This window comes from Phyllobates terribilis, unplaced genomic scaffold (assembly GCF_046119375.1).
Source record: "Phyllobates terribilis strain yellow unplaced genomic scaffold, ASM4611937v1 Scaffold_1__5_contigs__length_1240528914, whole genome shotgun sequence".
NCBI classification, from domain to species: domain Eukaryota; kingdom Metazoa; phylum Chordata; class Amphibia; order Anura; family Dendrobatidae; genus Phyllobates; species Phyllobates terribilis.
In genome coordinates this window covers 864,013,006-864,264,543 of record NW_027362761.1, presented here as the reverse complement: position 1 = coordinate 864,264,543, position 251,538 = coordinate 864,013,006, and the positions used below count along the sequence as shown (strand labels likewise).

General features: G+C 43.5%; 1 protein-coding gene across 1 annotated transcript; it reads right to left on the bottom strand.

Moving 5' to 3' along the window:
* Window positions 1-19,022: 19,022 nt before the first annotated feature.
* Window positions 19,023-195,690, bottom strand: NFKB1 (nuclear factor kappa B subunit 1). The gene is made up of 24 exons (XM_073639153.1): window positions 195,508-195,690; window positions 107,706-107,744; window positions 104,087-104,168; window positions 101,917-101,957; window positions 99,861-99,959; window positions 82,678-82,826; window positions 72,363-72,517; window positions 70,563-70,721; window positions 68,672-68,776; window positions 66,050-66,141; window positions 65,717-65,855; window positions 65,332-65,469; window positions 58,832-58,912; window positions 50,509-50,688; window positions 49,431-49,572; window positions 49,221-49,335; window positions 45,979-46,180; window positions 45,000-45,169; window positions 44,185-44,287; window positions 43,558-43,682; window positions 36,617-36,683; window positions 26,280-26,452; window positions 20,268-20,412; window positions 19,023-19,620 (listed from the first exon to the last, which is right to left on the bottom strand). The coding sequence occupies exons 2-24, from the start codon at window positions 107,736-107,738 to the stop codon at window positions 19,442-19,444; spliced, it is 2,874 nt and encodes a 957-aa protein (XP_073495254.1). The 5' UTR covers window positions 107,739-107,744; window positions 195,508-195,690; the 3' UTR covers window positions 19,023-19,441.
* Between the last annotated feature and the right edge of the window lie 55,848 nt (window positions 195,691-251,538).

Genomic DNA, 251,538 nt, shown 5'->3' with positions numbered 1-251,538 from the left:
TTTCAAACTGTTTGATAAAAATAGTGTATTTTTAGACTACAAGTTTTAAGTTTACACCACCGACTAGTTAAATGGAACCAGTCACTTGAAAAACGCTATTAATCTGCAGGTTAATAGCGTTGTGACCCTGCCTGGTGCCAGCACTTAATTTCCTCCTGGCAGCAGGGATCTAACTTTATTCCTCCCGGTAACATTCGGGTTCAGTCACCGCTCAGTGTATAGAGAGCAGTGGCTGTAACAGCGCCCCCGGCCCTGACTGACAGCAGCTCAGCATTAGGGTGGGCTGTCAGTCAGTGCCAGGGGCACAGTTACAGCCTCCACTCTCTATACACAGAGCGGTGACTGTACCTGTGCCTGTGCCGCCCTTGTGACTGAAACACGAATGTTACCAGGAGGAAGAAATTTAATTTCCTCTCAGCCTCTCAGCAACAGGGTCAGAACGCTATTAAACTGCAGATTAACCCCATATCTGCAGGTTAATGGCGTTTTTTCATGTGACCGGTTCCCTTTAACTTACTTTGTGCTGCACGCCTAGTGCATTTTTTATGTATTGTACAGCACATTAGGCTACACCCTTTGTTAGACAAAGTGCAGAAAGTTTTTAAAACACGTGGAAGACATGAAAGACAGTTTTTTGCTGCAACTTTGGCCAAAATTCTGACGCAGCCTAATTAATCTCCACCATTGTACTGATATGCTTAATCATTTTTACTAATAAGGTCTGAATCATTTATCAAAGATAATTTATGACTAAGGGCCACGTTCACACGTTTAGTATGTATAAGCCAAAATCAGGAGTGGAATATTCAGAAGAAAAGTATAATAGAAACACGTCACCACTTCTGTATTTATCACTCACTCCTGGTTTTTGCTTACAAATACTGATGTAATATACTGAACAAATACTGATAGTGTGAATGTGGCCTTACTGCATAAAGCACATCCATATTCCTGATGAATACGAATAGTGATAGTATTTAGTCAAATACTAGCCTCCACGTGAACACTATCATGGTGTCATGACTGACACCAAAACAGGCATATAAATACGCCATTGTTTAAACTACTCATTTATTTATCTTTAGAGGAAAGTGTCATCAGAAAATGATTTATTTTTTGATTATTTTTTTTTGCTAAACATATCTTTTAAAAAAAAAAAGTTTTATCACCATCCATTTTTACTTCCTCTTATAAGTATACTAGCTATTGAACCCATTTTATGCCCGGGTGGCGAGCATTTTTATTGGTACATTTTTAATTTTACTAATGGCACTGGAGTCAGCACGTTCTCTTACTGCGCTATCCTGCACCATTTTTTTAAAGACCCTGTCTGCAAATTCGCATATAAAGTGTCTTCAATAAAATGGCGCTGTAGTGCGGTATGCGCATGTACTCACTTATGATGAGCGCTGTATGTATAATGTACTGAGAATACAGGGGGTGTACTCACGCTGAGCACTGTATGTATAACGTACTGAGAATACAGGGGGGTGTACTCACTTAAGATGAGCGCTGTATGTATAATGTACTGAGAATACAGGGGGTGTACTCACGCTGAGCACTGTATGGATAACGTACTGAGAATACAGGGGGTGTACTCACACTGAGCGCTGTATATATAACGTACTGAGAATACAGGGGGTGTACTCACGCTGAGCGCTGTATGTATAACGTACTGAGAATACAGGGGGTGTACTCACACTGAGCGCTGTATGTATAACGTACTGAGAATACAGGTGGTGTACTCACACTGAGCGCTGTATGTATAACGTACTGAGAATACAGGTGGTGTACTCACACTGAGCGCTGTATGTATAACGTACTGAGAATACAGGTGGTGTACTCACACTGAGCGCTGTATGTATAACGTACTGAGAATACAGGTGGTGTACTCACACTGAGCGCTGTATGTATAACGTACTGAGAATACAGGGGGTGTACTCACGCTGAGCACTGTATGTATAATGTACTGATAATACAGGAGGGTGTACTCGCTTATGCTGAGCGCTGTATATATAACATACTGAGAATACAGGGTGTACTCACACTGAGCGCTGTATGTATAACATACTGAGAATACAGGTGGTGTACTCACACTGAGCGCTGTATGTATAACGTACTGAGAATACAGGTGGTGTACTCACACTGAGCGCTGTATGTATAATGTACTGAGAATACAGGTGGTGTACTCACACTGAGCGCTGTATGTATAACGTACTGAGAATACAGGGGGTGTACTCACACTGATCACTGTATGTATAACGTACTGAGAATACAGGGGGTGTACTCACACTGAGCGCTGTATGTATAACGTACTGAGAATACAGGGGGTGCACTCACGCTGAGCGCTGTAGATATAGTGTACTGAGAATACAGGGGGTGTACTCACACTGAGCGCTGTATGTATAACGTACTGAGAATACAGGGGGTGCACTCACGCTGAGCGCTGTAGATATAGTGTACTGAGAATACAGGGGGTGTACTCACACTGAGCGCTGTATGTATAACGTACTGAGAATACAGGGGGGTGTACTCACTTATGATGAGCGCTGTATGTATAATGTACTGAGAATACAGGGGGTGTACTCACACTGAGCGCTGTATATATAACGTACTGAGAATACAGGGGGTGTACTCACGCTGAGCGCTGTATGTATAACGTACTGAGAATACAGGGGGTGTACTCACACTGAGCGCTGTATGTATAACGTACTGAGAATACAGGTGGTGTACTCACACTGAGCGCTGTATGTATAACGTACTGAGAATACAGGGGGGTGTACTCGCTTATGCTGAGCGCTGTATATATAACGTACTGAAAATACAGGGGGTGTACTCGCGCTGAGCGCTGTATGTATAACGTACTGAGAATACAGGGGGTGTACTCACTTACGCTGAGCACTGTATGTATAATGTACTGATAATACAGGAGGGTGTACTCGCTTATGCTGAGCGCTGTATATATAACATACTGAGAATACAGGGTGTACTCACACTGAGCGCTGTATGTATAACATACTGAGAATACAGGTGGTGTACTCACACTGAGCGCTGTATGTATAACGTACTGAGAATACAGGTGGTGTACTCACACTGAGCGCTGCATGTATAACGTACTGAGAATACAGGTGGTGTACTCACACTGAGCGCTGTATGTATAACGTACTGAGAATACAGGGGGTGTACTCACACTGATCACTGTATGTATAACGTACTGAGAATACAGGGGGTGTACTCACACTGAGCGCTGTATGTATAACGTACTGAGAATACAGGGGGTGCACTCACGCTGAGCGCTGTAGATATAGTGTACTGAGAATACAGGGGGTGTACTCACACTGAGCGCTGTATGTATAACGTACTGAGAATACAGGGGGTGCACTCACGCTGAGCACTGTATGTATAATGTACTGATAATACAGGGGGGTGTACTCACTTATGCTGAACGCTGTATATATAACGTACTGAGAATACAGGGGGTGTACTCACTTACGCTGAGCACTGTATGTATAATGTACTGATAATACAGGAGGGTGTACTCACTTATGCTGAGCGCTGTATATATAACGTACTGAGAATACAGGGGGTGTACTCACACTGAGCGCTGTATATATAACGTACTGAGAATACAGGGGGGTGTACTCACTTATGCTGAACGCTGTCTATATAACGTACTGAGAATACAGGGGGGTGTACTCACTTATGCTGAGCGCTGTATATAGAACGTATTGAAAATACAGGGGGTGTACTTTATGCTGAGCGCTGTATGTATAACGTACTGAGAAGACGGGGGTGTACTCGCGTTGAGCACTGTATATATAATGTACTTATAATACAGGGGTGTACTCACTCATTGTAGTGCCGGCGTCCCTGCCCTCTGCTAGGCAGGGACGCTGCTCCCCTCACCGCTCTGCCCCGTGCCCGGCGTCCCTCTCCCGCTCTGCTGTCAGCGCGCGCTCCTTCCCGGCGTCCTCCTCCCACTCTGCTCTCAGCGCGCGCTCCTTCCCGGCCCCTGTGCTTAGGGCGCGCGCGCGCGCTCCCCTCCTCTTAAAGGGGCCGCGCGCGCCGTCCTAAGGAGTCCCCGGCCAATGGCCGGAGGACTTCATCATATATAAGGCACCTCCTCCAAAATGGAGGTGCCCGAGCAATGTTGTTTGCACCTGTGTCTCACCTGTGCTTCAGCCCTCAGGTCCCGTTGCCAGTTACCTGTCAGATTCCTGCCTGATTTCTCAGCTACCTGCCTGCTTGCCTGAGGTCCGACGGTCTGCCTTACAACTCCGGTCAGTCTGTCTATGGACCAGCTTGCCCGCTCACCTGGGAGCGCTTCTCCGTTACCTGCCTGCTTGCCAGCCCGGAGGCTCCGCTGTCACGTGCTGTGACCACCAGCTACTCCAGACTCTTGCCCGCTCACCTGGGAGCGCTTCTCCGCTACCTGCCTGCTTGCCTGCCCGGAGGCTCCGCTGTCACGTGCTGTGACCACCAGCTACTCCAGAATCTTGCCCGCTCACCTGGGAGCGCTTCTCCGCTACCTGCCTGCTTGCCTGCCCGGAGGCTCCGCTGTCACGTGCTGTGACCACCAGCTATTCCTGAGACTCTTGCCCGCTCACCTGGGAGCGCTTCTCCATTACCTGCCTGCTTGCCTACCTGGAGGCTCCGCCGTCACGTGCTGTGACCACCTGCTATTCCAGAGACTCTCGCTTGCTCACCTGGGAGCACACATTCTCCATCTGCCTTGCTAGCCTACCTGGAGGTTCAGCCATCACAGGTCGTACCTACCCTTTATCCAGAGACTGCCCCGATCACTTGCCGTGTCCTCCTGCCCGTACACCCAGAGACTGTCCTGGTCACCTCCTGTGACTACCTGCCTGGTCGCCACCCGCTCCCTTACAAGGACCGCCCCCTTGTATTGTAGCCCAGAGGTTCCGCCTCCCAGACCCGTTACAGTTTGCTCGGGCCATGGAACCCGGTGGCACCCAAGCTCCCTCGCTCTCGGACCTCTGTCTTGAACTGTCCCGTCAGAGGTCCCAACAGGAGTCCATCCTGGGTCACCTGCGGAATGTCAATACTCGCCTGAACACTCTGTCTGATCCACCAACAACCTCCGCCAGTGCCATATCTTGCAATCCGGCAGCTCCGCTGCCCACTAATACCATGGTATCCTACCCCGGACCCCGGCTTTCTGCACCTCCTCGCTTCGGAGGCGACTCCGTCCAGGCTCGGGGCTTCTTAAATCAGTGCACCCTGCACTTTGAACTTTTGTCCCACCAGTTTAACTCCGACCGGGCCAAAATTGCCTTCATCATGTCCCATCTCACCGGGGAGGCCCTGGCCTGGCTAAATCCTCTATGGGAGAGAGGAGACCCCCTGGTGTCCAACTTGCCTGCTTTTCTCACGGCTTTCCGGAAAGTCTTCGACGAACCCGGACGGAAGACCTCATCTGCATCATCGTTGCTACGCCTCCGTCAGGAGAGTCTCACCGTGGGCCAATATGCCATACGGTTCCGTACCCTTGCCTCGGAGCTGGCCTGGGATAACGACGCTCTGGTTTCCGTCTTCTGGGAGGGTCTGTCCGGCCGTATTAAAGATGAACTTGCCGGTCGGGACATTCCTACCACTCTCGATGACTTAACTCTTGCCACCCGGATTGACCTACGGTTCCAGGAGCGTGCCAGAGAGGTCACCCGTGAGAGGAGGTTACCACGTCTAGCTCCTACTTTTCAGAAACCCGTCACTCCTTCTGTCTCTAACCAGGTACACCCTCCTGAGCCTATGCAGGTCGACCAGACCAAGATGGTCAAGACCCGTCAGGACTTACGCCGTGCCGAGGGGACCTGCTTCTACTGTGGCAGTAAGGAGCACCGGATCCGTGCCTGCCCGGAGAGGTCGGGAAACGCCTGTGTCTAGGTTCGCTCAGAGAGGTCCACCTAGACAAGAATAAATCCTCTCCATCCCTGCTGTTGTCAGTTTCAATCGTCTACAGGGAGAACCGTTATTTCGAACTAGCCCAACTGGACTCTGGAGCAGCCGGGAATCTTATTTCACAGTCCCTGGTAGAGAAATACCGCATCCCCACCAAACCTCTGGCTGTACCCTTGTCTGTGGCTGCCGTGGATGGGGGGCTCTTACCACGCCCCATCCAACTCATCACCGAATCCATTACTCTGCAGGTGGGAATGCTGCATTCTGAAAGTATCTCCTTTCATGTTCTGCCTGGACTCTCTCACGCCCTCTTGCTAGGTCTGCCTTGGCTCCAGAAACATGCACCCGTGCTTGACTGGCAAACCGGAGAAGTCCTTCGCTGGGGACAAGACTGTCATAAGACCTGCCTGGTTCCCGTCCATCCCGTCCGTCCCTCTCCTACCCCAGCTAATCTACCTGGACTTCCAATTCCTTATTGGTCTTATGCTGATGTCTTTAATAAAAAGGAGGCAGAGACATTACCCCCTCATAGACCATACGACTGTCCCATCGACCTGTTACCCGGTACTACTCCTCCCCGTGGGCGTATTTATCCTTTATCCGCTGCTGAGACCCGGTCGATGTCCGAATATATTGAGGAGAATCTGGCCAGGGGATTCATCCGGAAATCTACCTCCCCGGCGGGAGCAGGCTTCTTTTTCGTCAAAAAGAAGGACGGCTCTCTCCGTCCCTGTATAGACTATAGAGGCCTAAACCAGATCACGGTGAAGAATAAGTACCCCCTTCCGCTCATTCCAGAATTATTTGATCGTCTGAGGGGGGCTAGAATCTTCACCAAACTAGACCTCCGTGGGGCGTACAACCTGGTTCGTATCCGTCAAGGGGATGAATGGAAGACGGCATTCAACACCCGGGACGGCCACTATGAATACTTGGTAATGCCCTTTGGTCTCTGTAACGCTCCTGCCGTCTTTCAAGAGTTGGTCAATGACATCTTCCGGGACCTTCTCTACTCCTGCGTAGTGGTGTACCTGGACGACATCTTGGTCTTCTCTCCGGATCTCCAGACTCACCGGAGGGACGTTCGTCAGGTCCTGCTCAGGCAGAATCACCTCTTCGCTAAATACGAGAAGTGCCTCTTTGAGCAGACCTCGCTTCCGTTTTTGGGCTACATTATTTCTCAGACCGGCCTACGAATGGATCCAGAGAAACTGTCTGCCATCGAGAAATGGCCCCGACCGGAGGGGTTGAAGGCCATTCAGCGGTTCCTGGGCTTCGCCAACTACTACCGCCTCTTCATACCACACTTCTCTTCCCGGACTGCCCCAATTTCCGCGCTCACCCGTAAGGGTACTAATCCCAAAGAGTGGCCGCCCGAAGCAGAAGAAGCCTTTCTTTCCTTAAAAGAGGCCTTCTCTTCCGCCCCGGTGCTGCATCGCCCGGACGGCAACAAGCAGTTCTTCCTGGAAGTGGACGCCTCCTCCTCTGGAGCTGGAGCGGTACTTACTCAAAAATCTTCTTCCGGGAGGATGGTAACTTGCGGCTTCTTCTCTAAACTCTTCTCCTCTGAGCGCAATTATTCCATAGGAGATCGAGAGTTATTGGCCATCAAACTGGCATTGGAGGAGTGGCGTTACCTGCTTGAGGGGGCTCTTCACCCGGTAATAATTTACACTGACCACAAGAACTTGGCTTACCTCCAGCATGCCCAGAGACTTAACCCGCGCCAAGCCCGGTGGTCCTTGTTTTTTGCTCGTTTTGATTTTGTCCTTCATTTTCGCCCGGCTGACAAAAACGTCAAGGCGGACGCCTTGTCTCGATCCTTTCTGGTATCTGATCTCGAGGAAGATCTGAAACACATCATCGATCCTGCCAGAGTAATGCAGGTGGCTCCCGTGAGTCTAAATCGTCTCCCTCCCGGAAAGACGTTCGTATCAGTACCTGATCGGGAGAAGATCCTTCACTGGGGTCACTCGTCTAAACTGGCTGGCCACGCTGGTCAGAAGAAGACCCTCCAGCTTATTTCCCGGCACTACTGGTGGCCTACCCTGCACAAGGATGTAATAGACTTTGTTTCTGCCTGTGTGTCCTGCGCCCGCAACAAGGTTCCGAGACATCTGCCAGCCGGTCGCCTCCTTCCGCTCCCAGTACCTGCTGCCCCCTGGCAGCATATTGCAATGGACTTCATAACTGACCTCCCACTCTCTGCCGGTTGTACGGTCATTTGGGTGGTCGCTGACCGCTTCTCCAAGATGGCTCATTTCGTTCCCCTGCCAGGCCTCCCGTCTGCACCCGAGCTAGCTAGAGACTTTATTCGTCACATCTTCCGTCTTCATGGCCTGCCCCTCCACATCGTGTCGGATCGTGGGGTACAGTTCACCTCACGCTTCTGGAGAGCCACTTGTAAACTACTAGACGTCACCCTGGACTTCTCTTCCGCTTACCACCCACAGTCCAATGGTCAAGTGGAGCGGATCAATCAGAACCTGACCAGTTACCTCCGGCACTTCGTTAATGCCCACCATTCTGACTGGGTGGATCTCCTACCATGGGCCGAGTTCTCTTACAATAATCACGAGAGCGAATCCTCCTCCAAATCCCCTTTTTTTGTAGTCTTTGGTCAGCATCCTCGGATTCCTTTTCCTGTCTCCACCTCGGTGGACAACCCGGCTGCGGAATCTCTCGTTAGCAAATTTTCCTCCATTTGGGAGAGTACCCGATCCGCACTCCTTCAGTCGTCCGAGCGGATGAAAAGACACGCTGACAAAAAACGCCTGGATCCTCCTCAATTTCGTCCAGGAGATAAGGTCTGGCTCTCATCTAAATATGTTCGACTCAAGATACCCTCTTACAAGTTAGGGCCTCGGTTCATCGGACCTCTGGAGGTCACCAGTCAGATCAACCCGGTGGCCTATAAATTGAAACTCCCGGCCAACTTACGGATCCCTAACTCCTTCCATGTATCTCTCCTCAAACCTGTGGTACTTAACTCTTTTTCCAAGTCTACAGGTACGCCTCCTGCTCCGGTTTCTGCTGAGGACGAGTTTGAGGTAGAGAACATTCTTGCCACCAAAAGGGTAAGAGGAAAGACCTTTTTCTGGTAGATTGGAAGGGGTTTGGTCCTGAGGAGAGAACGTGGGAGCCCCGGGAGAACATCCATGCCCCTCTCATCCTAGCTAAATTTCTGTCTGGCCTAAAAAAGGGGGGGCCTAAAGGGGGGGGGTACTGTAGTGCCGGCGTCCCTGATCTCTGCTAGGCAGGGACGGTGCTCCCCTCACCGCTCTGCCCCGTGCCCGGCGTCCCTCTCCCGCTCTGCTGTCAGCGCGCGCTCCTTCCCGGTGTCCTCCTCCCGCTCTGCTCTCAGCGCGCGCTCCTTCCCGGCCCCTGTGCTTAGGGCGCGCGCGCGCTCCCCTCCTCTTAAAGGGGCCGCGCGCGCCGTCCTAAGGAGTCCCCGGCCAATGGCCGGAGGACTTCATCATATATAAGGCACCTCCTCCAAAATGGAGGTGCCCGAGCAATGTTGTTTGCACCTGTGTCTCACCTGTGCTTCAGCCCTCAGGTCCCGTTGCCAGTTACCTGCCAGTTACCTGTCAGATTCCTGCCTGATTTCTCAGCTACCTGCCTGCTTGCCTGAGGTCCGACGGTCTGCCTTACAACTCCGGTCAGTCTGTCTATGGACCAGCTTGCCCGCTCACCTGGGAGCGCTTCTCCGTTACCTGCCTGCTTTCCAGCCCGGAGGCTTCGCTGTCACGTGCTGTGACCACCAGCTACTCCAGACTCTTGCCCGCTCACCTGGGAGCGCTTCTCCGCTACCTGCCTGCTTGCCTGCCCGGAGGCTCCGCTGTCACGTGCTGTGACCACCAGCTACTCCAGACTCTTGCCCGCTCACCTGGGAGCGCTTCTCCGCTACCTGCCTGCTTGCCTGCCCGGAGGCTCCGCTGTCACGTGCTGTGACCACCAGCTACTCCAGACTCTTGCCCGCTCACCTGGGAGCGCTTCTCCGCTACCTGCCTGCTTGCCTGCCCGGAGGCTCCGCTGTCACGTGCTGTGACCACCAGCTATTCCTGAGACTCTTGCCCGCTCACCTGGGAGCGCTTCTCCATTACCTGCCTGCTTGCCTACCTGGAGGCTCCGCCGTCACGTGCTGTGACCACCTGCTATTCCAGAGACTCTCGCTTGCTCACCTGGGAGCACACATTCTCCATCTGCCTTGCTAGCCTACCTGGAGGTTCAGCCATCACAGGTCGTACCTACCCTTTATCCAGAGACTGCCCCGATCACTTGCCGTGTCCTCCTGCCCGTACACCCAGAGACTGTCCTGGTCACCTCCTGTGACTACCTGCCTGGTCGCCACCCGCTCCCTTACAAGGACCGCCCCCTTGTATTGTAGCCCAGAGGTTCCGCCTCCCAGACCCGTTACACTCATGCTTTGTCTTGTATATTTGCATTGCATATTACTGATAATACGGGGGTCTACTGGCTGACAAATTTGTCTTTCTCTTTCGTCCTGGACATGCTGCTCACACAAGTACGGTCTGAATAGTGATTGAATTTCTCAGTGCCAATGTGTTATAATTGCAACCAGGGATTCTAACAATGGCTTTATGGCTGCCATCTTAGTTCTCGTATTGGACCATGCCTCTGGCAGCACTATGGTGAGATGCATAATACAATGCAATACATTAAGGGTCTGTGCACACATGGTGGTTTTTTGGCGCATTTTTTCTGCCCAGTTTTGTCACAAAACCAGAAAGGTTTCCTGATGTCAGCAAAGCGAATGAGAATCCTGAAGTCTCATGCACACGTTGCTTATTTGTGACTTGCAGATTTGGCGCTGATTTAAATCTCAGCATGCCAATTTTTTCAGTGTTTTTGCTGATTTCACCCATACCCAAGTGAGGAAAAATCCGCAAAAAAACCAATGCAGCAAAAACGCACTTATTTTACTCTGCGTTTTTCCTGCCAAGAGATGCAGAAATGGTTCAGAAAATGCTGCACCAAATACGTGTGTACATACCCTGATATTGCAGTGTATTATATGAGTGATCAGGTTATTTGACGTTAGTCCCCTAGTGGGACTACATAAAGTTATACAAGTGCGATAAACTTAGAATGAAAAAAGTATAAAGTCGCCTTTTCCCTATGCCCGTTCTTTTTGTAGTCTGTAAGTAAAAAAAAATAAAATTTTTTTGCATGGGCAGTAAACGCCGTTAAAAGAAGGAAAAAAAAAGCCTGAATTTCTGTTTTTCTTTATCAGACTTTCAATTGATCACAAGTGATTTAAAAAATATATAGATCCCAAAATTATACCAATGAAATGTGAAATCAGAAAAATAAGTACTGATAAAGCTCTACTGATGTAATAACAAAAAGGAACAATGGAGTGTGCTCCACCTGTGTATTAACCTCTTAATAACCGCCAATACACATTAAAACTGTGCCTCCTCACTGCCGAAAAATAAGGTAACAGTGCTCCCCCACAATTCGGAAATTCTCCAGGGTTAAAGCTACCGGGGTAGCTGAGACCCTGGAGAACACAATTGGGCTGTTTTTTACGGTTCCCGCTTACGTGATCACAGTTATTCAACAAATAACGGCGATCACTTATGGAAAAAAAAAAGTAGGATCCGCATTAAAAATAATTTCTCTCTCCTCTGACGTGATCTTATATGTCCCCAGGCTCCATCCTCCAGCCCCCCTCCTCCTGTTCACAAAGCAAAATGGCGGGCGTATGCACTGTGCACTCGCCGAGATCTGCCGGTCTGCACCCGGCGATGTCAGGAACCAATCTCATTGGTTCCTGATGTTTGATCACTGTGATAGGGTTATCAAAACCCCAATATTTAGTAAATAGGACAGCTCTGGGGCTGTTCCTCTCTTTTCTCCCCTTGTAGTTGTTCTGGAAAAGAAGAGCGATACACTACGTCCAAGTGCTGTCTTGTCAGTGGAAAAAAGTCACAAAAATCAAAATCTATTCCAATAAATCCTTCCCTAATTCCCCATGTCATCCTCCTAGTCAGATTACATTTTTTTTTTGTTATGTTTGATTGAATAATTTTTTTTCTTTCTTAGCTAGGGTTAAAAAACTATATAAAATATACTAGTGTTAGATTAGGTTTAATAGTGGTATATTAAGTTTAGGATTTTTTAGTTAGGCAAGCATAAAGTAATGGCCTGCGGAACGTTTACCGCAGAGCAAGCATACACCCCTTTTGCTCTGGCAGTTTCTGGACTGATACAGAATCTGCTTCTGGAGCAGAAATGTTTTCAGCGACTGACGACTACTCTTCCTCCGCAGGATCCCGCAGCCTGATGGTAGCGGAGTCAGTCGTCACTGCTGATATATCCGAGGCAGGGCCGAGTTCCCTAGTCCCCCCTCCATTGTGGTATCCCAACAATTCCTTTTCCCCGCAAGTTCCCCCATTTTTATCGACCTCTGGTACAAAAGTAGATGTCACAAATTTTTACCCCCTTTGGTTTTTTTCAAAATTTTGTAACCCAAGAAGTCCTGCAAGTCACCTTGTTTTGAGAAATACCACACAACTTGTCAATTAAATTACCAGGAATGACACCAAATTGTGTGGCAGGTTTTTTTTTTTTCCTTTTTTCAAAAAATGTATATGTATATTTTCTGTTTAGTGGGCCCCAATAGAGATTCTATTTTATTACTTGTCCCATAAAAATGTATATTTTCATCATTAAGACACATTTTACCGCAATTCCAGGCCACGATCATCCTTTACCAAACTATTATCCACACAAATTCTCGTCCACTTGCCCACGTCTGTAAACTCAAGAATGACCCCACAAATATTCTTGAAAAGTTAGGTCATCTGACAATTCCAGGACTTGATTACTCACAAAAATATTTTTGACCATTCATCTTAGTTTGACTGTTTTTTACGACTATCTTGCTACACAAAACTGTTATTTGCATATATATTACTTGTATATTATTTATGTTGGTGATACAGGCATGATCATTTTATTGGAGGATCTCTAATAATGAGGCTGTTCTGTACTTATACACTATGGGTTTTACTACATGGTTCTTTCCGAACCTCCTGAACCAGACAATACTTTCAGGATTCTGTAGGGCATTGGTTGTTTTGTGCACATAGGGGTTCCTAACTTGGCGGGCGGGAGCCTGTTATGGTGTACCACGTCTATTTGCACATTCGTCCCTTTTATATAGGGGATTGATGGCGCTAAACAGACATTGTACGACCTGTCTCTGAAAGATAAACCTGTTATTCTAGTCCTGCTGGTGTTATTTCATCTTTGGAACAAACTCAGGTTTGCCACATTTTGAACATTTTTCCCTCCACTCCAGTACAGTTTATTCTTCTTGCTACACTATACAAAATTGCAAGACAATGTTTTGTTAGCAACACCAAGTTTTATAATCAGCAAATACGTTTTTAGGGGCATGCGTCCCTCTGTGAGTAATAATTCCTGGAAGGATTTTCCTGTTTGGTAGCTCAATGTCTCTGTAAGTTTTGAATGGGTCCTGGAATTCCATCAATTTTACTCTAAATGGTGCGCCATCTATTATATGGGTACAGCCGTGTGTCCAGTGCTCACATTAGTGCCATATTGGATGTATTTCTGAACACTGAAAAACTAGTTCAATAAAATTTGAGGTGTGTGCCTCAGAATGTCCAAAAAAAGATTCATGAAAGTGACAGTGAAGAAAATACAAATTGTAATTTTTCAAACTTATGTTGCATCAGCTGCATAAAGAATGGTGGTCTCAAACTACTCACTACCTCCTTAGACAAATACATTAGAGGGTATAATTTACAAAAAGACATTTTATGTGAGTTTTCTGTTCTTGAACCACAGAGACTCTGCAGATATCTATTCCAAATAGAGCCAAATTTATGTTCCAAAATTCAAATAGTGCCCCTTCCTGTCCAAGCTCTGCCGTTTGTCCAAACAGAACTTTTTGACTACATGTGGGGTATCGCCACGCTCCTAAGACAGTGGAAAACAAACTGTGGGATCCATATTGTGGTGTTGCCTCTTGCAAAAGTGAGAAATTTAGGGCTAAAGCAATATTATATTGAAAAAAATAAAAATTTTCAATTTGACGACCTAATGTTATCAAATTCTGTGTAATACCTCAGGGTTCCAAACGCTCACTATACCCCTGCATAAAATTCTTGATGGGTGTAGTTTTGAAAATGGGGTCACTTGTCGGGGGGTTCTGCTGTTTAGGCACCTTAGGGACCCTGAAAATGCGACATGGTATCCGTAATCTTTTTCAGCCAAATTTGTGTTCCAAATTTCAATTTGCCCTCCTTCTCTTCCGAGCCCTGCTGTTTGTCCAAACAGAGGTTTCTGAACACATTTACATGTTTGTGTGTGTATGTATATGTATATATGTATATGTATGTGTGTATATATATATATATATATGTGTATATATATATATATATATATGTGTATATATATATATATATATATATATATATATATATATATATATATATATACATACATATATACATACACATACACATATTAGTACAGCCCAAAAGTTTGGACACACCTTCTCAATTAAAGATTTTTCTGTATTTTCATGACTTTGAAAATTGTACATTCACACTGAAGGCATCAAAACTATGAATTAACACATGTGGAATTATATACTTAACAAAAAAGTGTGAAACAACTGAAAATATGTCTTATATTCTAGGATCTTCAAAGTAGCCACCTTTTGCTTTGATGACTGCTTTGCACACTCTTGGCATTTTGATTTCACAGAAGTTTGATTTACTTGGAGTTATATTCTGTTGTTTAAGTGTTCCCTTTTATTTTTTTGAGCAGTGTATGTGTATGTATGCGTGTGTAATATATATATATATATATATATATATATATATATATATATATATATATATATATATATATACACACAGTTAGGTCCATATATATTTGGACAGAGACAACATTTTTCTAATTTTGGTTCTAGACATTACCACAATGAATTTTAAACAAAACAATTCAGATGCAGTTGCAGTTCAGACTTTCAGCTTTCATTTGAGGGTATCCACATTAAAATTGGATGAAGGGTTTAGGAGTTTCAGCTCCTTAACATGTGCCACCCTGTTTTTAAAGGGACCAAAAGTAATTGGACAATTGACTCCAAGGCTATTTCGTGGACAGGTGTGGACAATCCCTTCGTTATGTCATTCTCAATTAAGCAGATAAAAGGCATGGAGTTGATTTGAGGTGTGGTGCTTGCATTTGGAAGGTTTTGGTGTGAAGTAAACATGCGGTCAAAGGAGCTCTCCATGCAGGTGAAACAAGCCATCCTTAAGCTGCAAAAACAGAAAAAACCCATCCGAGAAATTGCTACAATATTAGGAGTGGCAAAATCTACAGTTTGGTACATCCTGAGAAAGAAAGAAAGCACTGGTGAACTCATCAATGCAAAAAGACCTGGGCACCCACAGAAGACAACAGTGGTGGATGATCGCAGAATAATCTCCATGGTGAAGAGAAACCCCTTCACAACAGCCAACCAAGTGAACAACACTCTCCAGGAGGTAGGCGTATCAATATCCAAATCTAACATAAAGAGAAGACTGCATGAAAGTCAATACAGAGGGTTCACTGCATGGTGCAAGCCACTCATAAGCATCAAGAAGAAAAAGGCTAGACTGGACTTTGCTAAAAAACATCTAAAAAAGCCAGCACAGTTCTGGAAGAACATTCTTTGGACAGATGAAACCAAGATCAACCTCTACCAGAATGATGGAAAGAGAAAAGTATGGTGAAGGCGTGGTACAGCTCATGATCCAAAGCATACCACATCATCTGTAAAATACGGCGGAGGCAGTGTGATGGCTTGGGCATGCATGGCTGCCTGTGGCACTGGGTCACTAGTGTTTATTGATGATGTGGCACAGGACAGAAGCCGCCGAATGAATTCTGATGTATTCAGAGCCATACTGTGTGCTCAGATCCAGCCAAATGAAGCCAAACTGATTGGTTGTCGTTTCATACTACAGATGGACAATGACCCAAAACATAAAGCCAAAGCAACCCAGGAGTTTATTAAAGCAAAGAAGTGGAATATTCTTGAATGGCCAAGTCAGTCACCTGATCTCAACCCAATTGAGCCGCATTTCACTTGTTAAAGACTAAACTTCAGACAGAAAGGCCCACAAACAAACAGCAACTGAAAACCACCGCAGTGAAGGCCTGGCAGAGCATCAAAAAGGAGGAAACACAGCGTCTGGTGATGTCCATGAGTTCAAGACTTCAGGCAGTCATTGCCAACAAAGGGTTTTCAACCAAGTACTAGAAATGAACATTTTATTTACAATTATTTAATCTGTCCAATTACTTTTGGTCCCTTTAAAAACAGGGTTGCACATGTTAAGGAGCTGAAACTCCTAAACCCTTCATCCAATTTTAATGTGGATACCCTCAAATGAAAGCTGAAAGTCTGAACTTCAACTGCATCTGAATTGTTTTGTTTAAAATTCATTGTGGTAATGTCTAGAACCAAAATTAGAAAAATGTTGTTTCTGTCCAAATATATATGGACATAACTGTATGTATGTGTGTGTGTGTGTGTGTGTGTGTGTGTGTGTGTGTATATATATTATAAAAATCAGCGTGCTCAGATGAAAATTTTAGTGGTAAAATTTATTCATTCCACTTTGTATTAATACCTGTGTAGTGCCTGAAGGGTTAAAAAATTTCCTGCCTGCAGTTTAAGTATTTGAGGGGTGCGGTTTTTAAAACTGTATCACTTTTGGGGAGTTACCAATCAATGCGCCCCTCAAAGTCCATTTAAATCTGAATAGGTTCCTAAAGAAACAAGTTTTGTAAACTTCTTGAAAAAATGATGAGAAATTGCTGCTAAACCCCTGTAAAATCCTAACAAAATAAAATATTTGAAAAATGATGCAGATGTAAAGTAGACCTATGGGAAATGTTAATTAATAATTTTATACAGCATGACTTTCTGGTTTAAGGATATAAAAATTGATAGTTTGAAAATTGCGATTTTATTTTCTTTTTCAATATTTTCTCAAACTGCGATATTTTAACAAACGCAAAAAATGTTGATCTAAATTTACCACCAACAAAGTATAATGTGTCACGAAAAAACATTCTCAGAATGACTGGGATTTGTTCAAGCGTTCCAAAGTTATTACCACATTAAGTGACCCTGGTCAGATTTCTAAAATTTGGCTTGGTCATTAAGGTCAAAATTAGCTCAGTCGCTAACAGATTATTTGAATGACAAATGAAATAAAAAACGGAAAGACCCGTACAGAAGATCGGTTGCACTTTCTAAATGTGAACAATGTAAATATTTAGTAACAAACACAAAAGCCTGTACAAGACAAATAACATTTAAAATTGTGCCGTTGTGCCAGAACATGTTTCCTTGGCCAAAGATTGGCACTGGGATACAACCCATATAACAATCATGATAACCAATAGTCATGTAAATGTGCTGTACATTTAGAGATGAGTATGAATGAAAACTACCCCTAATGTGAGGTCAAGTAGCATTCAGTAAAGAAAGGTGTACAGACAGATAATGCCGTATCAAAAGAATATATAACAGAAAATAAGCCATGATGTGTGCAATAAAGTGCCATGGGAAAATTACCACCAGATCCATTAGCTTATATTAAAAGCATCATATGGGAAAAAGGACCCCATGCGTATCGCCATAGGAGGTGGCTTCCTCGGGTTTCCCATATGATGCTTTTTCTATGAGCAAATTTAACTGGTGACTATGGTACTTTATTGCACATATCTGTTGCTTATTTTCTTTTTCATCTTTTTATACTGCACTATTTGTCTGTACATGCGCATTGCACTTTTCTTCTTTACTAAATGCATCTTGATATCACTTTTAAAGGTAGTGCCCATTCATATTTATCTCTTATATCCACCAGATTTACATGGTTCTATTGGTTATCATGACTATTATATGGGTGCTATCCCAGTGCCAATCTTTGGCCTAGGAAACAGGTTCTTGCACAATTTTAAGGCCACGGCCCCACTATCAGTATTTGGTCAGTATTCGGTCAGTATTTTTTCTCAGGAGTGGGAGCCAAAACCAGGTGAGGAACAATCAGAGAAAAGGTATAATAGGAACAAGTCACCAATTCTGTATTTATTACGTGCTCCGGGTTTTGGCTCCCACTCCTGAGAAAAAATACTGACTGAATACTGACCAAATACTGATAGTGGGGCCGTGGCCTTAATGTTTTTATTTGTCTTGTCTAGGTTGTTGTGTTTGTTACTAAATAAATATTTACGTTGTTCAAATTTAGGAATTGCAACCAATCTTTTGCACGTATCTATCCTCTTTTTTTTTCATTACTGATGAATAGAAGGTTAAGCTTCTCATAATATGGTAACACACACAAAATATATTTTGAGTCCTTCATTGTGCAAAAGTTTCAAAACATAATAAAAAAAAAATTAAACTTACCCTTAGAATAAAGTTAATGTCCTTACACTACGCGATGTAATTCTGTTAAAAAAATAAGATTGCACACAATCGCTGGCTTTTTTTTTTCCATTCAGCCCCCACCCACCCCCAAAAAAATTTGCTTTGTACCTCAAAATGGTGCCATTAGAAATGGGTAATAATCGTCCCGCAAAAAAACAAACCTTTATGTGGCCATCTTGTCTGGAAAAGTAAACGGGGCACACAAGGAGACTCTAGCAAGGACATTAAGAAACAAAACAAAAAAAAGGTGCTGTTCCCTGGAGGCCCAAAATGACTGAGTCTTCTGGTTTTAGGGTTATTTTTTTAACCCCTTTTCACTCTTAAGAGTGAACTTAGGTAGATACTTTCTGTTCTTATTACAAACAGGATTTCAATGAAAGGTAATACGTTACTTTTAAACAGCCAGCCAACTACTTTAATAGGTTTCTTTTAATATCCCTTTTTTCTCTCAAGTGGCAAAAAATTGTGCCATGTTCTATTCCATCAGAAACATTTCATAGGTAAAAAAAAATAACTATTGATTGTGATATTTTTATCACTGGACCGTGAATATTTATATAATGTAAAAATGAGGAATCAATTATAAATCAAGAAGAGATGACTCTGCAAGGATTTTTAATTTTATTATAAAATGCACAATATAAAACCTTCTGAAAAATATATAATATTAGGTAATTAAAAAGAAAGACATAAAAATGGTTACAAGGTGTCAGCCTTGATATGTTTTCCACAGCAATATGTAAATAATTAGGTCGCAAACCGTTCTAATGGCAAATAACTGGAGAAAATGGCAGAAAATCCAGAATTATTATATTAAGTGCAACAAACCTAAAAAATGTGCAAACCTCCAAGTTCCTGCCCTATAACATAAGCGACCGACATTCATCATCTTTGGTTACACACTTGGAAGTGCTATAAGTAAGTCTATACACTGGCTCCAAGCCGCAAGCCTTTTCAGTGACTCTGGTGCTTCCAGTGTAAAACAGTCACGCTCCGAAAGCATAGTCCTTTCTTATTGAGCACAATTTAATTATTGCAGATGAGAGGAGCATCCTGTTCAGACTGGAGATCTGAGAGTCCAGGCCCTACTTTCTCAAATACACAATGTGAAATGTTCAACTTTCTAAAGGACGTTTCCACCCCGCTGTCACACATACTCTCGTGGTACTGCTGTTTGTAGTCATCTGATGCCACAGACTCTGGATCTATGGAAAAGAAAATGAAAAAGAAATTCAGTGTTTTAAAATCAAGTTTACATGTTTTTATGTAAATTATAGACCAGAGATCCATTTGCTCTAGGAGTAGAGTATCTTTAGCAGGGTATAGAATGGCTGCCCCCCGGCTCATTCACCTCGAGAGGCCTACTAGAAAAATGGATGAGCTGCTGATCCTTCTGAGAACTACTTCTTCCTTGGTGAGCAGCAGAATGTACCTTTTCCCTGACTAGCAAAGTAGTCCAGGGTTTATGAACAGCAGAGATGTCTAAGAGTGAGCCCCACCTCCTCAATATCTCCGCCCAGGCAATCTATTACCTTATAGCTCCACACTTAAGTTGCAATGTAGCCAGGTCATGCTGTGATCTTCAGCATGGTCACTAACCTAGTAGCTCTAACATATATCTATATTTTTTGTTTATTAACAGCTGCAGTTTAATTTTTTTTAATAAGTAAAACAAAAAGAAATACACTATATAAATTGGTCATCACCTTAATTGTATTGACCTGCAGAATAAACCATTTGGATTAGGATGTGTCTGAGTAAGTACTCATACCAGTCAATGCATTTTTACAGCTTCAGAGGTCTTTCTGGACTGAATCCCTCTGTCTTGTCTAGAATACAAGGACATGCTCACCTTTTTCTGGTGCCTGAGAAAGAGAGTCAGAGGATTGGGGTGTATGTTTAATGCTTGGCAGTGACTGCTCGATGATATCAACAGCTTCTGTGAATGACATTGTTTTCAAGGCAGTCAGAAGCTCTGTTACCGTTCCTCCGGAAACCTGTAGTGTGGTAGGAAACATTAATTTGGAAAACTTAAACCAGCTGCTGTCACTTAACTTTTTTAGGACTTGACTTATTATATAACACATTATTTCTTTTTAGTACTAAACAGACTGACAGGCAGTCAGCCATACAGCCAAGGCAGGACCGTATGACTTTGGTAGGCCTAGGCTTCTATGGCCCACTATATCCTTTTTTGGCTATTGCAATCGTATGCATGATGTTTTTGTGTCGTGTCATCGCAAAGCTGTTGAGCATCTAAGACACTGTTTCCTAAACACCAATCTTCATGGTCCACAGTAAATCATATTTTCAGGTTTTCCTTAGTATTGCACAAGTGAGAGAACCAGTGGCAATTTCTGATGCTTTGATAATAATTCCATCACTTGGGCAATACAGAGGAAATCCTGAAAGCTTCATCTGTTGGGGAGCCGTGAGGACATGAGGTTAAGAAATGCTGATCTAAGAACTTGAATGGTGAGGATTGGAGTTGGTTAGGTACAGAAATACACTGCTCAAAATAATAAAGGGAACACTTAAACAACAGAATATAACTCCAAGTAAATCAAACTTCTGTGAAATCAAACTGTCCACTTAGGAAGCAACACTGATTGACAATCAATTTCACATGCTGTTGGAATAGACAATAGATGGAAATTATTGGCAATTATCAAGACACACTCAATAAAGGAGTGGTTCTCCACAGACCACATCTTGGTACCAATGCTTTCTGGCTGATGTTTTGGTCAGTTTAGAATGTTGGTTGTGCTTTCACACTTGTAGCAAGAAACAGACTCTACAACCCACAGAAGTTGCTCAGGTAGTGCAGCTCATCCAGGATGGCACATCAATGCGAGCTGTGGCAAGAAGGTTTGCTGTGTCTGTCAGCGTAGTGTCCAGAGGCTGAAGACGCTACCAGGAGACAGACCAGTACACCAGGAGATGTGGAGGGGGCTGTAGGAGGGCAACAACCCAGCAGCAGGACCGCTACCTCCGCCATTTGTGCAAGGAGGAACAGGAGGAGCACTGCCAGAGCCCTGCAAAATAACCTCCAGCAGGCCACAAATGTGCAGGTGTCTGCACAAACGATTAGAAACCGACTCCATGAGGGTGGTATGAGGGCCCAACGTCCACAGATGGGGGTTGTGCTCACAGCCCAACACCGTGCAGGACGCTTGGCATTTGCCACAGAACACCAGGATTGGCACAGTCCTCACTGGCGCCCTGTGCTCTTCACAGATGAAAGCAGGTTCACACTGAGCACATGTGACAGAGTATGGAGACGCCATGGAGAGCGATCTGCTGCCTGCAACATCCTTCAGCATGACCGGTTTGGCAGTGGGTCAGTAATGGTGTGGGGTGGCATTTCTTTGGAGGGCCGCACAGCCCTCCATGTGCTCGCCAGAGGTAGCCTGACTGCCATTAGATGAGATCCTCAGACCCCTTGTGAGACCATATGCTGGTGCGGTTGGCACTGAGTTCCTCCTAATGCAGGACAATGCCAGACCTCATGTGGCTGAAGTGTGTCAGCAGTTCCTGCAAGATGAAAGCATTGAAGCTGTGGACTGGCCTGCCCGTTCCCCAGACCTGAATCCGATTGAGCACATCTGGGACATCATGTCTCGCTCCATCCACCAACGTCACGTTGCACCACAGACTGTCCAGGAGTTGGCGGATGCTTTAGTCCAGGTCTGGGAGGAGATCCCACAGGAGACCATCCGCAACCTCATCAGGAGCATGCCCAGGCGTTGTAGGGAGGTCATACAAGCACGTGGAGGCCACACATAATACTGAGCCTCATTTTGACTTGCTTTAAGGACATTACATCAAAGTTGGATCGGCCTGTAGTGTGTTTTTCCACTTTAATTTTGGGGTCCAGGCCTCCATTGGTTAATGAATTTGATTTCCATTGATGATTTTTGTGTGATTTTGTTGTCAGCACATTCAACTTTGTACAGAACAAAGTATTCAATGAGAATATTTCATTCAATCAGATCTAGGATGTGTTATTTGAGTGTTCCCTTTATTTTTTTGAGCAGTGTATTTGGACAGTGACCGAATCTTTGTGATTTGTGATCATCATGCCACTATGTTAGATTTAAAATGAAGCAACTGAGATACAATTGAAGTGTAGACTTTCAGGTTTAATTAAAGGGGATGAACAAAAATATCCTGTAAAATGTTTAGGTATTGCAACCATTTTTATACAAAGACTCCTTATTTCAGGACTCAAAAGTAAATGAACAAATTAACTTAATCATTAATAAAATGTTAATTTTAAATACTTTGTAGAGAATCCTTTGCAGGCAATGACTGAAGTCCGGAAGCCACAGACGTCACCCAAACACTGGGTTTCCTCTGTTGTGATGCCTTGCAAATCCTTTACTGCAGCTGACTCCAGTTCTTGCTTGTTTGTGGCTCTTCTTGCCTTAAAGGGATTTTCCCAATAACAAAAGTTTATTTTAACCAATAGCTCTTGGAATAATAATAATTTCCACAATTGGATGTGTTTAAATAAAATGTCCCTGTGCTGAGATAATCTTATAAATGTGCCCCTGCTGTGTACTGTGTAATGGCTGTGTCTGACCGTGGAGGAACATGGTCAGATCATACCATAGATCCTAGGCAGGGGAGGAAGCAAAAGAGAGAATATACAGACATTACAGCCGGGGATCACAGTGGATTCTTTCTTTGAAGTAAACATGGATTAAAAACAGGCAGTGAAATGTTTTGCCTCAGAATCAGCTGTGATCCCATGCTGTAATGTCTGTATACTCTTTTGCTTCCTCCTCTGCCCAGGAGCTGTGGTATGATCAGACCATGTTCCATAAACGGTCAGACACGGCCATTACACAGTACACAGCAGGGGAACATTTATAAGATTAAATAAAATGTTCCTGTGCTGAGATAAACGCATCCAATTGTGGAAATTATTATTATTCCAAGATCTAGTGATTAAAATAAAGGGGTTGTCCCACGAACAAAAGTTTAAGTATGGTCTTAAAGTAGAAAAAATCCAGCACTCTGAAGTGGGTAAGATGAAATAATGTGAATAATTTTATTTATAGTGGTCCTTGTTGACCATGTGTATAATCATGACGTTTCAGTCGTCTAAGACCTTCTTCAAACATGGTGTGGATATAACCATAAACAAAATATGCCATGAGCAATATAATATACGAAAAAGCAAGGCCTAATGATCAGGTGAAAATCATCTAAAACATCAGGATACAGAAGTCCAGTTTAATAGAAGAACAACGGTACAGACGGATATTGTAGTATCTTATTTTGTGATTATTTTTGTGCTATTTAGACCTCGCAGCCTTTACACCATATTCTTTACTAGGAATTTGCCAATCTTTTACCCTCTATTAATTTTGGGCTATTATGTTGTAAAACTCAGATACTACAATATCCATCTGTACATTGTTCTTATATAAAACCTGACTTTTGTATCCACATGTTTTAGATGATTTTCACTTGAACATTGTCATTTTTTTTCTTTCTATATTAGTGTTCATGGCATATTTTTTTATGTTTATTATATCCACAGTGTATGTTTCAAAAAGACGCTCAAAACGTCACGTATTATACACATTGTTAACAATGACCACGATAAATAAAATAATTAATGTTATTTGATCATACCCACTTCAGAAGGCCGGATTTTTTCTACTACTTGACATATAGGGAATGGGATCCTACCCGGGCACTTACACTCACTGAGAGTGCCGTACTTCTTTTCCATTAAGTTTTGCCTTAAGTATGTGAAATGCATGCTCGATGGGGTTGAGATCTGGTGAGTGACTCAGCCACTGCAGAATATTGCAATTTTGCCTTAAAAAACTAGTGGGTTGCTTTTACAGTATGTTTTCTATAATTGTCCATCTGTACTTTGAAGTGCTGACCAATCTACCTTGCTGCATTTGGTTGAATCTTAGCACAAAGTAAAGTCCTGTGCTCTTCAGAATTCATCCGGTTACTTCTGCCTTCAGTCACATCAAGAAACACTGGTGAAGCAGTGCATGCTCATGCCATTAAACTGCCTCCACCGTGTTTTACAGAGGATGTTGTGTGTTTTGGATCATGAGCCGTTCCAAGCCGCCTTCATACTTTCTTCCCATCATTCTGGTACAGGTTGATCTTAGTTTCATTTGTCCAAAGAATGCTTTTCCAAAACTGGACTGGCTTCTTTTAGATTTTTTTTTTGGCACAATCTGATCTGACCTTTCTATTTTTATGACTGATTAATGGTTTGTACCTTGTGGTGAACCCTCTGTATTTCTTCTCATGAAGTCTTCTCTTTATGGTAGACTTAGATACTGAAACACCTACTTCCTGGAGAGTGTTATTCACTTGGGGGGGGGGGGGACAGCAATGTTCTGAAGTGGTTTTTCTTCACCATGTAAAGGATTCTGCAATCATCCACTACTGTTGTCTTCCTTGGACGTTCTGGCCTTTTTAAGTTCCCAAACTCACGAGGGTGCTCTTTTATTTAGCCAGTCCTAACATTTCTGCTATCAGTCTGATGGATTTCTCTTTATCAGCCTAGTGATGGACTGTTTATCTTCCAATGAGAGTTCCTTTGACCAAGTTGTGGGTTCACAGCAACAGCTTCCAAATGCAAGTGCCACACCTGAAATCAGTTTCCAGACCTTTTACCTGCTTAACTGATAATGGATTAATGAGGGAATAGCTCATGCAGCCCATTAAAAAGCATTTGAGATAACTGTCCAATTACTTTCGGTACCTTTTTAATAAGAGGCAGTTACATATTAAAGAGCTGTAATTCCTCAATCCCTACTCCAAGTAGAATGTGAATACCCTCAAAATAAATTTGAGTCTGCACTTTAAGCCTATACTGATTATATAGCTGGATCTTGAATATGTTTTGGTAAACCGCTAAAAAGTCAAAACTTGTCACTGTCCAAATATTTCTGGATCTGACAGGATTGGAGATACAATCTCGGCCATCTTGATGAAGGCTGGAGTCACACTCCTGACTCATGAAGAAACGTACACCTATAAATTAAATCAGGAATGTCAGACGAGCGGCATACATCTTAGGATTTGCAGCGAGGTGCACACAATCTGGAGTAAGATTTGTGGTCTAGCAAATGCATTCATCGTATATTTGACGAGCGGCTGTCTCTGCGTCCCTGTCCCTCCCAAGCATCGGCCATCTCGGTAGAATGGGAACAAACTGGTCTGAAGATGCCAAAAGTTGAAAAATTAAGGCACAAGTCCAAGTTGCGCATACATTTTGTAACTTTTCAAAGCTTTTACACCAGAATTCTGGCATGAAAGCTTTGGTGAATCGGGCCCTAAGATGTTAAAACAGTAAAAATATTCTTTGTATACGACATCAATATATTCAACAGCACTTTACAATTAGGGAAGTAACGAACAAGTTAAAGGACAATAAAGAAGTCTTCAAAATCATTGACTGTAAAGTGCCATAGACCATGTTGATGCTACATAAAGTTTTATTACTATCATTTATAATGCCTCACATAAGAGCAATGTACAAGATGTACAGAAGACCTGAGAGCAGCCATTCCTAATACTATACTACAGTGACCATCCTCTTCCTTCTCATCTAAAGGACATAATGCTAGTGTAATTTTATCTCTCAACACTCATTTTACATTAAAGTAGGCCTCATGACAACTTTCTCAGAAATAATTGGCCATAGAAGCCAGTCAGTTTAGATTTTGTGTATATTTTGTGGTGGATAAATGAAACATGAACTCTGAATGGGTGACACATGATGCAAGGACACTCTGTGCCCAGATACAGTTTTTCAAAATTGGTCACCTTCTCTTAATTACCCTTGAACAGGGACAAGTACACAGGACATGCTTACCTCAAAATTGTCCAGTACCGTTTTGGAAGGTAAGGGGCTTAACCTAAAAGCATTGTTTAAAATGCCCAAGCCAAGGTGCTGTGCCAGTGTGGACCAGTTCTTGTCTGCATCTTCACTTTGTAACAATGAGTAAAGTTTCTGCTTTGAGTCATCACTAAGGCTGTTCATGTCTCCTAGAAAATGAAGATTATTTTGGCTTAAAGGGGTTGTCTGGTTTTTATAACTCATTGTAGAATATTGTATTAATCTGGCATTACATTGGCTGATTATTGTGAAAGAACGTCAGCAAGGATACGGTAAATGTAACCGACCTATATGAAACCTCACAGAGACAATAGAATGCAGCAAAGAGTATATTACATTAAAATATAACTTTTAATTGTATCATATGAAATCAAACTGAGATATAAAGCCAACTGACGACCAACAAACAACAAAACCGTCTATTAAAGTGCTAGTGCTCAGTATAACCAGTGGTCGAGATAAAAATTGGTTTGATCTCACCAACGTTCAAAGTTATTCTCCTCACCGCAGGCTAGTAAAGCAGAGAAAAAAAAATGTGATAGAGGAAAATAACCTTTCCCCTATTATCATCCCCTATCGAACCAGAAGTGACGCTGCATATGACGCGTATGTCTTGAAATTTTGGATATCTGGTTCAAGGGCCGGAAATTACGTCAGACTCATTCGCAAACCGGAAGGAACACATCGCATATGACGCTTGTGTCTCAAAGTCTGAGATCTGTGATCCAAGGATCGGAAATGGCATCAGACGCCTAATTGAGGATGAGCACCTTAAACCATAAAACGACACCAAATATGGTGTCCTGATAGACCAATTCTTGTATATGAGTACTGACACGACCTACCAGACCCAACACCGAACTGCTTGCCACTGCAGGAGTTCCACTCTCTTTATTTTTTGTACCCCTGTATTCCCTAATCTCCACTTATGAGCCCTCCAACTGGAGGGGGAAACGTGTGGAGAGGCTACATATTTATTTGTGGGTAACATCTAGCAGGTCTACGCTTGGGGACTGCCCTTGTGAGGGCAGAAGCAATGCATGGGCACGACCGGGGATGATGGAGAAAAATAACTTTTCCCCTTTATAATGTATTTTGTTTTCTCTGCTCCTGCTTTACAAACCTGTGGTGGATAGAATAACTTTAAACGTTGGTGAGATCAAACCAATTTTTATAGCACTGGTTATACTGAGCACTAGCACTTTAATACACTGTTTTGTTGTTTGTTGGTCATCAGTTGGCTTTATATTTCAGGTTGATTTTATATGATACAATTAAAAGTTATATGTTAATGTAATATACTGTATTTTCCGGCGTATAAGACGACTTTTTAACCCCTGAAAATCTTCTCAAAAGTCAGGAGTAGTCTTATACGCCGTGTGTCATCTTATAGGGCGTATACCCTTAGAGTCCTAATGTTGGGGGAGGAGGATATATATATATAATACAGTACAGACCAAAAGTTTGGAAACACCTTCTCATTTAAAGATTTTTCTGTATTTTCATGACTATGAAAATTGTACATTCACACTGAAGGCATCAAAACTATGAATTAACACATGTGGAATTATATACTTAACAAAAAAGTGTGAAACAACTGAAAATATGTCTTATATTCTAGGTTCTTCAAAGTAGCCACCTTTTGCTTTGATGACTGCTTTGCACACCCTTGGCATTCTCTTGATGAGCTTCAAGAGGTAGTCACCGGACATGGTTTTCACTTCACAGGTGTGCCCTGTCAGGTTTAATAAGTGGGATTTCTTGCCTTAAAAATGGGGTTGGGACCATCAGTTGTGTTTTGCAGAAGTCTGGTGGATACACAGCTGATAGTCCTACTGAATAGAGACTGTTAGAATTTGTATTATGGCAAGAAAAAAGTAGCTAAGTAAAGAAAAACGAGTGGCCATCATTACTTTAAGAAATGAAGGTCAGTCAGTCTGAAAAATTGGGAAAACTTTGAAAGTGTCAGCAAGTGCAGTTGCAAAAACCATCTGCGATGCAGCTATGCTGTGTGCCAGCTATTAAGGAGCATGAAGTCACTGCTCCCCGTGCACACAGTCCCAGCGTGGGGAGCAGTGACTTCCGGCAGCTGATCTCTCCTTGTGAGCCGCGCATGGTAGTGACCCCATGCGCGGCTCACATGGTGAGATCGGTGCGGGCGGGCAGACAGGACGCAGCGCTGGAGGAGAGAAGAAAGGTGAGTAGAAGTGTTTATTTTTTTTTATGTGCAGCATGATGGGAATTAGGGGGACCAGGCATACCAAAATAAGGATGAGGGGGCATACATAACAGGATAAAGGCGAGGGGGCCATACATACCAGGATAAGGCTGAGGGGGGCATACATAACAGGATAAAGATGAGGGGGCCATACATACCAGGATAAGGCTGAGGTGTGCCATGCATACCAGGATAGGAATTAGGTGTGCCATGCATACCAGAATAGGAATGAGGGGTGTTATGCATACCAGGATAGGGATGAGGGGTGCCATGCATACCAGGATAGGGATGAGGGGTGTTATGCATACCAGGATAGGGATGAGAGGTGCCATGCATACCAGGATGGAGGGATGCCAGGCATACCAGGATGGGGATGGGGGCCACGTATAAAAGGAAGGGGGGGCATATATACCAGGATGGGGGATATTGTCAGAATTGGGGGACATTACGCCTATACCAGTGTCAGCAGAAGACCTCCCCCTTAAAAGTGCATTGTGAACACATTTTTTGCTTACATTTTATTTCTATTTTCCTCCTCTAAAACCTAGGTGTGTCTTATGGTCCGGTGCATCTTATAGTCCGAAAAATACAGTATTTATGGTAATTTATAAGCCCTCCGTCTCCAAGACTATCAGAGCGGTAGCACATACCTCTGGCCCGCCCTTGTATCCTATTACTGGTACCTCCTTCTCTGCCTGTCTGATCTCGCTCCTGAGGACTGCAGTGACGAGGTGGGGGGCGCCTCACCGGGAAAGTGTAAGTGAAGCAAGCTGCAGGCGTCCGGGACGCCCGGGGTATGGAAAAGAGAGAGCGGTGCTGTGCCCAGAAAAACACGCCTCTTTCACTCGTCTGGCCCGCCCTTGTATTACCTCCTTCTCCGCCTCTCAGATCTTGCTCCTGAGGACTGCAGTGAAGCGGCGCAGGTGCGCATGTGCGAGATCTGAGAGGCAGAGAAGGAGGCAATACAAGGGCGGGCCAGACGAGTGAAAGAGGCGTGTTTTTCTGGGCACAGCACCGCTCTTTCTCTTTTTTCCATACCCCGGGGGTCCCAGACGCCTGCAGCTTGCTTCACTTACACCTTTCCGGTGAGGCGCCCCCTCACCTCGTCACTTGCAGTCCTCAGGAGCGAGATCAGAGAGGCAGAGAAGGAGGTACCAGTAATAGGATACAAGGGTGGGCCAGAAGGATGTGCTACCGCCCTGATAGTCTTGGAGACAGGGAGGGCTGGGCAGGCAGGGAGAGCTGACCAATCCAAGCAGGATTTGTATACAACAACCAGCCAATCGCCGGTAAGGTTCATCACTTTAAAATTACCATATTGAAATCAAATCAGATTTTTTTAATTTTTACCGTATGTGCGTTAGAAGAGGGGTAGTCTTATATGGCGAGCATATCCCAAACTCTTTATATTAACTGGAAAAGTTGGGGGGTCGTCTTATAGACCCAGTTATCTTATACTCCGGAAAATTCGGAACTCTTTTTGCTGAATTTTACTGATTATTGTGAACTAGTGTTCCTAGGAATGTTTGTTTCTCAGTAATCGGGCAGGGTAAACTGGCTGACAACCACCCGACGAACGACCGTAAAGGTCAGGTGAAATGATTTTTATGCTGACGTAAAATTAATTGTTCTCGGGAGGTCATCATTCTGTATAAACAGGAACTATTCTGGCGAGATCAATGACTGTCTCGGCACACAGAACTATCTATTGCTAATCATTCTGTGTGCATAGAAAATAATGCTTAATATTTCTACAATGCACTTTACAACACCATCAAACTATAAATTTCTAGTGTTCTTCTTTAACTCTAGCTGAATCTCCATATTCTTAGGATTTATTTATAATACTCCTCTTCAACTGTAGTTTATTCTGCATTTTCAGGTTTGAGGTGGACATGTGCTTTTGGATGTAAACTGAATAAAGAGCACCTAGGACAGAACTTGTCCTTGTGACATGCTAGCAGGAAGTATTATCTAACAGGTACCTATAGTAATCTCTGCCATGATCTAATTGTAAGAAGGCATCTGCCTATCCCATCAGAGAATAACAACAAGAATCTGACCGGATGGCAGAAGTTAACATATTTGTCATATAAATGAAAAATATGGAAGGAAACCGTGGGTTTATAACATCAGACAAATGATCCACGGTGGAAGCAAATTTTATTTTAGTGTAAGGATTTAAACGGAGGCCACATAAATGGTAAGCTACTAATTGTAACTGTATTGTAAACAATTTTTATTGTTCTATAGTAGTAATCTAGTGAGTCTGCAGCCAGACGTTACTACACTCTCACTTGATTAGTGGTCATTGGCCTATGAATTATAGTGTTCTACGTCACAACACTGGTAAGGCTCATGCAATTGGTCCAATTTCGGAACGCAATGCCAGAACTGGCCGGCGCTCTCCTGACCCAAGTGAGACAGCATCATCTATAATATAACTGGTGATGCGTGTCTCTGTCTGAAGCCTTTATAGACTGTGCAAGCACAACACGCCTGCGCAGTCTGGCTCCAGACAGAAGAACGCATTAAGCCGTTACAGGTAAGAGGAGTGTGTATGGCGCCGGAGATCACGGTATGAGTAGACACTGAACGCATACCGCGATCTCCGGCGCCATACTTACCTGACCGGGAGGAGCGTTGCCGCGGCGCCTCTCTTCGCCGGAGACCGGGGCAGGAGTGAGGCGTCGGAATCGGCGCATTTGCATAGCGCTATCAGGCGCCATTTTACTGGAGACACATTTGTAGTGTGTCTTCAGCAAAATGGCCCCGGACAGCGCGGTATGGACATGCGCGTACTTCGGCACCGCACTGCGGTGTCACAGTACACAGCAGCGCTGGAGCACATTGAAGAAACGTGAGTATAAGTGTTTATTTTTTTGTATGTGTGCAGCGTGAAAAGGATGAGGGGTGCCATACATACCAGGATTGGGGGATGAGGGGTGCCACGCATACCAGAATTGGGGGTGAGGGGGGTCACGCATACCAGGATTGGGGGATGAGGGGGGGCCACGCATACCAGGATTGGGGGATGAGGGGGGGTCACGCATACCAGAATTGGGGGGTGAGGGGGGGGTCACGCATACCAGAATTGGGGGGTGAGGGGGGGGTTACGCATACCAGGATTGGGGGGTGAGGGGGGCCACGCATACCAGGATTGAGGGTTGAGGGGGGACACGCATACCAGGATTGAGGGTTGAGGGGGGCCACGCATACCAGGATTGAGGGTTGAGGGGGGCCACGCATACCAGGATTGAGGGTTGAGGGGGGCCACGCATACCAGGATTGAGGGTTGAGGGGGGCCACGCATACCAGGATTGAGGGGGGCCACGCATACCAGGATTGAGGGGGGCCACGCATACCAGGATTGAGGGGGGCCACGCATACCAGGATTTGAGGATTGTGGGGGGCCACGCATACCAGGATTGAGGGTTGAGGGGGGCCACGCATACCAGGATTGAGGGTTGAGGGGGGCCACGCATACCAGGATTGAGGGGGGCCACGCATACCAGGATTTGAGGGTTGAGGGGGGCCACGCATACCAGGATTTGAGGGTTGAGGGGGGCCACGCATACCAGCATTTGAGGGTTGAGGGGGGCCACGCATACCAGGATTTGAGGGTTGAGGGGGGCCACGCATACCAGGATTTGAGGGTTGAGGGGGGCCACGCATACCAGGATTTGAGGGTTGAGGGGGGCCACGCATACCAGGATTTGAGGGTTGAGGGAGGCCACGCATACCAGGATTTGAGGGTTGAGGGAGGCCACGCATACCAGCATTTGAGGGTTGAGGGTTGAGGGGGGCCACGCATACCAGGGTTGAGGGGGGCCACGCATACCAGGATTGGGGGTTGAGGGGGGCCACGCATACCAGGATTGGGGGGTGAGGGGGGGCCACGCATACCAGGATTGGGGGGTGAGGGGGGGCCACGCATACCAGGATTGGGGGGTGAGGGGGGGCCACGCATATCAGGATTGGGGGGTGAGGGGGGCCACGCATATCAGGATTGGGGGGTGAGGGTTGCCACGCATATCAGGATTGGGGGGTGAGGGGACCATGCATACCAGCAATGGGGATGAGGGGTGCCATGCATACCAGCAATGGGGATGAGGGGTGCCATGCATACCAGCAATGGGGATGAGGGGTGCCATGCATACCAGCAATGGGGATGAGGGGTGCCATGCATACCAGCAATGGGGATGAGGGGTGCCATGCATACCAGCAATGGGGATGAGGGGTGCCATGCATACCAGCAATGGGGATGAGGGGTGCCATGCATACCAGAATAGGGATGAGGGGTGCCATGCATACCAGGATTGGGGGATGAAGGAGTGCCATGCATACCAGGATAGGGATGAGGGGTGCCATGCATACTAGAATAGGGATGAGGGGTGCCATGCATACCAGGATTGGGGGATGAAGGAGTGCCATGCATACCAGGATTGGGGATGAGGGAGCTATGCATACTAGAATAGGGATGAGGGGTGCCATGCATACCAGGATTGGGGGATGAAGGAGTGCCATGCATACCAGGATTGGGGGTTGAGGGGGGCCACGCATACCAGGATTGGGGGGTGAGGGGGGGCCACGCATACCAGGATTGGGGGGTGAGGGGGGGCCACGCATACCAGGATTGAGGGTTGAGGGGGGGCCACGCATACCAGGATTGAGGGTTGAGGGGGGGCCACGCATACCAGGATTGAGGGTTGAGGGGGGCCACGCATACCAGGATTGAGGGGGGCCACGCATACCAGGATTGAGGGGGGCCACGCATACCAGGATTTGAGGATTGAGGGGGGCCACGCATACCAGGATTTGAGGATTGAGGGGGGCCACGCATACCAGGATTTGAGGGTTGAGGGGGGCCACGCATACCAGGGTTGAGGGGGGCCACGCATACCAGGATTGAGGGGGGCCACGCATACCAGGATTTGAGGGTTGAGGGGGGCCACGCATACCAGGATTTGAGGATTGAGGGGGGCCACGCATACCAGGATTTGAGGGTTGAGGGGGGCCACGCATACCAGCATTTGAGGGTTGAGGGGGGCCACGCATACCAGCATTTGAGGGTTGAGGGGGGCCACGCATACCAGCATTTGAGGGTTGAGGGGGGCCACGCATACCAGCATTTGAGGGTTGAGGGGGGCCACGCATACCAGCATTTGAGGGTTGAGGGGGGCCACGCATACCAGGATTTGAGGGTTGAGGGAGGCCACGCATACCAGCATTTGAGGGTTGAGGGGGGCCACGCATACCAGGATTGAGGGGGGCCACGCATACCAGGGTTGAGGGGGGCCACGCATACCAGGGTTGAGGGGGGCCACGCATACCAGGGTTGAGGGGGGCCACGCATACCAGGATTGGGGGTTGAGGGGGGCCACGCATACCAGGATTGGGGGGTGAGGGGGGGCCACGCATACCAGGATTGGGGGGTGAGGGGGGGCCACGCATACCAGGATTGGGGGGTGAGGGGGGGCCACGCATATCAGGATTGGGGGGTGAGGGGGGCCACGCATATCAGGATTGGGGGGTGAGGGTTGCCACGCATATCAGGATTGGGGGGTGAGGGGACCATGCATACCAGCAATGGGGATGAGGGGTGCCATGCATACCAGCAATGGGGATGAGGGGTGCCATGCATACCAGCAATGGGGATGAGGGGTGCCATGCATACCAGAATAGGGATGAGGGGTGCCATGCATACCAGGATTGGGGGATGAAGGAGTGCCATGCATACCAGGATAGGGATGAGGGGTGCCATGCATACCAGGATAGGGATGAGGGGTGCCATGCATACTAGAATAGGGATGAGGGGTGCCATGCATACCAGGATTGGGGGATGAAGGAGTGCCATGCATACCAGGATTGGGGTTGAGGGAGCCATGCATACCAGGATTGGGGATGAGGGAGCTATGCATACTAGAATAGGGATGAGGGGTGCCATGCATACCAGGATTGGGGGATGAAGGAGTGCCACGCATACCAGGATTGGGGGTTGAGGGGGGCCACGCATACCAGGATTGGGGGGTGAGGGGGGGCCACGCATACCAGGATTGAGGGTTGAGGGGGGCCACGCATACCAGAATTGAGGGTTGAGGGGGGCCACGCATACCAGGATTGAGGGGGGCCACGCATACCAGGATTGAGGGGGGCCACGCATACCAGGATTGAGGGGGGCCACGCATACCAGGATTTGAGGATTGAGGGGGGCCACGCATACCAGGATTTGAGGATTGAGGGGGGCCACGCATACCAGGATTTGAGGGTTGAGGGGGGCCACGCATACCAGCATTTGAGGGTTGAGGGGGGCCACGCATACCAGGATTGAGGGGGGCCACGCATACCAGGGTTGAGGGGGGCCACGCATACCAGGGTTGAGGGGGGCCACGCATACCAGGGTTGAGGGGGGCCACGCATACCAGGATTGGGGGTTGAGGGGGGCCACGCATACCAGGATTGAGGGGGGCCACGCATACCAGGATTTGAGGGTTGAGGGGGGCCACGCATACCAGGATTGAGGGGGGCCACGCATACCAGGATTTGAGGGTTGAGGGGGGCCACGCATACCAGGATTTGAGGATTGAGGGGGGCCACGCATACCAGGATTTGAGGGTTGAGGGGGGCCACGCATACCAGGATTTGAGGGTTGAGGGGGGCCACGCATACCAGCATTTGAGGGTTGAGGGGGGCCACGCATACCAGCATTTGAGGGTTGAGGGGGGCCACGCATACCAGCATTTGAGGGTTGAGGGGGGCCACGCATACCAGCATTTGAGGGTTGAGGGGGGCCACGCATACCAGCATTTGAGGGTTGAGGGGGGCCACGCATACCAGGATTTGAGGGTTGAGGGGGGCCACGCATACCAGGATTTGAGGGTTGAGGGGGGCCACGCATACCAGGATTGAGGGTTGAGGGGGGCCACGCATACCAGGATTGGGGGGTGAGGGGGGGCCACGCATACCAGGATTGGGGGGTGAGGGGGGGCCACGCATACCAGGATTGGGGGGTGAGGGTTGCCACGCATATCAGGATTGGGGGGTGAGGGGACCATGCATACCAGCAATGGGGATGAGGGGTGCCATGCATACCAGCAATGGGGATGAGGGGTGCCATGCATACCAGCAATGGGGATGAGGGGTGCCATGCATACCAGCAATGGGGATGAGGGGTGCCATGCATACCAGCAATGGGGATGAGGGGTGCCATGCATACCAGCAATGGGGATGAGGGGTGCCATGCATACCAGAATAGGGATGAGGGGTGCCATGCATACCAGGATTGGGGGATGAAGGAGTGCCATGCATACCAGGATAGGGATGAGGGGTGCCATGCATACTAGAATAGGGATGAGGGGTGCCATGCATACCAGGATTGGGGGATGAAGGAGTGCCATGCATACCAGGATTGGGGTTGAGGGAGCCATGCATACCAGGATTGGAGATGAGGGAGCTATGCATACTAGAATAGGGATGAGGGGTGCCATGCATACCAGGATTGGGGGATGAAGGAGTGCCATGCATACCAGGATTGGGGGATGAAGGAGTGCCATGCATACCAGGATTGGGGTTGAGGGAGCCATGCATACCAGGATTGGGGATGAGGGAGCTATGCATACTAGGATTGGGGATGAGGGTGCCATGCATACCAGGATTGGGGATGACGGTGCCATGCATACCAGGTTTCTGGGATGAGGAGGCCATACATAACAGAATTGGGATGAGGGGTACCATGCATACCAGGATGAGGGATGGGGTGGCATGCATACCAGGATAGGGATGAGGGATGGGGTACCATGCATACCAGGATTGAGGAGGATTGAGGATGAGGGGTACCATGCATACGAGGATGAGGGATGGGGTGTCATGCATACCAGGATAGGGATGAGGGGTGCCATGCATACTAGGATAGGATGGTGGGGGCAGCACATGGGAGACCATATACCAATAAAAATGCTCGCCACCGGGGCGTAGAACGGGTTCAATAGCTAGTAGAGATATATGAAGCTGTCATGCTTGGGTCAGCAGAGCCACCGCCAGTCCATGCTCTGACAGATTTGCATGGACAACTGCATGAGCATTTGTAGATACATACCTTGTAAATATATGTCTTCAGAAGATACTGTTGATATATATGGTTTTCCATTTAGTATTTCAAACACCTGTGAGATGAATATAAATAAAAAATTAAAAGTATTACTTACACTGATGAGCAAAAGGGTAACAATGTTTTGAACTTTTGTCTTTCAGGCTACATATCTCACCATCCCCTACTGCTTCGAACGTGAGGCTACCATCATTTTATAAACAATCATCTTGGCTATCTCATGCATAAATTTGGTATTTTGTAAATCCACCTTTGGCTTTCAACATTGCTTGAATCCTTATGCGCATGTTCTCGATCAGATTCAAACATGTCTCGCCTGAAATCTGATCCCAGGTCTCTTCTACACATTTCCAAAGTTGGTGCATACAGTTTTTTCTTCAACTCTACCCACAAGTGTTTGATTGGGTTCAGGTCTGGGGACTGTGGGGGTGAATCCAGTACCTCTACTTCATTGTCACTGAACCATTTCTTCCCCAATCTCCCTTTGGAAGTGCATTGAGGTGAAGGGTACATTGCTGGAAAAGGAAAAAAAAAAAAAAAAAAACTCTTTAAATCTCTTAGTTTGCGAGTGTGAACGAGCTGCGTGTGTCCGGAGCGTAAGTGCGAACGAAAGTAAGTGTGTGACTTGTTTTTCAGTGAAGAGGTATTGGGAATCCTGCAGAAAATACCTGTGTGAATTGCGGTGAGTGCTGCATTGTGACCTGCTGAGTGCTTTTCTACCTGTTTAGAGTTATTGGGCTTTTTAAAATCTATTTTCTCACTACAGTTTTAGTTTCTTAGTTTACTACCTGTGTATTTAAGGGTTAACTACATTGCACTAAAATCCTGAGGTGTAGATTTACTCACAAGGGGTTAATTAAGGGGAAGGGGTCATAATTAAGGGTTTATAAGGGGCAGCTGGTTGGGCATCAAGTCCTTTGGAAGTGCATTGAGGTGAAGGGTACATTGCTGGAAAAGGAAAAAAAAAACAAAAAAAAACAACTCTTTAAATCTCTTAGTTTGCGAGTGTGTACGAGCTGCGTGTGTCCGGAGCGTAAGTGCGAACGAAAGTAAGTGTGTGACTTGTTTTTCAGTGACTTTGGATTCAGGGAGTTTGGAAGGGAGGACTTAGGACTGAATTGCTGACTGTATTTCATTCTTTCTTTGCTTTACTTTTTACTTAATTAATCCACCTGACCTACTTAGCTGATTCCCCCGTCCATACTTGATACTTAATTGATCCCCCATCCATACTTAACTGATCCCGCGCCGATATCTAATTGATACACTTGCACATCCCTAATTGATCCCCGTCCATACACCTATATATAAATAATTGTGTTTTGTACTTGTATATATATACTGACTGTATCCCCATATTTAGAATGACGTCCATGTTGGCCGGAGCTGTGCAGTGTACATCTTGCGCAATGTATGCATTCCGTGAGCACCCGAGCGAGGATCCATACTGCTGCGAGAGATGTGAGCATATCGTGCACTTGGAAGCCCAAATTCTGGATCTAAGTGCTCAGATAGCGGTACTGAGGAGCATCGACAACATGGAACGGAGTTTGCTGCTCACCGAGCAGACACTCAATGGGTCAATACTGGGGGTGGAGCATAGAGGGGAAGTGCAGGCTGAACAGGCAGGGAGCTGGATAACAGTTTGGAGGGATAGAGGGAAGAAGTATAGGAAGACTGGCTCAGAACCGGCATTATTGGAGCACGACAGATCCTCTGACCGCCGGGGGAGGGGGGAAGTGTAGGGCAGGCAAGACAGGTTCTGGTAGTGGGTGACTCTATTATTAGGGGGACAGACAGGGCAATCTGTCACAAAGACCGGGATCGCCGAACGGTGTGCTGCCTCCCTGGCGCTAGAGTCCGGCACATCGCGGATCGGGTTGACAGGTTACTGGGTGGGGCTGGTGAAGACCCAGCGGTCATGGTCCACATCGGCACCAATGACAAAGTGAGTGGTAGATGGAGGGTCCTTAAAAATGATTTCAGGGACCTAGGTAGGAAGCTTAGGGCAAGGACCTCCAAGGTAGTTTTCTCAGAAATACTACCAATCCCGTGAGCCACACAGGAGCGCCAACAGGAGGTTAGGGAGGTGAATAAGTGGCTAAAGAGTTGGTGCAAGGCAGAAGGGTTTGGGTTCATGGAGAACTGGGCCGACTTCGCGGTCGGCTACAGGCTCTACCGTAGGGACGGGCTGCACCTCAATGGGAAGGGTGCAGCGGTGCTGGGGAAGAAGATGGCTAATAGGTTGGAGGAGTTTTTAAACTAGGCGGGGGGGGGGAACCAAGGACATAGGTGGGATGTGAGGCAAGCAAGGGGGACGGGGAGAAGTAAATATAATGAGGGTGGAGAGGGGGGTGGGGATAGTACAGTTAGATCGTTAGAGAAGAATAGGATGCTAAATAACCCCAAAGTTTTATCTTGCATGCTGACTAACGCAAGAAGCCTGACCAATAAGGCGGATGAGCTGCAGGCGCTTATATCGGAGGAGAGGTAGGACATCGTAGGTATAACAGAGACTTGGCTAGACGATAGCTACGACTGGGCGGTAAATTTATTAGATTATAGTTTATTTAGAAGGGACCGGAAACAGGGGAAAGGCGGAGGAGTCTGCTTATATGTAAAGTCATGTCTAAAACCCAGACTAAGGGAAGATATAGGAGAGGGAGAAGAGGGGGTCGAGTCCATGTGGGTAGAGATAGAGGGGGCAAAAAATAATAATAAAATATTACTGGGGGTCTGCTATAAGCCACCAAATATAACAGAGGAGAATGAGAATCTGCTATTAGGACAAATAGACAAAGTAGTAAAACATAATGAAGTGATTGTAATGGGGGATTTCAACTACCCGGATATTGACTGGGAAACAGAAACCTGTAGATCTCAGAAAGGAAAAAGGTTCTTGACAAATATTAAGGATAATTATCTCTCCCAACTAGTGCAGGAACCAACGAGAGGGAAGGCCGTGTTGGACTTAATATTGACTAATAGGCCTGATAGAATAACTGAGGTACAGATAGGGGGCACCTAGGTAATAGCGACCATAATATTATCGACTTCAAAATGCCCTTCAGTAGGGTTATCAATAAGGGAACAACAAAAACATTAAACTTTAGGAGGGCGAAGTTTGATCAGCTGAAAGAAAGCCTTCAACTTATTGACTGGGACAAAGTTCTTAATCAAAGGAATACGAATAGTAAATGGGAAACCTTCAAAAGAATTCTGAATACTCAGTGCGAGAGGTATATACCGTATGGGAATAAAAGGGCCAGAAATAAGAGGAAACCAATATGGTTGAACAAGAACGTAAAAGGGGCGTTAAATAGCAAAAAAGAGGCATTCATGAGATTAAAACAGGAAAACAGTAAGGAGGCACTAATGTGTTACAAGGAAAAAACGAGAACCTGCAAAAAACAAATAAAAATAGCAAAGGAGGAAACAGAGAGACGTATTGCTAGGGAAAGTAGATCAAATCCCAAACTGTTCTTTACGTATATAAATAGTAAAAGGATTAAATCGGATAATATTGGACCGATAAAAAGTGAGGAAGGCAAAATCATAGAGAAAGATGAGGATAAAGCTAATCTATTAAATAATTTTTTTTCGACAACTTTCACAAAGGAAATCGAACTAACAGGAGAAATGAGAAGTGACAAACTTAATCCTCCACTAAGTATGACAAATCTAACCCAAGGTGGGGTACAGAAACGCCTCAGTAACATTAAAATAAACAAATCACCAGGACCTGATGGCATACACCCACGGGTACTAAGGGAACTAAGTAATGTGATAGACAGACCGTTATATCTTATATTTAAGGACTCTGTTGAGACGGGGTCTGTGCCACTTGATTGGCGACAGGCGAATGTAGTGCCAATATTCAAAAAGGGAGCGAAAAGTGACGCCGGAAACTATCGGCCGGTGAGTCTGACGTCCGTTGTGGGCAAAATTTTTGAAAGCTTCATTAAAGAGGCAATTACGGAGCATCTTGATGCTAATAATCTTTTAACCCCAAACCAACATGGATTCATGAGGAATCGCTCCTGCCAAACAAACCTGATTGACTTCTACGAGGAGGTTAGCTCTCGACTAGATCAGGGGGAACCAGTGGATGTCGTGTATCTCGACTTCTCAAAAGCGTTCGATAGCGTGCCACATAATAGGTTGGTATATAAAATGAGAATGATGGGGCTGGGGGAAAATGTCTGCAAGTGGGTAGCTAACTGGCTAAAGGATAGAAGGCAGAGGGTGGTTATAAATGGAATATACTCAGATTGGGTAAGCGTCACTAGTGGGGTACCACAGGGGTCTGTACTAGGCCCAATGTTATTTAATATCTTTAGTAAAATATCAATATTTGCAGATGACACAAAGTTATGTAAAACAATTAATACAAAAGAGGACAGTGCAGACCTACAGAGGGATTTGGATAAGCTGGGTAGGTGGAGCATTAAATGGCAAATGAGGTTTAACGAGGAGAAATGTAAGGTCATACATATGGGAAGGAAAAATGGAAGTCACCAGTACTCACTGAATGGGAAATCATTGGGGAATTCAGAGATGGAGAAGGACTTGGGCATCTTGATTGATAGCAAACTAAATTGGAGTGCCCAAAGTCAGGCCGCTGCTGTAAGGGCAAACAGGGTAATGGGATGTATCAGAAGAGGTATAGCTGCAAAGGATGAGAACATTGTTCTTCCACTGTACAAAGCACTGGTCAGACCACACTTGGAATACTGTGCTCAGTTATGGGCCCCAATATATAGAAAGGATATAAATGAGCTTGAAAAGGTACAAAGGAGGGCAACAAAATTAATAAAGGGAATGGAGGGACTGCAATACCCAGAGAGGTTGGCAAAACTAGGACTATTCAGCCTGGAAAAGAGAAGGTTGAGGGGGGACATAATAAATGTGTACAAATATGTTAGGGGACAGTATAGAGACCATGCCAGGGATTTGTTCAAAAGGAGGAATATTACGGTAACAAGAGGGCATTCACTAAGACTGGAAGAGAAAAGGTTCCAGCACCAGCATAGGAAGGGGTTCTTTACGGTAAGAGCAGTGAGAATATGGAATTCACTGAGTGAGGAGACGGTAATGTCGGATTCACTAAACCAGTTCAAGCGGGGACTGGATGCATTTCTAGATACCAGGCAGATTTCAGCGTATACTTAAAAATAAAATAAAATAGTAGGTTGATACAGGGATTTATTCTGACTGCTGGTTTCAGAGTCGGGAGGGAATTTTTCCTCAGGTAAAGATTGGCCAAATCATTTGGGATTTTTGCCCTCCTCTGGATCAACTTTAGCAATTACAGAACTAACAGGTCGAACTTGATGGACGCAAGTCTTTATTCGGCTTTACAAACTATGTTACTATGTTAATGTATACTTCAGGTCGTTGTCCTGCTGAAACACCATGCTGTCTTTTTCTTACCCACAGTAATCGCGTATGAAGTAACTCGTCTTGTAGGGCACTCACATATAGCTCAGCATTGAGACCACCATTGATCCTGGTCAAATATCCAACACCATTGCAGGTGAAACAACCCTATATCATCAGGCTTCCTCCACCGAACTTGACAGTTCCTTCAATTTCTCGATCTGTTAGCCCCCTTTTCCCTTGTGTCTTCCAGACCCATTTGAACTCCTCAGAGCCTAGTCTACTGACTTTTGTCTCATTGCTCCAAATCACCCGTTTCCAATCTTCTTCTGTCCACTATTTGTACTTTTTTGCAAACTCGAGCTGACGCTTCTTATGACAATATCGAAGTCGAGGCTTCTTCACCTTTTTTCGGGCCACCATTCCAGACTCGTGTCACGTGGTGCTTGCATGGATGTCTGGAACCTCACTATTACGAAATATACAAGCCATGTCCACTGCCGTGTTTGTTGCGGCAAAACTAATAGACCTTGTGATGTGCCAACTCGTTGACTCCAATATTGTGCCAGGTCATCCACCTCTTGGCTTCTGAATGGATGGACAGACTTCATTTTGTATTCTTCCAACTATCATGGCACTCACATGATGCAGTTTGTCAATTTTTTTTGCTGACCGACCGCTATCTATGAACTGGATGATGCGGTTTCTCTTTTCTTGAGATCTTCTCATGGCTGCTCCTCAATTTGAACCAGTGACCTTTTGCTTGGGAATCAACCTAATAACACACTGAGCCATTAGGGAATGAGAACAGGTTGTGATTTGTAGTATACAGGAAGAAAAAGATTTTTCCAACACCAGGAGCAAATCAGTAACAATGCAGTGGCATGACAAGAATCTGCATAACTAATCATATGCTAAACAGTTACAAGTCAAATTTATGTATGAGATAGCCAAGATGATTGTCTATAAAATGATGGTAGTCTCACGTTCAAAGTCGTAGGGGATGGGGAGATATGGAGCCTGAAAGTCAAAGGTTCAAAACATTGTTACCCTTTTTGTTAGTCAATGTAGATTTGTGAACTCCAAGCTGAAGCCAATCATGTGTATTATGCATTGAATGTCACTCATGGGTTTGATGGAAGATGGGTTTCCTATCAGTTTTTCTTTACTATATCCCCCCTCTGCAGGTTTATGCAATGATTTAGTAACTGTCTCAATTTCCAGTTATTTCTTGTTGAGTTCCTTATCAATCTACATGGTTGTTTTGGCTCTATTCTCCTGTGATGTGATTGAACACCATCGTCCATTACCGTCTTGGACTGCTCTCTGGTAAACCGTAACCAACATTTGTATAATATATTTAGACTGTGAGCCCCAATGGGGACCGTGAATATGACACCGGTAAAGTGCCGTGGAAATTAATCGCACTATATACTGTATGTGAGTAAAATAAATAAATAATAGTTATGGTGGCTAGGATACAGGATAATTAATAGAAGTGTAGTATAAATGTTTTAGAATGAACGCAGCTAAAGACATCCGTTGCTTACCTCATCACTAATGGCCATGTCTAGTGGCTTTGTACCAGGGACAATTCCTTCATCCACGTCATTGTCATCCTCTGTGTTCCCAGGAACGTAAAGGGGTTCAAAATTTTCAATGAAAGAATCAGCACCTGAAAAATAATAACATTTAAGCACTATGAAAGTGAATATTTTGTCCTCTTTGTTTCTTCACATACTTTATCAGCATTTTTTTATTTTTTTCTTTGCTCGCAAACCATGAATTTCACACTTTTAAACATATGTATATGCAATTTTTCTGGCGTCCTATAAAATAGATTTTTGGAGAAAAAAATTAAACAAAAAGCAATCAAAACACCACAAAACATGCGATCGCATCACTAATCCTTGCCAATATAGAAACAATCTAAAAAAATATATAAAAAAAGAAATCGCCAGATTCATCCAGGTGGTTCCTTATGGATGATACATTTGGTATGTCTTTAGACATTTTTATCAAACTTTACATCACCTCTTGGTTGATTTTGGTGGCTTCTATATAGTGATGGCACTGCTGTAACTTCATCACTGGGGCCCATTAGGCACAGAACTCTGACAGTACAGACAACCATGACAGAACAATTGGCCATAAAAAAACCCTCCAAATGGACGTACCTGCTGCTTTCAGGAGGGCAGTCAGTTTGGTGGAGCCTTTCCCAGCTGCTATGTGGAGAGGGGTATTTCCATCATACGTTGTACTATCCACACAAGCGTCTCCCTGTTAAGATATTGAATATGAAATCTAATTGGTCATTACGAGGCTTGTATCTATAGTCGTTCTAACTGGCTAATTCATCTACTTCACTTATGCACTGATCCATTAGCACAAATATGGTTTGTGAGGAAACTAAAAGCCTACAAACCTCCATACACACATCATAATCAACACGGTTTAAGGCCACGTTCAGTATTTGGTCAGTATGTTATGTCAGTAGTTATAATTCAAAACTAGGACTGGGTCAAAAATGCTTGAGATATTCAATGAATTTTTGCCTCTTTTTTTTTTTTTCCACAAGATTCATTTTATAGCATTTTTGATATATATTTTTATTTTGTGGCTATTAGAGGGTGTGGGGAGATGTAAAGAAAAATAGTACTACAACAGATTGCTAAAAACCATTTTAAATTGTGCACCCCTTTCCATAGAAATTATTTTTATAGAATCGACCTTTTTATTTTTTTTGTGAAGGGGCAAGAGTGTAAATAGCGATTCGGACCGTCGGTGCTTTTTTTTCAGTTATATTTTTTTCTTCTCTTTTTCATGCATAGCAGAGCTGACTGACAAATGTACTTTTTTCCTTCAATAATAGACTTTACTTTCAGGTCCACTTTTTATGGCTTGATAATGCGTTGGAATGATAGGAGTCTTCAATATTCCGTGGCTTTAACACCAAACATAACAATTGGGAGATACTGTAAATAACACTCACCTCAAGGAGAAGACAGCCCGCCAGGGAGATGTTGTCTTGTTCTACAGCCAGGTGGAGAGGGCTTCTTCCAGACTTTTGCTCCTGTGCATTTACATCGGCCATTGCGGAGATCATCAGTCTAAGGCAGGGCATGCTGTTTGTGATAACTGCTTCATGAATTGCATTCAATCCTGCATTCAAACACACAATTCTTATAGTTCTCCTAATTTTTAGAAAAAGCTTTTACACGTGTTTATTCTAAATATGTAAAGCATACCATCTCTGCTTCAATCTACTAAAGGGAATTTGTCGGCAGGTTATTTCTATCCCACTGAGAGCAGCGTGATACAGGGGTAGAGACCCTCATTCCAGTGATGTATCACTTACTGGGCTGCTTGCTGCAGTTTTGATAATCACTATTTTATCTGCTGCAGATCTACCTGTTCTCTGAATGCTGAGCTCTGTATAACCCCGCCCACAATACTGATTGGCAGCTTTCTGCCTATGCACAGAGTACACAAAGCTGCCAATCAGTGGTGGAGACAGGGTTATACAGATTTCATGAATATGGAGGACTACATGGCAGCAGGTTTACTAGTCCTCCAGTGATCATCTGCTGATAAAACAGTAATTGTATTAAAACTACAGCATGCAGCCCAGTAAGTGACACATCGTTGGAATCATGGCCTCTGGCTGTACCTTATACTAAAGATAAACGCTGATAGTTCTTTTTGTGACTCCTCCATAAACATGCAACTTGGCTTCATAAAATGGGGAGAAGGAAATATTCCATTGTTAGACACTTTCCATTGTTTTGGCAGCAGCTTTTCTACAGTGAGAATAAAGAATCGGATAAGTTAATATTCACGTTGCCCTGTCCTTTATTCTCTCAACACCTGCAGTTAGAAAGTCAGATGGTACCAACACATATCAGATCATCCACAAGGTGCTTAGTGTAACATTTTAAGTCTGTATTGTGATATAGGTAACACATACTCACCCTCATTGTTTGGAAGATTGATGATCTCTGTTATCTTTGAATGATTGAGGAGAATATTTAGGGTCTCTGCATCTCCTTCTTTACATGCAAGATGCAGAACAGAATTTCCTTTGCGGTCTAACATTAATGGATCTCCTCCGGCTTTCAGGATATCTTGAACGATGCGAGCTTGATGAGTGATGACCGCCAAATGTAAAGGAGTCTATAAATTTTCAAAGAAGTTTATATGAAAAACTTTCTGATTTTATGGGTGGCTGCCTCGGGAAATTATAATTCCAACTAATGCCAGTACATTATATTTTTTACATTAATATTAACATTATATAGGAATAAGCAATGCTTGAAAGAGGACCTTTGTCTTGATGTCCATTTAAAACTACAGTAAAAGCTCCATTTTTTTAATTAGGCAAAATGGTACTTTTCCATTATCCAGATACGATCCGGAGCTTCACAATCATGATCTTACCCAGTAGGAAGCTCTGGCCGCATCTTTTGTGGACCGCGTGAAGTGGACTATTGACCTACTTCTTTATATTTATCAGGTAATTTAAAAGACCAAAGGATGTCCCAGCAACATGAAAAGGGTTTGTGGAAGCATAAGCCGCAGTGGCATTGGTCTTCAGATAATGAAATAGTACTGGCAAAACCATATACAATTGGTACATCATCCAATTTAAAAAGTCAACATGCATTTATTGTATATGACACATGTTTTGTACTATATAATAATCAAGTGAGAGAGTTATGACAGGTGTCTGTAAGCTACTGCTGATTTGTGTAGGCGCACAGCAAAATATAATTTCAATCATTTGGATAAATTATAAAAAATGGACTTAAAGGTGTCTTCTCATCTTAATTTGTAAGGGCACTTTCACATTGCATTCTTGCCCACGACCTCAGTGGTCCTGTAAGGGCTGGTCTCCGAATCCCACAAAATGCGCCAACGAGGCCATTGACTATAAAGGTGGCGACAGAGCGAACATGTACCATCCTATACCAGTTTATTAACTCCCAGATCTTCCGTCAGGATACTGGTATCAGAGCCGTAATAGATCTATGAGGTGTGGTTTTCTCGCCGGATGATCCTGATAGGTTGAAACGCGTTGGTGGCACACAAAGCAAGTTTAGGGCAATTTTCACATAGGGTCAGATGAAGCCTGCCCTTGTTAGGGTGGGATCTTTAGGGACGACCAGGGCCAGCTTAGTACTGCTAGGGACCAATAGGGTCTTTTCTAAGCCCCGCTGTTCAGCAAATATACTGGTTTATACAGGACTGACATGCGTTAAAGGACCTCACCCACTGGATATGGAAATATGGGTGAGATTGTTCTTTTTGTCCTTCTCTATGTATTTACAGGTGCTTCTCACAAAATTAGAATATCATCAGAAAGTTAATTTATTTCAGTTCTTCAATACAAAAAGTGAAACTCCTATATTATTAAGTGTTTATTTCTGTTAATGTTGATGATTATGGTTACAGCCAATGAAAACACAAAGTCATTATCTCAGTAAATTAGAATACTTTATAACAACAGCTTGAAAAATGTTTTTAAATTCCGTAATGTTGTCCTAATGAAATGTATGTTCAGTAAACGCACTCAATACTTGGTCAGGGCTCCTTTTGCATCAATTACTGCATCGATGTGGTGTGGCATGGAGGCGATCAGCCTGTGGCACTGCTGAGGTGTTATGGAAGCCCAGGTTGCTTTGATAGCAGCCTTCAGCTGGTCGGCATTGTTGGGTCTGGTGTCTCTCATCTTCCTCTTGACAATACCCCATAGATTCTCTATGGGGTTAAGGTCAGGCGAGTTTGCTGGCCAATCAAGCACAGTGATACTGTTGTTTTTAAACCAGGTATTGGTACTTTTGGCAGTGTGGATAGATGCCAAGTCCTGCTGGAGAATGAAATTTCCATCTCCTAAAAGCTTGTCGGCAGAGGGAAGCATGAAGTGCTCTAAGATTTCCTGGTAGACGGCTGCACTGACTTTGATCTTGATAAAACACAGTGGACCTACACCAGCTGATGACATGGCTCCGCAAACCATCACTGATTGTGGAAACTTCACACTAGCCCTCAAGCAGCTTGGATTATGTGCCTCTCCACTCTTCCTCCAGACTCTGGGACCTTGATTTCCAGATGAAAATTGGAACTCTGGGACCTTGTGGAGTGTGTCAATGAATGCCTTCTGGACATCTGTCAAGTCAGCAGTCTTCCCCATGATTGAGGAGCCTACTGAAACAGACTAAGTGACCTTTTTTAACGCTTAGGAAGACTTTGCAGGTGTTTTTTGTTAATTATTTTAATTTACTGAGATGATGACTTTTGTGTTTTCATAGGCTTTTTTCATTTAACTTTTTGATGATATTCTAATTTTGTGAGATGCACCTGTATGTCTGACCATTGTCAGTTCGACTTTAATAAGCTCAGTCTGATTAAATCATTGTTGTCTATACTGATGTTTGCCGGTTTGATGAATACATATATCTTACCACCGTCAGTATAATTTGTGTATGTCAGTCTGTTACAGGTTTTGTTTTTACTGAGGTATATGGGTATCTGATCATTGTCATTTGTGCCCATAGACTTTAGTCTGATATTTTCAACAGCAATTTATTGAATCCATCAATGTAGAATCGAGTCTGGTTATTCACCTGTTTAGTTACGGGTTATTTTTTTAAGGATTTTTAACCACTATTAAAAGTTAAGTTTTAACATTCACATTTTTGTTTTTTATGTATATTTAATACAGTGAGATAGGTTGGAGAATATTGGATTTCCTGTGCTATTTTGTTGCGAAATCTTTGTTGCTTGTTGACTATACTGGTGCAGACAGAGTCAACATGTGCACTGTCGTACATAATTTTGGGGCATATACCCTTACTGAAGGTGGACACTCAGACACAGTCTATGTCTGAGTGTCCGCCTCCAATCGAAGTACGCGCACGTCCACTCTGTCGGCACCATTATCGTCTATGGGGCCACTAATCGTGGGCAAGAACACAATGTGAAAGGGGTCTAAGGCACGCACCACGTCCTTTTCTCTTTACTTCCAGCTTTCTGGGATCAGTCCGCTCCACCTTGACTGATAGTCTGGACCAGAGGCATCACCATGCTCCTGGTCCAAACAGTGCGCTATGAAGCTGTGAGCAGAGGCAGCTTTGCTTTAGCCACTTAGTGACACCGGAGCTGACTGAATCAGCATTACAGCTACCTTCAGAGCAGCACCATACTAATAACATACCTGGTACAGATCATTTCGCATATTGATAATATCCGCACATATAAATCCTGAAGTTATTTCTAGGAACAGCTTTACAAGTGCAGATTGAAGATGAATAATAGACAGATGAAGAATACTGAGGAAAAAATAAAACATAATTCACTTTAAAGCCAAGGTCGTCAATACAATGAAGTATTTCTAGAAGAAGCTGATCTGCAGTCATTTTCTTACTTGTCTCCATTCTCGTCTTGAACTGACGCTAGATGGCGCTGTACTGACAGTAGTTTTCTCACATCTCCTGTTACTGCATAGTCAAACAGAGAAGCAGCATGGCGCTTTGCAAGTTGCACAGCCTTTTCCAATAACTGACAACCTGGGGAAAATAACAGTGTGATAGTCACCTCCTGTGTCAGCTATACAGAGGTAAATCACTGTCTGCACATCCCTGCCAGAACCCGTGCCAGATGGTCAGGTGTCATGCAAGTGTCCTTCCCTAATGAAAAGTCTTGGCAGGTATGTGGATGTGATGTCATCGGTGCTGCTCACCCCCCCCCCAATGCAAAAGTGAGCGGCGCTGGACAACCCCTTTAGAAGTAACACATGTAGCCCTGGTACTGAACACTCCCAGGGGAAGTACGCTAATATCAAATACCTCTATTTATAAAAATACATCCATACAACTTTTAACAGCAAGGACATTGCCCCATACATAACATTGTGAGCCAGAAAATGAAATTCTACATTAACAAGTAAGTTAAGAAAATTTCAATAAACAAGCAGGAGAACCACCCCCAGAGGAAAATGTACTAGAGTTATGTTGTAAGTTGCACCGTGGACTCCATGGGCTTTTGCTCTGCTTGCCTTCATAGCGCAGCCTTGGGTAATTGTGTGTGACAGTGGGGAACTGTGTTAATCTGTCCAAGCTGTAACTTTAGGGGGCTTTGCAAGGCAATACACCTGAGGCTGGTCTTGGGCAGCCTCTTTAATTTACCATCATATACAGTCCCCCTGCAAAACTCATCTGACTTGAGAAGTCAATAAGAGCTAAGGTGGCTGATGGCTGCCCGGTCTTTGGAGCAATTTTAGCGGAAAAAAAAAATTGCATCATATTTAATTTGATGCAATTTACAAAGTATTTTACCCTATAAGCATTGCATTCACTGGGGAACTGCATGCTCCATATTAGATGCTTCATTCCATGCAGTCACTCCACTTTGTCAGATGAAGACGCACATTACTGCACAAATCATGCACCCTGGATAGAAAGAGTTAACATTAAATCAGTGTAATGGATGAAAGCCATTGGTACCTGTTTGTTTGCATGAACCAGGTACTTTACAGGCTTCTACTTCCTCTCTTGCAGGATCTGCTTGTGAGTCACTTTGTGTCAGTGATGCCTCCAGGCGCTCGCTGCCAGTTTCACGCTCTTTCAGCCGGGAGAGCACAGACTCGCCTTCTTCCTGGTCGCCTCCACAACGGGGCTGTGAGCCTAGGTGCACACAAATCATTTGCATGTTAGATAATACCTAAAACTTCCTTATGATTAATAACTCACACTTTTCTGTATTTAGCAACTTAGAAGTGACTTCATGCATGAATTACTTCTCTGTATTCAATGTTATATTCTCAACTGTTCACAGCAGAAGAGTTACTATTAACTCGGAACATTTCTATCTCAACCTACATTCTTACACATAACATACAACTTACCAGTCTAACATCACTTCTATACATTTAAAGGGGTTATTCAGTTACATAAAAATGCTTGAAATGGGTTTAAAGCTGAAATTGCTACAGTTTTCTAATATTCTTCTATTATGAAGCTCCACTGACGTCCTGCTGCCACCGCCATTCCTGGCAGCTCAACTTTCATACTGGCTTTGAAAAGGCATCCTCCCTCTGTCAGGTCATAAATGATGTAGAGACAGAGAAGGGGGCTGTCTTAGCTAATGAACTAAGCTTGACAGCCAGCCCCCTTCATGCATGTCTCCAACAGAGGAAACTCACTCCTATATCAAAGCAAATGCGGAACTGGAGCTTGCATGTCCAGCAATGACAACAGGACATCATAACTAAAGAATATTAGAAAATTGTATCAATTTAATTTATTTGTAACACGCATAAAGCGCTTCTTATCTAGCTGGACAGCCTCTTTAACAATACAAAATCCCTACTCTTACATCTCACATGAAATATGAAAAAAACAATGCTAAGAAAAAAAAAAAGAACTGGTCAATCAGTGGCTTCTGTGGAAAACAGGATAAGCTGGCTAGGATTTGGGATAATTTTTTCACAACCATTTCAGGCCCACAAACTGATAGCCAAGGGAAAAATCTAAAACAGTAGTGGTTTACTGGTTGTATACAGTGGGGAAAATAAGGATTTTATACACTGCCGATTTTGCAAGTTTTCCTGCCTACAAAGAATGGAGAGGTCCGTAATTCTCTATTGGGTTCAGGTATGGAGACTGGCTAGGCCACTCCAGGACCTTGAAATGCATCTTACGGAGCCACTCCTTAGTTGCCCTGGCTGTGTGTTTTGGGTCATTCTCATGCTGGAAGACCTAGCCACAACCCACCTTCAATGCTCTTACTGAGGGAGGGAGGTTGTTGGCTAAAATCTCGCGATACATGACCCCATCCATCCTCACTTCAATATGGTGCAGTTGTCCTGTCCCCTTTGCAGAATAGCATCCCCAAAGTATGATGTTTCCCCCATCATGCTTCACGGTTGGGATGATGTTCTTGGGGTTGTACTCCTCTTTATTCTTCCTCCAAACACGGCGAGTGGAGTTGATACCAAAAAGTTCTATTTTAGTCTTATCTGACCACATAACCTTCAACCATGCCTCCTCTAGATCATCCAGATGGTCATTGGCGAACTTCAAACAGGTCTGGACATGTGCTGGCGTGAACAGGGGGACCTTGCGTGACCTGCAGGATTTTAATCGATGACTGCGTAGTGTGTTACTAATGGCAATGTTTGAGACTGGTCCCAGCTCTCTTCAGGTCATTGACCAGGTCCTCCCGTGTAGTTCTGGGCCGATTCCTGACTTCTCTCAGAATCATCCTTACTCCATGAGGTGAGATCTTGCATGAAGCCCCAGACCGAAGAAGATTGACAGCCATCTTATGTTTCTTCCATTTTCTAATAATTGAGCCAACAGTTGTTGCCTTCTCACCAAGCTGCTTGCCTATTGTCCTGTAGCCCATCCCAGCCTTGAGCAGGTCTACAATTTTGTCCCTGGTGTCCTTAGACAGCTCTTTGGTCTTGGCCCTGGTGGAGAGGTTGGTGTTATGATCTGCAAACAAGAACTAAGGAAAGAAGGGGAAAGCTTTCCCTACAGTAAGACTAAGCTGAATCCCTAAGATGTAGCAGGCTGCCTGTTCCTAGCGAACAGACCCACCTTAGGCCTAGGCTAGTCTGAACGAAGACCTATAGAATAAAGGGAAGGGGTCCCTAAAAGAACTAAGGACTGGAACAAAAAGGTACACCACCTGAACAGAAAAAGTTGTTGCAGAAAACAAAAGATAAACTGACAAAATGGTAGTAGAGGTCCAAAAGGACCAAGCGAACTGAGAGAGAGGCACCGAAGCACCTGGCTAGTCAAACAATACTGAAGTCCAGCACAGCCAAAAGGTCGGAGCTGGAATATAAAGACAGATGGTCACGTGACCGCAAAACACAAGATGGAAAAAACAAACAGGAGGGTTCTAACAGTACCCCCTCTTTTAAGAGGATCCTCCAGGCCCAGGCCTATCCGGACACCTCTTGTGGAAAGCTCTAACAAGCCTAGGAGCAGACATCATCCGACCTTACACAGGAGTTATCTTCGGGACCAAAACCCTTCCAGGAGACGAGATACTGTACTCTCCCTCTATGCCATCAAGAATTCAAGATACGTGAAATTTCATATTAGTTTTCCACCACAGGAGGAACTGAGACAGTGGCATCCCTATCAGATACATCCGCCTTTTTCAACAAGGAAACATGAAACACAGGATTAATCTTCCAGGAAGTAGGAACATCCAACCTAACCGCAGATGGGTTAACAACCTGAAGCACTTTAAATGGACCCACAAACTTAGGACCCAGTTTTTTAGAGGGAATCCTCAACCGCAGGTTCCTTGAGGACAACCAAACCATGTCACCCACAGTAAACAAAACCTCCTTTAGTTTCCTGTCAAAATACTTCTTGAACTGAAGGTTGCAACGTACATTAGTCCAAACTCTCTCCAAATCACCGGAAAAATTCTCCTCCTCCAGCACCACCGACCCCAATTTGGAAAACGAACCAAAAGACGAATGTCTCTCAGTACAACAACAAAAAACACCCAGCTGAGGAGGATGTATGATTGTTGAGAGCAAATTCTGTAAGAGGCAGAAACTCAGACCACACCTCTTGATTGTCCGCCACAAAACATCGCAAAAACTGTTCTACATCCTGGTTCTTTCTTTCAGTCTGTCCATTAGACTCAGGATGATACCCAGACGAAAATGACAAATGGACTCCCAACCTGTCACAAAAAGCACGCCAGAAGCGAGCCACAAACTGAGGTCCTCTATCGGAAACAATATCCGTGGGGACGCCATGAAGCTTGACAATCTCCTTAAGCCTTAGCAAGTGTCTTGGCGCAGGGCAACTTAATGAATGGAACCAAATGACACATCTTACTAAAACGGTCCACGACCACCCAGATGACAGTAAAACCCTCGGACAAAGGAAGATCAGTAATAAAATCCATTATGAGATGCGTCCAAGGCGCACTAGGAACCTCCAGAGGGCAAAGCAACCCCGCAGCAGGAGTATGTGAAGCCTTTGACCTAGCACACACTGTACATTGACGCATCCACTTGATGACTTCTTTCTGCCATCCAGGCCACCAAAAACTGTGACTGATCAGTCTCTTAGTCTCAGAAATTCCTGGATGACCTGCCAACCGAGACTCGTGACACTTCACAAACAAGTCTCTCCTAAAGGTTCTAGGCACGAACAACCTCCCATGGGGAGTGTTAGATGGAGCATCATCTTGAGCTTTTAGAATCCCATTCTCTAAAACGGAGTCCAATGCCGCCACCACAACTCCTTTCTGTAAAATGCTCTCATCCTCCTCGGCCCCGCCGCAGGAGAGAAGCTGCGAGATAAAGCATCGGCTTTAACATTCTTAGTACCAGGGAAATAGGTAACAGAAAAATGAAACCGAGAAAAAAAAAGTGCCCACCTAGCTTGACGGGCATTCAAGCGCTTGGCAGCATCCAGATAGATCAAATTCTTAAGATCTGTGAAAACCTGAAAAGGAAATCTAGCGCCCTCCAAAAAATGACGCCAATGTTCAAACGCGAGTTTAATAGCCAGTAACTCCCGATTTCCAACATCATAATTCAATTCGGTTTCCGAATTTTTTTTCGAAAAGAAGGCACAAGGATGTACTCCATCCATGTTCTCCTGAGACAAAACCGCTCCGACCCCTACCGATGAAGCATCGACCTCGACCAAAAAAAGGCTTGGTCTCATCAGGCTGCATAAGGATAGAGGCTGAACTGAACCTCTCTTTGAGATACCTAAACGCTTCAATGGCCTCAGTAGTCCATTAGACCGTATTCGCACCTTTCCTGGTGAGATCGGTTAGAGGCTTAACAATTACAGAAAAATTCTTAATGAATTTTCTCTAATAATTGGCAAAACCCAAAAATCTCTGTATAGATTTCAAACCAATAGGCCTAGGCCATTCCTGCACAGCCTGAACCTTCACCGGGTCCATCTCAAAGCCCTCGCTGGATACAATGTAGCCCAAAAAACAAATTTTCTGCACAGCGAACTCACATTTCTCCAGCTTAGCAAAGAGTGAATTATCACTCAATAACTGCAAAACTTCACGTACACTCTGCCAATGGGACTCCAGATCTGGCGAATAAATCAAAATGTCATCCAAATACATAACCACATTCTTACCAATCAAAGGTCTCAAGATGTCATTAATAAGGTTCTGAAAAAATGCAGGTGCATTGGTAAGACCGAAAGGCACCACCAGATTCTCAAAATGACCTACCGGAGTGTTTGCAGTTTTCCACTCATCACCCTCCTTCACTTGTAACAAATTGTATGCCCCCCGGAGATCAATCTTAGAGAACCACTTGGCCTCCACTAACTGGTTAAACAAGTCAGGAATTAACGGCAATGGGTAGGAATTGCGTATGGTAATCTTATTAATTTCACGAAAATCCAGACACGGACGCAAACCCCCGTCCTTTTTTTTAACAAAGAAAAATCCAACTGCCACAGGCGACTTAGAAGGTCTAATGTGACCAGCAGCCAGGCTAGTCTGTATGTACTCCTCCAAGGCTTTTCTTTCAGGGATAGTCAGATTAAACAAGCGACTCTTGGGAAGAGTAGCTCCCGGAATAAACTCAATGGCGCAATCATAATATCTATGAGGAGGTAAAACTTGCGACTCCTCCTCCGAAAAAACCCCTCCAAAAATCTTGAATAGGTACAGGTAATTCCCCTTTTCCCACAGCCGCAATGCGACCATTACAACATTTATCATAGCATTTCGGACTCCAAGACTTAATCATATTAGTAGACCAGTCCAGCAAAGGTCTACTAGGCAATCCTAGAACGACCGGAGAGGGTAAATTATCTAATACAACCAAGTCCAAAATTTCTTGGTGAAGACCACTGATAGTGAGAGGAAATGCCTTGCGAGTAATACATTTAAAGGGAGTGTTATCAATTGCAATCACAGAAATAGGTGATGACAAAGGTTTGGATTTCAATTTAAGTTTTTCCAAAAACCCCTTCTCAATCACATTAAGTGTTGAACCACAATCCACAAATACCTGAAATTCAATCAAATTTTCCTGCAAAGTAGTAGTCCCTGAAAGAAATGCTCCTGCAGAGCGTAAACAAGCTATATGGGCGTACCTGACCTTTTTTTTTTCTTTACTTAAACGAAGCTCACAATACTTAATCAAATGGTCAGCTTTACCACAATAAAGACACAATCCCTTGGCGAACCTCCGGTCTCTTTCCTGAGAGCGGAGCGACATCGCCCCAACCTCCATCGGTTCTCCGCCGTCTGAGCACATTTTCTGGGGACAAGGACCTGGCATTACAGGAGTCTTTACCTCATTCTGCCTAGATCTCAGCCTCCTATCCACACGAACAGCTAATTGCATGACATCCTGCAGAGTCTCAGGTGCAGGGAATGCAATTAACAAGTCCTTAACCCTTTCACTCAGACTAGCAAGAAATAGACATTTCAGAGCAGGATCATTCCATCTGACTTCAGAAGCCCACCTTCTAAAGTGTGTGCAATAAATCTCAGCATCATCTGACTCGATTCAAACGCCCGAGTTCCGCCTCAGCAGATGAGATTCGATCAGGATCGTCATATAATAGACCCATAGCAGAAAAAAACTCTTCTACCGACCTCAAACATGGATCATTAGGTTGAAGAGAAAAGGCCCACCCTTGTGGTTCATTGTGCAAAAGTGACATAATAAAACCAATGCGCTGTGATTCATTCCCAGAGGACCTTGGTCTCAAACGAAAATATAACAAGTATTTTTAAAGGAAAAAAAATCTTGCTGTTTACCATAAAAAACATTCGGCAATCCTACCTTGGGTTCCACAAAATGCGCTCCAGAACAGCTACTCACGTGTTGCTGGAGCTCGGCCACCTCCAGAGTCAACCCCTGCAAGCGTTGAGCCAAATCCTGGACGGAAGCCATACTGATCCCCGTATTAATATTTCCTTTTTTTTTTTTTTTGGACTGCACTTACTGTTATGATCTGCAAACAAGAACTAAGGAAAGAAGGGGAAAGCTTTCCCTACAGTAAGACAAAGCTGAATCCCTACGATGTAGCGGGCTACCTGTTCCTAGCGAACAGACCCGCCTTAGGCCTAGGCTAGTCTGAACGAAGACCTATAGAATAAAGGAAAGGGGTCCCTAAAAGAACTAAGGACTGGAACAAAAATGGGACACCTCCCAAACAGAGAAAATTGTTGCAGAAAACAAAAGATAAACTGACAAAAAGATACTAGAGGTCCCAAAGGACCAAGCGAACTGAGTGATAGGCACCAAAGCACCTGGCTAGCAAAACAGTCAAACAACACTGAAGTTCAGCACAGCCAAAAAGGCGGAGCTGGAATATAAAGGCAGATGGTCATGTGACCGCAAAACACAAGATGGAAAAAACAAACAGGAGGGTTCTAACAGTTGGAGTGTGATTGAATGTGAGGACAGGTGTCAGAGTAGGAGGGCTTCTTAAAGATAAACTAACAGGTTTGTGAGAGCCAGAATTTTTGCTGGTTGGTAGGTGATCAAATACTTATTTCATGCAATAAAATGCAATTTAATTATTTAAAAATCATACAGTGTGATTTTCTAGTTTTTCTTTTTAGATTCTATCTCTCGCAGGTGAAGTATACCTACGATAAAAATTACAGACCTCTTCATTCTTTGTAGGTGAAAACAACTTGCAAAATCAGCAGTGTATCAAATACTTATTTTCCCCACTGTATGTACAATTATACAATTCCTGAGGGCTGTCTTGATACTTCAATCTTCAGCTAGGAAACAGCTGTAACTCTTGGACGCAAAGTCATATTAGACTTTTCATGGACAAATCATGCTTTGGTTTGCCAAGCGATGGCTTTTGGTAGCCATGATTACAACAAGGTGTATTTGAGATACTTACAGGTATAGCACTTATAAGGAAGAGGACTTTGGACCTGTTCTCTTGACTCTACTAGGAAATGAATTGCATAGTATATGCCGAAAGAAGTGTACGAAAATGTAGAGACTATTTCTGTCCCAATTTTTATTCACTGATGCAGTTCAGAGTGAAACCATTATCTTCTACTTTTATCCTGAAAGGATGTTCTAATCAAGGAAGAGAAGTCTACTGGGAGCAGCTATAATTGCCCGCCACCACTGAAAAGCAGCAATTTGCTACTTGGAGACCAGAGATTTCAGAATAGAGGTCTCCCAAAATTATTTTCAGTTCAATTATCTCTCAGGAAACAATACATATACATAAGTACATGTTACAGCAAATATTAAAGGAAATCTATCACCAGGTTTTGCTACCCCATCTGAGAGCAGCATAATAATGTTGGGACAGAGACCCTGATTCCAGCTATGTGTCACTTATTGTACTGTTGTCTGAAGTTTTGATAAAATCCCTGTTTTATTTGCTACAGATCTGCCATTTCTCCGATTGCTGATCTCTGTATAACCTCGCCCACGCCACTGATCAGCAGCTTTCTGTGTACACTGCCAAAAAGCTGCAAATCAATGGTGGCGGCAGAGTCATATAATGCTCATGAATCTGGATGACCACATGGCAGCAGGTTTACTAGTCTTCTAGTGTTTATCACCTATTGATAAACTGATAAAGCAGTGATTTTATCAAAACTACAGCAAGAAGCCCAAAAAAGTGAAACCTTGCAGGAATCAATGTCTCTGTCTCTATATTGTGCTACTCTCTTAGGTAGCAAAAACCTGGTGACAGATTCCATTTGAGCCATTTATTCCCTATCATTAAACAGGGCATGTCTCTTCTAACAAGAGTAAAGTGTTAAAGCTGTAAATGAAAGTGCTAGTAAACCGAGACTGTAAATTACCTGTATTGCGGTTCATGGTGCCCCCATGAAAATTCAGTCCTCCGTAGCTATTCGTATAGTTGAATGAAGGGTAGCTGTAACCTGCAAGTAGCACAAAATGCCATGTTCAGAACGTTTCTTGTATTGGTTTAGACATTAGTTTTGTTTTTGGCTTATCTCAAAAAACTTTAAACACATCAAGTGTGGTGTTATCTAAGGAAGACTTGCAGTCATTTTCTTAGAATAACTTTCTCAGAACTTTCCCCCAGACAATTCAGAAATTTGTAATGAAGGACAGCGAGGCATATTTATCAAGCTAAATGTGCCAAAATGTGTAATAATAAACTGTCTTTTGTGATTTGAAAAAATGTATTATACGCTTTAAAGACTTTGTTGTCTGATAAATGGTGCGTAGCCTTGTTGAAAAGGGTTGTGGTTTGTCAGAAGAGATAAATGGTCTAACATGCAGCACCGTATGCAAAAAAAAAAAAAAAAAAAAAAATAGAAAATGTGCCGAAATTTGCAAGCCAATTAAAAAGTGACATGAACAATTTTGCCTTATTTTAATCTTGAATAAGGAAACCTATATTACTTAGTGTGGAGAAGATATCTGCAAAACGATTTAGCTCGATTTGTATTATTAAAATAGTTATAGCACCTTATAGGTTATTATACCTTACTAGATGGTGGCCCGATTCTAACGCATCGGGTATTCTAGAATATGTATGTGGCCGACCAGGCGCAATAAGCAGAGCTGTGTTTAAATTTGCCGCCAATATCGCTGATTGGTTGGGGCCAACGGCCGCGACCAATCAGCGAACCGTATTAGCGCCGGTCTTCTCCCGGCTGCGAGCAGAAGAAGTATCCCGACCGGTGGCGCCGCTCCCTGGTCCTCCCTTCACATTTGCTTGTGCGGGTACTTCTGCTGCGAGCAGCAGAAGTACCCCGACCGGCGGCACCACTCCCCGGTCTTCCCTTCACACTTGCCGTCGGGTGATCTCCCGACGGTAGCCGCATGGAGGTCAGCGGTGCCGCCGGTCGGGGTACTTCTGCTGCATCTCCCGGTCATCTCCCAGGTGCATCGCCGCTGACCTCCGTGCAGAGTGGTGTTTAAATTTGGCGCCAATATCGCTGATTGGTCGCGGCCGCCGGCAGCTACCCGTGTTAGTGAGGACTGGGGAGCGGCGCTGCCTGTGCGGGTACTTTTCACTGCGAGCAGCCGGGAGATGAGCGGCTAGCGCCGGTCATCTCCCGGCTGCATCGCCGCTGACCTCCGTGCGGCAGAAGAGCCGCTAACGGGCGCCATCTTGTTCTGAAATCCCGCATCGCTGATTGGCCGCGGCCGGACCAATCAGCGACGCGGGATTTTCTGGACAGACAGACGGGATAAGCCGATTATATAGTAGATGTTGCTCTGCGCACAATGGAGAATTCCGTCGGCCTTGGGTGCGTGTATGCTTTCTTAAATTTTGGATTAACTTGCCCAATAGTCATTTTTTTGGCTGGCATTTTAAAAACACAGTCCTTTGTATTATGACCCTTAGTAAGCACCTCACACTGATCAGAGATCTAATAGGATGATGATTTGCTGGAACGTTGTGTTGGAGTAGAAACGCAAAATGACAACGAATCGCTCAACTCACTCACTTGGACGTTTGCTCCGAAACATCTTCATTCGGTGCAAAGATTGTGAACATAGCTATGTTTTTGGCAATAATTATCTTTAACGAGGGATTGATGCCAATTTTTAAAGTATTGGACATGATGGGAATGACTACTGGACAGCAAGTGGAGATGTACGCGCACGCTCGGAACGAGGCTTGTTTAAGTCGCTCAGAGCGGCGTTCGTCTGACTCCGTTCGAGATGACAGATCTCACTGCAGAAAAGAGAGAACAGCTTTGTAAAAAAAAAAACTATCCCAAAAATTCTTATACTTTTTCCACAAAAAAAAGGCAAAAATAGCATAAAAATCGGGGATAGAAGACCCCTTTAATTCTGCTTTTCTGGTCCTAATACAGAAGACAAAAAACAGGATTCTTTAACGCAATGATGAATCCAGTCTTACCAGCACACAATATTAAAAGGGTTGTGCAGGACTGAAAACAAACTGGATGCATAGTTTAATGAACAGCGCCTAGTCTGTCAACGGGTCTGGTATTAAAGCTGAGCTCTATTAAACTGAACGCAGCTGAGCTGTAATACCACTGACAACCAGTGGTTGAGTGTGGCACTGGTTTTGGATGAAAATGGCTATGTTGTTGTAATCCCCTTTAAAATAATAAGGATGCTAATAATGGCAGTCATTAATAGTAATTTTGTCTTTCTTTATAAATATGTGCATTGAAAGTTTAGCTTTCAGCATCTAATTGCTAAGCAGGTCTGCGCAGAATTTTGATGTCCGAGTAAAGTCAATGACATTGTTTTGTAAGCTTAGTGCCTAACACAAAGGATTATCTAAGCATTCCCATGAGGAAATACTTTTCATACAATTCATCCTACACAAATTGCAATTCAACATTAAAATGCTGAACAAGTGGGAACATGAAAGAAAATTAAGGGTCACACAGTTTTATAGCTTTACTCATTTGTATTAGATCTATTGCTCTATTTTCTATGGTCTGTAGCAGATAACTTTCTTAATTTCTGTAATGTCTCATCTAGGAGTTGTACTTACTAAATATCAATATTTTAATACTCCTGTTTTGGAAGAAGCTCTGAACTTGGTCTCTATAACTATAGAGGTTCAGATTTTCATCCTACCATTATTCTCTCACTTTGCCAAAGGTGAATATAGGTCTTGGGGTAAGAAAAGTCTAACGGGGACTGCAGGTAAGTAAAAATTTAAACAAGACCACTGAAATTCAGAATGTTATTGTGCAAGAGATGTGACCCCTGATGAAGCAAGCTGTCTGAATCACGCGTCAGGTTGGCCGATCACCAGGAGTCCCCTTCACCTTGGTTGGCACCATGCCCTTCACCATGCTGTATGCATTGCCTATATCATCCCTTGGTGCATCCCTATGTTCTGAATGACTCCAGTCACTATTTTATATATTTCAAGCAGGGATGTGGAGTCGTTGTCGGTGTCCATTTTGGAGGAGTTGGAGTCTGTATAAAATGGACCAACTCCAACTTCTAAAATATATAATAAATTGGGTACAGTAGTACAATGCAGGATGTGCTGTAAATTTTTTCATAAGAATTTGGGAAAGTTATGAAATGTCCTATAAATGTCTGTGCTGTTCCTGATCTAAGGATCTCGACTTTTAGGTGAGATGAATCTGTGCTGCACTTTATGTACACGCTCAGTAGTGACCAGTGCTGTGGAGTCAGAGATGGGAATCAGGGAAATTGAGGAGTCAGAGTCGGAGGTTTGGCTTACCGACTCCACAGCCCTGATTTCAAGTGTCAGCATTCTTATCTTTTTCTATGCCTTTACTGACAGTACCTTAATATTGACATTTTTGACTTAACTGGTGTCATTCACTAAAGATTGCTGCACCTTTCCTGTACATATATTTCATCAATCTATTTCTATTACGTTTTTTAAGATCTGCTTATCTGTATTGTAGCATCTCCTGGGGTCTCCAGCTGCCCTACCTTTTTCCCTTTCTTCCTGGTTCATCACTTTGTATGGAATCCTTGTATTGCATTTTTTAATATGTTTTTATCTATCGTTCAATAAAGTCGTCCACGTTTTGCATTAATATATGGTCTTAGTCATGAGTTTCTTATTAGAGTGTTTAAGAGGAGCAAAGGCAAAAATAAATCACCTTCCGCATAAAGGAAAGTGCAAGTCATGGGTGAATACATTCACACTTTCAGTATTCGGTCAGTATTTTACATCAGTATTTGTGAGCCAAAATCAGGAGTGGAACAATCAGAGGAAAAGTATAATAGAAACACGTCACCACTTCTGTATTTAGCACCCACTCTTGATTTTGGCTTATAAATACTGAGGTAAAATACTGACTAAATACCCAACGTGTGAATGTGGCCCTAATGTAAATTCTTCAGTCTGACAGTAAGGCATCCGCTTCCCAAAGTATGTTTGTGCAATAATTCAGTTGTTTCACTGCGTTTATGATATAATAGTACACCATAACATTAGGCATTATAAACTATATATAATGTACATATAGCGCATATAGATCCTGGGATCTCTCCAGCACTGGGTCTAAGCAGGTAAAAAAGGGTCTCCATTTCCAAACATTTATAGTACAGTATGTGAACAGACAATATGCAGGATCATTTCTAGCTGTAAATTATCAAGGGGGCTAGTAGTCAAAGGGAAAAATAAACGGCTACTAAAGGACTCATGAAGTCAAAATTAGTTCCCAACAATAATCTGATTTAAAGTAAAACTATACTGGGAATTTGTACACAGGCATTTTAAAATGGCTAAAGCTTAAAAGAATTGTCCACTACTAGGAAACCCCTTTTCAATCTGAGAGTTTTGGCCCTGCTAAAATAAAAACACTTATACTCCCATTCCGTGCTGGCGCTGTCCAGCGGTGTCAGCACTCGATCTCCCGGACCTCACGTGAGGATGGGCACAGGACTCACATGACATAACAATTAGAGCTGACGTCACTGTCCCCACCTCCAGATGTATACGTAATTAAGAGTCAGTGAGAGCTGCGGCTGGCCGCTCACTTCCTGTTAATTACTTATACGTCTGAAGGAGGGGACAGTGACGCCAGCTCTGATTGGGCACCGGGCTCACCCGTCATAACAACCTCATGTGAGCCCTGAGAACGCGGGTGTCCACACTGCCGGAACAGCGACGGCACCAGAGGTAAGTGTAAGCTTTTTTATTTGAACAGAGCCAAACATAGGGAATGAGAAGGGGTTGTCCTAGTAGTGGACAATTTCTTTAAAGGTGTTACCTAGGGCTACAATATATCATGAAGAATTCTGAAGATCGGTAGAGGGAGGGTGAGTGACCTCGGATGTAGGTCATCAGACTTATATTCTTTAACAACCAACTGACTACAATGCATAATCTATGGCTCTTAGTTTGCATTGCTAGTAATTTTCAAAATCTTAGAAGTAGTGTTGAGCGAGTATGTTCTATTAACCCTTTCGCTGAGTATGCTCGGGCCGAGCTCCGAGTATTTACAGCTGCTCGGTGATATGGTTGAATCGCTCCCGTGTGCATGATTTGCGACTGTTTGACAGTTTTAATACATGTGAGGAATGTCTATTTCTTACACATTCCTCACATGTAATAAAGCTGTGAAACAGTTGCAAATCATGCACACGAGAGCGATTTAACCATATCACCGAGCAGCTGTAAATACTCAGAGCTCGCCCGAGCATACTCGGAACAAAACATACTCGCTCAACACTACTTAGAAGTTGTCAGTGTTTGTGCAGATATTCCCTACTTTGTACACAGTTCTTTATACCAGTAATTTTGTAAAACGGTATGTAGACATTCCCCTATGTAGCCGTTCACTTGAATGAAACAAACGGAATCTAAAATTTGAAAACTTAGGGCCTCAGTTATTAAAAGACTCTAAAAGAAAATCTAGCTTTGTTGCTCACAGCAGGTTTGATTTCATGAACTGCTGTGATAAAATGTAAGCTGTGCTGTAATTGGTTGCTGTAAGTAACAAAGACGTTTTATTCTTGGACATTTTTGATAAATTTGCCCCATAGACTGCTTTTGACCTCCTTCCTGGCAGTGCCCATCTTTTTAGGCAGACAAAATATCATTGTCGACTATGAGGCTTCCTCACAAAACCTCTTAGCTGAGAGCAGAATCTACTGTAGTGTGAATACTGCCGCAACATTTCTTTAAGACGAAATACAATTGTAATGGCTGTACCTCCAGTGTAAAATGAAAATTATTTGTATGCATTATAATAATTTTTCTAAACCATCGTATTAGGCTATTTTACATGAAGAGGAAATCTGTGCCATACTAAAGAGAGTAGTCTAGGAGGCAAAGCAGAGCACACTGTCTCCTTCTGTCTAGTTTAAAGGCTTATTCACGTTTTCGTAAATGGATCTTGTTGGATAGCACTTGTAAATACTTGCAATTTTGCAATTTACTGATTATTAAACTTTTCAGCTGTTCTTAAAACAGTAACACTTTTCTTTTGTTTAGAGTTTGTTACCTTGGAGACCGACCACCACTGCAAGACATGCGCAGTGCCTACAAACTCTCTTCTATTGAGCTTGTAAGCACTGTTTTGAAGCTGACCAGGAACGCAGAGGATGCTGTTACCTCCTAATCCCGCCAACTACAGCGCAGTGCTAAAAAGCTAGACAGCAGCGGTGGTCAATCACCTTAGCAACGAGCTGTGGCCAAAAGAAAAAAAACTGTTACAATCTCAAAAAAAGCTGCAAATTGTAATAAGTGGCAAATTGCTTGTATTTACAAGCAATATCTGACAATATCCTTCCAGGAAGATGGGAATAACCCTTTAAGCAAGGACCATTTTGATGCAACGTCCTGCACTCTTAATTGCTTTTCTTTACTACCTGGAGATAAGCTTTAAGATTATTGTACCTCCTCCTGTGCCTGAACCTCCGGCTCCACTTCCATAGATGCTGCCGCCACCACCTCCACCCCCTGCCCCGCTTCCACCAAAGCCATCAGAGAAGTTTGGCATGAGTTTCAGGCGCTTTCGTTGAACTTCTTCTTTATCTAGAGAAGAAATTCATTATATCAATTGTATGTATCATTATATCAATTCAATGATAAGAGAATGTAAGTCACAAAAAAAAGATCACAAACAATTTCATATATGTATGTACTGCATACTAATTTATCAATATCTTTACTGATACACCCAAGTAAGACATGCAGATGCAGCGGTATCAAGAGTGAATGATATCTGATCCCTCTGAAATAAGGTTTGATATTACCTGCAATTATTATCTCTGCTTCTTACCTTTTATTTCTGGATAGTAAAGAAATGGTTTGGGTTCACTAGTTTCATAATCTGATTTTCTCCGAAGCTGTACAAATACAGAGGCCGGCCTTAAAATATTGACATCCTTGTACTTTGGAGTTTTAAATACGATGGCAAACTAAAAGAAAAAATAAAATATAACATCACTACTCTTTACGGGCCCAATTCAACTTGTGCTGTATGTTACACATAATAATTTATTATATTAACCGGTTATTATGTTGAGAAGACAACCATAAAACCTACCGTATTGATGTCATGTATTTTTTTCATCTATACGAACTTTGTACCTATGCAAAGTGTAATGCTTACCTGTCTGTGAACATCTGTTGGTGAAAAATCACCAAATCCTTCCCAGATGTGTCCATTTTCATCCTCTTCATAGAAACGGATTTGAATATCATCTGTAACAGACAATTTTAACAAATTACAGGGATAATATTTATGTAAAGTTCAAACAACTAAACTACTGTTTCTTGTATGTCTTCATGTTCCCTGTCCTAGATGCACCTAGTCTGTCATAGACATGTCAGCAACCCTGTTACTGCTGCATCCAATAAATCAACCGCAGAACTCATATCTTCCCTCTGCTTACACAAAATTAAGGTCTCTGCGACTCTTTCCTTAACTCTTAAAGACTCCAAAAGAGATAACTTGGGTGCAGGTATGTCTCTTCTCCATAGGCTTCTAAAAGAAAAGGGACTCGCAAAAATCAGTGAAAGAAGAGTTTAAGGAGCCACTGTATCATTAGCTCAGAATTGTATGTGTCATCTACCTGGCCCAGTTCTGAGCTCTGCCAGACAGTTATGTCTTTTGTCCTGCGATTTAGGTTGCCATGCCCTATGACGTCATTTAAACCCAGCTCAGGTGGTAGGGTGCGGCCTGAGTATTCAGCTACTTGGCATCCTGCTGCTATATAATTCCACTGTCCCCTTCCTCAGCTCTGTTACATCAGTCATTATTGGCCCAGAACTGCTATATCAGTTGCCACTGAAAATACAACTCTGCTATTCCAGTCATTGGTGTTCCAGCACTGCTACGAGGGTCAGTCAATAAGTAATGCCTCCTATTTTTTTCTCCTTTTAATTGGCAAGAAATTTCAAATGCAATTACATAGGTTGAAAACCACAACATTAACGATTAATTTGTCACTTTTCAATATAATCTCCATCCATTTCCACAGTCTCGGTCCACCGTTTAACAAGGGAATGTATTCCAACATGGTAAAAAGCATGGTCTTGCTTGCTAAGCCATTGACGCACGGACTTTTTCACGACCTCCTCATCCTCAAAGTGAATCCCACGATGAGTTTCTTTTAGCGGCCTGAACAGATGGAAGTCTGATGGTGCTAGGTCAGGGCTGTATGGGGGATGAGGCAAGACTTCCCATCCAATTTTCACAATCTCTGCAGTGGTGTGACGACTGGTGTGTGGTCTTGCATTGTCATGCAAAAGAAGAACATCCGCCATAGCTGGAGGCGTGCTTTAAGTTTTTTTAGGGTTGTGATGTATCTGACAGAATTTACTGTGCATCCCTGCTCCAAAAAGTCAACCATAACCACACCCTCTTCATCCCAGAACACAGTCGCCATAACTTTCCCTGCTGATCGCACAGTTTTGAATATTTTCTTCCTCGGTGACTCAGTGTGATGCCATTCCACTGACTGCCTCTTTGATTCTGGATCAAAAAAATTAACCCACATTTCATCTCCAGTCACAATTTTTTTCAGAAACTCCTCCCCCTCCAAATGGAAGTGCTGCAAGTGTTTGGAGGCTACTGTTTTTCTTGTCTCTTTGTTCTCATCGGTTAGCATTCTTGGGACCCACCGTGCACAAACTTTTCTGTATCCCAGTTGTCCAATAATTTTCATCACACTGCCTTTACTGAGGCAGATAATGCCACACAATTCATCTGCAGTCACCCGGCGGTCACCACGAATGATGTCATCGACTCGCTGAATGTTGCTTGCAGTCACTGCGGTTACTGGCCTGCCACTCCGCATTTTGCCAGCCAACGGTGATGGCCCTTCAGCTGTGTTACAGCTACGAACCCATCGTCTAACAGTACTGACATCCACTGTTGCATCACCGTACACATTTTTCAGTCTCTCATGAATTCGAATGGGCGTTTCACCTTTTGCATGCAAGAATTCAATCACAGAACGTTGTCTAATACGAACATCGATGTCAGCCATTTTGCAAACGGATACAGTCCTGTCACCTGTTGGTGCAGGAAGCTGCAATTGCTGTGGATTGGAGAAGAAGGTTTGAAGAATTGTGCCAAATTCGAATATTTAACATAACTACCTTATTTAAGGAGAAAAAAAATAGGAGGCATTACTTATTGACTGACCCTCGTACATCAGCTACTGCTGCGAGGACTCTGCTATATCAGTATTGGCTCAGTCTACAAAGGATAATGTTTGACAATAAATAGATATTATTTGGCACACACTGGCACAATAGGAGTACTATATGTCTCTGTAGGAACTGACTGAAAATGTTTGGGCAAGGAATGACACTCTTTGGGCAACATTTGGCACTAGGTTGGTGTACTATAACATGTCAGCTCAAATGGTAAAAGTACAACATTCACAGTATATGGCTCTATGTATGGACTTTTCAAAGTCTCTAACATGTGAGTAGAAAATAGACTAAATATAGGCTTCTGCCAGGAAAAATTGTTTCCAAGTAGAGCATACCGTCCATGCTGGGCATGGCTTTCAACAAATCAGAAAGGAGAATGGCTCAGTTATACGTCTTACCTGTAGCCACAGAAGTGACGACTACAATATTACATTAACATATGATTTGTTATGGTGCATAATAGCACTTTCTCATATTCCACACTAATAAAATAATAACTTCTCCATATTTCGGGGTGTTGAATATTATCCAAACACATTCCTGGTGGTTAGTGTCCGCATGCGCTTACCTTTTTGAACTTTATCACACAGAAGATAAATCTCTTCGCCTCCTGTTACACAGCCAGAGGTTCGGTCCATCCGTACAATTTTTAAATTAGATGCATTAGGGGCTTCTGTTAAACACAAGAAGAGGACATTTGTTAATACATTTAAAGCAATGCAGACAGGATACAGGAAAAAAATCAAGAATCTGTCTTTAACCCATTCAGTGTATCGTAGCAGGTCTGAGTTGCAAAGAATGAAACTTTCAACCAGCCAAACCTTAGGAGGAATAGTGGGGTAGGAAAAAGTTCAGGGCATTAACATTTCTTCTTGTCACCATTACACCTTCTGTGAAATGCTAGACTGCACATAATAAGATCAGAGATACCATTTATTTTCAATTATCTGTCATTTGTCTTGGTGAACCACTACTGAATTCTATGACTTTTTCCCCTATACATAGCAGAGCCTTTTTCATCAACTATTTCAATATATATTGCCAGAGGAGTTTTTTATGTACAGACCAAAACAACATGATAACTAATATAATATTTAGTCCCTTCCTGTTTCATTTTTTCATTTTAGTCTTTTCCTCCCTTTCTTCCAATAGTTTTAAAGGGGTTGTCCACTACTGGGACAACCCCTTATAAAATAATAACACCTATATTCACCTCCGATGCCGGCCTTGTTCCACCTTTGTCAGCATAGGCTTTCCCGGGGCTCAAGTGATACGAGACCCCTACAGCCAAAAAGCGGGCACTTTACTGTCCCCTCCTTCGGACAAATTGAACACATCCGGGGAAAGTGAAACAGCAGATGTAGCTGTCACTTTATCCAAATGTCAGTTACATCCGAACAAGGGGACAGTGAAGAGGCTGGTGATTGGCCACAGGGATCTCGTGACATAACAATGTCACGCAAGGCTCAGGAGAGCCAGTGCTGACAACGGTGGAACGAAACCGGCACAGGAGGTGAGTATAAGTGTTGTTATTTTATAAGGGAGAAACATTGTGATTGAGAAGGGGTTGTCCCGAGTAGTGGACAACCTTTTTAACTGTTAATTTTCTGTCAAAATAGCCATATGAGGATTTTTATTCACCAAGTGCGGTGAAATGGTGAAGAAAATAAAAACCGCAATCATGGGTTTTGGGTTTTCTTTTGGCAGCGCTTATTGTGAAGTAAAAATTTCCTTGAAACATGGTTCTTCTGGTCAGTACGATTACAGCAATAGAAAATGTATATATTTTCTATATTTTACTGATTTGATGCGACATTTCTCTACATTAGCCTTCTCAGTTTGCTAATGTTATAGCCGAAATGTCACATGTTGGACTAAAACACTTGTTTGCAACGAGTTTGGAACACTGCCTCCTTCATCTTACAATTTTGCTCACGTGTGTTCTGTCTGACGTTATCCACCATGTGGCATTCACCATGACTGATGCATCAAAAGCCAGGATTTGGAGTGTTGTTTTTACTGTTACCATTAAAGAACTGGGCTCTGACATTCTTTGCTTGGAATGGAGCAGTATGCTCACCATCGTCTATGGGACTTCTGGAGATATTACAAACCTCAACTATCTCTAGCAGTTCAGTTCCACCGACAATGAATGGAGTGGTGGTGGACATGCTTGACTACCACTGCATGTAAACGGTTCATGGCAGAGCCCCCCCATTCTTGGGATCGCTGGAGCTGTGGGTCCCTCAGAGATTAACTTAATTAACCAGATGTAAATAAGTAATGTTACAAAACTTTGACACAAGCTACTAACTAGCTATAGGTACATGGACTGAAGCCCATTAATAAACATTAAAGATGTGCAATATTATTATTTATTTTTAAAGCAGCTTCAATTCCTGGGTGCTATAATAAAATAATGACAACAATATAATGATATACACAGGAAAATTACTTACTACTGTCAAATATGGGAACCGACATGACAGGTTCAAGTCGCCTAGTGAAACCCCCATTGCTATCTGGCAAGAAAGCAGTGAACATTAGTCGTACCACGCTAAGATCAATGTCTCTGGACTGTTGATATGCTGCTTGTCGAATTAGATCTCTTTCCCGTTCTACATAGAAAGCATAGAACGTGTGTAAGCAATAAAAACAAATCAAGTTCACGCAAAGAAGGGAAACCACACTAAAGATAAGGTAAGTTTATTCAATAAAGCTATATGTGTTATCGTGGGACACACATGTACATTTACTAAATAAATCCTTAAGAGGGTTGTCCGGGCTTGGGACCAAAGTCAGCTGTCACTCTATGTGACAACATGCAGTGCACATGCTGTCACAATTCCTTGGTATTGCTAGTGCAAGCAGCCGGTCACATGTCTATATGTATGCGATTTGCAGTCACATGCCGACTAGACGAGCTTGGCTTCTCTCCATAGAAGTGAATGGAGAGAAGTCGGTCATGTCTAGCTGGCATGTGTCCGCAAGTCAGCAAATTACATACATGTGCTACTTGGCAGTCACGCCACCCTGAGGAATATCCAGGAATCATGACAGCGTGAGCATGGCATGCTGTCATGATTCAGCAGTTTGCAGTCACATAAAGTAACCGTAGACTTTTCATGGACAATCCCTTTTGATAATCAGGAACGAGTATTCATTAGAAAGCTGGCTCGACGATTATTGGCTTCTTTAAACATGTTGGCAATCAAAGGATGAGCAAGCAAAACACTTATTCGTCAGATGATTAGATCATACTTGCCGGCATTAAAATCATTGTTTTCTGTAGCACAATGACCTACAGCTCTGGCAAAAATTAAGAGACCACCGCAAAATTTTCAGTTTTTCTCTTTATAGATATATTTTTGAGTAAAATGTACATTGTTGTTTTAGTCTATAAACTACTGACAACATGTCTCCGAAATTCAAAGCAAAAAATGTATTTATTTGCAGCAAATGATAAAGCGTCAAAATACTAAAAAAGAAACAGTGCTTTCAGACCTCAAATTACTCATGTTTTAACTCGGGAAGAGTTCAGAAATCAATATTTGGTGGACTAACCATGATTTTTAATCACAGCTTTGATGTGTCTTGGCATGCTTTCCACCAGTCTTTCCATGCTTTCCAATAGAAAACTGTTCAGTGGTCTCTTAATTTTTGCCAGAGCTGTGTGTGAACAGGATAGTGCTGCTGATGATATCATATGTGCATTCTACAATCATATTAATGATCATTCTATGCACAAAGAACTTTAGTTGGCCTGTCTAAACAGGCAATTAAACTACCGCCACTATATATAGCTGACTGGTGGCCGTCTATTGGCCGTGCCTGGCTCGTCTAAATCGTCCCTAAGTCATAAGGGTATTTGTATTGTAGTACATTGGAAATTAATTTATTCAGACAGGAAATAAATGTTGAGAATACTGACACTAAAGATATACTAGAAAATTAGGTTTTTATGGTCATTTCCCATCTAACAGACCACTGGCAGATGGATGTTAAGAGTTCACCTATGTTTGGTTTGTTCGCTTCAGTAAAAGAAAAGTGTGAAACTTGCAAACTCATAACTAATAATCCAATACTAACCCCAATATATTATAAACTTATCTTAGAAAGATAAATAAGGGTAAATTACTCTTTTTACAGTTCTATGTTGACCACTGATGCAATATAAAATGAGCACATTTGCAATGTAAACTCCATAAGGATACTGTGCATTTTGCAAACATAAACCTTTGTGTGTTATATAGACTGACCTGTCAACGGCCTGTCCGCTGAATATGGATAATTTAACTCAGAGTGCACTAAAAGACCAGCATTATAACCCTTCCTAAAAGCATCCACCATGCGCATCTCAAGTATCTCAATCACTTTTTTCTTGGTCACATGAAGAATCCCTAAATTTGGAAACCTGTTGAAAAAATCAAGGGAAGAAATATATATTATTTTCAATGCTACTGGCACAAATATTACACACTCGCCTGCTTTACAACAAAGTTTAGCACCTGCCTTTTCAATGTATGACTTAGTTTTTTTGCATTATTTATTATTATTATAATTAAAGAGATCCCACCAAGGACAACATCTGCAAGGAGTTTGCATGTTCTCCCCGTGTTTGTGTGGGTTTCCTCCAGGTTCTCCGGTTTTCTCCCACATTCCAAAGACATACTGATAGGGACTTTAGATTGTGAGCCCCAATGGCGACAGCGATGACAATGTATGTAAAGCGCTGCGGAATATGTTGGCGCTAAATAAAAATAAAGATTATTATTATTAAGATTATTATCCTGTCACCAGGTCAAAAATGGCAAGTTTATACTCTTATCTTATTCTCTTTGCTCCATAGTATTCCGTTTTTGCTTTTTTTTTTTTTTTTTTTTTATAAATCCATTGTACACTTTCAGAGATATTATCTTTTTTTTTTACACTGCTAATTTTAATGGTCTTTATCAATGGTCTCCTTTATGCAGATTGCTCTCTGCATACTTTCTCACAATACCTTCCAGTTGATTGTTTAGTTTCCTGTTTCCACCGTGAACAGATCAAAAAGATGAGCGATAGAGGGTGGGATGAAGAAGTCTGTCAAACGATTCTCTCTGTTTGGGCAGAGAATGTCATTAACTCTGCCTGATCACTAAAGAATGAGCTCAGGGAACAGAGTTTACTTAAGCAATGGGACTTTTCACACTGCAGAGATTCACTGCTGCACACCTTCAAGTGCACACTGGGTGGGAGTCTTTGGGACCACCCAGCTAAGGGGACCAAATCGTAATTGTGACCTTAGTAGCTACAACCACAGATACACACATGGACAAAATTGTTAGTACCCTTCTGTTAAGAGTAAGAAAACTCCACAATGATCACTGAGATTACTTGATACTGACAAAAATATCAAAAGACTGATCGTCACTTCCAAAACAGAAACAGGTGTGTTTATTCGCTATATATGGAGTTGCTACTCTTAGTAAGCACCTGTACACACCTGTTTTTGGTTTTGGAAGAGACGGTCAGTCTTTTGATATTTGTATACATAGGCTCTCTGACTGAGCACTCCACCCCTCAGCCTCAGGCAGTTTTAATTATAGAAGGATCCTAACTTCCCATATACAGTACATGTAAGCTTCAGCCTAAGAGAGGATTTACACTAGACAGGTTCCAAGCAAGGAGAGTCGCCTTACCGTGGCTGCCGGGTACACATGAATTGGCTAATTTATGAGGTAAGTATTCTCAATTATTCCTATTTTCTAGAGCAGTAATGCAATTCAAATTTCATATATTTCATGTTTAAATACTATAGTACTACAGAGTGCTACTTTATTTGTTAGCTAGATATGGAAATGGCTAGTCTTAGTAAGCACCTGTACACACCTGTTTTCTGTTTTGGAAGTGACGATCAGTCTTTTGATATTTGTATACATAGGCTTTCTGACTGAACACTCTACCCCTAAGCCTCAGGCTGTTTTAAGCAGGATCCTACCTTCCCATATACATGTAAGCTTTAGTCTAAGAGAGGATTCACACTAGATAGGTTCCCAGCAACGGGAGTCTCCCTACCGTGGCTGGCGGGTACACATGAATTGGCCAGTTCTCAATTATTCATACTTTCTAGAGCAGTAAAGCAATTAAAATTTCATATATTTCATGTTTGCATACTATAGCACTACAGATTGCTACTTTATTTGTTAATTGATACTGACAAAAGTAATTTTCTATTTAAATTTACTGAATATCAACTAATGAAAATCAGACATTGCTTTTGAATTGTTGTTCAAAAGAAAAAAAAACAAACTAATGAAATTGGCCTGGACAAAAATGAGGGTACCCTTAACTTAAAGGGAATCTGTCAGTAGGACCAACCCACTAAAAAAGGCCTCCTATATGGGCATGTTGGTCATAGGAAGCTCAATAAATTGATACCTTGATACAGTGCATTGTGAAAGTATTTGGCCCCCTTGAACTTTTCTACCTTTTGCCACATTTCTGGCTTCAAACATAAAGATATAAAATTCTAATTTTTTGGGGAAGAGTCAACAACAAGTGAGACACAATCGTAAAGTGGAATGAAATTTATTGGATATTTTAAACTTTTTTAACAAATTAAAAACTGAAAAGTGGGGGGTGCAATATTATTCGGCCCCCTTGAGTTTATACTTTGTAGTGCCACCTTTTGCTGCGATTACAGCTGCAAGTCGCTTGGGGTATGTCTCGATCAGTTTTGCACATCAAGGCTGAAATTCTTGCCCATTCTTCCTTGCAAAACAGCTCAAGCTCATTGAGGTTGGATGGAGGGCGTTTGTGAACAGCAGTTTTCAGCTCTTTCCACAGATTCTCGATTGGATTCAGGTCTGGACTTTGTCTTGGCCATTCTAACACCTGGATACGTTTATTTTTGAACCATTCCATTGTAGATTTTGCTTTATGTTTGGGATCATTGTCTTGTTGGAAGATAAATCTCCATCCCAGTCTCGGGTCTTTTGCAGACTCCAACAGGTTTTCTTCCAGAATGGTCCTGTATTTGGCTCCGTCCATCTTCCCATCAATTTTAACCATTTTCCCTGTCTCTGCTGAAGAAAAGCAGGCCCAAACCATGATGCTGCCACCACGTTTGACAGTGGGGATGGTGTTTGGAGGGTGATGAGCTGTGTTGCTTTTACGCCAAACATATCATTTTGCATTGTGGCCAAAAAGTTCGATTTTGGTTTCCTCTGACCAGAGAACCTTATTCCACATGTTTGGTGTGTCTCCCAGGTGGCTTTGGCAAACTTCAAACGAGACTTTTTATGGATATCTTTGAGAAATGGCTTTCTTCTTGCCACTCTTCCATAAAGGCCACATTTGTGCAGTGTACGACTGATTGTTGTCCTATGGACAGACTCTCCCACCTCAGCTGTAGATCTCGGCAGTTCATCCAGAGTGATCATGGGCCTTTTGGCTGCATCTCTGATCAGTCTTCTCTTTGTTCGAGATGAAAGTTTAGAGGGACGGCCAGGTCTCGGTAGATTTGCAGTGGTCTGATATTCCTTCCATTTCAATATGATCGCCTGCACAGTGCTCCTTGAGATGTTTAAAACTTGGGAAATCTTTTTGTATCCAAATCTGGATTTAAACTTCGCCACAACAGTATCTCGGACCTGCCTGGTGTGTTCCTTGGTCTTCATGATGCTCTCTGCACTTGAAACAGAACCCTGAGACTATCACAGAGCAGGTGCATTTATACAGAGACTTGATTACACACAGGTAGATTCTATTTATCATTACCAGTCATTTAGGACAACATTGGATCATTCAGAGTTCCTCACTGAACTTCTGGAGTGAGTTTGCTGCACTGAAAGTAAAGGGGCCGAATAATATTGCACACCCCACTTTTCAGTTTTTAATTTGTTAAAAAAGTTTAAAATATTCAATAAATTTCGTTCCACTTCACGATTGTTTCCCACTTGTTGTTGATTCTTCCCCAAAAAATTAGAATTTTATATCTTTATGTTTGAAGCCAGAAATGTGGCAAAAGGTAGAAAAGTTCAAGGGGGCCAAATACTTTCACAATGCACTGTATCTACGATTCTGTGTCTTATTCCAGAGAAATCCATGTTTTTCTTATATGGAAATGAATTGTTCAGGGCTATGGACCAGACTCTGATCTACATGAGAATCTGCCTCCAGAGCTTATTTTAAATGAAAGATGTCATTTGTTCCAAATTACTTTGCAAATTGGATGTAAGTGTCAAAGATGTAATTTTTGATTTTTCAAATAAACTCATGGATGGTATTTTGTCTCAGGGCTCTTTGATTTCAGTGATCCAATCTCAAACCTGTGATAATTAGTTTGCCAGGTTAGCCCAATTAAAGGTAAACGAAGAAGGACATTCCACATTATTAAGCATGCCACAGGTTTCAAGCAATATGGGAAAGAAAAAGGATCTCTCTGCTGCCGAAAAGTATTAAATAGTGCAACGCCTTATCGGACTGTGAAGAGATATATGGCTGACACAGATGGGTTTGAGCACATAAACATATAATGAGGAAAGTTTCTGCCAGACAAATTCATCAAATTAAGAGAGCAGCTGCTAAATACTATTACAAACCAACCATCAGGTGTTTGAAGCTGCCGGTGCCTCTGGAGTCCCGCGCACCGCAAGACGTAAGATCCTCCAAAGGCTTGCAGTTGTGCACAAACATACTATTCGGCCACCTCTAAACAGTGCTCACAAGCAGAAACAGTTGCAGTGGGTCCAGACATATATGAAGACTAAGGCTGTGTGCACACTATGCTTTTTTAAGAGTTTCTGCAGCTGCAATTCCGCCGCAGAAAAGCTTAAAAAAAGCTTGGTAGAAGGTCTGCAATGGTCCCCAATGATAATCCGCATGTGCTGTGCCCATGCTGCGGAAATTTCCGCTGCGGATTATCATTGCGGAAAAATCCGCAGCACGTCCATTAATTTTGCGTAAAAGCGGCGTGATTGCCGCCATTGACTTGCATTGAATCGCATAATATCCGCATGACTACATGTACACAGGCGGATATTAAGCGATTCAATACACGGATGGTACCCGGGTCTGGAGAAGAGGAGACTCTCCTCCAGACTCGGGTACCATAGTACCTGTAGTTAAAAAATAATTAAAATAAAAAAAACATTATACTCACCTTCTGATGGCCCCCGGTCTACTGTGCGGTGCGTCCGGTGTCTTCGGCGGCTCGCGGTGGTGTAAAAAGACCTTCCGTGACGTCATTTAGTCATGTGACCGGTCACGCGACCGCTGACGTCGGCAGTCGCTTGATCTGTCACATGACTAAATGACGTCATGGAGGGTAATTTTACACCACTGTGAGCCGTCTAAGACACCGGGGTCCACCGGAAGGCGAGTATAATGTTTCTTTTTATTTTTCACCATTTTATTCTTTTTTTTACGATTGATTCTGCATTTGCAGCCGGTTGCACGGATTTACATAGTGTGACTAAGTTGTCAAGCACTTTTCCAAGTGATGCTAAAATCGCTTGGAAAAGCGGAAATGCATGCAAATACGCTTCAAAAAAGCTTCTACCTCGCAGGAAAAATGCATGTAAAATCCGTATGCGTTTTTCCTGCCAGGGAGATGCAGAAAAAATCCAGAGCATTTCTGCATCGTGGGCACTTAGCCTAATTTTAAAACAGTCTTGTTTACTGATGAGTGCCGTGCAACTCTGGATGGTTCAGATGGATGGAGTAGTGGATGGTTGGTGGATGGCCACCCTGACCCAACAAGGCTGCGCCATCAGCAAGGAGGTGGCAGAGTCATGTTTTCAGCTGGAATCATGGGGAGAGAGCTGATAGGCCCCTTTAGGGTGTGAAAATGGCATTGGCAAAGTATATAGAGTTTCTGACTGACTACTTTCTTCCATGGTACAAAGAGAAGAACAGTGCAATCCGTAGAAAAATCATCTTCATGCATGACGATGCACCATCTCATGCCGCAAAGAATACATCTGAGTCATTGGCTGCAAGTGGCTTACACAGAGAGAAACTCATGGTGTTGCCACCATCCTCCCCTGACTTCAACCATATTGAGAACCTTTGGAGTATCCTCAAGCAAAAAAACTATGAAGGTGGGAGGTAGTTCACATCAAAACAGCAGCTCTGGGTGGCTATTGTGACATTCTGCAAAGAAATTCAAGGAAAAACTATCCAAAAACTCACAAGTTCAATGGATGCAAGAATTGTGAAGGTGATATCAAAGAAGGGGTCCTAATTTAAGATGTAACTTGGCATGTTATGATGTTTTTGATTGAAAAAGTTTTTGATTTCAGTAAATGTGGTGACCTATTATTGATACAAGTTTCAACCACTTTCAGTTATTTACAACCTATAAAATGTTTGGAAACTTTGTTGTGCAGAATTTGGAACAGTGCATTTGGAGTTTTTTTAGTTTGGAAAAATACTGTTATCATTGGGCAGTTTGTCCAATAAAATTTAATTTGTACTCTCATGGTTCATGATTTGAACATCATACTGACTCATTTGCCTTGACCATTTAGGGAAATCAGGGAAAAATAGCATTTGCATAATAATTTTGGTAACTCAGACTAAGCTTTCTGACAAGGCAGCACATATCGCTCCAGAATTACTTGATAGTCTTGAGATTTCATTGTACCCTGCATAGAAGCGCAACAGCTATCCAATAAATGATTTAAAGTCCACCAAATCAAGTTAAAGCTACAGCATTCTTAGACTGATAAAACGTAACTTTTAATAAAAGTACTCTAAAAAGCCTCCTAGCCAACCAGCATATACTGTACATAAGGAGAGATTAAAAAGTAGCATAGCATGAAACACTCATTAAAGGGAATCTGTCACCACTTTGGAGTTATCAGACCTCTACTATGGGCATACAGGGTATAGAAAAGTAAATCTATACATACCTGTATGGCCCATAGTAGAGGTTTAATTGCAGAGAAAAGCGCTTTAATCAATTCTATTTTGCACAGGCTTGGCGTCTGGGGGACGCCAAGCAATCCCGGCCTATGTGCTTATTATTCCCCCAAATCCACGCCTATGTGTGTAATTATCATATCCCCCCCCCCATCCCCTGCGCAAAGCACCGCTCACATAGAACTCACTTTGCTAGGTCCCGGCCCGCCTCTCCGTGCACTGTGCCGCAGGGTTCTATTGCGCAGGCGCCGGGAAGTGACAGTGACTCCCCGGAGCCAGCGCAATAGAACCCTGTGGTTCAGTGCACAGGCCGGCGGGGCCGGGATGAAGCAAAGCGCGTTCTATGTGAGCGGCTCTTTGCGCATGCCCAGGAAGTCAGGGAGCACAGTGCACGTTACAGGGCCCCGTGATGTGCAGGGGAGGAATATGATAATTAAGCATATAGGCGGGGACTGCTTGGCGTACAAAATAGAATTGAATAAAGCGCTTTTCTCTGCAATCAAACCTCTACTATGGGCCATACAGTTATGTATAGATTTACATTTCTATAAGCTGTATGCCCATAGTAGAGGTCTGATAACTCCAAAGTGGTGACAGATTCCCTTTAAGTACCACAATGTGAATTGTGAACAATAATGTGCAAAATTTATAAAAAAAATAAATCTAAAAATAAAATAAAAAAATCTAAGATTGAAGATAGTGCCCCCTTAACCACCCTCTTTTCCTGATCCCACACCATCACACGTACTCTTAATATTTTTAATCCTTTTTCCCCTATATTGCCCCTCTGGAAGGAGAGATAAACGTAGGATAAGACCAATTTGGCTAGGTTGTCCTTACACTGATTGGAATTCGATCTGACTTGTGGAATCATGTGTCTAAAACCCACACATTAAGGGTTAATGATGGTGCTTAGGTTCACCATCGCTCCACCCCTCAGATTTGCTCCATAGGCTTTGTACTCTGTACAGCTATTTAGTATATAGGAGCCTAAAATTCTTGCTGGTGATGTGAACAGGAGGTTCTATATAACACGCCCCTATATGTCACCTATTGACCCCTCTCTTGCTTCCTGAGAATGGAGACAGAAGAGTACTTGATTACTGGATGCCGGAAGTGGTTCTTGCGTTCCTCCACACGGCGTGTAGGTAGTGACACACGGTGCGTGGAAATGAGGCTGCACCGGCTCCATATTTAGAGAGGCGGTTTTGAAGAGTAGGTACAGCATGTTAACAACAGGAGCAGGAGCGGTTCTGTGTCTATCCAGTCTCTACCAGACTGTTCTATTGCCACTGTTATCACTCCCCTGACGAATCTATGAAGAGGAAATGCGTCGGGAGTGTTTGAATAGGAATACTTGTGGTAGATCCTTCTGAAAAGTTGGGGTACAGTATGGCTATATTTTGTGCCCCCCCTCTCAGAAAACCACAGGATCATTATATGGACAGGACCCTGAAGGGCTATTTTAATGGGTGAGATTGTTCCATTTTTAGATTATTTTGATATATTTACACACATGCAATTATTGTTCACAATCCACATTGTGGTATTTAATGAGTGTTTCATGCTATGCTACTTTTTTAATCTATCTTTATGTATATACTAGTTGGCAAGGAGGCTTTTTAGAGTACTTTTATTAAAAGTTATGTTTTATCAGTCTACTAGTGCTGTAGTTTTTACCCTTTATAGATTCAAGACACCCTGTGCCAGATGCAGCAAAGCAGCCCTAAAACATAACCAAGCCTTCTCCATGTTTCACAGTAGGTGCAATGCTCTTTTGTTTGTATGCTTCATTTTTTGCGTCTGTCCAGACAAAGCTGACTTGACAAAAAGCTCCAGTTTTGTCTAATCTGTCCAGAAGTTTTGTGGCTTATCAATATGCATTTTTGCAAATTCCAGTCTTTTTTAGGATTTGCAGTGGTTTCTTGTTTCAGCAATGGATGGTGGAATCTGACACTGATGTTCTTTGACCTTCAAGGTCACCTTGAATCTCTTTGGAAGTTGTTCTGGGCTCTTTGATTACAGTTCTTATTATCTGTCTCTTCAATTTGCCATCAATTTTCCTCTTGTGGCTAGGTCCAGGGATGTTGGCTACAGTCCCATAGACCTTAAATTTCTAAATAATATCTGCAACTGTAGTAACAGACACGTCAAGCTTTTTAGAAATTATCTTATAGCCTTCACCTGTAACATGTTGTCTATAATTTTCTTTCTAGTCTCCTGAGACCACTCTCTTCTTTGGTCCATGTTCATTGTGGTGCACACCATGATACTAAACAGCACAGTGACTACTTTTCACCCTTAAAATAGGCAGACTGATTACAGGATTGTAGACACCTGTGATGCTAATTACAGGACGTGCCTTAGTTTAACATGCACCTATGGTGAAAATATTTTTAATCTTTTCTAGGGGTGCCATCATTTTTATCCAGGCTATTTTCATTAGTTTGTTTTTATAATTGTTTTTGTTGAACCACAATTCAAAAGCAATGTCTGATTTTCATAAGCCAGAACATTGCCGCAGTGATTAGAACTTGTTGCTTTGTAGCGCTGGGGTCCTGAGTACAAATCTCACCAAGGACAACATCTGCAAGGAGTTTGTATGACCTCCCTGTGTTTGCCTGGGTTTCCTCCCGCACTCCAAAGACATACTGATACGGAATTTAGTTTGTGAGCCCCTATGGGGACAGTGATGAAAATGTGTGTAAATCGCTGTAGAATTAATGGCGCTATAAAATAATAATTATTTGATATTCAGTACATTGATAATTACTTTTGTTATCTCAGTGACCATTATGTGTTTATCATACTTTAATAGAAGGGTACCAATAATTTTATCCTTGTGTGTAGTTGCTCTGCTTTTTGTTGGGCATAATCTCATGTGTTCCTTAATAATTTATTAACGGCATCTAATATATTAATGTTTATCAGTGCACCACTGTAAATTTACTCTGGGTTATTACATTTTATACATCTTATATAATAAGCACTGTCAATTTATGACTTATTTATGACTCGGCAGTACAGATGCACCAATGATTACATTTCACAAAATCATAGATTTGCTAAATATATCAGTTGATTAACAATATGCAGCTAGTAGTACTGGTATAATAAATGCCACAAATGCTCTTAAAGCTTCCCTGTACAATGTGTGTGTTTCTGGGCATAACAGACTATTATTATTATTAATATTATTATTATGTTGGTCTATTATGGATTCCAATTGATTTATCGATTGTACATACAAATGTCAAAAGTAACCATTGTTTTAATTTTCATTTCATAAATCAATAGTACACGTGAAAATAATTGAGCTTGTATTTGTTCAGGGCAGCCAGCATACAATGATTCTTCTGATGGTGATATCTAATAAATACCCATTTTGATTGTTCATCAGTGGTTTGAAAAGTTGTTACATGTAAAGAGGCTGTAACATTTCAGAAAGCCCGAGTGTGTAAATATCAGTATTACTAGTCATCTAGTGTGGGAAGAGCGATGTCAAAGCATAAAGACCGCAAATGAATGTCATGCAAGTGTGAAACATGCTGTGGTTTGGAATATCTGAAGAAATCAAGCACATAGGTTTACTCGTTATTTCCTGCTTTCTTGTACTTTACATATATGCCCAGAATCACCTGTAATATTAAAGAAAGAAAAACGTACCCAACAATGTTGTCTTTGGGTCCCATGCTTATAGAGCAGACTCCATCTTCACAATGCTTTCCTACTAAGCTGTGTGCATGTAGCCGGACGTCTTTTCCATTGGTCACCAGCTGCACAATGATTTTGGCTTGGCCAACGTAATTGTTTATCTATCAATAAAAATATGAAATTCAATAATTCATAGACCACAATGACAAAACAAAAAGGAAGGATCCAATAGGTAACACTAAAGCACTATTTGTGGTATTAATAAACTTTCAACAAAAACAGCATCTGAAAAATCACAAGTAACTATAGATCGCTGAGTCTTTATTTAAAGGGGAAACTCCCCAACTAATTTGTGTTGATATATCATGAAAAACATGTTCTCGATTATATATTTTTGCATTGACTTTCTGCTTAGTTTGCCACTAGCAATGTATCTCCAATCAATTCTAGTGTATTCTGGCCTCATCTATACTAGATGTTATCCACGAAATCAAACACTGGTGAATCTGAGAACACCGAAATGTTTGTGGCAGCTAAGAAACTCAGCCCAAACTGTAATTGTGTGTAAGGAGTTCTTTATTAACACACATGAGGTTTACTTTGAGGTACTTATTTGGACCCATGATTTCAGAGCCTTAAAGGGTCCACTTTTGGGGACCTTTTTTTTTTTTTTTTTATAACTTAAATGCATGTATTTGGGGCTAAAATTATTTTTTTCAGTTCAATTTCATTAAAAATGTTGCACCATTTGGCTTTTATAGGCCCTTTATTTCCCTGAACATTCAATGTGATGTGTGAGAGGAACTCAGAAAAATACAGATAAGATTTACAAACTCCCCATCAAACTGTGATATCTGGGTTTTAATGAAACCCAATTGCAAAAATATTTTTAGCCTCAATTAAATGCATTTAAGTTGAAAAAAAAAATTGTCCCAGAAGGTGGATAACCCCTTTAAGCTTGACCACTGATAATCCGGTCAACAACCAGTAATGGTTTAACTCTGTGATCAGAACTGGTTCTTTCCTTCGGTATCACAGGAACTAGTTCAGTACAGAAAACTTTTGACACAAAGAACACTGCTGCTGATCGGACTGACCACTAAACTATTGTGTCAGATATTTTAATTTCTAAAAATCTCTGAAATTCAGTGGTATTTTGGGATCCAGGATTCTGTTGATATCATGTTTTAACCAAAATCTATGGCATCCTTCACAAATGTGCTGTGTTATTCATCCACCAATGAGGTGTATCCTTGACTGGCACATGTCTATACTACCCTATGGGACACTTATCTACATTCTAGCCTCATCTTGGCAATTATTTGCCATTGGCTGGGTCGACACATATATACAGACTTTTGGTCTGTACTAATATATATATATATATATATATATATATATATATATATATATATATATATATATATATATATATATATATATATATATATATAATTAGTGCAGACCAAAAGTTTGGACACACCTTCGAATTTAAAGATTTTTCTGTATTTTCATGACTTTGAAAATTGTACATTCACACTGAAGGCATCAAAACTATGAATTAACACATGTGCAATTATATACTTAACAAAAGAGTGTGAAACAACTGAAAATATGTCTTATATTCTAGGTTCTTCAAAGTAGCCATCTTTTGCTTTGATGACTGCTTTGCGCACTCTTGGCATTCTCTTGATGAGCTTCAAGAGGTAGTCACCGGAAATGGTCTTCCAACAATCTTGAAGGAGTTCCCAGAGATGCTTAGCACTTGTTGGCCCTTTTGCCTTCACTCTGCGGTCCAGCTCACCCCAAACCATCTCGATTGGGTTCAGGTCTGGTGACTGTGGAGGCCAGGTCATCTGGCGTAGCACCCCATCACTCTCCCTCTTGGTTAAATAGCCCTTACACAGCCTGGAGGTGTGTTTGGGGTCATAGTCCTGTTGAAAAATAAATGATGGTCCAACTAAATGCAAACCAGATGGAATAGCATGCCGCTGCAAGATGCTGTGGTAGCCATGCTGGTTCAGTATGCCTTCAATTTTGAATAAATCCCCAACAGTGTCACCAGCAAAGCACCCCCACACCATCACACCTCCTCCTCCATGGTTCACGGTGGGAACCAGGCATGTAGAGTCCATCTGTTCACCTTTTCTGCGTCGCACAAAGACACGGTGGTTGGAACCAAAGATCTCAAATTTGGATATAACAGACCAAAGCACAGATTTCCACTGGTCTAATGTCCATTCCTTGTGTTCTTTAGCCCAAACAAGTCTCTTCTGCTTGTTGCCTGTCCTTAGCAGTAGTTTCCTTGCAGCTATTTTACCATGAAGGCCTGCTGCACAAAGTCTCCTCTTAACAGTTGTTGAAGAGATGTGTCTGCTGCTAGAACTCTGTGTGGCATTGACCTGGTCTCTAATCTGAGCTGCTGTTAACCTGCGATTTCTGAGGCTGGTGACTTGAGTAAACTTCTCCTCAGAAGCAGAGGTGACTCTTGGTCTTCCTTCCCTGGGGCGGTCCTCATGTGAGCCAGTTTCTTTGTAGCGCTTGATGGTTTTTGCAACTGCACTTGGGGACACATTCAAATTTTGCCCAATTTTTCGGACTGGCTGACCTTCATTTCTTAAAGTAATGATGGCCACTCGTTTTTTCTTTACTTAGCTGCTTTTTCTTGCCATAATACAAATTCTAACAGTCTATTCAATAGGACTATCAGCTGTGTATCCGCCAGACTTCTGCACAACACAACTGATGGTCCCAACCCCATTTATAAGGCAAGAAATCCCACTTATTAAACCTGACAGGGCACACCTGTGAAGTGAAAACCATTTCCGGTGACTACCTCTTAAAGCTCATCAAGAGAATGCCAAGAGAGTGCAAAGCACTCATCAAAGCAAAAGGTGGCTACTTTGAAGAACCTAGAATATAAGACATATTTTCAGTTGTTTCACACTTTTTTGTTAAGTATATAATTCCACATGTGTTAATTCACAGTTTTGATGCCTTCATTGTGAATGTACAATTTTCAAAGTCATGAAAATACAGAAAAATCTTTAAATGAGGTGTGTCCAAACTTTTGGTCTGTACTGTGTGTGTGTATATATATATATGTATGTGTATATATATGTGTATGTATGTATATACAGTTATATGAAAAAGTTTGGGCATCCCTATTAATCTTAAGCTTTTTTTTTCATAAAAATTGGTGTTCTTGCAACAGCTATTTCAGTTTGATATATGTAATAACTGTTGGACACAGTAATGTTTCTGCCTTGAAATGAGGTTTATTGTACTAACAGAAAATGTGCAATCTGCATTCAAACAAAATTCGACAGGTGCATAAGTATGGGCACCTCACCGGAAAAGTGACATTAATATTTAGTCGATCCTCCTTTTGCAAAAATAACAGCCTCTAGTCACTTCCTGTAGCTTTTAATGAGTTTCTGGATCCTGGATGAAGGTATTTTTGACCATTCCTCTTTACAAAACAATTCCAGTTCAGTTAAGTTTGATGGTCGCCGAGCATGGACAGCCCTCTTCAAATGATCCCACAGATGTTCAATGATATTCAGGTCTGGGGACTGGGATGGCCATTCCAGAACATTGTAATTGTTCCTCTGCATGAATGCCTGAGTAGATTTGGAGCGGTGTTTTCGATCATTGTCTTGCTGAAAGATCCATCCCCTGCGTAACTTCCACTTTGTCACTGATTCTTGAACATTATTGTCAAGAATCTGCTGATACTGAGTGGAATCCATGCGTCCCTCAACTTTAACAAGATTCCCCGTGCCGGCATTGGCCACACAGCCCCAAAGCATGATGGAACCTCCACCAAATTTTACTGTGGGTAGTAAGTGTTTTTCTTGGAATGCTGAGTTTTTTTGCCGCCATGCATAACGCCTTTTTGTATGACCAAACAACTCAATCTTGGTTTCATCAGTCCACAGGACCTTCTTCCAAAAAGAAATTGGCTTCTCCAAATGTGCTTTTGCATACCTCAGCCGACTCTGTTTGTGGCGTGCTTGCAGAAACGGCTTCTTTCGCATCACACTCCCATACAGCTTCTCCTTGTGCAAAGTGCGTTGTATAGTTGACCGATGCACAGTGACACCATCTGCAGCAAGTTGATGCTGCAGCTCTCTGGAGGTGGTCTGAGGATTGTCCTTGACTGATCTCACCATTCTTCTTTTCTGCCTTTCTGATGTTTTTCTTGGCCTGCCACTTCTGGCCTTAACAAGAACTGTCCCTGTGTTCTTCCATTTCCTTACTATGTTCCTCACAGTGGAAACTGACAGGTTAAATCTCTGAGACAGCTTTTTGTATCCTTCTCCTGAACAAATATGTTGAATAATCTTTGTTTTCAGATCATTTGACAGTTGTTTTGAGGAGCCCATGATGCCACTCTTCAGAGGAGATTCAAACAGGAGAACAACTTGCAAGTGGCCACTTTAAGTAGCTTTTCTCATGATTGCATATATTTGGCTATGAAGTTAAAAGCTCAATGAGGTTACAAAACCAAAAAAAGTGCTTTAGTAAGTCAGTAAAAAGTAGGTAGGAGTATTTAAAACAAGAAAATGATAAGGGTGCCCATACTTATGCACCTGTCAAATTTTGTTTGAATGCAGATTGCACATTTTCTGTTAGTACAATAAACCTCATTTCAAGGCAGAAACATTACTGTGTCCAACAGTTATTACATATATTAAACTGAAATAGCTGTTGCAAAAACACCAATTTTTATAAAACATTAAGCTTAAGATTAATAGGGGTGCCCAAACTTTTTCATATAACTGTATATATATATATAATATAATATAATTTCCTTATTCTGCCTCTCCTCATACTCCTTGAGAAAGCCACCTGGTGAAACATACAGTTATGTCCATATATATTTGGACAGAAACAACATTTTTCTAATTTTGGTTCTAGACATTACCACAATGAATTTTAAACAAAACAATTCAGATGCAGTTGAAGTTCAGACTTTCAGCTTTCATTTGAGGGTATCCACATTAAAATTGGATGAAGGGTTTAGGAGTTTCAGCTCCTTAACATGTGCCACCCTGTTTTTAAAGGGACCAAAAGTAAATGGACAATTGACTCCAAGGCTATTTCATGGACAGGTGTGGGCAATCCCTTCGTTATGTCATTCTCAATTAAGCAGATAAAAGGCCTGGAGTTGATTTGAGGTGTGGTGCTTGCATTTGGAAGGTTTTGCTGTGAAGTAAACATGCGGTCAAAGGAGCTCTCCATGCAGGTGAAACAAGCCATCCTTAATCTGCAAAAACAGAAAAAACCCATCCGAGAAATTGCTACAATATTAGGAGTGGCAAAATCTACAGTTTGGTACATCCTGAGAAAGAAAGAAAGCACTGGTGAACTCATCAATGCAAAAAGACCTGGGCACCCACAGAAGACAACAGTGGTGGATGATCGCAGAATAATCTCCATGGTGAAGAGAAACCCCTTCACAACAGCCAACCAAGTGAACAGCACTCTCCAAGAGGTAGGCGTATCAATATCCAAATCTACCATAAAGAGAAGACTGCATGAAAGTAAATACAGAGGGTTCACTGCACGGTGCAAGCCACTCATAAGCATCAAGAATAAAAAGGCTAGACTGGACTTTGCTAAAAAACATCTAAAAAAGCCAGCACCGTTCTGGAAGAACATTCTTTGGACAGATGAAACCAAGATCAACCTCTACCAGAATGATAGAAAGAGAAAAGTATGGCGAAGGCGTGGTACAGCTCATGATCCAAAGCATAGCACATCATCTGTAAAACACGGCGGAGGCAGTGTGATGGCTTGGGCATGCATGGCTGCCAGTGGCACTGGGTCACTGGTGTTTATTGATGATGTGACACAGGACAGAAGCAGCCGAATGAATTCTGATGTATTCAGAGCCATACTGTGTGCTCAGATCCAGCCAAAAGCAGCCAAACTGATTTGTCGTCGTTTCATACTACAGATGGACAATGACCCAAAACATAAAGCCAAAGCAACCAAGGAGTTTATTAAAGCAAAGAAGTGGAATATTCTTGAATGGCCAAGTCAGTCACCTGATCTCAACCCAATTGAGCATGCATTTCACTTGTTAAAGTCTAAACTTCAGACAGAAAGGCCCACAAACAAACAGCAACTGAAAACCACCGCAGTGAAGGCCTGGCAGAGCATCAAAAAGGAGGAAACACAGCGTCTGGTGATGTCCATGAGTTCAAGACTTCAGGCAGTCATTGCCAGCAAAGGGTTTTCAACCAAGTACTAGAAATGAACATTTTATTTACAATTATTTAATCTGTCCAATTACTTTTGGTCCCTTTAAAAACAGGGTGGCACATGTTAAGGAGCTGAAACTCCTAAACCCTTCATCCAATTTTAATGTGGATACCCTCAAATGAAAGCTGAAAGTCTGAACTTCAACTGCATCTGAATTGTTTTGTTTAAAATTCATTGTGGTAATGTCTAGAACCAAAATTAGAAAAATGCTGTCTCTGTCCAAATATATATGGACCAAACTGTACGTTGGAGCTTCTGGGTATTCATATTTGGTAAATTTTCTCTGTTTATTTACTTGTACTGTGATGTACTTGCTGGGGTGCTCACATATAATTATTTAGTTCATCAATCCACTTGGATCTATTTGTTTATAACCCTGCTGCTACATTTATATTGTACTATTTTATAATTTGTAAGGTATAACACCATCTGATTATTAGACCCACTTTCCATACGTTCTTTTCCTGTGATTTCCCCATGCTTAGTCTGGTCCCGTGTCTATGAATTTTTATCTCTTCTGCTAACATGCAGTTTTTATATTTATGTATCAATAAAAATGTTTTTTCTATGGATTATTCTAGTGTCTATTCACTTTTTTGGTAGGATACAAAATCTATGGCATGTCAAAAACAATTCCCCTTTACATGGTTACCAATGTTATACAACAATTTCTGGGAATACACGTTTCAGAGAGTGTCCTACCCAGCTGCCATACAACCTGGGAGGCAAATTGTCCCTACTAGAGAAGCAGGCAGGGTAATGTTTCATTGGTAGAAGGTGGATTTGCCACCCGGTACACAGAACCTTCTCCCTTCTTTAAACAATATCCTCAACACAACACTGCAGTGACTGGCTGGTGACTGACTGATGCCAACCAGATCAAACAATACAAGCACTTTTCACCTTTTGTGTCACCCCTAGAAGGCCCTGACTTCTCGTTTGAATTGTCAAGTACTTTTTTACTCTTTAATTTCTGATATTGTTTGTACATGTGCCCTTTGGAAATGTCTGAAATGTTGCTGTAACATCATGGATGATAATCATGGTTCCCTTCAAAATGAATCTGTCAGCTGGTTTTTGCTACACAGTCTGATAGCATCATGATGTAGAGACAGAGACCCCGATTCCAGCGATATATCACTCAGTTTACTGGGTGCAGGGGCAGTTATGAAAGAATCTTTTTTCTGCTGCAGATCTAGCAGAGCTCGGAATGCTGAGCTGTGTATAATCCCAGCCACTCTCCTGATTGGCAGCTCTCTGTGTGCAAAGTGTATTGACAAAGAGCTGCTAATCAATCGTGGGGGGTGGATGGACTAGAAGACACAAGGAAGTTTATCCGCAAGTGATAATCTCCTGCTAATAAAACAATGATTTTATTGAAACAGCAAAACACAGCTTAGTAAGCGAAACATTGCTTGAATCAATGTATCTGCCCCAACACCATGCTTCTGTCGGATTACATGGCAAAAATCTGCTGACAGATTCCCTTTAATTTGAAAAGGGGAGGAGAGGGAGTGTATTACTGTGAAAGAGCTGGATGTTTAGGGGATTTTTTTTTATTGTAACCCTTTAAAGCAAACAATAATACAACCTTAAAAATCAACAAATTAATCATATCATGTGATTTCTGAAACTGAGATCTGCAGAACTGTGCATGATTTACAAGCAGGACATAAATAACATATTCACTATAAAATAGAAAAAATGTCTTACACAAATATAGAAATCAAAGAAATAGCCCCAAAACGCAATCACAAATGTATGTAACAGCCTGTGAATATATCTGAATATCTGGAAGGCAGCCAAAGCATTTCTATTTCCCGATAACGGAAAGTACACTAACCAGTTCATGGAATTTCCCAAATCAACGTACAACAAACGTACTGCTTCAGATATAAATAAGCTCTGGTGTGAAAAGGATTAGTTATGCTAGGAAGAACAGATTTATAACATAAAAAGTAACAATTATAAGTCAGTCACTGTAGGCTCTTAGTGGATCAAAGTCTGTTCTTCCATTTTTACCTGATCCTCATTTAAATAGGGAAAAAATGGTAATAAACCACTTGGCATAACAAATAAAAAAATAATAAAATAAACAAAACTGATTGTCTTAGGCTAAGTTCACATTTATACAGCACTCACTGCTAATCACTATGTCGGGTCTCTGTCGGAATCCCTGAAAAACTACTAGACAGATCCCAATAGAACCATTCAATAAAATGAGGCCTACAGAGTCACTGTGGACACTGGCCTCAGTCCTAGCAGTATTCGTCTTTTTCAGACATGTACAAAAACTTGGTTTGCCCTGGTATGCACTGCAGCATTGGCCTCTAAACTTCAATGATGCCTCCTACCAATCTAAAATTGCTAGGCTATGTTAAAGGGGTTGTCTAGGTGTGACACGAAAGTCTGCCTTATTTCTATATCAATGCAGACTGTGAATCCTCACAGGGTGCGATGTCAGGATTCTCCGATGCTGGAGGTCATGTGACCACACGTATGCCATATGCATTATTCCAGCCACATTCCGACTAGACGTGCGTGGCCTCGCTCAATTTCCTTATATTGAGAGACACTGTGCACGTTTAGTTGGAATGTGACCAGAAGTGTGCTTATCGCATACATGTGGTCACTCAATCGCCCACTCCCAGTGACGGAGAATCGAGACAGTGAACACTGTGAGGATTCACAAGTCTGTAGTCAAATAGAGTGACTGCAGACTTTTGTGCCAAAGCTGGACAGTCCCTTTGACAATAGACTAGAATGTGATCCCACAAAAAATATTTATCACAGATCCACAGGATAGGCGATAAAGCTATGATCGGTGGGGACCCCACCAATCACATACATGTGTCCTGCTGCTCTACGTAATGTCTATAGGGCTGACAGACAGCCGAACATCGCCGGTCTAGTAATTGGTGAGGAACTTGCAGTATGTTACTTGATTTACAGTAGACCTACAAGATTTTATGACAGTCCTCAAAGGGTATCCAGTTGGCCAGCAAGAAGAATATGAGGAACCCAACTGAATATATTCATATATAATAATAATCTCAAATCTCAGATTGCTAGATGTTCCTTCAGTAAATTACTATGAAGATTTTTATAAATCTTACCAGCAATATAGAAAAGACAATGGACAGTTACATAAAATTGATACAATTTTTACACTCCTTGGATTTATACACTACTTTCACAATATCAGACCACAATCCAGCGAGTGAGGAGACTCCAGCGATGTGGTGTAATTAAAATTTCCATTTATTTGAAGGATGATATTTCCATAAAAAATGCACTTACAAAAAGAGCCAATTCACACCATATGGGCAAATAGAGTAAAAAAAAAACACTACGCGTTTCGGCTTAGAAAAGCCTTCATCATGGTAGAATGTTGTTTGACTCAGGCCATTTTTTCATTCCAACATTCATGGTCCATGGAATGTGTGAACACAGCCTTAGGATAAGACAATTTCACTAAGATATTGCGTTTTGTCTACACAGTAAAAAAAGTTTTTATCTTCCTTTTAGATATTGTAAAATGGTTTCTACGGCAATCACATGATAGGTTCTCTATTATTATTGCTTTTAAGAAACGGTTATATATCAAGCTTAATAAGTTAAGGAAATGTTGGTTATACGTATGAGAAGGCTGAATGTTTGATGAGCTGACCGCTATCTCGACCAACTTCCCTCCATACACACCAGGCATGGAAGTGCATATGTTTAAGTCAGTAGAGAGAGGCAGATAGAGCAGCGCCAAGTATCTTATCTTCAAGAGAGCAAAGGAACGGAAACGTTAATTAGTTCAGTGTGCATCATGAGTATGCTCACCGTACTGATTATGCAGGCACTGCACATGCGCCAGTGGGTTACGGAGAGGGACAACAGCTGCAATACACAGATGCATTCCCGCTCAAACAGCAGATGTAAGAATGGCTGATCTCTGTTGCCTAACTGAATAATGCAGTCAATGCTGAACCATTCAACTGAAAAGACTGAGCATTCAAACTCGTGTTTGATCACGTCATGTTGAGTACGCCCTAGGGAGGGTGTGACCTAAGGATATGAACATCAGTTATCAAGGTGTGCAGAATTATTAGGCAGCTTGTTTTCCTCAGGCAAAATGGGTAAAAAAAAAAAAAGATTTAACAGTCTCTGAAAATGTTTAAATTGTTATAAGTCTTACAGAGGGATGCAGCACTCTTGAAAGTGCTAAATTTGAGGTGTGATCACAGAACCATCAAAAGTTATGTTGCAAATAATCAAAAGGATCGTAGAAACAGTGTTATGTAAAAGTGACATACATTAACTGCCAAGATTTTGAGAGGAATCAAACTTAAAGCGAAGAGGAACCCATTACCCTCCAGTACTGTCATATTCCAGAACTGCAACCTCCCTGGAGTGCCCAGAAGTACAGGGTGTTCAGTGCTCAGAGACATGGCTGAGGTAAGGAAGGCTGAAACCCGACAACCACTGAACAAGACACGCAAGTTGAAATGTCAAAAATGGGCCAAGAAATATCTGAAGACAGATTTTTCAGGTTTTATAGACTGTGGAGATAACAGTGACTCTTGACAGACCAGATGGATGGACTCATGGCTGGATCAATAACAGACCTCCACTTCAACTCAGACAGCAGCATGGTGGATGTGGGGTATTGCCCTGGGCATATATTAATAAAAGCTGAGCTTGTTGGACATTTTGGGTTGACGATGGCCTCAAAATCAACTCCCAAACCTACTGTCAGTTTTTAAAAGACACTTTCTTCAAGCAGTGGTACATGAAAAAGTGTGCATCATTCAAGAAAGCCATAATTTTGATGCAAGACAGTGCTCCATCACAAGTATCGAAATAACCCACTGCTTGACTAGCCAGTAAAGACCTTAAAGATGAAAGAATAATGACAAGGCCCCTTCCTCAACAGGGCTGTGGAGTCAGAGTCATGGAGTCGGTGTCCATTTTGGTGAAGTCAGAGTCGGAATCGGAGTCGGTATAAAATGTACCGACTCCAACTCCTAAAATATATAATAAATTGGGTACAGTAGTTCAATGCAGTTTGTGGGGAATATTTTTTTCAGAAGAATTTGGGAAAGTTATGAAATGTTCTATAAATGTCTGTCCTATTCCTGATCTAAGGGGCTAGACTTTTAGCTGAGATGAATCTGTGCCACAGTAAATTTATCACTTAAACATGAGCCATGTATGAGGGAGTCGGAGTCATGGAAATTGAGGAGTCGGAGTTGGAGGTTTGGCTTACCGACTCCACAGCCCTGTTCCTCACCTGACCTAAACCCTATTGAGAACTTGTAGGCACTTCTTAAAAGGGAGATTTAAGTTGAAGGAAAACAGTCCAGTTCTCTGAACAGTATCTGGGAGGCTGTGGTTGGTGCTGCCCAAAAAGTTGTATGTCAACAGATTAAGAAACTGACAGACTCCATAGATGGAAGGCTTATAACTGTTACTGAAAAATAGGGTGGCTATATTGGTCACTGATAATTTTTTGAAATGTATTTTTGCACATTTTGAGTTGTTTGTTTTTTTTTTTTATTCTCATTTTACCAGATAAAACTAAACATGTGAGATGGGATTACATTTTTCATTTACTTACATAATAATTCTGCACACTGATAGTTTGCCAATAATTATGCACATACAGATAGTCTTCTAAGGAAGACAAAAACCTCACTTTTACTTTCTTAAATATTCAGGTTTCTTGTGACATGGTGCTCCATCATGCTGGTAATCGCATTGCTCATTACCAAATAGCTCCTGGATCGTTTCGAGAAGTTGTTGTTGGAGTATGTTTAGATGTCATTCTTTCTTCATGACATGACACAGGCCTCATGGTAGCGGTCATCTCTTCTTCTCTGGATAATCATTGTTTCAGATGTTCCCAAAATATCTTTACTCCAGTCCTTCGCAGTCCAGTCCCTGTACTCCTTGCAGATTATCATTCTGTCCTTCATATTTTCCTTGGAGGGAAGAAGCTGCATTGCTGCCCTGTTTACAGCAAGGCAGCATCCTAAAGCTTTCGCCTTACTAAGGGCAAAGATGAACTAACACCTGCCTGCTGCCATTCCTGAACAAGCTCTGCACTGGTGTTCAACTGATCCTATAGCTAAATCCTGTTTAGGAGACGGTCCTGGCACTCTCTGGACTTTCTTTGGCGCTTTGAAGCCTTCTTCACAGAAAATGAACCTTTTTGAAGTTCGTGATTATTTCAAAGTTACATATTTTAGCATGTACTATTGATTTATGAAATAAGAATTAAAACAATGGTTACTCTTTAATGCAATCTGCCACTAAAAAAATTGAAGCAGCAAATTTACTAAAAACCAAAATGTGTCAGTCTCAAAACTTTTGCCCACAACTGTATTTTTTAGAACATACAATAAAAAAGAGATGCCAAGTTGGAAGGCACCTGCTTAAACAAAAAGTAATATATACATGTGCTTTTACATGTCAGCCGTTCATTTAAGAGGAAGTTTCAGTTTCCCTAAATAGAAGGAACTTGAACATTATACAAGTAATGTCATTTATATTTTACTGATTTGGTCTGTTACACATTGCAACAGCTTAAATTTTATCGTGTATAACCTCGGAACCCAGGGAGAAAGGGACCTTTGTCAACTTTCAATGAACTGACAAAGAATTGGTTATTTATTACAGGGTGTATGTTACCCCCAAAACTTGATTTAAACAATTTATACAGTCATATAAGGGACTTAGTCCCTACGAATAGCATCTCTGTAGTGTAGTTTCCACATATATGTCCTGGTTCAGCATGCACAGATTAAAAAGAAAACAGACTTTCTATTCAATTTGTATTTCACTCTATGTGTGCGCTCCTGTCTTCTGAACTGCATACTTCTCAGGAGTCTTTTGAACAATTGGTTGAGGTCCCAAACCCCCATTGATCTCAAGGAAATTAAAGGGACAAAAAACTATCAAAAATGTTTGCAAATAATTAGTCACTCTTTAGATGGGTATGCACAACATTTTGTTCATGGCCCATTCACTCATTTATTCAATTCGATCACTTTAATTATTAATTTTTACAAATAATGAACAAAAATAACTCTTTTCAAAGATATTAACCTATCAAATTCTACACACCTTAAAGCGTGACTCCAGCGCTTTTCTTTATTTTGCCACTGGAGTGGTATCACTAACCTAAGTTCCCTGCGCTTAGTATTATACTCACCAGCTACCGTCTTTATCTGTTATCGGTGCCACTCCAGTCGTCTTCTGCAGGTTGTGACCTGTCGGATAGTTCCAATGTTTACTAGGCGAGCCGGAAGTCATTACTCATTTTAAAGGGGTATTCCCATCTCCATATCCCTATCCAAATATGTAGTAGATGTAATAATAACAATATTAGAAATTACCTCTAATTACAAATGTAGTATAGTTTTTCTGATTCGCTTTGTCTCTTTCTTCATGTGCAGGCACTGCAGGACCTTAGGTATCCATGGTTACGACCACTGATATAGTGAGTAATCTAGTTGCTAGTGGTCGTAACCATGGATACCTAAAGTCCTGTAATGCCTGCACATGAGGAAAGAGACAAAGCGAATCAGAAAAACTATACTACATTTCTAATTGAAGGTATGTGGTGATATTATTACACCTTCTACATATTGGTTCAAAATCTTGGAGATGAGAATACCACTTTAAGTCTATGAAAGCCTCGTCACAGACTTCCATTGAGAGTTTTAACCGTTATTCCAGTCACTCAAAGGATGCGGTCACAGGATGGAAGCGTACCAAAGCGGAGTCGGGAAGAGCTGAAGACAGCGGCTAGTATGTATAAGACTTGAGTCAGGGAACTTAGATTAGTGGCACCACTCCAGCGATGAAATAAAAATAACCGCTGGAGTGGTGCTTTGATGCAACATTACCTGGCTGCGTTCTACTGTTTTCTCCTAGCTGCTCTTTTTCTGCAGGTTGAGTACAGTCATGGCCAAAAGTTTTGAGAATGACACCAAAATTATATTTTCACATGATCTGCTGGCCTCTGGTTTTTATTAGTGTTTGTCTGATGTTTATATCACATACAGAAATATAATTGCAATCATATTATGAGTACCAATAGGTTATATTGACAGTTAGAATGAGTTAATGCAGCAAGTCAATATTTGCAGTGTTGCCCCTTCTTCTTCAAGACCTCTGTAATTCTCCCTGGCATGCTCTCAATCAACTTTTGGACCAAATCCTGACTGATAGCAGTCCATTCTTGCATAATCAATGCTTGCATTTTGCCAGAATTTGTTGGTTTTTGTTTGTCCACCCGTCTCTTGATGATTGACCACAAGTTCTCAATGGGATTAAGATCTGGGGAGTTTCCAGGCCATGGACCCAAAATCTCTATGTTTTGTTCCATGAGCCATTTAGTTATCACCTTTGCTTTATGGCAAGGTGCTCCATCATGCTGGAAAAGGCATTGCTGGGCGCCAAACTGCTCTTGGACGGTTGGGAGAAGTTGCTCTTGGAGGACATTCTGGTACCATTCTTTATTCATGGCTGTGTTTTTAGGCAAGACTGTGAGTGAGCCGATTCCCTTGGCTGAGAAGCAACCCCACACATGAATGGTTTCAGGATGCTTTACAGTTGGCATGAGACAAGACTGGTGGTAGCGCTCACCTCTTCTTCTCCGAATAAGCTGTTTTCCAGATGTCCCAAACAATTGAAAAGGGGATTCATCAGAGAAAATGACTTTGCCCCAGTCCTCAGCAGTCCACTCCCTGTACCTTTTGCAGAATATCAGTCCCTGATGTTTTTTCTGGAGAGAAGTGGCTTCTTTGCTGCCCTCCTTGAAACCAGCCCTTGCTCAAAGAGTCTCCGCCTCACAGTGCGTGCAGAAGCACTCACACCAGCCTGCTGCCATTCCTGAGCAAGCTCGGCACTGCTGGTAGTCCGATCCCGCAGCTGAAACAGTTTTAAGATACGGTCCTGGCGCTTGCTGGTCTTTCTTGGGCGCCCTGGAGCCTTTTTGACAACAATGGAAGCTCTCTCCTTGAAGTTCTTGATGATGCGATAGATTGTTGATTGAGGTGCAATCTTTGTAGCTGCGATACTCTTCCCTGTTAGGCCATTTTTGTGCAGTGCAATGATGGCTGCACGTGTTTCTTTAGAGATAACCATGGTTAACTGAAGAGAAACAATGATACCAAGAACCAGCCTCCTTTTAAAGTGTCCAGTGATGTCATTCTTACTTAATCATGACTGATCGCCAGCCCTGTCCTCATCAACACCCACACCTGTGTTAATGGATCAATCACTAAAACGATGTTAGCTGCTCCTTTTAAGGCAGGACTGCAATGATGTTGAAATGTGTTTTGGGGGTTAAAGTTCATTTTCTGGGCAAATATTGACTTTGCAAGTACAGTAATTGCTGTTAAGCTGATCACTCTTTGATATTCAGGAGTATATGCAAATTGCCATTACAAAAAATGAAGCAGTAAACTTTGGAAAAATTACTATTTGTCTCATTCTCAATACTTTTGGCCATGACTGTATGTGCAGATTTTCATGACATTCAAGTGATTCTAGTGCAGCTCTGCTTTTTGCCATTGGCAGCACTTGACTATGAAATATGATAAAGCAGGGTGTCCCAGGAAAGTGTAGTTCCCAATAGGAACTGGGTGCTTACATGATACATGATACTTGTCTGCCCATTCCGCCAGTGTTCATCTCAAGAGCAGGGGACATATACTTTGCTGGCTAACTTTGCCAGGAGAAAATGATACATTAGGTGTTTTACAATAGATTTTAAATCATGTTTTTACACCATGTGTATTTTTTTAAAAAGATTTGCTGATGTGCTTTTTGACTTTTCATATCACAATCTATAGTAAAATAAATATATATATCTTGAAATTTTCAGACTGGCCACTTTGGACTCCCACTTCTGGTTGGGCACATGGACATTAGCAAGAACATATTAACTCAAATCCAATCTTTTGTACACAAACCTTCAGAACTTCCAATCTGAGCATGCTCCCATATAGGGCAAAGGTAATTGTAAAGGTAGAGGGGAGCAGATGAGCTGTGACATCATTTATTGTGAATGGTAGTTCCTGTGTTATCTACTGTATATAGAGGTGTCATCTTTCATAGTAAGCCTGTCTGTGATGATAATGAGGCTGCTGAAAAGTCTGCTGTAAATATTAGAAAGTGTAAGTCTCTAGTATAGGTTGTAGAGACCGGTTTGAAAATGAAATATTTTTGTGGTTGTTTTTTAAATATAGCTAATGATATGTAAAAATGATTTTTGTTTTTAATTATTTTAACTTAAAACCCTATTTTAAAAATAGATCATTTTCTGATGATACATTCAATTTACAGGGGTTGCCTACTACTGGACAACCCCTTCTTAAATGCTAAAGTGCTCCAGATAAAATAAACAATAGTTCCAGAGATGTCAGCGCTGTATCTCCCAGCCTATCGACAGCCTCTAATAGAAGAACTGTTCTATCTAAAAAAACAGTGAAGGCTGCAGACCAACAGTGGAATGGAAGTCTTCAAACAGAGTCTGGACAGACATCTATCTGAGATGGCTTAGTGAATCCTGCATTGAGCAGGGGGTTGGACCAGATGACCCTGGAGGTCCCTTCCAACTCTAACATTCTATGATTCTCACGTGAGATTTGCAGTTGTTTTTTTTTTATCTTGGGCACATTAGTCCAGTAGTGGTCAATTTTACTATCACACTCTAAATGCCATACATTGCCAGAAACAATATAATCTGGCAAAAGTTTTAGGCTTTTTTTATGTTCTTCTGGATAAACATAGTAAAATCATAACAAAAGGTTGGAATTACTGGATATGTTTTTGTCTGCCCAGCCTTACTAACCTGAAGTAGATAACTATGTACAATACATTTGATATCAATAATTCAAGTCTATTAATATAAAACTAACCTTAATTTGTGGATAGGATTTTTTGTTTTTCTCACTAGAAGCTCCAGGAAGACCACCATGAGAAGGTCCCTCACACACATATCGAAAGCGGAAACCTCTCTGCAAAGAAAGTATAAATGAAAATACAATAAAGAGAATATCTTTGTCCTGTTTATACTCTACATGTAAAATGACTGCTTTAGTAATGCATGTTGCATCACTAGTAGTTCCTCTTTAGACTGCCAGTGTGCCGGAGTGCTAGGGACAGATATCAACAGACAAAGAGATCATGACACAAGTGTGAAACTTAGGCCATGTACAGAATGCCCAAAAATTCACAAACTTTTTCACTTGATATTAACCAAAAAGTTGTCTTACCATTTTATGTGTGCGCTTCACCTGGGACCTAGAAGCAGATCCTTCTGCACTTCTATGTTGCTGTCTGCTTATGATTGGTCAGTGACATAAAGGAGGCAAAAGTACAAGCCCCAAGTGAAAACTATCTAATAAAGCCCACTTGGACTTAAAGCAGTTGCCCCACAAACAAAATATATTTTAATTAATAGATATTGGAATAAAAATAATTTCCACAATTGGATGTGTTAAAAAATATTAACATGCTGAGATAATCTTATAAATGTGCCCCTGCTGTGTACTGTGTAATGGCTGTGTCTGACCGTACAGGGACATGGTCTGATCATACCACATCTCCTGGGCAGGGGAGGAAGCAAAAGAGTATACAGACATTACAGCGGGGGATCACAGCTGATTCTTTCTGTGAGACAAAACCTTTCACTGTCTGCTTTTAAGCAATGTTATATCTGAAAGAAAGAATCAGCTGTGATCCCGTGCTGTAATGTCTGTATACTCTCTTTTGCTTCCTCCCCTGCCCAGGAGATGTTGTTAGACCAGTGTCATGAATGTGCCGCACTCTGCTGGGACCTATGGTACATCTGATATTAGAAGATCACAGCGATTAGCTGAGCACAGGTCCTCTTTAAATCTACATGGCCATTCATGAGTTAACAGGTTTCTTGTGGCATGGAAAGGGTTTAGAGTTCTATCGTTGTCTATTGGCTGTGCTGCTTATTGGAACCACACCCTTCCATTATATAAACCGATGTCTGGCTTCCCCCCATGTGAGCAATAGAATCTTCATTCTGTTCCTGGCTTCATTGGAGAAAGTGGTCTGGAGAGTCGCTCCTAGTCATTTTGAGATTGTTGCATGCGGTTTGTTGTGAATTCCTCTATCCTCCCCCTTTTGGCGTTTTTTCGTGTTGCATTTCTGCCTCTTTACTGTGCACCCATTTCCCCTTTGTATTTTATCCTGTGTGTCTGCCATTTGATTGTGCCTTGGTTTCCCCATGCCTGTCCAGCCTGTCTTTACCCTTTCACTCCTGCCCCTTTCTTCCCTGTGGGAAGGGTGGGTGCAGCTTAGGATTTTGTAGGAGCACAGAGAGGTCCGAGACCTTCAGGGGTAACCCTGGGGTTAGGGACAGACTAGGACTCCCCTAGATTAAGGGACAGTATAGGGTCCCTCTGCCCCGGCTTTCCTACAGTCACAGCGTGACAATCAGTCCATGATTATCTTAGTACAGGAATATTTATTTTCACACATTCAGTTGTGGAAGTTATTTTTATCCCAAGATCTATTGATTAAAATGTTGATTAATAGGAACTTTGTTTGTGGGAAAACTCCTAACTAAAAATAACTCATTAGGTGCCAAATATTTGATTGCTTATATCTACGCAACAGTGAGGCGAAATAAAAAAAAAAAAAAAGAATAATAATAATTTTCGCACTTCAGCCACTTTTACATCGTGTGTCCATTTCAATGTGGGAAATTTTAGTGAAAAGTCCTCTTTAAAGCATTAAGGACATTTTGTCAGTGATCAAAACACTTTTAGCATCCAGCATGATAACTCCATATGTTATATTTGTATGATAACCCAATCGAATGCTACGATAACTGTCATACATTATACCTATAAAGTGCTAGATAACCAAGCTGTAAATTAAGCACTAGAGCGTAAAAAAATATCAAATAAAGTGGCAGAATAATGGTTCTTTCTTTACCTGCTTAGGTTGTTCTACAACTTCGAGATAAGGTCCATCAACTTAAAGAAAACAAAGAAAAACAATTAGAAAAATCACAAGTGCCTTGGTTTAAACACTAATTGCATTAAACTGCATATTCCTACATTTATTAGAAAGGTCAGTTCATCATCGATTATTTGTCTCATGTAATTGTGATTTTTAGTAACAATTGTAATTGTTCCGATTTGAATAAAAATGGTTTCTTATGTACTCAACTGTCTTTACAAAACGTAAAATACTCTATAATGATCATAGTGAATAACAACAAGTCATGTTGATAAAAGGAGAGACCCTTTTCAGGATCCTTATCTCTTAACCAACGTTAAAGGGAATCTGTCAGCAGGTTTTGCTACCTCATCTGAGAGCAGCATAATGTAGGAAAAGAGACCCTGATCCCCACGATATATCACTTACCTTACTGGGTGCAGTGGTTGTGATATAATCAGAAATTTTAGAAGTAGTACATAGTAGAGCTCAAAAAGGTAACCAAGCCCACCCCACATATTTCTGTGTACATTGTCTATTGACAGTGAGCTGCTTATCAGAGGAGGTTGGTTGAACCACTTGGCATGAAGGAACCAATATGGGCAGTGATAATCTCCTGGTGATAAAACATTCATTGTATGGAAACCACAGCTCACAACCTAATAAGCTACACATCGCAGAAATCTGTGACTTTGCCCCTGCATCATGCTGTCCTCAGATTAAATAGCAAAAACCTGCTGACAGATTCCCTTTAACAGCAGCGACAGTAAACGTCTCTCATTGTAGAGGACCTAGCATGCTCATATACTGTACTACATGGTCAGTCCCTTTCAACCAGCATCATATAACACCTAACTTCTCTGTGACATCCCTCTTTTGCTGTTGGATTCCTCAGCATATTATGGCTAATGGCTGGGGTGCTCATTAGTAGATTCAACTGTTGTTAGCTTATTGTTGGGGGACAATTCAAATGAGTTTTTTTTATTTTTTAAACAGACTTTACATTCTACAGTTGGCTCTAAATACCGGCACTGAATACAGCAGCACAAGTTGGTTTTGTTGTCTCCATTTATATAATATGTTGAATATGTGTTGAATTTATGACAATAAGATTGTTACAATGGATACATGTTTCTACATGGTTTATTGGTTATGCTGATATGCCTTAACTTAAAAGAAGTTTCTATGATCAGAATATCGATGACTTACCCGTAGGACAAGCCATTAATAATATATAACATGATCTGTGGAGGTTCGACTATCAGGACCCTTTGGCAATCAGGTGTTTATAGGGGCAACAGAGCTTGAAGAGTGCTGCAGCCTCTTCTATCCTGTTTAGCGCCAGCCTCTCCTGCTGGGATGGCAGGCGCCATCCCAGTAGGAGAAGACCTTATTTATATGTGTACAGTGTCTTTTATTTGTGATTATTACTAGTGATGAGCGAGCATGCTCGCTACTCGCGATTTACGAGCATGCTCGGGTGTTTTCCGAGTATCTTCAGCGTGCTCGGCCGTTATGTTTAAGTCACCGCCGTGCACATGATTTGCGATGATTGACAGTTTTAATACATGTGAGAAATGCCTGTTTCCTAGGCATTCCTCACATGTATTAAAGCTGTCAAACAGTCGCAAATCATGTGCATGGCATGACTCAAACATAACGGCTGAGCACGCTGAAGCACCCAAGCATGCTCGCCGAAAGGGTTAACAGAACATACTTGGTCATCACTAATTATTACATTATATCATATTTACCTTACTGTGTTCCCTTTGATATTTCTGTCAGTGGTGTGGGCAGAGTTATACACAAATCTGCTTTCTGAGCTCTGCTAGATCTTCAGCAGAGAAACAGTGATCTTATCAAAACTGCTGCACCCAGTAAAATAAGTGATACATCACTGGAATCAAAGCCTCGGCCCCTATATCTTGCTGCTCTCAAATAGGGTAGCAAAAATCTGGTAACGGATTCTCTTTAAATGGCATATAACTTGTTAATGAATATGCAATACACTGAGTATGTAGGGGCATGCTCAGCTTTAACCCATTGCCTTCATTTATTCCTAATGAATTTGGGACGATTGCTTGCGCTTTGATGTAGGGGATCCCAATGCAGCAATATACAACTGATACTATGAACTAACATCTTAGAGCCGGACTTAGCTTACCATTCCTGTGTGGAGTATCATGAGGTATGATTTGCTCATCGTATAAATAGGAAGAAGATGTTGTGAAGTAGGTATCTAGCATCTGTAAAATAAAAAGAATATTTAGTAGACAGTAATTTTATACAAGTTCTATATTCATTTTCCAGGCTCAGGTGTAAAGCTGCGCACTTTAACCAATTATTAACTAGCTCAGCAGCCATAAGAATGCAATGTTATTGCTTCTGCTTGAATGATATTCATCGCCAGTATGTTTAGTTTGTGGAAATAATACATTAATGAAACTCACATGACTAATAATTAACATCTCACTTTTACTAAATCGGAAACATATCTACAGTGGATATGAAAAGTTTACTCACCCCTGTTAAAATGCCAGGTTTTTGTCATGTAAAAAAAATGATATCAAGAAGAATCATTTCAAAACTTTTTCCACGTTTAATGTCACCCATAATCTGTACAAATCCTCTGAGAAACAAACTGAAATCATTTTGAATGGGGAAATTAAAATAACAAACTAATGTGGTTGCGTGTGAACACCCTCTTATAATTGGGATGTGTTGTGTTGAGAATTAGCCATCGCATTTAAACTCATGTTAAATAGTAGTCAGTACAGAGCTGCCATCATTTATAATGATTCTGATTAACGCCATATAAGGTTTAGTAGGATTTTCCTAACATTTTCTCATTTGCCTTTTACGGCAAAAGCCATGGTCCATAAACAGCTTACAACATAGCAAAGGGAAGTCACTGCTAAAAGTTATCAGTCAGGAGAAGGGTATAAACATTTTTCAAGGAATTATAAATACCATGGGACAAAGTGAAGATGATCATCAAGAAGTGGCTTAAATTTGGCACAACAGGGATATTAACTAAAACTGGATATCCCTCAAAATTTGATGAAAAGACAAGAATAATATTGTTCCGAGATTCTGCCAAGAGGCCTAAGGCAATATTAAAAGAGTAAACAAAAAGCCAATTGCATATTAGGGTGATGGCGACGCACAGCACTAGATATGGTGCGGTGAAACACCCAAAAACATCTACTCCAAATTAATATGATAAGCAGGAGAAAGACAGAGTTCATAGGTATAAAATTGAAAAATATTGATTAAGCATAAGCAAAAGTTTTAATGTGTCATAAAAAACTGGACAATACAGCCATAATGCATCCACAGCTACATATTAAGGTATATTACAAGTGCAGTTTAGGCAAGAGAAAACTCCCCTCAAAAAGCAAGGTCACGACCAGTGTCCCAAACAACAGGCCTGTTCATTTCCACCTCTTTGCCAGCCGATACTGACACTTCCACCCTTGGTAACCCTAACCACTCTCAAAGTATCAAAAATATCAATTTGATGGAAATCATTAGTCAATGCTTTTTCAAGTTGTTTGGGACATTGGTCATGAGTCATGACCTTTTTTTTTTTTAGGGGAGTTTTCTCTTGCCTAAACTGCACTTGTAATATACCTTAATATGTGGTTGTCGAGGCACTATGGCTGACATTTGGTTGTATTGTCCAGTTTTTTATGACACATTAAAACTTTTGTACTTATGCTTAATAAATATTTTTCACTTTTATATACCTATAAACTCTGTCTTTCTCCTACTTATAATATTAAAAGACCTGCAGAAATTTCTAGTACTGGTTGTGTACTGCATATGACAATATTCTCCTGTATTCTTCATTTGTCTGGTCTGTGGGGTAGGGTGGTAAGACGGAAGCCTTTCCTTACAAGCAAACATCCAAGCCCAACTATGTTTTGCCAAAAGCTATATCAAGTCTTGAAAAGAATGTGGGAAAACTGTAATAGTCTAATAAGTCCAAGGTTGAACTTTTTGGCCATAATTCCAAAAGGTATGTTTTGAGCATCACCAAAAGAACACTATACCCACAACGAAGCATGGTGGTTGGGAGCATTATGCTTCGGAGCTGTTTTTCAGCAGCTGGAACTAGTGAGGCTTTAGTCAAGGTGGAGGGAATTATGAACAGATGCAAATATCTGTCAGATTTGCATTAAACCGATTTAGCACAACAACCTTAAGCATATCTACATATCAACAAAACAATTGCTTCACCAGAAGAAGGTCACAGTTTTGGATCGGCTCAGCCAGAGCCCAGACCTGAATCCAATTGAAAATCTGTGGGTTGAATACAAAATATGTTAATTGATTTGAACAGATTATGGCTGACAAAGGTGGAAAATTTTCTGAAATTATTCTTCTTGGTATTATTTTTTTATGAGACAAAAAGTTTCCATTTTAACAGGGGTGTGAAGACTTTTTATATCCAATGTATAACCATAAATGAGTTGTCTGCTGTACGTGTAATCTTTCTAAATTTGTGGAAAAGGGGAATATATGACACTTTGTAAGGCTATGTTCACACTTGCATTTTGGCATTCTGTTTTCTCTTATGTTTTTAGGAACAGTCAAATGTAAGTAATGTCAAAAACAGATCCGATGCAGCTGATGCAAATGGAAGCAGAGGGGCCTCCATTATAAGGGATGGCTGGGTTTTGTTATGTAAGTTGGAGGTGGAAAGTAGAATGAGCATCTAACAGACCTGTGCGACATTTTGGGGGGCATTCCCCCTTTCTCAATTTTATTTTTGAAAATGGCCTGTGTGGAGCAGGCCCAGCTCCTGAGTCTGCTACAAACAACCTGACAAACTCCATGGCGTAATAGCACAACATAGACATTTAATGGGTTGAGAGGTGGACCACTTTAACACTGGAGACATGATTTTGTAGCTCTCACTAACACACAAGTATTACAGGTTCTCTTCCTGTACTTGGTAATACAGGCTTCCTCAAAGACTGCACAGCGCTCCTGTTCTCAAAATGGCTGTTGATGGAGGCCCATGTGATCAGACCTGTTCATGGCTGCCTCTGATTGAAATGAATTACTCATCGCTTTCTAGTCTATTCAGCAAACATACACAAAAACTCAGGACAATGCTACTCTTCTTAAACAAATGTAAAGTGTTTAGCGGTGACTCTCTGAACCACACTTGCTTTAGGCGTATGCAGGAAATGGAAGCTAATACGATGTATAATAACAGAATCAGCCCACTTGTTTCCATTTTCACTTCAAAACTATTCAGAATGGTTATATACACCCAATGGCTACTTTATTAGTGACATCTGTTCTTTCACGATTCAATCTGTCCTGTAGGGAAATTAGACATGTGTGACCCCCAGGGTGCAGCATAAAATCTAATGAACAAGTTACTGTATCAGTTTCAGAGGAATACTACAATATAACAGGAAAATAGAACAATCTGATTAACTTCCAATGAGGCCGGGGCCAGTATTTCAAATTTCTGGATCTGTCTCTTGCCGCAGTGTATGCTAACTTTGGTGCGAACCGAGGAAAGACATCCAAAGGGAAATGTGCGGAGGTAACCTACTCACCGAAGAAACATATCAGAGGAGGATGTTAGTAATCGTTCTGATGAACAGGCGGTGCACAGACAAGCAAACTGCTGCTGAATACAACGCTGGTGCTCCAACTGCCACAATATGTCTGATGTCAACCAACATATAGATTTGTATATCTTACAATGTGGTTTATGGCAAATAGAACTAAGAATCAGGATCACGAGAGGTAATACTTACCGGGTCAGCCATGTCAAACACGTTTTTCGCCATAGCTGCCTGCAAAAACAAAATACCAAATGTTATCTTTCAGACCATTATAAAAAATAAGCTTATTGCAAAGAGCGGTAAATTTCTGATATTTCAATTTTACATGTTTGTAAAATTTCCGTTAAAATTTCCATATTATGGATTACTTTCTTAACCTCCTGTGTAAATACAGGTTATTTTACAGCAAGCAGTTAAAAGGAATTTGTCAGCATGGACTTTTGTTATATACCATATTTTGTAGATTATAAGACGCACTTTTTTCCCCATTTTGGGACGTACATGGGGGTGCGTCCTATAGTTCGAATGTAGCTTACCAGCGGGGGGGCAACGGTGGAGCAGGGTCACAGAAGGCAGGGTCACCGCTCAATGACGAGCTGAGATCTGAATTTGCACATGCACCACCTCCGGCAGCCATTTTCCTGAAGCCCACCGCTGGGAGAGGAATGTGTAGTGCAGGGACTCCGCTCTTGCCTGCACCACCAACATTTTCATGAAGCCCACCGCCAGGACACTGCCTCCTCCCAGCCCAGGGCCCGCGGCATCAACCTTACTCCTGCCGCTGCTGGCTTCCTGCAGTGGCGATCCTGCCTTCTGTGACCCAGCTCCACCACCACTGCCTCCCTGTAAGCTAAATTAGCCATAGAGAAGAATGATACATTAACTGTAATAATAACTATACACATAAGAATATAAATTCTAAGTAATAAAAGATCTGTGAACAGCAGCTTACTGAGCGTTTTCATACTGCTTAATAACTATACACAAAAGAATATAAATTCTAAGTAATAACAAAAGATCTGTGAACAGCAGCTTACTGAGCGTTTTCATACTGCTTTTTTTCTGCACTGTATGGAGGTACAACTTCCTCAAATTAATCTAATAAAAGGATTTCAGGAACTAGTATAACGTAAATCAAACAGTACAATTTCACAAGGTCATGATGTAAAAGTTCTGTCCTTTATTTTAGCTTTAAAAGTGCTTTAGGTTTAGACTTTAAATCTGCAGCATGTCAATTTATGGTTCAGATTTTCATAGTGGATTTCATTTTTTGCATTGCATACGGTTGCAAGTCTGCATCAAAATCTAATTGGCAGGGACCAGGCAATCTTGGAACATGAGCTTAAGACTCAATAATGTGATTTATTTTTTAACCCTTTCTAAGCTATTTGGAAAAAAAAGTTTATTCATCACACCCTTTTAAATTGTTGGAGGATAACAATTGTAATTTTAAAATCATGGAGAACTTAGTATCTGGACGCCCTGGATAGAACACCAGTGTGATCCAGCAACTAACTCTCCGAATATTTCACCATAATACTTCAAATTGTTCCGTGGGATATATAATCAATGATTGGGCAATATAACAGTTTTTCCATCAATCTGTCTCTTTTCAAATATAATGTAGAAGCATATTGAAATTCCATTTATTGTTCAATGTTTTACATATTTTTGGCAAATACAGTTATATGAAAAAGTTTGGGCACCCCTATTAATCTTAAGCTTAATGTTTTATAAAAATTGGTGTTTTTGCAACAGCTATTTCAGTTTGATATATGTAATAACTGTTGGACACAGTAATGTTTCTGCCTTGAAATGAGGTTTATTGTACTAACAGAAAATGTGCAATCTGCATTCAAACAAAATTTGACAGGTGCATAAGAATGGGCACCCCACCAGAAAAGTGACATTAATATTTAACTGTACTATTATTTCCCTTTTACTTTTCCTTCCCCCACCCTTCCCCTCCTTCTTGCTTTCTGTACCCCCCATCCCTTACAAGTTTAATAAAAAATTTCTGAAACTGAAATCATGGAGAACTAGAAATTGGTGCAAAGGCCTCCCAAATGCCAACTAAACTAAGAAAATATGTAAACTCATATACATAATGTGATTGATTTTTAAGAACAACCTAAGGATGGACAATATTCTGTAATGTCTACAAGCAAATGTAAGGATATCAATATCTCGGATTGTTGATTTGTTTTGATTGAAGGCATCATGAAAGATACAATCACATTGTACACCACACAATACCCTCTGAAAAATACTTGGTTTAACCCTAAAGCACAATAAAAAATATCCCATATAAAACAAGTGCAGGAATCAATTAATAAACATTAAATATATAGGTACCAATTCAACAAGACTGGTGATTTTCTAGCCGGTCTTGATGAGGCACGTAGAAGTCAGAAGCTCCTGATTCATAGATAAGTGCATGAAAATTCATGAATTTAGAACATCTGTCGTGTGGGGTGCAACACTGCCCACCACGCCAGAAATATTACTCCAGTCCCTGACCAGAGTAAGATTTCTGAGGTAAAAAATGCCACACCCTAACACTGCTCATTTGTGTGGAGCTGGGAGAAACTGGCATGAAAACGCCAAAAGTTGGCAAATTTTAGCACAACTCCAAGTGACGCAAAAAATGTGAAACTTTTCAGAGCAATTTGTGATATAATTCTGGCAAAATTGCTTTCATGAATCAGACCATCAGGGCTGGTGTTATTGACCCCTTTACCCCCAAGGGTGGTTTGCACGTTAATGACCAGGCCAATTTTTACAATTCTGACCACTGTCACTTTATGAGGTAATTACTCTGGAGCGCTTCAACGGATCCCCCTGATTCTGAAATTGTTTTTTCGGGACATATTGTACTTCATGACTGTGGTAAAATTTCTTCGATATCACTTGTGTTTATTTGTGAAAAAAACAGAAATTTGGCGAAAATTTTGAAAATTTAGCAATTTTCAAAATTTGAATTTTTATGCCCTTAAATCAGAGAGATATGTCACACAAAAGAGTTAATAAATAACATTTCCCACATGTCTACTTTACATCAGCACAATTTTGGAACCAAAATTTTTTTTTGTTAGGAGGCTATAAGGGTTAAAAGTTGACCAGCGATTTCTCATTTTTCCAACAAAATTTACAAAACCATTTTTTTTAGGGACCACATCACATTTAAAGTCACTTTGAGAGGTCTTTATGACAGAAAATACCCAAAAGTGACACCATTCTAAAAACTGCACCCCTCAAGGTGCTCAAAACCACATTCAAGAACTTTATTAACCCTTCAGGTGCTTCACAGGAATTTTTGGAATGTGGAAGAAAAAAATGAACATTTAACTTTTTTTACAAAAATGTTACTTTAGACCCAATTTTTTTTATTTTCGCAGGGGTAACAGGAAAAAATTGACCCCAAAATTTGTTGTGCAATTTCCCCTGGGCATGCAGATACCCCATATGTGGGGAAAAACCACTGTTTGGGCGCACGGCAGGGCTCGGAAGGGAAGGAGCGCCATTTGACTTTTTGATTATAAAATTTGCTTGAATAATTAGCGGACGCCATGTTGCGTTTGGAGAGCCCCTGATGTGCCTAAACAGTGGAAACCCCCCACAAGTGACCCCATTTTGGAAACTAGACCCCCAAGGCACCTATCTAGATGCATAGTGAGAACATGGAACCCCTAGGAGCTTCACAAATTGATTCGTAAAAATGAAAAAGTATTTTTTTTTCCACTTTTTCATTTTTACGAATCAATTTGTGAAGTACCTGAGGGTTCCAAGTGCTCACATAATGCTCTATCATATGCATAGAAGTACTCCACTGCTTGGCTAGCGACTAAGGGCCACTAAGGGCCTTAAAGATGAAAAAATAGTGACACACAGAGGGACTTTAAGTAAAAAATTAGAGTTATTTTAAAAAAAAAATCACAAAATAAATAAAAAACAATAAAAAATGTTATACCAATAAATACATATATTAATGTAAAAACAAAAATAAACATAGAAGTTCATATATAGATATCGACGAGTTCGTAACAACCTGACCTATAAAACTGTCCCACTAGTTAACCCTTTCAGTGGACACTGTAAAAAAAAGAGTGGCAAAAAACTTTGCTTTTTCATCATACTGCTGAACAAAAAGTGGAATAAAACGTAATCAAAAAGTTGATTGGAAATAAAAATGGTATCTCTGAAAACATCATCTTGTCCTGCAAAAAACACGCCATGAGTTCCATCAGCGGGGGAAAAAAAAGTTATCACTCTCGGAATATAGCGATGCAAAACAATTATTTTTTCTATAAAATAGTTTTCATTGTGTAAAAGCGGCAAATCATATAAATGTGGTATCGCTGCAATCGTACTGACCCGAAGAATAAAGTAGTTATCACTTTTACCACACACGGAACAGTATAAAAAAAACTAACAAAAAGCTAATCCTGAATTGCTGCTTTTTGTTCATTCTGCCTCCCAAAAATCAAAATAGAAAACAATCAAAAAATGTCTCCAATATGGTACCAATAAAGACGTCAACTCATCCAGCAATAGAACCTCACATGACTCTGTCGGCACAATGCACGGGCGCTACAATGGCAATTTTCACTCAGAAACATCCACTTCAGCTTTTTTCTGGAAACACCCATAGAGTCAAAATTGTCACTACACCTGTAGATAAATTCCAAGAGGGGTGTAATTTCCAAAATGGGGTCACTTGAGGGGAGATTCTCCTCTTCTGCCACTTAGAGGCTCTGTATATAGAGTCCTCAAACTATTCTATGATAATTTATTCTCCGAGAGTCAAATAGCTCTCCGTCCTTCCCAAGTCTCGCCATGTGGTTACGCAGTAATGTACAGCCATGTATGGGGTATTGCAACGTTCATCAGAAATTATGTGGCTAATTTTGGTGACATTTTTACCCATTAGTATGTAAAATGGTGTCTAATATTTGGGGGGGTTCTGCTGTTCGGGCACCTCAGGGGCTCTTCCAGTGGGTCATGGCACCCGCAAACCATAACAGAAAAATCGGCACTACAATATGGTGCTCCTTCCCTTCTGAGCTTTTCACTGTGCCTGAAAAGTAGTTCCCAATTACATGTAGCATATTGGCGCACTCAGAAGAAATTGCACAACAAATTATGGGTCCATTTTCTCCTATTAGCCTTCATAAAAATTAAAAACTTGGGGCTAAAACAATATTTTAGTGGTAAAAATGTAATTATTCTATACCACCCAATGGTATAAAATCCTGTCAATATGCTCACTGCACCCCTAGATGAATTCATTGACAAGTGTGGTATGTAAAATGGGGCCAGTTATGAAGGGGTTCTGCTGTTCTAGCACCGCAGGGGCTCTGCCAATGTGACACGGCACCCTCAAACCAGTCCAGCAAAATCTGAACTCCAATATGGCGCTCCTTCCCTTCTGAGCTTTGCACTCTGTGTCAAAAGTATTTTTAGACCACATATGGAGTATTGGCGTACTCAGGAGAGATTGCATAACAAATTGTATGGCCTATTTTCTCCTATTAGCCCTTTTGAAAATTGAAAACTTTGGGCCAAAGCAACATTTTAGTGGAAAATTTGGTAATTTAACATTGACTCACCCCAGTGTTATACAATTCTGCAAATCGTCTGAGGGTTAAAAATACTTACTACACAGCTAGATGAGTTCCTCAAGAAGTGTAGGTTCCAAAATATGGTCAATTGTGTTTTTTTTTTGCAGTTTTGACATGTCAGGGGCACTTCAAATGTGACATGGCATCCGCGCTCCATTCGAGCCATTTTTGTGCTCCAAAAGTCAAATTGTGCTCCTTCCTTTCTGAGCCCTGTCATGTGCCCAAACAGTAGACACTGGTGGTATGTGTGTACTCAGGAGAACCTACACAACAAATTGTATGGTCCAATGGTCCATTTTCTTTTGTTACCCTTTTGAAAATGAAAAATTTTGGTCTGAAGCAATATTTTTGTGGGAAAAAGTAAGATTTACATTTTTTCTGTCCACATTGCTTTAATTCCGGTGAAGCCCCTAAATGATTAATAAACTTCTTGAATGTAGTTTTGAGCACTTTGAGGGGTGTAGTTTTTAAAATGGTGTCACTTTTGGATATTTACTGTCCCATAAGCCCCTCAAAGTCACTTCAACTGGGATGTGGTCTCTAAAAATTGTTGATAAACTTTTAACCTTTCTAACTTCCTTACAGAAAAAAATGATGTTGATGTGAAGTAGACATGTGGTAAATATTATTTCTTAACTATACTGTGTGGTCTAACTATCTGGTTTAAGAGCATAAAAATTCAAAGTTTGAGCATTTTCACATTTTTAAAAATTGTTCAATATTTTCATTAATAAACACAAATCATATCAACCAAAATTTGCCACCATCATGAAGTACGTGTCACGAAAAAGCATTCTCAGAATCACTGGGATCCATTGCAGCGTTCCAGAGTTATAACCTCATAAAGTGACACTGGTCAGAATTTAAAAAATTGGCCTGATCAGGAAGGTGAAAACAAGCTGGGGGTGAAAGGGGTTAACTGTGTCAATCAAAATTATCCAAATACATATGAACGTAATCATATCTTTAAAATGTGTTAAGTTGAACTTACAAAGTTCATATGATAACAGAGCTCTGAGACAAGAAGTAAAGGAAGAACGCCAGTACCTGCCCTTTGCAGAAAATACAGAGATCACATTATAAAGGTCACATGATCTCAGTAATCGTGCGCTATTGCATAGGCACTTCTCTCAAGAGGAGCAACATAGAGGAGGCGGGTTAAGTATATCAATAGGTGGATTTGTAAACCATTCATGTAATCACAATGTTGTTCTGAATCATATAAAAACTCATGTGTAACAGTTGTAGGAAACTCAGGCTAGCGGTTAAATCTTAGCACTACAGGTCCTGATTAGGTGCACCTGGATAGCTATTACTATAGCCAGGCCATGTGTTCACTGTTAACAGACATGTGGAGGAAGCTATGCAGAGTGGATTGTGTTGGAGCTGGAGAGAGACAAATCAGAATGTCCCTGAAAAGAGACTGCATAGGCCATGTGCACCAAACTGCAAGTATCACTGGCTGATATGGACAATAGCTGTTTTGTGTGACCAAGCCAGGGCTAGCTCAGCGGTGTCTGAATAGCCAGGATCTATATTGTTTAGTTATTGCTGGGACAAAGCTAGGGATTTGTGTTTATGGTTTTGTTTTTGGTATTGTACCAGTAGTAGAAATAAACACTTCCATTTGTGACATAAAAAAACCCGGAGGCTTCATGTTCCAAGCGGCTACCCAAGAGGGTGAACCCCTTCAAAGCATATATGATCAAATTGCCCAACAAAGAACAGAATGAAATAAAGATGATGGCTACTTGATCAAAGAAAAATGTACAGGAATGAATAATGCTCATGATATTAAGCGCAATTCTAAAAACAAAAAATATATGTGTACATTTTACTGCCATAAAAATAAGCGTAAATTTAAATAGAATTACAAAAAACATCTAAAATCAGATTTGAGTTGTATCACTTTATACCCTTCCCATATACACTTTATATACTCCCCATATGATGCAACTTGAATATGATTTTACGCATATGCTAAGGGATCACGATATAAATATATTTTATTTTATTAACATGAATAAATGACACAAAGAAAGAAATATACAAACAATTTTAAAAACAATTAAAAAGGCCAAAGGCCCCAAAAGATACACGGTGTGAGGCTATAATAAGACCAACACCTGTCCTCAACAGCCACAACATATGAAAGTATGTAAAGTGGAAACAAGTATAATACATAAAATAAACGTGATGTTCAATATGCCATCATGTAAAGATATAACCAAAGAAAGCAAAATAATGTATGCTCCGTGAATTATAGTTGGAGCCAAAATCAACATCAGATTAATAGACCGAATATATACAGAATCTGAAATATAGCATAGGGTAGAATAGAATCCAAGAGCCCAATAAGGAGTCTGGTAAAGTGACAAAAAATGTAAATGAGGACCAGGGACCCCACGCGTACCGCCACACTTGTTGTAGCTTCCTCAGGGGTGTTATGCACACGCCCGGACTGACTGGCGTGTGCGGGTGTTGTGGTTCCACTGGACCATGGACCTGAGAGTGCCTGGAGGGGCGTGACTAAGTATCTGGCCGATCCGACCAAGGTGGCACGACGGCATACGACGCCAGTGCACCAGGGAGAAACCGGGCAGAGGGACCAGGTGCTACTCCAGGTCAAACTCCGGACACGGGGGTTGACCCACACTGGGATTACTGGAACAGGCAGGTTAGGCTGGCACAGACTGGTGGATGTAAGCAAACACGGCAGGTATGCAGATGGGTGGATACAGGCGAGTATGCAGGCAGAGAGGTACTGGCCGAAAGGACGGGCTGGAGCACAGAAAGGTTAAGACCCAGTACAGACTGGGTCACAGAACCGCAGATGCGGTAGACAACCACAGCAGAGAGGGAACGCCCGAAGCGGTGGGCAAGAACAGAGCAGGACGGGGCTGCCGGAGCAGCGAGCACAAGCAGGGCAGGACAGGACTGCCGGAGCAGCGGGCAGAAGCAGGGCAGGACAGGACTGCCGGAGCAGCGGGCAGAAGCAGGGCAGGACAGGACTGCCGGAGCAGCGGGCAGAAGCAGGGCAGGACAGGACTGCCGGAGCAGCGGGCAAGGAGTCAGAGCAGGACGGACAGGGCTCTGTTCACACGGAACAGACAGGAAGGGAAAGGCAGAGCCAGATACCCACAGGGTATTTGCAGTGAAGTAGCAAGTGGACCACAAACTCACAAACGGGAGTACAGAGACAACAAGCAGGAGTTAGGTACGAGTACAGACTCTGCAGAAAAAGGAAAGGAACGGACATAGAGGCAAAACAGGTAAAGGATAGGAGAGAGTTCAGACTGGAACTGAGTGTACGGAAGAGACAGACACTGCAGCGGGATACAGGAGCGGGTCTGGGAATACGGCCCCCAGAGAGGCGGGACGAACAGGCAAGGAGCGTGTTCAGACAGGACAGACAAGATACAGGAACGGATCTAGGTAATTGGCCCCTAGAAGGCGGGAGGAACAGGCTAGGAGCGTGTTCAGACAGGCCTGGAAATACAGCCTCCAGGAAAGGCAGCAGGCAAGAGTACACAGACAGGACTCAGTTCAGACACGGGAACTGATACCGCAAGGCAGGAGACATAGACAGGACTCAGTTCAGACACGGGAACTGATACTGCAAGACAGGAGAAATAGACAGGACTCAGTTCAGACAGGAACAGATACCGCAAGGCAGGGACACAAACAGGACTCTGTTCAGACGGGAACAGATACCGCAAGGCAGAGACACAAACAGGACTCTGTTCAGACGGGAACAGATACCGCAAGGCACAGACAGGCAGATCTAGGAATACGGCCCCTAGAAGGCGAAAGAACAGGCAAGAAGCGTGTTCACAAGAACAGACCACAGTTCAGACACAGAACTGGAAAACAGGCAGGAAAACAGGATAGGACCTGGCATGTCAGAGACAAAAAGCCGACTGACAGGACACAATGCTCAGGCGCCATCTTGAGGAAGAAGGTGGTATAAATACCCAAAGATGGACAGCAATAGGCTGAAGGTGCAACAGGGGCGTGTCCGCAGCAGGTACAAGAAACAGGAAGTTCAGCGGGCGTCGCCCTATGCAGCCAAAACAGACAAACAGACAGCAAGGAGGGAAGCCAGAGAGACATTCTGGACTGGAGATCAAGTGCGCGCTCTTGCACAGTGGGAGATGGACCACCATGCAAGGACGCCGCCAGGTATGTTACAGTACCCCCCCCCCTTACGCCCCCTCTTCTTCAGGCCTGCCAGAATCTTCCGCATGGAATTCGAGGACCAGTCGTTCACTTCAAGGAGATCACTTCCACTGTCCACAGGAAAAATTGATCTCATCTGGTTAGCTAGGATGCTACCTCCTATCCAGCCATCCTTAGCAACAGACGAAACGGGTGGAGTACCAGGAACAGCACACAAGGAAGTCTCTCTCCACATATTTTCAGGTGGCACCCCAGAGGGTACAGGAGACAACTGGAAGTCCTTCACCGGGTTGGAGGGGGACAGAGACTTGGGGGTAATCTCTGCTTCGAGGTACATCTTGTCAAGCTCACAGGAAGAAATAGACGGGTTATCAGGTACATAATGAGGAAAAGTCACTGTCTCTTTGTTATCTGGTGGTACCCCGGAGAATTCAGGAAACAACTGGAGGTCCTCCGCCGGGTCAGAAGAGTGCAGATGCTCAGAGAAAACATCTGCTTCAGAGTACACTAGGTCGGACTCACTGGAGGAAGCAGGCGAGGTATCGGGTACCGAGTATAGGAAAGTCTCTGTCCATTCACCACCAGGTGGCACCCCGAAGGGTTCTGGAGACAACTGGAGGTCCTCCGCCTGGTCAGAGGGGTGTAGAGACTCAAGGGTAACCTCTGCTTCAGAGTACACAAGGTCGGACTCACTGGACGAAGCAAGCGAGGTATCAGATCCAGGATATAGGAAAGTCTCTGTCCATTCACCACCAGGTGGCACCCCGAAGGGTTCTGGAGACAACTGGAGGTCCTCCGCCTGGTCGGAGGGGTGTAGAGACTCGGGAGTAACCTCTTCTTCGGAGTACACTAGGTTGGACTCACTGGACGAAGCGAGCGAGGTATCAGGTACAGAGTAAAGGAGAGTCTCTGTCCTTTCGCTACCAGGTAGCACCCCGAAGGGTTCTGGAGACAACTGGAGGTCCTCCGCCTGGTCGGAGGGGTGTAGAGACTCGGAAGTAACCTCTGCTTCGGAGTACACTAGGTTGGACTCACTGGACGAAGCGAGCGAGGTATCAGGTACAGAGTATAGGAGAGTCTCTGTCCTTTCGCTACCAGGTAGCACCCCGAAGGGTTCTGGAGACAACTGGAGGTCCTCCGCCTGGTCGGAGGGGTGTAGAGACTCGGAAGTAACCTCTGCTTCGGAGTACACTAGGTTGGACTCACTGGACGAAGCGAGCGAGGTATCAGGTACAGAGTATAGGAGAGTCTCTGTCCTTTCGCTACCAGGTAGCACCCCGAAGGGTTCTGGAGACAACTGGAGGTCCTCTGCCTGGTCGGAGGGGTGTAGAGACTCGGGGGTAACTACCACTTTGGGGTACCGATTGTCAGGCTCACAGGACGAAGCGGACAAAGTATCGAGTACCGAGTGTAGAGAAGTCTCTCTCCATTTGTCATCGAGTGGTATCCCGGAGGATTCAGGAGGCAACAGGGGGTCCTCCGCCAGGTAGTAGAGGTGCACAGACTCAGAGGTAACCACAGCTTTGGAGCATCCTTGGACATGCACACCGGTTAAAGTGGGTGAAGCATCTGATGCCGGGTGCAGGAAGTTCTCCTGTGTGGAGTCTGGATGGGCAGAAGTCTCTTCAGGCAGGAGAACCGGAGCACTACCCACGCACATTACCCGTTGGGGCTTCTCCGGGATACAGGGAGATGAAGCTTCAGTAGGGACTTCAAGGTTGGGGTCAGGAGGTCTCAGGGAGGACAGACCCTGGCGTGACGGCTTGCCTCTACGTCTAGCACGTCTGGACTGCCTCTTGAGGTTGGGAGAAGTATTCCGGAAAGCGTAGTCACCCTGTGAGGATTCTGGGTGGGCAGTAGTCTCATTGGGCTGGAGGACTATTGCGCTACCCACACACATTACCCATCGGGGCTGCTCCGGGATATTGGGAGGTGAAGCTTCAGCAGGAGCCTCCGGGTTAGGATCATCGAAGACCATTAGAAAGGCCACCAGGAAGGCCATTAGGTCCAGGAGGATCGGATCCTGTGTTTCATATAGGGGGTTGATCCATTCCAAGGCATCACCCGCCAGGTAAGACATAATGAATGCCACCTTAACCCGATCGGTGGGAAAACATAGAGGGTAGAACTTGAAGTGTAGCATGCATTGCTCCACAAATGCACGACTTTGTCTTGGATCCCCATAGTAACGTGGCGGATCCGCAGGAACGAGAGCAGATAGATCCATCTGGACGGGTGCGTAATTCGCCTGGAATTCAGCTGAGAAAAAAAAAAAAAATTTTATTTATTTTTAATGCATGTATTCGCTGGAAAACTTCTCAGAGAGCGAAGGCCGTGGGGCTCAACGGGAATCATGGCCTGAGCATGCTGTTATGCACACGCCCGGACTGACTGGCGTGTGCGGGTGTTGTGGTTCCACTGGACCATGGACCTGAGAGTGCCTGGAGGGGCGTGACTAAGTATCTGGCCGATCCGACCAAGGTGGCACGACGGCATACGACGCCAGTGCACCAGGGAGAAACCGGGCAGAGGGACCAGGTGCTACTCCAGGTCAAACTCCGGACACGGGGGTTGACCCACACTGGGATTACTGGAACAGGCAGGTTAGGCTGGCACAGACTGGTGGATGTAAGCAAACACGGCAGGTATGCAGATGGGTGGATACAGGCGAGTATGCAGGCAGAGAGGTACTGGCCGAAAGGACGGGCTGGAGCACAGAAAGGTTAAGACCCAGTACAGACTGGGTCACAGAACCGCAGATGCGGTAGACAACCACAGCAGAGAGGGAACGCCCGAAGCGGTGGGCAAGAACAGAGCAGGACGGGGCTGCCGGAGCAGCGAGCACAAGCAGGGCAGGACAGGACTGCCGGAGCAGCGGGCAGAAGCAGGGCAGGACAGGACTGCCGGAGCAGCGGGCAGAAGCAGGGCAGGACAGGACTGCCGGAGCAGCGGGCAGAAGCAGGGCAGGACAGGACTGCCGGAGCAGCGGGCAGAAGCAGGGCAGGACAGGACTGCCGGAGCAGCGGGCAGAAGCAGGGCAGGACAGGACTGCCGGAGCAGCGGGCAGAAGCAGGGCAGGACAGGACTGCCGGAGCAGCGGGCAGAAGCAGGGCAGGACAGGACTGCCGGAGCAGCGGGCAAGGAGTCAGAGCAGGACGGACAGGGCTCTGTTCACACGGAACAGACAGGAAGGGAAAGGCAGAGCCAGATACCCACAGGGTATTTGCAGTGAAGTAGCAAGTGGACCACAAACTCACAAACGGGAGTACAGAGACAACAAGCAGGAGTTAGGTACGAGTACAGACTCTGCAGAAAAAGGAAAGGAACGGACATAGAGGCAAAACAGGTAAAGGATAGGAGAGAGTTCAGACTGGAACTGAGTGTACGGAAGAGACCGACACTGCAGCGGGATACAGGAGCGGGTCTGGGAATACGGCCCCCAGAGAGGCGGGACGAACAGGCAAGGAGCGTGTTCAGACAGGACAGACAAGATACAGGAACGGATCTAGGTAATCGGCCCCTAGAAGGCGGGAGGAACAGGCTAGGAGCGTGTTCAGACAGGCCTGGAAATACAGCCTCCAGGAAAGGCAGCAGGCAAGAGTACACAGACAGGACTCAGTTCAGACACGGGAACTGATACCACAAGGCAGGAGACATAGACAGGACTCAGTTCAGACACGGGAACTGATACTGCAAGACAGGAGAAATAGACAGGACTCAGTTCAGACAGGAACAGATACCGCAAGGCAGGGACACAAACAGGACTCTGTTCAGACGGGAACAGATACCACAAGGCAGAGACACAAACAGGACTCTGTTCAGACGGGAACAGATACCGCAAGGCACAGACAGGCAGATCTAGGAATACGGCCCCTAGAAGGCGAAAGAACAGGCAAGAAGCGTGTTCACAAGAACAGACCACAGTTCAGACACAGAACTGGAAAACAGGCAGGAAAACAGGATAGGACCTGGCATGTCAGAAACAAAAAGCCGACTGACAGGACACAATGCTCAGGGGCCATCTTGAGGAAGAAGGTGGTATAAATACCCAAAGATGGACAGCAATAGGCTGAAGGTGCAACAGGGGCGTGTCCGCAGCAGGTACAAGAAACAGGAAGTTCAGCGGGCGTCGCCCTATGCAGCCAAAACAGACAAACAGACAGCAAGGAGGGAAGCCAGAGAGACATTCTGGACTGGAGATCAAGTGCGAGCTCTTGCACAGTGGGAGATGGACCACCATGCAAGGACGCCGCCAGGTATGTTACAAGGGGTATATTACTTTGTCTTATTTGGTTGTATCTTTATCTGATTGCATATTGAACATCACGTTTATTCTATGTTTTATACTTGTCACTGTTGCATATATTTTTTCAACTTGACCCATAGTTACCTTGCATACTTTCATATGTTGTGTCTACTGAGGACATATTATAGCCTGTATCTTTTGGGGCCTTTGGCCTTTTTAATTGTTTTTAAAATTGTTTGTGTATTGCTTTCGTTGTGTCATTTATTCATGTTAATAAAATAAATTATATATTTACAGTGGGGAAAAAAAGTATTTAGTCAGCCACCAATTGTGCAAGTTCTCCCACTTAAAAAGATGAGAGAGGCCTGTAATTGACATCATAGGTAGACCACAACTATGAGAGACAAAATGAGAAAACAAATCCTGAAAATCACATTGTCTGATTTGGAAAGAAATTTGTTTAAAATTTTGGTGGCAAATAAGTATTTGGTCAATTACAAAACTTCATCTCAATACTTTGTTATATATCCTTTGTTGGCAATGACAGATGTCTAACGTTTTCTGTAAGTCTTCACAAGGTTGGCACACACTGTTGCTGGTATGTTGGCCCATTCCTTCATGCAGATCTCCTCTAGAGCAGTGATGTTTTGGGGCTGTCGCTGGGCAACACGGACTTTCAACTCCTCCAAAGGTTTTCTATAGGGTATAGATATGGAAACTGGCTAGGCCACCCAGGACCTTGAAATGCTTCTTATGAAGCCACTCCTTCGTTGCCCTGGCAGTGTGCTTGGGATCACTGTCATGCTGAAAGACCCAGCCACGTTTCATCTTCAATGCCCTTGCTGATGGAAGGAGGTTTGCAGTCAAAATCTCACGATACATGTACACAGATGAAGCGTCCTAGTCCCTTGGCAGAGAAACAGCGCAAAAGCATGATGTTGCCACCCCCATGTTTCACAATAGGTATGGTGTTTTTTGGATGCAACTCAGCATTCTTTGTCCTCCAAACACGCCGAGTTGTGTTTCTACCAAACAGTTCTACTTTGGTTTCTTCTGACCATATTCCATTCTCCCAATACTCTACTACTACAGGTAATGAGTGGAGGACAGAGGAGCATCTTAAAGAAGAAGTTACAGGTCTGTGAGAGCCAGAAATCTTTCTTGTTTGTAATTGACCAAATATTTATTTTCCACCAAAATGTGCAAAAAATTTCTTTCTAAATCAGACAATGTGATTTTCAGGATTTGTTTTCTCATTTTGTCTCTCATAGTTGAGGTCTACCTATGATGTCAATTACAGGCCTCTCTCATCTTTTTAAGTGATAGAACTTGCACAATTGGTGGCTGACTAAATACTTTTTTTCCCCACTGTATATGCTGATTAGTGTTGAGCGAGTATGTTCTATTAACCCTTTTGCCGAGTATGCTCAGGCCGAGCTCCGAGTATTTATAGCTGCTCGGTGATATGGTTGAATCGCTCCCGTGTGCATGATTTCCAACTGTTTGACAGTTTTAATACATGTGAGAAATGTCTATTTCTTACACATTCCTCACATGTAATAAAGCTGTCAAACAGTTGCAAATCATGCACACGGGAGCGATTCAACCATATCACAGAGCAGCTGTAAATACTCGGAGCTCGGCCCGAGTATACTCGGACAGAACATACTCGCTCAACCCTAATGCTGATCCTTTAGCATATGCATACTTCTTTTTTCTTTGTTGTTCATATATTTACTTAAGTATGTGCTAGGTTGATCCTAATTTACTTGGTGGTGGCCACATCTACCGAACATATTTCACGAATAAGGAAGCAACAAGTTACATCACTGGTTTCAGGTAACATATCTGAAGATGGAAAGTCACAGGGTAATTTATTTATTTTTAACCAGACTTCACTATTAAAGGGGTATTTCCATCCTTATTTTTTATATTTCCAGATGTTCATATTACACATGAAAGATAGCTGACAAGTCCTACCGCTGGGACTTTCACTTATGTTGAGAACAAGCTTGGCTGCTGTATCTCTAACTCCTATAGTGAATGGTGAGAAACTAACAAATATGCAGCCACCTCCTCGGTCATTCTACACCTTGATGCTGCAGGCAGCAGCCACTTTAACAGCCTCCTCCAACATCCCTCATTCCTTCATTCAAATGAATAGGAGCTGATCTGCTGGTAAAAGATGAAGGGAGGAGTGCCAAGGGGCGGACCCCCATCATTCTGATATTGATGACCTATCCTAAAGATACAGAATAAGGTGGTAACCAGTCCTAGAAACCAATAGATCAGCAAGTACCACCATATAAGAAAGAAACTTGTAATATATTTTGCTCAGTTTATTGGGATTTTTCATAAAAAACTGGGTCCAATTCATCAAAGCTTTCATGCCAGAATTCTGGTGTAAAAGATTTGAAAAGTCAAAAAAATGTAGGCGGAACTCTGAGTTGTGCCAAAATTTGGCAACTTTTAGCGTTTTCACCCAGCTTGTCCAAATGGGCGGAGCTGCGGCTGGACAGGAGCAAGATGCCACAGCTTGTCTAACTTACAGTATGATGAGCTGTGGTGTTCCCTACACTACTCTTCAGACGCTCAAGTTTCATGAAGAGGCGTGCACTTCTATATGAATCAGGAGGGTCTGATTCGAGCACTCCCCCCATCTAGCGTGAAAAATGCCGGTCTAGATGAATCAGACCCAATGTGAGTCTGCAGTCCAGGTCCCCTCTATCAAATTTACAGAAAGCAGAATGTTGACAAGGAATGAACAGATAACTTTTAGGGCATGTGAACGTGGTGCGTTTGTGTTTTTGCTGTGGCAAATCCGGATTTTGCCCCAAATGCGCATTGCAAACCTTATCCCAGCATTTTCTATGGGATTTTGTAAGATCTGTGCACATGATCAGGAATTTTCCTAACAGGATTTCATGTGTGGAAAAAGAAGCAGCATGTGCATTCTTTGTGCGGATTTGCCTGCATTTTTCCTATACAATGCATTGGAAAAACGCATGGCAAATCCGCAGGCAAAAACGCACATAAATGAAAAAAAAACGCATCAAAAACGTGTGGAATTTCAGCAGCGTTTTTGATGTCAAGAGGTGCAGAACCGCTGCAGAAATTTCTGCAAGCAAATACTGATCGTGTGCACATAACCTTACAGTGTAAAATGGTTCAAAAAACCCGCCAGCTAAATCATGCGATTAGTGGAAGTGTGATATATGTAAACAGTCATTATGACTGTACAGTAAACGTATATAAATTATATGTAGATAGGTTTTAAAAACAAATGAAATACGACGGTACTCATTATTCTATCGGTTTACAGAATGGGTTTCAAGTGCCGCCTGTATTTTGCATACCCGACAAGGTTGGCAACTTAAACCCACAGGAACTTGAGTGCTGGCAGCACTTCTATGTTTGTCTACACACTGTTAAATAGTGTTATGCCTAATTCAACCTATAAAAGGGAGCGCCAATTACTAAACCATCTCTCTCCTCTCCAGTTAAAATGTAATAACCTGATATATCAACTATATTTTTCCCTTTTGTCTTTCACACCACTACTGCACTATCTTAAGGTGTAACATGCATTTTCTTTTTTTTTCCATAAATCAATAGTACAAGTGAAAGAAGGAAACTTTGTAATCTATCTTAATAGAGAAATCTACATCTTTCTCCATCAGGACTGATCATTCGTTCTCAAAATTCTCAATTCACAGGTAAAATCTGCCTTCAGTGAAAACAGATTTTCCCATTAGTAAGATATGAACTTGCAGCAGAATTTCTGCCTCCAGCTCCTCCACTCTCCATAACATTTTACAGGCACCGACTGTCATCTCTCATCTCAGTAATGTGAAAATCTGTGAATTGAGAACGAAAGGTCCATCCAGGAGGAAAAATAAGCCGATTTCTCTGAAAAGATATATTACAAAGTTGCTTATTTCTATGTGTATTATTGATGTATGAAATAAAAAATAAAATGATGGTTACTCTTTAAGGATAGGTTATCATTATCAATATAGTGGAAAACCCGTAACTAATAGGTACATTAGATCCATTTGATCAACCAAATGTTCCTTCCATGTTTTAGTACCACTCACCCATGAAAACATTTTAAGAACTTCAGAAATGATTCACCCCATGATGATATCATTTCCTCTAAGGGATGCAATAGAAACACTAAACACCTTAATCCTCTAAGACATCAGTGCTTTCTAATATACAACATATATGTGTGGTTTCAGAAATGGAAAGGTCATGTGCTCCAAAATAGCTTCCGTTGTGTTGTACAGTGCAGTTTACACCATTGCTTTACTTCATTTTATTTTCACATATGTATACACCAAAATGCAAATTATACACTATGATTATGACTATTCCTATTTTCTCAGTCGCCAAGTTTGTGTTCCAGAGATGCTGCAAACGTTGCTGAAGAAACCCTAATGTCACTCCCCACCCTTGTCAGGCTGGAGAATATATCTCTGAGGGTGCATGGCATGCACACCGGCTTGTCCAAAAGTGCGAAAAGACGCCAAGTATAATCTGCTGAGAAATACACTGCTGAGAAATCTCTTCTACAATGCTGCTGTAATATGCAGAGGACTGTCTGTCAAATTTGGGAGGAAAGATCTGTGTCTAGTACCAACTCCTATAATTTCCAAAATTGTGCCTTGCTATATTATTACACAAAGAAAAGTCACTCAAACAATGAAACAAGAAACAAACAATTGATTTAAAAGGAACCTGTTAGTAGATTCAATTGGCCCGAACCACGATATTTCAGAGAAAAATATAGTTAGGATTTTCAGATTTTCCCCGTGCTGCTCCAAGTGATTGATTAATTGTATTTTCTCTGAAAGACCGGAGCATTTCAGAGGAAATTGTGCAGCCAGGACCTGATCCATGCTCCCTCTGGTTTTGGCAGTATGAATCACGTGACAGGTTCTTTTTAATCGATGGTGCCCACTAATTGTGATACTTGTAGCTAAACACTTACGGTAATTAAATGTACCAGCACAGGCAGTCTCTGACTTGCAAACAGCTGAGTTACATACGAATCATAGTTATGAATGTAAGATATAAAAAATAATAATATGAATAACCTAATCGCTCACCTCCCTGAACACCCAGCTCCTCGCCATAAGCTCCTCTTCTTTCTGCCGCTGCCGCTCATCTCCAGCCTCTTCACTATAGGTCAGGACTTCAGGCCACGTCCAGTCCTCGGAGGTCACTGCGTGCTATAGGGTCACAACGGCAATACGTGCGCCATGACCTTATGATGCGCAGTGAACACCAAGGCCTGTATGAGTCTGGAAGTCATGGTCTATACTGAAGAGGACAGAGATGTGTAGCGTGACAGCGAAAAGAAAAGGACAGGACAGGGAGCAGCAAGGAAAGATAAGCGATGGGTTGAATATTGGTAAAAAAAAAATTCTCACCTCTCTGGCTACCCTGCCGCTTGCCATCCAGTCCTCATCCTTCCACCCTCACACACTGCATTTCTGGCCTTTTCACTACAGGACAGGACTAGAAGATCACTGCGTGACATAAAGTTGCACATCTTGATGTCACAACGTTATGACCTTACAACACGCATTGACCTCCGATGCCTGGATGCTGCCAGGAGTCCTAGCCTGCAGTAAAGAGGCTGAAGATGAGCCACAATGGCACAAAGAAGAGGAGCGGATGGGGAGCAGCTGGGCAGTCAGAGAGGTCAGCAATAAAGTGAGTATTAGTTATTGAGTTAGTGAGTTTTTCTTGCCGGCCCCCTACCGGTTCCAATTTACATAACAATTCAGATTACACACAAACCTACAGAACATTTCTATATTCTCACATGGTGACTGCCCCGGAGCAAAACAAAGTTCAATAAAGTGCACTTCACACTAAAAACAGATAAAATACAACTTTACCGCATCAACAATGTTTAGAGCAGAATCCACATAATCCAGAATCCTTCCTCTTTGTCATACTTTCAGTGTTGGTGTACTCATCCAATGATATTGCTATCAATCCTGCTGAGACCCGTACTTCCACAAGCGATCATCACCAACAATACTGTCAAACACGCAACATACCAAATTCTACCCGACCCTGGGTTTTGGCCACCGGTTTCTTTCTGGGGCAAGCTGGGCATTCTAATAATTCACATAATTATGTAAGCCATGATAAGGAGGTAATTAGTATGGTTGACTAATTTGAGGGAGGAACCATATAGGGGTCATGGCTCATATAATCATGTGACCTTTAAGCTAGCTTAGTTTGGCTCAAGAAGAAGCTGACAGGTGAAACCCAGGGTCAAACAGAAGCTGGTGTGACATATTTTATGTGTTGAGCTGTTAAAAGCTATGGGCCTGACACAAATCTCCCTAAGAATTTGCCTCCAGAGCTTATTTTAAATTGAAGGGAGTGTTACCAGTGTGAGACATGTAGGTCAAGAGAGGAGACTGTTAGTTATTTTATGTCTCACACTGGTGAACGCACTCTTTCATTCAAAATAAGCTCTGGAGGCAGTTTCTAAAGGAGATCTATGTCTGGCCTATAGATCTTAAAAGCTCATTTACATATTAAGAAAAATGTTAACTTCTCTTGAATAAGATATTTTATCGCAGATATCAAGGTATCCCTTTATTCAGCTTCCTATGACCTGCATGCCCATACAGACGGCTTAGGGGGGTTGATCCTACTGACAGATTTCCTTTAACACTACACCAGTGTAACGGGTCTGGGAGGCGGAACCTCTGGGCTACTATACAAGGAAGCGGTCCTTGTAAGGGAGCGGGTGGCGATCGGGCAGGCAGTCACAGCAGGTGACCGGGACAGTCTCTGGGTGTACGGGCAGGAGGTCACGGCAAGTGATCAGGGCAGTCTCTGGAAGAACGGGCTGGAGGTCACGGCAAGTGACCGGGGCAGTCTCTGGAAGAACGGGCTGGAGGTCACGGCAAGTGACCGGGGCAGTCTCTAGGTAAAGGGTAGGTACGACCTGTGATGGCTGAACCTCCAGGTAGGCTAGCAAGGCAGATGGAGGATGTGTGCTCCCAGGTGAGCAAGCGAGAGTCTCTGGAATAGCAGGTGGTCACAGCACGTGACGGCGGAGCCTCCAGGTAGGCAAGCAGGCAGGTAGCGGAGAAGCGCTCCCAGGTGAGCGGGCAAGAGTCTCTGGAATAGCTGGTGGTCCCAGCACGTGACAGCGGAACCCCCGGGCAGGCAAGCAGGCAGGTAGTGGAGAAGCGCTCCCAGGTGAGCGGGCAAGAGTCTGGAATAGCTGGTGGTCACAGCACGTGACAGCGGAGCCTCCGGGCAGGCAAGCAGGCAGGTAGCGGAGAAGCGCTCCCAGGTGAGCGGGCAAGCTGGTCCATAGACAGACTGACCGGAGTTGTAAGACAGACCGTCGGACCTCAGGCAAGCAGGCAGGTAGCTGATGTGCGCTCCCAGGTGAGCGGGCAAGTTGGTCCTTAGACAGACTGACCGGAGTTGTAAGGCAGACCGTCGGACCTCAGGCAGGCAGGCAGGTAACAGGAAATCAGGCAGGATTAGGACAGCAAGCTGGCAGGAATCTGGCAGGTAACTGGCAACGGGACCTGAGGGCTGAAGCAGAGTAGAACGGTGCAACATTGCTCGGGCACCTCCATTTTGGAGGAGGTGCCTTATATATGGTAAAGTCCTCCGGCCATTGGCCGGGGACTCCTTAGGACGGCGCGCGCGGCCCCTTTAAGAGGGAGGGAGGCGCCCTAAGCACAGTGGCCAGGAAGGAGCGCGCGCTGCCAGCAGAGCGGGAGAGGGACGCCGGGCACGGAGCAGAGCGGTGAGGGGAACAGCGTCCCTGCCTAGCAGAGGGCAGGGACGCCGGCACTACAACCAGCCTCTAAATAAGGCTAATGAAGAATCTTGTTAACCAGCTTTGCCCAATAACTGGCTTCCCAACAAAACATCTACAGAACTGTAAGCTTACCTACTCCTTGTGGCCAAAGTACAAATTTTATAAAAAGACCTCATAATAATGGGATCACAGGTCATTAGTAATGTGACTAACATCAATGTTACCTGGATGATCACTAAGCTATTTGTGCTACAACTTCTATATGGAGAAGAGTCAGAAGTTATTATTATTATTTATTATTATTATAGCGCCATTTATTCCATGGCGCTTTACATGTGAAAAAGGGGTATACATACAAGAACAATTACAGTAATCTTGAACAAAACGTGATGGCGACTGGTACAGGAGGAGCGAGGACCCTGCCCGCGAGGGCTCACAGTCTACAAGGGATGGGTGAGGATACAGTAGGTGAGGGTAGAGCTGGTCGTGCAGCGGTAAGGTGGAGCGAGGGTTATTGCAAGTTGTACGCTTGTCGGAAGAGGTGGGTCTTCAGGTTCCTTTTAAAGGTTTCCACGGTAGGTGAGAATCTGATATGCTGGGGTAGAGAGTTCCAGAGTAGGGGGGATGCAAGGGAGAAATCTTGTATGCGATTGTGGAAAGAGGAAATAAGAGGGGAGTAGAGAAAGAGATCTTGTGAGGATCGGAGGTTGCGTGCAGGTGTGTATTGGGAAACTAGGTCACAGATATATAGAGGAGACAGGTTGTGGATGGCTTTGTATGCCATAGTTAGGGTTTTGAACTGGAGTCTCTGGGCAATGGGGAGCCAGTGAAGGCATTGACAGAGAGGAGAGGCGGGGGAATAGCGGGGGGGGGACAGGTGGATTAGTCGGGCAGCAGAGATTAGGATAGATTAAAGGGGTGCAAGAGTGTTGGAATGGAGGCCACAGAGCAGGAGGTTGCAGTAGTCAAGGCGGGAGATGATGAGGGCATGCACTAGTGTTTTTGCAGATTCGTGGTTGAGGAATGTGCGGATCCGGGAGATATTTTTGAGTTGGAGTCGGCAGGACGCGGAAAGGGCTTGGATATTTGGTTTGAAGGAGTGATCAGAGTCCAGGGTTACCCCAAGGCAGCGAGCTTGCGGGACTGGGGAGAGTGAACAGCCATTGACGTTGATAGATAGGTCGGGTGAGGGGATGAATGCGATGGTAGAAAGATGATGAATTCTGCTTTCTCCATGTTAAGTTTTAGAAATCTAGCAGAGAAGAAGGATGAAATAGCGGACAGACATTGTGGGATTTTGGTTAGTAGGGAGAAGATGTCGGGTCCGGAGAGGTAGATCTGTGTGTCATCAGAATAGAGGTGATGCTGAAAGCAGTGAGACTCTATGAGCTGTCTCAAGCCAAAGGTGTAGATGGAGAAGAGCAGGGGCCCTAGGACTTAACTTTGGGGGACACCGACAGATAGGGAGCGAGATGAGGAGGTGATGTGTGAGTGGGAGACACTGAATGTCCTGTCTGTTAGGTATGAAGAGAGCCGAGATAGGGCCAAGTCTGTAATGCCGAGAGGTGAGAGAGTCTGTAGTAAGAGGGAATGGTCCACTGTGTCAAAGGCAGATGACAGGTCTAGGAGGAGGAGGACAGAGTAGTGTAGCTTGGATTTGGTGGTTAGTAGGTCGTTGGTGACTTTAGTCAGGGCAGTTTCAGTAGAATGGTGCAGTCGGAAACCAGATTGGAGGCGGTCAAAGAGAGAGCAGGAGGAAAGGTGGGAGGACAGTTCAAAGTGGACATGTTGTTCCAGTAGTTTTGAGGCATAGGGGAGAAGTGATATGGGGCAATAGCTAGTCAGAGAGGATCGGTCAAGGGAGAGATTTTTGAAGATGGGTGTGATCGAGGTATGTTTGAAGCATGAGGGGAAGGCACCAGTTGTTAGAGACAGGTTGAAAATGTTAGAACTCTCCTGTTAGGTTTTTTCTATTTTGCTGGTCACATGACCTTTTTGCCTATTTAATCCTGCTCCGCCCTTCTGGCCATGCTGGACTTCATTGTAATTTCTACTCTTAAGCTAGCCAGGTGCTTTGTTACCTTTCTCAGTCAGTTTAGCTAGGTCTTTTGACCTTTATGTTCTATGTTGTGTGTTTGTCTTTTTACTGCTACAATTTCTGCTAGGAGGTGTCCATCTTTCTCCCAGTCCCTAGTTCTTGTAGGGATCCCTCCCTCACATCTATAGGTCTTCGTTCAGACTAGCTGAGGACTTTAGCGGGTCTGATCGCAGGATCAGGTTCCCCGTTACATCGTAGGGATCTAGCTTAGTTCTATTGTAGGGACAGATCTCCTGTCTTTCCTTAGCGCTTGTAGCCTATCATAACAGTAAGTCCAGCCCAAAAATATCTCTAAGGAAAGATCTCCAGTTTCCATCATGGTGTCGGTTCAGGATTTGGCTCAACGCCTGCAGGGACTCTCTCTGGAGGTGGCCGAGCTCCAACAACACGTGAGTAGCTGTTCTGGAGCGCATTTTGTGGAGCCAAAGGTACGATTGCCTGATTTATTTTTTGGTGAACAACAAGATTTTTTTTCCTTTAAAAATGCTTGTTTATTGTATTTTCGTTTGAGACCCAGATCCTCTGGTGATGAATCACAGCGCATAGGGTTCATAATGTCACTTTTGCGCAAAGAACCTCAGGGATGGGCCTTTTCTCTCCAACCTAGTAATCCGTGCTTTAGATCAGTGGATATTTTTTTTTCTGCTTTGGGGTTGTTGTATGATGATCCTGATCGTGTCTCATCAGCTGAGACGGAATTGAGACTTTTGAGACAGGGATCAGGTAATGTGGAAAATTATTGTACTCACTTCCGTCGGTGGTCTGCTCAGGTGGGGTGGAACGATTCAGCTCTGAAAAGTTTGTTTCTTGCTGGGCTAGGTGAAAGGGTTAAGGATCTGCTTATTGCTTATCCTACACCTGGAAACTTGCAGGAGGCAATGCAATTAGCTATACGGGTGGACAGGAGACTGCGTGCAAGGGTTAATGAGAATAAATCCTTTGCCATGTCAGCTCCTAGTCTTGAGAGGGTCTGTACTGACATTGGAGAGCCGATGGAGATTGGGGCGATGTCACCCCGCTCTCAGGAAAAAGACCGCAGGTTTTCTGAAGGTTTGTGCTTTTATTGCGGAAAATCTGACCATTTCATTAAGAACTGTGTGCTTCGTATGAACAAAGAAAAAAAAAAAAAGGTCAGTTACGCCCGTATAGCCTGTTTAAACACTAAGGGGGTATTTCTTTCTGCTACTACTGCTGCTCAGGAAGAATTAATTGAATTTAGGGTATTTGTGGATTGTGATTCTACTCTGAATGTGATTGATGGGGGATTCTTGGAAAAATTTAAATTAAAACCCAAACCTTTGTCATCCCCTATTGCCGTGGTTTCTGTCGATGGCTCTCCCTTGAAATGTGTTACTCACAAGGTTTATGAATTTCCCCTCACTATTAATGGTATTCACCAAGAAAATTTGGATTTGGTAGTATTAAATAATTTGCCTTCTCCAGTAATTTTGGGGTTACCCTGGTTAAAATTGCACAATCCTGTACTGGATTGGTCTACTAATCAAATTAAGTCCTGGAGCCCTAAGTGTTATGATAAGTGTTGTAACGGGCGCATTGCTGCTGTGGATAAAGGGGAATTACCTGTACCTATTCAGGATTTTTGGAAAGTTTTTTCTGAGGAGGAGTCGCAAATTTTGCCTCCCCATAGAGACTATGATTGTACCATTGAATTTGTCCCTGGAGCGACTCTTCCTAAAAGTCGTTTATTTAATCTTACTATTCCTGAGAGAAAGGCTTTGGAGGAATACATACAGACGAGCTTGGCCACCGGTCATATCAGACACTCTAAGTCACCTGTGGCTGTTGGATTTTTTTTTGTTAAAAAAAAGGACGGCGGTTTACGTCCTTGTATGGACTTTCGCGAGATTAATAAAATTACTGTACGTAATCCCTACCCACTGCCATTGATTCCTGATTTGTTTAACCAGTTAGTGGGGGCCAAGTGGTTCTCTAAAATTGATCTCCGGGGGGCATACAATTTGTTGCGCATGAAGGAGGGTGATGAATGGAAGACTGCTTTTAACACTCCTGTGGGTCATTTTGAGAATCTGGTTATGCCTTTTGGTCTTACCAATGCACCAGCATTTTTTCAGAATCTTATTAATGACATTCTTAGACCTTTGATCGGCAAAAATGTGGTTGTGTATTTGGATGACATTTTGATTTAATCGCCTGATCTGGAGTCTCATTGGCGGAGCGTACGTGAGGTATTACAGTTATTAATTGACAATTCGCTTTTTGCTAAGCTAGAGAAATGTGAGTTCGCTGTACAGAGAATTAGTTTTTTGGGCTACATTATCTCCAGCGAGGGCTTTGAGATGGACCTGGTGAAAGTTCAAGCTGTGCAGGAATGGCCTAGGCCTATTGGTTTGAAATCGATAGAGGTTTTTGGGTTTCGCCAATTATTACAGAAAATTCATTAAAAATTTTTCTATTATTGTTAAACCACTGACCGATCTCACCAGGAAAGGTGCTAATACTGTTCAGTGGACTACTGAGGCCATTGAAGCGTTTGTGTTTCTAAAGGAGAGGTTCAGCTCTGCCCCCATCCTTATGCAGCCTGATGTGACTAAGCCGTTTTTGGTTGAGGTTGATGCTTCTTCTGTGGGGGTCAGTGCGGTGTTGTCTCAGGAAAACAAGGATGGAGTACATCCCTGTGCCTTTTTTTCAAAAAAAGTTTCTGAGACTGAACTTAATTACGATATTGGTAATCGGGAATTGCTGGCTATTAAACTCGTATTTGAACACTGGCGTCATCTCTTGGAAGGTGCTGAATTTCCCATTCAGGTTTTCACTGATCATAAAAATCTGATCTATCTTGATGCTGCCAAGCGCTTGAATGCCCGTCAGGCTAGGTGGGCACTTTTTTTTTCGCGGTTTAATTTTTCCGTTACTTACATCCCGGGTACCAAGAATGTTAAAGCTGATGCGTTGTCTCGCAGCTTTTCTCCCATGGTCGGTGCTGAGGAGGAGGAGAGCATTTTACAAGAAGGTGTTGTGATTGCTGCATTGGACTCCGTTTTGGAAGATGAGATTCTTAAAGCACAGGAGAATGCCCCATCTAACACTCCCCATGGGAGGTTGTTTGTGCCTAGGACCTTTAGGAGAGATTTGTTTGTTGAGTGTCATGAGTCTCGGTTGGCAGGTCATCCAGGAATTTCTGAGACCAAGAGACTTGGGGGTCGCAGTTTTTGGTGGCCTGGATGGCAAAAGGAAGTCATTAAGTGGGTGCGTCAATGTACTGTGTGTGCTAGATCTAAGTCTTCTCATACTCCTGCTGCGGGGTTGCTTTGCCCTCTGGAGGTTCCTAGTGCACCTTGGACACATCTGGCTATAGACTTTATTACTGACCTTCCCTCCTCTGAGGGTTTCACGGTCATCTGGGTGGTCGTGGACCGTTTTAGCAAGATGTGTCACTTGGTTCCCTTCATCAAACTGCCCTGCGCTAAGACACTCGCTAAGGCCTTTGTCAAGGAAATTGTCAGACTCCATGGTGTTCCTACTGACATTGTTTCTGATAGGGGACCTCAGTTCGTGGCTCGTTTTTGGTGTGCCTTTTGTGAAAGGTTGGGAGTTCATTTGTCGTTTTCATTTGGATATCATCCTGAGTCTAATGGCCAGACAGAAAGGAAGAATCAGGATGTTGAGCAGTTCTTGCGTTGTTTTGTGGCAGACAATCAAGAGGGGTGGTCTGAGTTTCTGCCGCTTGCTGAATTTGCTCTTAACAACCATACATCCTCTTCTGCTGGGTGTTCGCCTTTTTTTTGTTGTTCTGGGAGACATCCGTCTTTTGGGTCATTCTCCAAATTGGTATCGGCTGTGCCTGAGGAGGAGAGTTTTTCCGGTGATTTGGAGAGAGTTTGGACGGATGTGCGTGGTAATCTTCAGGAGGCTAACAAAAAATCTAAGAGGTACTTTGACAGGAAACGTCAAGAGGTTTTGTTTACGGTTGGTGACATGGTTTGGTTGTCCTCTAAGAATCTGGGGTTGAGGATTCCTTCTAAAAAATTGGGTCCCAAGTTTGTAGGGCCCTTTAAGGTGCTTCAGGTAGTTAACCAATCTGCTGTTAGGTTGGAGGTTCCTACCTCCTGGAAGATTAATCCGGTGTTTCATGTTTCTCTATTGAAAAAAGCTGATGTATCAGATAGAGACGCCACTGCCACTGTTCCTCCGGAGGTGGAGGATGGGGAATATGAAATTTCCCGCATCCTTAATTCTAGACGGTATAGGGGCAGTTTGCAGTATCTCGTCGCTTAGAAGGGTTTCGATCCCGAGGATAACTCATGGGTTAGGGCGGATGATGTTTCTGCTTCCAGACTTGTCAGAGCGTTTCACAAGAGGTTTCCTGATAAGCCTGGGCCTAGGGGATCTGGAGGATCCTCTTAGAAGAGGGGGTACTGTTAGAACTCTCCTGTTAGTTTTTTTCTATTTTGCTGGTCACATGACCTTTTTGCCTATTTAATCCAGCTCCGCCCTTCTGGCCATGCTGAACTTCATTGTAATTTCTACTCTTAAGCTAGCCAGGTGCTTTGTTACCTTTCTCAGTCTGTTTAGCTAGGTCTTTTGACCTTTATGTTCTATGTTGTGTGTTTGTCTTTTTACTGCTACAATTTCTGCTAGGAGGTGTCCATCTTTCTCCCAGTCCCTAGTTCTTGTAGGGATCCCTTCCTCACATCTATAGGTCTTCGTTCAGACTAGCTGAGGACTTTAGCGGGTCTGATCGCAGGATCAGGTTCCCCGTTACAACGTAGGGATCTAGCTTAGTTCTATTGTAGGGACAGATCTCCTGTCTTTCCTTAGTGCTTGTAGCCTATCATAACAGAAAAGGTGAGTTAGGGTTGGGATGAATATAGTGGTAAGGTTGGGGATGAGGTGGGACAGGATTGGGTTAAGTTCACAGGTGATGAGGTGTGATTTGGAGAGTAAAGAGGAAAGTTGATCTTCCGTAATGGTGGAGAAGGTGGTTTTGGAGGAGGAGGATTGAGTAGGTGTGAGGAGGGGCTGGGGGGACTTTAGGCAAAAACTTTGTCTTATGGTGTCAATCTTCTGCTTGAAGAATGAAGCAAAGTCTTCGGCTGATATGAGAGGAGAGAGAGGAGGCACTGGGGGGCAGAGGAGAGAATTGAAGGTGTTTAATAGTTGTTTAGGGTTGTGAGACAGGGAGGATATGAGAGCTGAGAAGTATGTTTGTTTTGCTGAAGTGAGTGTGGACTTGAAGGTAGTGAGGGACTGTTTGAATGCGATGAAGTGCTCATTGGAGTGGGACCTTTTCCATCTACGCTCAACAACCCTGAAGGCCCGTCGCAGTTCCTTGGTTAGGCTGGTGTGCCAGGGTTGCCTGTTGATTGTGCGAGCTTTGGTATGTGTGAGGGGGGTGACCGATTTGAGAGCTGCAGTTGTTGTGGTGTTATATAATGCGGCAGCAACATCTGCATCATGTAAGGAACTGCTGTCTGTAAGAGGGAGGACGGATTCAGAGAGTGAGTGTAGGTCAAGGTGTTTGAGGTTTCTGCGAGGGTATGCTAGTTTGAACATTCTTGTCAATATAAGCTTCACTGTATATGATAAAAAGTAAATACAACATTTTACAGCAAAACCTCCAACTATCAAATATCTTGGTGAGAGTTTTTGTGGTGAAGGATGTTTTTCTACTAGGTAACAAAACAACTTGGCATTGTTCAACGAAAACTACATTATGAACTATGGTATGTCAGAAACTGTCAACAGGATTCATAAAGACAAAGAAATTTTTTATTGTAGATGAAATGGTAAATAACTTACAAGTTAGTTTTTAATCAAACAGAGCGAATGTCAACAATAAAAAAAATTGTAACATGCACTAGTCTCTTCCATATTTTGGATGAGACTGACCTATTTAAGGCTGTGTGCCCACGTAGCGTTTTTCAAGCGTTTTTGATGCGGAATTTCCGCAGCGGAAACGCTTGTAAAACGCTTGGTAACCCGCACCCCATGGTCCCCAATGGGATTCCGCAAGTTCTATGCACATGCTGCGGATTTTTCCGCAGCGTTTATGCTGCGTTCAAAAATCCGCAGCATGTCATTTAATTTTGCGTTTCCGCAAGCGGAATTGCCTTTGTCCAATGCATAAAAAACGCAAGGCAATTCCGCATGTGGAAAACGCGTGATAAACGCGCGAAAAATGCGCGATAAACGCGTGCGGAATTCCGCATGCGTTTTTCCGGGAGAGGACTTGCATTTATGCAGCAGAAATTTTCTGCTTCATAAATGCAACGTGGGCACATAGCCTAAGTCTACAGATGTGTAAATAAAAAATCGGATCCCATATGAATGAGCAATATCACATTTGGTTTTTATGGATACATTGCAAGTCTTAACATAGGAAACTATTTGGTCTTGTAAATTACACTGAATGCTGAAGTATAAAAATGGATGCCAAACGGATGACAATACACATGATAATAAATAAAAAGAGGGTAGGTCGGCACTACTAATATTTGCAACTAAATTAATGGAGTAGTATATGGAGATGGTATCATCAAGTTCCGAGTCAGTTATACCATAGTTATACCTTATTTTAGTGGCACCACTCCATCGCTGGAATGGTGCTTTAGAGGTGAAGCACACTTCTTTTACATATTTCACCTGTAACACCACGCAGTCAAACACAGCATAAAAAAACCTGCAACAATTGGTGGCAAAACTGAATGCGGTTTTCAATGCAATTTTGCCCATGCACCCTGAAAAAAACTCATGTAAATGTATCCGTAGTGAAGTAGAACAATAGAAGCTGCACTAATATTTGAATGGGGTCTGGCGGCTGCTAAGTGGCAGGCCATGGCACTAGAGCGATCCACAGCTATTGCACCATTGTGTGGAAACTGGAGCTTTACCTAGGAAGACGTAAATGAAAGCTTACAGCAGTTGCATACAATATAAATCAGTTATATATAAAATGCATGACGTTGTGAAACTGAATCACAGCAAGACAGAGTAATCGCTGCTCTAACCTCTGTTGCACTTTGTACATAAACAAAGCAAGAGGAAGTAAACTGAATACTGAAATTCCAGAATTCCAAATGCCTTCGTAGAAGGAAAATGCCTGCCGCTCTGTTTAGATTTGTTTTTGTATTCAATAAAAGTGAAAGACATATCTGTAATAAAACACACAGGAGAAAACCGCTGTCTAGAAATGACTGCACAGCTCTCTCTCATTCCCTGCCTCAGTATTAACATAGTTGTGAGAAAGCCATTCTCTCACTATTACACTGTGGACCACAAAAGCGTTACTAATAGGTGTCATTTACTCCAAACACTCTGAAAGTGAATGAAAAGGAAAGACCTCCAAGGTACGGACCTTCGAACAAGGTGCTTACTCTGACAGATTCATATGCAATTACAACAACATGCAAAACAGGCTCAGAATGTAGCAAGGACTACAACCCCTGGCAAAAATTATGGAATCACCGGGGTCGGAGGATGTTCATTCAGTTGTTTAATGTTGTTGAAAAAAAGCAGATCACAGACATGGCACAAAACTAAAGTCATTTCAAATGGCAACTTTAGGGCTTTAAGAAACACTAAAAGAAATCAAGATTAAAAATGTGGTACTCAGTAAGGGTCTTTTTTTTCAGACCAAACAGAGGGAAAAAATTATGGAATCACTCAATTCTGAGGAAAAAATTATGGAATCACTCAATTCTGAGGAAAAAATTATGGAATCATGAAAAACAAACACACAGAAGAACACTCCAATACATCACTAGTATTTTGTTGCACCAACTCTGGCTTTAATAATAGCTTGCAGTCTCTGAGGCATGGACTTAATGAGTGACAAACAGTACTCTTCATCAATCTGGCTCTAACTTTCTCTGATTGCTGTTGCCAGATCAGCTTTGCAGGTTAGAGCCTTGTCATGGACCATTTTCTTCAACTTCCACCAAAGATTTTCAATTGGACTTGAGATCCGGACTATATCCAGGCCATGACATTGACCTTATGTGTCTTCTTTCGAGGAATGTTTTCACAGTTTTTGCTCTATGGCAGGATGCATTATCATCTTGAAAAATGATGTCATCATCCCCAAACATCCTTTCAATTGATGGGATAAGAAAACTGTCCAAAATATCAATGCAAACTTGGGCATTTATTGAAGATGTAATGACAGCCATCTCCCCAGTGCCTTTACCTGACATGCAGCCCCATATTATCAATGACTGTGGAAATTTGCATGTTCTCTTCATGCAGTCATCTTTATAAATCTCATTGGAACGGCACCAAACAAAAGTTCCAGCATCATCACCTTGCCCAATGCAGATTCGCGATTCATCACTGAATATGACTTTCATCGATCCACAGTCCACGATTGCTTTTCCTTAGCCCATTGTAACCTTGTTTTTTTCTGTTTAGGTGTTAATAATGGCTTATGTTCAGCTTTTCTGTATGTAAATCCCATTTGCTTAAGGCGGTTTCTTACAGTTCGGTCACAGACATTGACTCCAGCTTCCTCCCATTCGTTCCTCATTTGTTTTGTTGTGCATTTCCTGTTTTGGAGACATATTGCTTTAAGTTTCCGGTCTTGACGCTTTGATGTCTTCCTTGGTCTACCAGTATGTTTGCCTTTAATAACCTTCCTATGTTGTTTGTATTTGGTCCAGATTTTAGACACAGCTGACTGTGAACAACCAACATCTTTTGCAACATTGCGTGATGATTTACCTTCTTTTAAGAGTTTGATAATCCTCTCCTTTGCTTCAATTGACATCTCTCGTGTTGGAGCCATGATTCATGTCAGTCCACTTGGTGCAACAGCTCTCCAAGGTGTGATCACTCCTTTTTAGATGCAGACTAACGAGCAGATCTAATTTGATGCAGGTGTTACTTTTGAAAATTAAAATTTACAGGGTGATTCCATCATTTTTTCTCTCTGCTTGGTCTGAAAAAAATTACCCTTACTGAGTACCACATTTTTAATCTTGATTTCTTTTAGTGTTTCTTATAGCCCTAAAGTTGCCATTTGAAGTGACTTTAATTTTGTGCCATGTCTGTGATCTGCTTTTTTTCAACAACATTAAACAACTGAATGAACATCCTCCGAGCCTGATGATTCCATAATTTTTGCCAGGGGTTGTATATGGCAGCACTTGTTTGAGACTGGCTGTTGGATAACCAAAACCTTCTTTAGAATTGATATCCCCATGACCATCACAAATAAACCAACACCGTTGGATTTTTTAGTCACATGTGATTGGCGACCAAAAATCTTAAAGTTATGGGTCGCAACACAATCTCATTGTCAATGACTTCACATAGTGTCTTAGTGTAGCACCACATCGAAAAAAAAAGTATTGACTTTTTGTCGGGAGTGACATTTCAGCCTTGGGCTTTAATAAGTCGTATTGTGACTCACACGGAATCTGTTTGCAATTTGGCTTTTTTCTGTTCTCTCTCCAATAGCGGAGAAGCCGCTGTCACTTGACCACGGTGACAATGTAGCCTTTTTCAGAAATAATCTTAGGTGGAGATTCATGTCTACTATAACATTATATAATTATAACTATCTCAATAATTTTTCTTTTTGAACTCCACTCTTTCTAAGCACTGTTACAGATGGGGGCATGGTTAGAAGATCCGGTAGGCAGGACTAGTCCAAGACACCCTGCCAAACTAGTCCTGACTCATTAGCATATGTGGCAAGGAAGAACAAAAGTACATTATTCAAATATTGTAGTGTTAAAAAGGACATGAATTGCTTTACCTCAGATCTTAGAAATCTGCTCCCATACCACTGCAGTAGCCGGTGGTGACCTCACAATTTCCCTTTAACTCAAAAACTCAATAAGAACTGAGTTTCCATACACTTTGCCTACTGGCCGCTGATGAAAAGGGCTGATGTAATGCTGACAGTAGGCTAAATATATGAAACCTAACAATCATAATAACGATTGTTCATCCTTATATAGTTTTTCTGGGCTGGTGTAAAAGGGCTTTTAAACAAGCACTGACAGGTACTGTATCTTTGTGAAACAGACACTCTATATCTAATACAGTACTATTAATATTTTTAGTCTACATCTACTTACTTTAAGAGTGTAGTAAGATTACTTTTCAAAAGTATTCATGCAATTTAAGATTCGTTAGTACAAAAATGGAAAATACTACAATGTGATACCAAATGTGACACAGATGCTAAACTGGATGTACAGATAGTAAAAATAAATCAAATATAAGGTTGCACATATTACAGAAGAATAAGAATGAGATATAATTAAAGGGGTTGTCCACTACCCGGACAACCACGTCTCAATCCCTATGTCTTCCTCTTGTAAAATAATAACACTTATACTCCCCTCCAGTGCCGACGCTGTTACGACAGTGTTGGCACTGGCTCTACAGGGGATCACGTGACATTGTGTCTTGCAATCCTTGTGGTCAATCAGCGCTGGCTTCACTCTCGCCGCCTTCAGACAAATCACATACAGTACAGACCAAAAGTTTGGACACACCTTCTCCTTTAAAGATTTTTCTGTATTTTCATGACTATGAAAGTTGTACATTCACACTGAAGGCATCAAAACTATGAATTGACACATGTGGAATTATATACTTAACAAAAAAGTGTGAAACAACTGAAAATATGTCTTATATTCTAGGTTCTTCAAAGTAGCCACCTTTTGCTTTGATGACTGCTTTGCACACTCTTGGCATTCTCTTGATGAGCTTCAAGAGGTAGTCACCGGAAATGGTTTTCACTTCACAGGTGTGCCCTGTCAGGTTTAGTAAGTGGGATTTCTTGCCTTATAAATCGGTTTGGGACCATCAGTTGTGTTGTGCAGAAGCCTGGTGGATACACAGCTGATATTCCTACTGAATAGACTGTTAGAATTTGTATTATAGCAAGAAAAAAGCAGCTAAGTAAAGAAAAACAAGTGGCCATCATTACTTTAAGAAATGAAGGTCAGTCAGTCCGAAAAATTGGGAAAACTTTGAAAGTGTCCCCAAGTGCAGATGCAAAAACCATCAAGCGCTACAAAGAAACTGGCTCACATGAGGACCGCCCCAGGAAAGGAAGACCAAGAGTCACCTCTGCTTCTGAGGACAAGTTTATCCGAGTCACCAGCCTCAGAAATCGCAGGTTAACAGCAGCTCAGATTAGAGACCAGGTCAATGCCACACAGAGTTCTAGCAGCAGACACATCTCTTCAACAACTGTTAAAAGGAGACTTTGCGCAGCAGGCCTTCATGGTAAAATAGCTGCTAGGAAACCACTGCTAAGGACAGGCAACAAGCAGAAGATACTTGTTTGGGCTAAAGAACACAAGGAATGGACATTAGACCAGTGGAAGTCTGTGCTTTGGTCTGATGAGTCCAAGTTTGAGATCTTTGGTTCCAACTACTGTGTCTTTGTGCGATGCAGAAAAGGTGAACGGATGGACTCTACATGCCTGGTTCCCACCGTGAAGCATGGGGGAGGAGGTGTGATGGTGTGGGGGTGCTTTTCTGGGGATACTGTTGGGGATTTATTCAAAATTGAAGGCATATTGAACCAGCAAGGCTACCACAGCATCTTGCAGCGGCATGCTATTCCATCCGGTTTGCGTTTAGTTGGACCATTATTTATTTTTCAACAGGACTATGACCCCAAACACACTTCCAGGCTTTGTAAGGGCTATTTGACCAAGAAGGAGAGTGATGGGGTGCTACGCCAGATGACCTGGCCTCCACAGTCACCAGACCTGAACCCAATCGAGATGGTTTGGGGTGAGCTGGACCGCAGAGTGAAGGAAAAAGGGCCAACAAGTGCTAAACATCTCTGGGAACTCCTTCAAGATTGTTGGAAGACCATTTCCGGTGACTACCTCTTGAAGCTCATCAAGAGAATGCCAAGAGTGTGCAAAGCAGTCATCAAAGCAAAAGGTGGCTACTTTGAAGAACCTAGAATATAAGACATATTTTCAGTTGTTTCACACTTTTTTGTTAAGTATATAATTCCACATGTTTTAATTCATAGTTTTGATGCCTTCAGTGTGAATGTACAATTTTCATAATCATGAAAATACAGAAAAATCTTTAAATGAGAAGGTGTGTCCAAACTTTTGGTCTGTACTGTACATCAGGAGAAAGAGTAAGCTGCTTAAGTGACATATTGATCGAATCAAGGTCTCTGGCCCTACATTATGCTGCTCTCAGATGGGGTAGCAGAAACCTGGTCACAAATTCTCTTTCAGTCGGAGTGGTCCTTTAGTGTACAACCCCTTTACCTTGCTTGAGACAAAAAAAAACAAATAAATAAATCACATGAATAATGAAAATGTTGCATGTCACTGGCCAACCTCTAAGGCTACGTGCCCACGATCAGCAATAGCAGCGTTTTGAATGCAGGTTATTTTCACTGCTACATTACAAACACAGTGGATGGGATTTGTAGAAATCCCATGCCCACTGTGCTACTATTTAGCGCTGCGTAAACTCAACCGTAGTGCGGGTTTATGAGCCGAAGCATGGCAATTTCTTTAGCAGAGACACTAGTCTGCACTGCGTAAATTCATCATAGAACTGTCATTAGATGTGGTAAATCCGCATAGTTAACTAAACACATCCGTATTAATAGAACGCAGCGTTTTGGACGCAGCAAAATTACGCTGCTTCCAAAACGCTGCTATTACTGATCGTGGGCACATAGCCTCAATCACAGTGCAAAAGGTAGAATATGCGCGTTTGTGGGAGAGGAGGCCAAAACTCGCTGTCCTTACACGTTAGATATCTTAGTATTCTTTATATGACTACTGGCAGCTTTCTTATATCTTGTCTTTAATTTTCTTTGCTCTCTGTATAGTGTTCTCTGGTCACCAAATGCCCATCTCTCTACATCCAGAGTAGATGATTTTTCTCACTTTTTCATGTACATTAAGCTTTGTCTTTCAGTGCTTATTTTCTGCATATCTCCTCAGCTAACCTCTGTGAATACACACATTTTATTACTGAAAAAATGTTGTAACAAATAGGAAAGTTTATTTCACTAATAGAGTGGTTATGTGGACGTATTATCAGTAATCTGCGTTGCTTCCTCCTACCAGCTGAGTGTTGCTAAGAGAATCAGCCCAACTTTCCACAATCTATCTTTAGTTTCCTCCAGCAATGGTGCTGGGTGACATGACAACCTGTAGCTAATGCTGATAAGTAGATCAACAATAATTTTGGGCAGAGAAAGCAAACAGTAGTAATAAAGAACGGAGTCACCAATATCTTGATTATGTCAGATTGTAAAATCAGACAACATTTTGGCATAAATTCCTGATGCTAATTTTTTGTCACAAATTAAGACTAGAGAGTCGATAATGTTAACAGCATGAACCACTTTGACAATTCGGCTTATATAAAGACTGTCTAGCTTAAGTTTGCACGGTCTAAACATTAGTTGGTTTCGTTAGTCAGTGCTGCGGCCAATCAGTGATCTCAGCTCACTGATTGATTACAGCGCCGTCTAAATGAAGTCAGCACTGAAGACAATAACAGACACCAAGAGCTCCACTCCACCCGCAGCTGTTAGAGGAAGATGATGGCTGAGTAATTCAGCTATCATCTGCTGGGAAAGATGCAACAAAGTCAGAGAGCCAGTATATGACGTACCAGTACATCATATGTTGGTATGGAGTTAATTAAACCTGAAAGTCTACACTTTAATTGCATCTAAGTTGTTTCATTTTAAATCAAATATAGTGTCACGCAGAGCTGAAAACACGAATATTTGGTCACTATCCTAATGTTTCTGGACCTAACTGTAGTTGGCAGCATACATAGCGTCATGTGATCGCTTGCTCGCATCGGAAATACCGGGGACACATGACAACACGCACACCGCACCCTAATCTGATTCAGAAGTCTGCAGTAACAAACCTAGACAACATCATTAACTTATAAATAATCTTTTAAAACAAATTTCAACACTGGTTAAAAGGGGCTCCCCCATCACTAACATTTGTCCTATGGACACAATGAACCTTACAAATTCAGTAAACTCAAACCAATGCTTCACACCCTTTTACTTTCAATCATATTAGTATGAGTAAGGTATAAATCATAGGATATAGAAAATATATGCATTTCAGTATGGTCATGCTTCATATGAAACAAAGCTGGAATGTTTCTATGCATAATTCATTTTAGCCACACTACATGATCTAATACCTATATATCAACATTTATAAAGGGTCACAAGTCGGAATATGTAAAAAAAGTGCCACCACCAAAAAAACTCAATAAATCAGGAGCTCAGCCATATTCTTCTCCTCAGACAAGTTGCTAGAACAGAAGCCTCTTTTCTTTGTAGACTGTTAACCCCTGCCCCACTGGATCAGGGGGGTTTGTTATCAGGCGAACTTGAAATAGATCAGTAAGAGGTTAACCCTTTTGTTCTTTGCAGGATTTCTACAAGCAGACGAAAGGTTTCCATACACTTCAGACTATAATTAAAGAGGTTGTCCACTACTATAGAGCAGGCCCCCGTCGATGTAAACGGTGGAAGGAAGATTTTTTGTAAATACCATACCTTACCTGTCAATCTTGCCTGGGAGCGGCATTATTGCTGACCGCTCACCAGGCATCACATGACCCGGCCTCAGCCGGCTCTGACATCCACTGATGTCACTTCAAGTTCTGGCTGCAGCCAGGCGTGACCCAGTAACGTGCTCCCCCCTGATTGATGGGCTATGGGTGGGGTTTCACCATACGTCACAGCCCAGCATCTACCTCGCGCTTTCCCTCACCTACATTCATTGGAAAAGTGTATGGTGGATGCTGGGCTGAGGTGAAATCCCGCCCACAGCCCATCAATCAGGGGGGAGCGCGTCACTGGGTCGCACCCAACTGTAGCCGGAACTTGATGTGACATCAGCGGATGTCAGAGCCGGCTGCAGCCGGGTCACATGATGCCTGCTGAGCAGTCTGCAATAGCACCGCTCACAGGCAAGATTGACAGTGCAAGATATTTACAAAAAATCTTCTTTCCACCATTTACATCGATGGGGGCATTATGTATAGTAGTGGACAACCTCTTTAAATGAGAATTCCCACTATCAGAAACAGACGAATTCATACAACAAAAACAGATAGTACTTACCCTCCTTGTGTCTGTACTCAATCAGTGAGCTCAGTAGCTTCTACATGATGTAGGCTGCATGGGCAGAGCAGCTGAGCTCGCTGCATGGACGCAGCTGGTGAGTTCCCTGATTAGATGCGGCGCTGTTAATATGATGTCAGTGCTGCAGCCCACCAACAGAAACCGAGGCAGTGACAGAGCCGGAACTGAACCAGGAAAGGGTAAGTAATACACAGTTGGCTTTTTTATAAGTACAGCAGCCTATGTACTTTTTTCCCCTATATCTGTGTATGTATGTACAATGGCATGTAAACGTTTGGGCACCCCTGGTCAAAATTATTGTTATTGTGTAATTTTTCAAATGAAAAAAATTACAATTCTTTTTTTTTGCCTAAAATACAAAGGAAATGTGTCATCTTTAATTTTAGGCTTTTTAGAGATCATTTCATCTTTAACCACTTCGCGCCAGAGCCTGTTTTTGCCTTCGTGACCGGGCCAATTTTTTCAATTCTGACCACTGTCAGTTTATGAAGTAATTACTCTGGAACGCTTCAACGTATTCCCCTGATTCTGAGAATGTTTTTTCATTACATATTGTACTTCATGATAGTGGTAAAATTTCTTTGATATAACTTGCGTTTATTTGTGAAAAAATCAGAAATTTGGTGAAAATTTTGAAAATTTTGCAATTTTCAAACTTTGAATTTTCATGCCCTTAAATCAGAGAGATATGTCACACAAAATAGTTAATAAATAACATTTCCCACATGTCTACTTTACATCAGCACAATTTTGGAACCAAAATTTTTTTTTGTTAGGGAGCTATAAGGGTTAAAAGTTGACCAGCGATTTCTCATTTTTCCAACAAAATTTACAAAAACATTTTTTTAGGGACCACATCATATTTGAAGTCACTTTGAGGGGTCTTTATGACAGAAAATACCCAAAAGTGACACCATTCTAAAAACTGCACCCCTCAAGGTGCTCAAAACCACATTCAATAACTTTATTAACCCTTCAGGTGCTTCACAGGAATTTTTGGAATGTGGAAGAAAAAAATTAACATTTAACTTTTTTCACAAAAATGTTACTTTAGACCCAATTTTTTTTATTTTCACAGCGGTAACAGGAAAAAATGGACCCCAAATTTTTTTGTGCAATTTCTCTTGAGCGTGCTGATACCCCATATGTGAGGGAAAACCACTGTTTGGGCTCACTGCAGGGTTCGGAAGGGAAGGAGCGCCATTAGACTTTTTGAATGTAAAATTTGTCTGAATAATTAGCAGACGCCATGTTGCGTTTGGAGAGCTCCTGATGTGCCTAAACAGTGGAAACCCCCCACAAGTGACACCATTTTGGAAACTAGACCCCTTAGGGAACTTATCTAGATGTGTGATGAGCACCTTGAACCCCAAGGTGCTTCACAGAAGTTTATAATATTGAGCTGTAAAAATAAAATTTTCACATTTTTCCCACAAAACCGTTTTTCATCCCTTAATTTTGCATTATCATAAGGGTAATAGGATAAATTGCACCATGAAATTTGTTATGCAATTTCTCCTGAACACGCTGATACCCCATATGTGGAGGCAAATTACTGTTTGGGCGCATGGCAGGGTTTGAAAGGGAAGGAGCGCCATTTGACTTTTTGAATGTAAAATTTGTTTGAATAATTAGCAGACGCCATGTCACATTTGGGGAGCCCCTAATGTGCCTAAACAGTGGAAACCCCCCACAAGTGCCACCATTTTGGAAACTAGACCCCTTAGGGAACTTATCTAGATGTGTGGTGAGCACCTTGCACCCCCAGCTGCTTCACAGAAGTTTATAATATTGAGCCGTAAAAATAAAATTTTCACATTTTTCCCATAAAAAATGTTTTTCATTCCCTAATTTTGCATTATCATAAGGGTAACAGGATAAATTGCACCATGAAATTTGTTGTGCAATTTCTCCTGAGTACGCCGATACCCCATATGTGGGGGAAAACCACTGCTTTGGTGTACGGCAGGGTTCGGAAGAGAAAGGAGCGCTATGTTGGCTGGGATAGGCAGCAGACACCATGTCACATTTGAAGAGTCGCTGACATGCCAAAACAGCAGAAACCCCCACAAGTGACCCCATTTTGTAAACTACACCTCTCAAGGAATTCATCTAGGGAAGTAGTGAGTATTTTTTAATTTTTAAATTTATACCATTGGGCAGTGAAAGCATAATTATATTTTTACCACAAAAAAATGTTTTACCCTCAGATTTTACATTTTCACACAGGGCAATGGGTAAAAATGGTGCCGAAATGTGTCACACAATTTCTTCTAAAAGTGGCAATACCCCATATGTGGCTGTATCGTACCGCTCAGCCGTACGGCGAGATCTGGGGGGGACGGAGCGCTATTTGACAATTGGAGAACAAATTATTGTAGAATAGGCATTTGGATTTGGGAGCACGAAATTTTCTGAATTTCTTTAGGGGGGCAAGGGTCATTTTGCTTTTCCAGAGCCTTTCTGCTACCAGTAACTTGGAAGTCCCTTATATTTTTAACAGATGACGGACCTGAGTGGGGACTAGCTTTTTTTGAGGACTGAGTTGAAGCTTTTATTGGGAACATTTTACGTAACATTTATCCGGCGCTCTAGGCTGAGCACTTACATCGGGGTTTCCATCTAAATTTCCAAGTGATGTAATTCAGATGAAACCCCTGCAGGATCCATTCACTATAATGAGGCAGCAGAGTTACTCTGGACTCCGTCTGGCCTCTGTTTAGCGGTGTCCTTTTTTTCAGAAGTGCACAAAACTGTGGCCAACCGCACTTTTATGAACGCCTAAAACAAATGACACCGTGGGATCCCAGGCTAGACGGCGTCCACAGTGGCCTATATCTGCCTCATTACAGGGAATCTTCCATCATGGGTTCCGGCTGAATCACGTATTTCAGAGATTTACACGGAAACTCTGGTGTAAGTGCTCAGCGCAGAGCACAGGATAAATGTGAGCAGAGCCTTACTGGGATCTTTGGGAGACATAATAAACAAATCAGTAGCAGGTGAAGAATTGGTTTTATTTATTTTTTACGCCGTTCCTCGTGCGGTATAAGTGATGAGATTACTTTATTCTTTGGGTCGGTGCGATTACAGAGATACCAGATTTATATCGGGTTTTTATGACTGACAGCTGTCACACACTAAAATACGCTTTTTTTGCAAAATCTAGCTTTTGCATCACCATATTTTGAGAGCTATAATTTTTCCATATTTCGGCCGACAGAGTCATGTGATGGCTTGTTTTTTGCGGGACGAGTTGACATTTTTATTGGTACCATTTTTGGGAACGTGACATTTTTTGATCGCTTTCTATTCTGTTTTTTGGGAGGTAAAATTAACAAAAACAAACAATTCAGGAATAGTTTTTTGAGGGTTTTTTTTATGCCGTTCTGCGTGTGGTAAAAGTGATCAGGCAGCGTTATTCTTGGGGTAAGTACGTTTATAGCGATACTACACTTACTGTATTTTTTTATGTTTTGGCGCTTTTACACAATAAAACAATTTTATAGAAAAAAATATTTTTTTTGCATTGCTTTATTCTGAGCGCTATAACTTTTTTATTTTTTGGCTGATGGAGCTGTATGGCAGCTTTTTTTTTGTGGAACAAGATGACGTTTTCAGCGGTACCATTTTTATTTCTATTTTGTTTTTTGATCGCATTTTTTTCCACTTTTTGTTTGGCGATATGATGAAAAAGCATATTTTTTTGCTCCGTTTTTTATTTATTTTTATTATGGTGTGCACAGAAGGAGTTAATTAGTGAGACAGTTTTATAGCTCGGGTTGTTTCGGACGCGGCGATACCAAATATGTGTACTTTTTTTGGTTTTGTAAAAATATACGGATTTATTGGTTTAATATTTTATTTATTTATTTTTATTTACTTTGTGATTTTTTTTTTTAATAGTTTAAAAACTTTTTTTTTACTTTTTTTTACATTTTTACTTAGTCCCTGTATGGGACATTAATTTTTATTTTTCTGATCACTGATCTCATGTAATGTAATAGACATATATTACATTACATGAGATCTTCCCTGACTGTTTCAGTCAGTCTCCTTTCTGGCTCAGCTTGCAGGCTGAGCCAGACAGGACACCATATATGGCAGAGCTGGAGGCGGTCATGTGACCTCCAGCTGCCATAGCAACCCCAGGTCCTGGAAGGAAACGGAGGTCTTCGGAGAGGTAAGACGACCCCCCTCTCCTCCTGCTGTCTCCTATATGCCGCGATCACTATAGATCACAGCATATAGAAGACAGCAAGGGGTTAACATCACTGGGACCTGATCTAATCAGGTCCCGATGATGTACCCTGACAGAGCTAACGCTCTGCACCGGAATCGCAGCGCTTGCAGGACCCTGGGGGTCCTGAGCGCTGCGAGACCACCCACCGTGGAATGTAAAAGTTTGGGCAAAATAACTGTTATTGTAAACAGTTAAGCAAGTTAACCGGTTCCCGACCGCCCACTGTAGATAAACGTCGGCGCTTGCTGGGCTCTGTGCAGCGCCGACGTTTATCTACAGTGGGCGGTCGGGAACCGGTTAACTTGCTTAACTGTTTACAATAACAGTTATTTTGCCCAAACTTTTACATTCCACTGTATATAATGTAGTGTCAGTGTGTAAATATAATCACCTACCCCCTTCCTCTACGATATGCAGTGCTATTCAGGTCCTCTTCTGAGTGACGTCACCACTCTTCAGACGCTCCGAGTCACACAACGCTCTGTGTGATCCAAAAGTGACTGTTACAAGCTAAACCTAAGACAGTCAGAATGAGGCTCCATAGGTTTAAATTGTAAAAGAGACTTCCGACTCAAGCATAGAGTATACAGTAGAGCAGTGGTGGGGAATCTTTTTTCTGCCAAGGGGCATTTGGATATTTATACCATCCTTCAGGGGCCGTACAAATTGTGCGCTAATTCCGACCACAAAGTACATCCTGACGCTGGCCCTGGTGTCAGGACGTAATCTTTCTTTGCACGTGCCTCAGCATTCAGTAGTGAACACTGCGTGCTCGTGCTTACAGAGAAAGAAATTAATGGGCTTGCGGCTGCCAAAATACAGCTGCCGACCCAAGCACTGCGGTCCACGGGAATCTGCCCAGGGGCCAGATAAAGGTCATCGAGGGCTATAAACGGCCCTCAGGCCTGAGGTTCCCCACCCCTGGGGTAGAGTGATCCAGATAGTATGAGAAGCGATGGCATCACTCAGAAGAGGAGTAAAACGGTGCTGGACCCCAGAGAATGCGGCAGTAGGGAAGTACTGTATTTTTCGGACTATAAGACACATCGGACCATAAGACGCACACCAAATTTTGGGGTGGAATATAGGAAAAAATATTTTTATAAGATGGGTGTTCGTCTTACAGTCTGAATAGGTAAGGTATCTTACCTGAGGGGCGGTGGAGCGAGGGTCACAGGAAGCAGGGTCCTTCAGGAAGCCGGTGCTCAAGCATCATGTAGTTGAGGTGGTGGTGGAGCAAGATCACAGGGCCCTCCGTTCCCTTCCTCAGGAACCTGGCGGCTGCAGCAGAAGAGGTGAGATGGCTGAGGCCCGGTGCCTGACTGGGGGCAGTGTCTGGCTGGGGGCCGGTGCCTGGCTGAGGCCCGGGGCCGGTGTCTGCCTGGGGGCCGGGGCCGGTGTCTGCCTGGGGGCTGGTGAGTGGCGTGCGGGCTTTCCGGTGTGCGCGGCCATCTTCCTGAAGCTTTAATCTACAGGAAAATGGCCGCCCGAGCTACCAGTCTGCACATGCGCTGGCTCGGGCATTTTCCTGTAGATCACAGCTTCAGGAAGATGGCCACGCACACCGGAAAGCCGCGCCGCTCACCGGCCCCCAGGCAGACATCGGCTCCAGCCCCGGCCCCCAGGCAAACACTGGCCACGTCCCCCAGGCACACACCGGCCCGCAGGATCTCACCTCTTCTGCTGTCGCCGCTGAGTTCCTGAAGGAGGGAGAGAACTGAGGGCCTTGCGATCCCGCTCCACCACCACCGCAACTATCAGGTATCAGGCTCTACGTTCGGACCATAAGACGCACCCCCCATTTTCCTCCCAAATTTGGGAGGGGGAGTGCATCTTCCAATACCTCGTATTATATATTTTTGCACTTTTTTAATCTTACAGGGTGCAGCCAGGCCCATCAATGGTGACCTTGTAAACTAGGAGCTTTCACCTCTGTTATGCACTGATAGGGTGCCGGGCAACCTGCCTAATCGAATAGTAGGGGCGTGTAATAGGTTGCTGGTTAGGCACTGTGCTACATGTGTGTGAACTGCGCCCTATTGCAAGCTTCATCTGTGTGCAGTTTCAATACTAGGCAGCCACCCCCTCCATGGATTGACAGGTTGAAAGTGATTGTTCATCAGCATTCTGCACCTGCTACCTCCTTCTAATAAGGGGGTCTGCTACATCCTGTTGGACATTGTCCTTGGCTGGTAAATACCATTGCCTTTTTGCTATGCTTCTGAGTGCTTCTGTAACCCCTTCACAACCTTAGACGTGTCCATATGTCTAGGTAGGGAAGTACTTCCCGACCTTGGACGTATGGATACATCCAGGCAATTTTGCCTCCACAGGAGCTGTGCGCACGCGATCGCCGCTGGGTGTTCAGCTGACATGACAGCTGACACCCGGCACTCACAGCCAGAAGTGGCAGTTTAACGCTCTAAATGCTGCAGTTGATATTTATCGCAGCATTTAGCAAGCAGGGAGAGGGAGGAAGCTCTCTTTGCCCTTCGATTGGTGCCCCGACATCATCGCGAGGGGCCGATCATTGCTATGGTGACCAGATGTCATCATGATGACATCCGGGTCACCAGGGCTAGCAAGTTAGTTAGATGCTCATGGATTGCTATGCTTTATAACTGCGATCAGAGCTGTGAAAGTCAAAGTCTCATAGTGGCACTGAGTAAAAAAAAAAAAAGTAAAAAAAATAATTGTAGAATTATTTTTTTAAAAAATCACAAAATATATATACATACATATATATATATATATTGTACCCATAAATAAATATTTTTCTGAAAAAATAAATAGTATAAAATAATATCAGTACACAAATTTGGTATCGCTGCGTCAGGAACGAACTGATGTCATCTTGTCCCGCCATACAGCTCTATCAGCGGAAAAATAAAGAAGTTATAGCTCTCAGAATAAAGCGATGCAACAATAATTATTTTTCCTATATAATAGTTTTTTATTGTGTAAAAGCGCCAAAACATAAAAAAACAATATAAATGTGGTTTTGCTATAATCGTATTGACCCGAAGAATAAAGCTGCTTTATCAATTTTACCACAAGCGGAAGAGCATAAAATAAAAAAACAAAAAATTCCTGAATTGCTGGTTTTGGTTCATTTTTCCTCCCAAAAATCAGAATAGAAAGTGATCAAAAATGTCATGTGCCCGAAAATGTCACCAATAAAAGCGTCAACTCGTCCCGCAAAAAACAAGCCCTCACATGACTCTGTCGGCAGAAATGTGGAAAAATTATAGCTTTCAAAATATGGTCATGCAAAAAAAAGCGTCTTTTAGTGTGTGACAGCGGCTAAACATAAAAAAACAACATAAATCTGGAATTGCTGTAATCGGACAGACCCGAAAAATAATGTTGTTTAATCAGTTATACCAGTGTTCCCCAACTCCAGTCCTCAAGGCCCACTAAGGCTAAGTGCCCACGATGCAGAAATGCTGCATATTTTTTACGCTTCTCCCTGGCAGGAAAAACGCATGCGAATTTTAAATGTGATTTTCCCGCCAGGTAGAAGCATTTGTGAAGCGTCTTTGCATGCATTTCTGCATGCGGGATATCAAGCCCTGCCGTGCACCCAAATAGTAATTTTCCACCACATATGCGTACACAGGAGAAATCGCACAACAATTTTTGGTGTCCATTTTCTCCTGTTACCCTTGTGAAAATAAAAAATTTGGGGCTAAAGGCAATTCTTGTGAATAAAAGTTAAATGTTAATTTTTTCTTTCCACATTGTTTCAGTTCCTGTGAAGCACCTGAAGAGTTAATAAACTTCTTGAATGTGGTTTTGAACTCCTTGAGGGGTGCAGTTTTTAGATTTTTGTCAATTTTGGGTATTTTCTGTCATAAAGGTCCCTCAAGGTCACTTCAAATGTGACGTGGTCCCTAAAAAGATAGTTTTGTAAATTTTGCTGGAAAAATGAGAACTCGCTGGTAAACTTTTAACCCTTCTAGCTTCCTAACAAAAAAAATGTTATGTTTCAAAAATTGTGCTGATGTAAAGTAGACATGTGGGAAATGTTATTTATTAACTATTTTTTGTAACATAGCTCTAAATTTTTTCACAAATAAATGCAAGTCATATCGAACAAATTTTACCACTAACATAAGTACAATATGTCACGAAAAAAAAAAATCACAGGAACACTGGGATCCGTTGAAGCGTTCCAGAGTTATTACCACATAAAGTGACACTGGTCAGAATTGTAAAATTTGGCCTGGTCATGAAGATAAAGACAGGCTTGGGGGGTGAGGGGATTAAAGGGAATCTGTAAAATGATATCTTGATATCTGTGATCCAGAGCTTCTTTTAAAAAAAAAGGAAGAGTTACGAGACATGCAGGAGAGCAGACTGTAAGTCATTACATTTCTCAAAGTGGTAATGCCTTCTTTCATTTAACATAAGCTCTGAAGGCAGATTCTCATGCAGATCAGTGTCTGGCCCATAGATCTTAACAGCTCATTTACATAAAAGAAAACGATAGATTTCTGTGGAATAAGACATCAGATCGCAGATATCAAGGTATTTTATTCAGCTTCCTATGATCTACATGCCCATATAGACTCTAGAGGGACCGCAGAGCCCAGTGCGATAGGCCTCAGCCGGAGGCCTGCATCGCACCAGAGCCGGGTACCGCCTGATAAGCTCCGGACCCGTTACAGAAGCGTCCTGAGCCCTGCGCATGTTGGTCACAGTCAGGACCTGCGCCCCACACTGAGTAAGTTCCTGGGACCCGATGCCACCTGTCAACAGCCGAGGTCTGGATCCCCTTATCGCAAACGTCAGAGACTACCGTCGACGGTCAAGCCAAGAAGAGCTGAGAGAGAACTGCGACAGGAGAGATGCGCCAGCAACCGTGGAGGAATTGCACATGTGAACAGGGCCGTCTCTTCCAACTCTCACCTACGGTACCGGGGACAGTTGGGATTAGGACTTCAGGTTGCGAGGGGCCCGGTTGGTGCGTGGGAGGCTAAACGGGATCTGATAGACTTTATCCCGTAGAGTCTTGCGGCCTAGCGGGAATAACCGGCGATCCCCGCTAGGGCCATATAAAGAGAACTCACGTGGTGACTCCCACGACTAGGTGCATCACACTTTTGCAAAAAACTTTACTGTTTTTCACTGAAAGATATTTCTTATTATTATTCCAAGTTGCTGTTTATTACTCTTGTTACTAACCCCTTTGCATAATAGTTGTTATACATATAAAGTGGTTATATCAACCCCTGACTGTTCCCGCCTCGTGTCTCTGCGCGTTGCATTGCGGCACCTGTGTTACACAGGTATTGAGAATATCATTCTTACAGGTAAAATATACAAAAAATATCTCACCTGTAAAAAGTGAACGGCCAATAACCTAATCACAAAACCACAAAAATTTCCGATGCAAAATTTTGCCTCATGGCATACTACAGCAACGTGTGATCCCAGCCTGAGCGTGGTCTGTTGTATACATAGGCAGCGCATGTAGAGAAGCTTGTTTTAAAGAGTCAATTATCAAGTATACAGGACTTGTCACAAACAGGAAGTATATATGAATGATGACATGTTATGACATGCTGAAAAGTTCCAGGGGAATTTCACATAAATTACATATCTACTTGTAACAAAGCATGGTGTACTTGGCTAAGCAAGTCAATGGTCACTCTGTCTTCTCTGATTTCATGATCAAAGCTCTGATTTATAAATGGTTTCCTTTACGGCAATCAAGCTAAACATGAAACCATGGGATCCAGCCAGTTCTCTCCTATTAGGGCAAAACCTTTGTAGAAATCTCAGTTGGTTCACCAAACCGGGAAGACGCAGTGTTCCTATTCAGACCCACGGTAATTGATGCTAGCAGGGTGCTATCCACATAATTCCGTCTGGTGCCCTTCCATCGCCTGAGGCTGTGCCACCCATCAGTAGAGGGACAGTGTACAGTACACTAGGCAGTCTCCTACATTTGGTGAGTTTTTGATGTTGTGGATTTTCTTCACCTATTACTTAAATTAGGTTACTTTTACTTTTTACATGCATTTTTGACGCTGCGTTTTTGTCTCTTTTTGGTATGTCATTTTTTAAATAAAGCTTTGTTTTTGATACTTTGGCAAAACTTAATTGATATAGTCATGGGTGGAATTGATATAGTCATGGGTGGATTACATGAGTTTCCGTTCTGTGGAAATGTAAAATACTGAACAAATACTGAACATGTGAATGTGGCCGAAGACACTGCGTTTTTGACACCGCGAAAATACTCAGCGTCAAAAACTCATTGTGGGCACACAGGCTTATTCATTCTATTTCCTTTTGTGGCCACCGCTTCATGATGTGCTAGTATCAAGCTCTGTTAACAAATGCTTTCAATCTAATTCAGCTATTTCTGTGAAATCTGGGGTGGCAGTTCTATCCAGTTCAACTAATCTGGCTGTTGAAGTCACAACTGGTTTATCGAACCAAGGAGCAGTTCCACAATCCAGTCTGGTTGTAACTGACTACAGGTTGAAAGTTGTCTAGTCCCCTCCGGCATCCACTGCTGGCCACCCATTCAATTAGGGAACAGAGTACATAACCAGACTGTCTCCTCTGTACCAGGCTATGCCAGTACGGCCTCAATTAGCAGCTAGAGGGAACCTAATGTTATCCCTTGCAGATTAAATTACATGTGGAGTATGCAGCACATTTTTCTGTTTACTCACTACCAATGTTTCTCGGCACTGGAAAAGTGGAAATTTGCAAGACAATGTTCCAAATCTGAGAAGTTTTTAGGTGGGCTAGTATTACATTACATTAAAGAAGCACTTCCGTCTATATTTTTTTAATTAAATATGTGTATTATGTGCATGTAATTTAGTATGAGTATCCAGTGCTGTTCTGCTCCACTACTCTGTGACGTCACTGCATTCATGGAAGTGACTTTTACAATATAAGCCTGTGGGGCACCAGAACCAGGGCTGTTTAGGGTCACCTTGCCGCTGGTGGGACGGCTTGTATACTTTTTTTGATCAAAAATAGTTCACTAAGTACCCTATATTTATTATGCAACTTTGCTTTACATTTATATATAATGATGGTAGGGTATGAGATATATTTTTGTCTTTTGTAGGTTTTGCTTCTTTTTGCTAGTGTGAACATGCTCCTATTTCTTGCATGTCTACCATCTTAGACCTCAGTTCACATTGCTTGGTTTTTTGTCTTGTTTGCATTCTGTGCAATTTAAGGGTGTGGCATCCCCTTTGTTGAGCTGATTAGTATATATGTAGCTTACCACGGGCCTAGGTGGTCTGGAGTTGGGACCCGGTCCTATTTGTCTACCCTTTTATATGCATTACTTCAACTTTGATATACAGTAAGGTTTTTAATATAGACAGTATAGGTACCGTCCCAATTTAGGGTCACCTTGCCGCTGGTGGGACGGCTTGTATACTTTTTTTGATCAAAAATAGTTCACTAAGTACCCTATATTTATTATGCAACTTTGCTTTACATTTATATATAATGATGGTAGGGTATGAGATATATTTTTGTCTTTTGTAGGTTTTGCTTCTTTTTGCTAGTGTGAACATGCTCCTATTTCTTGCATGTCTACCATCTTAGACCTCAGTTCACATTGCTTGGTTTTTTGTCTTGTTTGCATTCTGTGCAATTTAAGGGTGTGGCATCCCCTTTGTTGAGCTGATTAGTATATATGTAGCTTACCACGGGCCTAGGTGGTCTGGAGTTGGGACCCGGTCCTATTTGTCTACCCTTTTATATGCATTACTTCAACTTTGATATACAGTAAGGTTTTTAATATAGACAGTATAGGTACCGTCCCAATTTAGCGTCACCTTGCCGCTGGTGGGACGGCTTGTATACTTTTTTTGATCAAAAATACTTCACTAAGTACCCTATATTTATTATGCAACTTTGCTTTACATTTATATATAATGATGGTAGGGTATGAGATATATTTTTGTCTTTTGTAGGTTTTGCTTCTTTTTGCTAGTGTGAACATGCTCCTATTTCTTGCATGTCTACCATCTTAGACCTCAGTTCACATTGCTTGGTTTGCTGTTTAGTTTGAGTTGTGGAGTCGGTGTCCATTTTGGAGGAGTTGGAGTCGGTATAAAATGGACCGACTCCGACTCCTAAAATATATAATACATTGGGTACAGTAGTTCAAAGCAGGATGTGCTGTAAATGTTTTCATAAGAATTTGGGAAAGTTATGAAATATCTTATAAATGTCGGCTCTGTTCCTGATCTAAGGATCTAGGCTGTTAGTTGAGATGAATCTGTGCTGCACTTTATGTACATGCTCAGTAGTGACCAGTGCTGTGGAGTCAGAGATGGGAGTCAGAGAAATTAAGGAGTCGGAGTCGGTGGTTTGGCTTACCGACTCCACAGCCCTGGTCAGAATGAGGCTCCATAGGCTTACAATGTAATAGAGAATTCTGGCTCAAGCATAGAGTGAGCCGGATAGTCGGAATTGTCGTGAAGTCACTGAGAAGCTAAGAAGAACGACTTTGGACACTGGAGAGAGCAGTAGTAGGTGAGTATATTAATACACTCACCCTACATTACATGCACATACACACACATTTAATAAAAAAATGAGATTGCTTCTTTAAAGAGAATCTGTCACCCCCTGGGACATATATAACCTATTAATATCAACATACAGGTGATAGAAATGTTAATCTAGTCCTATCTGTATGCTTCATATTAATGGTCTTGTTGTGGTGAAATCTTATATTATATCTTTATGATAATGATTCTTTCCAGGCCCCGGGCCAGTAAGGAATCCCCACCTCCTCTCTTCATTACAATAGTACCCCCCTCCCCTGCACGTCACAGTGTCCTGTGATGTGTAGTTGCGGCGCTGTAATCACACACCTGCCTGCGCCTTGAACTCCCTCCACGATGCTCCCTTCTATAGGAGAAAGTCTCCGTGACTCACCCGCGCCTGGGCAGAAGATCACAAACTAGTGTACTCCATGATCTTCTGCACAGGCGTTGGCAGTGACTCGCCGGCTCCCTCCCGACCCCGGTAAGCTACATTCGGACGATAAGACGGACCCCCGTTTTCCTCCCAAATTTGGTGGGGAAAAGTGTGTTTTATGGTGATCGGACTAAAAATTATGTTCTACAAGGAACAGTTAAAGGATCTGGGAATGTTTAGCTTGCAAAAAACAAGACTTAGTAGCTATCTACAAATATCTGAAGGGATGTCAAAGTGTAGGGAGATCATCCTTATTCTCATTTGCACATGGAAACACGAGAAGCAATAGAATGAAACTGAAAAGAAGAAGATACAGATTAGATTTTAGAAAAAAAATTTTAACAGTAAGGCTGATCAGGCTCAGATGAGTGGATCAGATCAGATGAGTGGAACAGGCTGCCAGGAGAGGTGGTGAGTTCTCCTTCAATGGAAGTCTTCAAACAGAGGCTAGACAAACAACTGTCTGAGATGGTTTAATGAATCCTGCATTGAGCAGGGTTGGACACGATGGCGCTGGAGGTCCCTTCCAACTCTAACATTCCATGATTCTATGAATAAAATATATTTAGCCCAAAATCATGTCATTAAAAAATACAACTCATCTTGCAAAAAAAAGCTCTCATACAGCTAAAATTATGGCTTGTGAAAATGAAAAATATGCTTAATCAGGAAAGCCAAAACATAAGCAGCAATAAGGAGTGAAAGTATATAGAACAACATTTTTCTCACACTTAATTTCTGTGGAAGATTCAGATTATTTTTTGCTTTGTAATACTTTTTATCTCTAAAGTAACAACTGCAATTGTATCAATTACAGAAGCTTCATTACAAAACCATAACATAAAGGTATTTTTTATAAATTAACCCTGATTCATGGGGCAGAGTCCATATGAATACTCAGATTAGATTAAAAGTTGTGCACTGGAAAACAAAAACTTTTTAAAATGGACCATGGCAGTGCTAAAATAAAAAAAAACATGACATGGCTGATGATTGGCTGCAGTGGTTACATTACATCTGTAGCGTCGGCGTCTCTGCCTCCTGCCGGGCAGAGACGCCGATCCCCTCAACGCTCCGGTCCCGGCCTGGCATCCTCCGGCTCCCCTGCTGCATCTGCCCGGGGTGCGCGCACCACGCGCAGTTCCCCAGGCACTGTACTTAGGGCGCGCTCCCTCCCTCTTAAAGGGGCCGCGCGTGCCGTCTTAAAGAGTCCCCGGCCAATGGTCGGAGGACTGCCCTTATATAAGGCACCTCCTCCAAAATGGAGGTGCCTGTGCAAGGTTATTGTTTGTGTGCTAACACTCTCTCCAGCCCTCAGGTTCCATTGCCCGCCTGCCTGTCTATCAGCTGTGCCCGCCTGCCTATCAGCCGTGTCCACCTGCCTGTATTGCAGCCGTGCCCGTCTGCCTGTCTATCAGCCGTGTCCACCTGCCTGTCTATCAGCCGTGTCCACCTGCCTGTCTATCAGCCGTGCCCACCTGCCTGTCTATCTGCCGTGCCCGCCTGCTTGTCTACCGGCATCACCAGCCTGTCTACCAGCCGTGCTCATCTGCTGTGCCTGTCGGCTTCGGCCATCAGTCCCTTGGGAGTCGCCTGCTCTCCCACAAGGTCGGTCCCAGAGTGGTACCTGGTTTACCTTCCCGGTCCCTCCTTGGTTCACGGAGTCGACTAAGCCGCCATGTGGCCAGGGTCGGTCCAGGTAGGCACTTAGATACGCCCCTCTGGTCCCTCCTTGTATCACAACACAGAGGTTCCACCACCCGGATCCGTAACAACATCTGAACAAGTAGAAAGAGCCAGGAGAGCAGAGGAGAACAGAGGAGAACATGGGCAGCCGTATAGAAGAACGGAAGGTTCAAGTAGATGACAATAGTTAGTTTTTAGTTCAAGAATCAACTTCAGTCTTAATATATTTTGTTTTATTTTTTTTACGCGTTCACCATATGGGATGAATATTTTTATATTTTTTGAATTTGGGCAATTATGCAGGCATCAATATAAAATGTGTTATTTTTTACATTTGCCTATTTATGTTTGGTGAAAAGAGTGATTTTAAACTTTATTTTTTTTATATTTAAAAAATAGATACCTTTTAAAGTCTTTTGTACTTCATATTAGCCACATCCAGGCACTTGAACTTGTGATCTCTTGACTGCCTAGATATGTACAGTACAGACCAAAAGTTTGGACACACCTTCTCATTTAAAGATTTTTCTGTATTTTCATGACTATGAAAATTGTACATTCACACTGAAGGCATCAAAACTATGAATTAACACATGTGGAATTATATAGTTAACAAAAAAGTGTGAAACAACTGAAAATATGTCTTATATTCTAGGTTCTTCAAAGTAGCCACCTTTTGCTTTGATGACGGCTTTGCACACTCTTGGCATTCTCTTGATGAGCTTCAAGAGGTAGTCACCGGAAATGGTCTTCCAACAATCTTGAAGGAGTTCCCAGAGATGCTTAGCAGTTGTTGGCCCTTTTGCCTTCACTCTGCGGTCCAGCTCACCCCAAACCATCTCGATTGGGTTCAGGTCTGGTGACTGTGGAGGCCAGGTCATCTGGCGTAGCACCCATCACTCTCCTTATTGGTCAAATAGCCCTTACACAGCCTGGAGGTGTGTTTGGGGTCATTGTCCTGTTGAAAAATAAATGATGTTCCAACTAAACGCAAACCGGATGGAATAGCATGCCGCAGCAAGATGCTGTGGTAGCCATGCTGGTTAAGTATGCCTTCAATTTTGAATAAATCCCCAACAGTGTCACCAGCAAAGCACCCCCACACCATCACACCTCCTCCTCCATGCTTCACGGTGGGAACCAGGCATGTAGAGTCCATCCGTTCACCTTTTCTGCGTCGCACAAAGACACGGTGGTTGGAACCAAAGATCTCAAATTTGGACTCATCAGACCAAAGCACAGATTTCCACTGGTCTAATGTCCATTCCTTGTGTTCTTTAGCCTAAACAAGTCTCTTCTGCTTGTTGCCTGTCCTTAGCAGTGGTTTCCTAGCAGCTATTTTACCATAAAGGCCTGCTGCACAAAGTCTCCTCTTAACAGTTGTTGTAGAGATGTGTCTGCTGCTAGAACTCTGTGTGGCATTGACCTGGTCTCTAATCTGAGCTGCTGTTAACCTGCGATTTCTGAGGCTGGTGACTCAGATAAACTTATCCTCAGAAGCAGAGGTGACTCTTGGTCTTCCTTTCCTGGGGCGGTCCTCATGTGAGCCAGTTTCTTTGTAGCGCTTGATGGTTTTTGCAACTGCACTTGGGGACACTTTCAAAGTTTTCCCAATTTTTCGGACTGGCTGACCTTCATTTCTTAAAGTAATGATGGCCACTTGGTTTTCTTTACTTAGCTGCTTTTTTCTTGCCATAATACAAATTCTAACAGTCTATTCAGTAGGACTATTAGCTGTGTATCCACCAGACTTATGCACAACACGACTGATGGTCCCAACCCCATTTATAAGGCAAGAAATCCCACTTATTAAACCTGACAGGGCACACCTGTGAAGTGAAAACCATTTCCGGTGACTACCTCTTGAAGCTCATCAAGAGAATGCCAAGAGTGTGCAAAGCAGTCATCAAAGCAAAAGGTGGCTACTTTGAAGAACCTAGAATATAAGACATATTTTCAGTTGTTTCACACTTTTTGGTTAAGTATATAATTCCACATGTGTTAATTCATAGTTTTGATGCCTTCAGTGTGAATGTACAATTTCCATAGTCAAGAAAATACAGAAAAATCTTTAAATGAGAAGGTGTGTCCAAACATTTGGTCTGTACTGTATATATATACTACTCTGCAATTATTTGCTGGCAAGACAGCATAATCTTGAATAAAATAAAAGATCTAAATTCAACATTACAAAAAATAACTACGGTAATAACAGCATAGTAAAAACAGAAATGTGTTCCAATCATTCAGCAGTAGAAACACATTTACCAGAATGTAATAAATAACATATATCTGAATAGTTATTTAGGCCCAGGATTATGTAAACGTACATTATATAAACCTCACACTGAGGGCTCATTCATACGACCGTATTTTCAGTGCGGATGCAGTCCGTGAAAAAAACAGACAGCACTTGGACCAATGTTATTCAATGAGGCAGTGCAGGTGATTTTTTTCACTGACCAAACCTGTGACTGAAAAAAAATCGCAGCATGCACTAGTTTCTTCCATAAATCTAATGAGATTCACCTATTCAAGTCTATGGGTGTGTGAAAAAAATCAGATGCCATACGGAGCCACAGTAAAGCATCCGTTTTTTTATAGATACTTTGCAATTCTGTAACATAGGAAACTGTTAATGGTCTAGTAATTGTAATAGCTGCTGCTGTAAAAAAATGGGTTGCATATGGATGACAAGTGAGAAAAATATTGGCTCACTTTTCTGGATGAAACCTTGAGCGATTTTTCAACCTGCCTTGATTAGAACAATGGTCCTGGATGATGCGACAGAGGAAGCTGAAAAGAAGGAAGTGTGACAGTAGGCCGATAACACGGAAAATGTCACAAATCAGACAGAAGTCTGGAGGTTCCCATATAAATATATGACCAAAGTTAATAAGTCACAGATATAATAATACTACAATGTCCAGTCACAATATTATTATGTTCCCCAAAATGCATATTATACTTTCAGTAACAGCTTTAAAGGGAACCTGCCACAAGAAAAAACGCTATTAACCTGCAGATCTGTGGTTAATCTGGAGGCTAATAGCGTTATGATGCTGCCCGGTGCCTGTACGTAGCCTAATGCTGCGGGGAGAAAATTCTCCCCAGCAGCAATCCCGCTTAAGTCACGGAGGCGGATCTGGCACTGGTTAAGTCACCGGAGGCTGTAACCGCGCCCCCGGCCCTGACTGACAGCTGGCTCTAATGCTGGGGGCGCAGTTACAGCCGCCGATCTGTATACTCAGAACCAGTGCCGACCCCGTGATTGAAACAGCGCCCCCTGGTCATGACTGACACTGGCTCTGCATTGGGACCAGCTGTCAGTCAGGGCCGGGGGCACGGTTTCAGTCACAGGGGCGACGCCGGCAACGGGTTCAGTCACAGCTCTAGGTATACAGAGCACCGGCTGTAACCGCGCCCCGGCCTTGACTGGCAGCCGGCCTTAATGCAAAGCAAATATTATCAATAAATATCAGGGCCAGGGGCGCGGTTAAAGTGGGTTTTATGGGGTGTTTTTAATCGACTTCCTTCTGTTTTTGTGTCACTGTAATTAATAAAATATATTTATTACGGATAAAGAACGTGTTTTGGTATATTTTTGACTGATGAGTTATTTATAGATTTATACTTTTGTTTTTGGAACTTTATTTTCCATTTTTATTTTAACTTTTTTGGGGGCTAAAACTACATTTTTGTGAAAAAAATTAAAATTTTCAGTATGACGGCCCAATGTTATCAAATTCTGTATAGTACCTGTGGGTTCAAAATGCTCACTATAACCCTGGATAAAAGGGGTGGTTTCCAAAATGGGGTCACTTGGGGGGGTTTCCACTGTTTAGGCACATCAGGGGCTCTTCAAAATCTGCGTTCCAAAAGTCACTCCTTCCTTTCCAAGTCCTGCCGTGTGCCCAAACAATAGTTTTCCCCTACATATAGGGTATGTCGTACTCAAGAGCAATTGCACAACAAATTTTGGGATCCATTTTCTCCTGTTACCCTTGTGAAAATAAAAAAACTGGGGCTAAAAGTACATTTTTGTGGAAAAAAAATTTGACTTCTTAATTTCAAGGCTCCACGTTATAAACTTCTATGAAGCACCTGGCGGTTCAGGGTGCTCACCACACATCTATATAAGTTCCCTGAGGGGTATAGTTTCCAAAAAAGTGTCACTTGTGGTGGGTTTCCACTGTTTAGGCACATCAGGAGCTCCCCAAACGCGACATGGCGTCCGCTAATTATTCAAGCAAATTTTACATTCAAAAAGTCAAATGGTGCTCTTTCCCTACCGAACCCTGCCGTGCACCCAAACAGTGGTTTTCCCCCAGATATGGGATATCAGCGTGCTCAGGAGAAATTGCACAACACATTTTGTGGTCCATTTTCTCTCGTTACACTTGAGAAAATAAAAAAATTGGGTCTGAAGTAAACATTTTGTGAAAAAAGTTAAATGTTCATTTTTTCCTTCCACGTTGCTTCAGTTCCTGTGAAGCACGTGAAGGGTTAATAAACTTCTTGAATGTGGTTTTGAGCTCCTTGAGGGGTGCAGTTTTTAGAATGGTGTCACTTTTGGGTATTTTCTGTCATATAGATCCCTCAAAGTCACTTCAAATGTGATGTGGTTCTTAAAAAAATGGTTTTGTAAATTTTGTTGGAAAAATGAGAAATCGCTGGTCAACTTTTAACCCTTATAACTTCCGAGCAAAAAAAAAAATGTTGGTTCCAAAATTGTTCTGATGTAAAGTAGACATGTGGGAAATGTTATTTATTAACTATTTTGTGTGACATATCTCTCTGATTTAAGGGAATGAAAATTCAAAGTTTGAAAATTTCAAAATGTTCAAAATTTTTACCAAATTTCCATTTTACCACTATAATGAATAACAATATGTTACGAAAAAACAATCTCAGAATCAGTGGGATCCGTTGAAGCGTTCCAGAGTTACCTCATAAAGTGACAGTGGTCAGAATTGTAAAATTTGGCCCGGTCATTAAGGACATAATTGGCTCCATCCTTAAGGGGTTAAAGAGAACCTGTCAGCACAATTTAGCAACGTAAAGTACAGACATGGCCATAGCGGCACTGTTATATAATTAGATTGATATTGATTTGGTGAAGAAAAATTTTCCACTAATGAGATTTCAGTGGATAGGGGCAGGACTGTGGGTAGGATCTTCTCCTCCTGACCCAGCCCCTCTGCCTGCCTCCTATTTGAATTTTCGTGCAGATTGAGATCTCGGATCAATAACATCATCTGTTTCAAACTGAAAAATCAGTGAGCCGTCATTGAAATACAGAACAGGAAGGCAGAGGGGCCGGGGCTGGAGGAGAAGACCCTACCCCCAGTCCCATTCCTGAGCACTGAAGTCTCATTAGAGGAAAATTTCAAATGCTGATTAAACAAAAACCATAACGTTAAATTATTCACCAAACGTATCAATTTAGTCAGTAAAACAGCGACATGATGGCCATGTCTGTACTTTACATTGCTAAATCGTTCTCTTTAAATAAATTCAGCACTGTGTAACAATATATTATCACTCTTAAGGCTGTGTGCCCACGATGCGTTTTTAAGCGTTTCCGCAGCGGCAATTCCGCTGCAGAAACGCTTAAAAACGCTTGGTAGAAGGCCTGCCATGTTCCCCAATGATAATCCGCATGTGCTGTGCACATGCTGCGGAAATTTCCGCTGCGGATTATCATTGCGGAAAAAAACGCAGCACTACCAATTATTTTGCAGAAGCGCTGCGTTTTCGCCGCCATTGACTTGCATTGGAATGCATGTAATCCGCATCACTGGATCTGTACATGCGGATTACATGCGTTTCAATGTGCGGATGGTACGCGGGTCTGGAGAAGAGGAGACTCTCCTCCGGACCCGGGTACCATAGAACCTGTAAAAAAAAGAATAAAATAAAAAATAAACATTATACTTACCTTCTGATGGCCCCTGGTGTCTTTGTCCTGGCTTGCCGGCAGATCGCGGTGGACTCAAGGACCTGCCATGACGTCATTTAGTCATGTGACGGGCCACGCGACCGCTGACGTCGGCAGGTCCTTTCAGTGTACCGCGAGCTGCCAGCAAGCTGAGACGCATCGAATAAAGACTCCGGGGGCCATCAGAAGGTAAGTATATATTTATTTGTTATTTTTTAACATTCTTTCGGTCACGCTATATAAATCCATGCCGTTCGCATGGATTTATATAGTGTGACCAAGTTGACAAGCACTTTCCAAGTGGTGCTAAAATCGCTTGGAAAGCGCTTGTCAACCCGCATGCAGAAATGCATGGGAAGAACGCTTCACATAAGCTTGTCCCTGGCAGGAAAACGCATGTACAATCCGCATGCGTTTTTTCTGCCAGGGAGATGCAGAAACGCTCGGGAAAAAATCCGGAGCATTTCTGCATCGTGGGCACATGGCCTAATACTACATCACTCCAACCCCTCTTAAACTCTATAAATCTTTTTTGCAAGGGTTCCCCAAAATACCATGATCTCAAAAGTGAGCTACTATCAAAAACAAAGCAGTTTTATTTAAAGCATGAGGCAGTTATAAGAGACAAAAACCACAACGTCAAAAACGCGATAAAAACCTATGTTAAAAAAACGCACACAAAAGCACAATAAAAAATGCAAGTAACCTAATTTAAGTAATAGGTGCAGAAATATCTAAAGCTCAACAAAAACTCATTGTGGGAACATAGCCTTAGAAGACTAAAAAAAGCTTTAAAAAATATTAGAAAACTAGAACTAAACCTAAAATTTTGAATCTACCCCTTTCACCTCTAAAAACAAAGATATTAAAAAAAGTAAACATATTCTGTGTCGACACATCCGTAAATGTCAGATATATTGAGCTACATAATTATTTAACTTATAAAGCTAAATGTTAAGGCAAAGAGAAAAAAAACTGAAGCGCCAAAATTGCTTCTTTTTGGTCGCCACACTTAAAAAAAAAAAAAAGTGACACTGGAAGTACCCCAAAACGGTATCAATAAACACATCAGATTGCTACGCAATTTTTCGCTACTAAAATAAAAAAACAGAGGAAAAAACAAGAGTGCAAGGCTGCTGCTGAGGCGGTTAATGTCTCAAGATGCAGCAATCTGTTCTTCATTGTTTCCTTTCAAAAGTTGCAACTTTTTTATTTCTCTTAAAACATAATCAAGAGCCTGCTTGTTTTTTATGTATGAATAATAATTTTTTTTTATAACTGTAATTTTTATTAAAATTTTTCACATATTTTTAGGAAACATAGAACACAGAGAAGTCAATCACATTTTCATTTCAGAGAAAACAATTAGGCCTTCAACAGGCCGGCCCATTAGAGATCACTTTAAAGCTTTCAAATTCAAATATCTGATATGACATCCATTTTAAATAGCAGTCCATAAAACACAGAGAAAGAGAAAAAAAAAAAAAACTAAGACAACACAGAGAGAAGGAAGGGAAAGGAAGAATGATATAGACAAAATATCAAGAAACAGTTGGTCATTCACTACTCTGCGCCCAATAATAGTCCCATACTGTCTCAAACAGGTCCATCTTTGCATTAAGACTTGCGGTCAAGGACTCCATCCGCCTCACATCACAGACCTTAGCGTAGTACTCTTGTCTAGAGGGTGGTGAGTCCCTTTTCCAGCAAAGAGCAATCATGCATCTCGCTGCTGTCAGCAAGTGGAGGAGCAATTTGGAAGAATGTCTACCCATTCCCCCAGGGGTCACATTGAGAAGAAAAACAGAGGGCTCCAGAGAAATCTCTGTAAATAGCACCTCCTGAACCAGTTTTCTTATTGTTTCCCAAAAAGGAACTATTTTGCTGCAGGTCCAGAAAACATGTGTCAGAGTGCCGACAGATGATCCACATCTCCAGCATATACTTGGGACCTGCGTGTTCATTTTATTCAGGATATCCGGCGTATGATACCAGTGCATTAAAATTTTATATTGTTTCTCCTTGTATAGGGTGCAAATTGATGTCTTAGCTGCTTTAGACCATATTGTCTGCCATGTCCGAGGGGAAAGCCTCCTTCCCAAGAATCCCTCCCACTTAGACATATAGGGGTGCTGGAAGATGGATCCACCCACCGGTGAATTGATTATTTTATATATATCTGAGATCAACCCCTTGGTAGAGGGACCTCTCTTGCACAGCCTCTCAAACTCCGTGGGGATTGACACTTTATATGAGCCAAACAGGGATCTTACAAAATACTGAATCTGTATGTACTGATAGAATTCCCGATTAGAGATGTTAAAACTTTCTTTTAAATAATCAAACTGATGTATTACTAAGGTGTTTCTGTCCACTATATCCGCAAATCTAAATAATCCCGCATTGATCCAGGGGTGAACCATCTATGATTCTTGGCTCTGAGGGAGCAAAGGCTGAAAGACAAACGATATCATCGGGGAGTGTTTAGAAGAAAGAGGAAATCTCCTCCTACAGGTGTCCCATATGTCTCTAGTGAATTGCATAGGGCCCAGTAAAGTGGTTTGGAGTTTAACAGATTTCTCAGACCACAGTAGTGAATTCGGATGAACTGGGGCTATCCATAATTTTTCAATTTCTGTCCACTTATTATATGCCCAAAGGGATGACCACGAAGGAATCCTTCTCAAGTGAGCCGCCCAATAGTATTTTACCACATCCGGGACCGATAACCCCCCCTGCTCCCTCCCCGAGATCAGTATCTGCTTTGAGATTCTATACCTCCCATTATTCCATATAAACTTCATTATACAGGATTGGAGAGCCCTCAACTCCCCCATAGGAACCCCAGCTGGTAGAGTTTCAAAATAGTAGTTGAGTTTAGGAATAAGGGACATTTTCACCGCCGATATCCGCCCCAAAAATGAGATATGAAGATTGGCCCACTTGACCATAACACCCTTCAATTCTTTAAAAAGGGGCGGAAAATTATGAGCAAACAGGGTCCCATAGTCTGTCGTTATGTTAATCCCCAGATATTTGATACTCTCTGACTTCCACCGGAATTTGCAATTCAGCTTAAGATGATCTAATTCTTCATGATGAAGGTTTAGTGGAAGTGCCTCTGTTTTTTTAGAATTAATCTTATATCCTGAGATCATGCCATATTCCCGAAGTGTCACTTTAAGATTAGGGAGGGTGATATGCAGATTCATAAGGGTCAGTAGCACATCGTCTGCAAAAAGGGAAATTTTAAATACTTTACCCCTTACCTCCACCCCCGATATGTCAGGATTAACTCTTATTGCTGCCGCTAGAGGCTCGATACACATGGCAAACAAGAGCGGGGATAAAGGACAGCCTTGCCTTGTACCATTTGCTATAGAGAAACTGGGTGATACACAATGGGGACGTTTAATGGACGCCGTGGGAGAAGAATAAAGGGCCTTTAGTGCTGTTAGAAAAGCACCTGATATCCCAAAAGTCTTCACTGTCTCAAACATAAAGGGTCAATTAAGGCGGTCAAAAGTCTTTTCCGCATCAAGACTGAGAAGCGCCCGAGACTTACTCCTATTGACCACATCCACCAGGTCCACAGCCCTCCTTGTGTTGTCTCCTCCCTGCCTGAAGGGCACAAACCCCACCTGATCCTTATTAATCATGTGCGGAAGCCAGACATTCAGTCTGTTTGCAAGGAGACGGGTAAATATTTTTAAGTCCGAGTTCAAGAGGGCTATGGGCCTATAGTTGGCGCAGTCAAGGGGATCTCTACCAGCCTTGTGAATTAACACCAAATATGAATGAGACAGCGAGCTAGGAATCGAGGTTCCCGTCAGGAAGGAGTTAAAAAGGTCAACCATATAGGGGAGTAGTGTATCCGCAAAAGTTTTATAATTTAGATAGGTCAAACTGTCCGGGCCTGGTGACTTACCCAGGGGTAAATCTTTCAAAATGTCAGTTAATTCCTCAAGAGTGATCTGTTTGTTAAGGGAATCTTGTGCCTCCGTCGAAAGAACTGGTAGACTAATTTTCCAAAAAAAGCTGTCTATCTCTGATCGCCTATATTCTGGATTGCCTGCCAGTGGGTCCTGAAGATTATATAATTTCTTATAAAATTTATAAAAGATATTTGACAATTCCCCCGGGCCATAGTGGGTAGTTCCCTCATCGTCTCTAAGAGCCTGAGGAGCCGCGGCCACAGAGCGACCCTGCAATTGCCTAGCCAACAAGGTATGGGCCTTGTTCCCTTTTTCATAATATCTCTGTTTTGAAAATACAAGCATCTTATCCACTTTACGGATGGAGTGATCCTTCAATTTGTCCCTAGTGGCCAACAGCTTTCTCAGAGTCCCAGTTGACGGAGAAGAGGCAAATCTACGTTCCAGAAGGCGAATCTGAGAATTAAGATTCGAGAAAAGTTGCCTTGAATTTTTTTAAAGCCTTGCTCCCTCTGCAATACAACACCCTCTTATTACCGCCCTATGCGCTTCCCACAAAATAGGAAGGGAGGGCACAGATCCCGAATTTAGTTCAAAATCCTGGGTTAAATGATCTGATAAAAGATTTTCGAATACAGGGATCCTTTACCAGAAATTCATTCAGCTGCCAGTGACAGGCTCTGGAGGAACTGAGACCCAACTTTAAATTTAATATTACCGGCGCATGATCCGACCATGTTATGGACCCCACCTCCACATTCTCTAGCATTCTGAGTGTGACAATATTAGCAAAAAAGTAATCAATTCTGGTATGAGTCTGATGCGGATTTGAATAAAAAGTGTAAGCTTTTTCTTTGGGATGATCTATTCTCCACATATCAAAAAGGGAATTGGCCCGGATCAATTTTCTAAATTCCAATGATAATCGGGACGAGCCAGCAGATGGAGGGTTCCCCCTCAAAGCAAGCCTTTCATTTATTTCTGAGAACGGGATATTAAAGTCCCCACCCATCAACAATGCCCCAGGCTGCAGCCGTAGAAGACTAGCTAGAACCTTGCGAATAAAGGGTATTTGGCCCGAATTTGGGGCGTAAATGTTGCACAATATTATTGCTTTGCCCTGAAAAAAGCCCTCCCGTATCAAGAATCTACCTGCCGGGTCCTCATGAGATTTAGAGATTTGAATTGGACATAAAGATGATATAAGTATGGCCACTCCACCCTTTTTATTATTATTATAGGCAGAGTAGGCAGAAGGGTAATGATGCGCCGTAAATCTAAACGTCCCACTCCGGTCATAATGCATCTCCTGTAAAAAGGCAATGTCCGCTCTCTGAGCCTTCAACTCCTGCAGTGTGAGCCTTCTTTTTCTAGGGGAATTAAGCCCCTTTACATTCAAAGTGATCAACTTAACCATTGCTAGTGAGAAAAGGTGAACTACTGCTTATAATCATACTCACTGACAATCATTGCAGCCTCCCGCCCCATAATGACCTGCCATGGAGCTTCATGAATGACCCCTGCTCTCTTGATAAGGAAAAGAAAAGGTAAAAAGGAGGGAAAGGAAAGACAGTGGGATGCGGGGGAGACACAGACTGAAACAAACCGACATAAAGAGAAAACATGTACAAATATCAATACAGATCAGAACAATTTTCCCAAGAGTAAGGGTATGTGCACACGATGCAGAAATGCTCAGGATTTTTTCCTGAGCGTTTCTGCATCTCTCTGGCAGGAAAAAACGCATGCGGATTGTACATGCGATTTCCTGCCAGGGACATGCGGAAATGAAGCGGTCTTCACTTTCATTTCCGCATGCGGGTTGACAAGCGCTTCCCAAGCGATTTTAGCATCACTTGGAAAGTGCTTGTCAACTTCACACTATATAAATCCATGCAGCCGGCATGGATTTATATAGTGTGTGAATGTCAAAAAATAAAAAATAAATCTATACTTTACCCTCTGATGGCCCCCGGTGTCCTGCTTCATCGGTCCCGGCTGCCGGCAGTGAAGACTTTAGGACCTTCCGACGTCAGCGTCACGTGACCCGTCACATGACTCTGACGTCAGCGAAGGTCCTTCATTCAACCGCGAAGTGCGCGGGAAGCCGGCAGGACGCAGCGCGGGCCGTCAGAAGGTGAGAATATATATATTTTTTATTTTATTCTTTTTTTTTAATGGTACCTGGGTCTGGATGAGAGTCTTCTCATCCACACCCGGGTACCATCCGCACATTAGACCGCATGAAAAGCGCATCAACATATACAGTGATGCGGATTCCATGCGGTCTAATGCAAGTCAATGGCGGCAAAAGAGCAGCGTTTCCGCAAAATTAATTGACATGCTGCGGATTTTTGACCGCAGCGTTTACGCTGCGGAAAAATCCGCATCATGGGCACAGCACATGCGGATTTCCATTGGGGAACATTGCTGCCCTTCTACCATGCGTTTTTAATGCGTTTCCGAGGCGTTTACACAACTGCAAAAACGCCGCGGAAACGCATGAAAAACGCATTGTGTGAACTCAGCCTAACTCTTGGAGAAGGGTTGTTACCGTGGCACAAGGTGAGCCCACTAAGTTTCAAAAACGTACTATGCAGTTAAGGAAATCACAATGTCCTTGCTATCCAACAACCCTTTGGAAAAATATATTGGAGGGAGTCCAGAAAAGGGGAAAAAAACCTTCCTGTGAGACGAGAAACAATAACCAAAATCCTTGTCCCGAAACCCAAGGAACCCCACTGAGCATTTATAAACAGGTTGTCAAAGTGACACTTTGACTTCAAAGTCATGCAAGCAGCATATTACATCCCTCGGAAATGCTGTAGTACCTTTTGGCTTCAAGGCTCTGTGAGCTCTATCAAATTTGATCGAGGCAGGCTGGCTATCACCCAGGATAGAGTTGAAGATCTCCTGAAGTATAGCTCTGAGATCCCCCCCCCCTCCGACTCGGGGAGACCCCTCACCCGTATGTTGCTTCTTCTTCCCCTATTATCAAGATCTTCAATGTGGGCATGTATATCCTGCATCACTGATTTTTGCTGGGTGGTCACTTGTTGTAGTTTGGTTACATGAGCTCTAGTAGTATTATGATCTTCCTCCAGTATTTCTATACGATTTGCCAAGTGCCTCAGGTCTTGTCTCACACAAGCAATCTCTGACCTGCAGGTATCCTTGACTTCCTTTATAAGGTTTTTGAAGTCTGTCTTGGAGGGTAAATGCTCTGGGTACTTCTGCCATGGGGGGGCACAGGACTGCAGGCTCCCAACCCCCCATTCATCCTCAGTACAGCCAGGGGAAGAGGACAAGTCTCAACCCCCTTTACCATGGACAGTGAAAATATTCCCCTCTCCTTCAGTCTCCCCGGCTGCCTGTCTGCTCCTTTTCCCATGGGAATGCATAGAGAAGGTCCCTCCATTTTCTGATGGGGGCTGGGGATGATCAGCAGCGCATGCTATTATCTGTGCAATTGTCTGTGAGGAGGAGGGGGAGGGGGGCTCTGATGTGCACATCATGTGAGCTGCAACAGTCTTATCTGCAGAGGAGACGCTTTTTGCTGTTATCTGCCCCTGCAAATCCACATAAGCAGGGGCTGCAAGCTGAGATTGGTTCCCACTCCCCTCACCTCTGTGCTCTGTCTGAAGCTGCTGCAGCCTGGTCTGTTCCAGCCAAGATGGCTCCGGGACACCATGAGGTGCTGAGTCCTTCTGAAGAAAGGTGTCCAGTGCGGTCGCTATCACTGGCCCTGGAGTGGATGCCGGTGTCCTAGCACGTCGTGGCCCCATGTGTGCTGTAATTGAGGTGAAAATGCTGGCACTCTGCCTCTTTTATGCCTCTATTGTGTTCAGCTCAGCAGGAGCTCCTCACACATACTTCCTCTCACATTGAGGTCCTGGCCACGCCCCCCTGAATAATAATTTTAATGTCACCATTTATATGTTACATTCAATATTACTGCCACGATTCTTCCTATCAGTGTGTAATGACAGTTCTGTCATCCAATCTAGGAATGGGGCGTGCTGAGCTGTCAGTGTTTTGAGTGACAGTTTAGCCATCAAATCAGGACATGGGTGTGCCAGGGCTTCATACATGTGTCTCCTGTTCACAGTAATTACCTGGCTATTTAGCCAGTACTCTGCCTTAGATTGGTGCCAACGGTAGCTTTGCCCAAGAGGTGTGTGTTTGCTCTGTGTGCCTATTCTGATCTTAAACTCGACCTTGGATTTGTCTTGACCATTTCTTTGACTAGCCCTTTTGTCGTGATCTGCTACCTTCTTGAAATTCTGACCTCAGATTGTACCCTGACTACGCCTTTGTTTCGCCCCTCTGTCTATGATGTACCCTCCTGGCTTTTGACCTCAGACCTCTTAACTACCCAGCCTCACGGCTTATCCGTGAGTATTGACTAGTATCACAATAACTTTATTGAAAGGAACCTACCACTTGATTCATGCAGACTAAATCACGGGCAGCATGAATCAGAGCCTGACTGCACAATTGCATTCAGGTATACACTTCCTGACAGAAGTTATGTCGCTTATCGATGTTATATAAATAAAAGCTTATAACCTGACGTTAAATTCATCCATTGGTTTTATAATTTACTCTTTTGAAAGCTGAAACCCTCCCAAATTTGGTTTAGGTTAAGAAAATAAATTGGCATCAATGCTGAAATATTGATCATTTAATGAACACAGAATGGTGAGATTTTGGCAACATCACACATAGATTAGATATATAGAAACATGTCAGTCACATATATATGAAGTACAGTGACAGTGTTGCTTACTGTACTTGTCATTTAGTGTAAAGGATTTATTTAAAAAAATAACAGTGTTTTCATGCACCGTCTCTTTTAAAAAGCCGGCCGGCAATTCAGCAGCGGTACCCGACAATTTATAACAGAAAGAATAGAGCATCACACATAGATTAGATACATAGAAACATGTCAGTCACATATATAAGAAGTACAGTGATATGTTGATTACTGAACTTGTCATTTAGCGTTAAAATAAAGGATTTATTAAAAAAAAAATTGGCGTGGGGTTCCCCGTAATTTTAGTCTCTAGCGGACGTTAAGCGGACGGCTGGGGCAGATGTTTGAAGCCTGGGAAGGGGGTAATACCCACGGAGCTTCCCAGGCTACTAATATCAGCCCCCAGCTGAATACCTAGCCTTTACTAGCTATTAAAAAGGGGGACACCCCAAAAAAAATGACGTGGGGTCCCCCCTATTTTAATAGCTAGCAAAGGCTAGGCAGACAGCTGGGGGCTGATATTAATAGCCCAGGAAGGGTGCCATGAATATTGGCCCCCTCCCAGGCTGGAAACACCAGCCGTCAGCCGCCCCAGAAATGGCGCATCCATAGGATGTGCCAATTCTGGCACTTAGCCTCGCTCTTCCCACTGCCCTGTAGCGGTGGCAGTGGGGTAATAGGGCTGGGGTTGATGTCAGCTTATAATGCCAGCTGACATCATGCCCAGGTTAGTAATGGAGAGGCGTCTATAAGACACCCCCATTACTAACCCCATAGTCAAAGTTAAAAAAAACACAAACACCCAGAATAAAGTCCTTTAATTGAAATAAAGACACAATTCTTTATTGTTCTTAATTAAACCATACTTACCATCACGCCCATTCCAGCTGAAGGTAAAAGTAAAATAATAAAGCAACCTCATCCTTACCTTTCCATGGTTCCCACGACGGCTCCAGCTCTGCTACATTCACGTGACAGGCTGGACCGCAGCCGAAAGCTGCCATCCAGCTTGCCATGCCGCAGAGACTGAGAAGCGCAGGCATGCTTGCGCTCCTCAGTGTCTGGCTGTGACGGCATAAAGATGAGCCGAGGTCATGTCCAATGAACTCAGCTCACCTCATGCACGTCACTGACAGCATGGGAATTTCTCCTGCGCTTGCAGTGAGCGTGAGAGAATTCTCCTGCTGAAGCACTGAGCGCAGGAGAATTTTCCCACGCTGTCAGTGATGTGCATGAGGTGAGCTCATGTCCAATGAACTCAGCTCACCTCATGCACGTCACTGACAGCGTGGGAGAATTCTCCTGCGCTCAGCGCTTGAGCAGGAGAATTCTCCCACGCTGGGATGGCATTGAGATCACAGGCTGGATCACAGCTGAGCGCTGCCATCCAGCATGCCATCCTTCATAGACACTGCAGAGCGCAAGCATGCCTGCGCTTCTCAGTGTCTGCGGCATGGCAAGCTGGTTGGCAGCGTTCTGCTGCGGTCCAGCCTGTCATGTCAATGCAGCAGAGCTGAAGCTGTCGTGGGAACCATGGAAAGGTAAGGATGATGTTGCTTTATTATTTTACGTTTATTGCAGAAGACATTGGCTTCAGCTGGAATGGGCGTGATGGTAAGTATGGTTTAATTTAGAACATTAAAAAATTGTGTGTTTATTTCAATTAAAGGACTTTATTCTGGGTGTTGTGTTTTTTAAATACTTTAATAGAAATTCATGGCAGTCATGTCTAATATTGGCGTGACCCCATGAATTTCGGGCTTAGGGCCAGCTGATAATGCCAAGCTGGCCCTAACCCCTTTATTACCCAGTGAGCCACTGCACCAGGGCCCTGGATGAGTTGGGTACAGCGCCAGAATATGGGGTTAGTAATGGGGGTGTCTTATAGACGCCTCTCCATTACTAACCTGAGCTTGATGTCAGCTGGCATTATAAGCTGACATCAACCCCAGCCCTATTACCCCACTGCCACCGCTACAGGGCAGTGGGAAGAGCGAGGCTAAGTGCCAGAATTGGTGCATCCTATGGATGCGCCATTTCTGGGGCGGCTGACGGCAGGTGTTTCTAGCCTGGGAGGGGGCCAATATTCATGGCACCCTTCCTGGGCTATTAATATCAGCCCCCAGCTGTCTGCCTAGCCTTTGCTAGCTATTAAAATAGGGGGGACCCCACGTCATTTTTTTGGGGGGGTCCCCCATTTTAATAGCTAGTAAAGGCTAGGTATTCAGCTGGGGGCTGATATTAGTAGACTGGGAAGCTCCGTGGGTATTACCCCCTTCCCAGGCTTCAAACATCTGCCCCAGCCGTCCGCTTAACCTCCGCTAGAGACTAAAATTACGGGGAACCCCACGCCAATTTTTTTTAATAAATCCTTTATTTTAACACTAAATGACAAGTACAGTAATCAACACTATCACTGTACTTCTTATATATGTGACTGACATGTTTCTATGTATTTAATCTATGTGTGATGCTCTATTCTTTCTATTCTAAATTGTGGGGTACCGCTGCTGAATTGCCGGCCGGCTTTTTTAAAGAGACGGTGCATGAAAACACTATTATTTTTTTTAATAAATCCTTTAACACTAAATGACAAGTACAGTAAGCTGAGCGCTGCCATCCAGCTTGTCATCCTTCAGAGACACTGCAGAGCGCAGGCATTATGGGAACTTCTGATTCCAGTATTCGATATTCTAAAAGTATCGGAACTAAGTATCGGAACTCCGATACCGCGAATATCGGTCGATACCCGATATTTCAGTATCGGAATGCTCAACACTAGTAATAACCTGTCTTGGTATTGCAGACCCCCCAATCCTCTAATAATCTTGGTGGCTCTTCTCTGCACCCTCTCTAGTTCAGCTATGTCTTTCTTATACACCGGAGACCAGAACTGTACACAGTATTCTAAGTGTGGTCGCACTAGTGACTTGTATAGAGGTAAAATTCTGTTCTCCTCATGAGCATCTATGCCTCTTTTAATGAATCCCATTATTTTATTTGCCTTTGCAACAGCTGCCTGACACTGGCCACTAAACGTGAGCTTGTCGTCCATCAATACACCCAGGTCTTTTTCAGTGACAGTTTTGCCCAGTGTTTTACAATTAAGCATATAATTAAACATTTTATTTCCTCTTCCCAAGTGCATTAACTTACATTTATCCCCATTAAAGCTTATTTGCCATTTATCAGCCCAAGCTTCTAGTTTACATAGATCCTCCTGTAATATAAAATTGTCCTCCACTGTATTGATTACCCTGCAGAGTTTAGTGTCATCTGCAAATATTGAAATATTACTCTGTATGCCCCCTACAATGTCATTAATAAATATGTTAAAAAGAAGGGGGCCCAATACTGACCCCTGTGGTACCCCACTGTTAACTGAGACCCAGTCTGAGTGTTTTCCATTAATAACCCCACTTTGTTTCCTATCACTGAGCCAATTCTTAACCCACATACATATATTTTCCCCTATCCCCATTGTTCTCATTTTATGTATCAACCGTTTGTGTGGAACCGTATCAAAAGCTTTTGAAAAGTCCATATACACAACATCCACTGCATTTCCTTGGTCCAGTCCGGAACTTGCCTCCTCATAAAAACTGATCAAATTAGTTTGACAGAAACGGTCCCTCGTAAACCCATGTTGATATTGGGTCATGAGGTTATTCTTCTTCTTTAGATACTCTAGTATAGCATCTCTTAGGAAACCCTCCAGGATTTTACCCACAGTAGAGGTTAAGCTTACTGGCCTATAATTTCCAAGTTCAGTTTCTGTCCCCTTTTTGAATATTGGCACCACATTTGCTATACGCCAGTCGTGTGGTACAGGAATCTTTAAAGATTAAAAATAATGGTCTATCTATGACATTACTTAACTCCTGCAGTACTCGCGGGTGTATCCCATCCGGGACCGGGGATTTATCAACTTTAGTGATTTTTAGACGCCCACCGTACTTCCTGCTGGGTTAAGCAAGTGACATTTAATGGAGAATTTTTGTTATCACTAATCATGTTTTCTGTCATGCGCTGTTCTTGTGTAAATACGGTTGAAAAAAAATCATTTAGCATATTGGCTTTTTCCTCATCCTCATCCACCATGTCACCCAGACTATTTTTAAGGGGGCCAACACTATCATTTTTTAGTTTTTTACTACTTATGTAGTTAAAGAATATTTTGGGATTATATTTACTTTCTCTGGCAATGATTCTCTCTGTCTCAATCTTTGCTGCCTTGATTTGTTTTTTACAGAATTTATTTAATTTTCTATATTTATTTAATGCCTCATCACTACCTACTTGCTTTAGTTCTCTAAATGCTTTCTTTTTGTCACTTATTGCGCCCCTTACAGCTCTATTTAGCCATAGTGGTTTCCTCCTATTTCTAGCATGTTTATTCCCATAGGGTATATATTGTGCACAGGTCCTATTCAGGATGCTAATAAATGTCTCCCATTAGCTTTGTGTAGTTTTATGTCTCAGGATATCATCCCAGTTTATTGCACTAAGATCATCTCTCAACCGTTGGAAATTTGCCTTCCTGAAGTTTAGTGTCCTTGTAACCCCTCTACCACACATCTTATTAAAGGTTAAATGAAAACTTATTATTTTGTGATCACTATTACCCAAGTGACCCCCAACTCGTATATTTGATATGCGGTCTGGCCTGTTGGTTAATATTAAATCTAGCAGTGCCCCCCTTCTTGTTGGGTCTTGAACCAGTTGTGAAAGGTAATTGTCTCTCATGGTTGTCAAAAACCTATTACCTTTGCTTGAACTACAGGTTTCTGTCCCCCAATGTATTTCAGGGTAGTTGAAGTCCCCCATAATAATGACTTCTCCTTGAGTTGCTGCTTCATCTATTTGCTTTACGAGGATATTCTCCGCTGCTTTCATTATTTTTGGAGACTTATAACAAACCCCTATCAGTAATTTATTACTTTTTCCCCCTCCCCTTATCTCCACCCACAGGGACTCTACATTTTCATTAGATTCACATATATTCTCCCGCAAGATGGGTTTTAAGGATGATTTTACATATAAACACACACCCCCCCTCGCTTGTTTGTACGGTCATTTCTGAACAGACTATAGCCCTGTAAATTAACTGCCCAGTCATGGCTTTCGTCCAGTCATGTCTCAGATATCCCCACCATGTCATAATTATTTTCCAACAAAATAAATTCTAATTCCTCCATTTTGTTGGTGAGGCTTCTGGCATTAGCGTACATACATTTTATGTATCTCTCTGTACCTCTATTCCTTCTTACTTTATTGACTGTTCTAACCCCACCCCCAATTTCTTTATTTGTGCCCAGGTCACTATCTGCACTATCTTCCCCATCTATAAATTGAATACCCTCCCCCCCAATCCCTAGTTTAAACACTCCTCCAACCTTCTAGCCATTTTCTCCCCCAGCACAGCTGCACCCTCCCCATTGAGGTGCAGCCGGTCCCTAGAATAGAGTCTGTAGCCAACTGAGAAGTCGGCCCAGTTCTCCAGGAACCCAAATCCCTCCTTCCTACACCAGTTCTTGAGACACTTATTTATCTCCCTAATCTCCCGTTGCCTCTCTGGCGTGGCACGTGGTACAGGTAGTATTTCCGAGAATACCACATTGGAGGTCCTTGCTTTAAGCTTGCAGCCTAATTTCCTGAAATCATCTTTAAGGACCTTCCACCTACCTCTAACTTTGTCATTTGTGCCAATGTGCACCATGACCGCTGGATCCTCACCAGCCCCTCCCAGTAATCTGTCAACCCGATCAGCGATGTGCCGGACTCGAGCGCCAGGTAGGCAGCACACTGTTCGACGATCCCTGTCTTTGTGACAGATTGCGAACTTATTGGGGTGTTCCAGATCAGGACTAGCCTCCCTGGCACTCTTCCCTCTACCCCTCCTTCTAACTGTCACCCAGCTAGCTGCCTTACTGCCCTGCAGGTCCCTACTACCACCCTCCCCCACATCTACCCCAGTGACCAGCTGCTCAGTGAGCAACAGACTCCTTTCCATATTGTCAATGGATCTCAGTGCTCAGTGTTGCCAGCTGCTCATTTAGATCCAGTACCTGGGCTTCCAAACGCACAACGTGCACACATCTCGCGCAGCAGTATGCAACCCCGACCGGCTGTTCAAGGATTGCATACATGTGGCAAGATGTAGATTGGATAGCATTGCCAATAATAGAGTTCATTTCCTAATGGGGATTGCACTAGACAGAAATGTTAGGTAAAAAGAAATGTAAAGAATTACTAAAATACAGACAGCAATTCAGTCCAAATTCCTCCCTTCCAAACTCCCTGAATCCAAAGTCACTGAACAACAAGTCACACACTTACTTCCGTTTGCACTTACGCTCTGGTCACACTCAGCTCGTTCACACTCGTTCCGTTTGCACTTACGCTCCGGTCACACTCAGCTCGTTCACACTCGCTAAGGAAAAAGATTTAAAGAGGTTTTTTTTTGTTTTTTTTTTCCCCCTTTTGCAGCAATGCACCCTACAGCTCAATGCACTTCCAAAGGAGAGTTTCTTTAGTGCTTTTTCAGGAGGGTTACGGAGCGTACCCACCTGAAAAAGAAACTGTGTGTACATACCCTTACTTGGTTGAGCAGGGGACCATAGCCAGAGATGAGACTAGACCGGCACCGCCCCCCACTGGCTTTTTCTAGTGCTGCTCCAACTGGCTGACATGTCGCTCACTATGGAAGAGACCTTCATATTTTCAGGAAAAGTTGTAGTTTTAAATAACATTGCTCATTTTACCATATAATGTACATGAAATAGTGAAATTTTGCAGAGTTCATAGTATGGTAAAAATGACCAGGTAAGAAGATTCTTCAGAACAGTAAGGTAATAGTGATATCAAACTTGTAAATTTTTTATTTAAAGCAATCCTGACAGCTAAGTCATCCTGCTGAACTAAAGCCATGAAGCAGAATTGGGCTCCATCTTTTCAGCCAGGTATGATTTATTGTGAAATCGGCATCTATTCAGAGAAAACCTACATTTAAAAGATGTCCAGAGACCATGTGCCTTAGGTAACTAGTCCACGAAGCTGGTCCCTGGTGGCTTCTCCCTGCCCCGCTCCCCATGAGCCATAGGATTTGAAAAAGAAAATAGTGGCTGTATTATACAGCCAGCATCTGCCAGGTATAGTGCAGGCTCAGCTCCTGTGCCTGCTCAATATGTTGTCACCCAACATGTACATCATAAGTCGGGAAGGGGTTAAAGAAACAAAAAAGAGTTTATATTTAGCATCATTCTTGGGGTTGTAACATTTTTCTTATTTTTCCATTAACATACAGTGGGGAAAATAAGTAGTTGATACACTGACGATTTTGAAAGTTTTCCCACCTACAAAGAATGGAGAGGTCTGTAATTTTTATCGTAGGTACACTTCAACTGTGAGAGCCAGAATCTTAAAAAACAATCCAGAAAAATCACATTTTATGATTTTTACATAATTAATTACATTTTATTGCATGAAATAAGTATTTGATACAATAGAAAAAAACAGAAATTAATATTTGGTGTTGAAACCTTTGTTTACAATTACATAGGTCAGACATTTTCTGTAGTTCTTGACCAAGCTTGCACACACTGCAGCAGGGATTTTGTTCCACTCCTCCATACAGGTCTTCTCCAGATCTTTCAGGTTTCGGGACAACATTGAGTTTCAACTCCCTCCAAAGATTTTCTATTGGGTTCAGGTCTGGAGACTGGCTAGGCCACTCCAGGAACTTGAAATGCTTCTTACGGAGCCACTCCTTAGTTGCCCTGGCTGTGTGTTTCGGGTCATTGTCATGCTGGAAGACCCAGCCAAGACTCTTTTCTTCAATGCTTTTACTGAGGGAAGGAGGTTGTTGGCCAAAATCTCGCAATACATGACCCCATCCTCCCTTCAATATGGTGCAGTCATCCTGTCCCCTTTGCAGTAAAGCACCCCCAAAGTATGATGCTTCCCCCACCATGATTCACAGTTGGGACGGTGTTCTTGGAGTTGTACTCCTAAGGCTGAGTGCCCACGTTTTTGACACGGAATTTCGGCAGCGAAAAAACGCTTAAAACGCTTGGTAATACGTGCCCCATGGTCCCCAATGATAATCCATTGACAATGATCTGCACATGCTGCAGAAATTTCCACTGCAGATTATCATTGCGGAAAAATACGCAGCATGTCCATTAATTTTGCGGACACGCAGCGTACAGTTATATGAAAAAGTTTGGGCACCCCTATTAATCTTAAGCTTAATGTTTTATAAAAACATTAAAAAAATTAAACATTAAAAAAGAACTTAGTATCTGGACGCCCTGGATAGAACACCAGTGTGATCCAGCAACTAACTCTCCGAATATTTCACCATAATACTTCAAATTGTTCCGTGGGATATATAATCAATGATTGGGCAATATAACAGTTTTTCCATCAATCTGTCTCTTTTCAAATATAATGTAGAAGCATATTGAAATTCCATTTATTGTTCAATGTTTTACATATTTTTGGTAAATACAGTTATATGAAAAAGTTTGGGCACCCCTATTAATCTTAAGCTTAATGTTTTATAAAAATTTGTGTTTTTGCAACAGCTATTTCAGTTTGATATATGTAATAACTGTTGGACACAGTAATGTTTCTGCCATGAAATGAGGTTTATTGTACTAACAGAAAATGTGCAATCTGCATTCAAACAAAATTTGACAGGTGCATAAGTATGGGCACCTCACCAGAAAAGTGACATTAATATTTAGTAGATCTTCCTTTTGCAAAAATAACAGCCTCTAGTCGCTTCCTGTAGCTTTTAATGATTTACTGGATCCTGGATGAAGGTATTTGTGACCATTCCTCTTTACAAAACAATTCCAGTTCAGTTAAGTTTGATGGTCGCCGAGCATGGACAGCCCTCTTCAAATGATCCCACAGATGTTCAATGATATTCAGGTCTGGGGACTGGGATGGCCATTCCAGAACATTGTAATTGTTCCTCTGCATGAATGCCTGAGTAGATTTGGAGCGGTGTTTTGAATCATTGTCTTGCTGAAAGATCCATCCCCTGCGTAACTTCAACTTTGTCACTGATTCTTGAACATTATTGTCAAGAATCTGCTGATACTGAGTGGAATCCATGCGTCCCTCAACTTTAACAAGATTCCCAGTGCCAGCATTGGCCACACAGCCCCAAAGCATGATGGAACCTCCACCAAATTTTAGTGTGGGTAGCAAGTGTTTTTCTTGGAATGCTGTGTTTTTTTGCCGCCATGCATAACGCCTTTTTGTATGACCAAACAACTCAATCTTGGTTTCATCTGTCCACAGGACCTTCTTCCAAAAAGAAATTGGCTTCTTCAAATGTGCTTTTGCATACCTCAGCCGACTCTGTTTGTGGCGTGCTTGCAGAAACGGCTTCTTTCGCATCACTCTCCCATACAGCTTCTCCTTGTGCAAAGTGCGTCGTATAGTTGACCGATGCACAGTGACACCATCTGCAGCAAGTTGATGCTGCAGCTCTCTGGAGGTGGTCTGAGGATTGTCCTTGACTGATCTCACCATTCTTCTTCTCTGCCTTTCTGATGTTTTTCTTGGCCTGCCACTTCTGGCCTTAACAAGAACTGTCCCTGTGTTCTTCCATTTCCTTACTATGTTCCTCACAGTAGAAACTGACAGGTTAAATCTCTGAGACAGCGTTTTGTATCCTTCCCCTGAACAACTATGTTGAATAATCTTTGTTTTTAGATCATTTGACAGTTGTTTTGAGGAGCCCATGATGCCACTCTTCAGAGGAGATTCAAACAGGAGAACAACTTGTAAGTGGCCACTTTAAGTAGCTTTTCTCATGATTGCATACACCTGGCTATGAAGTTCAAAGCTCAATGAGGTTACAAAACCAAAAAAGGGCTTTAGTAAGGCAGTAAAAAGTAGGTAGGAGTATTTAAAACAAGAAAATAATAAGGGTGCCCATACTTATGCACCTGTCAAATTTTGTTTGAATGCACATTGCACATTTTCTGTTAGTACAATAAACCTCATTTCAAGGCAGAAACATTACTGTGTCCAACAGTTATTACATATATCAAACTGAAATAGATGTTGCAAAAACACCAATTTTTATAAAACATTAAGCTTAAGATTAATAGGGGTGCCCAAACTTTTTCATATAACTGTAATTGCCGCCATTGAATTGCACTGAAACGCTTAATATCCGCATCACTATATGTGCACACGCGGATATGAAGCGATTCAATGTGCGGATGGTACCCAGGTCTGGAGAAGAGGAGACTCTCCTCCAGACCCAGGTACCATGGTACCTGTAAAAAAAAGAATTTAAAATAAAAAATAAAGATTATACTTACCTTCCGATAGCCCCCGGCCTCCTCAGCAATGCGTCCGGTGTGTTGGGCGGCTCGCGATGGTCTAAAAGGACCTTCCATGACGTAATTTAGTCATGTGACAGGTCACGCGACCGCTGACGTCGGCGGTCGCGTGACCTGTCACATGACTAAATGACGTCATGAAAGGTCCTTTCACATCACCGCGAGCAGTGCAAGAGACCGGACTCAGGGGAGAAAAGACCGAGGGCCATCAGAAGGTAAGTATAATCTTATTTTTTATTTTTTACCATTCTTATTCTTTTTTTTTAACTATTACTTGGTCACACTATATAAATACATGCACTATATAAATGCATGCATGCATTTATATAGTGTGATCAGGTTGTCAAGCACTTTTCCAAGTGATGCTAAAATCGCTTGGAAAAGCGATTGATAACCCGCATGCAGAAATGCATGCAAAAACGCTTGACAAACGCTTCTACCTGGCAGGAAAAACGCATGTAAAATCCGCATGCGTTTTTCCTGCCAGGGAGAAGCGGAAAAAATATGCAGCATTTCTGCATCGTGCGCACTTAACCTAATTCTTCTTCCTCCAAATACAGCAAGTGGAGTTGTTACCAAAATGTTCTATTTTGGTCTCATCTGACCACATGACCTTCTCCCATGCCTCCTCTGGATCATCCAGCTGGTCACTAGCGAAATTCAAAGGGGCCTGGATATGTGCTGACGTGAGCAATGGGACCCTGCGTGTACTGCAGGATTTTAATACATGACGGCGTAGTGTGTTACTAATGGTAATGTTTGAAATTGTGGTCCCAGCTCTCTTCAGGTCATTGACCCATGTAGTTCTGGGCTGATTTCTGACCTGATTTCTCAGATTCATCCTTACCCCAAGAGACAAGATCTTGCATGGAGCCCCAGACCGAGGAAGATTGACAGTCATCTTGTGCTTCTTCCATTTTCTAATAGTCGTGTCAACAGTTGTTGCTTTCTCACCAAGCTTTTTGCTTATTGTCCTGTAGCCCATCCCAGCCTTGTGCAGGTCTACAATTTTGTCCCTGGTGTCCTTAGACAGCTCTTTGATCTTGGCCATGGTTGAGAGGTTGGAGTATGACTGATTGGGTGTGTGGACAGGTGTCTTTTATACAGGTAATGAGTTCAAACAGGTGTAATTAATACAGGTAATGAGTGCAGAGTAGGAGGGCTTCTGAAAGAAATAGCTAACAGGTCTGTGAGAGCCAGAATTCTTGCTGGTTGGTAGGTGATTAAATACTTATTTCATGCAATAAAATGCAATTTAATTATTTAAAAATTATACAATGTGATTTTCTGGTTTTTATTTTTAGATTCTGTCTCTCACAGTTGAAGTGTATCTACGATAAAAATTACAGACCTCTCCATTCTTTGTAGGTGGGAAAACTTGCAAAATCAGTAGTGGATCAAATACTTATTTTCCCTACTGTAGCTGTAAGCGTGCTTGTTTTTTTGTAGGATGTTTTAGTATCCATTGTTGCCACACTGGGGTACCTACAATATTTTAACACTGTTTATTCTATTTTTTTGAGAGGCAGGATGAACAAAAAAACAGCAATTCTAACATTGTTTTTCATTGTTTTCAAGAGAGACCAATAACTGACAGAGCTAAGGCCCTGTTTATATATACTATATTTATTTTTATTTTTGGATATACTTTGCGATCATAAAAAATTGGAAACAAACTGTATTAAATGCGAGAGGAAATATAAAATCTGTTACAAATGGATCAAAACAGATTCATTCAAAAACAGAAACTATGGTTTCCATTTTGCATCCATCTTTGCTCCGATTGTAATGGATCTGTTTTGTTTGTTCTTTTTAATACTGCATCTGTTACTAACGGATGACAAATGGACATGTGAACATGGCCTAAAAGAAAAATCTGTAGTTTTTTCATTTTAGTTTAATAAACATTATTGTTCCTCTTTTATCAAATCTCTTTTAGTTCCTCTATGACTGAGATTGAATCTCAGAGGTGTCAATGGAGTGACAAAGGGAGCAACGGCCATGCAATTACAGAGTTAAACAGCTGAGATTGATGGTATATTTGATCTTAGTCATTAAATAGAGGTTACAGATATATAATCTTGTGCTATTACTGCAACAAACTATTACGGCTTACGTTAAAGGGAAGTTAGGACCAGAAAATGACCTATTGTTTGACGAGGTCTTTGTGTTACATTTACCGGTATTTAAAAAGAAAATGACAGGGTTTTTTCTATCTTTACTCTTAAAAAATAATAGTAATCTTGCAATTTTCACATTGGTGACTGGGGCTTTTTAGATTTATACTTGTTGTTCTTTTAAGAAAACTTTTCAGCAGGCTACTTATTATCAAAGACAGGAATACAATGACCAGTAAGGGTGCTTTCACACTGCGCTTTGTCCTACATTCGTTGGTCCCATCGGGGCTTACGTCCGAACCCCCCACAAAACGGGATTCAGGTGTAGACGCTGACAGGGCCATTGACTATAATGGTGTCGACTGAGTCAATGTGTGCTCTGTCGTTCATCATTTTCCGGCATATACGTTTACTGGAGGCGGACACCACACCAAGACGTAGTAGACTGCATGTTAGGGCGCAGACAGACGGCCGTATTACTCGCGCTAGGATCGCATCACAATCCTCGGAGTGGCCGTCAGCTCTTCTGAACTGAGCACGACCGCTCCATAGAAATACATGCTGTCACACCCAGGTCAGGTGAGCCAACGACCAGTCTGAGGATTGCGATGCGATCCTCGCACGAGTAATATGGCCGTGTGACTGCGACCTTGGTGTCCGCCTCCAATAGGCGTATACGCCCAAAACCTGATTTAAACAATCAATCATTTTCTGATGGTAGCTTCCCTTTAAGTGTGTAGCTGCTGAAACATAATCGATGAACGAAGTGCTTGTCTAATAAATGACAATGTTACTGATTAACATGGGTTTAACCTTAAGACACCCAGCTATGAGTTGATTTTGCCAAGGGAGTCTAAATCCAATCAGACTGCTGTTAGAGAACGAAGTACTGCTATAACTTCCATATCGGAGCTCGCCCCTATTATCCCTGCATCTGTCACTAGGCGCTGCCACAATTTCATTGTGGACAATGCAGGGCAACACAAGAGCAGTTCTGTTAAGTGATTTCTGGGACATTTGGTGCAGTTCAGGCAGGGAATTTGTGGGTTAGGGTATGTGCCCACTTAGCATTTTTCAAGCGTATATGCTGCAGAATTTCCGCAGCGTACACACTTGTGAAACGCTATGTAATCCGCCCCCCATGGTCCCCAAGGGGATTCTGCAAGTTCAATGCCCATGCTACGGATTTTTCCGCAGCATTTTTGTTGCGCAGAAAAATAAGCAGCATGTCAATTAATTTTGCGTTTCCGCAAGCGGAAATGCCTTTGTAATGCAATAAAAAACGCAAGGCAATTCTGCATGTGGAAATCGCGCGATAAACGCGTGCGGAATTCCACATGCGTTTATCCGGGAGAGAACATGGAGAAATGAAGCAGAAAATTTCTGCTTCATTTCCGCAGCGTGGGCACATAGCCTTAATACCTTAATATTGTTCATCTAATTAGCTCCTTGCTGTGAGCCAATAAAAAAAAGTGCATTTCACTTTTTTGAAGCGGATCCTGAAGGAAACCTTTCAAAATTAGGCAAAACCAAATCAAAAGGCTACAGGACATTTCAGTAAAGAAAAACCGATCCAAAACTCTCCCATACTGCTTCAGCAAAAGGAAAACTCCTCCAAAAACTCCATCTAAAAAAGTGTTTCCTGAAGCAAAAACAAAGCAAAAATATAGCTTAACCCCCTGTATGACATCCATGAAGGGCCAATGGACAGGAGTTTTTAGGGCTGAGTTAAATTTTGACAATATAATTTTTTGCATTTCATCAGTCATATTTTTTTCTTCTAGTAGCTGTTTGCCGCCCTTGTTTTGTAGGACTTGCAGATTTTCTACATTTGATTTTGATGTACATATAAACTAATCTTACAGTTACAGTTATGAGAATTTTTAATAATGAAGCATGGAAAACTGACTGGTGGAGCTGAAGCACATTTGTCTCTCACGGCTGTCCTTCAGCTTTATTGGCCGGCATGATCACCACCATGTATGTAGAGCTGTGGGAATAAGAATTGTCTAATCCTCTTCTACAGGAGAGTACCGATCCCCAGCCTCCTGGCTTTCTACTTGCTGGGGGGTGGGGGGCTGTTGTGCGTGGCACTGTTTCAAACTGTTTCTGCATGCGGATTTGAGGTCCCAATGCACTTGAAAAACGCAAGTCAAATCCGCATGTAAAAACGCGTCAAAAACGCGTGTAAAATCCGCAAGCGTTTTTGGCTGCCAAGAACATGCAGAAACGCTGCAGAAATTTTCTGCTTCATTTCTGCATCGTGGGCACATAGCCTAAAACTGACCGGATCAGGAACTAACAGTGTACACCACTGATCTGACCATAGAAGCACCTGAAAGCCTTATTGGAAAGGGCTTGCATGCACGGTGAATGTTTGGCCACCGCTGTTAGACTGCAGTGATGTTTGGTGACCTAGGCAATAAGCAGTAAACGAATTAAAAATCATTGCATTCCAGTGGAGGAGATTTGCAAGGTGTAAATTGTAAAGTTGCTTCCTTTTACAAACACTTTGCAATTTTACACCTCAAGGCCACGGCCCCCCTATCAGTATTCGGTCAGTATTTTTTCTCAGGAGTGGGAGCCAAAACCAGGAGTGGGTGATAAATGCAGAATTGGTCACTTGTTTCTATTATACCTTTTCTCTGATTGTTCCTCACCTGGTTTTGGCTTCCACTCCTGAGAAAAAATACTGAACGAATACTGACCAAATACTGATAGTGGGGCCGTGGCCTAATTCAATGGTCAGTGCACTCTGACACTCGCCCATTCAAGTCTACGGGTGTATAAAAACCCGTTTTTTTTGAGGGGAGGATACATTACAATTCTTTTCAATAGAAAACTGTAAATAGTCGAGTCAATTAATAACTGCTGCTGTAAAAAAATGGATTGCATACAACTGACAAATGAGAAACAATTTGTTCGAGTTTTCTTTGGCGATTATTTTTTTTTTATCGTGTTAACTTAGCTCTACAGACATTTCTACAACAAAATCTGCTGAGCGTGACTCCACCTAAGGCTATAGTCACTCATGCGTGTGGCACGTCCTTCCTTGTGCCCCCCGTTATTTTTTTTCTTACACAGCACGCTGACCCATAGTTTTATTGATCCGTACATCAGTTTTCAAAATGGATCTTAGTCTCTGGTCCAAGAGACTGAAACTATGGCCACATTCACATGTTCAGTATTTGGTCAGTATTTTATATCCGTATTTGTAAGCCAAAACCAGAAGTGGGAGAAAAATACAGAACTGGTGACGTGTTTCTATTATACTTTTCCTCTGATTGTTCTACTCCTGGTTTTGGCTTACAAATACTGATGTAAAATACTGAACGTGTGAACGTGGCCTAAGTCCTATTTTCATCCACTTCGGGGATCAGACTCGGCTATTATGAAGTCTATGAAGAACAGTTTAAAACAGGTGACACATTGAACACATTGTACTTCACAGTTCCATCTATTTTTACCTGATATATATGTCAATGGACATAAAAGTTCAAGAAGTCTACCAGCAACTAGGATGACACCTGAGAAAAAAAAATGGTCCATTTCTCCGGAATGAGAACACACACACGGATGCGTGACTGTAGCCTAAGGCTGAATGTTTAGACATCCGTGAAACAAGGTCCGTGTATAAACCATGATGTACGGACTGGCCACAGGTCTCCCAACATCAACTCAGCAGCCTCATATATGCCTATGGGGCAACTGCGTTCATGTTGGGAGGCCTGTGGCCAGTCCGCACATCACAGTCAGAACATGGACTGTGTTTCACAGATGTCTAAATTCGGCCTTGAAGAGGATCTGTCACTAGATGTTACAATATAAATTGCATACATTATTACATCGATCTCTTAAACATGATAAGGCTGGTGTACTCACTTTGATGATCCATGTGAAAATACCTGTACAGGCCTGAATTAAAGCATGTGAGTCCAAATGCTCATTACAAAGGGGTTTTCCCACATGAAATATTGACCTAACTAAAAAGTCAACAATATCCAATTGGTGGGATTCTGACACCTAGTACTCTATCTGTTGTTAGCTTTGGTGAGAACTGCACATCACCTCCTTTTCCTGTGAGATCTAGACAGCGGAAGCTACACACTGAATGGGGCTGTGCTGGTCAGATCCATTCAATGTTTATATCTGGCTGTCACTAGAGCTAATAAGATCTGAGCAGTGCTGGTGACGGATATCGGATCCCACCAATCTAGTATTGACAACCTAGTCAAAAGACAGGACATTAATATTAGATGCCCAGAATAGCCCTTTAATATAAACAAGGAAAATTTCCAAAGATGATTATACAGCTTTTCTGACATGGATTTTCAAAGTAAGCACATACGTCTTATCAGGTTTAAGAGATCTATATAATATTGCACATACAGTTTACTGTATATTGTGAAATCTGGTGACAGATCCAATTGGAAGTCTGATTTTCTTTGTTAAAAAATCAAAAACTGATGAAACAAGACAGGCATGCAGTCATCAGTGTTTTTAACTTTCAGTTCATTTTTCAAGGCTAAGATCCTCTGCACTTTACAGTACCATCAAAGTGAACAAGACTTCTGAAATCTCATGCACAATCTTATTTTATCCTTTCAGATTTGAACCATGAGAGCATTTTTTCACATCTACAGCATGTCAATTCTTTCAGAGCTTTTGCAACGTTTTTTTCACATATTCAAATGAATGGGAAAAACCATAAGTTAAAAATGCGTAAAAAAACACGTGTATTTTACTACCAATACTCTGTTTTTTGGGAATTTTTTTAAGTCACATTAGTATATGTATATATTGCCGTTAGTTACACCAAATATAAAGTATTCCATAATGTTTGATACATTTGGTGAATCTTTGGTCTACAGCTATCTTTCCAATTTTATGCCCCCTCCCCCCCCATCTACTGGAGTGAGAATTATGACTTTTTCTGGCAAGTTATAATTCATAAATCGAGCTTAGGCCATGTTCACACGTTCAGTATTTGGTCAGTATTTTACATCAGTATTTGTAAATCAAAACCAGGAGTGGAACAGTCAGAGGAAAAGTATAATAGAAACATGTCACCACTTCTGTATTTGTCACCCACTCCTGGTTTTGGTGAAATGAGGTAACGTCAGAACTATTTTCCCAGCTACCCATGTGCAATTTTCCTTCAGAGCGGAGTAAATTCCAAAAATGGCAAATCTTTGCGCAGAAGCAATGTATGACAAATTTTGGGACATTTCAACATAAAAAAACTGGAGTAAAAGCCTTGATAAATTCCCCCAATTTATTTGTGCCTTTTTCTTCACTTTTGGTGCACTTTTTGGTCTGTGGAGTTTTTTTCAAGACCCCGGAATGACGTTTTTCAACAACGCTATTCTGAACAGTAACAAAAAATGTATATGGAGGAGCATTAAAATGCAGGCAGAAAATCTGATGTTTGAAGTGTGGGTTTTTTTATGCTTTTTATACAATTTTTTTTTACATTTGATTCATTTTGTCCAGACATCTTTGGTGTTCTGATAAGAAACCTATGGAAGAAATATCATACCTTCCACATGCTGTGTTTTGATGAACTGCTACTGAATTGTCACAAACCAAAAGAAAAGTGTGAACACTGTCCCATATTTCAGTCCATACAGAAAAATTACTGCATTTCAGCCCAAAAAATCCAACATGAAAAATGCAGCTAAAACATCCGCTACTTTCATGTGCTGTGACCCAAATTTGGGATTTCTATCAGGGGCTGTGCACATGATCCGGAGATGCTGCGGGTTTGAAATTGCATGTTATGTAGAGTCAAACCTGCAGCGGGTAGATGTTACAGCATAGTGGACGGGACTTGTAGAAATCCCATGTCCACTATGCGTCTCCGTGCACCTGCGGATCACCAACGGAAACTGACAAGTGGAGAGTCTTTCCAGACCCGCAGCATGTCAATTCCTCTTGACCTAACCTCTATGAGGAAAGTCCGCAGGTGGAAAAAATGGCGCCGCTCATTTGTATAATGAATGGAAGCCGCCGAGGCTATGCCGGATCATCGGGGATGCAGGCGGGTACACATCGTGTGCATATAGCCTCACTTTTCACAGCAAGAACAGTGGAAGCCACAACGATGCCAGTAAAGTCAATGGGGTCCATCAGCATTAGCTGGTATCTGGCAACTCTGTCGTCGCTTCATAATAAAGGGAATCTATTATGTTTGTGTGGGAAAATTATATATCATTTGTCAAATATTTATCAATTTTACAAATATTTATCACTCTGTATACATTTTACAAATATTTAGCACTCTGTATACATTTTACAAATATTTAGCATTTTGTATCAATTTTCTGAATATTTCGCATTTCGTATCCATGTTGCATTGCACCTACCAATACAAAAGTTTGAGTCTAAGGTGTGCTATGTTCACATCAGCGTAAGGCGCTCCGCTCCATCAGACAGCGCTGTCCTTGCCGTTATAAGTCAACGGGGTCTGAGGGGCCATGTTGGCAGGTCTGGCACATCGCAGATGGGAATAAAGCTCTGAGCATCTGTCAGTCAGAACAATCTGACGGCCCGCCGGCTAGTGAGGCTGCATGTAATCATTCACACACGAGGTAACGGATGACAACACGTCTCAGGCAGGAACCAGAAACTTTCTAGACAAATACGGATGTCAGCCTGTGACTGCCAGGTGGTGACCACCATAAGGAGTGCGGGACCCTCACACTGCGTCCTAGTCACACAGTGGTGACATTATAAGGGCTGAATAATTCCATATAAGCGGACACAGACCTGGCTGTCCCCTCTGTGTCATCATATTCTCTATTCTGCCTCCACCTGCCCAGTGCTTGGAAAGTGTCCACAGACTTTGCCGGTGGGCAGCTGGGCTTTGCAGTTCCACAGCAGGTGGTAGTGTTACCTGTTAGGGGCTGCTCTCCTGCGGTGACATAGGGTCCAGCAGTGATGATGAGGGAGCTGCTCGCTGGCCAGAGCCCGCAGGCTTCTTCTGGTGGCCGAGCTCCTTTCAGTTTCCTTGTTTTGTCGGGGCTCGGGGCGGGGGTTAGTGAGCTCGGCTCATCACCATGGTTCCTCCTCCTCCCAGGCTGGAGGTGTGGAGGAGCTGCTCTGCTCACAAGAAGTCGCTCTTGTTCTCACTTCCTGACTGGAATTTCCCATTAGTGTCAGTGTAGTGAGAGGAGGCCTGCTAATAAAATGTCGCGCTCAGAGGAATGACGACACGTCATGGGGATTTTACGTCTTGTGGTTTGACATAAATGTCTCCATGGTCTGCACTGATACAAATATCAGCATCTTCTGAGGAGACCCCCTGCAAAACAGGATTCGATACCACATTTATAGCGTTTTTTATGTTTTGGTGCTTTTACGCAATAAAAAAATATTTTATAGAAAAAACGATTTTTGTATCACTTTATTCTGAGAGGTATAACTTTTTTATTTTTCCGCTGATGGAGCTGTATGGCAGCTTGTTTTTTGCGTGACAAGATGTCGTTTTCAGAGGTACCATATTTATTTACATTCGTCTTTTTGATCGGGTTTTATTCCACTTTTGTTTGGCGGTATCATGATAAAGCACTGTTTTTTTATTTATTTTTTTACGGTGTTCACTGAAGGGGTTAATTAGCGGGACAGTTTTATAGGTCAGGTCGTTCTGGACGTGGCAATACCAAATATGTTTACTTTTTTTTTTCATAAAAAATATTTTTTTATGGGTACAATATATTATTTTTTTTTATTATTTTGTTTTTTTAATATTCTTACAATTCTTTTTTTTACTTTTACACTCTGTCCCACTATGGGACTTTCACGAATTGCAGGCTGATCGCTTGTATAGGATAGGGACGCAGGAGCATTCCTATACTATGTAAACTGTCAGTTTTGCACTTACACACAAAGTTGCCCGATCATGCGCTGCGCATGATCTGGCAACTTTCCTACCATTGGTGAACTGGATGTCGTCATGAAATCATGGGCTCCGATCCGAAGGCAGAGGGGCTTTCTTCTCTCTGCCTGCTTGCTACATGCTGCATCGCAGCATTTATTGGGTTAAAGTGCCGGGAGCGGTGCGGGCACTGCTCCTGGCACTGAGTGCTGGGTGTCAGCTGGCAGAATCAACTGACTACCGGCGGTGATAGTGCGCGTACAGCCTCTGTGCACTCAAAATCTATATGTCCCTGGTCAATAAATACCAGGCCATAGGAACGTATGGCTACGTCTCATGTCAGAAAGGGGTTAAAGAAGCATTCCCATACAGTATTTATATATTTTTTATTAAATGTGTATATATGTATATTAACCCCTTTACCCCCGAAGGTGGTTTGCACGTTAATGACCAGGCCAATTTTTACAATTCTGACCGGTCACTTTATGAGGTAATTACTCTGGAACACTTCAACGGATCCCACTGATACTGAGATTTTTTTTGCGATATATTGTACTTCATGATAGTGGTAAAATTTCTTTGACATGACTTGCATTTATTTGTGAAAAATACAGAAATTTGGTGAAAATGTAGCAATTTTCAAACCTTGAATTTTCATGGCCTTAAATCAGAGAGATATGTCACACAAAATAGTTAATAAATAATATTTCCCACATGTCTACTTTACAGCAGCACAATTTTGGAACCAAAACCCTAGCATAACCCTACTACAACCCTAACCCTAGAGTTTATTTTTTACGCCGTTCCTCGTGCAAAATAAGTGATTAGACGACTTTATTTTTCAGGTCAGTGCAATTACAGCAATACCAGAATCATATTGGGTTTTATGTTTGGCAGCTGTCACACACTAAGGCTATGTGCCCACGTTGCGGACCTGAAGCATATTTTTTACGCTTCTCCCTGGCGGGAAAATCGCATGCGGATATTACATGCGGTTTTCCCGCCAGGTAGAAGCGTTTGTGAGGCGTCTTTGCATGCATTTCCGCATGCGGGTTATCAAGCACTTCTCCAAGCATCACTTGGAAAAGTGCTTGACAACTTGTTCAGAATGGTAAAAAATAAAAAAATAAACTTTATACTCACCTTCTGATGCATTCTCTGCCCCGTTCGGAGGCTTGAGCGGCTCACGCTGTTGTGTGCAGGACCTGCGGTGACGTCATTGAGTCATGTGGTGGGTCACATGACTCAATGACGTGGCAGGTCCTTCAGACAACAGCGCGACGGAGGGAAAACAGAAGATAAGTATAAACTTTATTTTATTCTTTTTTTTACAGGTTCTTTGGTACCCAGGTCTAGACGAGAGTCTCCTCTCCTCCAGACTTGGGTACCATCCGCACATTGATTCCGCTGCGCTTCCGCAAAATTAATGAACATGCTGCGGATTTTTGACTGCAGCATATACGCTGCGGAAAAATCCGCAGCATGGGCATTGACATTGCGGAATGCCATTGGGGACCATGGGGTGCGGATCTACATGCGTTTTTCAAGCGTTTACGCTGCGGAAATTCCGCAGCATATACGCTTGAAAAACGCTACGTGGGCACACAGCCTAAAAGACGATTTTTTTTGCAGATTAGTTTTTGCAATCATTTTTCCATATTTCCGCAGACAGAGTCATGTGATGGCTTGTTTTTTGCAGGACGATTTGACATTTTTATTCGTACCATTTTCGGGCAAATGACATTTTTGATCGCTTTCTATTCCGATTTTTGGGATGCAGAATAAACAAAAACCAACAATTCAAGAATTGTTTTTTGTATTTTTTTAATGCCGTTCCTGTTGTGGTAAAATTGATAAGGCAGCTTTATTCTTCGGGTTACAGCGATAATACATTTATATAGTTGTTTTATGTTTTGGCGCTTTTACACAATAAAAACTGTTTTATAGAAAAAATAAATTTTTTTTGCATCGTTTTATTCTGAGAGCTATAACTTTTTTATTTTTCTGCTGATGGAGCTGTATGGCGGCTTGTTTTTTTGCGGGACAAGATGACGTTTTCAGCTATACCATTTTTATTTACATTCATCTTTTTGATCATGTTTTATTGCATTTTTTGATCAGCAGTATGATGATAAAGCACCGTTTTTTGCTTAGGTTTTTATTTATTTTTTTACTGTGTTCACTAAAGAGGTTAACTAGTGGGACAGTTTAATAGGTCAGGTTGTTCCGGAAGCGGCAATACTAAATACGTGTACTTTTATTGTTTGTTTGTTTTTCATAATATTTATTTATGGGTACAGTACATTTTTATTTTTTGGGGTTTATTTTTTCATTTTTTTTACAATTTTTTTTTTCACTTTCTGACACTTTTACACTTTGTCACAGTATGGGACTTTCATTTTTTGCAGGCTGATCGGCTGTATAGCATAGGGATGCTGCTGCATCCCTATGCTATGCAGGTTGTCAGCCCTGCACTGGCGCAAGTTAGATAGATCACGCACTGCGCATGATCTAACTAACTTGCTGATGGCTGGTGACCCAGATGTCATCATGACGACATCGGGTCACCATGGCAACGATCGGGACCCCGTGCTGACAGCGCGGGGTCTCCGATCCAAAGTAAGAGGGGCTCTCTTACCTCTGCCTGCTCTGGAAATGCTGTGATTGACTTCAATCGCAGCATTTCAGGGGTTAATGTGCCGGGATCGGTGTGGGATCGCTCCTGGCACAGAGTACCGGGTGTCAGCTGTCAGAATCAGCTGACACCCGGCGGCGATCGCGCCCACACAGCCTCTGTGCGGGTGCGATCGCCGAGGCATAATAATACTTACCTGGTCATTAAGGCCCAGGGCACAGAGATGTATTATTATTACGCCTCACGACAAAAAGGGGTTAATACCGCTGTTCTCTCTGAGATCCAGCTCCGATATGCTCCTCTTCTTAGTGACCTCACCGGTCTTAAGACTCTCCAGGTCACATTGCACCCTGCGTGACCAGAAGTGGCTTTTACAAGTAAGAGCATCATAACATGCGGCATTTGCTTCCATTGTAAGGCTGCGTGCCCATGATGTGTTTTTCATGCGTTTCCGCTGCGGAATTTCCACAGCGGAAACGCATCAAAAACCCTTGGTAATCCACACACCATGGTCCCCAATTGCATTCCGCAATGTCAATGCACATGCTGCGGATTTTTCCGCAGCGTTTCTGCAGCGCTCATAAATCCGCAGCATGTTCATTCATTTTGCGGAAGCGCAGCGGAATTGCCGCCATTGACTTGCATTGAGACGCATATAATCCGTGTCTGTACATTTGTACTCGTGGATTATATGCGTTTCAATGTGCGGATGGTACCCAGTTCTGGAGGAGAGAAGACTCTCATCCAGACCTGGGTACCATTGTACCTGTAAAAAAAAGAATAAAATAATAAATAAAGTTTATATTCACCTGTCCGGCAGCTTCTCTCTGCTTGCCGGCAGCGCTTATCTTCCAGGACCTGAGATGACGTCGCGGCACGCGCGGCGGCATCGGAGGCAAGTATAGCTTTATTTTTTTATTTTTACGGTCACACTGTATAAATCCATGCCGTTTGCATGGATTTATATAGTGTGACCTAGTTGTCAAGCACTTTCCAAGTGATGCTATCGCCTGGAAAGTGCTTGTCAGTCCGCATGCGGAAACACATGCGTTAACGCATGTGGGTACGCATGTGAATCCGCATGTATTCTGCAGGAAAAACGCATGCACAATCTGCATGCGTTTTTTCTGCCAGGGAGATGCAGAAATGCTGCAGAAATTTTCTGCTTCATTTCTGCATCGTGGGCACATAGCTTTAAAGTCTTCCCGCTCACGCATAGAGTGAACCGGATAGTCGCAATTGTGGTGATGTCACTGAGAAGCGAGGCATAACGGCGCTGGACACCAGAGAGAGCTGTGGTAGGTGAGTATATCAATACTCACACTACATTACATACACATATATACACACATTTAATACAAAAGAATATATAGATGGGAGTGCTGCTATCAATTCACAGACCGGTTTGTGGCTTGGGACTTGAGCCTTCATCTTCATCTCTCTTCCACCAATAAAGGGAACCTGTCATCAGTTTTTGAGCCTACAAACAAATTCCACCACCTGTAACTGCTCCTGTCCTGCATTCCACAAACATGCTTAACAGCTCCTGATTCCCCCTGTATACCCAAAAAAATAACGTATGATATGCTCTCGCACTGTTTGTAAATGAGGGTGGTCCGGTCTGATGGGCATCCTTGCCGCGGCGTCTGTCCCTCCTTTCTGCTTCTAATTACGTCCTCCTGCTTTGATTGATGTGATCCGTCATCCACATAGCGAACAAAGAGCTTGCGCCTGCGCAGTAGCCTCACAGGGCCGCGCAGGTGCATTCTGCTCTGCCTATTGTGACCAGAGCATAAAACAGCACTGCACAAGAGCATAGCAACGTCATCGGAATAAGGCTACTGCGCAGGCGCAAGATCTTGGTTCGCCATTCACATCAATCAAAGTTAGGCTCTAGTTGCGTAGTTTTAGATAAAAACACACTTTGAGAGCTGCCCTGGGACTGCGACGCACGGGAGACTAGTCGGAAAGGTGGATCCCCAATGGCTACTTCCCACCCGCTGTCTAGGCGTCTCAGTTCCGAGACGATTTTAAAGTATGTTTTTCAAACATGACTGGCTGACATCGTGCATCCAGTGGCTGATACACGCTACCCTTGGTTTGGGCAGCATGAATTAGCTGTCAGGTTCCCTTTAAGTTATAGTGAGGAGCGAAAAACAAAAGGCTTAGATTTATGAAGGTGTTTTTGCCAGTTTCTGACGTGGCACACCTTCAAATGTTGTCAAAGTTGAGCAAAAATTTTGTGACTTTTGGCGTCCTGATCAGCTCCATCAAAATGGGTGGGACAGGATGTGGTTAAGCCTGCACGTTTGATAAATAAAGACTTAAGCCAAAAGTGTAAATTTCAAAAGAAATGTACTCCGGTCAGAGACTGGAGTACATTCCTGGTAGAGGCAACATGGCACTTGTAAGATGCAGTTAATTCATTAAGTGATGTGTGACTATAATTGAATTAGGCCAGATTTGTGCAAAGTGCAGCCCACGCGGTGCAGCCCATGAACCAGGACAGCCAAGAGGCTGGATACAGTAGTGTCCTGCACCAGGCGTCCGCCTCTGCCCAGCGTCTCACTTTCCCCAGTATCAGCTCCCTTTTCCATCACTGAGCCTGTGCATGTGATGTGCAGCAGGAGCGATGATGTCACTATATCTTGCTAGCTGTGCCTCAGTGCACAATGCTGACCAGAGCAGTGGGGGAACGGGTGACTAGCTTTATTTTTTTTTTAATTGACAGTATATTGTGGGGATAACGTACTGGGCCCTAAGGGGCCTGTGTGGGGACATCATACTGTGCTCTAAAGGGCCTCTGTGTGGACATCATTCTGTTCAGGTGAACTTGTGTGGGTACATAATACTGCGCAAGGGAGCTTTATGCGGACATAATACTGTTCCAGCGGGAATTGTGGGTATATCATACTTTTCAGGGGGGCTTTGTGGGGACATCATACTTTATAGAGGGGATGTGTGGGGACATCATATTTTGTAGGGGGGGATGTGTGGGAACATGATTCTGTGTAGGAGCTGTGTATGGACATAATATTGTGCAGGGGGACTGTGTGGGGACATAATACTGTGCAAGAGGACTTTGTGGGGACATCATACTCTGCAGGGGGATTTGTTGAGACATAATACTGTGCAGGGGGGCGGTGTAGTGACATAACACTGTGCAGGGGGGCAGTGTGGGTACATCATACTGACCATGGGAGGGCTTTGTGGAGATATACTGTGTAGGGGGGCTGAGTTGGGACCTCATATTGTGTAGGGGGCTCTATAATGACATAATGTGCAAGGGGCTTTGTGGTGACATCATATTGTGTGGGAACATCATATAGTATAGGAGGGGGCTTTGTGGGGACATGATAGTGTGTAAGGAGGTTTTTTAAGGACATTATACTGTGTGGGGTGCTTTGTGGGAGCATCATACTGTTTATGATGTCCCCACACAGCCCCTTAAACAGTGTAATACTCTCACAAAGCACCCCACACAGTATAATGTCCTTACAAAACCTTCTTACACACTATCATGTCCCCACAAAGCCCCCTCCCATACTGTATGATGTTCCCACACAATATGATGTCCCCAGAAAGCCTCACGCGGTCAGTATGATGTACCCACACCGCCCCACTGCACAGTGTTATGTCCCCACACCACCCCCCTGCACAGTATTATGTCTCAACATATCCCCCTGTAGAGTATGATGTCCCCACAAAGTCCCCCGGCACAATATTATGTTCCTACACAGCTCCTACACAGACAGAGTATGATGTCCCCACACAGCCCCTTCCAATGGGTAGGCATTTTGAGTCATTCTGTCTTGAAAGGACAACTTACTGTTTGAGGAGCTGTGTGGGAACTGTGGAGGCATTGTATTATGTTGAGAGCTGTTAATTAAGGTACAAGGGCTGAATAACAGGAACAGTACGAATTATAAACTTTATAAAAAGTAGCAAATTTAATTGGTTTTGATTCGCTGCTAAAGAAAAGAATATATGTTACAATAAGCCCTATCGTAACATGTGTTAGCAGTAGCAGCTAGTCAACATACTTAATTCTGCTCAATATTAAGGTCTACAAAATTGATATACAACAATAATAATGAGCAGAATTAAGTTCAGCCAGTTGGTTTGTCCCTCCACAACAGTCACAGTCTCTCATGTGGCCCCTTGGGAAAATTAATTGCCCACCTCAGAATTAGGCGCATGTTACTCCAAGAAGCCCATTCATTAAGACTGGCGCGATACATGCCAGTTTTAATGAATCGCGGCCAAAGTATATATTAGAAAGTTGCAGAACTTCTCATTTATACAGTGAATTTTTTTGCATAAGTCTGGAAAAGAGCTAGTCCAGAATATGATTAAAACTAGGGAGGAGGGGTAACATTCTGGTTCATAAATGTGTGTATTTTACTCACTGTTAGGATTCCACTCTGTTTCATTCTCAATTGGGAATATTGAGAGAAGTGAAAGATAAAGCAGTTAACAAGATTGCAATTATGCAAGTCGCTTGTGAGCACAAGGCAACTTCCAGGAGTGTGAAAGAAAGTGTAATTTTACGACTCTGGGGAGAAAGCATGTCACACTCCCTCCCGAGGTTTAATCAGGGCCCGGAAAACTCCTTTAAAGGGAGTTTTTAATCTCAAAAACACTACTTAAAGTAACCACATGATCAAACAGGGAATGTAGTCCCTATAAAAATCATACCTTTGGTATAATAAACATTGCCTTTGATGTGGCTTGAAAGCAGTTATTTTAATATGTAAATAAGGGTTATTTTCAAGTTTGGAAGTTATTCCATATCTGATTGCTGGAGACCCTATCACTGGGACCTCCACGATCCTTAGAACTGGGGCCGCTTGTGAATGAGACAGAGATTGATCGTGTGCCCCCTACTCCTTATAGGGTTCCAGCAGTCGGTCACCAGCAAGCAGAAAGTTATCCCTTATCTCATGAATAGGAAATAACTTTTAAGTTTCAGATCACCACTTTTAAGTTTAGCTGGCACTGCATATAGGATTTGGAATTCAGAGCAAACATGCCACAGATGCAGGGAGGGCATGACTGATACAAGTCTGCCTACACACTCACTGCTCCTGCCAAAGGATAATACCATTGTGCTGTTTGGCCATGCATGTGACAGTCAGCCATACATTCCACACCAGTTGTTTTTAAGATGTAGGCTGATACATGCTACAGTAATTGTACAATATATGTTGTGCTATTCTGTGATTGACCCTTCCATAAGATCACAGTTATCTTGGGCCTTTTTAACACATCTTGAAATGTACCCTAGTCCTATTGTAAAGTGTCTTATGATTTAATGCCAATATTTCCATATTGTATGTAATTATTGATTTAATATCAACTTTATGGTAACTTGTGGTGGTCTAAAGTAAAAGGCTCCAATGATGATTCTGTGGTGTCCTTTGTCTGAAGGAAGCTGAATGCGATGTTCTCACCATATTTAGCTTCCTTTCCTGACAGTAGCATAACTAGGGACCTAAATCCAAATGCCACCACAATAGTTATTCCCCTGGAAAGTCTGGTATGGATATCATTATTGCTGTTCCTTAACTATAGTCCAATGTATAAAATGTGTCCTGTGCCATGGTAAATGCCATACGCGTAGTGTGATTGTCATCTCATATGCATGTAGCTAGGGCTCTAAACTGTAGGTCTTTCTGTGTAGTCATCACTGTCACATAGAGTAAGTACTTGTTCCCGGCAAAGTCCTAATCCATGCTGCACTCTACAAGCCTGTCTTCCCAATGCACCTCAGCCCTCCCCATTTAAAACCTGGGTATGATGCACCTCTCCTGTCAGGTAGGCTGCATACCATACCACTGTCATCTACACCACTGGTGGACACAGACACAAAACGGCCCCTGTGCAAGAACAATATATAGGCCTTTTGCAGCCAAAGAGCTCATCAAAATGAATAATTCCACCTACTTTGGAGGTGAAAACTGCCCCCTTTCCTCTTTCCAGGGTTAAATGCTCAGTCAGTTTTGTTTCTCTGGAGTGTGTGCTCTGGAGAGTGAAGTCCCCAGGCTGTGTTTGGGTGAAACCAGAGAGCAACACCGGAGGACTGGTATTGCTGAAGACTTCACTGTGCTACCTGCAGAGGGCAGAGCCTCACTTACTATTTGACTCTGTCATACCTTATCTTTTTGTTTTCCCCGTTAACCCCGAAAGGGTTTGTTTATTTTTATGGGACACTGCTGGAGTTTATACCACAGAATAAACCAGCAGGAAGTTAACCCAAACCGTGTGTCCTGTGTCTGCCTCTGGAGAGCCGAGCAAGTCGCTTTACCACAGTTGGTGTGAGAGTGCTGGCAAAGATCCAGGAACACGTGTACCTGCAACAGAGAACGGTGGATGTCCTGGGTGAAGGCTGTCAGCCAGCCAGAGATGTCCGGCAACATGGAGGAGATAATTAAGCATTTAGTCCAGAGCCAGCAGCAGCAACATCAGCAGCACCTGCAACAATTACAGCAACACCGGGAGCTACAGCAGCAGCAGATCCTGCAGCAGCAGCAATCTCAACAGGAGACAACCAAACTGTTACTATAACAGATCCAGTTGCAGCAAAAGGCGCAGCAGCAGCACCAGCAGGAGCAGCAACATCAGATACTGCTTCTGGCGGACGCCATCCAGGGCAAAGCGACCGCCCCACCCCCAGGGCTGACTGATGACTCACATGTCAGGAAGGCGGTAAGAGGGGGCCATGCAGAAGATGACCCCTGGGGATAATGTAAAAGCCTTTCTGACAGTCTTTGAGAGGGTGGCTGATCGGGAGAGACTTCCACCAGAGCAGTGGGCAGAGGTTCTGGCGCCATATTTGTCAGTTGAACCCCAAAAGGTATATTACTACTTGACACTGCAGGATGCCAAGGACTCCCAGATCTTCGCACGCCTGGTAGTGAATATGGCGGTGAGAGCCCAACGAGTCCACCACTGGGCATACGCCAGCAACAAACCCCCTCGCTCGCAGATTTTTGACCTACTGCATCTCGTTCAGAAGTGGTTTCAGCCAGAGTCCTCCACTCCGGCCCAGATGGTCGAGCGGGTGGTGATTGATAGATTCATGCACTCCGTTCCCAAATCGGTACAGACTTGGGTTGCCCAGGGCAATCCCCAGAATGCAGATGACTTCATTGGCCTGACTGATAGAGAGGTACCAGGTGGTTGAGAAATCCCTTGGGAAACTGGATATAATCACTGCCCTGTACTGGGATACCCAAAAGGGGGCGGGTTCACCACGGAAGGGGTTTAGAGCCACCACTGGGTGGCGTCCCACTTCCACTGAAGGTGCCGCAAGGACTGTTGTTAAGGATATAGTCTGTTGACGATGTCACAACCCTGGACACGTAGCCGCCTGGTATTATATGTCCCCTGAACCCATGGACTGCAGCCTAGGCAGACGAGGTTCCTATTATGCGTATCCAGCCCCTGCAGTGTGAACTGTCAACCCAGCGAGGGGCCGCAGACGTGTGCCGTGTCCATAAATGGAGTAAAGGTGCTTGGGCTGTTAGACTCTGGAAGTCTGGTAACTTTAGTCAGAGCTACCCTTCCCCACCAGTTGGTCCGTTCCAAAACTGTGCGCATTCGGTGCATCCTTGCGGAAGCCAAGGGCTACCCCGTGGCCACAGTGACAGTGGGAACAGACTGTGGTGCCCAGTCCCACAAGGTCGGGGTGGTTAAGGACCTGATACATCCTGTCATACTGGGCCGTGATTTTTCTTTGTTTTGGGACTTGTGGGGGAAGGGAACCAGACTAAGTAGCGTGAGCAAAAGCAAGATCCCTGGAGAAGAACCCCCGACGAAGTCTCAAGTGGATGAGTTCCCACTGGGCGTCCTTGTCGGCGATGAAGGCGAGACGGTGACCAAGGAGGCCGACCTCCCTAAGTTAGATGTGTCCGGAAAGAACTTTGGGACTGCTCAAGTTTCAGGACCTGACCTTAAAGGGGGCGTTTGACCAGGTTACTGTATGTAATGAGGTTGCCCAAGAGCCGGGGGCCGACACCAGGTTCCCTCACTTTGCAGTTCAGTGGGAGTTATTATATCAGGTGGCCAAACTAAGGGGCGGTGAGAGAGTGGAACAGCTGCTAGTCCCGGGGCCATATAGACAGAGGTTGCTAGTTTCACATGTTCTGGGGGGACACATAGGGGTCGAGAAAACTCAGGAGAGGATATTAAGAAGGTTTTATTGGCCAGGATGTTACCAAGAAATTCTGAACTATTGTAGGTCCTGTCCCACCCACCAAATAATCGCTCCCTCCTCCCACTTCCATAGTCCGCTAGTTCGACTACCAGTGATAGAGGTCCCCTTTGAGAGGATTGCTATGGACCTAGTAGGGCCCTAAGTCAAATCAGCCTGAGGCCACCAATACATTCTAGTAATCATGGACTATGCGACCCGGTATCCAGAAGCGGTCCCGCTAAGGAACTCTTCAAGCAAATGCATACCCAGTGAACTGGTTCATATATTTGCCAGGACCAGGCTGCCGAAGGAAATCCTAACAGATCTCGTCATGCGAGAAGAACTACACAATAGTAGAGAAAGAGTGTCTAGCCATAAAGTGGGCCGTAGATACTCTTAGATATTACCTACTAGGCCGGAAGTTTAAGTTGGTGTCAGACCATGCCCCGTTAAGATGATTGAGGGAAAAGAGGGGTAAAAATGCCAGGCTAACTAGATGGTTCCTAGGTCTTCAGGAACTTCCAGGTGGAGCATAGGCCTGGGAAGTTATACGGGAACGCTGATGTCCTCTCTAGGATTCCCTGTCTGGTATCGGAAGGTCCCCAAACCCCCGGCTTTGGGCAGAGGTGGGGAATATGTGACAGAGTCACTTGTCGGATATACGAGGGGAGGTATGTGTCACTCAGGATGCTTTCCTGTGTGAACTGAAACCTACTGAATTTCTGCCAGCATGTTATATGCTGGGGGGTTAACTCTCTTAAAAGGGTGTGGAATGGCAAGGAGGGTGGGAGGCCATTCCCCTACCCCCCTCAAGGTGTGGCTGAGCGGGATTAAATGCTCAGTCAGCTTTGTTTCTCTGGAGTGTGTGGTCTGGAGAGGGAAGTCTCCAGGTTGTGTTTGGGTGAAACCAGAGAGCAACACCGGAGGACTGGTGTTGCTGAAGACTTCACTGTGCTACCTGCAGCGGGCAGAACCTCGCTTACTATTTGACTCTGTCATACCTTATCTTTTTGCTTTTCCCGTTAACCCCGAAAGAGTCTTTTTATTTTTAAGGGACACTGCTGGAGTTTATGCCACAGAATAAACCAGCAGGAAGTTAACCCAAACCATGTGTCCTGTGTCTGCCTCTGGAGAGCCGAGCAAGTCGCTTTACCACAGTTGGTGTGAGAGTGCTGGCAAAGATCCAGGAACACGTGTACCTGCAACAGAGAATGGTGGATGTCCTGGGTGAAGGCTGTCAGCCAGCCAGAGATGTACTTTACATGCACGTACACACACATTTAAACAAGAAAATGTTAGAGGGGAGTGCTTCTTTATGTGCTCAGGATGAAATACTCTGGTAAGCCGCAAGCTGCTTCAGGCCTGTAGCCTGCAAGAGGACAGGGTTACATAGGAGATATCAGATGACAAGATGGCATCAATTCATTGTGCCACATTCCCAAGGCCATAGACTACAGCGAGGAAGAGTACACTGTTATGTATTGTGGAAGTGGGATGAGGTGAGTTTCAGCTTATTTTGGTTTAAATATCCAGGACATAGAAGGACTCAGAGGACACTTTTACATTGTTGAGGCAAAGAGAGGGCATTAGTATTATGTAGAGGCACAATGGGGCACTGTTACTATGTAGAAGCAGAGTGGTGGCATTATTTCTTTATGAAGGCACAGTGACAGGAAGTGTTGTGCTCCAGAAGCATCCAGCAACTAGAGGGGTTAGCCCAGTCACAGAAGACAGGGAGTGTTTTAGCAGAGCCCCAGGGGGATTGTAGGGAAGTTGTTAACTGTCTGGCTGGAGCTGAAGAGAGAGGTGGTGTGTGATCTGTATCTCACAGAAGGCAAGGGAACAGAATTCAGATCAGGAGGGAAGCTAAACACAGGTCAGATAGACTCCCTGAGCTAACAGTGTGGAGTATTATCGGGTAGAAAGTAAACGACTGGAAGGAATCGTGTCATAGGGATCTTCTCACTCATCAAACCCTCCCTCCTCCATCTCCATGCAGGATAAAGAATGCTGTGTACTGTGAAGGAAAAGCCTGTGGTTGTGTATGCATAGAAGTGTGCTGCTAAGAGATCTAATCTATGCTGAATTATGCTACTGAAGAGACTGACGTGCTGGTTTTATTAAACTGTACTGTAATGAAGATTGCTGCTGTAATATCCCTTAAATTTTCTAGCCGTGCTTCAGATTATTTTCCACTGTTAAACTGTTGAAAAAGACTCTTGTCAGATGTGTCTGGTCAGCAACTGAATCTATTGTGTGCCTGAGAGAAGCTGCAGCCTATGGTCGCCCTGATTAATGGTTCCCGTAGGATTCCAAAATATTCTTGAAACCCGTCTCGCCCTATCTGAACCTAGCGGCGTACGTGTAACATGTGGTCATGGTGCGGCAGTACTATTTGCTCTTATATTATTGGTAATTTTGGCTTTCATGTACTCGTTTGTTCAGGAACAGTATAGTGATTATGCTTCTTACTTTTGTTGTGTTATTGTTTGATTACTTATGACTTTATTATAATTTTGGATGGATATTCATATTATTTTTGCATCGTGTTTAATTTTGCTATTGCATTTTAAGGTAATATGTCTCCAGATTTTTGCCACCTGATTTGAGAGCATAATATAGAGACATACTGTAGACCATCTACTGAAATTTCACTTACTGGGCTGCTTGCTGTGATTTTTATAAAATCACTATTTTATCAGCTTGAGTTCATCACTAGTGGACTAGTAAACCTGCTGCCAGCTAGTCCTCCATATTCATGAGCTTTGTATAACCCCACCCCCACCAATGATTGACAACTTTATGCCTATTCATAGTGTACACAGAACTCTACCAATTATTGGTAGGGGTGGGGTTATACAGAGTTCAGCAATCAGAAAACTGGTAGATCTGCAACAAATAAAACACTGATTTTATAAAAACTGCAGTAAAGTAAGTGATACGTCATAGGAATCAGGGTCTCTGCCCCTACATCATTCTGCTCTCAGATGAGGTAGCAACAACCTGGTGACAGATTCCTTTTAAATGACAGAAAATGTATATTTCCTCCAGCATCAGGCAGAGTCATATTAGTATTGGAGACTTTGGAAAGCAAAATGGGCCTATGTGCTTTCGAATGTCAGGGCTAAATTTCAGTCCATGTCTGGCCCTGCTTAGTACCAAGCTTTCATCTGTCCTTGCATGCATACTTATAGGTAGTAACTTATCTGTAATTTTAAAACCATAATTCCATGTTTGCTTTAAGCACAAGCAACTTTTGAAACCCTTCACAGTTTAAACTTTATTTGAAAAAATTTAGAGACACAATGTAAAAAAAAAGTCTGAAGTCATATTTCATGTTTCAACCAGGTGTAAAAAATGTGATTTATGCTTGGCTGGTCACCCTAGGTTGCATTTAAAAAAAAACAACAACCCTCTATTCATCTTGACAGTCAACCACACTCCATTTCCTCCCACCCTAGGTCTAACTTTCTGTCAAGTTACACTTTGTTACTAAATAGATTTACAGAATGTTGCCATAATATCTGTGCTTAGAAGTCTTTTCAGGCTTGCATTATCTTATAAAACATACAATCACTCATTAGGAAGTTGGTAAAAACCAGAGTACTTTGTGCTTTAAGGCAAGCCAACGAAGACACCGTCAAACAAAAATATATTTCAGTATCGTTACCTAATAACTAGGCATACAGCAGATTAGATCCTATCAATAAAACTCTCTATTAACTTTTTTCTTACAGCTAAGTCAAGGCAGCCAATATAATTTTTGACAAGACTAAATGGTGCTTGATTTTTTGGGGCTGGATGCTTAACCCCTTCACCCCCGAAGTCTGTTTGCACGTTAATTGACCAGGCCAATTTTTAAAATTCTGACCACTGTCACTTTATGAGGTAATAACTCTGGAACGCTTCAATTGATCCCACTGATTCTGAGATTATTTTTTCGTGACATATTGTACTTAATGATAGTGGTAAAATTTCTTCAATATGACTTGTGTTACTTTGTAAAAAAATGGGAAATTTGGCAAAAATGTTGAAAATTTTGCAATTTTTAAACTTTGAATTTTGATGCCCATAAATCGGAGAGATATCTCACACAAAATAGTTAATAAATAACATTTCCCACATGTCTACTTTACATTAGCACAATTTTGGAACCAACATATTTTTTTGTTAGGAAGTTATAAAGGTTAAAAGTTGACCAGTGATTTCTCATTTTTTCAACAAAATTTATGAAACCATTTTTTTAGGGACCACATCACATTTGAAGTGACTTTGAGAGGTCTACATGACAGAAAATGCCTAAAAGTGACACCATTCTAAAAACTGCACCCCTCAAGGAGCTCAAAACCACATTCAAGAAGTTTATTAACCCTTCGGGTGTTTCACAGGAATTTTTGGAATGTGGAAGGAAACAATTAACATTTTACTTTTTTTCACAAAAATGTTACTTTAGACACAATTTTTTTTATTTTCGCAAGGGTAACAGGAAAAAATGGACCACAAAATGTGTTGTGCAATTTCTCCTGAGCACGCCAATAACCTAAATATGTGGGGGAAAACCACTGTTTGGGCGCACGGCATGGCTCGGAACTGAAGAAGCGCCATTTGACTTTTTAAATGCAAAATTTGCTTGAATAATTAGCGGACGCCATGTCACGTTTGGGGAGCCCCTGATGTGCCTAAACAGTGGAAACCCCCCACAAGTAACACCATTTTGGAAACTAGACCCCTCAGGGAACTTATCTAGATGTGTGGTGAGCACCCTGAATCTCCAGGTGCTTCACAGAAGTTTACATCATTGAGCCGTAAAAATAAAAAAATTGAACTTTTTCCACAGAAATGATCTTTTAGGTCCAAATTTTTTATTTTCACAAGGGTAAGAGGAGAAAATGGACCCCAAAAATTGTTGTGCAATTTCTCCTAAGAACGCCGATACCCCATATGTGGGGAAAAGAAACTTTGGGCGCACGGCAAGGTTCTGAAGGGAAGGAGCACTGTGTGACTTTTTGAACGCAAAATAGGCTGGAATCGAGAGCAGACGCCATGTCGCGTTTGGAGAGCCCCTGATGCGCCTAAACAGTGGAAACCCCCCACAAGTGACCCCATTTTGGAAACTAGACCGCTCAAGGATTTTATCAAGGAGTATAGTGAACATTTTGAATGTAACTCAGAATTTGATAACATTAGGTCATCATATTGAATATCTTGTCATTAGTCTTGAGCGCAAATGCTTGCTACTTGCGTTTGCATCGGGTACTCGGGTGTGCACCAAGTATCGCGGGTGTTCAAGTGACATGCTCCAGTCCCCACCTCGCATGTTTCACGGTTCTTAGCCAAAAAAAAACATGCGGGGATTGCCCGTGCATGGCAGGCAATCCCCGTGTGGTTTTTTTGGCTGTAGCTGCGAAACATGTGGGGCAGAGACTTGAGCATGTCAATTGAGAACCCGCTATACTCTGTGCTTTCCTGAGCACCCGATGCAGACTCAAGTAGCGAGTACTTGCGCTCAACACTAGTCGCCATATCGTCATCATTTTTTTTCTTTACTTATGAAGAAATTCCAACCCCAACACAGCCCTAACCCAAACTCTAATCGTAGAGTTTATTTTTTACGCCGTTCCTCATGTGGTATAATTGATTAGATGACTTTATTCTTCGGGTCAGTGTGATTACAGTGATACCAGATTCATATCTGGTTGTTATGTTTGGTAGCTGTCATACTAAAAGACGCTTTTTTTGCAAAGACTAGTTTTTGCATCACCATATTTTGATAGCTATCATTTTTCTATATTTCGGCTGACAGTCATTTAAGGGCATGTTTTTTGCGGGACAAGTTGACGTTTTTATTGGTACCATTTTTGGCCACGTGATATATTTTGATCAATTTCTATTCCTCTATTGGGAGGCAGAATAAACAAAAACCAACAATTCAGGAATTGTTTTCTGTTTTTTCTTTTTTATGCCGTTCTGCATGTGGTAAAATTGATAAGGCAGCATTATTATTTGGGTCAGTACGTTTACAGCTATACTACATTTATATCGTTCTTTTAGTTTCGGCGCTTTTACACAATAAAAACTATTTTATAGAAACAATAATTTTTTTGCATCGCTTTATTCTGAGAGCTATAACTTTTTCATTTTTTGGCTGATGGAGCTGTATGGTGGTCCATCTTTTGTTCAGCAGTATGATGATGATGAAGCACCGTTTTTTTTTGTTTGTTTGTTTGTTTTTTTACGGTGTTCACTAAAGGGGTTAACTAGTGAGAAAGTTTATAGTTCAGGTCATTCTGGAAACGGCGATATCAAATATGTGTACTTTTATTTTTTTTTATAATAATATTTATGGGTACAATATATTTTAATTTTTTTGGGGGGATTCTTTTTAATTTTTTTAAAATATTTTTACAATTTTTTTTTTCTTTTTTTTCACTTTCTGACACTTTTTTTTTACTTTTTCCCACTATAGGACTTGCATTTTTTGCAGGCTGATCGCTTGTATAGCATAGGGATGCAGGAGCATCCCTATGCTATGCAGGCTGTCAGCTCTGCACTGACACAAGTTAGATAGATCATGCACTGCGCATGATCTAACTAACTTGCTGATGCCTGGTGACCCGGATGTCGTCCTGACATCCGCGTCACCAGGCATCAGCAAGTTAGTTAGATCACAATGGCAACGATCGGGACCCTGCGCTGACAGCGCGGGGTATCTGATCCAAGATAAGAGGGGCTGCCCTACCTCTGCCTGCTCCCTAAATGCTGTGATCGACTTAGATCGCAGCATTTCGGGGGTTAATGTGCCGGGAGCAGTGCAGGACCGCTCCTGGCACAGAGTGCTGGGTGTCAGCTGTCAGAATCAGCTGACACCCGACGCCGCTCGCACAGCCTCTGTGCGGGCGTGATCGCCGAGGCGTAATAATATGTGCCTGGTCATTGGGGCCCAGGGCACAGGGACGTATTATTACGCCTCACATCAGAAAGAAGTTAAAGGGACTGTCCACAACCCCTTCTCAATTGCTATATTTCCCCTTATAAAATAACAGCAGCGTATACTCCCCTCCGGTTCCGGCGCCATTCCAGCAATGAAAGTGCCCGATCAGCATGTCCGGCATCTGATCAGTGGCCGATTCACTCTCACTTCCTTTGGATGTAACTGACATTTGGAAGAAGTCAGCAGTTCTCACTCCTGACGGGTGCCAGTTTCATCCAAAGGAAGTGAGAGTTGATTGGCTGCATGTCTCATATGGCATAACAACGTCACATGAGCCCCAGTAGACTAGCCACGTATATTGCTGGAACGGTGCTGACATTAAGGTGAGTGTAGGCTGTTTTCATTTTATAAGGAGGAATATAGGAATTGTGAAGAGGTTGTCTGAGTAGTGGTCATCCCCTTTAAATTAGCAAGTTATACCATTTGCAAATATGCATCATGATCATCGGTCCCCCATATCTTGAGCTGGTCCCAGGTTCTTGCAGGTTGTATTCCGATTAGTATCCAATAGAGAAAAACTTTTGCGGGGTCAGCAAATGACAAGAGTTGTGTGGCAAGGGAACATCACTGCTCATAAGCAGTATCTTCTGTCTATACATGGCTGTGAACGAGAAGGGGGCTGGCTTAGCTATTAAAATCATCAGCAAGTCAGCCCTCTACACACACAGCCCCCGGTCATGTGCCAAAAGAGGAAAACCTGCCCTGTGATGGACTCAAACAGTAATGGGACCTCCCAGAACCAGAATTTGCAGCTGAAGATTGAGGCACTTTTCAAACATCAAATATTTTATTAAAATGTATAACTTACTACACTAAGCAGATTTCAGTACAATTGTTTTAGCTAGAAAACTACTTTAACAAATGATGGTAATATCTAGTGTAGTTAAGCAGCTATTGTTAAAACCTCCAAAACTGACAGAATCTCGTTCACTAAGTGGATAAAATGCTACTTACTTTCCTATGAAGAATATAGAAATGACATAGGAATATCTATGCACAGAGATACAATGTTGTTATTCTTAGTTCAGAGCAGTGAAAATCAGCAATGATAGAATTGGAAACTGCACATTCATAAACAGAGCAGAAATGAGCAATAAATGAAAGTGCAAGTAAAATAGAAAGTAGTCTAAATAATAGAGATTTACCAAAGAATTCACACAGTGATAACATTTTCCGTTTGTTAGTTATTCTAATTTTCTGTTCCATATCAGAAAAGATAGCTTTGTTATTCGGCTTTCCAATAAAGGTTCATAACTATTTGGAAACTATTTCTTAAAGAGTAACCGTGCTTTAAATTTTTTCCTCATAAATTAATAGTACACATGAAAATAAGAAACTTTATTACTGTGTATCTTTATCATAAAAATCCACTTCTTTCTCCTCCTACACCAATCTTTTATTCTCAATTCACGGGTAAAATTTGTGTTCAGTAAATACAGACTTTCTCATTACTGAGGTGGGAGATGACAGTTACTGCTCATAAAGTTTTATGGAGAGTGGAGGAGGGAGAAGTTAGAAGGAAACATTCTGCTGCAAGTTCTCTTGAAATGTCAGTTACACTTCATAAAGAATATAGTCTATAATGACAATCCTAAACAGGGCTGCCACCAGGAATTTCGGGGCCCCATACTGGTAAAATTTTTGGGCTCCCTTGAGACTCTGCCCAGGCTCCGCCTCCATTCCTCGAACCTTCTACAGTCCCACCGCCCACTCTTGGAAAAACTCTACGCCTCACCAATCACACATTACCATTTCCCAGTGAACACCAGATCACATACATAGCTAGCAGCTTTTGTTTTGGCCAAAAGATTTTTAAAGCCACCACGATAAGGTAGGCCCTACTCTTTTGTAACCTATTAAAATTTTCTTAAAATATCCAATACTCTTTTTGGTATATTTTTATTTATTTTTCTTTAAGGGAATGTGTCATATACATTTTTTAAAATGACCAATAATACCACATACAAGGATCAAATACCACCACACCATGACCAGACCACATATTACCACCACATAGTGACCGAATAATACCACATACAAGGAATACCGCCACACTATGACCAGTCCACATATTACCACCACATAGTGACCGAATAATACCACATAGAAGGGACAAAAACCGCCACACCATGACCAGAGCACATATTACCACCACATGGTCACCGAATACTACAATACTCATCACTAATAAAAAAACACAATACTAATATTACCATAAGTGCCATTATACACGGGAGCTCTGTACATGGTATACAGTGTATAATGTAAGTGTACAGGTAATATAGTGATCACCAGTGACATTATACACAGGAGCTCTGTATATAGTGTCAGTGTACAGGTAATACAGTGATTACCAGTGACATTATACACAGGAGCTCTGTATATAGTATACAGGTAATACAGTGATCACCAGTGACATTATGCACAGGAACCCTGTACATAGTATATAGTGTATAGTGTCAGTGTACATGTAATACCCTGACTCACTGGTGACGTCTCTAGGTGAAGTCCTTCATCTTCGTTTTTCTCCTTCATCCAGCACAGACCGCCATCGCTTCTTCATAGCCAGGACTTGTCTCTGCATAAAATAACACACAGTTCTGTAGAGCACATTCCCCAATTTCTACATTACACAGCTAAATACAGATGTGCGCCCACCATTAATATATAGTTAGTCATTATGCAACCCACCATTCCAAATATAAATTGTAATCCACCACGGTGCCCCCACTAACTGTAAATAGCCACTTTCCCCACCTAATAAATATATAAATTAATTAGAACCTGTACTCTTTCCCCCTATTTATTACCAGTCACGCTCCTGCATCCGCAATGCCCCCCACTCTGTACCTCCTGCTCCCCCGATTCATTATATTTACATGCACCCTCTGCCCCAATTCATTATGTAATGTCTGTTCTCTCCCCACCACCACCCTCTATTCATCATCATTTATTCTCCCCATTCCCAATTCATCTTGTACTTTCACCACTCCCATCTCCCAATTCACCATGCGCTCTTCCCACCCACCACTCCCAATTCACCATGCTCTTCCCACCCACCACTCCCAATCCACCATGCGCTCATCCTCCCCCCACTCCCAATTCCCCATGTGCAGCTCATCCTTCCCAATCCCAATTCCCCATGTGCAGCTCATCCCCCCCACTCCCAATTCCCTATGTGCAGCTCATCCTCCCACCACTCCCAATTCTCCATGTGTAGCTCATCCTCCTCCCACTCCCAATTCCCCATGTGCAGCTCATCCTCCCACCACTCCCAATTTCCCATCATGTGCAGCTCATTCTCCCCCCCACTCCAAATTCCCCATCATGTGCAGCTCATTCTCCCCCCACTCCCAATTCCTCATCATGTGCAGCTCATCCTCCCCCCACTCCCAATTCCCCATCATATGCAGCTCATCCTCCCCCTACTCCCAATTCCCCATGTGCAGCTCTTCCTCCCCCCACTCCCAATTCCCCATCATGTGCAGCTCATCCACCCCCACTCCCAATTCCCCATCATGTGCAGCTCATCCTCCCCCCACTCCCAATTCCCCATCATATGCAGCTCATCCTCCCCCTACTCCCAATTCCCCATGTGCAGCTCATCCTCCCCCCACTCCCAATTGCCCATCATGTGCACCTTATCCTCCCCCCACTCCCAATTCCCCATCATGTGCAGCTCATCCTCTCCCCACTCCCAATTCCCCATCATGTGCAGCTCATCCTCTCCCCTCTCCCAATTCCCCATCATGTACAGCTTATCCTCCCCCCACTGCCAATTCCCCATGTGCAGCTCATCTCCCCTCCACTGCCAATTCCTCATCATGTGCAGCTCATCCTCCCCCTACTCCCAATTCCCCATCATGTGCTGCTCATCCTTTCCTCCACTCCCAATTCCCCATGTGCAGCTCATCCTCCCCCACTCCTAATACCCCATCATGTGCACCTTATCCTCCCCCCACTCCCATTTCCCCATCATGTGCAGCTCATCCTCTCCCCACTCCCAATTCCCCATCATGTGCAGCTCATCCTCTCCCCACTCCCAATTCCCCATCATGTAAAACTTATCCTCCCCCCACTGCCAATTCTCCATGTGCAGCTCATCCTCCCCCCACTCCAAATTCCCCATCATGTGCAGCTCATCCTCCCCCCACTGCCAATTCCCCATGTGCAGCTCATCCTCCCCCACTCCCAATTCCCCATCATGTGCAGCTCATCCACCCCCACTCCTAATTCCCCATCATGTGCAGCTCATCCTCCCCCCACTCCAAATTCCCCATCATGTGCAGCTCATCCTCCCCCCACTGCCAATTCCCCATGTGCAGCTCATCCTCCCCCCACTGCCAATTCCCCATGTGCAGCTCATCCTCCCTGTAGCATACCTGGTGGCGTTCTTGCATGGTGTTCCATCTCTCATCATGCAAGATCGCAAACTTCATCTCCCGCCCAGCTTCCTGGTCTGGCTTCTTTCCTTGTGCTCTGCTCTGCTCCACTCTGGCTGCATAGGGCGACGCCCGCTGAACTTCCTGTTTCTTGTACCTGCTGCGGACACGCCCCTGTTGCACCTTCAGCCTATTGCTGTCCATCTTTGGGTATTTATACCACCTTCTTCCTCAAGATGGCGCCTGAGCATTGTTTCTTGTCAGTTGGCTTTTTGTCTCTGACATGCCAGGTCCTATCCTGTTTTCCTGCCTGTTTTCCAGTTCTGTGTCTGAACTGTGGTCTGTTCTTGTGAACACGCTTCTTGCCTGTTCTTTCGCCTTCTAGGGGCCGTATTCCTAGATCTGCCTGTCTGTGCCTTGCGGTATCTGTTCCCGTCTGAACAGAGTCCTGTTTGTGTCCCTGCCTTGCGGTATCTGTTCCTGTCTGAACAGAGTCCTGTTTGTGTTCCTGCCTTGCGGTATCTGTTCCCGTCTGAACAGAGTCCTGTTTGTGTTCCTGCCTTGCGGTATCTGTTCCCGTCTGAACAGAGTCCTGTTTGTGTTCCTGCCTTGCTGTCTCTATTCCCGTTCCTCTGTTCCCTGTTGTCTGTGCCTCGTTTCTACTTTAACCTTGTCTCCCTTTTCCCTCTATGTCTGTTTTCTGCGTCTTTCTGCAGAGTCTGAACCCGCTCCTAAATTCCTTCTCGTCGTCTCTGTACCTCTGTTGTGAATTTAGTGTACGCTCGCTACTTCTATGTAAGTACTGTGCGTGCTTCTGGTTCTGCCTTTCCTTCTCCGTCTGTTCTTTGTGAACAGAGTCCTATCCCCTTGCCTGGTTTACCGCTCTGCGGTGTCCGCTCTGCTCCTGCTTAGCTTGCCGCTCTTGCGGTTTCTGCTCTGCTCCTGCCTTGTTTACCGCTCTGCGGTGTCCGCTCTGCTCCTGCTTAGCTTGCCGCTCTTGCGGTTTCTGCTCTGCTCCTGCCTTGTTTACCGCTCTGCGGTGTCCGCTCTGCTCCTGCTTAGCTTGCCGCTCTTGCGGTTTCTGCTCTGCTCCTGCCTTGTTTACCGCTCTGCGGTGTCCGCTCTGCTCCTGCTTAGCTTGCCGCTCTTGCGGTTTCTACTCTGCTCCTGCCTTGTTTACCGCTCTGCGGTGTCCGCTCTGCTCCTGCTTAGCTTGCCGCTCTTGCGGTTTCTGCTCTGCTCCTGCCTTGTTTACCGCTCTGCGGTGTCCGCTCTGCTCCTGCTTAGCTTGCCGCTCCTGCTGTTTCTGCTCTGCTCTTATCTTGTTTACTGCTTCTGCGGTTTCCGCCCTGCCCTGCTTCTGCCCGCTGCTCCGGCAGTCCTGTCCTGCCCTGCTTGTGCTCGCTGCTCCTGCAGCCCCGTCCTGCTCTGTTCTTGCCCACCGCTTCGGGCGTTCCCTCTCTGCTGTGGTTGTCTACCGCATCTGCGGTTCTGTGACCCAGTCTGTACTGGGTCTTAACCTCTCTGTGCCCCAGCCCGTCCTTTCGGCCAGTACCTCCCTGCCTGCATACTCGCCTGTATCCACCCATCTGCATACCTGCCGTGTTTGCTTACATCCACCTGTCTGTGCCAGCCTAACCTGCCTGTTCCAGTAATCCCAGTGTGGGTCAACCCCCGTGTCCGGAGTTTGACCTGGAGTAGCACCTGGTCCCTCTGCCCGGTTTCTCCCTGGTGCACTGGCGTCGTATGCCGTCGTGCCACCTTGGTTGGATCGGCCAGATACTTAGTCACGCCCCTCCAGGCACTCTCCGGTCCATGGTCCAGTGGAACCACAACACCCGCACACGCCAGTCAGTCCGGGCGTGTGCATAACACTCCCCCACTCCCAATTCCCCATCATGTGCAGCTCATCCACCCCCACTCCCATTTCCCCATCATGTGCAGCTCATCCTCTCCCCTCTCCCAATTCCCCATCTTGTGCAGCTCATCCTCTCCCCACTCCCAATTCCCCATCATGTAAAACTTATCCTCCCCCCACTGCCAATTCTCCATGTGCAGCTCATCCTCCCCCCACTCCCAATTCCCCATCATGTGTAGCTCATCCTCCCCCCACTGCCAATTCCCCATGTGCAGCTCATCCTCCCCCCACTGCCAATTCCCCATGTGCAGCTCATCCTCCCCCCACTCCCAATTCCCCATCATGTGCAGCTCATCCACCCCCACTCCCAATTCCCCATCATGCGCAGCTCATCCTCCCCCCACTCCCAATTTCCCATCATGTGCAGCTCATCCTCCCCCCACTGCCAATTCCCCATGTGCAGCTCATCCTCCCCCACTGCCAATTCCCCATGTGCAGCTCATCCTCCCCCACTCCCAATTCCCCATCATGTGCAGCTCATCCACCCCCACTCCCAATTCCCCATCATGTGCAGCTCATCCTCTCCCGACTCCCAATTCCCCATCATGTGCAGCTCATTCTCTCCCCACTCCCAATTCCCCATCATGTACAACTTATCCTCCCCCCACTGCCAATTCTCCATGTGCAGCTAATCCTCCCCCCACTCCCAATTCCCCATCATGTGCAGCTCATCCTCCCCCCACTGCCAATTCCCCATGTGCAGCTCATCCTCCCCCCACTGCCAATTCCCCATGTGCAGCTCATCCTCCCCCCACTCCCAATTCCCCATCATGTGCAGCTCATCCACCCCAACTCCCAGTTCCCCATCATGTGCAGATTATCCTCCCCCCACTCCCATTGTTAGAATCCTCCTGTTTGTTTTTTTCCATCTTGTGTTTTGCGGTCATGTGACCATCTGCCTTTATATTCCAGCTCCGCCCTTTTGGCTGTGCTGGACTTCAGTGTTTGACTGTTTCTCTAGCCAGGTGCTTCTGTGCCTTTCTCTGTCAGTTCGCTTGGTCCTTCTGGGACCTCTAGTACCTTTTTGTCTGTTTGTCTTTTTGTGTTCTGCAACAACTTCTCTGTTTAGGAGCTGTCCCATTTTTGTTCCAGTCCTTAGTTCTTTAGGGACCCCTCCCCTTATGCTATAGGTTTTCATTCAGACTAGCTGAGGACTAAGGCGGGTGTGTTCGCTATGATCAGGAAGCCCGCTACATCGTAGGGATTCAGCTTAGTCTTACTGTAGGGACAGTTTTCCCTTATCTTTCCTTAGTACTTGTTGCAGATCATAACAGTAAGTCCAGCCCCAAAACAACTAAAAGGAAAGAAATTCTGGGATCAGTATGGTTTCCGTCCAGGATTTGGCTCAACGCCTACAGGGATTGTCTCTGGAGGTAGCCAAGTTCCAGCAACACGTGAGTAGCTGTTCTGAAGCGCATTTTGTGGAACCCAAGGTAGGACTGCCTGATGTTTTTTATGGTAAACAGCAAGATTTTTTTTCTTTTAAAAATGCTTGTTTGTTATATTTTCGTTTGAGACCAAGGTCCTCTGGGAATGAATCACAGCGCATTGGTTTTATTATGTCACTTTTGCGCAAAGAACCACAGGGGTGGGCCTTTTCTCTCCAACCTAATGATCCATGTTTAAGGTCTGTAGATTAATTTTTTTCCGCTATGGGGCTATTATATGACGATCCTGATCGAATCTCATCTGCTGAGGCAGAACTCAGGCGTTTGAATCAGGGTCAGGTGATGTTGAAAATTATTGCACACACTTCAGAAGATGGGCCTCAGAAGTTTTATGGAATGATCCTGCTCTGAAATGTCTATTTCTTGCTGGTCTGAGTGAAAGGGTTAAGGATTTGCTAATTGCATTCCCCGCACCTGAGACTCTGCAGGATGCCATGCAATTAGCTGTTCCTGTGGATAGGAGGCTGAGATTTAGACAGAATGAGGTAAAGACTCCTGTAATGCCAGGTCCTAGTCCCCAGAAAATCTGCTCTGATGGCGGAGAACCGATGGAGGTGGGGCCAAGTCGCTCCCCTCTCAGGAAAGAGACCGGAGGTTCGCCGAGGGATTGTGTCTTTATTGTGGTAAAGCTGACCATTTGATTAAGTATTGTGAGCTTCGTTTAAGTAAAGGAAAAAAAAAGGTCAGTTACGCCCGTATAGCTTGTTTACGCTCTGCAGGAGTATTTCTTTCTGGGAGTACTACTTTGCAGGAATATTTGATTGAATTTCAGGTATTTGTGGATTGTGGTTCAACACTTAATGTGATTGATAAAGGGTTTTTGGAAAACCTTAAATTGAAATCCAAACCTTTGTCATCACCTATTTCTGTAATTGCAATTGATAACACTCCCTTGAAATGTATTACTCACAAGGTTGCTGCATTTCCCCTCACTATTAATGGAGTTCACCAAGAAATTGTGGACTTGGTTGTATTAGATAATTTACCCTCTCCGGTCATTTTAGGTTTGCCTTGGTTAAAACTGCACAATCCTTTGCTGGACTGGTCTACTAATATGATTAAGTCTTGGAGTCCGAAGTGCTATGATAAATGTTGTAATGGTCGCATTGCGGCTGTGGAAAAAGGGGAATTACCTGTACCTATTCAAGATTTTTGGAGGGTTTTTTCAGAGGAGGAGTCGCAAGTTTTACCTCCTCATAGGGATTATGATTGCGCCATTGAGTTTGTTCCTGGAGCTACTCTTCCCAAGAGTCGCTTGTTTAATCTGACAATCCCTGAAAGAAAGGCCATGGAGGAGTACATAGAGACCAGCCTGGCTGCTGGTCACATTAGACCTTCTAAGTCCTCTGTGGAAGTTGGATTTTTCTTTGTTAAAAAAAAGGACGGGGGTTTACGTCCATGTCTGGATTTTCATGAAATTAATAAGATTACCGTACGCAATTCCTACCCATTGCTGTTAATTCCTGACTTGTTTAACCAGTTGGTGGGGGCCAAGTGGTTCTCTAAAATTGATCTCCGGGGGGCATACAATTTGTTATGAGTGAAGGAGGGTGATGAATGGAAAACTGCCTTTAAGACTCCGGTAGGTCATTTTTTTTTTATAACTGTAATTTTTATTAAAATTTTTCACATATTTTTAGAAAACATAGAACACAGAAAAGTCATTCACATTTTCATATCAGAGAAAACACTTAGGCCTCCAACAGGCCGGCCTATTAGAGATCACTTTAAAGCTTTCAAATTCAAATATCTGATATGACATCCATTTTAAATAACAGTCCATGAAACACAAAGAAAGAAAAAAAAAACAAAAAACTAAGACAACACAGAGAAAAGGAAGGGAAAGGAAAAACGATATAGACAAAAGATCAAGAAGCAGTTGATCACTCACTACGCTGCGCCCAATAGTAGTCCCATGGGGCCCATACTGTCTCGAACAGGTCCATCTTTGCATTAAGACTTGCAGTCAAGGACTCCATCCGCCTCACATCACAGACCCTAGCGTAGTACTCTTGTCTAGAGGGTGGTGAGTCCCTTTTCCAGCAAAGAGCAATCATGCATCTCGCTGCTGTCAACAAGTGGAGGAGCAATTTGGAAGAATGTTTACCCATTCCCCCAGGGGTCACATTGAGAAGGAAAACAGAGGGCTCCAGAGAAATCTCTGTAAATAGCACGTCCTGAACCAGTTTTCTTATTGTTTCCCAAAAAGGAACTATTTTGCTGCAGGTCCAGAAAACATGTGTCAGAGTGCCGACAGATGATCAACATCTCCAGCATATACTCGGGACCTGCGGGTTCATTTTATTCAGGACATCCGGCATATGGTACCAATGCATTAAAATGTTATATTGGTTCTCCTTGTATAGGGTGCAAATTGATGTCTTGGCTGCTTTAGACCATATTGTCTGCCATGTCTGAGGGGAAAGCCTCCTTCCCAAGAACCGGTAGGTCATTTTGAGAATCTGGTGATGCCTTTTGGTTTTACCAATGCACCTGCATTTTTTCAGAACCTTATTAATGACATCCTGAGACCTTTGATTGGTAAGAATGTGGTTGTGTATTTGGATGACATTTTGATTTATTCACCAGATCTAGAGTCCCATTGGCAGAGTGTACGTGAAGTTTTGCAGTTATTGAGTGATAATTCACTCTTTGCTAAGCTGGAGAAATGTGAGTTCGCTGTACAGAAAATTAGTTTTTTGGGCTACATTGTCTCCAGCGAGGGCTTTGAGATGGACCCGGTGAAGGTTCAGGCTGTGCAAGAATGTCCTAGGCCTATTGGTTTGAAATCTATACAGAGATTTTTGGGTTTTGCCAATTATTAGAGAAAATTCATTAAGAATTTTTCTGTAATTGTTAAGCCTCTGACCGATCTCACCAGGAAAGGTGCAAATACGGACCAGTGGACTACTGAGGCCATCGAAGTGTTTGAGTATCTCAAAGAGAGGTTCAGTTCTGCCCCTATCCTTATGCAGCCTGATGAGACCAAGCCTTTTTTGGTCGAGGTTGATGCTTCATCGGTGGGGGTCGGAGTAGTTTTGTCTCAGGAGAACAAGGATGGAGTACATCCTTGTGCCTTCTTTTCGAAAAAAAATTCGGAAACCGAACTGAATTATGATGTTGGAAATCGGGAGTTGCTGGCTATTAAACTCTCGTTTGAACATTGGCGTCATTTTTTGGAAGGTGCTAGATTTCCTATTCAGGTGTTCACAGATCATAAAAATTTAATCTCTCTGGATGCTGCCAAGCGCTTTAATGCCCGTCAAGCTAGGTGGGCACTTTTTTTTTCTTGGTTTCATTTTTCGGTTACCTATATCCCTGGTACTAAGAATGTTAAAGGCGATGCTTTATCTCGCAGCTTCTCTCCTATGGTCGGTGCCGAGGAGGAGGAGAGCATTTTACAGAAAGGAGTTGTGGTGGCGGCATTGGACTCCGTTTTGGAGAATGGGATTCTGAAAGCTCAAGATGATGCTCCATCTAACACTCCCCATGGGAGGTTGTTCGTGCCTAGAGCCTTTAGGAGAGATTTGTTTGTGGAGTGTCATGAGTCTCAGCTGGCAGGTCATCCAGGAATTTCGGAGACTAAGAGACTTATCAGTCGCAGTGTTTGGTGGCCTGGATGGCAGAAAGAAGTCATCAAGTGGGTGCATCAATGTACAGTGTGTGCTAGGTCAAAGGCTTCACATACTCCTGCTGCAGGGTTGCTTTGCCCTCTGAAGGTTCCTAGTGCGCCTTGGACGCATCTCACAATGGATTTTATTACTGATCTTCCTGTGTCCTGTGACAGGTTGGGAGTCCATTTGTCATTTTTGTCTGGGTATCATCCTGAGTCTAATGGACAGAATGAAAGAAAGAACCAGGATGTAAAACAGTTTTTGCATTGTTTTGTGGCGGACAATCAAGAGGTGTGGTCTGAGTTTCTGCCTCTCGCGGAATTTGCTCTTAACAATCATGCATCCTCCTCTGCTGGGTGTTCTCCTTTTTTTTGTTGTACTGGGAGACATCCGTCTTTTGGTTCGTTCTCCAAATTGGGGTCGGCTGTGCTGGAGGAGGAGAATTTTTCCGGTGATTTGAAGAGAGTTTGGACTAATGTACGTTGCAACCTTCAAGAGGCTAACAAGAAGTCCAAGAAGTATTTTGACAGGAAACGTAAGGAGGTTTTGTTTACAGTGGGTGACATGGTTTGGTTTGTCCTCAAAGAACCTGCTGTTGAGGACTCCCTCTAAAAAACTGGGTCCTAAGTTTGTGGGTACATTTAAAGTGCTTCAGGTTGTTAACCTGTCTGCTGTTAGGTTGGATGTCCCTACTTCCTGGAAGATTAATCCTGTGTTTCATGTTTCCTTGTTGAAAAAGGCTGATGTGTCACATAGGGATGCCACTGTCACAGTTCCTCCTGTGGTGGAAGACGGCGAATATGAAATTTCTTGTATCTTGAATTCTAGATGGCATAGAGGGAGATTGCAGTATCTTGTCTCCTGGAAGGGTTTCGGTCCCGAAGACAACTTATGGGTAAGGACGGATGATGTCTCTGCTCCTAGGCTTGTTAAAGCTTTCCACAAGAGGTTTCTGGATAGGCCTGGGCCTGGAGGATCCAGAGGATCCTCATAAAAGAGGGGGTACTGTTAGAACCTGCCTGTTTGTTTTTTTTCCATCATGTGTTTTGCGGTCACGTGACCATCTGCCTTTATATTCCAGCTCCGCCCTTTTGGCTGTGCTGGACTTCAGTGTTTGACTGTTTCTCTAGCCAGGTGCTTCTGTGCCTTTCTCTGTCAGTTCGCTTGGTCCTTCTGGGACCTCTAGTACCTTTTTGTCTGTTTGTCTTTTTGTGTTCTGCAACAACTTCTCTGTTTAGGAGGTGTCCCATTTTTGTTCCAGTCCTTAGTTCTTTTAGGGACCCCTCCCCTTATTCTATAGGTCTTCGTTCAGTCTAGCCGAGGACTAAGGCGGGTCTGTTCGCTAAGAACAGGCAGCCTGCTACATCGTAGGGATTCAGCTTAGTCTTACTGTAGGGACAGTTTTCCCTTATCTTTCCTTAGTACTTGTTGCAGATCATAACACCCATTTAATTAATTCTATTTAAAAAATTAAAATTGTCATACTTACCCCTCATATGATCCCTGCAGCATCCTGGCGCTCCTGCTGCGATGAGGAGATGCACGCCGCAGACACAATGTTCTCCTGACTTGTGGTCAGGTGACGGCGCGTACGTGCTGTCACATGACCAGAAGTCAGAAGTATGAAGGAGCTGCTTCAGCTACTTCAGTGGCGCTCGGCCCTTTATTGCAGCATGGGGCCCCGTGATCAGAAGCACAAGAGGGGGAGCCCCGACTGGGCCCAGGTCCCCCCTCTGTACTACTGCTCATGGGGCCCCATACAGTAGTAAGGGCAGTAATATCCTGATGGTGGGCCTGATCCTGGATATTGATGAAAACCTATGGCACGATTCATCAAGACCTGCAACTTTTTTGCTAGTCTTCATGAGGGGAGGCGTGGTGGAGTCAGAAGCTCCTGATTCATGAAAGGTGCACACCTCTTCATAAATCTCGAGTGTCTCTTGAGTGGCCTGCACCTGCTTGCCCTACGCCAGAAATCTTTCTCCAGTCAAGGACTGGAGTGAGATAGGATATGAAATAGATGAGCTGTGATGTCGGAGCCAGAGAAATCTGCATGAAAATGCAAAAAATCACAAGATTTTGCAAGTTTTCAAAGCTTTATATGCCACTTTTTTTTACGTAAAAGCTTTAATGAATCAAGCTCTATGTTTTCATGGATTTAAAGGACGCTCTTACTGACATATGTTTGACAGATTGCAAGCAGTATACGTTGCAAATAAGATGACTTATTTTAAATCTCAGTAGTACTTTAGGAGTGCTTTAGATTAGTGGCAGTCAGGATCTTGGAGACCTTCACTGCTTAGTCAAAACACTCTAGAAGCGCTCAGTATGAGCTACATAGACTTTCTATAGAGCTTGTACTCAGCTGTATGCGTGGTCCATTCAGCCATACAGAAGCACAGTGCTTCTTCAGTGTTTTAAGTGATCTCAGGACCCAGACCCTCTATGATCAACACTTCAACTACTGTTATTTGAAATAATAAACAAAAATAACGATTAATCCTTAAAGATGTCTTTCCTCTCATTTTCCTTTTGCTTTCTTGAGAAACATAGTCTAACACAAACATCCAAGAAAGCTGTTCTGGTAAGCTAATGGCCACATTTTTGGCACCCGAACCCCTGGATATCCGCTTTCCTATCAAATGATATTATCAATGGCTGTATATATTTCACACTGCAGTCAAAATGTAGAAGTACATGATTTTGCTTAATATGCAAGAGCAAGAGCTATTCTTTGCAGTGGCTTTCTGGTCAGAGTATCTCCGTAATGATCTTCATATGTCCTATAAGTTCATACATTAAGGACAACACTTTGAAAGGTAAAAATGATTCACAGAATTCAGGGCAAATTAGTTAATTGGTATAATCAGTTTTTGTACTGAGCATAAAATATTTTTCTAATATAAGCTATTTAGTGTTAGCGAATTCTGTTGGAGGTCTCTATGGAAATAGGTGGCTGTGACTTTAAGCTAAGCAAAAGCTCTATTTTAATGTCGCAAAATAATAAAGCTTCAATTTTGCAATTCCAGAGGCAGCCAGAACATGGAAATGAAAAACCTTTAAATTTTTTTTCCATTTCCATTTTTTTTATAATATTGGGTTGCTTACTGAATGATATAAGGATGTGTTTTAATATAGTTGGTATATGTCACTGTTCTGTATGTAGTAGACCAATATGAAGAGAAAGTAAAAAAAACCCTGCCATATTCACTTTTGTGTTACTAATTTGTGTAGTCTTGTCAGATTGTCTATGTGACAGTTTCACTTTCCTTTCATTTTATGTTATAATAAACCTAAATTGATACTTTGCTTGTAGAAAATGGTTTTCTGGATGGGAAAAATATTGAGGAAGTAGAGGTATATACAAGCATGTTCTATTATATTTAGTCAAGCAAGTTTATTTTTAACCCCTTCACTCTGAAGCCTGTTTTCACCTTCCTGACCAGGCCAAATTTCACAATTCTGACCAGTGTTGTTTCATATAGTAATAACTCTGGAACGCTTAACTGATCTATGAGGGCTTTGCGACTTATTTGATATTGATGACGAGAGATGAGCAAACATGTTTGGAAAACGTTTGTTTTTTTCAAATTCGGGCACGAACATTGCACATTCGAATTCGTGATCAGACCCTCGAGCATTTTTATTGAAAATCGTCCAAATTCGTCATCCAAATTCGGCAAAAGTGCGGTACATAATCAAGTTTCTACTACTGTATTTTCTAAGAATTTGGCTAGGATTGTGGTGCTGTATGATGAGCGGGGAGGACGTGTTTGATGGGAGGGGGTGGGGAGAGGTCAGAGTAGTGGCGGACTGTGAATCTTATTTTTTTTTTCTTAACTTAATGTGTAGAGATTCCGGCAAGCCAATCAGGGCGCAGGAACCATTCACAATGTCCAGACACAAGGGCTTCTGTCATTGCCTGCTGAAGTCACATGTCCCTCTCTATGTAAAGCATGGACATGTTGTTTTAGCGCCATTTTGTTAGTGTAAGGTTAAGTGCCCACGTAGCGCTTTTGTAGCGTTTTTACGGCTGCGAAAACGCCGCGAAAATGCTTGTAAAACAGTCTGCCATGCAAAGCAATGTGAATTCGGATGTGCTGTGCACATGATGCGCTAATTAGCGCGCCGAATTCGCATTGCGTTGCAAAACGCAGCATGACCATTTCTACCGCGATTACGCTGCAAATTCGCAGCCATTGAGGAACATTGAAACGCAGTAAACCCGCTGGTATATGTGGATTGGATGCGTTTCAATTAAATTCAATGGCAGCAAATTTGCAGCGTAATCGCGGTGCGTGTGGTACCCAGGATGAAGAGGAGACTACAACTCCTCTTCATCCCGGCTACCACGTGGTGAAAAAAAGAAATAAAAAAGTTAAAAATAAACAAAACCTGTATATTCACCTCTCCGGCGGCCCCCGATCTGCTCCCGGCCACGTCCTCTCTCCTTGGCTTCCCGCGACCGCTGACATCGGCGGTCAGGTGATGGTCGCGTGACCATCAGCTGACTAAATGACGTCACCGCAGGTCCTGACAGTACACTGCAGGACGACGAAGAGAGAGGATCGCGGCCGGGAGCAGACTTGACGAGACCAGAGAGGTGAGTATACAGGGTTTTTTTTATCTTTAACGTTTTAATTCTCTTTTTTTTACTATAGATGCTGCATTTAAAGCATCAATTGTTCACACATTATAAATTCATGCCAGTTGCATGGATTTATATTGTGTGACCAACTTGTCAAGCACTTTTCCAAGTGATCATCAAAATCGCTTGGAAAACTGCTTGAAAAAACGCATGCGAAAACGCATGTAAAAACGCTGAAAAAACGCTTCTCTCTGCGTTTTTTCTGCCAGAGAGAGGCAAAAATGCTTTGCATCAAATCTGCCACGTGGGCACATAGCCTTAAAGCACAGAGAGGCTGCTCCTGACGCTGCTCCTGGATACTGATAAATTGAGGTAGTTAGCTAGGCGGTTGCTTCTAAGTCAGATAGTTTAGATAGATAGGATCCTCTGTGGCTGTGAAATCGACCTTCCAGCAGATCAATTGTTTTTGCTATTAGAGTGGTCCAGACAGAGACACCAGGCCACATTTCAGCATAGAACTCTGTTGTGCACTGCTGATATTGTGCTCCATGTAGGCGTACACCTTTGAAACTAAATTTATTTATGTTCCTACTGTGCTACATACGACAGGCCACGGCTGAGCTTGTAATTCTTTTGCGGTGAGATTCAGCTGTATACAGGGCTCGTCCGCAGACAAAAAGAATCTAATTTCTGTTACTACTGTGATACATACAGCAGGCCACATCTCAGATTTTTTTTTTTGCACAGAGATTCTCCTGTATCCAGAGCTCGTCCACAGTAAAAAAAATAGAATTTCTACCGTGATACATACAGCTGGTCACATCTCAGCTTGTAATTTTTTAGCACATATATTCAGCTGTATCCAGGGCTCGTCCACAGTAAAAATCTAATTTTTTCTGTTACTAATGTGATACAGCAGGCCACATCTCACCTTGTAATTTTTTGGTGCAGAGATACTGTTGTATCCAGGGCTCGTCCACAGTAAAAAATATAATTTCTTTTGTTACTAACGTGATACATGCAGCAGGCCACATCTCGGCTTGTAATTTTTTTGCGGTGAGATTCTCCTGTATCCAGAGCTCGTCCACAGTAAAAAGTCTATTTTTTTCTGTTACTAACATGATACATACAGCAGGCCACATCTCAGCGTGTAATTTTTTGGCACAGAGATTCTGCTATATCCAGGGCTCGTCCGGTAAAAAATCTACCGTATTTTTTGGACTATAAAACGCACCTAGGTTTTAGAGGAGGAAAACAGAAAAAATAATTGAAGCAAAAAATGTGGTCATGATGCACTGCTATTGGGGGAAGTCTGCTGCTGACACTGTTATAGGGGTGATGTCCTCCAATTCTGAACTAATATCTCCCATCCTGGTATAGATGGCACCTATCCCCACCCTAGTATACATGCTCCCATCCCCATCCTTGTATACGTGGCCCTCCATCCTGGTATACATGGCCCTCCATCCTCGTATACATGGTCCTCCATCCTGTTATACATGGCCCTCCATCCTTTTTTACATGGCCCCCCCTCCTGGTATACATGACCACCATCCTGGTATATATGGCACCCCTCTATCTCCATCCTGGTATTCATGGCACTGCCCCACCCCCATCCTGGTATTCATGGCACTCCCCCATCCCTATCCTGGTATTCATGGCACTCCCCCATTCTGGTATTCATGGCACCCCCCATCCACATCCTGGTATATATGGCACCCCCCCATCCCCATCCTGGTATTCATGACACCCCCCATACCCATCCTGGTATATATGGCACCCCCGCATCCCCATTCTGATATTGATGGCGCCCACCATCCCGATCCTGGTATTCATTGTATCCCCCATCTCCATCCTAGCATTCATGGCACCCCCCATCCCCATGTTGGTATTCATGGCACCTCCCCATCCCCACCTTGGTATTCATGGCACCTCCTATCCCCATCCTGGTATTCATGGCAACCCCCCATCCCTATCCTGGTATTCATGGCCCCCTCATGCAGCACACATAAAAATAATAAAGGATTCTTCTCAGCTCCAGCGATGCATCCTGTTCTGTTGCCAGCAGCTGACATCAGCATGTGAGCAGCACATGACATCACAGACATGCGCCCTCACACACTCAGGTCAGCTGCCGGAAGATTCACTCCTCCCCACGCCGGCTACTATGGGCGTAGTGAGGAGTGAATATTCATGCTCTTTAACACTCTTAGCTGCAGCCGCGGCTCCTGCAGCTGTTCGGCTAACGTGTGCCCGCTGCTAAAGAGCATGAATATTCACTGTTCTCCACAACCATGGGAGTGGAGAACAGTGAATATTCATGCTCCTTAGTGGTGACCACACTAGATCGCTGAGCCGTGCCCACTATTAAAGAACATGAATATTCACTCCTCCCCACAACCATAGTCCCTCCCACCGCCGGCTTCAGTGTATAGGGGTGGGAGGGACTACAGGCGTGGAGAGCAATATTCATTTTCTTTAGCAGCAGCCACAGTGTGAGCTGCAGCAGGTGGCTCCTGCCTCTATGACCCACTGCCAATTCCCCCTTAACCATCTGCAGCTGGACAACGATTCACAATTGTATATATTCAGCTGTAAACAGGGCTCGTCTACAGTAAAAAAAACAATTTCTTCTGTTACTAAGGTGATACATACAACAGGCCAACAGGCCACATCTTAGCTTGTAATTTTTTTGTGCAGAGATTCAGTTGCATCCAGGGCTCATCCACAGTAAAAAATTGAATTTCTTCTGTTACTAACGTGATACATACAGCAGGCCACATCTCGGCTTGTAATTTTTTTTGCGGTGAGATTCTCCTGTATCCAGGGCTCGTCAACAGTAAAAAATCTACTGTATTTTTCAGACTTTAAGATGCACCCACCGGTCCATAAGACGCACCTAGGTTTTAGAGGAGGAAAGCAGAAAAAAAATTGAAGCAAAAAAATACCCATACTGGTATATATGGCACCCCCTCATCCCCATCCTGATATTCATGGCACTCCCACATCCCCATCCTGGTATTCATGGCACCCCCCATCCTGGTATTCATGGCAACCCCATCCCCATCCTGGTATATATGGCACCACCCATCCCCATCCTGGTATTCATGGCACCCCCATCCCCATACTGGTATATATGGCACCCCCATCCTCATCCTGGTATTGATGGCACCCACCATCCCCATCCTGGTATTGATGGCACCCACCATCCCCATCCTGGTATTTATGGCATCCCCCCATCCCCATCCTGGTATTCATGGCATCCCCCCATCCCCATGTTGGTATTCATGGCACCTCTCCATCCCCATCTTGGTATTCATGGCACCTCCCCATCCCCATCCTGGTATTCATGGCACCCTCCATCCCCATCCTGGTATTCATGGCAACCCCCCATCCCCATCCTAGTATTCATGGGCCCCTCATGCAGCACACATAAAAGTAATAAAGGATTCTACTCACCTCCCCTCTACTCCAGCGCTGCGTCCTGTTCAGCTGCCAGAAGATTCACTCCTCCCCACCCCCGGTACTATGGGCGTGGGATGGAGTGAATATTCATGCTCTTTAATAGCGAGCACACTGTTAGCTGCAGCCGCGGCGCCTGCAGCTGTTTGGCTAACATGTGCCTGCTGCTAAAGAGCATGAATATTCATTGTTCTCCACAACCATGGGAGTGGGGAACAGTGAATATTCATGCTCCTTAGTAGCGGGCATGCTACATCGCGAGCAGCTGCAGGAGCCGTGGCTGCGGCTGACTCTGTGTCCACTATTAAAGAGCATGAATATTCACTCCTCCCCACGCCCATAGTCCCTCCTACCACTGGCTTCAGTGTATAGGGGTGGGAAGGACTATAGGCGTGGGGAGCAGTGCGTATTCATTTTCTTTAGCAGTGAGCACAGTGTGAGCTGCAGCAGGCGGCTCCTGCCTCTGTGACCCACTGCCAACCCCCCCTTAACCATCCACAGCCGGACAACCCACTTACCTCCTAAATTTTGGAGGAAAAAAGTACATCTTATGGTCCGAAAAATACGGTAATTTCTTCTGTTACTAATGTCATACATACAGAAGGCCACATCTCAGCTTGTAATTTTTTGGCGCAGGGATTCTGCTATATCCAGGGCTCGTCCACAGTAAAAAATCAAATTTCTTCTCTTACTACCATGCTACAGGAACAAGGTCACATCTTAGCTTGTAATTCTTTTGCGCTGAGATTGTGTTGTATCCAGGGCTCCACAGTAAAAAAGCTAATTTTTTCTGTTAATATCGTGCTACATAAACAAGGCCACATCTGAGCTTGTAATTCTTTTGCACTGATATTCTGCTACAGCCAGGAGTCCACTTTTCAAAATATAAATTCTTTGTGCTAATAGTGTTGTCTTGAACCAATGCCACATTTGAGTTTTTAATTATTTGAAGGTGTTGTGTATGTGTTTCTTTTTACCTCCCATTGAATGCAATGGGATTTGGATATGTTCGTCGAACTGTTTGGCGAACATTGGGAAGTTCGCCGATGTGAAACGAATCAAACCTTTGAAGGTTTGCTCATCTCTACTCAAAACCACATTCAAGAAGTTTATTAACCCTTTAGGTGCTTCACAGGAATTAAAGCAATGTGAAAGGAAAAAATGAACATTTTCATTTTTCCCACAAAAATGTTCATTTCGTCCCAAATTTTGATTTTTTACAAGGGTACCCCCATATGTGGCTAAAAACTATTGTTTGGGTGCACGGCAGTGCTCAGAAGGGAAGGAGCGCCATTTGACTTTTGTAACGCAAAATTGGCTGGAATAGATAGCAGACACCGTGTCACATTTGTAGAGCCCCTGATGTGCCAAAACAGTGGAAACCCCCCACAAGTGACCCCATTTTGCAAACTAAACCCTTCAAGGAACCTATCAGAAGGTTTAGTGAGCACCTTGAACTCACAGGTGCTTCACAGAATTTTATAACGTACATCTGTAAAAATGAAAAAATACATTTTTCCAGCTGTTCCATCAGCTCTAAATTTTTCATTTTCACAAGGGTAACAGAAGAAAATAGACCATATAATTTGTTGTGCAATTTGTCCAAAGTACACCGTTACCCCAAATGTGGTGGAAAACTACTGTTTGGGCACATGGCAGGGCTTGGAAGGGAAGGAGCGCCAATTAAATTCTGGAGTGCAGTTTTGGCTGGAACAGATTGTAGATGCCCCTGATATGCCAGAACAGCAGAAACTCCTACTAGTGACCCCATTTTGGAAACCACACCTCTTGAAGAATTAATCTAAAGGTGTAGTGAGCATTTTTAACCCTCAAGCTATTCATAGAATTGGATAACATTGGGCTGAGTCACTGTAAAATTACCATTTTTTCCACTAAAATGTTACTTTGGCCTCAAGATTTCCATTTTCAAAAGGAATAATAGGAGAAAATGGACCACAAAATATGCTATGCAATTTCTACTGAGTACACCAATACCTCATTTGTGGTTGAAAACGACTTTTGAGGCACAGTTCAAAGCTCAGAAGGGAAGAAGCACCATATTGTAATGCATATTTTGCTGGAATGATTTGAGTGTGCCATGTCACACTGGCAGTGCTTCTGAGGTGCAGACAGCAGAACCCCACCATAAGTGACCCCATTTTGGGAAGTACACCTCTCAATTAATTAATCTAGGGGTGCAATGATCATATTGACACTATGGGAGTGTCACAGAATTTTATACCACTGGGCTATGAAGAAAAAATAATTACATTTTTACCACAAAAAAAATTGTTTTAGCCCCAGATTTTACATTGTCACACGAGGCATTAGGTAAAATTGACACCAAAATTTGTCACACAATTTATGCTAATGTGGAAATACCCCATATGTGGCTGTAACATATTGCTTACCCACATGGCAAGACTAGGCAGGGAAGGAACGCTATTTAACTCTTGGAGAACAAATCATTGTAGAATAGTTTGTGGACTCCATATACAGAGCTCCTGAGTGCCAGAAGAGCAGAATCCCCCTCAAGTGACCCCATTTTGGAAATTGCACCCCTCTGGGAATTTAACTACAGGTGCATTGACGATTTTGACTCCATGTGTCTGCCAGAAACAAGCAGATGTGGATATTGCTGAGTGAAAATTGGAAATCTGCTACTGTAGAGACCATACGTTGTAGTGCTTGTACATTGTAATTCCCATTACATTGTAACACCCATACATTGTGCCCAGCTCGTGCTTCTGGAGACCTGGACGGACCCCGTAAATTAAATGGTCACTACAGAAATGCCAAACGTGGATGCTAATTGTGGTTTAAGCACACTGTGGGACTCAGAAGGGAGAGGGGCAATTGGATTTGGGAGTGCAGAATTCGCTGGATTTCTTTTTGGCGGCCTTTGGGCTACCAGTAACATGGAAGCCCCCTATATTTCCATTACAGATGACAGACCTGAGTGGGGACCAGCTTTTTTTGTGGAATGTGTTGAAGCTTTTATTGGGAACATTTTACATAACATTTTGGATCACATTTATCCTGTGATCTACGCTGAGCACTTATATCAGGTTTTCCATCTAAATCTCCAAATGAAATATTTCAGATGAAACCCCAGAGGGATCCATTCACTACAATGAGGCAGCAGAGTTACTCTGGACGCCGCCTGGCCTCTCTTCATCGGTGTCCTTTTTAGATGTCCACAAAACTGTGGTTGACTGCGCTTTTATCATGCTTAAAAAGACAGACACCACCAAATCATAGGCCAGACAACGTGCAAAGTGACTCCACCTGCCTCATTACAGGGAATCTTCCATCGCGGGTTCTGTCTGAATCATGTAGAGGTGCGCTAGCACTGATCATGAGTGTTGCCCCAGGGTGTCAGCTCTCATATAACGCTGACACCCGGTTTTGATCGAGGTGGCGCTCGGCGTGAACTTGAGCAATTGTCACACCGTACATGTACGGTGGTTTGCGAGAACACTCCTCCCACAGCACCGTACATGTGCGGCGGATGTTGTGAAGGAGTTAAACAGAATTTATGACATTTGAAAAATGTTATATCATATATATGGATTGCTCCTTGATTTCAAAAGGAACTATCTAAATCTTGATTTCCTGTGGTGTCACAACTGAATAATTGGAATTTCTCTTGGAATTTCACCAGCTTCGCTGAATTTTTCGGAGAAATTTGATTCATGGCAAATTGCGAGTAGTTTAACTATCCTGAAAATGTGTGTAACACGCTGAGGTCTCCAAACACTGTATCCAACTCATTTTAAGTTCTTTTATGACAAGACAAACTTATTAATATCAAGGTGACCTCAAAATATGTTGCTATGAGTAATGGATAGCAACTGTTCTTCACTGCTGTGCTGTCACACACTATTTGTAGTGTAAATTCAGTGTTTTCTCTCCCTACCTCTATTGATGTGAGCTGCGAAATCTTCTCACTTTCCAGATTCAGCACAAAATGGCTGCTGGATTCCCTGTGACTCGCCCCCTGGGCCGTGGGGCACTCGGATCCGGGCAATAGGGGGAACGATGGGAGTAGTAGTGGCAACCCGGTTCCGTGGCTCAGGGTGGTCAGGCAAGTGGTAGTCCGTTATGTGTTGTTGATTATGTCCGACTACGCCACCTGTGGATTTGCGGTCATTAGGAACCGCTGCTGCAAGGCAGACCGCTGGGGCTGATGATGTATGCAGCTGGGATGGTGTGACTCCCCACGGGAAGAGTGCGGCCCCAGGGCAGTGTAGTGGATGGTGGGAGTGATGGTAGTGAGAGTCCCAGTGCTGATAGTGCTGGAGGAGCAAGGAGCACACAGACAACAGGTTGCAGTCCAGGGTCTTTACTAGAACAGGTAAATTGACCCACAAACAGTCCCGGCTAGGAGGGGACCTGGATGTCTGAGAGCAACGGGGAAATTGGCCCTGGTCAGGGTGAGGGTGTAGGCCTACCGTGCTTTCTGCGCTCCTTCTGGCTCTCTCCTCGTTATAGGGTAACAGCCCACGTTTCCGAGCTTTCCGTGTATCATCGCCTGTATGGCCTGCGACGTGGGTTCCTTTCTGCTCCCAGCCTTGTACGGCTTTACTGTTCCCTTCGGTTGTGGCAGGGCCTCCAGGCTTCTTAGGCCAAGGAATATACAGTCCCTTGCGGACTGGTTCTCTGCTCGGGGATATAGAATCCTCCCAGCCTCAGACACCAAAGTCTGGTAAAGTAAGTCTTTTATCTGCCAAGACAGGCTCTCTTCGCCTCTTGTCTCTGGCTTGTGGCTCTCCTCCTGCCACACTTCCTCTTAGGTGCAATACAACTGTCTGTCCCTGCTCTGCTCTGGGACAAGTCTCAGTCCTGAGACAGGCCTTCAAGTTCTCCCTAACCCTGCCCCCAGTACCAGCTTTTATAGGGGCAGCCAGCTCCCCCTACTGGCCTGAGACAGGAGGCATTGCATGCTAATGTTCCCCTGACCAGAGAACCTCCCCCTTGCTCTCAGACACAGCTTTATTACATTTTGTGGCATCCAGGCCAGGGTGACACATTCCCCCCTAGTGAAATTTAGTACTCCGGGACTAAACAGTAAATAAAGAATAACATGCATAACCATAAAACATTATCAGGAAAGTGACGCACAGATTGAGTTCTTAAGGTCACAGTGTGGTCTGTGACCGGGTGTCCATATCACCAGCACAACGGGGAGCCTTAACCAGGTGGGGGTCTGTCCTACCCCAAGTCCTTCACAGTCTTAGTTCATTCCTGGGTTAGGCTCCGAACGCAGTCCATACAAGGTCCCGGTTATAAAAAGTCCATAACCTTTGAGTCCTCAATGCAGCTGCAAGAAACTGAAACACACTATTAATAAACATGCAGGTAACTTGGCAAACATTTCAACATTTGGCAACACGTTTATTTACAATTTTAGCGCGCTCTATATTTTCTAGCGCGCGGGTATCTGCCCCTTTGTGCTCCTGGTTGATCTACGTAGCCCACTGTCTGGTGGTGGACCAACCTGGCTTTCCCCACTAGCGTTAGGGGTACAGCTACCAGCTGGGTGTACAGGTAGGGCAGGCAGCTGTCTGCGGGTCCTTTGGCTTACTGCAGGGATGGCAGGCTCACTGTCAGCAGAGGGTTGACTCTCCTGGGCTGCTGGTATGGGCTCTTCTGCCTCTGGAACTGCTTGCTCCTCTTCACCTTCTTCTCTGGTGTTGGTTGTTGCTGTGCCGGTTGCAGGAAATGCAGGACGGGTACCACTATGGCATCATTTATGCGAGACCAGGACTGAGGGAACTCTCCGAGAACGGTGCTGATCATTTCTTCCTTGTCCTCTGCGGGTTCAAGGTCACTCTGATCCTCTTCTGCACTACGGAGTTGCTCGGGGCACCTTTTGAGGTGGTCTCTGGAGACGGTACTAGTGGTTTCTCCTCCGTCCTTGGTGATCACGCACACCTTTGGGTTGTCGTGGTCAGACTGCAGTATGGTGTAGGGTTCCCTTTCCCACTGGTCGTCCAACTTATGTAGCCTTCTCTTCCGCTTCAGGACCTGCTCACCAGGTTCTAGGGGACCAGCAGGGGCGTGTTGGTTGAAGAGTCTTTCTTGCCGTTCTCTCACCTGGGCCAGGCTCCTCTCCACACTCTCCTGTACCTTCTTGTACTGCAGTTGCCTTTCCGTATCCCAGTCCGCATCCGGGGAGGTGTCCTCAGGCGTCAGGACTCCCATCTACAGGTCAACGGGCAGCTTACCGGGTCTGGCTCGCATCAGGTAAGCCGGGGTGCAGTTGGTAGCATTCACCGGGATATGATTGTATAAGTCTATCAGGTCCGGCAGTTTTTCTGGCCACAGGCTGCGTTCCTCCAGGGGCAACGTCTTCAGGAGATCAATAACTATATTGTTCATCTTCTCACACATCCCGTTGGTTTGTGGGTGGTAAGGCGTTGTCCGAATCTTCTTACAGCCATAGAGGTTGCAGAACTCCTGGAAGATTTCAGCCTCGAACGCTGGACCCTGGTCTGTCAGGACCTGTTCCGGATACCCGTGTGGACGGCAGAAGTATTGCTGCAAGGCTCTGGCCGCTGTTTGGGCTGTCAAGTCCTTTACCGGGACCACCACTAGAAAACGGGAATAGTGGTCCACGATTGTCAGGGCATAGATGTATCCTGACCGGCTGGGAGCCAATTTGACATGGTCCAGAGCTACCAGCTCAAGAGGCTGCATGGTGACGATGGGCCTCAAGGGTGTCTTCTGGCTGGCACGGTCCTTCCTCCTTAGGTGACAAGGGCCACAGTCTCTGCACCATTTTTCTACAGCTCCTCTCATGCCGACCCAAAAGAACCTTCCTCTTAGCAGGAACTCCAGTTTCTTCCAACCGAAGTGCCCCGCTCTGTCATGGTAAGCCCCCAGGACCATAGCTGCATCCCGCCTTGGGACCACGACTTGCCAGGTCAGCTCGTGCGTCCGGTGGTTGACAATCCTTCTGCACAACTTGCCTTCGTAGAGGAACAGCTTGCTCCTCTCTTTTCATAGCTGCTTGGCTTCCTCTGGGGCATCTGGGTCTAAGCGGGCGTCTTCCCGGGTCAGCAGATCTTTCACCAGGCAGATTGCAGGGTCACTATCTTGGGTCTCGGCCCAGCTGTGGTGAGGTAGGGGATTGATCATCACGGTTGTTAGATCCTCCTCCTTCACGCGGTGGGAGTATTGAGCGGCTCCATACCGGTGAAACACGGGGAGTTCTACCTCCTCCAGCTCTTCTGGGTCTTCGTCACCTTCAGGTAAGTGAGGCATTCTTGATAGGGCGTCAGCGTTGGCATTGGTTTTGCCGGCCCGGTACTTGATCACGAAGTCATAGTTGGAGAGACGGGCCATCCACCGCTGTTCTAGGGCACCCAGTCTTGCATTGTCCAGGTGTGTCAACGGGTTGTTGTCCGTGTACACGGTGAACTTTGCAGAGGCCAGGTAATGCTTGAAGCGTTCCATCACGGCCCACACCACCGCCAAGAATTCTAGCTTGAAGGAGCTGTAATTCTCCGGGTTCCTCTCGGTGGGTCTCAGCTTCCGGCTGGCGTATGCGATCACCCGTTCTCTGCCCTGTTGGTTTTGGGACAGTACGGCTCCCAGTCCCACATTACTGGCGTCTGTGTGAAGGATAAAAGGCTGGCCATAATCAGGGTAGGCCAGGATCTCATCCCCCGTGAGGGCCATCTTCAACTGGCGGAAGGACTCCTCTTCCGGTTTATCCCACTTGAAGGGTGGCTTTTGACTCCTGGACTTAGACTGTCCGATCAGGAGGTCCTGCATAGGAGCTGCCATCTTAGTGAACCCGGGGATGAACCTTCGGTAGTAGCCTACCAACCCGAGAAACTGTCTCACCTCCTTGATGTTCGAGGGGCTTGGCCAGCTCTTGATTGCCGTGACCTTGTCAGGGTCGGGGGCTACTCCTTCCGCACTTACCACGTGCCCTTGGTACTGGACCTTTGGTTTCAGCAGGTGACACTTCGATGGTTTCACCTTCAGGCCATAGCCTGCCAGGGCTTCAAACACCTCAGCCAGGTGTTTGAGATGGTCCTCGTAGGTCTTCGAATAGACGATCACGTCGTCCAGGTAAAGGAGGACCGTCTCGAAGTTTCGGTGCCCTAGACAGCATTTCATCAGCCGCTGGAAGGTCCCTGGTGCGTTGCAGAGCCCGAAAGGCATACAGTTGAACTCGCTCAGTCCCATCGGGGTGGTGAAGGCGGTCTTCTCCTTGTCAGCCTCTGCCACAGGAACCTGCCAGTACCCGCTAGTAAGGTCCAAAGTAGAAAAGAAGTTAGCTGATTTTAGTGCGGCTAAAGACTCCTCTATTCTAGGCAGCGGATATGCGTCTTTGTGGGTGATACGGTTGATTTGTCTATAGTCCACGCACATTCTCATGGTGCCGTCTTTCTTTTTCACCAGAACCAAGGGGGCTGCCCAGGGGCTACAGCTATAGTATAGATAGATTGTGGTCAAATTCGGGCGCCAGGAACTGGATAAAGACGACTGGAAGGATATTTAAAAGAAAACGAACCTCTTTATTCGACAATGTTATGCCCACAACGCGTTTCTGCAGCGATCTGCTGCCTTCATCAGGTGGATTTACAAGGAAAAAGGTAAATTAGGGCACTTTTATACAAAAAAGGAGGAACTAAGTGGGAGGATTTAAAAAATCAATCAATTTACCTTAACCCCTTGATTGCTATTCACCAAAAAGACAATGTGAATTAGCAATCAAGAGAACCAAAAGGACCCTATAAAAACCAACAATGATACATTAAAAATATAGTAATAACAACATCAAAAAAGACGATGGTAACAATCATGATAAAATATAATACTCAATCACAAAAATAATAAAAATAATTAAAAATGTTGAAAAAGGAATAAAAGAACTCATTAATAAATCATACATGTAATATTCTGACAACTTCACTTATTTATAATGCAGATAGTGCACATACATCATCTGCAAACGTTGTCAATCGCTAAATTTAACCCTTCAGGATATAATGTACCTAATTTGAAGATCCAAAAATTTTCTCTTTTCATAAGGTATTTATACCGATTCACCATATTTTCAGAAATTTGTTCCAAAATTGTCACTCTCAGATCACTCGGATCCTACTGATGAGTAGTCAAAAAATGTTTGGATACACTGTGCTGTAAATAACCATTCTTGATATTGGAACGATGTTTATTGAGGCGGGCATGCATTCTTTGTATAGTCCGGCCCACATATTGCAAACCACATCCACATTGTAACATGTAGATCACGTAATCAGAATGGCAATTCACCCTACAAGAAATATAAAATTGCTCCCCCGTGGTCTGTGAGGTAAAAGAGGTGGCACCATTAGTGATAGCCCTACAACATAAACATCCAGGGGATCCACAGGCAAAACAGCCTATTTCTATCTGTTTTTGTTTCTCATATTTTTGTGTTGAGGCTATAGATTTCAGCGTCGTATTGCTGGGTGATATAAAGGACCTTAGATTCCGATTTTTTCTATAAATAATCCTAGGCTTATTTGGTAGATGCTTATGTAGGATCGGGTCACCCAACAAGACACACCAATAACGATTTATCAATTTCTGTATGTTCATTCTAGATTTATTGAAAGTGGTCACTAGACTCCAATCTCTACATCGTGTGCTGGTGTTCTCACATTCCCGTTCAGAGACCTGTGCCAAACATGATTCTTGACTGAGCAGCTTAGTTCTTTTATACGCATCTCTAATCAGTTTCTTGGGGTATCCCTTCCTCAAAACCGTTTTTTGAAGAACATCAGCCTCATGGACAAAGTCACCATTGTGTGTGCAGTTTTTTCGTATACGCCAATACTGGCCATACGGAATGTTCTTAATCCACATAGGAAGGTGGCCACTGTCAAATCTGAGATAGCTATTCACGTCCACAGTTTTGAAATGTGTGGACGTGGAAAAATTCCCCATGTCATCCAGTTTCAACATAAGGTCAAGGAACTGTATGGAACTACATGACATGGATACGGAAAACTTGAGACCCCATGGGTTATGGTCCAAGGAAAAAAAGAAATCCCTGGCTGATTTCTCTGTACCCTCCCAAATAAAAATCAAGTCATCAATATAACGGCGGTAGAGTAAAATATGAGCCTGGGCTAAGGGTGAGGACGTGATAAACAAGGATTCAAAGAGTCCCATGAAGAGATTCGCGTAGCTGGGAGCTACCCTCGTCCCCATGGCACAGCCCTTTATTTGCTTATAGAAATTGTCTTCAAACATAAATACATTATTATTTAATATGAATTCAATTGATTTTAAAATGAATTCTTTTTGGGAAAGGGGGATGCTGTTATCCTTCATCAAGTAATGACGTACTGCTCCTATTCCCAAGTCATGGGCGATGTTACTATAGAGAGCCGTAACGTCTGCTGTGATGAGAATACAATTTTTTACAGACGGTAGGCTCCTTATTATGGTAATCAAGGAAGTGGAATCTTTGAGATAAGACTCCAATTCACACACATATTTCTGGAGGAACAGGTCAATGAAGTGGGAAAGGTTGGACGTGATTGAATTGATCCCAGATATAATGGGACGCCCAGGTGGATTACATGGATCCTTGTGCAGCTTAGGTAGGAAATAAAAAACAGGAATCCGGTAACTGGGGATATCTAAAAATTTCTTTTCAGTCCTATTTAAAATGCCTTTCTCATGACCCTCCTTAATCAGGTAATTATAACTTACAAAAATGGAGATGGAGGGTCTACAGCTGTCTCTAATGACCCCAGCTTCTTTCATTTCTCTTAGCATGCCCTTGGCGTTCTGATAATGTGCAGGGGGTACAGGCCTGTGTCTCTCTTTTATTGGTGGGTGGCTCCCTGTGGGGATGTGGTGTTCTATCCCCTTTACTCTGCCGAAGTCTAACGGGTGCTTACTAAAGACTCTCTCGTACTCCTGTACCACCCGGTAGACTCCTTGTTTTTGGTGCAGGGGAGTGGAGTCAGCACCCACATGGAGTTTCTGGCACCAGTCCTCCTTTTGTTTCTGGGAGCCATTACCCTCCGCCTGAGGAGATGGAGGCAAGGGTTCCACGGCCCTGATAGCTTTGTGTTCGACCACAAACAGCTTGGCGAGTGTAGCGTACCTGGGTAAGTGTACCTCCCTCTCCCCAATGTTGAGGATGCGGACGGGCACCCTCCCATGACGGACATCAACCACGACCCGGGCTGTCAAAATGGTAGGCCTGCTGTCTGAGTACACGGGTTCTACCATGGCTTGGTAGTCTCTACCTCTCAACCCGATTGCAGTCCGACACCAGATCATCATTTCACTTTTGGGAGGCATGGAAATGGGGAATGGGTCACTCAGTCTTACGCTACCGATCTCACCACCAGACAGTTCTACCTGCTGCCGTCTCATCAGGGCTTTTATCTCCTTGTTGAGGACTCTCTGTTGGCTGGAACTAGCATTCACCGCCACCTGTTGTAAGATTACAATTACCTCTGAAAGACAATTTTCAATTACGTTAGTACCCACAGTTATTTTAGGGTGACTTTCACGACGGTCAATGTCCACAATAATCACTCCCTGTGCCGGCAGTTCAACTTTACCAATTTTAATGGTCATCTCCTTGAACCCCATCTGCGGCACGGGTAAGCCATTACTGGCGATGATGCTCAAGTTACTGTCTGGATACCGTGTGATATCAGCATCACTCCAATACTGCTTAAAAAGTACATAAGGGATAGTGGTTACTTGCAACCCAGTATCCAGCAAGGCGCTCATGGGGATACCGTCCAGCACCACGGGTAAAACCGGGCGCCCCCCAACGTACTTATCACGCCAATTTTAGGGGCCTGGTGATCTTATGCCTGGGGGTTGGCCCTCTGCCCCAGGTTGGACCCGTTTAAATTACAGTACCTGGAAATGTGTCCGGGCTGGTTGCATCGACGAAAAATGGGCTGTCCATCCTCTGCGTAGCGGTCTGTGGGCCTCCCTCGGAACGACGGGATCCTCCTCTGTCGACGCCACGGGACATCCTCCGGACTTGAAGCCAGCTCGATGGGTCTTGACGGGTCCACTTGCAACGCCTGGACGGTCCTGGTCAACGCCGCGACGCTCCTGGTCAGCTCCTGGACTTGGTGGTGCATGTCTTTCGACGGGGCTTGGTTCAGGGCCTGTGCATCAGCCCCCACGGGGTCCATAGAGGAGGGCGCCGCCTCCTGGTGGTAGGTGAGAGCAGGGCGCCGGAGGTTTATAGCGCCACTGGTTGCAGATTCACGGAGCACCCTTATGGCCCTGTCCTTAAATTGGGCAAAGGTCAGGTCGGGGTTCTGAAAGAACATGAGGCGCAGCTGGGCCCTATGGGCGCTGGACAGCAGACCTTCTATGAATTGTTCTGTTAGCAGTTTATCTGTTTCCTGCACACTGCCAGGGTCAGTTTGTTGGATAGCCCTCAAGGCTTCCTGCAAATTTAGGGCATAGTCTCTGATGCTGTCCTGTGCCCGCTGCTTACATCCATAGAACCTCATTTTAATCTCAGCAGAGGTACGTGTGTCAAAAGTACCCCACAGCCGGGCCAGAATACCCTTCACAGTCCTTTTCTCCTCAGTGGGCCATGATTTTACCTCCCTTTGGGCTGCGCCAGTTAACTGCCCTGTTAGTATGCTGACCTTCTGTTCCTCTGTCAGGGGGTGGACTTGGAACAAACTGTACAGCCTTTCCTTAAAGTCAGTTAGGGCATGGGGCTCCCCTGAGTACTTGGGCAGCCAGGCCGCTCCAGGGATGTAGGGCAGGGAAAAGGGCATCACCGCTGCTGCAGCCGTGTTGGTGGTAGTGGACGCCTCTGTGTCCGACATCTTCCCAACTTCCTCCCCCCTAGTTAAGTGTGGCCTACCTTCCGACGATCCTCTTCTGTAGGCCACGGCTCCGCTGCTGCTGCTATGGACGAGGACCTGGCGTCGCGTCCTGATGACGTCAGCGTCGCTCTCTCTCCCTTCCAGGACCTTGCGCAGCGTCGGTGCGTGGGGCGGAGCTTCGGATCTCGCGCGGTTTTGACGTCCACGCCCCTCTTCTTCCCGCGCGGCGTCCTGAAGATGGCGTCCGATGGCGGGAAAACGGCTGAAGATGGCGGGAACCGATGGAAGATGGCGGGAGACTGCTGGAAATGTCTGGAAACGGCTCCGGATGGCGGGAAACCTCTTTTCAGGTAAGTGCAAAGTCTTTTCTAGGCACGCAATACCCGTTTGTGGCGGGTTGGTTTCAATCCTGCCGACTACGCGAAAGCTGACTCGCCCCCTGGGCCGTGGGGCACTCGGATCCGGGCAATAGGGGGAACGGTAAGAGTAGTAGTGGCAACCCGGTTCCGTGGCTCAGGGTGGTCAGGCCAGTGGTAGTCCTTTATGTGTTGTTGATTATGTCCGACTACGCCACCCGTGGATTTGCGGTCATTAGGAACCGCCGCTGCAAGGCAGACCGCTGGGGCTGATGATGTATGCAGCTGGGATGGTGTGACTCCGCACGGGAAGAGTGCGGCCCCAGGGCAGTGTAGTGGATGGTGGGAGTGATGGTAGTGAGAGTCCCAGTGCTGATAGTGCTGGAGGAGCAAGGAGCACACAGACAACAGGTTGCAGTCCAGGGTCTTTACTAGAACAGGTAAATTGACCCACAAACAGTCCCGGCTAGGAGGGGACCTGGATATCTGAGAGCAACGGGGAAATTGGCCCTGGTCAGGGTGAGGGTGTAGGCCTACCGTGCTTTCTGCGCTCCTTCTGGCTATCTCCTCGTTATAGGGTACCAGCCCACGTTTCCGAGCTTTCCGTGTATCCTCGCCTGTATGGCCTGCGACATGGGTTCCTTTCTGCTCCCAGCCTTGTACGGCTTTACTGGTCCCTTCGGTTGTGGCAGGGCCTCCAGGCTTCTTAGGCCAAGGAATATACAGTCCCTTGTGGACTGGTTCTCTGCTCGGGGATATAGAATCCTCCCAGCCTCAGACACCAAAGTCTGGTAAAGTAAGTCTTTTATCTGCCAAGACAGGCTCTCGTCGCCTCTTGTCTCTGGCTTGTGGCTCTCCTCCTGCCACACTTCCTCTTAGGTGCAATACAATTGTCTGTCCCTGCTCTGCTCTGGGACAAGTCTCAGTCCTGAGACAGGCCTTCAAGTTCTCCCTAACCCTGCCCCCAGTGTTATGCACACGCCCGGGCTAAGCGGCGTGTGCGTGTGATTGGTAGTGATTCCACTGGACCGTGCCGGAGAGTGAATGCCTGGAGGGGCGTGACTAAGTATTCACCCGATCCGACCAGGGTCGCACGACGGCATACGACGCCAGTGCACCAAGGAGGAACCGAGCAGAGGGACCAGGTGCTACTCCAGGACAGACCCCGGACACGGCTGTTGACCCACACAGGGGAATACAGGAACAGACTGGTAGGCTGGCACACACACTGGAGGGTATAGGCAGGCACGACTGGTATGCAGGCAGGCGGGTATGCAGGCAGGGGGGTAAAGGCAAGCACAGCTAGAGTGCAGACAGGGAGGCACTAGCAGGTAGGAACACAGGCGGGATAGGACCCAGTACACACCGGGACTCAGGAACAATACAGGCAGAGGGTTACAGGCAAGCACAGCTAGAGTGCAGACAAGGCTGAGCAGGGAGGACAGGGCTCTGTTCACACGGAACAGACAGGAAGGGAAAGACAGAGCCAGATACTCACACAGTACTTGCAGAGACAACAAGCAGGAGTTAGGTACGAGTTCAGACTCTGCAGAAAAAGGAAGGGAACGGACATAGAGGCAAAACAGGTAAAGGACAGGAGAAAGTTCAGACTGGAACTGAGTGTACGGAGGAGACCGACACTGCAGAGGGATACAGGAGCGGGTCTGGGAATACGGCCCCCAGAGAGGCGGGACGAACAGGCAAGGAGCGTGTTCAGACAGGACAGACAAGATACAGGAGCGGGTCTAGGTAATCGGCCCCTAGAAGGCAGGAGGAACAGGCTAGGAGCGAGTACAGACAGGTCAGACAAGATACAGGAACGGGTCTAGGTAATCGGCCCCTAGAAGGCAGGAGGAACAGGCTAGGAGCGTGTTCAGACAGGACAGACAAGAGAACACAGAAAGGACTCAGTTCAGACACGGGAGCTGATACCGCAAAGCAGGAGACATACAGGACTCAGTTCAGACACGGGAACTGATACAAAAAGCAGGAGACAAGAGACGAGACCTGGCACCTTCAGAGTGCAAGCACACACTGAAGGAAACACTATGCTCAGGCAGGGATAGAAGGGAGCTGCTGAGCTATATACCAAGTGACAGACAGCAATAGGCTGAGGACGCACAAGGGGTGTGACCCACAGCAGGTACAAAAGGCAGGAAGTGATCGGGCGCCGCCCTTAAGCAGCAGAAACAGACACAAACAGACAGCATGGAGGGAAGCCAGAGAGACATTCTGGACAGGAGATCAAGTGCGCCCTCTTGCACAGTGGGAGATGGACCACCATGCAAGGACGCCGCCAGGTATGTTACAGTACCTCCCCCCTTACGCCCCCTCTTCTTCAGGCCTGCCAGAATCTTCCGCAGGGAATTCGAGGGCCAGTCGTTCACTGGGTTGGAGGGGGACAGAGACTTAAGGGTAATCTCTGCTTCGAGGTACATCTTGTCAAGCTCACAGGAAGAAATAGACGGGTTATCAGGTACATAATGAGGAAAAGTCACTGTCTCTTTGTTATCTGGTGGTATCCCGGAGGATTCAGGAAACAACTGGAGGTCCTCCGCCGGGTCAGAAGAGTGCAGAGGCTCAGAGAAAACAACTGCTTCAGAGTACACTAGGTCGGACTCACTGGAGGAAGCAGGCGAGGTATCGGGTACCGAGTATAGGAAAGTCTCTGTCCATTCACCACCAGGTGGCACCCCGAAGGGTTCTGGAGACAGCTGGCGGTCCTCCGCCTGGTCAGAGGGGTGTAGAGACTCACGGGTAACCTCTGCTTCAGAGTACACTAGGTCGGACTCACTGGAGGAAGCAGGCGAGGTATCGGGTACCGAGTATAGGAAAGTCTCTGTCCATTCACCACCAGGTGGCACCCCGAAGGGTTCTGGAGACAGCTGGCGGTCCTCCGCCTGGTCAGAGGGGTGTAGAGACTCACGGGTAACCTCTGCTTCAGAGTACACTAGGTCGGACTCACTGGACGAAGCAAGCGAGGTATCAGATCCAGGATATAGGAAAGTCTCTGTCCATTCACCACCAGGTGGCACCCCGAAGGATTCTGAACACAACTGGAGGTCCTCCGCCTGGTCGGAGGGGTGTAGAGACTCAGGAGTAACCTCTGCTTCGGAGTACACTAGGTTGGACTCACTGGACGAAGCGAGCGAGGTATCAGGTACAGAGTATAAGAGAGTCTCTGTCCTTTCGCTACCAGGTAGCACCCCGAAGGGTTCAGGAGACAACTGGAGATCCTCCGCCTGGTCGGAGGGGTGTAGAGACTCGGAGGTAACTACCACTTTGGGGTACCCATTGTCAGGCTCACAGGACGAAGCGGACAAAGTATTGAGTACCGGGTGTAGAGAAGTCTCTCTCCATTTGTCATCGAGTGGTATCCCGGAGGGTTCAGGAGGCAACAGGGGATCCTCCGCCAGGTAGTAGAGGTGCACAGACTCTGAGGTAACCACAGCTTTGGAGCATCCTTGGACATGCACACCGGTTAAAGAGAAAGAAGCATCTGATGCCGGGTGCAGGAAGTTCTCCTGTGTGGAGTCTGGATGGGCAGAAGTCTCTTCGGCCAGGAGAACTGGGGCACTACCCACGCACATTACCCATTGGGGTTTCTCCGGGATACAGGGAGATGAAGCTTCAGTAGGGACTTCAAGGTTGGGGTCAGGAGGTCTCAGGGAGGACAGACCCTGGCGTGACGGCTTGCCTCTAAGTCTAGCACATCTGGACTGCCTCTTGAGGTTGAGAGAAGTATTCCGGAAAGCGTAGTCACCCTGTGAGGATTCTGGGTGGGCAGTAGTCTCATTGGGCTGGAGGACTATTGCGCTACCCACACACATTACCCGTCGGGGCTCCTCCGGGATATTGGGAAGTGAAGCTTCAGCAGGGGCTTCAGAGTTAGGGTCCTCGAAGACCATACGAAAGGCCACCAGGAAGGCCTGCAGGTCAAGGATGACAGGATCCCATGCTTCCCATAGGGGGGTGACCCATTTCAAGGCATCACCCGCTAGGTAGTCAATCATAAAGGCCACTTTAGCCCAATCGGAAGGAAAATAGAGAGGGTAGGCCTTAAAGTGTAGCATGCATAGCTCCACAAATGCACGACACTGTCTTGGATCCCCATAGTAACGTGGCGGATCCGCAGGAACGAGGGCTGATAGATCCATCTGGACGGGTGCGTAATTCGCCTGGAACTCAGCTAAAGGGGGGAAAAAAAATTTATTTATTTTATTTTAATGCATGTATTCACTGGAAAAACTTCTCAAAGAGCGAAGGCCGTGGGGCTCAACGGGAACCATGGCCTGAGCATGCTGTTATGCACACGCCCGGGCTAAGCGGCGTGTGCGTGTGATTGGTAGTGATTCCACTGGACCGTGCCGGAGAGTGAATGCCTGGAGGGGCGTGACTAAGTATTCACCCGATCCGACCAGGGTCGCACGACGGCATACGACGCCAGTGCACCAAGGAGGAACCGAGCAGAGGGACCAGGTGCTACTCCAGGACAGACCCCGGACACGGCTGTTGACCCACACAGGGGAATACAGGAACAGACTGGTAGGCTGGCACACACACTGGAGGGTATAGGCAGGCACGACTGGTATGCAGGCAGGCGGGTATGCAGGCAGGGGG

What these genes read in the sequence shown, in the direction of transcription:
- NFKB1 (XM_073639153.1), bottom strand. Translation starts at nt 107,738, where the DNA reads ATGGCGAAAAACGTGTTTGACATGGCTGACCCG. An exon ending in TGTTTGACATGGCTGACCCG is followed by an intron (nt 104,169 to 107,705) that starts GTAAGTATTACC and finishes TTTATTTTACAG; the next exon opens with ATGCTAGATACCTACTTCAC. An exon ending in CAATCTTCCAAACAATGAGG is followed by an intron (nt 45,170 to 45,978) that starts GTGAGTATGTGT and finishes GTTTGAATGCAG; the next exon opens with GATTGAATGCAATTCATGAA.